The sequence below is a fragment of the Eumetopias jubatus genome, unplaced genomic scaffold (assembly GCF_037043125.1).
Source record: "Eumetopias jubatus isolate StellerSeaLion01/CBP00866 unplaced genomic scaffold, mEumJub1_p1.0 scaffold_1, whole genome shotgun sequence".
NCBI classification, from domain to species: domain Eukaryota; kingdom Metazoa; phylum Chordata; class Mammalia; order Carnivora; family Otariidae; genus Eumetopias; species Eumetopias jubatus.
Genome location: NW_028274807.1, coordinates 86,267,952 through 86,556,309, shown reverse-complemented (window position 1 = coordinate 86,556,309; position 288,358 = coordinate 86,267,952). Strand labels below are relative to the sequence as shown.

The following is a 288,358-nucleotide window of genomic DNA, read 5'->3' as shown; positions in this document are numbered from 1 at the left end:
TCTCTCCATACATGTATTAGTGCATTTTGATATAAGGGTAAATTCCCACAAATCAATATTAATCTCCTAATATATATTTATTCCTAATGCAGTAACTGGCTGGAACATTAGAAGATTATTTTTGAGTCATACAGTGATAACTTTTTGATAAGTTAATATGCAAAGGCCTAAATCCTACAGAAATGAAATCTTAACACCTAGAAACTTTTCTGGAGATGCAACTATAAGAATGAAATGTGGCCCAAGAAGCATAGAGTCCTAAGAATATGGCAGAATTTGACCCTATTTTATTCTTGCTCACCCTTTGTAGATTAAAATATTATTTTTCACTTGAAATAAACAAATACATGTATCTTTGTTATTTCTCCCCATCCCCCAAAAGATAAGAGCAAAATAAAGTTATCTTTAGTTTGCAGCTGCTACGGGAACCATCAAGAGATAGCCCTGGAAAATAATGTAGCCACACAAAAAGCTTTGAAGCCCAAAAAGATGTTCTTTCTTTGCTAGGGGTGGGGCAACAGCACTAAGTAAACAAGGACAAAGAGTAAAGCCCATGATTCCTACTGACAGTCTCTGTATCTATCCACATCACAAGATTCTTTGAAATATAAATCCCATTTTTCAGGTCACCTTGCTCACAAAGAAATCATAATTTAGCAAATACGTAGGAGTATTTACTCTGAACTAGGCAAGGTGTGTTTTAATAGCAATAAGGACATAGAGAAAGCACACACATCTGTTTGGGTAAGTCAGGGAAGGTTTCTTGAAGGAAGTAGTATTTCATTTGAGCTGCACCATCAAGTTAATGAATGTAGATGCATATTCCAAACAAAGGGGACAATACAAGCAAAGTCTTGAAGATATACAAGTACCTGGAAGACTAAAGTCATGGTTAAAAAACTTCAGTTTAGCTGGAACTTAGCAGGGATGGGTAGGAGATGGGTCTGGAAAAATATATGGGGACAGATTGTAAAAACTCATATTGGAATCTAAGGAATTTGAACTTTAACTTGAAAGCTGTGGAGAACTATCTGGAGGAGAGTAAAATGATCAAAACAGCAGGAGTTCTACTTTATTGGTTTTATAGATTTTGTTGAAGTATAACATAAATAGAATATAGAAGTAGTGTATAACTTAATGAATCTCACAAACTCAACACAGCCATGTAACACAGTATCAGTAACCACTAACCATCTACCCAAGGACCAGGTCAAGAAACATTACCAGCTCCCTAGAAGACTCCTCATGCTCCCTTCCTGTCACTGATGGCCCTCTGACCCTGCCACTAAAGGTAACCATTATCCTGACTTCCAATGCTATTGATTAGTTTTATCTGGTTTTGAACTTCATATGAATGGAACACCATGCTTTGTGTGCTTTTGTGAGTATGTGTATTCAGTTTTGTTGAGTATAGAAGTGGATTTGTTGGGTCAAAGGGTAAGCTGATGTTCAACTTTAGGGCATATGCTAAGCATTTCTGTAGGAGCAGTTCCAATCCACATCCCCACCAGCAGATTATGAAGTTCCGGTTACTCCACATCCTTGCCAACCTTAGTATTGTCTCCTTTATTTTAGCCCTTATCCAGGTATATAGTGTTTCAAGGCAGGTTTCAGAAAGTTGACAGGCCGTGCAATTCATAGCACCATTTCTGACAGCAGGGTCTGTGGGGTATTAGGAAAGTAGTATGCCCTTGGGTTATACCCTGGGCTCTCAATCCAGAGAGAAGCAGCCCCCACCCCCATCCATTTAGCACTAACCCCTCCCTGTACTTTGAAAGCAAGTCCTGCTGAGGCAGCTCTCTTCACCACCCACACAACCACAATCCCGAGCAGATCTCTGAGGCTAAGTGTCCCGCAGGGTGGGCTTCTTTGGAAGGTCTCAGAACCTGATGGGTTGGAATTGGAATTGTGAAGAAAGTTTATAAAAGAGGTCTTTCCTCACCAGGCCGTCTTACTGAACTAGAGGATGTTCCTTTCTTGATGCAAGAAAGCTCCCCCTCTTCCTCCCCGCCTTTTGTTGTTGTTGTTGTTGTTGTTGTTGTTGTTAACTTCCTCTTTCAAATCTCAGCTCAACAGTGTTTTTAACCTCCCTTATGATTACTAAGTAATTGGGATTCTGAAATCTGCACCTTAAATTCCCTAAGTGAAGCATTCCCTTTCTCAGACCTACGATTTCTCCTTAGGACTGCATTTCTTATCTCTACTAATAGTCGTTGAGACCACTGGTCATGAATTCAGAAACTTGAGGGCCTCTCTGATTTCGGCTCCTGCCCCCACCCCACCCCCACACATTCTGTCGAAGTCCTGTCACTTCCACCTCTCACACTACCCTACATTTCACTTTCCCTCTTCGGCCATTTTGGCTCAGGTCCCCCTGGAATCTTACTAGTCCCCAGCCTGGACTGCTCACGTCCAGGGTTGCCATTCTGATGTGTCCCACACTGCACTGAAAAATCAACCTTACTCAAGCATAAATATATATACATATAATAATATACGTATGGCTCTTATTTCCAAATTCTTATATTTTTAAATGTCCAAGGTGGTCCAATGTCTCCAGAATAAAACTGCAAACTTTTTAGATGGGCATTCAAAGACTTCTGAGTAAATTCCCCAACTCATCCTTCAAACATTCTTCCACTCCTCATCAGTGCTTTATAGTCTGGTCCAGTAGATCTCAAATGGTACTTTTGGGAAACCCAGTGTTGATGGGAATGCTACAGAATCCATGTCAGGGACTAATGGTAGGGAAGGAGAGGCTGAACAGGTAAGCCTCTGCCCCTAATTTTATTTATTTTATTTAAATTTATAGTAAATATTTATATGTTAAACGTATAAATTTACTATATTTTGATCTTTTATACCAAAGTTCCATAGTTTAAAAGCAGTAGTGGGTTTTAAGCCTTCTGCTCCCATTTAACTGAAAGCTTTTCTGAGCTCTGAACATTTGATCCTATGTCCCTGTCTTTTGCTACTATGGTCTCTAATGTGCTGAACTATCCCTTCATTCTTGCCACCCATTTCCACATTTTCAGATGCAGCATCTCTTTCAAAATTACTTTATCCTTTGGTGTTGGTTGTGATCTCTCCTCTTTCATTCATGATTTTATTTATGTGGATCCTTTCTCTTTTTGATAAGTCTTGTTAAGGGTTTATTGATCTTAGTAATTCTTTCAAAGAATTCCTTTCAAAGAATTCCTAGTTTTGTTGATCTGTTCTGTTGTTGTTAATTTCTAGATCATTGATTTCTGCTCTAATCTTTATTATTTCTTTTCTCCCACGGGCTTTAGGCTCTACTTGCTGTTCTTTTTCCAGCACCTTTAGGTGTAAGGTTAGGTTGTATATTTGACACTTTTCTTGCTTCTTGAGAAAGGCCTATAGTGCTATATACTGCCCTCTTAGGACTGCCTTTGCTGCATTCCAAAGGTTCTGAACTGTCATGTTTTCATTTTCATTTGTTTCCATATATTTTTCTAACTCTTCTTTAATTTCCTGGTTAACCCATTCATTCTTTTTAGTAGGATGTTCTTTAACCTCCATGTATTTGTGGTCCTTCCAAATTTTTTCTTGTGATTGAGTTCAAGTTTAAAGCATTGTGGTCTGAAAATATGCGTGGTATAATCTCAGTCTTTTTATACCAGCTGAGACCCGATTTGTGACCCAGTATGTGATCTATTCTGAAGAATGTTCCATGTGCACTTGAGAAGAATGTGTGTTCTGTTGCTTTAGGATGAAATGCTTTGAATATATCGGTTAAGTCCATCTGGCCAGTGTGTCATTCAAAGCCCTTATTTCCTTGTTGATCTTCTGCTTAGATGATCTGTCCATTGCTGTGAGAGGGGTGTTAAAGCAACAATGTAGATGGAACTAGAGTGTATTATGCTAAACAAAGTCAGTCAAAGAAAGACAAATACCATATGATTTCACTTATATGTGGAATTTAAGAAACAAAATAGATGAACATAGGGGAAGGGAAGGAAATATAAAATAAGACAAAAACAGAGAGGAAGACAAGGGAGACAAACCATAAGACTCTTAACTATAGGAAACAAACTGGGAGTTGCTGGAGAGGAGCTCATGGGGAGATGGGGTAACTGAGTGATGGACATTAAGGAGGGCACTTGACGTAATGAGTATTGAGTGTTATATGCAAATGATGAAACTAAATTCTACCTCTGAAACTAAAAAAAAAAAAAAAAAAAAAAAGACATATCCTGTCACTAATCTCGGAGCCCCTCTCTGACTCCACCCTGATGGAAAGCTCTGCACGTTGGTGGGGTCTTTTTACTAGCAGGCTTTCATTGTGTTGCACATGTGGAGCAGGGGTGGGCAGGTTGGAAAACTCTCAAAGTGACAAAAGTAAATTACATAATTAAAAAAGAAGGACTTCTTTGAGGCCCTCTGCTTCTCATTTAGCCTTCTCTCTCTCATTAGAGGGAAATGCTTATGCTTGCCAAGAGGCAAATCAAGAAACTACAGTGAGAAGACTCACTTGTGTAGCCATTTAAGAGACAGATTTCCAAGCAATCTCCTTGATTTTCATCCCTCACCCTGCTTCAGCTCCTTATACCCCCCATCACCCCTTTGGGGAAGCCCTCCCTTAAAAAGTGATTCTTGCCTCTGATACTTTCCCTGTGGGTGCTCTTAACTCTGGCTCCCTCTGCTCACTTACCCAGCAATCTTTCTCACCTACTTTTCATCTTCCAGAAATTTACCAAACCCTTCCTCTCAGTGTCTTGAACTCACATTTAACTGAATTCATATTTGTGGTGGAATAAGTTCAAAGATCTAGGCATTGTTTTGGATTAGAGAAGATATTTGAAGTCCCAATTGGCCAAAAGTTAAGGAAGTTCAACAAGATGAAAAGGATTGAGCAGGAAACTCAATTGAAGGGCTAAGAGGAAATGAGTCAAATCTAAAGTGCTGGACAAAACTAAAGACAATGCAAGGAAAAGGCCTCAAATCCAGGTGTTCTGGTGGCGAAACAGTAGCATGAAATAGGAAAGACAAAGATCTGACCTTGGTGCTAAAATAGAGGCAGCCTAGGTTCACTCTTAAGGTGTTTCTGGGGATTAGCAGTCCTTACGAACACATGCTAAAAGGAATGTCAGAGCCTTCACCTGTGGTGTGACCCCAAAGGTGGTAGCAGGAGGAAGCTCTACCATTCTCACACTACTTAAATGAAAAAAAAAAAATTTCCTATAGAGGCAGCATATGAGGTCACGACTTTACTTCACTCAGAAGGATTATGTTCAGATTTTATTGATACTCTTTATACAACCACGAAAACAGTAAGAAAGGCAAAGGTATTTTTAACATGCAGCTAAAGTTTTGTCCATACACCCAAGCCAGTATTCCACCGATAGATCAAACAAAGTCAGGGTGTGGGATGGGGAATGGTCATTTCATTCAGCAAGCAGGCACTGATCAATTTAGTGACCCATTAAGAAATAGTCAATAGTCAATTCAGTGTAAAAAAAAAAAAAAAAAGGTTGAAATTATGTACATATGTGTACATGTATGTACTCAACCAAAAATAGCAGATATCCATTAAAAAAAATGAGTCTTTGGTTATCATGGCCACCCAGAATGCACTTAGATGCTCTTGCTCTATGACTTTTTTTTCCTAAAGGTTTTATTTATTTATTTGAGGCGGGGGAGAGAGCATGAGCGGGGGGATGGGGGGGAGGCAGACTCCCCACTGAGCAGGGAGCCCAACGCGGGACTTGATCCCAGGACCCTGGGATCATAACCTGAGCCTAAGGCAGATGCTAAACCGACTGAGCCACCCAGGCGCCCCAAGCTCTATGACTTCTAATGGCCCTTGGCCTTAAAAATAATTGAGCAAAGATTTATTTCCATATTTACTTTTAGGAACAACAATGAAAACAACACAGTCTGAAAAAGATAAAGCACTCTGTATACCATGTGCTTGTCCCACTGGGGGTAGAAAGACACAGAAGCTCAGAAATGAATCATCACCTCCAGAACCAAAACGCCTGCAGCCTTTGGGTCTAACTTCATTTCTGTGGAAATGAGGCAATTCAGCCATGCACAGAAATTAAAGTGTACGGGGGGGCGGGGGGAAGTGCTAAACAAAATATGAATTGTAATGAAATCTAAAATGCCAGTGGTTCTATTATTATGTGCTTTATGTGATCATGAGGCAAAACAGCTTGGGTAATGAGAGGTCATGATGGCTAAAATCAGAGCACTAATGGCTCTAACCCACTGGTGAGAAGCAGTGATCTCAATAAAATGCAACACTAATGGAAATAGCCCCTTTGGGAAAAAGCTGACATCTGTATTATAGGAAAATGGAGAGAAATAGAGAAGCATTCTCAATCTACCTAAAAATCTATTGTTTCAACAAATGTCTTTTTAAATCAGTTGGGAAATTTCTCCAGCAAGTGCTTGCTTTTAATGCTTCTTCTACCTAGACTCCAATCTTCTAACTTTCCCTTGAGTGGGTGAATCAGCCAGCTGTTATCTGTACTGTTTTAAGGAACATTCTTGGATTTGGTGACTATGATCAACATAGCCATGATCTGAGAGGCCTGTAGCTAAGCAAAGGGCAGGGGGACTGCCGAGACAGAAAAGACGGCTCACCAAGTGGGACCAAGTATTACTTGAAGCTTAAAAATATTCAATCAGCCCCTAAGCCTCCCACCATATCCAAAACAAAGTCAGGAAAAACCCTCCCTGCTTCTATACAGCCTCTGGGGGAAGATAACCTTTCCTTCAAAACTGCCTTTAAGGGTTTGTTTGGGGGCTGGTTTTTACCTCGTTTCGATTAAAAAAAAAAAGTGATAAATCCTTATGATTTGAAAATATCATTCAAACTTACTTCACAACACTGTTTTTCCTAGAGATAAATTGGATGTGTTTTCAAATTCTCATGAGGAATGAATGATTAAGAAATGAGCTTAATGCTTGCCTCCCTTCATGATTCTAGATGACAGAATCCGAGGGGATGGAAGGATCCATTCTCCCTTTTTTTTCCTAAAGAAACTTTCTATTTTCTTTAAGATTTTTTTATTTTTAAGTAATCTCTATATCCGACTTGGGGCTCAAACTTACAACCCCAAGATCAAGAGTCACATGCTCTACTGACTAAGCCAGCCAGGCATCCTGTTTTCTTCCTAACCACACTTTCTTCTTCTCTCTTCTCTGTGCACCTATATGTGTATTTTACCATCTTTTAAATTTTCCTATTCCCCCTTTGCTTTATAATTTACCATAATATAAAATTAAAACTATGTATTTCAGCAATTTCAATATATGATGAGGTTTTATATTCAATTTGTAATCTTTCTCCTGTATGGAGAACATTAAAGTGAGAGTTACAAGGGATGATTTTCTTAAAAGTTTGGACTTTTGTAAAAGCCCTCAGTGTCCTCTGCACGACAGAGTTTCCCTTCCCTACTATCATACTGTCCTATCAACATCCCCACCATTATTCAGGACCTAGCTCAAATTACAAATCTAAAAAATATCTCTAATTCTTCAAGTCAAAATTAATCTTTTCTTCTCAAAATTTGCATAGCACTCCAGACATATTTTTTATTCCCTCTTTCATTCAATCAGTCATCTATTTGCTCACTGTCATAGACTGAATTGTGTCCCATGCCACCTCTTCAAATTCATATGTAGAGGCCTTAACTCTCAATGTGACTATATTTGGATATAGGGTCTTTAAGGAGGTAAATAAGGTCATGAAGTATAGGATTAGCTATTAGTTTGAACTAGGTAAATTTGAATGATATTTTCACATGAGAATTTCACATCAACAGAAATTTCATTTATCATTTTAATATTCAAATGGTTATTACTAAATTGGATGAAGAGGCAGAGAGAAGTAAGAGAAAGAGGAGATGAAGAGATGAAGGGATTCCTAAAGAAAAGACTAAAAAGACTCATCAAGTAATGAGTCATGAGGACAGGACCCTAATCCAATAGGACTGGTGTCCTCGTAAGAAGAGGAGACACCAGAGGTGTATGCACACGGAGAAAGGGCCATAGCAAGAGAGGGTCTATTGGCAAGCCAAGGAGAGAGGCTTCCAGAGAAACCAAACCTGCTGGCACTTTGATCTTGGACTTGTAGCCTCCATAACTATGGAGAAAATAAATTGTGTTGTCTAAGCCATCTAGTATGTGGCATCTTGGGTGTCTGGGTGGCTCAGTTGGTTAAGTGACTGCCTTCGGCTCAGGTCATGATCCTGGAGTCCCGGGATCGAGTCCCGCATCAGGGTCCCTGCTCGGCGGGGAGTCTGCTTCTCCCTCTGACCCTCTTCCCTCTTGTGCTCTCTCTCTCTCTATCTATCTCTATCTCATTCTCTCTCTCAAATAAATAAATAAAATCTTTAAAAAAAATAGTATGTGGCATCTGGTTATGGCAATTCTAGTTGACTAATAACACTCACCAAACTTGTACTGCGAGTTTACTATACTGTGGGCATCTTGATCATGGTCCCTCCATAGCACAGCCTGCTCTGCCTCCATTATACGATGCACAAGGCTTCTCTCCCCCACCCACAGGGAAGCTCTTTGTGGACAGATCCAGCTCAGAGCTGAGCACAGGCCTTTGGCAGACGAGGGTCGTACTCATCTGCTGAACAAAAATCAAACTCTGTTCAAGCTACGCCTTCACCCTGGGGAAGGGGAAGGCATTTGCAGCTTGACAGATGGCATTCCCTCTTTTCGGGACATGTTACAGCTCCTTCTCTGAGCAGTGATACTGCACCCTTTTCTCTCTCATTTTCTGCCTGCACCCTCCTGACACCTGAACTAAGCAGCTTCCCATCTCAGAGAGTAGAGTTCATGATGAGGCTTTGGGCCACGGCCACCACAACTGGATGACCCCACCGCCCAGACCAGCATCTGCCTAAGACAGGCAACCGTGTCGGATACCTACTCCTTTCCTCTCATGCACACCCTGATTTTCTTTGCATTAACAATTCATTTTGTTTTCACATTTAAAAAGAACAAATGAGATGTATAAAACTCCCCTTTCTCTCTACTCCTTTGGCTTTTTTACAGTTGACTGCAAAAGACTGCCCAGGTTCAGGAAAATTGATTTTTGCCATTTAAATAATCTCATCTTCACAAACATTTTAACACCCAAACAAAAACCATTTAAGGCACAGCAAGATAATTAATATAGAAAATAGGCTCCGCAGGGGATCTGTTTACCTGCCTGCCCACATTTTCCATTTGGAGGAAGTATCTGGTTTATAGTTTATGGAAAGGTTTACGTCACCAAACATGGCTTCTATTTTAATAGGCCTTTCCTTTCACATATTTTACAAATTGATTAACTTAACTGGCCAAATACTATTTAAAAATGCATTAGGAGATGGTTTGTATTCAACAGCTTTGTGTGGATGTTTTTGAAGCCCGTTGAGTCAGAAAGTCAATGCCATGGAGTCTACTTCTCTGCCATAGCCTCAGACACTGTACAGACTCACTGGTGGGGATGGGAACCACACTGGGAGGAGAGCTGCCAAGAGGAGGAGAGAAGTCATTATCTAAAGGCCAAATGCCACTATTAGCATTGCAAGCAAATTCAAGATGCATACAAGCATAGCACTATCCCGTCCCCTATTACTCACTTGACTTCTGTGAATTGAGAGCACGCGATGGAACTGGAGGAAGACTGATAACCCTGCCTCATGGAAACCTCCTGCCTCCCACAGTCCTGCAAACACTGCTCATTCTCAACCTCTCTCTCTCTCTCTCACTGCGAAAGCCCTTTCTCCTCCTGAGAGCCGGTTCCAATCATATCTGTCCCTAAGGTAGGATTTCTTACTCTGAAATTCACAAAGAGGCTTCTGGAAATCTGTGAACTTCCTGAACTGGAAACGTAGGTGCATGTTTCTGGAGAGAGGATGCATAGCTTTCAACAGATCTTTAAAGATGTTCATGATCCCCAAAACATCAGCAACGAGTATTATCTTTTCATCCCACTAGATGCCACTCTCCCTGGTAACTATGCTCCAGATACACTGGCTTTCTTGCTTTTCTGCAGCTGGGCAGTGCCTTCTCCACCTCAAGTCTCTGCACATATTATGTCCTCTACCTAGAGTACTTCCCACCTCCACTGCCTAATTCTCTTACTCATCCTTTGGGTGTTTGATTCAGCATCACTCTACCCACTCCTCCAGACGACTCCCCCTAATAATTTCCTTTCAAAGCACTCATCACCATTTATAATCAATATCATGCAATTATGGACTTTTATCTCACATTAGACTGTAAGCTCCATAAGGATACAAACCATGTCTGTCTTCAATGTTTTGTCAGAACCCGAAACATTGTGTACAAGTTATTATATTTGCTGTGTGGATGGAAAGTGGATGAATAATAAGTGAATTCGTGAGTATCCCAAACACTACTTTCCTTGAAGCCTCCTGCAACTAAGCTGGCTTATATAGTCCTCTTAATTTTCTGAAATTCCTAATTCTCAAGCACATACAGAGCACCACCACTCATTTGGGCACTGTTTCTTATTACCTGGCTATTTCACTTAAGTAATTCTGGTGTGCTTAACTGACCAAAGAGTGCTTTGGCACAGGGATGGCTCCCATCTCACTTGGTTCTTTCTGGAGTAATATTATAAAATAATCAGTGCCATCTAATACCCCATAGCAAATTAGCCAACTTTAGCTCAGTTTGTTCCACACTAACTTACAATAATTGATAAGGTATTAAGTATGTGGCCTGCCTCCCAGATTAACCATCAGCTCCATAAGAGCCTAGATTTTTTCCTTCTCCCCCAGAACAAATAGGGTGGTGCTGGATGCTCAGCAGATTCAGTCAGCTTTATGGCTGACCATAACATGCAGCGCAGGGTTAGGCAGCATAGCTCAGTCTCCCTTGAGGCTTGAAAAAAAAAAAAATGTGTAAATGGGAAAAATGTTAAGACTACTCTGCATTTTCTTATCTCCTTGTTTTCCGTAAGTTGTAAATTCCCCACTATAGAGGGCTAAGAACATCAAACTTACCACCCCAGGCACCCTAAGGAGGCATCCATTAGGGCTCCTGCTGTATTTTGTTGAGTCACTTTATAACACTCCATCCTGATGTCCCAGAAATATTTTCTTCTCAATTAGAAACCTGCAGTAGTAACTACAAGATTGGTCCATATCTGTTTCATTTACTTCCCAACTGCTGTTCACCTTCAGCACAAGTCCACATGCTTAATCAGGCATTAACCTGACTGATGGGTAAATTTTGGACAGGTTAGGAAGAGGAGGATCAAGATGGATGACTGTGTCTGGATGCCCAGAAGCTCAGGCAATGGGCATATTTCATTACTCAATCAACAAAGACCTGAAGGTAGCATTTGTCCTATGTCATTATTTATGATCAAGAATGCAGGAGCAAAATGCATGGAGCTTATGAACCAGAAGAGATCCTGTTTAATATCCTGGAAAGAAGCGGTATTATAGCAACTATAAAACTGGTATTGTTCTTGTGCCTTAGGATGCACCATGCTTTCATGGCAATGGTACAACTCCTTTGGGGAGGTCATGAAATTAAGCTGTGTATCTTTATACTGAGGTGAGCCACAACTATATCTAGAAGAGCAAATAGCAGCACATATCAAAAATCTCCAGGTAGAACAGCGTGTGTTGTCACAAAGCTACCCTAGTGTAAATGGCTTGTATGAGTTTGCTAGTGCTACCATAACAAAATACCACAGCCTAGGTGATAGAACAAAAGAAATGTATTTTCTCACAGGTCTGGAGAAACTATGGCTAGAAGTCCAAGACCAAGGTGTCAGCAGATTTGGTTTGGTGAGGCCTCTCTTCTAGGGCTGCAGATGGCCACCTTCTTCACATGGTCACCCCTCAGTCTGTGTGTTATCAGTGTTCTAGTCTCTTCTTGGATTAGGGCCCACCCATATGACCTCATTTTACTTTAATTACCTTTTTTAAAGGTCTCATATCCAAATAGTCACATTCTGAGGCCCTGGGGTTCCAAGCCTCAACAAATGAATTTGGGAGATACAGAGTTCAGCCCAAAACACCCTTGTTCCTGGACTAACACTATCTCCTCCTAACCAGTCTTTCCACATTCCAGTACTTTTTCCTTCTGAATCTTGCCATGTTGAAAAGATCTTCTTAAACACAGTTCTGACCCTGGGCATCCTCCAGCTTAAAAATGAATTCCCAATTGCTTGTAGATTATAGAATGAAGTCCATGTTCTAGCTGGCCACACAAAGCTCTTTCCAGTTCCAGGATTATGTGTCTCTCCCATCTCCCAATTAATTGAACCCCTCCCTCTGTATAAGTTTCTCACTTTACAGACTGTAAGCCTTTGAGCGCAAGCTTCCTTCTGTCTGGAGGCATGCCCCACCTCCACCTCCATCCCAGAGGCATCTACCTCCACCATCCCTCACCCGCCACCACCCTCCTGGGCCACTGCCATCAGTTCTTTCTAAATCAGAATCCTCTTCACTTTTAGGAGAATTCCCAAATCCTTCTTCCTCTAGTAAATATGCCCAATATCTCTAAAGAAAGCATCTCTCCTTCTTCCAAACTCCTATTCTAATCAAACTTAAGGCAACAATATCATATAGAAAGAAATATGTTCTCTTTGGAGAGAGGATCTATATGAGTTTCCTGAGGCTACCATAACAAATTACTACAAACATGATAACATAAGCAACATAAATTCATTCTGTCACAGTCCTGGAAATCAGAAGCTTAAAATCAAGGTGTTGGCAGGGCCACAATCCCTCTCGAGGCTCCAGGGTAGAATTTACTTTTTTCCTCTTTTTAACATCTGGTAGCTGTCACCATTCCTTACTTGCAGCCACATCACGCCAATCCCTGCCTCCTCTGTGCTCACACTGTCTCCTCTCCTGTCTGAGTCAAGTCCTCCTCTGCCTTTCTCACATCAAGACATGCACTGGATTGAGGGCCCACCTGAATAACCTGGGATTATTTCCTCATCTTCAGATTCTTACTTTATTTGGGAAAAGGGTTTTTGCAAATACAATTAACATCACAATCACAGGTTTGAGGAGTTAGGACACAGATATTTCTTGGGGGGGGGAGGGGCACCATTCAACTTCCTACAGAATTCTCAAGTCTGAGCTCTCTCTATATCCCCACAGCATCTTAGACAGTGGGTGTGCGACAAAACTGTGGAAGGGATGAATAACCAGAAATGTTCATTCAACCCTAACCATTCACAAACTATTCACTGAATGAACAGACTGTTAGTCTGAAATAACACAGTCAGTGGATGCTTTGGTGTTGCCAAGATAAAGCTCCTAAGCATTGCTGATGCAAAAAGGCAAAGATAACAACTGGTGGATTTCTGGTATAAACCTCTAAGCCAGATAAACTAAGAGTTGGTACTTTTCACATCCTTTTAAATTCTTTATTTAGACACTTTTTGCTTTTCAATCAAAGAGAATTTTTTGTATGTTTCCATGAAGGTTGCTCTCTCAGGTTTAGTGTTCTAAATCCTGCCGTGTCGGGGTGCTGGAGCACCTCATGGCATTATTCTAATACAAAATAAAATAAAATGGACTCCTATTAAGTTTTAATTCTATAGCTTTGTGAAAGTCTCTTGCAAAGCAACAGATCTGTATATTTCTGATAGTAAAGTGTAGATCATTAATTATTTAATGTATCACTGGGAAATGGGCAAAATGGCTAAAGGAGAGTGGGAGGAATAGTCTCCAGTTATGAAATGAGTAAGTCACAGGGATGAAAGATACAGCACAGGGAATACAGTCGGTGATATTGTAATAGCATTGTGTGGTGACAGACGGGAGCTACACTCACAGTGAGCACAGCATAATCTATAGAGATGTTCAATCACTATGTTGTTCACCTGAAATTATGTAACATTGTGTGTCAACTATACTCCAATAAAAAAATAAAATTTTAGGGGCGGCTGGGTGGCTCAGCCGGTTAAGCAACTGCCTTCAGCTTGGGTCATGGTCCCAGGGTCCTGAGATTGAGACCCACAACGGGCTCCCTGCTCGGGGGGAAGCCTGCTTCTCCCTCTCCCACTCCTCCTGCTTGTGTTCCCTCTCTCGCTGTGTCTCTGTCTGTCAAATAAATAAATAAAATCTTTAAAAAAAATAAAAATTCAAATTTAAAAATAAAAAGGTTAAAATATGGCATCATTTGGCATGAAATCATCATTTATTTTGTAGGCAGAGATTGTAAACAGCACATACTGCAGCTTAGAGTAGATTTTTTTTTTTTAAGATTTTATTTATTTATCTGACAGAGAGACAGCGAGAGAGGGAACACAAGCAGGGGCAGAGGGAAAGGGAGAAGCAGGCTTTCCGCTGAGCAGGGAACCCGATGGGCTCGATCCCAGGACCCTTGGGATCATGACCTGAGCCGAGGGCAGCCGCTTAACTGACTGAGCCACGCAGGCGCCCCTAGAGTAGATATTTTTAAAATACTTTTCTCAAATACCTACTTTTATTCTCGCATAGCTACACTTTTGCAAATAGGAAAAACCTGTTTAAAATAATACCTTAAGAGTGGTCAGCACTTTCTACTCCAAACTGTATTCCCGTGCTGCATTATCTCATTAAACCGCATAATAACTCTGAAAGGAAGGTAAAACCCACTTTATTCAAATATCTAATCACTGACAAGTTTCTTTTCAGAATGTGTTCTTGTAATGATCAATAAAATCCCTTTCACAGAGAACAAATATTCATCAGGACCAATAAAGATAAAGAGTGCTTTTTTTTTCCCTACAGAGCTTGTTAAAATCCAAGGTCTCTCCATTCCACCCCAAGATAAAAAGACATGTGACCTAGAAAAAAGCGAGGGAAAAGATCTATCTTTGAAATAATTGAATAATGACTTTTAGAGTTGGAAAGTCTTAGAAACCCTGCAGGGGTTGGACTTTGTTGAGTCTCAAAGGCCTTAAGTGGGACTTTTCCAAAGTCACAGGTTTCCTAGAAAGTCAGAACGAGGACCCCAGTCTCCTAACTTCCCAGTTCTGTGAGGACATGAGGGACACCGCCAATATGTACAGAGCAACCCAGGTGGTGGGAACTTCTAGCCGTTGTGTTTTACATGCGCTCAGGAAGAAGCAAGCCCCGGTGATGGGCTCGAGGCAGCAGTAACAACAGCCAACAAAGCCATTTATGAGTACCTCTTCTCAGCTCTGTGCTCGCTGCTGTCATATTGGTAGTTGGAGTGGCCAGGCTGGAGAATCTACACCATGGACACCAGCAAATGCTACAGATTAGGCCTTTCGAGGACACAGAGGTTTGGGGCGGGGGGGGGCGGCATGGCGGCAGGTAAGGATTGGCAGTTGTTAAACATTCACCAGTATGCCACTGGTAAAACCCTTCCCCTCCCTCCTCAGTAAGAACAATGTTCACCTTGATTTCCCAGACACACCAGAAAAGAACAGACCTAAAACATTATTTTTCATTCTTTATGACTTGAATATGAAATAAAATAACATGGTCATATGCACACCATGTGCCAGACACTATTTGACTCAGGGCCTTACCCTTCACATGCCTTACTACTCTTTAAGTCTGCATAACAGCCCGTTAAGGTAGGTATGTTTGCTATGCCATTTTACAAGTAAGGAATCTAAAGCCCAGAGTGGATATGTAATTTATCCATTTTTGCTGCCAATAAGTGGAAGAACCAGAACTGAAAACCAGATCCTGCTCCAAAGCCTCTGTTCTATCCCCAGTATCATGCCACCTCTGAACCTAGCCCTGTAATCATTAGCTCCGGAGTGTCTAGTAATACCAGATGTTGTGCTCGGCCATGCAGAAACATACATAATCATTTTGCAGAGTGTGTGTTATTCCCGTCTTGCATGGTGCTGATCCCTAAACTGATGATCAGTAAGATTAAGTGATTTACTCTCAGTCAGAAAGCTAGGAAGTGGTGGGATGGGATTCCCACCAGCTGTGCCCATCCCACACTCTTCTCTTCCCAAGCTGCCTTATGCAGCCCTGTAAATGGACAGCAACAGAATGGGATGATATTTGGTGAATGTGACTAAGATGCCAGTGTTGTCACCTCTCCCAAAATGTCACCTTGTGGTTATTGTTTTCCATGTCACAGGCCGTTTTGATGGATTTTAGATGCCTACAAGACTGAGGAAGTTAATTACACATGTAATCCAGAACTGTTGAAATAAAAGAGCTGAACAGATTGACCATTGACCATGACATTTACAACCCAAGGCTCCTAAAAACCATCACTGTCATTGATAGACCTTTATTTTCACCTGGAATTATCATAAAAGAAAACTTTCCCTCTTACGTAGAGGAAACCCTCAGCTACTAGACCAAGAATGAGAATGATTTTTAAATTCTCACGCTCCCAAATGGCTTTTGAGGTCTGAGTTGCATAACCCAATGGAGCAAATGCTTCAAACAAGAAGGGAGAAATAAACTTTTTTCTTGTTACCTGTCAACGTTTCCTACTTTACTCCAAACTTTTTGTTGTTGACAATATTTTTAAAAGTAAAATGAAAGCCCCAAACCCACACAAACCATACCAAGGAATGCCAAAAAATGTTTGTGACTGGTTTAAAAAAAATCATGATAAACCATGAAAACTGATATGACTGGCTAGAATGCAAACAAGGCCCTACCACTTTTCAAACTCAATATAAGGCATTGGGTATCCAGTGAAACTCAAATCCACCTCTCTAAACCATCTGAAGCACCTGCACAATTTGCATGCCTAGATTTAGCTCCACATGGTATCCCAGTATTGTGCTAGGTACTAGGAAACTTCCCATAGTAACTTATTATCTATCTAGGAGATAAAGCCAACATCTACAAAACCATCACAGGATAAATACACACAAGGATAATCCTGACTGTAAATGACTTGGTAGAAAATATCAGTGAGCACAGTAAGTTTGGGCTGGAGTAGAATGGAAATGTTGAAAGAAAAGAAGCAGAGATAAGAGCGGGCAAGAAAAGACCCGACTAGGTCTTTCCTGATGATTGTCCATTTTGTAAATAATGAAGAAGCTATGTCAAGTAGAAGAGAAGACAAAACCAAAATTCTTTTTTTTTTAAGATTTTATTTAATTATTTATTTGACAGAGAGAGACACAGCGAGAGAGGGAACACAAGCAGGGGGAGTGGGAGAGGGAGAAGCAGGCTTCCTGCCAAGAAGGGAGTCCGATGTGGGGCTCGATCCAAGGACCCTGGGATCATGACTTGAGCCAAAGGCAGAAGCTTAATGAGTGAGCCACTGAGGTGCCCCCAAAATCAAAATTTCTGAGATGTTTTTTTCAGTGATAAATAAGAGTAAAGAGGGAGCGTGGGGCCAACTTGTAGGTCCCAGCTGGCCACGCAGGGGAATTTGAGCTTCAAGTGGAAGGCATCTCTGACTCATCTAAGTCTTTGAGAAGGACTAACATGCTGCAAATGGTGATTTAAGAAAACTCCCCTCTGCCTCTGCCACCCCGTGTCTCCTCTTGTGGGACTCTCATTGCTCCTCTGCAGCTCTTGAGCCAATTCCAGCTGAGCCACTTTACAGGAGTTTCAGCAGACAGAGCAACTGTAACCTTGACCCAATCTTTGGAACTCAGCAAGATTTTCCTTCACATTTTCAGTACTCCGACACAGAATTTTCAAATTTTTCTCTAACCTCTTAAAGAAAAGATGTGGGTATCTGCCAAGGATTGCTGTGTTCCTATGTGGCTCTCCATCCTCGGGGCACCCCCTGGTTAGGATTCCTAAAGGCCTCATTCTGCCTTGACATCCCCCCTCTGCAGAAGTAAGATGACGTTTACCTTACAGCTCTTTTGGTGTCCAAGGCCCTGCAGGTTCATGTGCTTCCTCTTGGGTTCAGACCACCCGGATTTACCACCTCTGTAACTCCATCTACCCACTGAACCCCTGGCATTGCACTGCTGATGCCCATCATATAACTGCACTATGACTACAAATGTTGTGTCCTCTGTGTTGTCCCAACCCACTTGGCTGAATCTCAACTATTATAGATCACTTGAGCCATCAGGTCTGGAATTCTGGAGCCATCCCACCTAGAGTCAGCCATTTTGTTGTCTGGTGAGCCTGGTAAACATCTATTCATCTCTCCAGTCTCAGTTCAAAAAGCCTTCTCCCTCTCGCCCTCTCCCCCTCCCTTTCATTCATGTGCCCTCCAATGCAGACTGCTGTCCTCACTATGCCCTGTAAATATTACCACCATATCAGGAAAGGTTGGACGGCAAACATATTAAATGTCTATCTCCCCCACCAGACCGTGAGCCCTGAGAGGGCAAGGACATGGGAGTCTCCTCCCTGTGGCATCGGCACCCCACACATGTAATGCCTCAGAAGGAACAAATGAAAAGAGGCCTTCTAGGGCAGTAGGGGACCACATGTTACAAACTGCACTCTGCACTCTATCCCCTGGTGTCCAGGGGATAAGAAATGGCATGAAACAGTCTGTGCTTGCTCCTAGGTTTACATTTATCACACCGTATGGTAATTTAATTATCTATCTCCTTGTTAGAGTGTAATCTTCCTGGGGTTCAGAACCATGTCCTATTCATTTCTGTGTTCCCAGGCCCATCTCAATACTTCGCCTTGGGATGGGTCCTGAGCCATCAGTGGCTCCGTGCAGAGGGCCTGCCACTCTCCACCTCCTGCCACCATCATGCAGTTACTCCCACACACCCAGGGAGATAGAGGGAGAAGGATTGGGGGGTTGTGAGGCAGAGAGGGATACTATGGATCGACTAAAGTGTCAAGCCCCCAGAATGGAGACCTGGGCAACCCCCTGAGGCATAAACTCCAAGGATGGATGACCACTCAACTATAGTCAGCATCTGGAAACTTCGATCTGATTTTAAGAAGAAAACTGCATCTTGGAGAAGATATCTGCTAACTCCAAAACTCCAGGCTTCCACTGAGCACTGGGACAGGAGGGTGGCACAAGAGAAGAGGGCAATCTAAGACATCGTCAACAAAGAAGAATATTTGGCTCATCTCCAGACTTCAAGACATACAAAACTCTATCAGCCTAAAGAAACATTAGAAGTTTATGATGCAGAAACAAGTAGCTTGTGCGTGATGCATTCCCAACTTATGGCAAGGCAGCTATTAGAATGGAATGCTCTCCAATGGACAGCACCAGATTAGACTCAGTTGCTACCAGCTAAACACGACTTAGGAAAATTGGCAATTGCATGCAAATGGGAAGTGATTAGTATTACCTCTGCTGTTAGACTCTTCCCAATGGGAAGGTGACAGAGCAATCATTTGCAAATGACTATCAGAAAAAGCAGACATGTGTCTGGGTTGTCTTTTAAAGATGTTGCTTTGTCTCTGCATCTTTCCCTGAATAGTGTTAAATTATTTATGCACTCATTGATTCAACAACATTGATTGAGCATTTCCTTGTGCCAAGCAAAGTGCTCAGCCTTGCAATTCAAAGATAAATAAGACACTTACCCTCAAGGAGTTTGCAGACTAGTAGGGAGAAGGGTAAATAAACAATTAAAATTACAGTAATGGAGATATGCTCAGATACTAGAGAGGAAAAAGAAAAAAAAATAGGGCCAACTAAATAAGACTTCATTTTCTTTGGGAGTGGGAAATAAGGTGCCTGGCAGATTTCCTAGTGGAATCTGTTGTTATGGTGAGTCCTAAGTGTTAAGAGTCAGCCAGGCACTGGTTGGGGCACCAACACATGAAGGTGAGACAGAAGGTCATGCTGCTGCAGGAACCACAGCTCTTCGGATAGGATGGGGGAACAAAGAGGCACGGGGCATGGTGAGACAGGGATGAGCTGCCTCAATAACCCAGTTCAGAGCAGACCTTAAGAGATCCTGTTAAGATTTCTTTTTTACCTTAATGACAGAGAAAGTGCTGGATGTATTTGTTAATAACTCACTAGCAATCTAACCATCTGAGTGTAGAATTTCTATCTGGGTTATAGTCTATTTTTGTTCGTTTTTGTTGGGGAGAAGGGAAGTGGATAGATAACACTTTTAATCCCTTTAAGTATCAGTGATTCTAATCTCATAGATAGCAGAGCTGCAAGAGACCTTAAAGATTATTTAATTCAATCCCTTTATTTTACAGATGAGGAAACTGATCTTTACAAAGGTTAAATCACTTGCTCAAGGTCACATAAATAATGAGAGCAACAGAAACTTCTCTTTAATTTCAAGTCCTCTGAGTATGTGAGAGAAATTAGGAACCAGCTTGGCTCTCTCTATGTGCATCATTTCTCGGAAACCTAACCTTTCCCATTAAATCTCAATTTATGAGCTTTCACTTCTGGTGCCACCCTTCCTAACCTCTTCTCCATATTCCAGAGTTATGGACCTTTTGTTGGCCCTGAAACACATCCTTTCTTCCCCTACCCTACCCCACCTTGCTGGACCCCTTTGGCATATGAAAAGCCTAGAAATAAACCCTTGCCCATCCAGACATGGCTCAAAGCTGCAGTCTGCAAAGATGTAGGGATGTTATTGCTATGTGTGCTCCAGTCCTCAATCATCTTGCTGGGCTTTTGTTTTGTTTTGTTTTTTAATATTTAGGTAATTATCTCTGACTTACACATTCCCTGGAAATATGTGACTAACAGACCACAGAACCATCTCTAGCACCAGCCAGGGATCTTACCCTTCACCCTTCTCTTTAGCTCTCACTTCTCTCAAACTAGGAATTCAGTCTAGCAAAAATTGCCAGTATTTCTTGATCCGGATTTCTTCATTTTACAACTTTGGAGACATCTTACTATTCCTTGTAAAAGTTGGTACTATACCATGGTCATCATTAAAAGGAAGTCAAAATATTTTTTTTTTAATTTAGTAAACTGTATTTTAAGGAAGTGAGTCAGATAATGGAAAACTTTAGCCAGGCCGCCTTCCTTTGACAAATCTCCTATCAGAACCATGTTCAGTAATAGAGTCTAGCAGAAACCCTCCTGGAATGATGGGAAAGAGTCCTTGTTACCCTCAAGAAAAATCACCAGAACTTTAGTATGTGCTCACTCTTCAGACAGCAGCTATGGACTTGACCACCAAAACCTGACCACTGCCTTCTCACTATCTCAGTGAGTCAAGGCTGGAGCAGGTTTAATAGTCATCCAAGTCTATGCAGCAACTTGGGTTGCTTCTTCAAGTGTTACCTAAGACACAGTAAGTAATCAAAGATTGTAGAATAAATAAAGAGTAAAAAGGAAACTTGCCAGGCTTGAATTCTTCTGGCACAGAGGTATACTTATAAGCCTAACATTACAAATGTGTTCCTCTGAGGCTATAGTTCTTGAAAACATGACTCGAGATCAGGGTATAAAATTGTTGCCCTGAATTTCTTAGTCATATTCACATCAGATGAAAGAGTCAAAAATCTGTGATGGAAATTACATTGGTGTTGTTTTCAGGCCTATTGCCTCCAATTGCCCTACAGGAGAAAATGTTTTGCTGGAGTCCATGTGTTCATGTTCTTCACCACTGAGACTTCAATCCCTACTTTTTAGAAAATCCTTCAGAGAAAACATTTGCCAGCAATTTGGATTGGTTAATAAAATGGAGTTCTTTAGGCTTTTCCCTCAGGCACTACGCTCAAGAAACTAGGTACTGATTAGACAGTTCTTCAGAAATGTGACTCCCCAAAATTTTCAATGAAGAAGGACTTGCTTGCCTGGAAGATGTTAACCTTTTTTCCACAGATGCCTTAATTTAAGTCTCAGCCAAGATCTAGGCTTCCTACCAAGTTAGAGATACTCTCAGGTCATCATAAAATTCAAATAACTCAACTGTGAAGAGGTGTACAGAAAAATGTAAGTAATACAGGGGAGCAATGAGTACAGTTTAATACACCAGGGAGTATGGACATGTATGTATTATGGGGTGGGGTGGGGTGGGGAAAATGGTGAAGGATGAGGCAGAAAGATTAGGCTGGTGCAATCACAAAGGGCTTTGAATGCCCCATACAAAATTTGGGATTAACTACTCCTGCCTTCAAACTCTCCCTGTTCCTTAGACAATGCCATCAGAGAATCTGTAACACCTTATTACCCTCATTTGTCTTTCGCTACTAGACAGGAAGCAACAGGAAGGCCAAGCCCATGCCCAAGCTGTCTTTTGTTCTCCTGTGCTAATGAAGTGAGCAAGGTAACCATTTCACAAATACTAGCTGATAATCATTATTGTTGTCAAGACTCAAAACAATGGTTGTTTCTGAATAAAATATAGAGTTAATGAATGAAGAGTCTGGATATCTCATGTGGTGGGACAGGTTTAAGTGTTTCTCATAGCACTGTACACCAATCTGTAAAAGTAAACCAGAAAGGGAAATTTCACTGACCTCAGGATCCCTCTGTCACCATAAGTAGTTCGCTTCAGTCATGGAGGATGTACAGCAAAATTCCATACAGTCAACATCATTTGCTCATGGACTGTTACATTACAATTAGATTAAAATGGGAGTTAATGGATTTTGCTGTGCTGCTTTTACTAACTGGCTCCAGGAAGAGTACTAATGAGGCTGATTAAGTCTATGGGTCAGTATAAATGTAATCCATATAATATTTTAAATCAAATTTCACTCCATATACTGGTACAGGATTCTCTTTACCTTAGGAAATAAAAGCAGACCTTATAGAAGCTCTCCCTACAGGAAATGTTTCATTCCCAACCCAGCCAAAACAGAAACAGCCAAGTTCTATGATTCTCCCTTATTTGGGATTTTTGCTAATAACAATAATCATAACAACAATAACATAATAAAAATCACAACCACTTATGAGCATCTGTTATGTATTAGAAATTTTGCTAGGTGCTGTTCAGTAAGATTATTATTCCTGTTTTCCAGATGGGAAAGCTGAGTCTCAAAAAAGTTAAAGTATTTGTATAAGACAAGCTAGGAAACGATAGAGCCAAAAGTAAATCCCTTGATCTGTCTAGTCCCACTGCTTGAACTCTCTTCTTTATGGCACTTCCTTTTTTGCACACTTTTATGTCTTTTATAACAATGGGCTCTATTCAAGTCAACGAATGTGGCCAGTATTTATTATGGATCAAATCCCAGTGAGGATACAGGGAAGTTCACAGGCTCCTGGTAGCAAAGATTTTGGTATGACTGTGAGAAGTGAGCTTGTTTGGGGTGATATCATTATAACATTTCATGAGTCATTTGGCTAAATTAAGTTTAAAGGAGAGCTGTAGTTTGAAAGAAACAAACACATGGAAACAGAACAGGTGCTTTCTTTTGCCCTGCTTACCATTTACAAAAGATTACAATCTCATCAAAAGGAAAAATAAACAAGCCTGCCAATATGTACAAGATAAATGGCAACCTGAGAATATGTGTTTCTTGTGACCAGCTCTAATATACCTCCCCTAACAAAGAAAGAATAGGAACGGGATACAAGATTGGGGGAAAGGGGTGTGTGAGAGAAAGAATGATTATGAATGGGAGGGGGATTCTGTGTGTGTGTGTGTGTGTGTGTGTGTGTGTGTGTGTGTGTCCTCAGCATGTTTACATGGTTAATAATAAATACAAAGAGCATGTCATCTGTGAAAATCCTATCAGTGGAGGGTTTGAGGCAAGCACCAGATCTTTGTAAATTAAGAAACCCAACCACAATAAAAACTTCTTACATTTGTCCAAAACGTTGCAGTTTTTTAGTATTCCTTCTATTTTATTGCCACAAAACCATTGCTTCTTATTCATATTTAAATTGTTTATAGGGATTCCTGGGTGAGTCGGTCAGTTAAGCATCTGCCTTCAGCTCAGGTCATGATCTCTCTCTCGGGGTCCTGGCATCAAGCCCTGCCTAAGGCTCCCTGCTCAGTGGGGAGTCTGCTTCTTCCTCTCCCTCTGTGCCTCCCCACTGCTTGTGCACACTCTCTCTCTAATAACTAAAATCTTTAAAAAAATAAAAAGTAAATTGTTTCTAAGTAATTTAACCCAAAAATATAATTTTGGGAAAAAAAAAAAGCACAGAATGTAGGCTAAAGAGCTTAGAACAGAAGGTCAAGAAACTTAAATCCAAGTTGTTTTCCAGAACATTGTAGAGATGAGACCTTGGGCAGTTAGCCTAGCCCCTGAACCCATAATTTTCCTCTTTTCTAAAATAACGTTATTGGGGTACCTGGGTGGCTCAGTCGGTTGAGCATCTGTCTTTGGTTCAGATCATGATCCTGGGGTCCTGGATTGAGCCCCACGTCGGGTTCCCTGCTCAGCAGGGAGTCTGCTCCGTCTCCCTCTGCTCCTCCCCTGCTTGTGTACTCTCTCTTTCTCAAATAAAATCTTTAAAAAATAAAAAAAAAACAAAAAATAAAAAATAACAAAGTAGCGTTATTGTAAAGTGCGATAGGCTCCTGGTTGATTAAATAAATGAAAAGGTAATCCAATAAAACAAACCTATTAGACTACATTTTTCTATCATAAACTACTAAACAACATTAAGGAACTATTTTTTATTTATTGTTTAATATGGAAGATTGTAATCATGCCCATTTAGAAATATCTGTCTCTCATTCAATAAAAGGATTTAAATGATGCTATAAATCATTCATGAGGAATTCAGCTGGGTTTTCCATATCATTTGAACACTAGCCAAAATGTCAAAATGAAAATATAAAAGCATGTCTATTTTACTGGCACTTTATATTTTGGAAATTCTTCTGTCAGGGCGTCTGGGTGGCTCAATCATGAAGCGTCGGCCTTCGGCTCAGGTCATGGTCCCAGGGTCCTGGGATCAAGCCCTGCATTGGGCTCCCCGCTCCGCGGGAAGCCTGCTTCTCCTTCTCCCACTCCCCCTGCTTGTGTTCCTGCTCTCACTAACTCTCTCTGTCAAATAAATAAATAAAATCTTTTAAAAAAAAGTAATTCTTCTCTCACCCACTCCCCCCAAAAAGTGGGGTGGGCTGTAATTATTTCTAATGAGACTCTTAGGATATTTATCAAATAGTGGTCAGAATTTTGATTTAAATAAAAAACATTTTAAATTTTTATTCAATTTCTTTAAAATAATAGGAAAACTTAACTGTAGGTTAGCAACTGAGTTCCTTAGTTTTTTTAATGTCTAAATGGAATGAGCTTTCAGAGACAGTGTAGGGTGGTATTTAAGGCATATGATTCAAAGGTTATCAATAAAGTCTCAACCATCCATCTATCCTCATCCAAATTTTCTCTTCTATTCTGCTAACTTTTTATTGTCAGAAAGTCATTATTTTTCATTAAATATTATACTCCCCATAGTCTTTTGCATATGTAAAAATCTCTAGAAGCGCTTCACATGATAGCTCACTAAGGGGAGCTGGAAAGAGCCCACCAGTCCTTCCACAAGAGATGACAACCTGCATTTAATTAATCATTTGGAAATACTGCCTAGAGCCCCATATTAAAAAGGACAACAAAACCGGCCTTTGTCCTGTGGGCGCTATAGCCATGCCCGATCCACACCATCTAGCACAGATGCTGGACAAGGGCATGGCGATGCACTTGCCAAGTGCCGCTGCCCCTGTTCCAACACACTCATCTGGCAGCTGAGAACACCTTAGCTCAGACCAACAATGGTTTGCCCAATGCCACTCAACCAGTCTAGAAGTCAGACAATGGCATGAGAAGCAAAGAATATCCAGTTTCCTAGGCTGTGAGTGTGGTGTGCTTCTCCCCTTAACGTCTTCATCCACATCACAATTTGATTTCATTTTATCAGACCACTTTTTGCTGTAACCATGTGAAAGTGGGGGAGGAATGTAAAACCCCTGATGTTTCCACCAAAATGGTTTTGTCTAGGGTGGGTTGAACCAATCCATTATCACATACTTTACTTTAAAAAAGAAGACAATGAAACTCCAAAATACCACACCCTAAGACAGACATATAAAAACTACAGATTCCTACAGAACTTCATATTCTGAAGCAATGGAGCAATTTGCATAAGCAATTTAAGTAAATACAGAGAAACGTCCTTAGGGCATTTCCCAGACAACTGATCGATGTGATAAGCCAGAAAATAAGTGAGAAAGAGTGCAGACCTCTGGCTGTGTTGTATGTTGTCAAAGGTGGGACATATGGGAGGAAAGTGTTATGAGCAAAAGAAGAGGAACTCTGGTATCTGCCTTTCATAAAAATGACTTATTATTGATGTATACATGAAGGTTTCATATCTAACTTCTGTGCATGGTTAGGTATTTTAGCTGATTTTACAAGATAGACTCCTGTATCTCATTGATGGGAATCAATTTGCTGGTCCTATTTATTTAACAACAGCAATCCACTTAATCATTTACAGGCATGATACAGAGCTCTTGTAAGTGGCACACATTTATTCTGCCTAAAAAAATCACAAGTCCGCAGTTTTCAAACAGTGTTTTATTTGCCTCCCAGAACCATTCCTAAGACTTGCTACAGAGAAAAAGTGTCCCCTGGGGAGATGTTTGATTCAGATATTATATCAACCCCGAGTAGTAAGTGACACAGGAAGAGGGCCCCCTTGAATACCCTTCTAGAGGAGGTGCCCTGTGCTCGGCATGTCCAAGTCACCCCAAGGCAAGTGCCACACTTAACTACATGAAGGCAGCCTTTAAAAGAACAAACAATGGATTAACTGGAAGAAAATAAATTCTTATATGCAATGTCACATACAATCTTCTCACATTTAGGCATAAGCACAGCAAACAGCAGGAGCCCAACACAAATATTTGTTAATTTGAAATGTAAGGTGAAGAACAAATTACAAATAATATCATATTGTAGCTTGGTAAGCTTTTATAGTAAAACATGGATTTAGAGGCGCCTGGGTGGCTCAACCATTAAGCGTCTGCCTTCGGCTCAGGTCCTGATCCGAGGGCCCTGGGATGGAGCCCCACATTGGACTCCCTGCTCAGCGGGAAGCCTGTTTCTCCCTCTCCCACTCCCCCTGTTTGTGTTCCTGCTCTCGCTAACTGTCAAATAAATAAATAAAATCTTTTTAAAAAATTTTTAAAAAAACCATGGATTTGAATCCAGGTTCAGTCACTAACTAGCTGTGTGAGTATAGAGACATGGCTCAATTTCCATGAGACTATTTTTGCCTGCTACCTATCACGTGACGTAGTTGTAAGTGTAGAAATTGTGTATATGTAGTGTGTAGCTCACAGCAGGTGCTAAATGAATGACAGTATTGTCGTTATGACGCACTAGGTTGCCAGCATCTGTGTCCACTCCTAGAGGATAGGGGAGGGTCTGTATCGGCCTTGATAGGGCAGGACTCCTTTATTCTTTTCTTTTCCAGCTCTGTGCCTCCTTGAGTTGAATGGACTCTTTCTCAGCTCTGATCTGATACTGTTCGTAGTTCAGCCTTTACAATTAAGCAATGTTTGACTTCAACTGTAGAACTGCACTTCTATTTTCAAAACCTTTAACTATAGGTATCTTCTCAAACAAAATCTCAGTCATGTAAAACAGAGCAGAGTACAGCTATTCTGTGGGTATCTCCACAGCCCCAACTTGCTTCCCTCAGTATTCTCTAAAACACAAGCACAGACCCCTAGCACTATTGGAAGTATGCTGTGGTTCTCAGCCAAAATAGTAGTGACCTTCAAGTGACATTTGGAACTCTGTCTGGGCTATTATGGCTGAAAGAGTGGTGGGCAGGGACACTATTAGAAGTGGGAGGGGAACAGAGAAGACAAACATCTTACAAAGAGAGGGACACTCCCTCACCTCAGAAGACTATCACTCCCCAAATGCCACTAACGCCCCAGGGAAAAGCATAGAGCTCTATCTGTTCCTCTTTGTTCTTGCCTGAGGTAGATGAATCACTCCTGTGATGCCTTCCGCGTGATGCCCTCTCCTTAGCTCTGCTTTAGTGTGAGAACTGTTGTATATCTCATTTGCTTTAGCCTGGAACAAAAGTCTACCTCCTAGGTCAAGTACCATCTGTAAGACACTTGTAGCCTCAAAATTGTGACTGCTGTACCAGGGCTGAGCAAAAGTCTGAGGCTGAGAGAAATTAGGTCTTTCCCAAGGTGACATACATAAGACAGAGGAGCTGGATCTACTGGACTCCAAAGACCATTTTTCCACATTCCAACAAACTGCCTCTCAAGCAAGTGAGACGAATCTCCATGTCATTAACAGATACTTCCTGTGAAACACTGTGGAAAATCCAAAATAAAATGAAGGCACAGCCTGTGCTCACACGCTCACAATCTGCTTAGGGCTGTGAGACTAAGATTCTGACAGCCAGTTCTGATGTTTGGGTTTTTTTCCTTCCACCAAGCAATCCCCTGACATTAGGTGGGATGTCCTACAACTGAACTCAATTCTGACACTATCTACCAGGAGATAGCAGCAAATTCCACAGGTTAAGGGAGTCAGTCACAGGAGACTGCCCCCAACCCTGACTTCAGACACCAGTTGCAAATCCAGGTTGTCAACTATACTTCTGAATAATGGGCTATAATTTGGAGGTTCTAACTCCCTACCCCCAACTCCTTGGGTTTGATTAATTTGCTAGAGTGCCTCACAGAACTCAAAGAAACATTTACTCACTACATTGCCAGTTTATTATAAATGGATATGACTCAGGAACAGCCAGATAGAAGCGATGTTTAGGGCAAGGTATGGGGAAAGGGGACAGAGCTTCCATGTTCTCTGAGTATGCTACCCTCCCCAAATCTCTGCATGTTCACCATCTTGGAAGCTCTCCAACCCCATTCTTTGGAGTTTTTATCGAGGCTTCATTACACAGACAAAATTGATTAAATCATTGCCCACTGGGGGTGGGTGGAGGGCTGAAATTCTAAACTTCTAATCACCTGGTTGGTTCCCCTGGCAACCAGCCCCTAGGGAACCTAGAGACTTTCCAAAGTCAAAACAAAGACATCTTGATTCTTTCATCACTTGGAAACTCCAAAGATTTTAGAAGCTCTGTCTGAGAAATAGATGAAAACCAAAAATAGATATACTATATATATATAATATGTGTACACATATAGATATGTTTCTTATTACAAATCACAATTTCACAGGGACATAGACCTTAGAAGCACAAATCCTGACACAGGAAAACCACTATGTGCCTTATGAGTTTAAAGATTGTAAAGATCAGTCTGAACAGGAACCATCCAGAAAACTTCAAGAGAAAAGCCGTACTTTTTCTACTACAAAAGAAGGGTTGGATGAAAGAGCCAGTAAACTTTTTCTGTAAAGGACCAGATAGTTCAATATTTTAGGTTTTGTGGGCTACACAGTATCTGTGGCAACTACTCAGTTCTGCCAAATTGAACCATAATAATAGCCACTGACTACATGCAAGAAAAAGGGCATGGCTGTGTTCCAATAAAACTTTATTTACAGTAACAGATGGCAGGCTGGATTTGTTCTGCATGCTATACTTTGTCAATTCTTGGTTTAGACTATAGATTTAATTACAACCCTTTTAGTCTGGCTTCAAGACTTTTCCAATTGGACTGTAATCTACCTTTCTAATATCTCTGTACTTCTCAATAGGTAAAAGATATTAAGGAAGAAGTTCCGCTTGAGTTCCATGCCCTACATAGAGAAAAACCAGCTTGGCTAGAACAGAGGATTCTGTTGCAGAGTACAGAGACTGAAACATAAATTTGAGTCCAATGGCAGAGTGCCTTAAGTGTTAGATTAGGGGATTTATACCTTAACCTGGCCATGGAGAACATCCAAGGTATTTAAGCAGGAAAGAGAGATATTTTTATAAGATTAGCATTTTTTTTTTCAGATCAAGTTTTGGGTTTTTTTTTTTTTTAACCATATAGAGGTCAGTAATACTTATGTATTTGTGATAGACGTGGAGATGCACCACCCAGATACCCCTTCATAGAAGGAGTTGCTGTCCAGATGAGGAGTATAATCTACAGCCAGACTTCAGCTATCAGTTCCTTCAGAGCCTGCCTTTATTCAGAAGATGGCTTACCCAAAGAAAGCCCTTCCCAGGCAACCCATACCTGATGACTGAGAGAGGTAGGGTATAAAGTCCTCTCAGAGGGACTTGCCAATGGGCAATATTTGTTCCGAAGCTTGTTGCTGGATTGTCTCAGGCTTCGTGGGGCCTGCATGGTGGTTTCACCTCTTCCTCTGCTTCTTGCACCTTTCCCTTGGAGGTATACATTTTGTACCCTGGATGGGTTGGATTGAGTACCCTCAAAATTCATATGTTGAAGCCCTAACCCCTAGTACCTCAGAACGTGACTTTATCTGGAAATAGAATCATTGCTGATGTAACTAGATATGATGGGGTCATACTGAAGTAAGGTGGGCTTTAATCCAACATGACTGGAGGACTTATAAAAAGGAAAACTTGGACACAGAGACATGCACAAGGAGAATGGTATGTGAACCTGAAGGCAGAAATTGGGGTGATACTGTCACAGCCAGGGAATGCCAACATTGCCAGAAAACTACAAGAAGCTGGGGAGAAGCCTGGAACAGATCCTTCCCTCAGCCTCAGAAGGAACCAACCCTGCCACACCTTAATCTCAGACTCTGAGCCTCCAGAACTGTGAGACAATACATTTCTATTGTTTAAGCCACCCAGTTTGTGGTATTTTGTCATGACAGCCCTAGGAAACAGATACACATCCCAAACTCCATCTCAGCATTTACTGCCAGAGAAGCCAACTTGTGACAGTATTTTAATGCAAAAGAAACTTGACAATATTAAACAGAAATGTGGCACGCCCTGAAATAAAGAGTAAAAAACCATCTTAAAGAAGGTTTTGCATAGACTTTTACATTCATATATCAAGTACAAAAAGTTTCAAATTATTTTCATTTATATTATGGAAGGGGTGTGTGTGTGTGTGTGTGTGTGTCTGTGTGTGTGTGTGTGTGTGTGTGTCTGTGTCTGTGTCTGTGTGTCTGTGTGTGTTAAAGAAAACAAGTAAAACAAAAACAGAGGCCAGAGCAAAAGAAGCAGAGTCAAGAATTTGGGAGGATAATTAGCAGCATAATAAGAGGTATTTTCCTAAAATATCAGAAGTATGGGTTAATCAAGTAACATGAAATTGTTGATCATATTGAGTATCTATAACGTAGAGAGAATATAAATGTTCCAGGTGAGAAAATTTGTGTCGGTTTATCTTTAGATAGAAACCACTGTATTTCTTGGGTGCCTGGGTGGCTCAGTCGGTTAAGCATCTGCCTTCCATTCAGGTCATGATCCCAGAGTCCTGGAATTGAGTCCTGTATCTGGCTCCCCACTAAGTGGGGAGTCTGCTGCTGCCTCTGCCCCTCCCCTGCTTGTGCACAATTGCATGTGTGTGCGCACGCGTGCTCCCTCTCTTGCAAACTATATTCCAAATTGTTTAATATATTTAAATTACGGACTTCCTACTAAGTTTATTCTGCTAGAAGCAATAGTGAAAGATGACTTCTTTGCTCTAAAAGATACCTAGATTAAATCTATTGTAACAAACTTTTTTCCCTATAACAAGACAATGTCTAAAGGTTTTATTCATGACATGGACTTGCACTTCTATTACATGGCAGGGACAAACTTTGGTATTACCATGGCTCCAAAGGCCTGAGTTCACCCTACGGTCACTCAGATCAAGTATTAACATGGATGAAAACGAGGGTTATAGAGTGCAGCAAATTAAATAGGGCTGTCTAGATTCTATCTCAAGTCCACCTTAGATGAGCATGTGGCCTGGAGTAAGTTACTTCCTCTGCCTGACTGTCCTTTGTCTCATTTGGAAAATTGAAGCTTGAATCGGATATGCTCTAAATCTGGGTGGTTCTAAGATTCTGAAACAGTGGACAATGAGCAAAAGAAAATCTTTAAAAACACCTGTACAGGATTTAAGGTAAATGCTTATAGAACAGCAGTGTACAGCTGCAAACCGTGCCACTCTGCAGCCCATCACAAGCAGCCATGCTCTGGCTGAGGAGCGCCACCATCAGCACGTACAAAATGAGCTAGATCACTAATCTCACAACAGTCAATGCCTTCTTGACCTCCCATGATCATGTTCTCTCCTTTGAAGGGAACATAATGGAAAACACAGTCCTTTTAACAAAATATATTTGGGCTCATGTAGTATTTTTATCATAAACAAAAGGTTCTTTAGAGGACATAGCAAAAATTCTGTAAGATTTTTTTATCCTTGCTGATAAAAAGAAAGATGATAATGTGAATTATATCTCAATAAAGCTGATTAGAAAAAATAAAAGGCAATGCCTACCTAAAAAGTTCACCATGAAAAGCGGTCATGATAGGTGTGGAGAATCTGTGTTTAGGAGGTACTCAACAAATCAGCAGCTACTAACAGTCTCCTCATAATAACATATGTTGATGTGAGAATTTTGGAGTTTTCAATTCTTTTACTAGCATTTGCTTATTTAATTTTCTCAACAGAATTAATAAGTCTAGGAAACAAATAATAAAGCTAGGGAGACTTCCGAGAATATACCCACAGAGCACATAAAACCATGAAAGTATCTTCTCTTTCCCCCTCATGCCTCAGCTGATTGGGGAAATAAACGAATCTTCAGTAAACATTCCTGGCATCAGATGATATTTCCAAGCATTGTATTATTCCTCCAAATGTCTGTGTAAGTTAATTATCTCCATGAATATTGGTAATTATTTGGGAAGTGTGCTTCTGAATCTACTCGTAACATCACCAAGGACTCAATCAGGAGGGCAAGAGTCTATTTGCACTCAAAGAGGATCCGAAATAAGTTATCTGCTGTATGTGTACCCTAACATTTCACATAAAAACAGGGGGTGGTTGGTAGGGAGTGCAAGTTCATGTTAGTGAAGGATTTTGAGGCCTTTTAAAAAATCATTGAGTAGAGGTACCTGTGTGGCTAAGTCAGTTAAACATCTGCCTTTGGCTAAGGTCATGATCCCAGGGTCCTGGGATCAAGCTCCACATCAGGCTCCCTGCTCAGCCGGGAGCCTGCTTCTCCCTCTCCTCCCTGATTATGCTCTCTCTCACTATCTCTGTTGCTATCTCTCTCTCTCTTAAATAAATAAAATAAGATAATAAAATATCATTGAGTATTAGATCTGGAAGAAAATTTAGACAAACAGTAATTTAGTCAACTCCTCATTTTTATTGAAGTAACTGGGATCAGGGGGATTAAATTATTTACCCAAGGCCACAGCTTTGTAGTGGTACAACTCAGACTAAAATCTGCACGACCTACCTTCCAGAATAGCGTCCTTTTCACATACCGCCCTCTTTGGCCTAGCAAAAAAAAAAAAAGATAGGAAAAAATAATAGTACATACTTGTTCATGTTTTGGGGCCACATTAAAATCTGGATATATAATCTTATAACTATATATATTTCCTTTCATCCTCACCTTGGTGCTAAAGAAAATGAGAACAAGCCAGAAGACATAGGCATGCCCTAAAGAACCCTGCGATAGCATGTGAAGAACATGGGCTTTGGCTCCAGAAAGATAATGAGCTTCAGTGACAGTTCTGTGTAACTTTGATCTAGTTCCTCAGCCACTGTGATCCTGTGGTTCCAATGCAATGGAGAAATACCTGCCTTGAGGGTGTAACAAGGGAGCAGAGATTACACAGGTAAGGGTCCTAGCACACAGTAGGTATTCAGTAAGTGTCAGTTATTATCATCTGTGAGGCCCATTCTTGGTTCAGCCGTTTAGTACCCTGGTGCCCCCAGAAAACGATGTGGAGAGCACTGCGAGTATAAAATTAAGAAAAAGCTTGGACTCAGGTCTAACTGCCACCAGCTGCCATAGTTAAGAGACCTTGGTCTTGCTCTGGCCATGCTCTGGCCTTGGCTTCTGTCTCCACCAGGCTGTGAGCTACACTGGGGATACTTTTGTTTCCGCAGTGCCTTTCCTAGGGGCTTAAAGGAGGCTCAAATCAGTCCATGAGTGATAAAAGGAAAACACACAGCAGAGGAGTCTAGAGTAAGGGACACCTGTCTGCCCTGTCACTCCATTCTGTCCCTGCAAGACTCCTCAGGGAGGCATTCTCCTAACTACCCTGTAGATGACTGCTCTGAGAGGTCAGGAATTTTATTGTCCTCGTGTTGCTCCATTTCCAACACATGCACGTCTCACAGAATTCCACAGCCCTCATGTGCCCAATTTCACCTGAAAAAGTCACATTTTCTCAAGAAAACAAAGAAGTTCGTGTGCTTAAGCAATAAAAATACCTTACTTGTTCACTCATTTCCTCCCTGTTCCCAAAGCCCAGATTGCATGCCTTGGTATGATCTGAAAAGGCTGTGTTTAAACAGCGCCTCCCCCTGCCATCCTTCATTCAAAATACAGCACGACATTACCAGCCAAAAAGACATCTGCCATCTGGTGAAGTCCTATTTTTACTGCCAAGAAAACCAAAATATTAATTACCTTAAAATAGTAATACCTTTTTTTCCCCACTGATCCTTTCCTCTTTTGTAAATTTCTCCCAAATATTGCTGTTTGTCAGAATCTATGTCTGCAGAGTATTTGAAACTAAATGAAGGTCACCCAAACAAAAATGGCCATGGATACTCCTGCAATTTAATTGTCACCCAAGTATATAAATAAAGGCCCAAGACACATAGTTAAAGAGTCAGAAAATAAATGATAAATGCAGTGTCTAGATTTACATAGAATGGGCTTTAAAATGTCAGTGCTGCGATTACAAAGTCTGAACGAAGCTTTCAGCTGTTTTGTGCTTTTCAAGAAATTTGACAATTAACACAGTGAAAACCTTTAAGTCTTTCCTACCCTAGGAGGGGAAGTTTGTTTTTACAAATAAGGATTTGAGTTCTCTGAAACAGGACGAACCCCACCTGCTGAAAAATGGCGTCTTCAAGATTCTCCATCATCACTATTGCTAATTACCATTTATCAAAAAATCACTATGTATCTCAAATTGTACTAAGAGATTTATACGTAGTAACTTAATTTTTTTAAGATTTTTTTGTTTATTTATTTGAGAGAGAGAGAGCACAGAGGGAGAGTGAGAGAGAGAAGCAGGCTCCCCACTGAGCTGGGAGCCCGATGCTGGGCTTGATCCCAGGACCCTGAGGTCAGGACCTGAGCTGAAGGTAGAAACTTAACAGACTGAGCCACCCAGGTGCCCCGGAACTCGTTTAATTTTAATGATAACTCTACAAAGGAGATAAAGTCAATCTGATGTCATAAATGAGGAAACTGAGGCACAGAGCAGCTCATTCCCCAGTCACGAAACTAGGACATGGCAGAGTCATAATTCAGATTCAAGTGAGCCTGGTTCCCAAGCTTATGCTCTCACCCCTACCATATGCCTCACTGAGGTCTTGAGGTCTCTGACTTACAGACTATATAGCGTCTAGACTCTTAAAAATTAAGCTATCAATTAAAATATCCGTAACTCATTTGCTAATAAAAAAACTAATAAAATCACGAGGCACTGTGGAAATCATAACATTTTTAAAATACACAATTAAATCATGACATTAATAAACTTATTGAGAGTCTAAGGTTTAAAAAAATTAACAATCAGTGCTTTTTAAACTCACCGCTCAGAGGGGAGTCTTCTCTAACTGTCAGGGGCTGGAGGTTTCCTGCTGTTGACGTTTGCCAACACCCCAGTCAGCCTGCTTAGGAACATGTTGACAACACTGAAGACAGCTGCATGTACCCATGGAAAGATAAATATTAAAAACAGGCGGGAGGAAAGGAGGGAGGTTTTTTTTTTTCTTTTTAAAGACACATGCCATTAGGCAAACAAATGATGCAGGTTTTGTTGCTTTGTTTATTTCGGAACCAAAAATGCTGGTGGATGGAGGGGATCACGTCTTAGAGACCAGCATCTTTCAGAGAGGAAGAGATCATTAAAATCCTCAACAGGCATCAGATGCATCACTCGAATGACAGAAGCAGAACATTTGGAGACAATGCTATAGTAAAGATTTTTTTGTTTCCCTCTGATCAAACTTACTTGAAAAGAGAGACTTAGAGAATCAAAAAGACACATTTATGTATTACAGCTTTGAAAACTACAAGTGCTGGCTTCACATGGCTCTTAATTATTAAATGAATATGGGACAATATGAAAATTTCTTCACTCATTAAACTTTTGAATCATTTCAACAGGGGAAGCCCCTAGCAGGTTACCGAAGGTGGAAATTGTGCTCTTCACGTTGATTCTGTCTCCATAGTGGACCCTCAGGAAACAGGTCGAGGCCAAAGAATAGAAAGTGCTGGAGCTTAGCATGAAGTAATCAAGAATCTTAAAATTAAAAGGGACTTAGTCTAGCTCTTCCCCTGTAGGTGAGGAGAGGAAGGGCTCTGCATAGGTGTTACTGGCAAAGACTTCTTCCTTATAGCTCACTGGAAAGTCTAAAAATTCAGCTTCAAATATAATTCCCTATAAAACTGTAGGGTACATACCATGCAACGCACAAAGTTAGAGGTTCCTTCTTCAGGCTAAATACCGGGCTTTTTTTTTTTTTTAACCTATTAACATAGATTTTATACTAATATGTTTATCTTCATTCCTTCCTTCATTTAATCATTCAATAAATATTTATTGAGCAGGCACCACGTGCCAGGGACCCTTCTAGGTAATGAAAATACAAAGAGGAATAAGATTTTAACCGTACCTTCAAGAAGCTCACATTCTAATTCTATCCGGTGTGATTAAGGAGCCTTTAACAAAGAAATGTGCGAGACACAGCAGAGGAAGCACAGAGGATGTAACTCTCCCCAGGAAGGTCACAAAGGGCTTCACACAGCAGTGAGGCTTCAGCTGAGGCTGAAGGATGAGGAGCAGGTAGGCAGGCAGGCAAACGGGAACAGGGCTGTCCAGGAAGGGAGGGAGCTTCGACCAGACAGGCGGGGCAATGCACAGCACCCTTCTGTGTGGGCAACTTATGGAAATACTAATACAAGAGATGATAAGGGCTGAAAGTTAGAGGCCTCACAAAATTTGAAATATCCCTAAACCACTCACAAATACTCTTTTAATAAAGGGGGTTGAGATAGTTGGGGCTATAGAATTTGCCTTTCACATAACTGCTGTGTCTCATATGTAAATCATCTCTATGGCTCCCATCTGAAAGAGTAAAGCCGCCTTAACCCTCTGCAAACGTAACGAGGGTAAGGGTCTAAAATAAATATTTACAGGTGTTTCTTCAGAGACAAAATCCTGAGCCAAGTAGTCCACAGAGCTCCCCAGATGAGGCATCCAAATGTGGCCTGTCCAGTTGTCCTCGTAAGAGGAGCTGTGCCTGCGGGTTCCGCTCCACGCCACCTTCCCGCCGGGCCCTGCCGCACTCAGCTTGCTTTCTAACTGCAGCCGCATTGCTGACTCACAGGCCATCTGAGAACAACCCAGGACCTCTCACTCTCTTCCTGTGTCCTCACACGCAGCCAGGTCTTTCTGCCAGAACTCTGGGCACATTCCGGCCCTCTCCTCATCCTGCATCTACCTCTGCAACCAGGCAGACACAACTGTATCGTGTCTATTTCTGATCTCCGTTCTAAATCCCCAAGGTGACTTTGAATTCCGAACCTGCCTTTTGTGCAAGGAGTAAAACCCAGGTTATACAGTCTTGTCATCAGCATAAATAACTTAATAGTCTCATTGGAGTATTTACTCCGTCGTTGATTGAATTGTGACTTACCCTGGTCCCCGTACTTCTTCTTATGGAACATCGCTTATGACGTCCCTGGACTACCATTTATTTTCAAGAATCATTTTCAGATTGTGATTCCGTTCAGGTGTTAGAAACATATTGGGGAACTGCACCTGTTCTTAGCCATAATTCCGTAAAGGTTGATACTACATTACAAAGATCAATTTAAAAACATTACCAAGGCCAAGGGAAAGAACATCTATAGGAATTAAAACTGTCCTCTTGCCTTAAATGAGATTCGGTTTTTCAGAGCTTGATTGATCAACAGTAACCGTAATGCTAACTAGCATTTGTGCTTTAGAGTATTAGAAGGACCTTCACATAACTGAACTTTTTTTTTTAATTTTTTTATTGTCACATAACTGAACTTTAATGGTAACTCTGTGAGGGCCCATTTGATAGAGGAGAGCCCAGAAGTTGAGAGGCTTGCTGTAATTCACAAGAAAGTAAGTGGCAAAACTCAGATTTGAAGGCAGGTATTCCTAGGCTTCTATATCAGCTCTAGGGTTCTGGAAAAATGAATTTTATAACAGTTTCCTCTTAAAAAGTTAGAGTTATATAGGCCTGTAATTTCCCATTTTATCTCATTCATGTTCCCAGGCTTTTATTAATTCCCATTAATTGGGCTAATATCCCATCAAAAACAGGTGCCTAGAATAACAGATCCTGGAATATAAGTCAGCACAACTTTTCAGACAAGAAACATAAGCAGAGAATGATCTTTGAAAACAATGCTAGCCTAAGAATGTATCAAGGGATGTTCGGTAGAATGAAGTCTTATGACCAGGGTAAGTAATATTTGAATCAAGGACATCCCAAAAGGGTCAGGGAAGAAATGTGTAACATTTTTACAAATCTTTCTTTGGGTCCATCTTTACTCCATTTTTGTTTCTGCCCTTCAGTTGGCTTTCTCTGTTCTTTTCCAAAAAACTGGTCTGTATTTCTTTTTATTATGTTCTGGTTTTAGTATATTGGTTATAAAACACTAAGCAGTTGTAACTGAAAAAGACAATATGAGAACGAGATGTAAAATTTTTTTTAATTAAATTTTAAATTTAAAAAAATTGTAGGAAAGACTTGAGAAACATTTTAAGATTTTAAGTCTACATTTTGATGATTTTGAAATGAATTCATGGTTTCTCATGTTCCCCCCAAAATCGGTTATGATTTTGGGTACAGTCATATAGCAAACATAATTCAATTGCCTGCTGAAGGTCTTTTTCAAATTTAATCCTTCTGACCTTTTTTCTGAAGCTAGTTTCTGGCTGGTTCCATCGATATCAAGTGTTCCTATATGATGGCTGCTGGGTAATTTTTGCCTAACGGTTCAACCTCCACTTGTTGTCCTACTTTACTTAGCTCTACAGGGACATTAGCAAATGCCAGATGCCTCTGGATGCTGTAACCGTAGCTTCCGGACATCATGTTGCCAACTACCTTGCCATTACTATAATAGACCTTGAATCTTTTTTCAGATTAAAGAAACAAATTAGCCTCCAATACTTTGGGGTAAGTACAACTAGTTGACATAAAATTAGTTAAAGATCATAGGCAAAAAATGCCTGTCCTAGATGATGAAGAACGCAGTATAGGGTCCCAATAAAAGCCCTGCGTACCAAATTTTCCAGAAGAGAGGTGAATAATTCAGTCTCTAAGCTGCTTTTGATTACCCCAAAAAAGGAACAGCAGTAATTGCTATTTGAAGGCTTTGGGGAAATTAGTAAAGCAGGTAGTGATTGTGGTACTCCCAAATGGAAGTAGAATTTGAAGTTTTTCTAAGTCATTCTAGGCGCCGTCAGAGAGATGGTGCTTAGTCAGTAATCCATCCCTCCACAAATGGAAGGCCAGTGGGCATTCTTTGAAGCCCAGGAGAATATGCAGAAGGTGGGGAAGCTGAAGCAACTTCCTAAAAGCCACATGGGTCTCTTTGAAACCAAGTGAATTCTATGACCTCGTATCAAGAAGGGCAAGAATGTGATATTTCTTTGGAATTACTCTATGAAATTCTTATATAGAGGACCTGATTTGGTCAGATGCATTCTGCAATATATGAATGTGAGGATTCCCACTTAGTTTCAAAACTAAAGAGAGTCAGCAACCAGTTTTGCAAAAGAATGCTCCAATTATTTTCTTGCTTTTCGTTTTTTTTTTTTTTGTAACCTGCCATCTTTCCCTCTTTGAGGGATTACTAAAGCCTTGGTTAGGCGCAGAAGGCAAATCACTTTCATCATCTCTTTTGGAAGGCTGAATATAGCTTACGTGACAAATCATTTTTTTTTAATGGTATTTAAGTATAAAAAAATTAATATCATATGACCTGTAACAGTACACTGGATATATCAAAATGAGCAGAAGCGACTTCAACAGCTTTCTTCTGCATAGTGCTTCACATTTTATCAAACGCCCTCTGATTTGGTTCTCACAACACTTTCTGAGGTGGCCATGATATATTAGTACCTCCACGTGACAGATAGGAAAGCTGAATGTGCACGACTTTTCCAAGGAGCCATAGTTCAAAAATGGCAGCCATGCCAATGAAACAGATTTTCCAACTACAAATCCAGTGCTCTTACCTCTAAACTAGTCTTCTACAGAAACATTACTGAAAATTTCTTATTAGAGTATTCCCTACTGCTGTTTTCCTGCATTCTTTGAGGACTCACCAGAGTGGTACAAGGAGTCCAAATTATGGTAGCAGATCAGTCAGGCTGTATGTCTCTACTGAGCATCTGCTAATTTCTAAGAACTTGCCAGTTGTATCAATAAATGAGGTTGCACTGTTAAGTGACATATCCAACCCAATTCCACCTCTCAGTAAAAGGGATAGAAACAACTACAGTGAAGAGTGGCACATAATAAAATACAGATATGACTAGAAGAAGATATCCTAACTCATTCTGGATAGAGTCAGAGGAGACATCCCTGAGAACATGGTACTTGACATCAGCTTTGAAGGTAGAGGACTATGATGTTGATTTTCATGTGGCACATTTTACACACCCAAATAAACTGGACGACTGAGTATGAATTACATAGGTTAAAAATTGTGCAAGTTGACTGAAATTAGAAGAAAGCAATTAAACCTAACCTACTAACTGCCAAGCATATTAGCTATTCTTCATTTCCCTTGGAGAAGTAGTATCTGGAGCAGATGTTTTGAGGAATGATCAAACATCAACCATCTGATAACTAATGACCAAATAAAGGGGATGACAGAGTCATGTTTACAGGAGAACAAGAAAATCCTGCACACCTGGGCTATGCTAGCTAATGGCAGAAGCTAGAATTAAAAAAAAAAAAAAAAAAAAAACTACAAGAAGAGGCAATTCTAGCAGCTGCAGAGTCAAACTCACCAAACGAACTTCCCTGAATCCATTCAGGATTAATTTCCCCCTAGACAATCTCAAGAAATGCAGCTCAAGTACTAAGGTGTATATGCTATGAGGCAATGGTTGTCCAAATGTTCCAGGAGCCATCAGCCAAGGAAGGCTTCCCAGCAGGACACTAGAAAATTCATATGAAACACCATCTGCAAGGTAAAGACCTCTTCTGGGTCACTTAATAGAGCTTCTGGTACATTTCTTCTGCCCCTACTCCAACCCCCCACACTGTCATCATACAATGGCCAGAACAAAGGAACAAATAATCTTGCAGACACGGACACAGTTGTCAGTTCAGGAAGTGGAATGTAAGTGAAATGCATTCATAGCATCATTCAGCAACTATGCGTGCGGATCATAAACAAAAGTCATCTATCTACAAAGGCACAGGTTTTGTCGTCATCACAAGTAGGTCTCTGGGTGGGAAGTCACCCCCATCACTGTCACTAGGGAGGACAAAAGCAAAGGAAGCTAAGCAACAGAATCCACAGTATTCATGGGTTCATCTCTTCATACAGGAGTTCAGTTAACTTTTATTGCACATGTTCTGTGTGTCAGGCACAGTGCTAGACACTGGATGCACAAAGGAAAACTGGACCACATTTCTGTGTTCATGCAGCATTTCTCAAGAGCAGTATTAGAGAAATGCACGGGCCTTTATGGGAGGGTAGGAGTTAGGTCTTAAACATGAGGACTTGCTCAGGCAAAAATGAAAGAGGCATGAGTAGGCACAGAAGGCAAAAAAAGACAGCATGGCTTTACTTATTTTTTTGTTTTGTTTTGTATATTCAATCTGTCCAGTTCTTAGAGAGTACTGTCAATCACTTAATATAAGGTCCCCCTGTTAAAACATTTAAAAGTGTTCCCCTGGATTTCTATAATTTTTGTTTTATGAATTTGCTGATTTATGTTTTATACTTGATAGGAGAGTAATACAAGTTTGTGACAATTACTCCTTCAGAAACTATCATTTTATCATGATATAATGTCTTGTTTTATCCTGTATAGTGTTTTTAAGTTCAAATATATTGACTTTCATTAATATTGCCCCCCACACACACACACTTTCTTTTAGCTTGTATTTGCTTGGTATCTCTTTTTCTACCTCTTCATTTTCAACCTTTATCACTTTAATTTTATTTTCCTATATGTAGTATATACATGAGTTGAGTTTGTTTTTAACCCAATCTGATAGTTTCAGTCTTTTAAAGTTCTATTTACAAATAATAAAATAACCGTATACTTAATTCCTTTCCACGTTATCTTATTTATTTTATATTGGTGTTTTTTTTTCTTTTTCCAATTTTTACTAGTTTAATCATGCTGTCATGGATTTTTGATGATGTTAATTTGGGAGTTATACTGCACTATTCCATTCCATCAATGATTATCTTGCCTTTCCACACTCACTATTTTTAAATACTATTTTCCCAACAGAACATTCTGTTTCCACAACCGAGATGCTATGTTACTCATCAATTTGTCTCCTCACCTGTCCTCTGCAATAGGAGATTTAAAATACTTGACTCGCTTTTCCTTTCCCCAAGAAGGAGTCCTTCAGAATGCTTCTACTTATCTTCTCCCTTTCTATTCCAGGCTTTTATCAGAATTCCTTTCGGCATGACCATTCTGCTTCACGTGTCCTCACAGGGCACTTTGACAATATGTTACCAGTCAGCCTTTCCCTATCCAATTGTGTGGGTATGTTTGTGCAAGTGTGAATGTGTGCATCAGGTGTCACTATGTACCATGTCTTCTTTTTCTGCCTCCATTGATTGTTTTGTTCTTTCAATACATACTCATTAGTTAAACAAAGATCCACTGGGGTACTACTATTTTAAGACAATCATGAGAAAATACTGTAAGTCTTGCCTGCAACAGATTTCAAATCTTTCTTCTGCTCAAGGAAAACAATTTCTTGGTACTTTAAAAAAAAAAAAAATCATTGCCTCTTTTTTGGCTTTTCATCTTCTGCCCCTGTGACCCCTGTTTTTACCTCTTTGATTTTCTGGATTAAATCCCCAACTCTTATACCTGTGTTTTTTTTTTTTTCTGTGCTTTGAATGTATCTTGCACTTGATCTTTCATTATAATAGTGACCAGCCAAGCCTCTTCAATATCCAGGAAAATAGTTTAGATGGAAAATCATCTATTTAGTGTGCTCTTGCTCATGTGCCCTCTCTCTCTCCATATAAATATATTATCATTCGTCTCTTCATCATTATTCAGTTTGTTTGAAATCATCTTTTTCCCTCTAACTGCTAAATTCCCTTAGGGATTTGTTATTTTCTCTGCTGGCTGATTGGGGCTTACATATGATCCTTGGAGAAGCCAAGTAGCAGCACTCCTGGGCAGGTGGTCTCTACTCCCATAGGACTTCGGTGTAGAAGTGGGCAGAGAGAGCCTCCTTGGGCACCTGAAAGAGGCCTCCTTGCTTTCAGATACCTTTGTACTCTATCCCAGGCTCAGGGCCAGAGAAGAGTCAACCCACATGTTTTGCTTTTTCTTTCCTTGGAATATAAAAGACAAACATTCCAACAAGGACTTTCCTTAGGAATTCATAGGTCCCATGGGTCATGCCTTCCAGGACATGCAATTTTTCTTGTCCCCACCCATGACTTCCAGAAGTCAGTTTCCAGGCATTTAACCATTCCTTGGAGTTTTCTCCCCAGGACATCCAACAGAACTTAAAGCCATACCTGCACAGAACTATTAGCAGATTGGAGAAAGGAATGGAGAAGTGAGCTGTACTCAGATTACTATATAGAGTCTTAGAATCTCCTCGTCATCTATACATTTTTGTACTTGCTATTGGTTTTGCTAAAAACATTGCTAACTATTTGTTCATCATGTATTTTACCATTAAGTAATTTTCAAATCAATATCACAGAAATTAATATAACTAATAATGAAGGATCAAATAAAAATGAATAATTATTAACATCCAAGTTATCATGAAAATATAAGGAAAAGAGTAGAGTTCACCATATACAAAAACTAACTCAAAATGGATTAAAGACTTGAATGTAAGACCTGAAACCATAAAACAAATAGAAGAAAACATAGATGTAAGCTCCTTGACATTGGTCTTGGCAGTGATTTTTTTGGATTTGACACCAACAGCAAAGGCAACAAATGCAAAAATAAACAAGAGGGGCTACATTAAACTATAAAGCTTTTGCACAGGAAAGAAAGCCATCAACAAAATGAAAAGGCAACCTACTTAATGGGCGAAGATATCTACAAATTATATCTGATAAGGGGTTAATATCCAAAATATATAAAGAACTCTTACAATTCAACAACAAAAATAATCCAATTTAAAAATGGTCAGAGGGCTTGAATAGACATTTTTCCAAAAAAGAAGGATGGCCAATAGGCACGTGAAAAAATGTTCAACATCACTCATCATCAGGGAAATGCAAATCAAAATCACAATAAAATATCACCTTGTAGCTGTTAGAATAGCTATTATCAAAAAGATAAGAAATAGAAAATGGTGAATATGTGGAGAAAAGGGAACCCTTCTACACTATTACTGGGAATGTAAATTGGTGCAACCACTGTGGAGGTTCCTCAAAAGACTAAAAATAGAACCATGATACAATCCAGCAATTCCACTTCTGGGTATTTTTCAGAAAAAAAGGAAAACACTAACTCAGACGGATACATGCACGCCCACGTTCATTGTAGCAGTACTTACAATAGCCAAGATATGGAAACAACCTAAGTGTTCATCGATGGATGAACAGATGAAGAAAATGTGGTATATATAACAATGGAATACTACTCAGCCATAAAAAAAGAATGAAATTTTGCCATTTGTGACAACATGGATGAATCTTAAGGGCATTATATGCTAAGTGAATAAGTCAGACAGAGAAAAACAAATACCATATAATTTCACATATATGTGGAATCTAAAAACAAAAGTAGCCAAGCTTATAGATACAGACTGATGGTTGTTAGAGGTGAGGAGGGGTACAAAAATTGGTTAAAAGTAGAAGGGTACAGACTTCTAGTTATAAATAAGTCATGGGTGTATAATATGCACATGGCACCTACAGTTATTAATATTGCATTGCATATTTGAAAGTTGCTAAGAAAGTAGATCTTAAAAGTTGTCATCACAAGAAAAAAATTCTTTATGTATGATGACAACTAACTAGACTTACTGTGGTAATCATCTTGCAATATATACAAATATTGAATCACATTGTGCACCTGAAACTGATGTAATGTATGTCGATTACAACTTGATTTTTTTTAATTAAAAAAAAACACTAGGGTTAATCTCATTCTTTTTAAACACAAATTTTGCAGCATTAAATTTCTTATGCTACCTCTTCTTGGTTCAGATATATAAAGCCACCATATGTGGTCATGCTGGTTTTCTACTCTATGATCATGGGGTTATCATTCATTTCATAGAAATCCTAGGTTGTTATTTTTCTTTTTGTTTTTTTTCTACTTATCAGTACAATTTTCTAGTAGGTGGTTCACAAATGCCCTGATGAATGGGTAGTTTTTTTTTTTTTCTAATTTTCACAAACAGCCATCTGGCCATGTCCATAGTTAAAATTTTACCAAATTATCTTCTCTCCCATAAGCCTCATCTTCCAAAGGAAATAGAAAAGATAATGTTTTGAACTTCATGATAACGTCAAGCACTTTTGAATGGCTTGCTTGATTTTTACAATGCAATGCATGATAGTAATCTAACCAAGACTTTGTGTTTAGGTGGCAAAATTCTGGGGAGTTTTTCCTTCTAAACTTGTATGATTGGTATTTAAATTTCCCTGTGGAAGTGATGACTTCATGGAATACTTATCCAGTGCTGTCTTGCAGAAGAGAAAAGGTCATTTTCCATCTCTATAGTAATAAAACCATGTTTTAAACAAACATTTGGGTACATTCTATACTTCTGTTTTGATTGACTGCAGCTTTTTATTACACATTTACCAGACATAGTTGGGTAATGTTATCAGCCTTGTCGCTATCAAGTGCTTTCTGGTGAGCTTTAGGGATGTTGGCTCTGACAGAAGTCTCGATGATTTCAGGTTATTCTGAATTTCCTTCCTTATCTTGTATATTTTCTGACATTTCAGGCTCACTTAAAAAGAGTACTCCATTTAACTACCAGTCAGTGATCCCAGTTGAAAACATAATTTTAGAATTAGTATACTTTTAAAAGATAAATTAGGAATAGCATTAAAATCTATCCCCCCCAACCACACACACACACACACACACACACACACACACAGTCTGAGTTATTCCACTGGCAGGAATTAAAACATGAACTCCTGTGTAAATTAAGATTTGATTGAATGAAATTTTGGCAAGATGTTGATGTGATTTGTGTGGGAGCTATTTTTGCATGTGTGACATCCAAAAACTACTGAATTCTTAGAAAGGTAACAAACTCCATTTTCATATAACAAGCAACAAAGTTCTCCTCTTACTTACCAAGAAATCATACGCTCCCACCCTTCTGTATTAGCATCATCAGTTCTCACTAAGGGTATGTTCTCTGTTCATTTTGACGAATGCCTCAAGAGTTCCTTAAAGACAAAGAAAGTTCCAGATTTCCCGATTTCTATTTCATAAAAATACTGTTTGCTGACCTTATCTAAAAAATTCCAGCTTTAATGATGTTGGAAAAGCAATTCTACTTATTTATACCTGTGCTAAAACTTGACAGAACACGAAAATTCAAAACCCCTGCCTCCAAAATCTTTAAGCAAATGGATTTTCAGAAAGACACAGCAGATGTAAATTGTGTATTTGTGACCACAACAGCATCTCCTGGAAGTAGGAGTATCCCAGGCTTCAAAGGCCACCGCTGGGGAGAGATTCTGCTCTGAGCAGTAGGAACAACATGAATGTGAGCCCTAGACATGGCCGTTAGTTCTCCACTTTCCCTCTCCCCACAGTGGGAATAAAAATGGTTCCACTTCAGGAAACTGGAACAAAAATTCTCACATTAATAACCCTCTTCTTTGCCTCCTTCCTTTTCCTTCTTTTTACCTAGCTCCTGACTTCCACTTCAGTCCCACGAGAAAAATGAAAGGGAAATAAACCTCTCTATGTGGAAGAGAAGAACAAAACCCCCTCTTCCCACCCCAAGGACTGCTCTGCCATGGGGAGGGCGTGCCGCAGTGGAACCTTGAATGGTACAACCTTTTAAGACAGCAGCTATAGCAATACACACCAAGAGCCTTTGAAATGGTCAGACATTTCAGGCCAATGATACAGATGTGGCAATCTGTCCTAAATACATATAACCAGAGAACCAGAGATATAGCCTAAGATTTATGTAAAAAGACCTTCAGTAAAGCATCATGCTAAAGAAAAAATAAGTAACTTGTGTGTCCAGTAACAGGCTTTTTTTTTTTTTTTTTTTTTTAGATTCTGTTTATTTATTTGACAGAGAGAGCGCCAGAGAGCACAAGCGGGGGAAACAGTAGAGGGAGCAGGAGAAACAGGGTCCCCGCTGAGCAGGGAGCCCGAGCGTGGAGCTCGATCCCGGGACCCTGGGATCATGACCCAAGCCAAAGGCCTCAGTCTAACCAACTGAGCCACCCAGGCGTCCCAATAACAGGCTTTTTTTTTAAATAAGGGAAGATCCATATGACAAAATATTATGCATCCCTTAAAAAAGATTTGAAGATTTCAAAATAACATGGAAAATGTTATAAAGTGAAGGAGAAAATTAACATGTAAACGTACATATGCAATATAATCCTAGTTTTTTAACGATTAATAGAAATCACCTGTGGATTATAGAATCACAGAAGACTTTCGTTTATATTCTCTATATACTCCAATTTTGCAACCATGAGCATATGTCACTTTTTAAATTATCAGAACTAAACAGTGTTTTGTATTTAAGGAGAAAAGTGGGACATGCAGGGAAGTCACGATCATGTCTAACCTTGATATGACACCCTTGATAAAAGTAACTTCACAAATACATTTCAGTATACAAACGTATTTGTTGACATCCCTTTTGCTGACTCTTAGTCTAAGGAAATTATGAAATGTGGAAATATTTAGGAAAAGTTTCCTAGTCTAACATTGAGTAAACACTTAGAAATTCTCCAGCTAATAAAGGCCTGATAGATTTATCAGGATTTTGCTGTAGTTTTGTAAAGCAGGACCTTTTACAATCAGTGTTCAAGTGTTTTTGCCAAGTCTTTCTTTCCCCACCCTAAGAATCTAGCCACATAAAGTAAGTTATTAAAATAGACGAATGAATATAAACACCAACATACATGTGAATCTTTGTCCTTTGTACCTAATCTTGGAGTCTTCTGCATAAAAGGGATTTGTTTGTCTTGTTTTGTTTTTAAGACAGAGGTGTTTTAATTAACTTCCATTGAAAGCAGGAGGTATTGCATCTAATGCTATATGGTGTACCCATTACTGCAGCACCGTAAGTCATAATAATAATAATGATAATAATAATAATGGTAACTAGCGATCATCTTCTCATTGGTTACACACGGATCCACTGTGCCCTGAGGGTTACCATGCTATATAGTACCTGTTTCCAGTAAGCAGGAAAATTGGAGCGAGGCCCTGGGAAGTAGGAGAATCCAAATGAAATAAAACCCCAACAATTGTCAATGTTCTATTTTACGTTTTATTTTTAAGCTGACTTATGTCCAATACTCTGACAGGCTTCAGAAGGATGGAAATGCAGCCCCAATAAGCTGTCTGCCAAATGCAACGGCTCAGCTAAAGAATGATGGCTTCAGAAAGTTGGTTAAACTAGCTGGTACCCGTGCTTTCTCATGGGCATCCGGGCGAGGCTCAGGCATCTCTATCTGTGTTTGCTGGGAAGGGGCATGGTAGAGAGGATTTTTCTACTACTCTGAAAATTCAGATAAATTCATTGAGGTATATATTCTATAATCTTCTACCTCCTTTCCCCATTTCAACTACAAGCATACAGAATGGTCATTTACGGAAACCTACAGAAAGGACTAAGTGCTGACAGAAGGTGGGGCTAGGAGTTTCTGCAGGCCTTTCTCTAATTTTTAAGCAGACAGAAATGCAATCAAAGAATTCAGGAAGACAATCCAAATCATGGCCTTACTAGGTGGGTTTGTGCTTCCAGGCCCATAGATCAGAGTCCTGTTCTGCTGCTGCCATTAACAGGGAATCATACTCAGTATCCATTCTGTAGTCAGCAGAATTGTAAAAATTTATTGTTTATATCTTTTTAAAAGGTTTACCAACTCTACCTTAAAAACCTAAAGAGCTGCAAAACAAAAAAGTGAAAAACCCGGCAGGAATATATGCCAGATGGAAAGAAAAAAAAAAAAACAAAACATGGCAGTAAGCTCCAATTTATACTTTATAAAGGTTAAAAAGATTCTTCTAGTGCTTATATTTCTGAATATTTCAGGACAAATATTCAGAGCTAGGTGTAAACTTTCATGAAGTAAAAATTGCCCTGGATTGTGCATTAGAAGACCTACTTACAGGCTATGTGATCTTAGGGAAATCATTTGACCTCCCTCAACCTCAGTAGCTCCAGATGGAAATGGGACTATTCATATCTGCCCTGCCTCCCAGTAACTTTGTTCTGACGATCAAATATGATGTGTGTGAATATATATACATGTAAAGTTTTCAGGAATTATCATTTCCTTACTGAACTTTTTTTTAACCTCTAATCAGAAGGAAAATCTTCATGAAAAGTGAGGTAGACCAATGAACGACATTTCATTGCGTCTTGGAAATCAGACATGTGCTTTAAATGTCACATTGTCTTCAACTGTTTTCTTGTCATTATTTTCTAGGGCCAAAATTTCATGTTTATACTAGAGAGTGCCTCTTTCAAGGATCTAAACTTGGACTTCAGAGTGAGTCAGCTTCAGCATTGACAGGAATATAACAGGAAGGAAGTGGTTTCTACAGTAACTTTCCTGTTGTTCCTAGAAAAATAGTCACAACAAAGGAAAAGCAGTTACTCAGAGCATAAATTATATACTCCAAAATATAATTAGCTCTTGTATCTGGAACAGATAGCTACACTTTCTGGTTATGTATCTATCAATTTTTTTATTTTAATAGTGATGACTCATAATGAAATTATGCATTCTTCGTTCCATTCATTAAACGGTTTCACTTGCAGGCTGTGTGTGTAAACTGTAAGATCTCTGCCGATGTGATCACAACATTCTTGCACAGGCTCCGGTTCTCCACCTAATATTTGTTAATATACACAAATTCTTTCCAGAACAAGTTTTTTTTTTTTTTTTATGTGCATTCAGAGAGCAGATGCTGTTGAAAATGTTATCAAGTTACAGATTCACCCGGTACTCCGGCTGAATGTGTTTGGCAATATAGCTCTGAAATATCACTTCGGTTCCTGCCTTCTGCTGCCCCAAACTTCATTCTCCAGGGAACCATCCAAAACAGCAGTGCTAAGAAGGACTAAATTCAATCCTCAGATCAGCTGTTTCCGAAATGGTAGAACATGCTTTTCAACAAATTCAGCATAAATTTTTCTGTTGTTGAAAAAGGTGTGAGCTCCAAACACTTTATTATCTGAAACTTTTTTATAGGGGGAGAACCAAAATGCAATAGCAGTTATTGGCATGTGATCCAGAAAACAACGCAAACAGGAAATCTCTCTTCTAGGAGTCCACGGGAGAACTTCTCTTACACTCCCCCGACCACTCTCTTCCCTAGTCCCACCTCCTTCCTCCCTTCTCTTCCTGCCCTTCCTTCCTTCACTCCTCCTCTTTCCCAGTGTACCTCCTCCGCCTCCTGGCCCCTCCCTCTCCCGGCTCAGGTAGAACTAGCACTTCCTTCAGCATTTAGTTTACAAAGAGCCGCACTCCTCCCTCCTCACGTCCCTTGTCATGGTCATGGCGGTCTTACAGCAGCCATTTTAGCATCCACTTTTACACAAGACCCCAAATGGGCGCACAGAACTGGGTCGAAATCAAGCCTCCTTATTTCAAAGCCGGTATCCTTTTCTGACACCAGCCCACCTCAAGAAACTCCTTCCTTCCTCCCTCATAGATCCCCCTCCCTCTTCTTTCCCTCCCTTGAGCTTCCTTTCCTCATTCTCTGCTCTGCCCCCAGGACCCCCAACAAACCACTTTGTACCCCACCCCACTCCCCTCTGATGGGTCCTTTCAGTAATCCCCCTTCGTCTTCAGAGAGGTCATGTAATCTTTGCTCTGCCAGGGACAGAACCTCGCTAAAGCAGCACTAACCATCTCTGCCCTCAGACCAGCCCTCTCCCTCCATCCCAAGATCCAAATCTTGTCTATTTGTCTCCTGTAGGAGCAGCAGCTACTTCCTGAATTAACCATACATAGAATTGGAAGGAAATATTCAATTGGGGAGCTTTCTGGCGCTCTTTTTCCCTCTCTCCTGCCCCCCTCCTTCTCCCTCCCTCTCTCTCTCTCTCTCTCTCTCTCTCTCTCTCCCTCCCTCCCCACAAATGATACATGGTGTTGTTAATGGTGTTTAGGCTGTCATATGTTGCCATTATATACTTTCTGACATTTGAAAAAAATAATTGGGATATTCAAATTATAATACTACCCTCTCATCATTTTTTAAGAGAATATCATAAATCCTTTCCCCCTGAAATAATCCTTCTTCCATTACAAATTTTTGGATGATATGCCTGCCTATTTAAGAAGAGGATTTGCATAAAATCTTGAAAAATTGCCTCCCAACAATTTTATTTTGGAATTTTTGTGTTCTCCCTTCAGTGGTGTCAGTTACTCCAATTACAAACTGAGGCACTAAAGATGAGAATTTTGTATTCCCCGGATTCCTTACAACTGTGAAATTTTAATTACTCTGGTGAGAAATAGTTTCTTTTGCATGACCACGAGGCTGGTGGAAGGTTTTGGACCTGGAATACAAAAAAAAAAAAAAAAAATCTCTTTCCCCCCTATTTGAGGAACTGCAAACGTGAAAAATTAAAAAAAAAAAATCTCCTCTGTCCCACCAACATAATGGGAGCAGAAATAGTTATTGAAATTCAAATTACAGTATTTTGTGATTTGGGTTTTGCTTCAGAGAAACCACTACAAGGATGTTCATTCAGAATGAAACATGCTTACAGTTTGTGATACAAGGAGATTTTCCCACTAAATCACACTTTATTCCTGAGCAGAAATTGTGACCAGTCAAGAGATAACTAAAATTCACATACAATCAAGGCATATTCAAACTGACAACCAGGAGTTTAAAGGAAAAAAAAAAAAAAAGCAAGAAAACAAAGAAAAAAAAGTATCTTTCTTTTATCAGATATTCAGTTCTTACATATAATCAAATAATGGAAGCTGTGCTCCTAATAGTACTTCCAGATAACAAAACGACCACTAATTAAATAATGGTGATTTACAGTCATTCCTTCAGCCTTTTGTTTTGTAGTAGTTTTTGTGTGTTCATTAATCACTCCCTATTTTCAATGCTATAGGCCAGTCATAGTACATTTCTGTCCGCATTCCATCTGCTGCCCTTCCTCAGCCCCTCGGCTGGAGGGACCACTCAGTTTCCATAGCAACTACTACATGACTATTGCTCCTGGGATAGCAGGAGGACAGAACGAACCGCAAGAAAAAAAAGGACAAAATCTGGGTAGTTGAAGCAGAACACATTCTCTCTGTTACTGTGAACTACCAAGAACTTTTTCTGTTTCCCTGTTTGGAAAAGTCCTTAGCAACTTTTCTGAGTAGCACTTCCAGCCAGCCTCATTCTCTGACCGGTGGTAAGAAATCCTTCTTCCATCTTCCATGACCATGACTGCCCAGCATGGATCACCCCCTCCCCCTCCACCCACCCTTCGTTCTGTGCACTTTGACAGCAGTGAACACACGATTGCTTCAAACTGGAACACAAAGCACTGTAAGTTAGCCTTAAATAATGAATGTGCCCATTGATCCATTCAGCCCATTTGATACATCATTTGAGATTTTGCATCTAGGCATACCCTGCATCCTTCCTCAGTAATGAGGAGGAACATTTTCCTACGGAGACTGATTCTCTTATCTAACTCCAGAGAACACTTATTTTTTGTAACTGGGGAGAGCAGGAGTCCCTTGCTAGGAGTGAGAGAATTGTCTGGGGAACCCTAAAGTGTTTATTCCCAACTTCGCTTTCCACGTAAAAATAGCATTTGCACAAGGAATTCTTTCCCCTGTAGTTATAGAGGATCTGGATCCGATCCAGTAGGCAGGGTGGTGTCCGCCTCGGTCTCCTAAGGAAGTCTGAGCCCTCTCTCCCTTTTTAATATGAGAATTCGAAAGCAGTGGGAAGTGATGTTGGACCTATCACAGCATTGCTAACAGACAGCCTATTACAGTATTTAATAAAAACAGAAACAGCATGCCTATCATAGGCTAATAAATCCTACCTCCTGCACGCTTTAAAAACAGTATGAAGCAGCTTTCACGGAGCTTCTGATAACTAATTTCAAGCATGGCTGTCTAGCGTGCCTGTCACTCCTATTGTCCTCCCAAACTCTTTCAGACATTTTGAGCAGAGAGTATTAAAGCTATGAGTTAGCAAGGGTTGTGACATTAATGGTCCAGAAAGGCTTTAGGCACGCGAGGCAATGATGATTACCGGTGGCTCTTTGGAGGACTGCACTGGATCGCTGTCATTAAAAATTAAGCGTGGCTTTTGAGGAAGATGTGACAACTACCGGAGGTAGGATTTGCATGTAAAACAAAGGAATCTGTTGCTGTTTCGGGCTTTTGTTTGCTGTGTGCCTGTGGGTCAAGAATTGCAGCCAGGTGCGGAGTGAGAGCAGGAAGGGGAGAGAGGGGAGTAGGGGACGGATCAGCTTACAGCAAAACACAGTGAATAGTATTAGATTTTATGGCAGAAATGCCTCGAGGACAAACTGGCTCTGGGCTCGTATCCTGCTGAGTGTGCATTCCACGTTGCTTTTCCCTTGGAGTAGAATGCTTAGAGGTCACGGAAAAAACAGTTCGCTTCTTATCTGTGGTGTCAGCTGGGCTGTCGGTAGGGTTGAGGGAAGACTGTGGTAGGTGGGAGGCATAGAGGTCTAAGAAAAATCAAGAAGAGGAAGTGGTCGTTGAGACTTGAAACCTGTTAGATAAATATTTTATTCCCATGGCCAATGTGCTTTGATAACCAGCGTCTAATTTTTAAAGGGGGAAACTGAAAGATTACAACGATGTCCCCGATAGAGAACTACTTCAGATTTAATTTATTAGCAAAGAAAATTGGGTACCTTCGTCCATTTTGCATATTGAAAGGCTGATCCACACTGTTTGTGTTAACGGTTTTGCAAGAGTTTTAGATTAAAAGAAGGGGCTTTCTCTTCCTGTTCCTGCTTTTAGGCTATTGCCAGGCTGCAGATGGAAATAGTGATTCGTTAGAGGTTATGGACTTGACGTTGTACCTTTTTCTTTTCTTCTCCTTTTTTTTAACAAATACCATAAAAGCACAATTCTCCTTGATAGATGAGAGGGCAGTTGGGTTCCAAAGTCAAGCAGATCATGAGTGGGTTTGCAGAGGAACTTACACTGTTTTGTACTTTATTATGGGATTGGTATAGCTCGAACAGAAAAAGCAATGTCAGGAAATCATAGGGTGAGATTTTTAAAGCAAAAAGGCAATGGTCAGAAACTCCTGTTTCCCCAACTTGATCTATGGTGCAAGTTTCAGCATTTGTCATTGCATATGACCCTCAATGTGAAGTGGCAGAAATGTAGTGAGTGCATTTCTCGGTGCTGTTGCACTATTTCCCCCGATGGACTTCCCAAACTCCAAAATGTAAAGATGTTGCTTTCGATTTTGAAAAACCCTAGATTCTGATGCACTGATTTGATTATAATGAATAATAAAGATACAAAGAATAATGGTATATTTATAAAAGAATGTTGATATTCTTCTAAAACTTTGATATTAACGCAGTATTAACTAGGAAAAAAGTGAGAGAGAGTTATGGTATGCTCGTTTTCAGCTAATATTGGAGTTAAGGCTAAGTAGGGCTTTTTCTCTCGTCTAATGCAGTTGAGTTTGTACATTTGTGAGCGTCTGTGTATATACTGCCATTCACAAAGTTGAAATCATTGCCCTGTAGGGTATGGCATCTATGCTTAAAGTCGCATGCCTATTTTTCCTAATAGTGTGATTAATATTATTGAGCCAACCCAACTCTCTTGTCTCATTGTTTTGTGACCAAGAATACATGGCCATGAAAAAACTGTATAAAATTTCTGATGCAATTGATGACTGTGACATAGTTTTCTGCCTCTATGTGGCCAGTGGAATGTGTGACCTTGACCTTGTAAAGTCCCATCCTCTAGCCAATTGTGTTCACCAATCAAGAACCCATACATAACCAGAGAGCTTTGTGATACACAAACAGAAATACACACACACACACACACACACACACACACACACTTTACATACTGCTGTCAGAAGTTTACAACTGAATATTATTTCTATTGTTTTCATTAATTATATTTATTTGAAAGAGATTTTCACTGGCTCTCGTCTTGCCAATATCTTCTGAATCTAATCTCATCAAGCATTTATTTTAGAATCAGTCTGTGCCATAAAAGTTGTCAATAGGAAAAATCATGCTCATAACACCTTACTGATAAACTGACTTTTCACAATTTTCACAGATTTATGGAAAAATTCCTATATAAAATCTTCAAGGTATATGTATCTAGACTGGACCCACAATATGAAAAACATAGGGGAAATATGGAATTTACTTTCTTTGTAAGATGTGGGGAAAACCAAACTAAGTAATTTAGTCAAAACAACCTACTTTGTATCACAAATTAATTTCATTACCTCTTTACATTGGTAGATATCAACCAAAGCATTTACACATATTTTTCCCTTTCAGTTTGTGCTGCCATCTAGTAATGAAAAACCAACAATTCTCCAGCTATCCAGAAAACAAGTCCAGAATCCCCCCAGACATAAAAAATAAGCAAAGCTTTAGTCAGCCTTGTTTTCTCAGTCCCTACAGGTAACACAGCCAAGGTATCAGTCACCAAGACACAATTCACCAAGTCCACAATCACCCTGATTTTCTGTCTCTCTCATATACACACACACACATTCATACTCTACTTTATTGGACCAGTCATTTCTCAAGCTAACACAATCTTCTCTTTGATCAGCTTTTTCCTCTTACCAAAAGATGCTAACAAATGAATCTTCCAAAAATTGTCTTGCTATTATATCAAGTTAAAAAGACTATAATAATGTCTATACAATATAATCCTAATTTTTATACATATGTGTATATGAAAAAACTAGAAAAAAAGTATACCAAAATGTTAGAAGTTCTCTTAGTGTATATTATTGGTGCATTTTATTCTCTTTATTTACTTATAGTTACTAATTTTTTTCAAAAAGCAGGTATTGTATTAATAGTCACAAGGAGACTTATGGAGTTTTATCTCCTTTTACAACCATGTTGCCATCTTTTCCCCATTATCATACTTCATATCATCCACTTTATCTTCACCCCAAATTCTAAAGTCATTTGTTGGTCTGAGCAAGATTGAGCAGAAGTGCTAGTACCCTTATCAGAGCCCCTTTCTCCTTGGGTTTCTTGGTTGTCACATCACAAAAACTTGGCATCATCCTTTCTAGAAGACTGATGTCTCCTACTTCTTAACCCAAGTTTACCAGAAAAGGAGTGTGTGTGTGTGTGTGTGTGTGTGTGTGTGTGTGTGTGTAATTCTCCCTACTTTATAGATAGAGAATTTTTCAATCTCCTTTGCTGGCTCCTAATTGTCTTCTAAATCTTTAAATGTTGGAGTGGTCCATGGCTCAACTGTAAATCTCTTCTTTATCTACACTTACACTTCTTAAATGACTCCAACCTCATCTCAAGACCTTAGAAACTAACCATACAGAGAGAGTTCACAAATTCTAATCCCCAAACTGAATTTTTCCCCTAATCGCCAAACTTACAAATTCAACTACCTATATAACATTTCCACTTAAATGTCTTATAGGCACTTCACACAACATGTTCAAAATCGAATTTCTGAATATCCACACAAAATGTTCTCCTCTCCTATTTTCCCCTATGTATGGAAATGGAAATTCGATTCTTCCACTTGCTCAGAAGAAAATTTTTGGAATCCTCTTTGAATCTTCTCTTCCCTTCACACAGAACAGAAAATCCCATTGCTTCTACCTTCAAACTGTATCTAGAGTTTAATTATTATTCCCACTGCTACCACTATGGGCAAGTTACCACCCACCATCAGATTATAGCAATACGTTCACCATTCATTGAGCTTTTGCTTCTGTCTCCCCTGCTCCCACACACACATTCTATTCTGTATCCAACACCAGTGGCTGTTCCCGTGTTGAAGTTAAATCATAGTGTCTTCTGCTTGAAAGCCTTCAACATCTTCCCATCCGACTACAGATAAGAGCCAGATCCTCACAGTGGTCCACAGGCTATGTGTGATCAGTGTGGGGTTCTTCACTCGCCCCTTGCCTTCCATTCTCCCTCTAGCACTTTACTTCAGCCACACTGGCTTTCTGATTCTTCCTCAAGCCTGCCATGTACCCTCAAACCTCAGGGCCTATGGCCACTACCTGGAAAACTCTTCCCCTACACAGCCACATGACTCAGTCTCACTTTCTTCAGGTCTCTGCCAAATGTCCCTTTATCAGAGAAGACTTCCCTAAAAGTCTTTTAAATCATACCCTCTTGAACGCTTCCTATTCCAAGTCCCTGCTTTTTCTCCATAGCATACCAAATTATCCCCCAACTTACTATATGTTGAATTTTTATTGTCTGTGTCTCTCCTGCTAGAATGTAAACTCTATGAGAACAGCGACTTTGTTGTGTTCCCAGATCTATAGCATTGATTGTCGAATGAATAAACTGATGAATATAGGAACTGAATATTTGTCCCCGTCAAAATCTTCATAGCATTAGGCTACAAGCATAAGTTTATCAACCTGAGGGTCAAAGCCGTGTCAAAATGCCCTGTTGCTTTTTCCAAAGAGAAAGATACTGAACACCTTGAGGAAAGTCAAGGAGATTTATCAAGATGATTTTCTTTCTCCTCTCTACACACGGAGGGAAAAAAATATCACATCACTGATTCCAATCTATGTCAAAGCAAATAAAAATTCAATTTGCCTTAACTTGATCTTATCCGAAAATGACTCCTTTTTCAAAAAGACATCTTCACAGAGCTGTACAAATAACTATGGACATAAACATGTTCTATATTTTTCTCTGTTCTCTGCTAGTGATGAGAGAAAGTATGGCAAAACCAGGTTGGAAGATACAACTGGGCTCAATACCCCTTTCTGAGCATACAAGTCCCAGCACTTTATTTAGCAATAGGAATCAACATTAACTAATAATGGTACTAGTCATTTACATTCCCTTTATTGCTCTCAGAATCAGCATGGTTAGTCTCACAGTCTCTAGCATTCATAAAGTACATGTCTTCAAATAATTAAAGTATAATCAAATAATCTTATTGTCCAAAATGGGTACAAATAATAAAGTCCAATATTTCTAGAGAGGTAGTGTGATATGAAAAGGACACAGCGTCTAAGACAAGTCCAAGCTGTAGGAAGAGAGAGGCTTGATCCGACTCTCGCCTTCTCTACTTCATAGTTATGTGACTAGGAGCAATTTTTTAAAATCTTACGGAGCCTCAGTTACCTCACTGGTACCTCTTTGGATTAGAGATTAAATGTGATCACGTGAATCAGTGCCTCGTTAGAGTACTTGGCACAGAGGAGATGTTTAAAAAGTAATAGTGTCCTGGGGCGCCTGGGTGCTTCAGTTGGTTAAGCGACTGCCTTCGGCTCAGGTCATGATCCTGGAGTCCCGGGATCGAGTCCCGCATCAGGCTCCCTGCTCGGCAGGGAGTCTGCTTCTCCCTCTGACCCTCTTCCCTCTCGTGCTCTCTATCTCTCATTCTCTCTCAAATAAATAAATAAAATCTTAAAAAAAAAAGTAATAGTGTCCTCACTGTTATTGTGATTTTATCCTCACAGTATGCTCGAATAGTAGATACTATATTTTTCATTGAACAGCCAAGAAAACTGCGGTGTAAAAGTTACTCACACTGTTCAAGGTCAAAGAACTCATAAGCTATCGAAATTTAATCTCCCTTTAGCCATAGAGACTCCTCACAAATAGAATGACAGATTAACCTTCTTTAATGTATTTAGTGACTAAAGGCTGCCAGTGATTAGGGGAATTTTTTAAAGGGCAGAATCTGAAGAAAAGATTTTTCTTTCCTCTGTGAACAATGTGGGTGCTTCATGTATTCCTTCCCCGAACAAAAAGGAGATTTAAACTCCTGTGAAACAAGTTAAATGAACACTAATTTACTCATTAAGAGAACCTCAGTCTTTAGACATGCAGTGTAAGGGAATGTTGAAACCCAAGCTTCATAGCCCTGAAGACTTTGGTTTGAATCCCACTTCTGCCCATTGCCAGTTGTCAAAACCTCCCTGAGCCTCCTTTGCTTCAGCAGAAATACAGGTAGAAATAGCACATCGGTTATGGGGTTGTGAAGATTAAATGGGGTAGTCTGTGCATAGCTCTTAACACCATGCGTGGGTACAACACATAGTACCTATCTTCCCTTTATTATCTTAAATGAAACTTTTAAACATTATATATATATATATATATATAATGGCACTGAGAGATTTGGTTTCAAGTACATCCTTTAGGTCTTATTTCTTGGCATTGCATGCCGCTAAAGTCATCCCGTAGATACATTTTAAGAACCACATAAGCATTAAGGTATCACATAAAAGCTCAAGGTGTTTGAGCACCTGGCCATCACCAGAAACAGAATTTCTGGAAATGCTTCACATTTGCTCATTTCTGATTAGACCCAAAATGCAAGAAGCAATTCTGGAAAAATCAAGAAAATACAGGCTTTTCTGAGATACCAAACCCAATTTTATAGATTCATGTTAAAAGAACTTTATCTGGGACACCTGGGTGGCTCAGTTGGTTAAGTGTCTGCCTTCAGCTTGGGTCATGATCCCAGGATCCTGGGATCCAACCTGGCATCAGGCTCCTTGCTCAGCAGGGAGCCTGCTTCTCCCTCTCCCTCTACCTGCCGCTCCCCCTGTTTGTGTGCTCTCTCTCTGTCAAATAAATAAATAAAATCTTAAAGAAAGAAAGAAAGAAAGGAAGGAAGGAAGGAAGGAAGGAAGGAAGGAAGGAAGGAAGGAAGGAAGGAAGGAAAGAAGGAAGGAAGGAAGGAAAGAACGAAAAAGAACTTTATCTGAATGCCTCCCCTCAGCTTTATCAGGCTCCATTTTCAACACTCCTGTCTCCACTCCAACTCTGACTACCAGGGCTTTATTATTTCTAAACCGATCCGATTAACTCATCAAGTAATAGGACTTCAGTGAGAGACATGCATGAAATTGGCAATTAGCATCATCAGTTATTCTAGATTTAACATTACCAATTTCTTAATACAAAGGAATTCAATTTCCTTTCATTGCTTAATAAAAATTAGCACCTCCAATTAAACTATTGGAAGTCATTCTCAAATACAAATCTACTACATAAGCTAAATTTTTCTTTCATCAGTTCTGAACATCATCTGACACCAAACAACTCCAATTTCAGATTCTTGAAGGTTGGTTTGTATCACTAATGATCACATTTGTGCATTTGCATTTCCTTTAATATTGTGTCATTTCTCAAATTCACCTCTTTAAGTGCAACTGGTCCCAGTAGTACTGCGTCTCTCCAACAGCGTGGATATGCCATTGTCATAAAAATGTCACAGATTTTCAAGGTTTGATTTTTTGTTTTAAATCTTCACAGGATATTGCTCCTCTTCGCTCTAAGAACACTCTGTGCATGGTTCTGCCATGGCCCTTAGCACACTGTGCTGTGATCTTTGGTTCACTAATCTGCTCCCCTCCTCCCCAGTTAAATTTTAAGTCCCTGGAGGTTAAGGACTGGGTCATAGTCATCTCAGTATTTCCAGGGCCTGGTAGAGTTCTTAGCAAGTAGTTAATGCTCTATAAGTAATTCATGAATGAATGAATGAATGGATGGATGGATGGATGGATGGATGGATGGATGAGGTCTATACTAGATTTCTTAGTGTCCAGTTTGACCTAAGAAGGGTAAATGACCAAGGGGACAAATAAACCATGCACCTCGGAAAAGAGTGGGCATGGAACTATTTTCCAATAAGATAGCCCTGGACCTGCCCTGTGCTTACTAACTTCTCATTTACCTGTCCTCTCATCTCTTCTCTTCATATTCTCTGGCTTCTATTGGCTGTTTCCCCATCCCTCCTCTGCTCTTCTGTCTGCCCACAGCTGCTACCCTGGCTTTCTAAAGAGTATGGTGGAGCTTTGCATTTGAAGCCAACTTCAAGTCTGACAGTCTCAGACAGCAAACACCTAAACCCCCTCCCTCATCAAAGCCAGGGTGACAGATGAGCCTGGGCGAGATTTTCAGCTCAGGGGGAGGGGAAAAATAAATCAGCTGTCAAAATGTCAAGCCTGCTGACTTCCTAGGAAAGAGAGAGAAGATGCTTATACCACCAGACAGCAGGGCTTTGGTTTACATTTGCCAGCATTTGTACTAAATAGGGAAAATGTCAGATGAATCCCACGTGCAGGTTCCTTGTCACTTTGGTGTATTCCTGAGTGTGAAATTAAAACTCCAGAATATTCTGGACATGGAAGCTCATTTTCAGTTTTCAACAAACCCACTCAATGTGTAAATAAGAATAGTCAGGCAAGTAGTAAAATACGTAACTAAGTTTTAAAGTATAATTTTTAGCCCAGATAATTAGGTTGCAAACTCCTTGAGAGCAGACACCACATTTTTATAGTTCTTAGGTGAACAGAGCTGTATTAAATATATATGATTTTTTTAAAAATAACTTTTTGATTGATATACTCTCTCTTCACCCTATTCCCTGAGGTAGAGCCATAGTACAGAAATCAGGCAAATGTCTTATCATTATTTACCAGGCTGCTTGACTGGAGATGTAAGGTTCTAGAAACCACACAAATCTTAATTGCACTGAATCCCCTTTGTGCACTGTGGTGCAGACAGGGCTCTTATATAAGGAACAGGAAGGAAAAGGGGGTTTATAAGTTCTGATGTTGCCTGTTTATCCATAGAATTATATTACTCACAGACATCTCAGTCATTGGAAATAATTTATAAAACCAATCCACGTAGGCTTCTACTGAAGGAGGATTCAATTTGGAACTTTGTCAAAATAAAGCCCTTATGACACTGCATGTGCCTGGGGAATTCCATTGTACTTTGTGACATAGTTCAGGACTTTATAAATAATGAGTTTGGTTAGACTTTTTTTTTTAAATCTTTTAATTATTAAATTTTTCACTGGAAAGTTAATAAGGTCAAGTATCTGACTCCATAACTCTTATCCACAAAAGTAAACTATCTCTCAAAGTGAAACTCTTAGGAAGTTTAAAAAAAAAAAAAAGGCAAATCTAGAATCTTTGTTGCTTCTCATAGATGCAGAGGATCATTCTGGCTGTGCTGCATACAGCACTTCATGAGGTAGAGAGAGAAGCACTTGGTAAATCTTCATTTTTTAAAGATTTTATTTATTTGAGAGAAAGAGAGAGACCATGAACAGGGGGAGGAGCAGAGGGAGAGGGAGAGAGAGAATTCTCCAGTAGACTCCCTGCTGAGCAAAGAGCCCAAGGACACGGGGTTCCATCCCAGGACCTAGAGATCATGACCTGAGCCAAAGGCAGAGGTTTAACCGACTACTGACTGAGCCACCCAGACGCCCCGCACTTGGTAAATCTTGCCCATGAGATAATTCTTGAATGTCTTGAGCTTGGTTTTGTACAATCATTCAAAAATTTCTGACCATCTGAAGTATTGGTATCTCCATCAAAGTGAACTGGAATTTCCTCAGAGGGACTGTATTTTTGTAGTAAATCTGGAGCCACTGACTTCTTTGGATTTTTTTTTCTTCATTTCCTGGTATATTCCAAATGAAGAAATTAAGAGGGGTGGGGAGAAGCAACCTGACATCTGGAAGAAAATAATACCTAACTTTAGAGGCAAAACTCTAACAGGATTGATCCTGTTTCTTCCTCTCTGTGGGAATAACCAATGACTGCTTTAACCTCACTTCCTAGCAGTTTTATTTGATCCTGTGTGGTGCTTGGCAACAGTCATGTGGGGCTTCTGTGTAGACAACTCAAGGTAACTATTTGCTTTAAAAACATAAAAATAGAACAGTACAGGACTCAATTCTCTGTTGGAATGATAAAAAAAAAAGTTAAGAGAAAGTTCATATCTAAAGGAGAAGGATGGCTTAGATAATATGTTACCAAATTTGAGAAAATCTCTTTGGGTGTATAAAAGATAACAATAGCCCTGGTACAAAGAAAACTAGCCAAAGATTGTCTATTACAGGGGCACCTGGGTGGCTCAGTTGGTTAAGCATCTGCCTTCGGCTCAGGTCATGATCCTGGAGTCCCGGGATCCAGCCCCGCATCAGTCTCCCTGCTCAGCAGGAGTCGGCTTCTCCCTCTCCCTCTGCCTGCCACTCCCCCTGCTTGAGCTTACTCTCTATCAAATAAATAAATAAAATCATAAAAAAATAATGTCTATGACAACCTGCTTCTCAATCTTCTAGGCCAATTTCCCCCCTGACAAGTGGATCTAGTGTCTGTTGAAATGAAACTGTGAAAAAAATGGTATAAAAAATAGGAGATATGCTTTGATTTATACGCCTATATGAAAAGTTGCCTTGTGTGTAATTTCATATGGTGTTTAATTTGTTTACTGGAAGAAGATTCTTACCCTAGACTGATGTGCTCAGGTGTCCACATTAAAAAATCTATAATCTACTTTCCATTCTGCTGGCCTTTAACTGATCAGTCCTCATTTCATATCTGCATTCATTCAACTACCCATTCATTTATTCAATGAATATTTACTGAGTATCCACTGTGGACTAGGCGCTTTGTCAGGTATTGGAGTTACAATGTTGAGCCAGCTCACAAATGACCTCATCCCCAACCATGGAGGTTACAGTCCTGGATGAGAAAGATATTTTTCTAATAGTCCCAGGAATAAATGTAAAATTACAAATATAATAAGTGCTAAGAGATTATTTAATTAGAGACATTAGTGTAGTCAAGAATGTCCAGGAAAGGTTCTCTGAAAAAGAAAGGACTAAGATGCTAAATGAAAAAGCATGAAAGTGGGAAAAAAAGAAAAAGCAAGTGTGAAAGCAGCAGGGATTAGAGGAAAAGCTTTCTAGGCAGAGGAAAAAGCATGTGCAAGGCTAAAGCATGGCACCCTCACTTATTCAACATTTATCAAGTGTCACACCTGCGTGTGGGAAAGGGTGAGGGGTGGGAGAGGGTGGGAATTTCTTGCTCTTATGGAGCTTGCACTCTAGCGAAAGGCAATCAATTTTTTAAATTAATGAATGAGATAAAAAGGAAGCCTGTTACAGAGAATAAATGGGGACTGTGTTCTGAGGAAGGGCCAGTGTGGCTGGAGAACAGGGATTAAGCAGCATGTGGTTAAAGATGAGGCTGAAGAGGGAAATAAGTGTCTGGCTAGGTAAGCCCTTACAGATCCTGTGAAGAAGTTTGCTCCTTATGCAAAAAGCAATGGAAAGACATCCAAGGTATTAAGCAGGAGGCTGAGAAGATATTTGTGCTTTGCAAAGCTATCTCAGCCATTGATCTGCTGCAATGTGGTGATCAAAATGGAGGTGAGCAAGTGGATACAGAGAAGTCAATGGAAAGGCTATTGTAATAATCCAGATGAGGGTAGCTTAGATCAGGTAGCAGTGAAATGGCAGACAAGTGGCCAGAAGGAGCCATGTTCAAGAAGTCCTATCAGAGAGTTGGTGATGGGCTAAATCTGAGAGCACATGGGTAAAGAAGGAGATGTTGAGGACAATTTTAGATTTCTGGCTTGAGTAACTGGGTAGATGGTGAGGTTATGAACCCTGGAACATGACTAGAGCTCTCTTTGATCAAAAAACATCTTGAAATTGTAGTCTATATTTACCACCTCCACTTCCTTGCTCCCCATTCATTCTTTTTTTAAAGCACTGGTGTATGAATTCTGACCACATTGGTTTCCTGTGATTGCAGGAAAAGTCACCCAATTTGGCTTTTTCACAGCCTTCATGACCCTCAGTCATTTTATATTTTACATATGTGTGTGTGTGTATATATATACACACACACACACACACATACACAGAATGATTTTTTTTTCTTGAAATCCTCTCTTTCCTTGATTTTAATTATGTTTCATTTCCCAGGTCCCTCCTACTTTTCAGTTCTTTCCTATCTTTCCTCTTTGCTGGATCCTCTTTTTCCTTTCCTTATTTTTTGTTATACTTCTCAGTAATTGAAAATACTGTTTCAGGGAGCCTGGGTGGCTCAGTCAGTTAAGCGTCTGCCTTCAGCTAAGGTGATGATACCAGGGTCCTGGGATGGAGTCCCTCATCAGGCTCCCTGCTCAGCGTGGAGTCTGCTCCTCCCTCTCTCTGCCCCTCCCCCTGCTCATGTGCTCTCTCTCTCTCAAATAACTAAATAAAATCTTTAAAAAAAAAAAAGCATGAGACTTAAAAAAAAAGAAAAAGAAAATGCTGTCTCTACTTTCATCCCAAACCATCTCTTCAACTGTGACCTTGCTCCCCAACCCAAGTCCCACATTGCCTGCCACCTGGTAGACATTTCCCTATGGCTGCTGTCTACACTTCCAAACTTACCTGGCAGAACTGAACTCATGGTAAGACCTAATAAACCCACTCTGCCTCCGGTTTCTATTCATTGTGCTACTAAATGATGGCCCAGCTCCTAAAGCCAACTATTCTTTGAATCCTTCCCCAACTATAGACTGAGTCCTATTGAGTCTTCCTTCAAAAATCTTATGTGTTTGTATCTTTATTCCTCCCTATACGAATAAAGCCCCTCTGTTCTCACACCTTGGTTATTATGATAGTTTGCTCACCAACCTCCATGCCTTTGGTCTGATTTTTTTTTTCAAAGTGCTATCCTTAAATCTCTGGCAGAAGAATTACCTGGGGAGCTTTTAAAAAATACCAGTTCATGTGGCCTGTATTCAATCAGAATCATTTTGGGTAAGGCCTGCCACTTTAATAAACATCCTGGGTAGATCAATCATATATAAATTATCAAGAAAAAAAAACTGTTCTAATCTCTTCCCACCCTGTTTTCTCCCTCTAGCCTTTCCTAATGAGTAGCTCCAAAGCATGACCTTGATCATGGAACTATCATCACAGCTCTTCAGTGGCTCTTGCTTGGCCAAGCAAATCAAGTCTCATCCAACAGGACAGATCATTGCAGTCCTCCAAGTTGTCCAGCCTAATCTTTACCTTGCCTTTCTCACCCTGTACTACAACTGAACTGTACCACTTGCCACCCCTCAAACATACCTATCACAACATCCTCATGCCTCTGGCCCTGGCCCGATGCACTTCAAACACCCAGAAAATGCCTGCCACCCTTTCCATTTCCACCTGTCATACTCGTACCCACTCTCCAGTGTCACCTTCTAGATAGAACCTTCTCTCAACCCTTTCCATTTTCCCTCTCCCTTCCCATTCATTGTCCCCCAAGCTAGAGGGGACCTCTCCAGGATTTGAGCTCTTTTAGCAGGTTTTACATTTTGCTACTTATTACATAGTTATACACATACATCATTTTTCTTTTTTTTTTAATTCTACTTTCAAATTTCATGAAGAGACACATTTATAAAAAGATACTTTTATGGAGTAGAAAGAAAGTTGACCTGAGTTCAAAATTCATCTAGTGCATGCCCTTGGGAAAACCATTTAACTTCTCTGAGCTTCGTCTCTGTTAAGTGGGACAGTGTCACTTACATTATAGGATTTGAGTCAGTATAAGTTGAGGTATCTTCTAAAAAGCTGAACCATATGAAATTGCTTATATTCAATTATTTTCACTTCTAAAAATCGAAATTTCATTATATCTAGCAGTCCTATATTTTAGTACATTTTCCTTTAAAATACCCACACTGTGCCTTGCATCTACTTCATACATCAGCCTCTTCGCCCAATATATATGTGTATATTTATATATTAGGTATATATTATATATATTCATTATATTCATATAATTATAATCTTAGAAAAGAGATCAAGAGAACACTACACCAAGTAAGCAAAATCTTAATATACCTCCATGCTTACTCTTACCTGTTCGTTTTTCAAAGCAGGTGAACAAACAGCAATTTTAAGAATAAGCTAAAGCAAGCTCTTTTCTAATACAAAAGTTCTGTTAAATAAAGGTCAGCAGGAAATGTAACAACACTCACTGTCTCTTGTTTATGGTCCTTCTGGGCATCACACAAACTTGCTCAAATTCCTCTCCTGAGCATTACCTTACCTAGAGTTTATCTAACTCACATTATACCTCCCCTGCCTGGAATCTTTTGTCATCAATCAGAACAGCAATGAGGCTTCCAAAAGCAACTTCTAAACAAAGTATACACATCTGGGCGCTTCAACTCTGTTTCTCTACCCCTGCAATAGTATGGAGAAACCTCTTGACCAATTCACCCTAAGGGAACTCTGAGCTTGAGAAAGTCAGTGTTACGTTGTTTATATAGGAGCCAGGAAGGAATTGATGTTTTCATGTTCTTACTTAGTGTTCACTCTTCAGATTTATCAGTCCAAGGAAAGAGTCTTTGTCTAATGCTCCCTTTGTTAAAAAATAATTTGTCCCAACAAGGCATTATGCTAAAGGATGTCCTCGAAGAGATTATAGATTATATATCACATTCCAGGGGTTAGGAGTGAGACAGATGCCATAAGAAAGGTACACAGTGCTTTGGGTAATTTTCATAGAGAAAGATTACAAATCGAAGCTAAGAAAAGGATAAAGCTCCAAGAAGAAGCATCAGTATTAACAGAGTTCCAATCTACCTCTTTTTTTTTTTTTGATACTTATGTAGCAGTTCTGTAACATTAAGCAAGTTAATTAACATCTCTGTGCCTCAGTTTCCTCCTAAATAAAGTGAAGCCTTAATACCTGCCACCCAGAGGCAGGTGGCTAGTACAGTGCAGTAAGAAGTAGCCTTTCAAGAAATGTTGCCTGTTGTTATGATTAAGGTGGGAGCAGGTTATCATGTCAAATGTTACAAACAGTTCAAATAGGAAGGGCTTTATATTTGTGATTTGGATTTTACGAATTCACTGGTGAAATGAGAGCTCACGTTCCAAAACAAGGTTAAGCATCAAAATTAGGTTCAATATCATTAAAAGACCGAGCAGATGGTGAGGAAGCAGGCCATTCTTTTTTTTTTTTTAAGTTTTTATTTATTTATTTGACAGAGAGAGACACAGCAAGAGAGGGAACACAAGCAGGGGGAGTGGGAGAGGCAGAAGCAGGCTTCTCCCGCTGAGCAGGGAGCCCGATGCGGGGCTCGATCCCAGGACCCTGGGATCATGACCTGAGCCGAAGGCAGACGCTTAACGACTGAGCCACCCAGGTGCAGGAAATAATTTTTCCTCAAAAAGTTAAGCAAGAGTGAGGGCAGTTGATAAAGAGCCAGTAAGGATGCAAGAGTGGTCTAGATACCCTTTCTTTTGAGAGGAGGGTCATGAGGGCCTCGTGGTAGTTGGTGAACTTGGCGTTTTACTTCATTTTGTACGTTACACATGGAATTCACACAGAATTAATCTGAGTCCTACAACTCAGTATAGGAGGCATCACCATAAAATGGAGGTTTTTAAGACAGGAAAACTAAGCTCAAAGACACTAAAAGGCCTGTCCCAAGTCCCACAGCAAGTAATGTCAGAGCCAGACTTTCAGCCAGTTCCTCTGACTCCAGACCCCAGGCCACACTGCCTCACTTCACTATGAACACATCACCTCTACTTCTGGAGACTGTTTCACCAAGACATGGACCTTTCCAGAGAAGATTTGGCGGGCAACAACCATGGAGAAATAGCTGCTCATTTTTGATATGGTCACTGCTAACAAGACCTTTATTGAGCCCTTTGTAAGTGATAGGCACTTTACATAATAGTATCATCTGTAGCTTGTGAACCCCTAGCAAGATTAAGGCATGATGCTAGGCATTTGCTAAGCATTTTCTCATTTTCAGCTCAGAAAGACCCAAGTGCTCCTAATATTCCCATATTCTATTATACTTGAGAAAACTGAGGCTCAGAAAGAGTAATGAGTTTGCCCAAGGTAACACAACTTGTAGGTGGCAAAGCTGGGGTTCAAGCTGACACCAGGCTGACTTCCAAATTTTCAAGCACTGAATTTGACACCTGATGGCCATTTGACATACTTTCTGCTCAGGTGCCAATCTGCACGGGCCCCAGTTGCACAGGCCTGGACTGTGAGGTCCCAAGAGGGTCATGCCCAGAGCCCCAGGAAACAGAGGGAAGCACACGACTCACGGACAAAGGTCTGACCAGGACAATCTGCTTTCCTGTGGATTAACATCTATCTCTGCTCTCTCCTTACCTGCTAAGTAAACCCCTAATGCACAGTGCTGGCCCTCATTCAGATGCTGAGCAACGTTTACAGATATGATTCTAAATACTAACTGTGGAAGAATGATTTGACACTGTTACCCTTACAAGCTTCCATACTGAGAAGGAGCAAAAGGGAAGGGAGAGTTAAGCAAATGAGCACAATGTTTTGTAACAGACCTCACATATTTTCCTTAACATATCATCAAATTGTTTTTCTATTTTCCTGCAGTCTTAGCTTTTGAATAACAAAACCTAAAAAGTGATTCCATTCTTCTGCCACCAATCTCTAAGATAATTCAGGTTGACAACCCATTTCTGAAAAAATATAAATTTTGTCCCAATTCTCTTTGCATAATACTTTCCATAACCTAATATAGAGCAGTGGCATTATAAGCTTTATTTCCTTCCCACCCCATTTTCCCCAAATCAGCCTTGATTTGAGTACATGAGGATTTGGGGGGTACATGAGCTGCTTTCCTATAAAATCACCTTTCCTTAGTCTAGGTAGATTTTGGATCACAGGTCCTCCCATTTCTGTAAGTTTTTGTTGTTGCTGCTGTTGTTTTGTTGTAGTCTGTAACTGTTTTAACTCAAGCAAATATAGTAATTTTCCTGGCTTTTGCTTCCCTTAAATTGTAGATATTTAAACACTCTATTACCCTGAAATTATTATAATTTGTATTCGGAAGCAATGACTTAATAAGTTACACATTTTATGCCTCAGTAGTCTGCTAGATTTGTGAATAAATACCAGTCAATTCTGACAGCACCTTTAATGGTGTTCAGATTTCTTTCTTCTTTCCTAGGTAATGCAGTTTGATGTTATCCATGTTTCAAAGGCATAATAAGAGCTAAGGAGTTTCTTACTGGTAGTTCTTCAATAAAGATAAGCAAAACAAAACAAAACTGCCCTATGCCAAAGTGTTATCTTGGCTAGAGTTTTATCACTGTTTGTCAAAACACTTCCACTAAAATGACATTGAATTAATTCTATTTGCAAAAGCAAATCATTTTTAATAAGAATTTAAAGTGAAATTCAAACTGAATCTTCACCTAAAACTTGAACTTCTAAATTGCTGTTCATCTAAATTCAGTTAAGATTTATGACAGAGACAGAAAATATGAAGAAGAAAACAGATTTCCTTATTATCATAACCTAAGTGCCATCTGGCACCGTGCGAGGGGAAAGAAAAAAAACAAGAAATCCAGTTTGGGGCTAGTCTTGGTCTAGATGTGCTTATAGGATTTGATGAAAAAATCATGCAAGATGAACTAGATATTGGCCAGTGCAGACTTTTAGGAAGACCTGTTGAAAACAAAATAAAAAAACAGATGTATGGGCAAGCCACTCAAATGCAAGTAATGATGGGGACAGTGCCTCAGAGACAGAAAGGGACAGAGTTCTTGGCTGAGGATAGGAATGAGCATTTACTGGTAGCTTCAGAGATTCTTTTATTACCAGGCATTGTTCAAATTGGTTTACCCCAAAAGCAAAACTTGAGAGGGAGTAAGGGTAGGTGGAGAAAAGGAATAGATAATTTGAAGAAATCATTGAAAAGGAATATGCCAGAGCCAAACTATTTTATCAGAAACTACTACAATTAATAATGGCTAACACTTTCTGATTACTTATTCATGAGTCAAGCAGTATGGTCTGTCATCTCATCCTGTTGACAAACTTATGAATAGGTTTTATTATCTCTGTTTTTCAGATAAAGAAACTGCGGCACAGAGAGGTCTGGCAACTTGTCCAAAGTTACACAGTTAGTAAGTGTTACGACCTTGATTCAACCTCAGATGATCTAATCCTGATTCCAGAGTCTATACTCTTAATCACCATTACCAAGAAATTCCAAAGCAGTTTGCATTTAAAATAACAACTTTAAAAGCATTATGGTCATAGGTAAATTTGAATGAACTTATAGGATTTCAAACCTGAAATGTTTATCAGAGGCAGATCTTGAAACTACAACTGATACCAAAGCACCATACCTTTTCCTCATCTGTTGTTACAGAATAGAACTTGAAATCATACTAAGATTTGGAAAGTATATAAAAATTTATGTTTAAAGAAAAAACATTTCTTTCTTATCAGGGTCTCACAGAACCTTATTAGAAAAAACAATCCCTTCCTTTTCCTCTGATGTGGAAGTGACCCAACTGCAAATCAGTTTAATTCAGTTCTTGTGAACAATCAATTATTGGGCCCCTTTCAAGAGGAAGCACTTATGCTTTTGCTTCTCCTTAAAAATAACTCAAATTCACACTATTGCCATGAAATAAGTATAATTCACATTCAGAGTCAGTAGCCTAGGAAGATATAAAGATTAATAAAAAGACTAGAGGACATGCTCTTTTGCCCTCAAATTGTTTGCAGACTAATACAGATGACTACCTAAAAGAAAGTACTGCTGAGTTTCCAAAGGCATGTGGGGGTTGTGTGAAGGACCCAGGCCCCTGCCCTTTGCAAGTGACCTGATCATGAATAGGAGTTGTCTGGAGAGGATCTCATGAGGCTGTCAAACAAATTCTTTCTCAGGAGTCAGCTGATCAGAACATATGACCAAGTCCAAGGTTCTTGTCATTTTATTTTTTTTAAGATTTTATTTATTTATCTGAGAGAGAGAGAGAGCACACAAGCAGGGGGAGGGGAAGAGGAAGAGGGAGAGGGAGAAGCAGATTCCCTGCTAAGCAGGAAGCCTGATGCAGGGCCTGATCTCAATCTCAAGACCCTAATATCATGACCTGAGTCCAAGGCAAACACTGAACCAACTGAGCCACCCAGGTGCCCCAGTTCTTGTCATTTTAATCGGTGTTTGTTAGAGACTGTGCCTTCAGGAAGGAAAGAGATGATGTAAGTGACGGACTGACAGACCAAAGGAGCTGGCAGAGCAAAAGACTTCCTCCATGCCCACTGAAAGCCCCCCACACTGCCTGCTGCTCAGGTTCACTCTACAACTGGGAAATTACAAGAGTAATGAGAGTCAAAAGAAAGAATAAGCAGAACATCTTACTATTTTTCAGCAATAAAACAGCTCTTCACTATCCATGTAACTTTCCCTAGCCAAGTCTCTTCTTCCCTGGCCCATCATCTCACAATGTGTGAGCACAGGGTAGGACTGAATCTGAGGGACACATACAGTGTGAAGACTATGAGGTTCCATATCTGGATTTGACCCCTGTTGTTCCATGATTAGCTGTGTTACCTTGGGCAAGTCATTTCATGTTTTCAGTGTATTTCTGCATCTATAAAATGAATTGTCATAATACTGACCTTGCAGGTTCGTTGGGAGTTTGAATGAAATGACATATATAAAATATGTGTTGGTATGATGGGTGATCAATTCAAACTGGTCATGGTGATAAAAGTATCACCAATGTTCACAAAGCCTTGTGCCACCATTAAACTTTATGGTACATAGCCACTTCCATTTGTATTGTTCGTGTGTGTGTGTGTGTGTGTGTGTGTGTGTCTGTCTGGTTTACTCAGATAAATTGTAAGTCTCTAGGTTTAATATTAGTTCCATCCAAAAGGATATGGTCTCTGACATTCAGGAGTTACAATTAAGTAATGAAAACTGTATGCACAGTGAGGTATTAAAAAGCAGAATGTGCTAAATCTCATACTAGACCCACAAAGTGCTTTGGGACCACCACGAAAGGAAAGGCTAATTTTGACTGGGAATTTGGGACAGCAAATAAAAGACTGGATATTTGATCTGTAGCTTAAGACAAGGGCTTGGATAAGAATTAGAAGTGAGAAGGAGAAACAGAGGTCTTAAAAATGACAGAAGAAAGACTCAATTTGGGGATTTGTGAGATATGGGGAGTAAATAAGAGAGCGGAACATGACAGATAACCGTACTTTTTAAGCCCAGAAAACTGGGAAGACAGGGTCGGTTGAGGGATCACAGAGAAGGAATAGAATTGGTAGAAGAGGATGAGCTCAGTTTGGAACACGTTGAGTTTGAAATGGAGGAAAGACATCCAGGTAAGAATGTCTCCTTGTGAGATGTAAATTGCAGCTCAGGAGGGGCATGTGGATTTCAGAGCCATTGTCACGACTGTGATCATTTAAACTTAGGCAATCACTTTGGGGGGAAAGAACAAATCAAGAATTTACAAGTAACTAGGATAAAACTGTGAGAAGCAGCTACACTTTAGGGCCACTTTAGAGGTATAATTTTAAAGGAACCTTTGGGGACCTGGGAAAGAAACCAAGAGAATTCAGAATCACAGACACCAAGGGAAGACAGAATTTCACAGAGACAATGATGATCAGGAATGTCAGGCTCTGCAGAGAGCCTGGGGATGGTGAAGACAGAGGGACTATTTTGGCCATTGTGGTGACCTCAAAGAAAGCTATTTCAGGAATGACCCCAGAGCAGAACAAATGAGAGGGTAAAGTGGGAGGAAAAATGATACATGGAATCATAGCTTGAGGGACAAGAGAAGGTGTTTTATTAAGATAACAGAAGGCTGAGCACATTTGCAGATTGACGAAGGAGCCAGTAAAATGGATTACAGCTGAAGAATAAAGGCTAATTAATGTTTTGAGACCCTGGAGCACTGGTTATCAACCCTTTCTGAACATTAAACTCACCTAGGACCCTTATAATAATACTTATGCCTAGTTCTGATCTGCAGAGATTCTGATTAAATTGTTTTGGGGTAGGACGGGCACCTGTGTTATTTCTTAGTTCTTCCAGGTGATTCTAATATGTATCCAGATAGAAGAACCACTGACTCAGAAGAATTGGACATTAGATTAAGGCCACAATAAAGGTTGTTTTTCGATGTCAAAGGTGCTCTTCTTCCTCTAAAATGGGTTATATTTGTATTGGGGTGGAGGAGAAAGGAAAGGATGAATTAAGAATAGAAACATCTTGAAGAAAGAACTTTGAAAGAAATAATGGATGGTTTCAGTCTGATAAAGTAGAATGTGAAACACTTGGAGGAAGGGGCAGAAGTGACGTTGTCAGGAAAGAAACTTCAAATCCCAAACAACCATAGCATTCCACCAGGGATAAAAAAAGTAACTGTCCATTTACTGCCTTAGTCTATCTTTTTTGGTTGGTGATCTCCGGACACAAAAAAAGGCATTACTGTCTTTCCCATTCCTCTTAGGAAAAGGAGAAGAAAAAAGAAAATTTATAAACAGGAAAGATCTGGAAGAATAGTAAAGTTACAGAGCCTTAAGGAAGACTTGTTTAAGCAGGGGTATCAAACGGGAGAAAATCTAAGCTGTGGACTCCAATGTCTGTGAAATCACTTAGAACCCGCCCATGAAGGCATCTTGGAAATCACCTTTACCAACTCCTCCCATTTAAATGATGAGTGGACAGAGATTCAGAAAGATTCTGTGACTCAACCAGACCAAATAGCATGTTAGTACCACCAAGGGACCCTGAAACAAAGTCCTCTGTTCCCACACCAGCACCTGCTGTTCCTTTATGCACTCTGCCTCATGACCTCTATGGTTAAGGTCCTCAGTGAGAAAAATGGCTACAGCTCTTCTGTGAGGATTAATAAGAAAATCCGTAAATTGTTTTTAGTTCGTTGCAAGAGAGGGGGGAAAAATGTTCAGTTTCTTCTTTATTGCTATTATTATGTGAACCAGATTGAATTGCTGTGTCTCTTAAGAGTTTCTTACGACTAGTGTGAAGTTTCCCATTTTAACCCAGGCCAATTTTAAATTGCCAATAGAATACAGAAGTAACTGTAATAATTCAGTTGCCACACTCAGTACCTTGTTTGAAATACAACCGCAGAGGAGGAAAACTTGCAAGCCTAGAGAAGTAGCAAGAAAGAGCCTGTAAAACTGTAAAAAGACATATTCCAGGTAATTAAGAAGGAGCAGTGTGTGCTAACAAGGTCGGTGGGTCCCCTGCCCCACATGGCCTCTGTACGTGGACAGTGGCCAGAATGCTCAGGGCCTGGGGTTGTTCATCTATTAAGTGAGAAGACCGAATTCAGTCACTTCTCAAGTCCCTTCCATTTCTGACTGAATTTTCATTGTCACCATCACCCTCCACAAAAAATATTCTGAAATAGTTTAAAACAAAATACAGAGACTATCTCATGGATCACAGTTCCATGGTTTTTTTATATAACTTTTTTAAATTAATCTAATTAAATAAAGGCATGTCTCAACTTCCGGTCTCTTATGTGTAAAGTAGGAAAGCACTGGAGTGAATATGGTTCCCTCTCAGCTCTGTGCATCAGTGGCCTTTTCACTACCTTTGATCAGCTGTGCCAGGGACTAGGCTAGTTGCTATTTACCCTGCATGGCTGAATGCTCTGTTCCCACATCCCGCACAGCCAGGGAGGGCACTGACCAACGAACTTAAACATCCCGGAGCACCTTTCTCTTTTCCTCCTTTTCTTTTAACCTATCCGAGTGTGCAGTGTGCTCTTGGGTCATCTCAGGAGCCCTGTGGGCATGTTGGGAAGAACTGATGGAGCAGAGTGACTGGGTGACATGTACTGTAGGTAAGCTAGACTCTCCCAGAGAAGTGTGTTTATTCTGCATTCATCCTCCTGAGTTAGCAGAGGAATTGGTGATGGCTAGAATGCAGAAAGAAGCTACAATTAAAGAGAACAGTATTCGTTTGGATGTGTCAGAGAATGGTTAGAAGATGGAAAAGTGGAAAAGGCGATGCTTCCAGGCTTTGGAATGATCTGTAGGACCAAAAACTCTGGAGTACAGGGAGCTGATAACCGATAATTGGGAAAGGAAGCATTGCTTCCTTTCATAGGGAACTAATTTTTATTCCCTCTGTTGGATTCATGGTGTTTCTTGATTCTAGTGCATATTTTCTCATATTTTAAAAAATGGTGGGGGGTTCATTCACAGGTTGTAGTTTTCAGCTCTAATGTAATGGAATTGTAGGATTTTTCTCAGCCTTTCAAATGCTCAATTATTTTACTGCCAGAATTTTCTTCTATTTGATCAATTTTCCAAAAGAAGCTCTGTCTAGACATGCAAACTGAATGGGAGAATTGATACAAACATCTAGAGAACTCTAGAAAAAGTATCCTAATTGATTGTTTTAGGCAACAAGTCTTTGATCTTTACTAGTATTAATTATCCAAGTCTGTGTTGAGATCTCTAATTTTGCATACATACAAATGGTCTCACACAAACATATTTGACAATAGTATTACTTCACAGATTTTCTTCCTCTGCAGACTAGATCATAGTAATTTTAGTGATGAGAAAATATATACAAATTCAAACTGACAGCAATTCACGGATCCCTAATATTCCAATGTGCTCTAATATTTGTCACCAGCTTTGCAGAATTATTATTAATAGCTTGACTGCAAAGCTGTTTAAGAAACATTTCACTTCAAATTAGGCATAATCTTTTTCTTTCAGATTATACAGGTGCATTGTTAAAGACATTTTCCCTCCCCACATTTGGTTTATTTTCCCTGTAAAAAAAAGAAAGAAAGAAAAGGAGAGGGGCGCCTGGGTGGCTCAGTGGGTTGAATGCCTGACTCTTGATCTTGGCTCAGGTCATGATCTCAGGGTCATGGGATTGAGCCCCATGTCAGGCTCTGCACTCAGCACAGAGTCTGCTTGTCCCCCTCCTTCTGCTTCTCTCCCTGTTCATGCTTGTTCTCTCTCTCTCTCTCTCTAATAAATAAATAATCCTTAAATAAAGGAAAAAATATATAATGAGGACCAAAAGAACTTGGAAGGAAGGAAGCAAGATACGGCAAGTAATTAGGAAGTTCATTGGACTATCTTAGATCACCATACAGAATGTTTCAAGTCTTTCCAAAGTACTTTGTACCATTTGATTCAAATGTATTCCTCTGAGTGGCTAATTTATTAGCAACAACAGAGGGTGTTCAAGATAAGGCAGGGTGGGAACACAGGTAACTGACAACCAATCAGGAGGCCTTCGTCTGAGAACCTAAAGTGAACAGGAAATGCTGACAGTCAAAGGAAGGGGAGATGTCTATCTTGAGGACATTTCTCACAAGAACAAATAATTCAAAATTAAATTGAAGATAATGCCCCAGTGAGGTGACTGCTCTTCCCAACTTTACTCTTGGGATTCTTCCTCAAGGCTCGAGATTGCTGTTGTGGGCAAACTGGCTATGCTGACCTACAGAAATGGAACTCAATCTATCCATCAACCAGTAGTCAATCAACCAATAAAGTCTAAATATTTCAGACCCGTAGACCAAGTTTCCCTCCCAGAAATGTGTTGAGAGATTTGGTTTTTCCCCTCTAACATGCTTTGAAGAAAGTGACTTTATTGGCACAAAATAATAAAGATTTTAAACATCAGCTAACATTTTTCTTTCTTTCTTTTTTTAAATTTCCCAACTGAGGAGCCCTGGTTTTAACGGCTATCAAACTCTCTCGTAGTCTGTGGTTTACTCCCACTGGAGAACTGCAAAAACCTTTGGTTGTTTGAAAAATATTACCACCTATGGCACCTGTCGTAAAGGCCCCACAGCAATCGTCCACAATTCACCAAGGGCAGGGCTCTCCCACTTGTACCCCTCCATCTTGATTCTACCTGTTCAAGTGATGCCCTCTGTAACATTCTTGAGTAATATCTGTCAGGCATGTGCTAAGCGATTTCGGTCTTGTCTTTTAACAGAATCTTGGAAATAACCCTATGAAGTAAGTGTTATTTTTGTTCCCAGAGGAGGACACTGAGACTTAACTAAGATACCACAGCTAATACATAAAAGAACCAAGGTGCAAACCCCACGCCACCTGATCTCAAGTCCATGCCTTTACCTGATCCACCGTCCCACCTCCTTAGAGACAATAGTGTACTATTCTCCGGATGTCTCTGGATACTCAACACCCAAAACAGAACATTAGTTCTCTGAGGCTAAAAGTCATGTGATATATTGCCTCTGAACTACCACAAGTGTCAAAGATAACGCTAGGCACACAGTAGGTACTTGAAAAATACCTACTGACTTGAATTCACAAATGAAAACTCTTTGTTCTAATGCTTTATCCTCTCACTGTGCTATGAAATGGAGTATGAATCCATAAAATTTTAGTCATAAGGATAATGTTATTTGAACAGAACAAGATGGCATTATGAATAATAGATTTCAATTTATTAAGCACAGAGCTACAACCAGCTTAACAGGATAATGTAAGGATTATTATAAAATCCTAAGAGATTACTATAAGTGGCACATGATCCCCTCTACTGTCAATCAACACAAAACAATGCTGAGAAGTAGGCTTTCTTGTTTGTTTTTACGTGAAAGCAGTATGGACACCTACACAACTAGACTAGTTGGAACAGCCTGGTTCTATTATTGGTTCTGAAAGTAAATGGTTCTATGGCTCTCAGCAAAGGCTGATCCCTTCGGGTCTAAACCTCCTCAGGGTTAAAAGTAGGGGAGGATCAGATTGGATGATAGATAAGGTCTTCCGACTCTAAAATCCCATCATTCTGTAATTTTGTTACATTAGATTCCAGTGTTAGTGTAGCCGGAAATGCTCACTTTGTGATTTTTCTTTCACCTTTCGCAAGATGCTCTGTCAGGAAACCCAAAGGCACTTCATGGCAAAACTCAGTAAGGGAAGGAATACAGCAGCCTGTTAGCCACAGTTGGGATGCAACAACAATAGTGTGTGTGTAGGGGAGACGAAATTTAATGATCCGCTCCGCAGAAGACAAGGTCAAATCTAAAATAATATCACCAAGACTTACTACACTTAGGATTAGTCACTGCTACTTTATAAATTCAGAGTTTTTAGTAAGATCATATATAGGACAATTTAATCTATACAGACCTGCTGGCTTCAGAGATCTACCTTCCTGTTAGTTAGCTATGCTGTCTTAGTTAACGAATGTGACCTTTCCAGATCTGGGTTTCTCCACCTGTAGGAAGAGAGCACAGGATTGGATGTGTTGCCTAGCTCTAAAACAAGTGATCCTCTTGCGGTAGGAAAAAAATACGTTTGGTTACGGCAGTCACTTGCTGCCTTCTTTGGAAAGTAGTTCCTGATAAGCAGAGGCTCTGTTTGTTGGCTGAGAAGACAATAGTTGTGACCACCAGGGTTGGCACAACTAGCCCAGGACTAAGTTGTTCTGTGTTATTAAGGAAAGAGATCAAGAAGCCCCTGAGAGAGGACTCTGGGAAAGGACGCAGGGGGCAGTCAAGTTATGTGCTGGTGCTGAAAGAAGGCATGAGGAGATAGGAAACTCCAAGAACTGTCAGGCTATGGGAAGAGACCTAAAGGAAAATGCTGGGTTTTTTAAACTCTCTCCTTGCCTCCAGCTCTCGACTGTCAAGAAAGTGTATACTCTTCAATAATGACTTGGTGCAGGTAAATTCTTTATTCTGAAGGAAAAATGATCAAATCCAGCCTCAGAAGCTGTGTGAAGGAATGGCTGATCTATGGGTTAAAGATGCACTGCAAGGACGTATGTTGTGAGAGAGAGAACTCTGCATCTGCAATATTGATAGAAGGAAGGATCCCCTCTACTGCGCTGTGGCCAGACTGCAGCTCAGTTCAGTTCTGGATATTACATTTCATCAGGAGTCCCAAATGCAGACAGCTTGAGAGGTCAAGATGAGTGAAGCCAGGACTAAAACAAAGGTGCTAATAGAAACTTGAAGCTGGAGAATGCATATCCGGTGGAAAGGCATTCCATTTTCTCTTGCTTTTTCTGTTTTAGTTAAAAACAAAATAAATAAAAAAGACATTGTGCCAAGCAAAACACATCTGTGGCCCAGAACCAGACAGCTTGCAATCTCTGAAAGAGTCATTAACAAATCAAAGGACATTCAGAGGAGAGTGGTCAGGATATAAAATAACTCAGAATCGTGCAGTATGTGAACAACTGAGTGAACTGGAATTCTTTAATTTGAAAAAGAGTAGGCCCTGGGGAACCTGGTGATTGTCTTCAAAGTATTTGAAGGCTGTTTTACAGAGAAGGTTTTAGAAATATTTTATCTTTCCTTGAGGGTTGGAACCAGAAAAACAGTGGCAGCCAGTAAGGATTAAATAAGTTAATGTTTGTAAAGCACCCAGAACAGTGTCTGCACAGAGTAAGAAATGCAGAAGTGTCTATTAAGTTAAATAAAATGGACTTGATATTCAGAGCTGTCCAAAACTTAAATGAGCTCTGTGGTGGGTGATCGGACGGTGGGCACCTCGTGGGGATGATTGGGCGGCAGTGTTCTGACAGAAAGTCCACCGAGACTTGGAGATTACCAGTGTCCAGATCTGGACGGTTCTCTAAGGTAACTTGTAAACTTGGATTCAGTTGCATGTGCATAAAAAAAAAAAAAAAAAAAGGAAGAAGTGAAAGACACTTCTCCTCTAACCAAATGGTCATGCATCGTATCTCACTTCTCAAACAACATTCATCCCAGCTTTGAGATAAGAATCAACTGAAGTATATGGGAGGTATATACAATCCTATCAAGTAAAGGAGGGCTCAGTGGAAGTGTGGGGACTTTGGAAAGGAACTGCCAGAATGCCCCCAGAGTCCTCCAACAAAAAAGCATCAGAATTTAGGATCTGCAAATCTCTCAAACCCTCCTTTATGATTTTTTTTCAGACCAAACAGATGTGAGCACTTCCATGTTTTATCATTCAAAACAGAAATCCATGTCTCAAAAGTCCAAATCACATGGAAATAAAGAGGTATAACAAAAGACTGAGAAGACATCTGCAAAGTACTTTTAAAATACTGAAATTCTAATTACAATGGGCACCATGTGTCATAGAAGGTTAATGACCAATAATATAAAGACAACAGTGACCAGAACTAACTCTTACTAAATTAAGAAACTCAGAACTGATGTAGATATGAGTGCCAGAGGGCCGGGAACACTGTGTATAATCCAGGTGGAAAAACTGGATTCATTTAATAATTGTTTCATTATTGCTTTGTGCAACGTGAAGCAGTTGGAGAAAATAAAGATTTATTAAGTATCCACTTTTGGTCAGGCGTAGTGCTAGATGCTTTATCTGTGTTATATCTAATTCTCAGGCTAACCTTAAGAAAAAGTTAATTTAGTTCCATTTTATACAAAAGAAAATTAGAGTTCAATTTAATAAACCCATTCTACTCTTACATGCACTTTTGAGGGATTATAAATCAATAAAAACTTTCTGAAGAGTAATTCAGCAGAACCTATCAAAAATTTTAAGGAGCAAACTTACTACCTCAGCAATTCCATTTGTAGCCATTTATTCCCCAGAAAGACTTTCACAAGTGTGCAAGGATATTATGGGCAATTGTCTTCACTGTAGCATTATTAGTAATATTGACAATCTGGGGACAATCTAAAGGTTCTTCAGTAAAATAACTTAGGATATATTCTAGAACACTTTGAATGCAATAAAAAGAATGAAGTAGATGAAGTTAAACTCATTCAGAAAGATATCTCAGAAATATTTTTGAGTGTAAATATCAAGATACAAAATATATGTAGCAAAGTCAACTTTTTATTAATAAAATATACATACATCTGTACGTACATAGTGGAAGGTCTGGAATAATACATACTGAGTGATTGATAGTAGTTATATCTAGAGAATGAGAATGAGGAGCTAGGGTGGGAGGGACCACTTTCTACTTTCTGCTCTTCTGTATTATTTTAAACAAATATGTGCTGTTCCATTTTTAAGAAGATGGAAAGTCATAATGGGCCCAAAGTCACACAAGCAGCAGCTGGCAGTCAGAATTCAGCACAATTCTTCCTCCAGAACCTACTTCTAAGTTTGCAATTTGGAGTTTGCAAACTTCCTGATAGGAGTTTACTCTATCTAGGGTGCAAAACGATGCAAAGTAGAATTACCTGACAGAAAAAGTGAAAACTTTCCAGGGAAAATCGATTTGAGCATGGATGGGGGCCATGGCAGCAACTATAAAAGCACTTCCTTGCCAAAGAATACACACTTCTAAACATGGAGGTCTGTACTTGACAGTGTCGTGTCACCTCACCTGGTTTTTCTGAGAGTGCAGCTCTTTACAGCAGTTCCAACTATTCTATGAAGTTACCCCATCAGACATGGTCAGATACACCTAGCTGTCCCTGATTATACCACTTCCACAGACTCCATTCAAGGCATTTATATCTCTAAACTTAAACCTTCAGCATCTCCTCTGGCTTTTCTCAGGCAGCATCATGCTGAAAATCAGGATTCTAGTAAATCACATCCTCATAGCATAAATTCCATGGCAGGCAAAAGAATTGGATTTTAAGAAATACCACAATATTTAACAACACTGTTGATTATAAATATTAATGAGGTACAGATCCTTGAAACAATGCAACTAGGACACAGTAAAACAATGAATACAAAGACTTAAAAATATTTCTGAAGTTCCAAGGATACTGAGAGTGGACAAACAAAACAAAGTGATAATGAATAATCTCTTTAGAGTAGGATGGACTCTTATGAATGGGGAAGTATCATGAGAATAACTCTATTATAAGAATCACTCCATCATGAGAACCACTGTTAGCTACTTATATATGTAGGTTCAAATATAAACTGAAGTCACATCTGAAAGTTCAATGGTTGCAGCATTCAAGTAGGCAGTATCTAGACACATCACACAAATATACATGCATGCTTGTACACACATACATACCTACCTGGCAATTTCACCTCAGAGAAAACTCCTAGAGACTAACATACAAGTCACCTAAAAAAATGTATCCAAACCCAAATGAACAGGTCAGCCCATCTGGGTAATATATCCTGTCTCCTTCCAGAAAACTACTGTCTCTCTGTTTTCTATCTTGTTTTTTGTTGTTGTTGTTTTGTGGTTTTTTTAAGTAATCTCTACACCCAACATGGGGCTCAAACTCATGACCCTGAGATCAAGAGTCACATGCTTTACCAACTGAGCCAGTCAAGCACCCCTCTATTTTCTATTTTGAACCCAATGTCAGAGAGGAGCAGAGTATTGAATAATTACAAAAAAAAAAAAAAAAGACAAACATCAAAATCCATCCCTTGACTTACATTTAGATAAGAGTGTAAAAATCAAGAAAACTTCATATGAATGTTCCTCAGGTGGGGATATTTCAGCAAAAATCATTTTACTAGAGATCATTTACAATGCAAACTGCAAATGTTATCAAGCAGATTTGTGCTTTAAAATGTGCAGCTATATTCTACAGATTAACCACCTGATGGCTCCACATGAAAAATTACACCAAAACACACCGGTGTTAGTATAATTGAGAAGCGTTCATTTAGAGATAAACTTCCTACCTCTTGTAGCTGTAGGTACTGAGGAGGAATAACAAGTAATCACATGAATTAATAAGATGCCTTCAAACCTTTCAGCTATTTTCCAGCCAGCACATCATGACTATATCAAAAGTGTCCTTGGCATATCACCATTCTGGGCTTTCTCATCCCATCTTTACCCTTGCCAATATTTGACCGGAGGCAGAAAGTTCAATGTAAATAATCAGAGCTTCAGAGTGTGCATATATGTGAATATATATGTCTAAGTAGCTCACTTAAACAAGGTATCATTTATCCATTAGTCAATATTATCTGTTTGAAATTTACCTAAGACCTAGAAAATAAGCAGGAAAAGTCCTGAGCAACCAAAAGAAAGTCTAAAAGTAAGGATAAAGTGGACCATATATGTAATACATCTAGTGGCTTATAGAAGGTATTCAGTAAACACCACCATACTACTACCATTATCATCATTGTCTCCACATGGCTACAGAGGACCTGGGACCAGTTATCCTAAAAAATGTACTCAAATTTAACGCAGCTAAGAAGCAATCAACTGAAATGGAAGACACATTTTGCTTCTGCCAAACCTACTTAAAATAGTAAAGAGTACAGTTAGCATTCTGACAGTAAGGGAGAAAATACAGAGAAAATTATAAATGTCAGACATAAATCAATAGGAAAGAAGTGTGAGGCCATTTACACCAGGACGTATAGTTTAGAGGATCTGAGGCCAGGGAGATCATCATGTAATCTTTGCAAAGCATACACTTTATGTTCTTAATGATGACACCATGGTAAGAATAGTAGCCATGGAGTCAGATCTGAGTTCAAGTCCCAGCTCTACCTCCTTATGGTTTTGTGATCTTAGTTAAGTTAGTTAACCATTCTGATCCTCAGTTTACTCCTCTATTAAATAAGGATTGTATCTCTTCCATGATAACTCTAAATGAGATGTAAATTATAAATGGCTAACAAAGGGATCACCACATGGAATCCACTTATTAAATGGTAGCTATAAGGGCACCTGGCTGGCTCAGTCAGAAGAACATGCAACTCTTGATCTCGGGGTCAAGTGTTTGAGCCCCATGGTGGGTGTAGAGATTACTTAAATATTTTTTTAAATGGTAGCTATATTATTATTACACCTTGCTTTGAAAAAATATGAAAATATATAGTTAACTTTAAAAGATCCTTTTCAAATAGTTTAATTCTATAAATCAATTTTGTCATGCAAGGGGATAATTTTCAGTTATCTAAAAAATGAATATATGGAAAGCTTATTCCTACATGATGCTTCCATGAATATGAAAAGTTGGTTTATAATATAATATATAATCAGACACAGGTGAAGGAGAAGATATGTAACCAAAAGGCAGAAAGAAAGAACAACGTCTTTTTTTCCCTTTATCTGGGTCAAAGTAAGTTCACAAATGTCTCAGACTTAAAAGGCTGTTGAAAAATTGTTGAAACTGGACCAATCACTGCACTTCTGTAAGTGCAACTGTCCTAGCTTAGAAGTATATTTCCAGTGTTTCTTCCATGACATTTCTCTGTTTGTCCATTTAAAATCACAGAAAAAAATGTGAACTCCTCCAAATATACTCTTACAAATGCCAGTGATATCTTGAGCATCTACAATGGCAGAGGAAAGAATTCCTCTTTAAAAGAGTACAAAACTTTCTGATGACATTCATGCTATGACCTTGGACACATTCAATTGGTTTAATAGCCATAGTATTCCACAGCTCTTAAGAGGAATGGTAAAAAGAAAGGGAAAGAAGTATGGAATAACCAGTGCCTCTCTAGCACTTGAAAGACACTCAAGAAATCCCTATTGAATTAGTAAATACATCTATCCTAACTGGAATGTAAGAAATCTTTAAGATGATAGATAGATAGATAAAATTAGGACTTGGTTCAAAAGAACTGAGTCTATTATTCAGAACTCTGGATATAAATGACAAAAATACAGCTCAAACACAACCAAACAAATATAAAATGTATTGGCTCATATAAGTAAAAATGTCAGAAGTTTACTACTTTTGGCATAGCTAGATCTGCTGCTCAAAAATGTCCTCTCTTCATTTCTTGGCTTCTTGTCTTTTGGGTTGGCTGCATCTTCCAGAAATTTCTCTCCATGTGTTAAGAATAGATAGCCACAAGCAACTTCTGACTTACATAGACTTTGCCCTCAGAAAGACAGAAAGGCTCTCAAACATCCAATTACCCAGAAAGGGACTCCACACGACCCTGCTTAGGTTTGACTGGCCCTGCACAGATCACAGAATTCTGATTTGCCACCTTGGTTCATGTGACCACATCTGGAGTGGGGTGGGGATTGATAGCCTACCAGAAACATATGATGAGAGAAAGGGACAATTTCCAAAAGAAAGATGTAGGAAAGACAAAATGGTAGATGCCAGCTAGAGTTCCCTACAATAAACTACTTTAATATCCTCTGTTGGTTCCTTCCTTGAGCCTCTGTAATATTATATTCAGGGGTTTACATGCCCCAGACCTCACCAGGACTTAAACTCTCTCAGGGTAAAGGATGTGTTTTCCTCAGGATGTGGTTCATTAGACATTATGAGCACTCACTAATTTAAAGGGATAACTTACAAAAAAAATTATATTGTAAAGAATTATACAATTGTACATTTGTATACATTTAAACTGCAAATAATCAAGAATTATACAAATGTAAATATTTAGAGCCATGGACTTGTCTTTGACCTTCTCATAGAGTTAAAAACATCAGAACTTCTATCTTAAAATTCAGTGATTTTAGGAGATGATGCAGGACTGCTTCTGACAATGGCTTCTGCATCTATGCTTCCTTCAACTTGTATCTTTTTATTGCATGCCATTTTTCCTCATTCACATCATAAAGAGGCTGAAGATAAAATATGTTATACAAGTTATATTTCCAGGTAATAGTACCCATTGTAATACTGGTTCCCTGTTCCTGGCATTGAACAAGATACCTGAAATGTAGCCACATCTGTTTTCCTTTGTGTTAGTTATCACATCTAGGCTGGCTTGCATTGGCTCTTTCTCCTGTAAATGATGTTTCCCTTAATACTCAGAGTGAAGTGGTTTGTGGCCACTCAATATACTTTCAGCCCTTTACAAGTCATCACTATCTTGAAATTTCATTATCTTGAAAGTTGAGTCTCTCATCAATTTTTCTAAAATTACATATCTAAGCTTCTCTCTCAAGGTTTTCTGGTTTTCATGTATTTACAATTATGTCAGGAAGAAAAATTATAACCCTTTAAAGGAAGACCATGTTTTAATCATCATTTTTTAATAACCAAAAAAATGCTCCTAAAAGTACATTTGTATTTGGTCTGAAAAAGGAAAAAGTGAGTGGAGAAAATGTGAAAATATTTCAGTAAAGATAAGACTAGAAAGTCAAGTCTCATTAAAATGAACACTGCTGCAATAGAAGTTCACTATAATTTTCAAAATATTTCCAAGCTCTCTCTGGACAGTGACCAACAGTAATGATGTCTTTTTGCTCTTGCTAAAATGAAAGTTTCTTTTGTTAATAACTTAGAATTACAAAGGCTTTATCCCTCAATTCCTAATTGTTACTAGCTATTGTGGAGGGGGAATACTTGGCCTGAATACTTGATTCTGGAGCAAAAAGTGGAAAGAAAAGCAGAAAATACCAACTAATACAGCAAAAACCTCCTCACAAAGAAATGACCATCAAGAGAAATATAAACTGCATCAGTGTTTTTTTTTTTATAAAAAGAGAAGGAAATGGGTAATACAATCCATGGACTCTACCAAGAAGAAAAGGAGCTTTGACCAAAAATGTAAGCTATCTTGCATTACAATTTACACAAAAGTTTTACCTATATCACCTCAGAGAGTGTAACAATTCAACAAAGTTATATAGTAAATATTATATTATCACTTTGCAGATTAGGAAACTGCAATTCAGACTTGGTGTGTTTTCCCAAGAGAGAAAGCCAGCCATCTTCTCATTTAAACATTTTGTACCATTTCCATAACACCACGTCTGCCTCTGTTGCTTCAGTAAATTAGCCATATATTTTATAAATACTGAGGCCCTATATGCCCCTTGAATAAAATCTCTAATTCATTATAGTTTCATTCTTTCTACTTTTTAGTTGTCCCACATATTTATGTCTAGATTAGTTTTACTTCTCATTTTTTCTATAGCTTCTCTTTTTTAATTTAATTTTATTTCATTATGTTATGTTAGTCACCATACATCATTAGTGTTTGATGTAGTGATCCATGATTCATTGTTTTCATATAGAACAATCTAAAATGTAGATGATAACTAATAATTTATATATTGAGGATTAGATGAGATATAAATTATGGTTATGCTATTAAAGAACTCGTCTTTTCTTATGATAGGCGTTTAGTAGTATTGTATAAGAATTGAAAAAAGTATGCTATGCAGTGAAATATGTCAGCATTGCCTACAATTAGATGATATAGACCTAACACAATTTATCATCAATTTGCAGCATGGATGAGAAGTAAGTGCAGAAGGAAAAATCTGTGTAAATGTGCATGAAAGAACTCACTGAGCTTGCATTCTAATTATAATGACAGGAAGAGAAAGATCCACTTAAAACACTCAACTCAACAGTTCTCTCCATTCAAGTTCACCTAACTAGTGGGGAAAAAAATGGCCTCAAAACATAAGTTCCATTATTTCAGTTATCTTTGTAAGTTATTCTCAACCTGTACTAAATTCAGTACATTGGACAGCATCTTGGCTTAAAAAAAAAAAAAAAAAAAAATTAGCCATCCACTGACCAGGAACCTGAGCAATTTTGGTACAGTAAGTTGGAGTTTTCAGATTCTAAGATGAAGAGGAAAAAGAAAAGATTTTGTGATCCTTTCTCTGTGAACAGTTTGTGTTTTTTTTTTCACCATAGTGGGGTCTATGGATACTCATTCCAGTTCTCTCAAACAGGACAGCCAGCCAGTTCCTACAACCCTGAACAGTTAACTGACAGAGCTCAACAGTGCTCTTTCCTTGGACTCTAAGGCATGTCTATATTATCCTGCCATAGTAATTACTTTGTGGATAAAGAGAGCATAAAAAATAGCCAAGATTTTGAGTTTGCCAGAGTTGCAGATGCTTTGAAGTTCCACTGGAAGTGCTTTGAAGTTCCAATTCTAATATTGCTAATCTATCTTCCCAAACAACCTCTAATAATATGTTAAATAAATATTTAGTAATTGAATATTTGTAAGTGAGGTGAACTATGTGAATATGTGAATCTATATTTTCCTATGGATATAATTTCATAGCCTAATTAAGCCAGTTAAATGAACAAGAGAAATGATTCCACTCAAAATTCTCTTTCCTCTGTACTAAACTATTATTCCTTAAAATTTTTAATTAACAATAAACCATGTGCACTGACCCAACCACACTTCTTTAGTATATATTCCATGAGGCTAGTCCTGGAAAATGTACTGTTTGCTTGGAGAAATAATCATCGTGTAACATTCATAATGGTAAAATTTCCAATTCAGGCACCATCAGTTCATAAAAATAAATTCTTACATTTGCACTACAGAATGGAAAACAGAACAGAGAGGGGTGAGCCTGGAGACAGATAGTTTCTGGAGTGGATATGTGTAAGCATTTTGAAGAAAGTTTCTCTAATAATGACTTAGGATCTCTTGTTATTGGCATTTCTCAGGATTCCTTGTTTGGAAAATACATATAAATTAAGCACTTTTGTACTTACAACATTGTCTCAACAGATTCTCACAGTAACCTTACAAAATAGTTAAGGCACGAATTTGTTACCCCATTTTAAGAATGAGCAAATTGAAGATCTGAGAAATCAATTAACTTTTCAAAGTCATATGACTAACATGTTAGAACTGGGTCTCAAACCCAGTTCCTCTGACTCAAGCTCTATTCTACACCACTACTCCTCATGTTCCTTTGGACACGTGTATTGGAAACACCTCTTCCATGAAGGTGGATAATAATCCACTTGCCTCTCTTTTCAGTTGTGTTCATATATTCTGCAATGTATCTATATTTTCCTTTGAAGTAAAGAATAAAATAGGCAGGTAGACAGCTAGGTATAATGTGCTTTCTGGAATGGTCTTTAACTATGTGCTTAATTTTGCTTTAGCCAATAATTTCTGAACTTTAAAATTGCTATTTGTGTGAAGAATAGGAGTAGCAGTTGATAGCAAAATATTATTTCACTTCTTTCAATTGCTGCTTTCAAATGCTCTAACAATATGTATGTATCAACTTGAGAAATCATTTCACTCTCCCAACCTTACTTCCCCCAAATTATATTTCACATAGTTAAACTCCAGCATTGCTATTATATTCTTAATCTCTCCCTACTATGGCTCCCTACTACCCCCACAATAAAGGATAAATTCCTTAGGATGATGTTACAAGCCATCCATTATCTATTTTTCTTTCCTCTCCAAACCCCTTCCCCAACACTCCACTTTCTCTTTCCAGCTAAACTGAACAACTGTGCAGTTACCCAGTAGAGCCCATTTTTACATTACTGCGTCTTTGCCCATAATCTCCCTTCTTTCTGAAAGGTCCTTATGATTTTTCTATCTGAAAACTCCATTCTTTCTTCAACTTAGTTCAAGCACAGTCCATAAAACTCCTTGAGCAATCTTTCTAATCCCTTACAAAGCAGGGTTGATGATCCTCTTTTGTTGGGCATATCTCAATTGTAGTAAATTGTCAGGTTCTACCTTGGTACCCAGCACAGGATTCTGTAGTCAGTTTGTATGTCTCCTTCCATGTTTTATCTTATTGCCTCTGTTCCTAGCATGGTACCTAGCAAGATACAGCAGTTGCTCAATAAATGTGTACTGAATGATCAATGAATGTGTAAATATCCCATTTAATAGAGTAGCTAAGGAAACAGAAATTCACTGATTTTTTTTTTCAAGGGCAGAATCATCCAAACACCAAATGTTATCTTGTCTGATCTTTCCTATGTCCTATTCTAATATTCATGTAAAAGTACCAAGGATCTCAAACATATGACCTTCAGCATATAATAATATAGTTGCCTAGAACCTAATACCCAGTGAGAACAGAAAGGGAGATTTATTTATCTTATGCAAAATTCTAGTGCTATCACTACTGCCCTTGAGCAAAAATTGTAATCTTGTGCATTTCTATTGTTGGTCTTTTATTCTCCCCTCTTCAGTTCTGAATATTTAAAAACAAAATAGCAAAATGAAACAAAAGGAAATTCTAGCATTTTTGAGGCAAATGTGGATCCCATGGATAATAACCTTATTCACTTGAGACTCCATCCTCAAGATGCTACTTGCATCGTAGGAAAAGCAATCACCACATCTAAAGAACCTTGTGGAGACATACTATGAAAAGTTATAATCTTGAAGAATAAAAATCTAAACAAAGGCTTGGATTAACTAAAAGAAATAGATCTGGAACTAAGTTTACTAATTTTACAGTTGGATGCCTATTGTAAATGTTCTTTTTGATCCTTTACAAATCCATACAGCAATTATTGTGGAACATTGGCCAGAAACTGTTATGGATTCTGTGGATTATAATACAAATATAATCACAAAAATAAATATTTTTTATATTTATATACAAATATATTTGAGGAAATAAATATTTTAAATAACAACCCCAAAATGTATAATTTAAGGTCTAATTCATTAGGATAGATAAGTGCAATCAGAGTTCATGGAATCAAATTATATTTGGTCTTAAAACCAGTTCAGTATTTGAACAAAGATTTTATTTAGCAACGACATTATAGGAGGCATGATACTAAACACTGTGAGGGATGAAATAAACAGGACATAGTCTCTGCCTTCTAGATGCTCAGTATTTAATAGCAAAGGTAAGGCATTTACACAAATAAAGCCTGTGATACATGCTAAAAGAGATTAAAGTGATAACAAAGTACAGAAGAGAGAAATTTCCCACCTAGAGGAAATCAAGAACCACTTCACAGAGGTGAAGAGTTGCTGTCAGGCAAAATGGCAAAATATACATTAAAGCACTCCATATACTGTAAAATCCTGTTCCATCGTTAGATGTTTTTTCTAAGAGCAGAATGGAACATGTTGCACTCTAAATTAGACATCAAGGAGGATATTTGGATTAGGTACTTTTAGATGTAAAAACAGAGGTTTGCTAAGAGTACAGAAACCAAAGATGCACATTATACCACAGACGAGGAGATGCCAGACAGAGCAGGTCCTCGTGGAGGAAGAGCTGGAAGCTGAAGCTTATTTGGAAATCAAGGTAGCACTGAGGACCCGATCAGCAGGGCTTGTGCCTTTTCACTCCTTGTCTCCACCACTTTAACTTAGCTCTTCACGGGGATTCTCTTCCTCTTGCTACAGAAACATGTGAGCTTGCTTTCTCCCCTGCATATCTTTTCTTGCTCTGCTTTGTGAGCGTTTCTCCTTCAGATTCCATTTGTCTTTACCCACCTTGGACTCTACCTTAGGGCTGCTCTCTATATATTTATCTTTTCCAAACCAGGCCATATCAGCTAACCCTGTGCTGCTTAAGGATTGCCACCCCTCCCCCACCTTGACTCAGGTGCCAACCATTCATTGTCCAGTCGGCTTTGATTAGGGGGAAAGGACTCTGGTTCAAAGTTGATCATGTAGTTGTCTTCTTTCATTCACACCTTCATTCATTCAAGCTTCATTTTATGTACTAGATGATACAATGTAAACAAGATTTTTGTTAAAGTTTTTGTCCTCATGATGCTTTCCTTCTAGTTGGGAGTGATAATAGTATAAGTAAGAAAATAAACAAGCAAGACCAATTCAGTTGGTGAAAAATGCTGTGGAAGTATTAGGATATATAGTAAGAATGACCGGGAGTGGGGAGGGGAAGAGATGCTAACTGGCTGGGTGGTTACAGAAGGAAGGGGTGCCCTGTGAGAGGAGGAGTCGAGTCCCTAGTGTGGTCAATAGTGAGTTCTATTGTCATACCGTAAGAAAAATACATCAAGATTGCTAAGTTATTATACCAGTCCTCCTCCCAACCAAGCTCAAAATTAACTTATCAAGTTTAAATTACATATATTAGCTTTTATGAGCTGTGAAGAATCAACTTATAAGTATGTAGAAGCACAAATCCAAGATAATAAAATGACCATTCAGTGATAGATTTCTTACTAGAAATTATGATAAATCAGGTAGGATTCCTACTCCATAGGATTATTGATAGGGTAAAAGTCAATACAAAATAAATGATGTAAAGGCAATTTTAGATACAAGGGATCATGATCTTACTATTATCAAGTAGAGAGGAAGAAAGGACATTGAATCCCAAGCCAAATAGGCATCGATCAATCCCACTTTTTGGAAATTGTGAGTAATCCAAAAATGCTTACAATATGTACACATGGTGTTCAATAGAGAGAACATTCCCAAGCCTAAATTTCACTAGGAAAAACACTTTATGTGCATATATTTATGCCATCCCTGTTAGAAACATTATTTAAAATCAAACTCCTTTCACTTTACCATTTATTTAGCCTAAATGCACTATAATTTGCACGCCTATATCTCACAAAAATATAATTTTTTGTCAGAAGTTTTCCTCAGTTTAAAGGTTACATTCTCAGATCCTGCCATATTTCTACATCATCCTAAATTCATATAAGAACAGGTAAGTAGCATAACTAAAATATTTTTTTTAATTGTAGGCAGGGTCATGTAATTACCAGTCATGGCTTGTCTAATTTTATAAATACTGGTGGAAATTGTTCAATAGATCACTTTTTTTGACTGACCTTTTCCTACATCCATCACTAATTCCCCTTCACCAATTAGTTTACATTGAGCTTTCCTCTGCAGAATGCTCTTTTTTTTCTACATCCATTCTTTAGACGATCCAGAAATAGGACTTTTTATATGATTTGGTTTGTATGTACATTTATAAGAATTAAACAATAATTTCTCTTGGGAAGGAGCATGGTGCAGAAAAAAGACCTGCATTAAAGACTTTTACCATAAATAGTTGAGTGACTATAAGCAAATTATTTAACTTTTCTGAAGCTCAGCTCCTCAATGATAAAATTTATGATTAAGACAGATGATGTATGTAAAATTTGGGGCACAAATTAAGAACTTAGCGAACTTAATCCTCTTTCAGGGTGGCATAATTTTCTAAATGTCCAACTGATTATAGGAGGAAAAATAATGTACTTTGAGTTCAGTATAAGACATGGTTCAGAACTTAACATGAACAGTCTTAGAGTGCACATTATTTACTTGGTGGATAAAATGGCTACCTTGGACATATTAATACATATCAAAATGCATGTTTCAGAAATGTAGGAGTTATTATAAAAATTGCTAGAAAATACTTACAGGATACTTGGCTATTTAAATATGATCCATCAGCTATTTGCATTTCACAAAGTAACATGAGCAATTACATTTTCTTCTTTGGCTAATTTTATACTACTCATTGGCTAAACCTCATTTTCTCATCTAAACTAGAATTAAGTTATATAAAGAGGAAACTCAATAATGCTTAGTTTCAGTCTCGTTTGGGCTGAGAATTTATCAAACACATTATTTAATTCAGTGGAGACAATGTTTTGTGATCATAAATATTCAGTTCAGAAATCTGAACTATTATTTTCCAATATGACTGAGTCACAAAATGTTGAAACAATAATGATTTGCCTTTGATTGGCTCTCTCACCATGATGACCTCAAGAGGCTAGAATTTGGAAGCAGAATATAAATTCCCTTCCCAAGGTTAAAAATTTACTAACTGTGTGATCCTGGAAAGTCACCTAACTTTTCTGAGGCACGGAACTCTCATTTGTAAGACTGAGAATAATGTCTACTCCACTTCCTTCACAGCTATTTTGAGGACCAAATGAAATGCTGCGCATAAAAGCACTCAGAAAACTGAAACACTGAAACAGGTTGGAAGAAACTGGGCAGAGTAGTGGCTCCTTTCTTTTTGTTCCCATAGCTGGCTGTTCACTGCACTCCCCAGTATTATAATTATCTGTTCTCATGCCTGAAACATAATACAATAGCAGGAGGAGAGTAGAAACCTGAGGTCTGTGAAGCTCCAGACGAAACCATCTGCCGTCAGCAGCCAAGAAAACCTGGGTTCAAATCACTTATTTTACCAAAAACAATGTTATCTTTGTGATGTTTTGTGATGTCCAGCTTCTGCAAGGGGACTCACAAAGGAGATGTATGGAAGACAAAATGCAGCCAGCCAAGCGGTTGCCCTGGCTGGTGGCATTAGCATCTCCACTTCTAGAAGGTGAGGAAAGGGGTGGCTCGTGGTACTCACATCCCAACCAACAGACAAGTTTAGTGGCTCCAGAGTAGCCCACTGTCCACCATAAAAATCCCTGAGCAAGAATGAGAAATTGGTCCAAGGTTGGAATATTAGAGAATTTTTACATTTATAGGCCAAGATAAATTGGTGAGGCTTAATGGGAGACATTGCAGGGTACTTTGCCCCAGGCAGTGGTTGTTCTGATGTTACAGGAGAGAACCTGCTCAATCTCATGAACTTCTCTCTCTCCCCGACCCTCCAAGAGCCAAAGTCTGTACTTTAAAAAAAAATCCCTAATTCCTGATTTTGGACCAAACGGTCAGATTTCTACCAGATTAATATCAGGTAAACGGGACCCACTCAAATGCATTCTCTTGACAGAAAGGCGAGTTGATTATTACACCTGCTCTTTCCCACTGTCAAAAGAGTGCAATCCTCCCCTTCCCCCACCCTCCTCAAAAAACAAACAGAAACCATCTGAGACAGAGCCATTGTTTGTATATGGTACTTGTGTGCACCTATCTACAATGTTCCTACTTCTATTAAGGAATGTTTGTCTGCCGACATTTTCGTATTTAGCAGCAAGTCTCTTCTTGACAGACTCAGAAAGGGGCCCGCAGAGGAAAATTCATCATCTGATTAAGGCTTTCAGGCCAATTAAAACTCTCTAGACAGTATACACTTTCCTTCACTTAGATTTCAGTGAACAGAAAGTAGATTATCTCTTCAGGCAATTCTCAACTCTAAAAGTGCTTGTGGTTTCAAGATTTTGGCAGAACTTGTTGAAAATAGCATCATCATAATACAGTTGTACAAACGCTAATTTCAATGGCTCTTTTGTCCCACATGATGTATGATTAAATTTAGGAAGGTCTGTTTTCCCCCCTCAGAGTCATTTCTTTTTTCTTTTTCCACAGAGCCAATCTGCATCACTTAAGTTCAAACTATTATATTAGCCATCCTTTTCACTAGACTAGAGACCTTCTTTTTAATTGTCCATATCATGGCCACCATGCATCAAAGGTAGGACCATTATTTTCCATTTATTTTCTCTTCTAAAGAACCAAATTCTTGTAGGAGGAGTTTTTAGGGCTGGGAAGAGGAGAGTGTCTGAGAACGGGAGCACATTCTATCATCGGCAGTCTAATCTGGGTCTGTAAATATGCCAAGCCGGGGACACTTCATACAGTTCTGTATTCGGGTTTCAGTTGGACTTGTTTTCCTTACAGACATAGGGAAGACTCACTGGGACTTGATCCAGAGATGGGCATCCGATGGAAGCTGCCTGAATAATTTTGCATCTTGATTATTAGAGCAGTATGATGCTAGTTTTCTGGGGCACTGTAGTCTCGCTTAAAACATGTATAAACTGTTTTATTAAAGATAATAGCACTATTGGGAGAGAAAACAAAAGTGATCACTTAAATGATAATGTAAGCTGATAATTTAGGAATGATTCATTCTCATAAATGCTCCAACACTGCCATGTAAGTTTATTGTTCAGTACGTACGGTGGAACAGAAGTTCTATCCAGAAAGTAAAACCTTTTATAAAATGATCTTTAGTTGATTTTTTTTTCTCTAAATGGTAGAGTGATATATAAAACTTGGTATGATTTTAGGGTGTAAAGATTGCCACAGCTTCCCTTCCCCCAGTTTCTCTGCTCCGTCTCCTCTGCCTCTTCAGACTGGGGCAGCTTCAGGGACCAAGAGGGGATACGGGGAGGGGAACCAAGTTTGGGATGGAGGATTATGACCAGATGAATTCTAAGGTTCCCTCCAACCCTGACTTTCACCTGCCCTGAGAGATAGAAATAATTTCCAGCTGCAAACCAGTGAAGATCCCAATTAAAAAGGAATTTTGTGACATGCCAATGGACAGTGGTTGGGGGGAGGAAAGCAGGAATTGTGGTAACAGGTTAAACAGGGAGTCTGAGGAAGGACTCTATTTTAGTCAACATTTTATTTCAGCTTAAAATAAATCCTGGGTCTTAAGAAGTCAGTTTTTGAAGGCAGTCTCTTCTATTACAATCTTTCTCAGAAGATGAGAAAGGGGTAGGGGGTGGGAGTTTTTCTAGAAGATGTGGGAAAAAAAAGATGAAAAAAATAATCTCTCCTAATAAAAGAAATAGGACTGATACAATTGTGTGGTAAAATTGTGTAGTAATTAAAAACCCTATCATTTTTTCAGATAGATCAATAGCTAAATACAAATACATTCTCGCTAAACATTTTTCTTTTCAGTGTTTCTCTAGTGGCCCAAGTAATATATGACCACATGCCCTTTGCATTACTTTCACAAAAAGTAATCACTACTAACATGTTTTTTAATATTTTTTTCTACATTTACATATATTTTATGTCACAGTTTTTATTTTTTTACAGGAAATATACCTGTATATTTCTTAAAATATACTTTTCCCTTATGGTTTCTAGGTTTGATGTCAAGATTAAAATAATATTCCTTTATACTTTTTCTAGGATAATAGAGTTTTTTGTGTTTAGAATATTAATCAACCTGGAATTTGTTTTGGATAATATCAGAGGAATATTCTTTTTTATTTTTCTCCAAATTGGCCTAACAGTCTCCTCTTCCTTTCCTGATTTACAATGCCACATTTATCACATAAGCATAGTAGATGGGTTGGAGGGCATGATTTGCACCCGATTCTGCTCCGTTGGTCTATTTATCTATTCCTCTACTAATATCATATGGGTGTTAACTTCTTCAGTTTTTGTACATTTTTCTACCAGGGAAAATCTTCACTTAACCATTTGTTATAAAGATTTTATGTATTCATTTGAGAGAGAGAAAGAGAGAGCACAAGCAGGGGGAGAGGCAGAGGGAGAAAGACTCCCCACTGAGCTGGGAGCCCCACATGGGGCTCAATCCCAGGACCTGGAGATCATGACCTGAGCTGAAGGCAGAGGCTTAACCACCTGAGCCGCCCAGGCACCCCATTCATTTAACCATCTTTAATAAATAATTGCTAATAAATTTTCCAATAGAGATGGATTATCCCAGTCTGAGCTAAGGCCTGGGAAGTGCTGGGAAATCCAGGATGGAAGAAAGAAACTCTAGAATCCGAGGATCTTTCTTCCTCAACAAACAGAATTCTGTGGGTTCACTCTACTTTCCAGTGATCTTTCTGTCTGAGGGTCCAGGTGACTCTGCCACTAGGACATGGCAAGTAACAGAACACCTTAAGAAGCCAAGGAATATAATCTTCACCAAATTCAGTCCCTGCCTTTCAGTTGGTCAGAGCCTAGCAGGAAAAAAAAGGCACCCAGATAGAAGAGGGGCTCATTCTAACTTGGAGCTGAATGGGAGGTTCAAATCCCTGCCACTATCACCTGAAGGAAAAGCAGAAGTTTCCTGTGAGTGAATAATTCATTTCACTAATAGGAGAGAGAAAGGATTTTCAGGAAACTTTGAGCAGGGAGATGATAGAAGGTATAAACTGTCCCCTAGGAGTGTGTCAGCAAACCAAATGAAAGCTTCTTTGTTCACTTCTCACCACATATTCCTCTATGGAAGCAAACTGGTCTTTGTAGAAAGGAGACCTCTGTTAAAATAATGATATTTATTAAATGTTTATTATGTACCAGACACACATATGTATGCATGTATATATATAATTTTTAATATTTTAATTTATATATAATACAGTTTACATATAACTTATATTTTAATATGGGTGTGTATGTGTATCTTAATTTCTTCATGACAAACACCCTCGAAGGTAGCTATTACGATTTTCATTTCACATTTGGAGACACAGAGGCTGAGCTACCCCCCAACATCATGGCACTCCTTCTAGAACTGTAGTAGGCATTACTACACCACTCTCAGCCTCGGGCTCCTCATGCAGGAAACAAGAGGGTCCTGCAATGGACTACCGTGAGTAATTTTTGAGCTAATGGCTATAAAACAGGCAGCGCAGGGCCCGGCTCCTAGAAAGTACTCAACAGCTAATAATGAACGGGGTCACACAACTAAGTGGCCCAATAGGTCTCTGCATAAAGTGATTCCCCTCAGGCTCAAATCAAACAGTAAATACTTATTAGGTTGTTTTGTTTTCAGACCATCTTCTACAGCCTTTAAAAAAGGCCCTTTATAAAAATAAAAGCAAGTTTATCTAAAAAGAAAATGATTTAAAATACAAGCTTATTACAAATAAATGTAATAAGTTTTTACTCCAACATTCCAACCACTCACCTCTCGCTTTCCAAGCCTGCCAGTCAGGTCAACAGCAGGTTTCTAGACCCCAGTTTTTTTTTTTTTTAAAGATTTTATTTATTCATTTGAGACACAGAGATACAGAGAGAGAGCATGAGCAGGGAGAGAGGCAAAGGGAAAAGGAGAAGCAGGCTCCCCACTGAGCCAGGAGCCTGATGCGGGGCTCAATCCCAAGACCCTGGGATCATGACCTGAGCTGAAGGCAGATGCTTAACCATCTGAGCCACCCAGGTGCCCCTAGACCCCAGATTTCTGATAAAAGCACTAAAAAGCATTTGGTTTTGCCAGCACACATGGCTCTGCCTGAGCCCACATTCAAACCCTGAGGCTTGTGCTGATTCGACTGGAGCCGCTTAAGGAGCCCACAGACAATCCCCATCCATAATCCCCAGGCAGAAACAGCCCCCACATCACAGGTGGGGACTCAGACCACGGCCTTCATTCAGCGAGTCCAATCAGGGTCCACTCCCATCTGGAAAAGGACTGTGTGAGGCCCTCTGGAAAGGCAGAGACCCATTCAAATCAGTTTTATGACCCCGGCCCAGAGTAGCCATTCCATAGATACCTCCTGGTTAACTGACCGAAATGGCAGGGCAACGTGAAAACCTGGTCACTGAACTCCCTTCTGCCATTCTCTAAAGCAAGAGGCCTGAAGAAAGTCCTAACATTTTAAATTGTTCATTATGAGCTAGAAACTCTTTAAAAATCTTTTTATCTAAACTTATCAAAAGATGAGATCAAGTCAGATCTGCTTCCATATCCATACACTCAAAATGGCCCACAAGTGTGACAGAGAGGAGGGTAGGCCTGAGATTAAAATGCCATCCCCTTAGATTTAAACCTTGGGAACATTTAACCAGAAAAATTGCATGTCACCTTTCTCATTCTTCCTCTTATTCCCACTTCCTTCCCTTGTTTGGTGCTAAAAAGACAGAGACACAAACAGGCAGTTGAGAGGAAAGAAGGAAGAAGGGATATTTTCAAGAAGAGTGGGTGGGACAATTTTACCTGTCCATTCACCTTATTCCTTTTTTCTCCCCTTCATAAACACTATCACATTTAAAAATTAAACATCGCTTTGGTTGACAGTGAATTTGGGAAAGGGAGTTTTCAAATTTTTCAATTTTTCAAAAATGGGTACTTTTATGTTTATAACTTCAGTTTCTGTCATACCATAACATTTAATTGCATTAAATCATTTTCAGACAATTAAGGGAGAACATCACCCATTGTCCCACCACTCAGAACTAATAATAGCTGACCACTTAATTGAAAACTTTCTATGTAACAGACACTTCACCAAGAGCTTTGTACATTACCTTGTTTAGTCCTATAAACTATAGGATTGTAGTTTATAAAATAACAACAACACTATAAAATAAGTACTATTATTATCTTCTATCTATAGTTGAAATTAAGGCACAGAGTAGTTATTTGCCAGAGTCACACAGCTTATAATTGGTTAAAACAGTACTCAGAGTCTGATTCCAATGCTCATGCCCTCAACCATCCACCTTTCATCTAATACTTTAATCACTTTTTAAAATAAAGTTGACCTTTAAACAAACCCCCTGTCCTCATGCAGTTGAACATCCACATATAAATTTTGACTCCCCAAAAACTTAACTACTAATAGCCTACTACTGTTGATCAGAAGCCTTACCAATAACATAAGCAATTAACACATATTTTGCATGTCATATGTATCTAAACCGTATTCTTACGATAAAGCTAAAGAAAAGAAACTGTTAAGAAAATCATAAGAGAAAATGCATTTACAGTAGTGTACTGTATTTGTTGAAAAAAAAATCTATGTAGAATTGGACCCATGCCGTTCAAACCCATGTTGTTCAAAGGTCCACTGTAGAGTTAAATCATACTGCACTTATAGTTTTAGAACAGAACTAGTACACTCTTCTTCAGGGAGATTTCCTGGTCTCTATTTGAAGGGGGAAAAAAGGCAAGTCTAGTAACTTCATTTCAATGTGTTGAATGATGTGGCACAAACCACTAAAAAAACCTAAGATTAGTGACTGAAAGCAAATTGCTTCAGGATTTTGCAGAGGAAACTTGTAAAACATGGTATGTTCTAGAATGGAGAGGAGGCTGATGTCTCTCAAATTCCCTTCTGAGGGGTCTTTATTTAAAGTGATTCCCCTCTTCTCTGTCAGTCCCACACACCTGAGAACTGCCAGAGGAAAATCTCAGACTTCCCACATGCAATCAAGATGCAATGCTAAAATAATAAAAATTCGTTTGAGGTGTCAACATATATACAAGTCTGCCTAAAGGAAGGGCTGTGATGTTTCATACCCCTTGTCTTCGAATTGCAAAGATCACGGGGTTTTCACTGCTTTTCCCTTTTCCAGAGCTCATTCTTGTTGTAGAACCATAAACTCTACCAAGGGAGCTTCAAGGTATGCATAAACGAGGAGCTTGTGGCTTCTCAGCCTTAGACCTTCCTAGTGGGGAGGTAGCACTCCTGTCTTCCTTGCTGTAGACCAATTTCCCAGAAGAAGCCCAGGGAATTTAGCAGCACTTAGCCAGCCCTTCTCCTGAGTACAAAGAGACTGTCGGGATGAGTTGTTAAAATCTTGCTCCACCCCTTCCTGCTATGGGCAAATCCCTAACTTCTATGGTCAGTTACTGCTCTCAAAAAAGAAGGCATGGACTCAAACAGTACTCTTCTGTTGAAGCCCTGGGGCTCTGATGTAGGATATCCAGTCCAACAGTCAGCAGCTTGAGAAGATCAGAGCAGCCTCTCCCTGCACCCTGGCTTCATTCAGAGCATCTTTGCCTTTATCTTTTTATATTTGGGGGTTCTATATAAAACTTCATTTGAAAAAAAAAAGTCTGCAGCTACAATTTTTTTTTTGTAAAAATCCCTGGATTGGATGATTCCTAAAGTCTGCTTCAGTTCTATGCAATTTTTTTTAAAATAACTCAGTTCAAGCTTGTATATTTCATGCATATATTTCATGTGAAGCAAAAGAGTACATCCTCCTCACATCTGTAGTATACACTGTTTTCCACAAGCTTTTTTGGGGGGGGCAGGGGGGAGGGTTTATTGCTTTTACTGGCAATATTTATGGAAGGTCTGAATTATCTTAATCACATGGGTACCTGCAGATCATGTTCGAGCTACATAATGTGTGATCTTTCACTTAGTCTTCACACAGCATTTCCAAAGGCATAGTTTGACCACATTATTTTAGGCTCTGGGAAACCAAGAGTCCTAGGTGGAACACAAAGGTATTACTGATCAGCTTCTACCTCCCCCAAAGAAGGGATCATATCTAGTTTCCTAAGACACAGGTTCATTGAAGACACTGACATTATTTAATGTTTATCTCACACTCTCTTAAGGAATGACACATATGTGAAATCCATCAAGGGCTTGATACTCAAATTGCTGGAAAGGGACAGCTGGATTTGCAATTATCATGTTATGTTGGCATCAGCCACAAAGAGTGCTGTGAAGGCCTATGTGTATTTTCCGTAAACAGACGATGTTAGTAGAGAAGAATTTTTTTAGTGTGGTATCGATCAGTCTAGAATCTGGGTAATACTATAATCCTAGAAGGTCTCTGTGTTTTGGTAAACTCATTGTTTGTGCCTGCCTATTTTGTTTCATTTAAGCCACTTTCAAACCATAGTACACAGGCCATCTGCATTCGCATCATGGCAGGAAGGTATTTTTGAAAAGTGAAAATTTCTACTGAATCAGAATCTTATAAGAAGGGCCTGTATTGTTAGCATGTTTTCCAGGGCTTCTAGTGCACACCAGTTCCTTTTATTTTGTGTGTGTGATCGCTTTACCGTAATAGGGCCTCAGAAAACATCATTTGTGTGTTCCGAATCATTGGCCTCCACAGTTACGAGGTTTGGCAAGTCTCCTTGCTACTGGATTTTTTTTCTTTTTAAATGAAGTAGGGACATGGAGTCTCTGGGGTGGGGATGTTGTAGATGATCTCTAAGTTCCCTGCCAACTTGAACATGCTATTCCTGATGCTATTTGGGTTAACTTAAGCTTAAAGGCCAGAGCAGTTTATCACCTTAGGTATTCTTTAGTTAGAACTGTCTATTAAATGGCATATATTCAACCTGGAGAAACAGAAACTTTTAAAATATTTATGTACATATTTATGATGTGTGAAATGGAAAATGATACATCTGGGAACAAGTACCAGAAATTTAAAAAGTGTCTAATAAAATAAGCAAACGAGGAAGAAGTCATATATCACCTGACTCAGTTCCTCCTAGAGGGGCAATCGAATGAGCTTTGTCTTGAAATCCACAATTAAATATACTATAGAGTCTAGCCAGAGAACACAGTTTCAAAAAAACATGACTTGGTCTTTTATGAGTCTGCTTTTCTGTTGAATTAAGTTAAGGTTCCTAAACTGATTTCTAAGTAGTTTTTTGAGTCATTGATCTGATTTTTTTTTTCCCATTGAGATCTACTCTGAAAACCAGCTGATGACAAACTTTTATTCTATTGGTTTTTGGACAAGGCTTACTGTTTTTGACCTATGGTTATTTAATGTCTATAGTATGTCGTTTTACTTCCTGAAATACTGTTGATCATCTTCCAAACTTTTGGACATCACATACCATACCACTCGTTCCCTGGCTCTAAGCCCATATCTTTGTATAGACTCATCCCCCAGAGGCACTGAAATTCCAATCATGCTAAGTTCTTTGAGGACCAAGACCTTGAGGATGCTGTTCTCTTCTTCTGGGATGCTTCCTTCCTCCCTCTTTATGTACCCAATATGTGTGATGTTTGATCCATAGCAGAGAGGCCACTGAGGCAAGAGCAAAGTGATCAGGGAGAAGAATATTAGGAGATATGTGGGAGGCAGAAAATAGGGCAGATCATGTAGGACCTTATACTCGAGTTAGATGGAATATAATTGAAAGGATCATAGCAAAGGAGTGGCAGGATGTGTTTTGTACCTAACATAGAGCTCACTCTGGCTGCTATGGTGAGAATGGTCTGTGGGTGCAGGGAAGTGTGAAAAGAATAGAAGGAGAGAGATTAATTAGGAAGAAACTGTCTGAGCAAGAGATTAGTTTGGAAACAGTGGAGATGGTGGAAAGTAGCCAGAGCCTGAATATATTTTGAAACTAGAGTCCATAGGATTTGCTGATGAATTCATGTAGGGTATGACAGAAAGACGAAATCAAGGATGACCTCCAAGTAGGAGGTCAGAGCAATTGGAAAAATGGAATAGCCATTTATTGAGATATAGCAGAAGAAACACATTTACAGGGGATGGTAGCAAATTAGAAGTTCAGTCTTAGGGATGTTGAATTTGGATGGCTATTGGACACTAAAGTGGGGATGTACTGTAGGAGGCTGGATATAGGATTCTAGACTTTAAGGGAGAGATTACATCTAGAGAAATTCATTTGTAAGTTGTCCACTATAGGCATTATTTATAAGTGAATATAAATATAAAAGAGGAATGTTAACATAAAAACACTTTAAAAAGTGAGATAAATGAATAATTGAATTAATTATGCTGACTGAAATACCAATTTTGCAGAGTAAGTAAATAATACAAAAGTCTCATAACAGTATCGTTCAAAAGAAATTTCATTCCTCACTTTATTCTCTTACGGAAAACTTGGCAACTCTCATTTCCAAGAACATACAACTAATGAAGTTATTTATTAGACTATTCATTATAGATATGGTGAATACAATTATCAGCTTAAACATGGAATTACTGAGACTTCTAATTTTATACCTCAGTGGTCATATATTTGCCAAAAACACAAAAATCAGTATATCAATATGATGAAGCTATTGAGTTTTAGATGGATATCACAGACAAAAGAGGTCTTTGGGCACATTAAAAACTTCTCATATCCTCACATGATGGTTTACAGTTTACAATCTTTATCAGTTTACAGTTACAACAAATGCACATGCCACTTCTATTTGTCACCTCCCTGAGGAGCCTGAAGTCCACCCTGGCTTTAGCTGCAGAACAATAAAACTTTCACAGGATGAGAAGCATGAGTTCTTTTCCATTTCATGGAGAAGACTGAAAAAAAATAAATCGTCCTTACTGGCTACCATCCAGCAGGTCAGCTGCACTATGTATGTCTTGGATCTGGGGTAAATCTCCAGAAACATCCTCAGGTATGGAAACCTGGGCCTTCCAAAGCAGCACAATGGAAGAGAAAAATGTGCCTGAGAATGTGTCTGGACTCACCTTCCACTCAACCACCTCACCCTTTTGCCAAACCCTGCCACCTCTGTGCTTGGATTTGTACCTTCAGATGTCGAGGCATACGTTTGCTCCCCAGTCCGATTTGACATCTCTCCATCATTAGCCTCCCATCTTGGACACCTTCCCTTTATGAACTAAGTTTCTGAGTCCTACTCACAAACTCCCCTGTACCCAGATGCAGATGATCTATTTTAATAACCTCTCCTCAACAACGACAATGCAGAATAAGGACAAAGACCATTAATTTTTATATTTGCTACACACTTGGCCTTTCCCCATGTTATCTAAACTATATAATAGTTCTAACCAGAAAGACATTTTCTATTTTACAAATGAGGAAACAAACTCAGAATGACATGACCCAATTCTTACGGTCACATAGCTACTAGTAACTAGAAGAACTGAGATATGAACCCAAGTGTATATTAATCCAAAGTCCAAGCTCTTTCCTTAATTCTGCACTACCACCTCCCCTCCTCATGACCTTGTCCCACTCTCCATGGGACAACATCAACACAAGTTAAATTATGGTCTGTTTTTTCCCCCCGCTCTGGATGAGGTTAACTGCTTCTTGTTTCTCCCTTAAATGATCCTCCAGAATATTTCATGGTCTTCTCCCGTCCTCTATCCCTTTGCCCATTCCCACCCCCCACTGATGACCACCACCCTGGAGATTGTCAAAACCGTGTTATAACTACTGAACAACAGCCAGATTGAAAAGAACTTCCACGTGTCTGAAAGACAAAAGATCCAATTTTGTATCAGGCTCCAAATCTGTTTCTCAGACAGCTCCCATAAATCTGTACCAAAATCAAAGGATGCAATTTATAAGAGAACTTCTTCCAGTTAACACATCTACTCCATTGTTTGCTTCAAATCAAGGTTTCAATGTGGCTTATGGCTGGAGAGAAGAGAAGAGGGTCAGTGGGGTTTCCATCCTGAGGCTCAGGCTTCACAGGTGTGCCTGCTGTTCTTCTCTACACAGTGCCAGACATCCTGTGGACACTTAACACTCATAAAGGAACAGGGTTAGTCACACAGTCTCAAGCTACCTGCCCTAAACAGGCATCATGGGGAGGAGTTTAGGTCACAAGCTGACATTCTTACGCCTCTTGCCCCTAATGGATTTTTATCACATCATAAAGGAGGCTCCTCAGCCAGTTGGAAATCATTGCCTTGCTGAATCAATTATGACTGCAGGGCACTTTGGAATGTTATGTTGATTGTGATGTTAATAGGTACAAAGATACACAATGTGAAGCTCAATAACAATTCCATTAATGTCTAGTTTAAAGTTTGTTTCCAATATCATCATTATGACAGAGAAAATGACCCATAAGGACAGAGTACTGGAGAAAGTAAAGCTCACTTATAAGTATTCTAGCCTCTAAAAGCCACTTGCTTCTCCCCAGCTTCATTCCTCATGAAATGTGCACAACACTGAATTTGCACAGCCAGGCTCATGGAATAATCAAAGGGAAAATTTCGATTGGGATAAAATTGGCATGCAAACCATGAAAGTGGGGACAAAGTCACATGTCATTTTCATTACTAACGTAGTGATACAACAAACACAGCATTCACCATGAATTGCATTGACTCCTAAAGCAGAAATCTTGGAGGTGCTAGAGTACCACCATGTCAGTAATTTCACATTAATGTATTTGAATAATGGGCCATTCACCTTTCATTTTCCAGACTGCCATGGGTACTGTTTTACATGGTTATGGACAAGGTATTTTGGCACTCATTTTCATCTTTCCATCTCTGACCAAGCTCTACTAGTAAAAAAACGACCCCGTGTATAATCTCCTCGGCTGCAATTCTCTCTTTTGTGTTGGCCCTGCAATATTTCAAATGTTAAATTCTGGAAAGAGAAGAAATGGCATGGAAATCAAATCAGGAAGCCTTAATAAGAAATCAGATTCTTAAAATTTTGGAGGAGGTTAGTTTGATGACAAGGAATCTAGAAAAATACAGGACAACAGATGAGGTATACAGACCTTAAGTTTCTCATTAGAGTCTAACACCAGCTCAAAATCTCTACAGAGTACACAGTCATGAGCTCATATTACCTGACCTTTTAGCTATACTCTCTCCATTTGAACCCAGGGAATAGTTCGGTAGGAAAGAGCCTGGTGGGATGAGCTTGGGATTTATAGAGGACCCTGGGTTTGAGTCCAGTCAAGTGATAACTAAACAGCATCACTTTTCTGAGATGCAAATTATAGATAATAAAATTCTGTAAAGCACTACAGAATTTTAATTGGTATATAAAGGTAAAGTGATCAGACTTTTGGGGAATCTGTTAGATATTCTATTTATTCATTTGTTCATGCATTCATTCTGGTAAGGAAACTTATCCCAATGATACACATCAACAATAAGCCAGACAGTTAGTGAGGGAGAGATTAAAAGAAAAAGCTATAGTTGCAGAGCTTGTTCATTGATCAGTTGAGGGAGGGAGAGAGGGAAGGGTAATGGAAGGGAGGAACCAACATGAAATTGGTGATACTTGAACTGTTTTCAAGGTGGAATGCCAATCTGTAAGGGGATAGAATGGAAAAGGCTAGAGTCAGAGGGAGCAGCCCAAGCAGGAAGAAGGAATTAGAGTGTGCACATGCCCAGGAACCTCATGGGATCCAAGGTGTGCAGGCCCATGTTGACGTTAAGCATAACTGGGGAAAGATCAGATTATCAGGGTCTTGTGAGGCATGTTAAGGAGTATGTATACTTTCTTCTAAGTCAGTTGTTCTAAATTCTGGTTGCACATTACACTTGAGGAGCTTCTGAAATATACTCAGATCCATCCTAAGAGATTCAATTTATTTGGTTTGGGGAAGGTCCTGAAGTGGCAATTTTCAATGCTATCCAGGTACAGCTGGGACTGAGCACCACACTACAGGGATGAAGTTATGCCAAGAATGTTTAAGCAGAGAAATGTCAAGGTCACTTCGGTGTTAGAAAGATAAGTCTAGCAGATGTGTGGAGAATTGGAGAGAATGGAAACCAGGTAAAAACTAACAGTCTATTGGAGCAATAGTGTTCAAACTGTGGTTCACCAAAACTCTAGGGTTTATGGAGTTTTTGCAAAAGTTATAAAACATTTGCCTTCAATTTGTTTTTAAAAACATTTGTTTAATTACCATTAAAAGAATAATTGACAAAAATTCCAATGTGACATAAATCAAATTTTAGCACATCAACAATGGTTGAATTTATGTTTCAAATTTAATTCAATATTCTCCTGAGATCCTTAATGGGTGAATAGTCTGGAATTATAAGGCAAGTTGTTTTAAAGGGGGATAGGGAGAGTCACCAGTCCATGGGATTTTTTTTTTATTATCATACAAACAAAACGGAACATATGTTGAATATTAAGAAGGAATGGCCACCTAAGACACAAGATTTCAAATATCTGCATTTCTCAAATTCATTCTCATACATTGACTTTTTCTCGTGCATTAACTTTTAAAAATTGTGGCAAAATACACATACAATGAAAATTACCATCTTAACCATTTTTAACTGGGCAGTCCAGTAGTGTTATCTATTCTTATTGTTGTGCAACCAATCTCAGAACTTTTTCATTTTGCAACTGAAACTCTATTTCCGTTAAACAATAACTCCCCATTACCCTCTACCCCCAGCTCCTGGTAGCCACCATTCTTTGTTTCTATGAATTTGCCTTCTATAGGTACCTCATGTAGTAGTATCATATAGTATTTTTCTTCTTGTGACTAGCTTATTTCACTTAACCTAATGTCCTCAAGGTTTATCCATGTTGTAGCATGCGGCCTTTTTAAAGATGAATGATATTCCATTGTATGTACATTCCACATTTTGTTTATCTATTCGCCTATTGATGAACATTTGGGTTGCTTCCACCTCTTGGCTACCGTCAATAGTGCTACTGTCAACACGGGTGTGCAAATATCTCTTCAAGACCCTTTCAGTTCTTTGGGATACATGCTCTGAAGTAGGATTGCTGGATCATATGGTAATTCTACTTTTAATTTTTTGAGGAATACATTGACTTTTAGTAAGTAAAATCTACACACCCTTATAAAAAGTAGCTTCATCTATTTTATAAAACAGAATTCTGCTTAAGAATTTAGAAAAGTTAATCGGGGAGGAATCTGCTGCTTTGGGGGGAGTTGGTGGGCAGACCACACAGCAAAGATGGTAGGACTAGAGGAGAAGGAAGAGATAAGAGGTGAAGAAGGTGATTGTGTCAAGGTCTCTGGGTGCCCCCCTACTCTTTAATGATTGTGGCCCTGTGGGGAGTCCTGGGTTGAATGAAAATAACACAAAACTTTGGATCGCATAAACTTGGGGTCAGTGAATGTCTGTCCACAGCTGACTCAGAAGGAAAGCTGCTATAAAGATTATAGAAAAGCAAAAAACTGCATTATTTTCCTAGCCTCTTCTCAGTAGGCCCTCTATTTGGGTCACAAGGTAAAGAAAATATACATGAAGGGTCCTCATTCTATTTCGCCTGGAGGCCTGGTTTCCTCCTCTTATATTCCAAAATTGATAGCACCAATAGTAAATTCTGCACTGTGCTTTGAAAAAGCAAGTTACCTAAATTTAACACATCAGTAGGAAAGGTTCCTATCAGAAGAAGTGGAGAACTAATAGTGGTGCTCTCAATTAGTTGGGGCCAGAAAAGAACAAAGGCAACAAAAGGAAAGCCATTATGCAAATATCTGGTCAGTAATTGCCTGCCCACCTTGAGTAGCCTTGGCAAAGAATGGAGGAGAGTAGCTGAATTGAAGGGTTTCTGCCAGATTGAATTATTAGATGTCTCTATAATTAATAACAGGGTTCTGCAAAATTCTTCCTCAGCAGGCTTACTGACGGTCTTCATGTGGTTGGGGGGAGGGCTATGTAAGAAGGATAGATCCAGGATAATGCCCTGACCCCCAGCTCAGATGCCTTGACTGATATGGCAGAGGCCCGGAATACAGGGTGAAGTGCAGGTTCAGGGAGTTTGAAAACATGGCCAATCTGGAACAGCTATAGGGCAGCATGAGGCCACAGAGATACCGGGCTCAAACCAAAATCATTTGTCCAAAAATCTTTTTTGTGGGTCACCTACTATGTGCCTGGAATAATTCTGATTGCTGGGAGAGCTTCAGTGAATAGAACAAACATGGTCCAAATCCTCAGGGAGTTCCTAGAGGATGTGCCAGGCAAAAATCAACAATTACGATAAACGGGGCCATTGAAAAATAGATGTTGCCACAGAGTACTATGGGACACTTAAGGCAAGCCCCTAATGGAGCTCTGGGGGAAGCTGCATCTAAGTAGGAACACTGAGACATGAGGAGGACTCAGCCAGGTGAAAAGGAGGAGCGAGTTTCAGGCAGAGGAAGCAGCACATGTGGCAGGAGAGAGGCTGACATGGTGATGGGTAAGGAGTTCGGTAGGATGATCATGAAGTCAATCAGGCAATGAGGTTGGTAGAGTTCTCACACTTTAGTGAGCACCACAGCCACCAGGAGGGCCAATTAAAGCACAGACAGCTGGGCCCACTCACAGAGTTTCTGATGTTTTAGCTCTAGAGAATTTGAAGTTCAACTAAATCCCCAGGTGATGCTGAAGCCTCTGGTCTGGGGACCACAGTTGAGAACTAGTAATATAAAAAATATCGCAGAGTTGGCAACTGGAGGGGGCTGGAAGTAAATCTCCCTAGAAAGCGGCTGTGACCGTAAGAAATTAGTAGCAGCCTGGACCAGCAGTACGAGTGGTGATAAGCAGGTATGGAAACCGTAGAATTGACAGTTCTCAGTGACAAACTGTATATCAAGGTCAACAGGGAGTTCAGAGTATAGAGTCAGAGGATCATGTTACTCCCTGAGACAGGGGAAAAGGAAGAACTGATTTGGGGCAGAAAATGGCACTTGTGTCTTGAGAGTATTGCTTTTGAGTTACGTAAGTAGAAAGCAATAATCAAATGGATGTTGTATCAAAGCTTTGTAAAGTAGGTAGTCAAATGTACATTATTTGAGAGCTAAAAGAAATAGCAAAATAGGCTGGAGATATATGCTAAGGTCCTGGGAAGGTACAGCATAAGCACAGAGATAGAGACTGGAGCTGTAGGCATGGCCCAGAGAGAGCAGGTAGATAAAAAGAGAAGCCCTAGAACAAAATCCTGAAAAAAAGAAATAAAAATGGTGATTTCAGGAATGAGCAAGAGGAAAACCAAAAAGGAAAACCAAAATGGTCAGAGAGGCAACCAGAACTGCCCAGGAAATGTACCAAATAGAGACCATTTCCAGGAGGGAGTGATCGACAAATGCAGAGAGGGCAAACAAGAGAGTGTCACCACATCCACTGGCTTTTGAAACACCGAAGTGTGGTGACCTTGGGGAAGGCGCTTTAGTTGAATGATAAGAGAGGGAATTGGATGCAGCGCCAGCATGATGATAGCGTATTCTGTGCAGTGGAAATCCTCTTGTGGATTGGAAACTCTACTGCAGGTTCTCTTGCTTAAGCACCTTAATTCTATGTACAGAGACATTTGGAAAATGCCATGTCTGTGGCAAAACAAACTCAGAGGCTGGCAAATGAAACTGACATTGCACATATATTGGTCTGAAAGGAAGAGAGTGCCTGCAACGCAGCTCAAAGCCTGGGAACAAGAGTTCTCACACCGAGGACGCCCAGCGCCATCCTACGGTGACCATGGCAGCCTTTTTCCAGAGTAACCCAGCAGGCTAAACCAACAGCTACAGTTCTGTTCAGTTCTCTCCCTCGTGGGCATCCTGCCTCTGTTGTCTTTCTCTCGTCACATCCTCAGCACGCCCTCCTCCCTGCCACCCCTGCCCAACAGTCTCCCCCTTCTGGGGCACCCAACGGGAGTGCTGTTCCTTAAGTGTAAGCGTCATCATCACTGCTGTGTGGGGACAAGAGCGAGAATTAACCACAGGATGGACAAACAGCTAGAACGGAGTGTGAGGTAGCATGGAGACAAGACAGACAAAATCAGCTATGATCAAGAGAAATTAAGAAATGCATTCCCAAATACAAAGACTATGCCACAAACAGGTTAAATGAATAGCATCCAACACAGTAGCATGCTGAGAGGCCTTTAAGCCTGGGGAAACACCATGTAAGCCAGAACCGTGAATCTTTTATAGCGTTCGGCCAGCGCTTTGGAGTCTCGGAAATCCCCATTACCTTCTCCTCACAATCTGAGTGTAGCATATTGTTTTAGTTCAAAAACTAGAGTACGATTTTAAATGTTTTATGGATTTTTTTAATGAATGAAGTGTAAATGTAATTCACAAGTTTGGGCTGACAAGATTTGATTTTCAAACTCAGAGTAATCCAGAAAATCTCATTTTAACCAATACCAATTAGCATTCCCTTTACTAAATCATTCCTTTGATTTGTGAGTGACTAATGATATTTATTTTGAAGTTACTTGGCTTATGTGAAAAAGCCCAGACTCTACCCTGTTGTTGTCTAACTTATTGGATACAAACTAAATCTCTTCATCTACCAATTTCCTAGTAAGTAAAATTACTCAATTGGATTAGATGATTAGATGCTATCTAAGACACTGGCTTGCGTAAGAATGCTGTCAGCAGGACACGGGATACTGATGACCCTAATAGAACAGATTATGACCAGTAGAATCAAAGCTTGACAAAAGCTTAGACATTATCAACCTCAACCTACTTGTTTTACTTATCTATAAAAAGAGACCCTAAAAGATTTAATACCTTGCCTACTGTCAAGTAGCTTTCTAGGATCAGATCCAGAGTCAGATTTAAGACCAGTACTATTCCCACTGCAGTATATGCCCCTCAGTTTATGCATTAAAGAGGGTAAGGACATTAAGGATTAAACACAGAAACTCAGCGGTGAATCAGGTATAAGGAAAGGGACAGTACAATGTCAAATGGGATATATCTCATAGAATAAAGATCTTTGAGTTCTAAAGAACACAAAATGTGTCATCAGCTGAGAGGAAGTGGATAATAAATGGTGAAACCAAAAGGCAGGAAGGATTGCAGAGTGTGTATGTTGCTGCCTGCTTAAAACCAGTGTGTTTGTTTTTTAAATACCTTTATATCCCTTCAAACCTCTGGTTACACCAGCCTACTACTTATTCTTAAAGTGTCCAAACTTCGGGACTAAAATTAGAGCTGTGTGTTTGTTTCTCATTCTCAGCAATGGAGGTATTTTATTATAGTTGAGAATTTATAGATAGGATCACCGGAGTAGAGAATAAAGTAAATGTCATTACGTCAGTTCACATTGGTCCTTCAGAGTTCATGCAGAAAAGGTGTGTGTTCACATGTTTCAGCTTTGCTAATTGATCTATCAGCAAATACTGAAGACAAATCGTTCATAATTTCCGAGGTCAAACTAGTGAATACCTAACACGAGAAATTTCCTTCTGCGCTCTGGTATCTTGTTAACACATTTCTTTAAAACCAGATTTTCTTTAAAAGCTTTAATGAAAGAGCCAATTGATGTGCATGGGACGCATTTTCCTACTCAGCTTGTAGGAATGACATTTCTGTGGTAGCTCTAGGGTTCTCCTTTAAATAAAGTTGTAATATGAATATGGTGGGAGACCCAGGGAACACGGAGGGAGTAGGAGAGCTTACAGATATGGGTCCACATAATGAATCACTTGAAACAAACATGAAAATACATATTGCAGAGAAATAAAATTATAAATAGTCATGGGATATAGAGGATCAGAGAGAGGTAGGAGCAAAATAGAGATAAGAAAATGAAATTCAAACTTCTAAAGGCAAACAACAACATAAATGCTTTGGGGAAAAAACAGGACTTCCCAGAGATTTTTAACCCAAGAAGGAAAGTGAACAAGGATGTATAGGGATTTACAGTTTGACCCACAGGCTGATAAATGTCACTTGACCTGCCCGGACACTTCGTGTAAGTTGAAATGCTCAAATTGCCAGTTATTAAGTTGTTAAAACAGTGCTAAAATATATGTAGCATTGGTTTTATCACCCCCATTTCATAGATGGAAAAATCAAAGAGTACACTTTCATGATATGCCTACAGATTCATACCAAACCATTTGTGAAAATAGAAAATGGGATCTAGATATCTCATCTTCCAACCCATTCCTTCCTCCCTAGACCAGGCTAGAATGGATGACCAAAGAAATAATTCATTTTCTTCCCTAGAGAAATTTTAGTACTAGACAGACACCCATCCATCTCACTGGGGAAATAGGGCAGGGGAGGCAGACATGTTTTATTTTTTCTCTTTGCTTAGATATTGGCTCTCTTTAAGGTCATCTTTATTGTGTGTTTCTATGTTCCTTTTAGAATGTAACAATTATCCAAATTCCTATGATGCACAATTAGCTATTACTAGGATATTAAAATTTTTGCTTCCAATTGTGTTTGTTAGTTTGTTTTTAAAAAAACCATTGTGTTATTCTAAAGAAATGTTATCACCATTTTATTAAAAAGTTAAATTATTTCAAAAAATACAAGAGTGAAAATTTTAAAGTAACCTGAAAGAAAATAGGTTACTGAGAAGAAAGCATTCTTGACATTAAGAAAACATCATCCTAAGCACATTTCAATGTATACCAATAGAAAAAAATGATAGATTTTAATAAAATTACAATCATTTTATAGGTGGTATTTTTAAAAGTAAATTTAGTTTTATTTCTTATAATTAATATGTAACCAAAAATAAGAAAAAAACTTTAACCAGCGTCAAATTATGTTTCCACAAGTTCAGATTCTTACTTTCCTACATTTAAAAAGAAATCGCCCCAGCAACATGTAGGTGGTTCAGTTGGTTAAGTGTCTGACTTTTGGTTTCGGCTCAGATCATGATTTCGGGGTCGTGAGATCGAGCCCTGCACCAGTCTGCCTGCTGTGCATGGAGGCTGCTTAAGATTCTCTCTCTCCCTCTCCTTCTGCCCCTCCTACCCCACCCACCCTAAAAAAATAAAAACAATAAAGTGGCAATAAGGTAAGAGATATATAAAATAAAAAGAAATCACTCCAAACTCAAGTTGTAGATATTAAATACATACGTTTTACATGTCAAATATGCTTTAGTAAAATGGTTTAAGAAAATTAGCAAAACTAACACAATTATTTTTTACCTGTCTTTGTGGGGCTTTCCTTCCAGTCATCATCATCATCATCAATCACCATCATAAATATTGCTATTGTTTAGGGCTCATCATGTTTCTGATACTGTGCTCAAGTTTTCTTTACGTGAATTGTTATTTTATCCTCACAACCCATCTGACCATAGACATGCACTGAACCATCCACCCAAACGTTTCCCTAACCTTACCTGATTTCAAGAGAAGGACAGACCAAGTACATCACTACAAGGACAGGCCTAGGGAGCCTCATTCTTGCCTTCAGGGGACAAGCATGGAGAGTTTTGACACTTTCTGTACTCCCTTCATGCTTCCTTCTCACTTATGACTCACAGGGGAGAAATAGGAAGGTTAAGAGAAGCTAATCTTTCTGACTGACAAACAAGAACCTATTTTTATAAAATTAAAGTCACTAAAGTAAAAATTGGAAAAAGTGATTGGAAAAAATCTGTGTCCTTGCCATTTTCCAATCTTCCCACTTCTTTTTACAGCCTTTCCCTCACATTTTGCTCTCTCCTAAATTTCATCTTGGAGAGAGGAGAGGGAAAGAGAATTTAAAATTTAAATTGGAATGTCTTCTAAAGGAAAGCGAGTTCTTTGTGAGTGTACTAAGTGGTGAGCCTGCTCATACATATTATCTCCTTTAGTCATATGGCAAGACGAGAACTATTTTCCCCACCGTTTAGATGAGAAGTTGGGGCAAGGGAAGATAAATGACCTGTCCGAGAACACACAGCCAGTGATGGGTGGAGCTGTCATTAAAACCTAGCTCTGTTAGACCTTAAAGCCTATGTCCTAGAAAGGTTTCTCTACTAAGAGGAGGAAGCAGCAGTCATCATTAGTTCTCTTGGCTCAGACTCATTGCGCAGCTACCATGTATTAGATACAGTTTAGGTTCTAAGGATACAGGGAGAGCATGACATGGCCTCTGGCTTCAGAGTTTACAGTCTGGTGAAGGAAGAAGAATAAGGTTCAAGAACCTCATACACTATCCTCCATCCACTACAGGGATTACCGGTCTACATAAGACATGGAACTGCTTGTCTCTGCTAAGAATAAAAGGCAGAAATCATATGGATATTGAAATGCAGAAAACAGAAGTATCCTCAAGCAGCCTGCTCAGCTGTGGCTGAAAGAACAGAGACCTAAAGAAACACTCAAAGTACTGAATGTGTAACTTGGTAAAAGATGGCTGCCAGACAGAATTACCAAAGATTCACAGGCTCTAAACACCAGAGGGATGGGATCACTCTTGGACTTGCAATCAAGGGATAAAGTAAGACATTTTATTACAAAGATTTATTAGAGTATCAAACAACTAGGCCCAAGGGTATTTCTGCTTGTAACAATTAAGCTAGAAAAGTCTGAAGTCTAAAATCTACAATTATAGGCAGAAATAAGGGTCACAGAAAACATAAGCAAACTTAATTAATGATACCATCTTCAAACCGCATTTTTACTAAAACTTCCAACCTCCTTCCCTGACCCAACAAATTGCTAAAGATACAAACCCGTGCATTTCCTGGATAATTTTTACTGAGTCTAAAAATTATGAGGGAATTGGAAGCCTTTTGCATCTTGTGAGGGAATTGGAAGACTTTTGCGTCTCATAGGCAGAACTATGATTTCTTTCAGGGGCAGAGAGAAGCCCCCTCTATGGGAACATTCCCTCCCTCCCCAATATGTGTTATTTCCCTCAGCTGAGAGCAGATGAATCATGGGGAGATTTTCTGGAAAAATAAAAGGAACAACAATCATTTATTAAGCATCCATCAAGTCCTAGGCACTGTTGAGAGGACTTTAATATATGTCTCAGTTAATCTTTACTGCGACCCTAGGAAATAGGCCTTCTTTTTATGGATAAAGAAACTGAAGTTCCCATGAGGGAATGGTTATGTATATTATGGTATGTTCCTACACTAGAATATTATGCAGCCCTTTAAATAACATTTTGAAAGAATTTTTATGGATGTGATGTTATAATGAAAACTATAGAAGAGTTAAGTTCTCAACCTCCACATGTGCAACTAGAAAAAAAAACATGGCAAAATGCCAACAATAGTTAGACTGGGTGATAGAATTATGGATGACTGTACTTTTCTACATGTAGGTTTTTTACATTTAAAAAAGTGAATTTGTATTTCTGTGAACTTTTTAGAGGAAAAATTATAACCAGGAACTACAACCAAAAACCTATGGCATCTCAAAGACAAGGGCATAACTTCTGACTGGCATGATGTAGGATGGTTTCATGGGAAAAATAACATTTTTTGCAGACCTGAAACTTCTACAAGTCAAGACAGGAAACAAAGGGGCAAGAGAGATGCATTCTAGGCAGGGAAGAGTAGGGCAAGATTGCTAAGAGTTTGAGGCATGCAAAAGGTAGTTGTGAGAGAGAAGACCCAAAACAGATAGAATCTAGACTGGGGATGCCTCTGCACGCTTGGTGAAGGAGTCTGGAGTTGATCTGATAGGCAATGGCAAACCTTTGAAGGTTTCTTGGTAGGGCAGTACCATGGTCAAAGGAATGCTTTAGGACCTTCAGCTGCCTTGTATATGCACAATGAATGGAAGATGTGAGAGAATAGAGACAGGAAGAATCATTAGAAAGTCATGGAAATAATTTAGGCCCAAGATAATGGGGCTCACATTAGCCTGATGGCAGTGGGAATGACAAGAGAGGAACAGACAGAGAAGTCCCCCCTCCCACCTCTCTAGCCTAACTTCCCACTCTTGCTTTCTCTTGGTTCCATCTCTTTCAGCCACACTGACCTCCACTGTTTTCCTGGAAGGAACTAACAGCCTTCTTTCCCAGGGTCCTTACACAGGATGCTTGCTCCAACCTTTTCCTTCCAACACTTCTGTTCTTATTCCATCCTTTAGGTCTCAGCTTCAGTGTTTATTCCAGGAGTACTGGCCTGCCCCTCTCAGCCAGTCGAAACTAGGTCTTCCTGTTTTACTTCCTGGAGCACCCTGCACTTTTACTCCATTGTACTTACCATAATCAACAGCTAAAAACTAACATTTATTGTGCATTTGTGATGTCGGTTACTGTGTTGATTCCTTTACAAGTAATACCTTATCCTCAAAATAACCCCAGGAAGAAGGTAGTAGTATTCTCCCCCATTTTCTGACAAAGGAACTAAAGGTCACAGAAGTAGTTATCAAAGGAATTTGGAAGTGACTGTTCTCACCCACCAGTTGTTCCAGATCACTTACAGGGGATAGTTTGAAATAGTTATTAGTAGTATCAACATAGAATTTAGGGTCAGACTGAATAAGTTCTTTTCTTGTCTCTACCACTTACTATCTTCGAGACCCCTAGGAATGTTGTTTAATCTCTTGGCCTTGGTTTCCCCATCTGTAAAATGGGATGACATTATTGGCCTCTCTCATAAAGTTGTTAGGAGGATTAAGTAAGTTAAAGGCTTAGAACAAGACTGGAAATTTATCTCAAAACTATTAGTTGAGTAACAATTTGTTTAAAATATGCCTCCCCATCTATTCTGTAGGGAAGAATCTGTCCATAAGAAGTAGAGGTTGTAGGTCCTCTGGGTGGCTCAGTCAGTTAAGCATCTAACTCGATTTCAGCTCAGGTTATGATTTCAGGGTTGTGGGATCGAGCCCCGCATCCAGCTCCACGCTCAGCACAGAGTCTGCTTCTCCCCTTCCCTCTGCTCCCCGCCCTGCTGTCTCTCTCTCTCTCTCTCTCTCTCTGTTTCTCTCAAATATTTTTTTTTAAAAGCAGAGTTTGTAGTTACTACTGTATTGTCTAGTGCCTAGCATAGCACCTAGACACAATATGCATTTGGTAAATATTTGAATGAACAAATGAAAGGCTGACTTCAGAGAGCTTACTACTTAACACCACCATCCTGCCCTGAGCACTTTAAAACTTATGATGCATATTTCATTATTTTTTAATTCTAACTACAAACTCAAAGGCAGGGAAGGAACTATTATTCCCTACCTTTGGGAATGTTGTAGCTCAAAAAGTTGTTTGCTCAAGGACGTACAGCTAAGAAATGGTAAAGCCAAAAGAAGAACCTAGCCCCCTGACGGCATGAGGCCATGGAGTGTCTTAAAGACAACCCAGGTGAAAATTACCACACATGGGGTTAAGCCAATCACCATTGATGATGCTCTCCTGGGTTGCCCCAGGTCTGAGCCCCATCCATGCCATGACACCAAAAACCTCTTAACTGCTGCCTCAGCTTTGCTCTGTATCCTCTTCTGAGGCACCTGCTGGTCACTCCTTGTCCAAGCACCCTATTGACCCCACTGCTCACCTCAGTTCTGAGCATAGCATCACAGACCAAGCCTGACACTGAGTGCTTTAACTGTTTCATAACAAGGTAGGACATTTTTTTCTTTCTTGGTTGGAGAGAAGAAATAAATTAATGAATCAACTAAAGAATTAACAGGTTATAAGTCTGGTTAACTGGAAGAATGGTGGCCATGTTAACACGGAGAGCCAATGTAAGAGGAACATAAAATCAGTTCAGCATTAGACATGTCAAGTTTGGAATGCCAGTAAGGACCCTATGTGAACAATGGATAGCCAGCACTGGAAGTGAGATTAGCATTTGGGAGAGATGTCAAGACAGAACTGTAGAAATCATCTATGCCAAAGGAATGCTTGAAGCCAAAGAACCCAAATCGTTTAGTGCAGGGCTTTTAAAACCATGTCCCATGGTGTGCTGGTATTCCTTAGAGGGGCATCAGAGATCATCCTTCACCTGGGCTTGGGGCCTCAGGGCCTGCTTCAAACAGCACTTTATCTGACCACATTTATCTGACTTACATTGACTTTCAGTGTCAGTTTGGGAAGGGAGGGAGGGAGGGAGAAAATCTGTAGCTAAGAAGATGTTTGAAGCACTGGTTTAGTAGGTATTCCCTCTCCCCTTTCTACTACCAAGGCATCTCATAGCATCTAGGTCCCCACACGGATAGACACATGGTGGGGAAAAACTGTGAACTTGAATTTTAGTTCTGATAGGATAGTGAACAAGCCTTTGGCACCAGGGACTCTAACTGAATAATATTCAGTGACTCGTGTAATTTAGATAATATTTTGATGTTCTAATCTGGTTCCAGTTTAATGAATCAGTTACAGGTTCAAACCAGTCCACTGGGGTTTAATAAAAAAAAAAATGTTTTATCTCTTAGTTCAGTAGAAAATAAAAATAATAATGTTAAGATTTAAGATTCAGCAAGTGTATGTAATTTATTTCAGGTTTTCTCTCATAGTTTGCCTCTGTGCCAACTCCTGTTTTACAAAAAAAAAAAAAAAAAATGCCCTATAGATGTCTACAAATCAATAATGGTGGACTATATTCAAGACCTCCATTTAAAATGTTATGTCAGAGCCATCCATGATGTCATGGGGTTCAACCCCAGCTAGCCCTTTCCTTGAGTGCTGGGTAAGACAGAGGTCTAATCTCATAGGGACAACACCTGCCCAGAAGCTCTCCTGAGACAAAGTCTCACATCACAGGATACCCAAAGGACAATAGCACCACAGCGATGAGAAATTACATCAGACACAGCTGCCCAATTTAGACCTTCAGGTTTCATGTAGATTAGTACCTACTTGTTATTTCTGTCTGGGCCCAATTCCCAGAGCTGTTAGCTCACCCGAGGCCCCTCATCCATAGGAAACTTGAACCATGCTAGGGCAAATTTAAACTGCCACAAGCATTCAAGTAAAGGCAGATCTCAGCTTTCCTTTAATCAAAGCCTTTCCTTTAATCGAGCGTGGAGCTGGATGCGGGGCTCGATCCCACCAAATGAGGGAAAAAAAAAATACTATTTCCAGTGTACCTATTTCTTTTTGTCCTTGACTAGTTGACACCCAACCCATGAACAGCTCAGTGTTTTTAAAAATGATTATCATTATTGCCTTGGATTTTTAAAAACACATAAATTCATTTTCACAGCTGCAAAATGTCTGCGCTAAAATGTCTGACTAAAGAAAATAGCTGAATTCCACTGTGGAAAATGTGTAATGTTGCCTAGGGTCAATTTCTCCATTTTAAACATACTCATTGAGACAATAGATCATTTATTTGGTGTGATCCATTTGACCTCTATGTTAGTAACTTGCATAATACCTTGAATTTGGGGACTCTCAGAAGAATCTGAGTAGCTTTCCATCTTCTAACCTATACTAATAGTTCTATCAGGAGAAAAAGAGAACAGAGGTTCCCACAAAAGAGTTTGTGCATTAGGAGGCCTAGAGCGGTGTGCAAGAGGGGAGAGAAGTGGGGGAGCTAGAGTCAGACAGCCTTGGATTCAAATCCCAACTCTTTACCTACTTCATGGTGAACTTGGGCAAGTCACTTAGTGTTTCTGAACCAGCTTCCTCTCTGCAAAATGGACTGTCATGAGGATCAAAGGAGATACTGTGCCTACAAACCTGGCACATAGTATATGCTGAATGTACATCTGTTCACTTTTCCACCTTTCTCAGATAAATCAGGGGTCATCTGTGCATATCCCTCAAAATGTATTAACTGCCAAAGATAAAACCTTGACATGACTTAACCTACAAAGTGAGACTTGATTTTACCCTAGGATACCACTAAGGAAAGTGGGAAATAGTGGGAAATCCTTCTGTAAACTTCTATTCCTGGCAATTTTCACTCAATAAAAGATATTGGGGAAAAAAAAAAAAACAACAAAGGAAACCTGGAGTCAGAGAGACTTGAGTGTGAACACCAGTTCCACCACTGGTTAAATGTCAGAACTGAACAAGTTCTTTAACATTGCTGAGCATTTGTCTCTCATTTATAAGGTGAAAATTATAATAAAATCTCCCACAAACAGCTACAGAAAGGATTAAATAATGTGTCTGGCACATGGTAAGCATTCAACAAATGATCATTATTACTATCACTATGCTACCTTACACTGGCCAATGATAAAATCCAAGATGAGAAAAGCAATTTATAAATGCTTAGGTGTCCATTGTAAATTAAGTACTAGTAATATCATTTATCGATTGCCTCTCTGAGGTTTAGAGCTTGAGTTAGCTAGATTATTTACAAACTTTGAAATTTGTTTCATTCTCTATTAAAAGCCTAAACTTCTGAGGTGACCATCAAGAAAAGTTGAAATTCTTTATGTTCATTATCATCCTATCTTTTGGTTATCAGGCAATCTTTTTCCTTAAATGTACAACTACAAAGAAAATACTATAATCAAATTATGCTATGTCATTTCATTAAGCTTGCCTTTGAAACTAGATTGAAGTCAGACTGTGTGACTTTGAATATCTGTTTAGGGAGTTATAACAGAAAATCCTAGGAGGCTATTTTTATGTCTGGTCAGGAGCTTCATCACCTGAGTGATGCAGAAACCCAAAACCCTTAGTCCTTTATTAAGGGAACTTTCACATTCGTTCTAAGAGCATCAGAAAAATGATAGCTCATTTTGACTTATTTCACTTTCATAATAACATTCTCCAGGAAACAACTTTCCCCCCAAATGTTCAGATACCTCCTCAACTTTATCCCTGAAATCCTTTTGTTAATTTTCTTTCATCAGGGTGACCATTTGATTTACGGTCACAGGTAGAAAAGAACAGACCCACAGCTGCTGATTATGCTGCACTATCTCCACCTGTATTTCACAAGCCATTTCAACCCTGACTATGCTAACCTGATAACATTGTATTTGAATAGGTGGTTGCTTCTCAAAGACCACGGATGATATTATGGGGATAGTACCCCAGTGCAATCAAATATTCTGCTCATATTTCAGTCACTGATTTTCCAAAGAAAAGCCAGGAATATAAATTTTGACAGAGGAAGAAAAGTGAAACTTGAACATCCAGAAAGTGCTAAAGATGCCAGCTATAATTGTGTGGAAGCAGCTAGTGTGAACCTCTGGCCAATGTCCATGAGTGTAAACTAACCATTTAGCCGGTTTTAATTAAGAAGAAAGCTTAGCCCCAAATTAACTATATAAAATCTTCCTCCATATTTGTAATGTTTTCAAAATATATTCAAACTCATACTTCTAGTGTGAATGATTTTAGACCTAGACTATTATGTGTGCTGCCCCCACCCTTCCTCAAGACCCTCCCTTCTTAATTCTCCTCTCTTGGATTCTGTGCCAATGCATAATGCTGAAAGGATTGAATATGAGAAGTAAAGAGCACTTGGCTTTCCTCTGTTAATATAGACTCTATTCCCAGTTCATCTCGTAAACAAATATTTCTTGAAAAGGAAACCTGTGAACAAAAAAATGATGATTCTGGTTTCTGTTGATTAAAGTGCATTGATCATTTAACTTTCTAGAACAGAACTCAAATCATAAAGTAGATGTGGTCAAATGCTGGAGAAGGTACATTAGCCATCATTTCTAAGATTAGAGAATGAGGTTTAATGATTGTGATCTAGCAATATTCTCAGGGAATTACAATATAAAACTATAGAGAAAACGAGGAGTTTTTTAAGTGCCCAGTTCAGGGTATGATTCAAATAAATTGAAGCATCATTATTGGGAGATACAACTGCAACAGACCATATAGGAGCACATATAATAGACTCTACCAGGGGAGACTATTTTCTTACTTTTGTGTCAAGGAACACCATATGGTCTCCTGGGATCTGGAAAAAAGGAAGAATCATACTAGAGAAAGGGAGATGCTCAAATGCTTAAGGCTTTTGAAGAATTTTAGTTGGGTTTCCCTGGACAGAATACCTCTAACTATGTGTATTTTTTATATTTATATTTATATTATATTTATATTTATATCTAAGAAAATACTCCCAGTTTTGAATTGCTAATGGCCCCAAAATAATAACTACTACCACTATAAGATCTTAGTCTACTTAAATACCTTCTCTTAATCCTTATCTCAATAATACAATGTTTACTTTATTAACTGAAGTAAATTTAATTCATTGCTTTTAATGTATGTAAAGAATATTTTCACTCAGATCACTCTTTTTCTCTAATATTTTAAATGACTTCTAATTATCTACATCATAACCCTAAATTCCTTACTCCAAGCCCCAGTTAACTTTCCAAACTTCTATTCTTTGGCTCTCTTCCTGTATTTTTGGTACCAGTCATATTAAGTTACTCACTGTTCTCTAGAGATAGTTCTAAATTTTCCTACATTTGTACATCTGTTCACACCACTTTCTCCCTCTGAATTTATCATAAACAGTAGGTTCTGTGGTATAGAGCAAGCAAAGGTGAACTGAAAGCAATTCTGTAGGAAAAATTACCATGGGCAAAATGGCTCATCTCTCCTGGGAAGGAAGATGGTGACAAATACTGTATCAAAATTCTGAGAAGCTGCATCAAATTGAAGAGCAATAAAAGTGTCAGGCCTATCTTTAAGGTTTGATTTGGTTGGGTGAGAACGGGAGTTCAGGAAGCATAGGGAACATTGAAATCACACTGGGACACTCTGTCATAAATCAGAGAAGTCTAGAACCACATAAACAGGGTCCTGCTCTGAGAAATAAGGCTACCAATAATCTGAGCACACAGTCATCTTTGTACTTTTTTATATAACATTTATTGAGTAACTTCTACATGAACAGCTTTATGATAGACACTGATAGATATATAAAGATCAATAAGAAAGTCCTTGGCCTCAAAGAAATATAGGATGAACACAAATAATTCAAGAAGTTGGGCTTGTGGAAATAGCCAACATGGAATTCCAAATTGAACCTCCTCATTAAGTATGGGTCCATGTAGAGTAAGGCAAAATGCTCTACATACCTCTGTGCTCTACAAGGGCAGTTCTGCATTATAAGCCAGTTCTGAAAAATCTAGAATGAGGAGAGAACGTTTAATATACACCCAATGTTACCAGGCATTACCAACAGATTCCCATCTATAGTTAATGCCAAGTACAGTTCTGACTCTCCAATGCTAAGAAAAGATCTCACCCTATCCCAGTGTCCACTTTTTGGACATACTGTTTTTCTCCTGCTCTTATTTCCATGTGTGGATGACCACAATGTCTACTTCTCTCAAGTTGCTTTTAAGAGACTACCTGCTACCACTGAACCATTTGTGTTCATGTGAAGACCATGACAAGAAAGGTGGTGTCCCAGGATGGCTTGGGTGGGCTTCAGTTCCCCCCATCCCTGACAATTTCCAGCAAAATTCTCCTAGAATTCACTGCCAACTAAATCTACAATCGAAATTAAAATGTGTGTGTGAACATAAAACTCAATTTCCAAAGAAGTGTCCTAGCACTCCAAACAAGACTACCACCCCTAATCTACCTTGTAAAGCCACTACTAATTCCAAGACCATAGACTATTATTGAGCTATATTGATTCCAATCACAGAAAGAACAACCCTTTCCAAACTCTTTGCTACACTTTATTACCTGGACCCTAATCAAGCTTAGGTGGGGTCTAGAATATCACAAATTCTTTCTTAAAAACAGTTGTGCCCACTTTGGGGTCCTGATAACTAGACTATGAGCTCCAGATACACATTTACATGAAATCCAAGGAAGTGACAGGGTAACAGACTATGTCATTTCTTCCATTCTTCTCCTTCCCATATCTGCCTTCCCAGATACAGGACAAGAGTTGTTATATGTATCAGTAGATGCAAACTGATGTTGTAGATGGGGGCCTGAAATTCAGAATGCCAAGGAGTATGTTCCATAACATCAGTGGGCTCTGCCCCTAAGGTCAGAAATGCTAGAATAGTTTTGAGAAAAATTACCCTAAAAGCCTAACTAGCTTTACTGTTTTAAGAAACAAATTACAATTATCTGAAAAAATAAATTCTTCTTGTTTGGTAATATTTGATGTGAGGCATTATTTACAAGCAAAGAAACAAATCAAAAAAAAAAAAAAAAAAACTTGGTAAAACTACACAGCATCCCTAAGACAGAGGAATTGTTTCCACTGTCTCCTGATAGACGCTTAACTCTCAAAAGGCTTCAGATGACGGAACTTCAAGAAAGGTGGAGTCTCTCTCTACTCTTCTTATGATTCCTGGAGGTGAAAATTACTTCTCACTCACTACCCAACCCTCTTGGCCATCTTTCCACTTGAGCTTCATTCCTCTCTGGGACTGATAAACGTCTCAGTGACTTCTGAGATTTCTGGTAAAAATGTCATTCCCAGTGATGCTTCCTGTCTAGCCTAGGCCAAAAAGGGACTAATAAGTTATTAATGTTACCAATCACAACTATACTGGGAGAAAGGGCTAAGGGACCCAAGCTTCTTAGCCAAAAGAGCCTGATTGCATTTTATTCCATAACCCACAACAAGCCAACAAAATACCCAGCTTCTGCCTGTCCAGCTGGTGTTGCTTGATTCCCTTTTGCTGCCCATGTTTAGGAACAAATAACACATGGTGGATGATGGATGGATGAATGGCCCCCTCTGACTGGAGTCAGGGTATTTAAAGAATGAGAAAGGGAAACTCAAATCTCCAGTGTGTTATCTGTTGCAGTTCAAATTGAAGGGTTTGGTGAGAAAAGGTGGGACCAAAGCTATAGACTAAAATTCAACTTATGGATTTCAGCTTTTCTTGCCACTCCCTTGGTGAACTAATTTGGATTTTACTAAGGCTTTATTGTTTTAATGTAATTTTCAATCCATACAAGTATACCCAACATAATGGATCTTGATGTTAACTCTCCTATGGAGAAAAGAGCTATTCTCGCCACCGCTTCATGTCATGCGTGGTTTCCAGCTTTGCCTGGAAACGGTTTTTCTTTAAAATAAAAATATGGCCTATTTAGTTTGCATGCACTACAACAGGTTGACAGTGCAACAGGTTTGGGAGCAGTTTAATTGATATAATCATAAATTATTCTGCATCATCTGGGAGGCAAGACTCTGTTATTCTAATGCTTTTGTTTCCTTTGGAAACAAAGCAGCAGGATGCCTCGGGAAACAGAGGCTGAAAACACCTCAAAACAGAGGCTGAAAACACAGGGCCTGCTCTGACTACTTGGTGTGTCCCTTTGCCTTTATCTCCGTAATAAACAAGAACGTTGCAGCACAAAAAGAGCGTAGATTGAGGGGAAAGGCAGCACACAGAGTAGCTCTTAAACCCCTGGGCACCAACTAAGACCCATAGTTCCGTCTAATGCTGTGAAACCCAATGCTAGACTCAAGAGGCAAAATGAACAGCTGCCATCTTTCTGATCTGAGGTCCGAGGGAGAAATGTTGAGGCAGGCAGAAGGAGGGGAAAATGAAATTAAATTTATGGAGTGCCTGGGGCTCTGCAAACCTCTATTTGTCTGACCCGTGAACTGCCTTTGAGGTGGCAGATCTTGGTCTCACCAAGCCTGTGTGAAATTAGAGAGATAGAGGCAGTGGAGGATGCGGTGGCACAAGTCTGAGCCCAGTGGAGAGGAAACGCTTCCCTTCTCCTGCCCCCCATAAAACGTATTGAGGCTTTTGGACTCGAGGATCAAAGGCAATGTGTCTCTGTTTTGGTGATTGTTCAGCTTTGGGACACAGCAGGAGACAGCAGTCTATATACAGTCGTGCTCTTCTGCGGTGCAAAGCCTGGAGGAAGGCCAGCAGGGCCCAGTGGACAAAGACTTGATTGAGCAAGTGCTCACCAACCCGGGAGAGGGGCCAAAATACCTGCTTAGAGAGGGTACTTTGCCAATGTGCTTGAACTGGGGAGAGCTAAGAGCCAGCACTATTTGGATACAAAATACTGATTTGTCTTCTCCCTACCAACAGTCTGGTGAAGACTGGGGACAAACAGGTTACTAGGACAAGTCTCCAACAGACCTGGGATTCTGGTTTTCAACTGTTAAAATTTCCCTTAAAAAGGTACACACACAACAACATATACAGATGGTACCCAAATTACAATAGTTCGACTTATAATTTTTTTTTTTTACTTTACAATGGTGCAAAAGCCACATGCATTCAGTAGAAACTTTACTTTGAATTTTTATCTTCAATATGCAGTATTGAGCAATATGCAGTACGATACTCTCATAAATGCCGGGCTGTGGCAGCAGGCCACAGCAACCAGTCAGCCGGGCGATCAGGAGGATAAACAATCAGTACACTTACAATCATTCTGCACCCATACAACCATTCACTTGAACTTTCAGTACAGTATTCAATACATTACATGAGATATTTGACACTTTATTATAAAATAGGCTTTGTGGTAGAGGATCTTACCTAACTAACTGTAGGCTATTGTAAGTGTTCTGAGCATGTTTAAGGTAGGCCAGGCAAAGCTGTGATGTTAGCTAGGTTGGGTGTATGAAATGCATTGTTGACAAGATATTTTCAACTTATGATGGGTTTATCAGGATATAACGCCATCTTGAGTAGAAAGAGATTAACACACACACACACACACACACACACACACCTTCCTCATCATGAGCTCAGTTTTGATACCAGGCAGAGGGAAAGGCAAAAGACAGCTTTAGATGTAGGTGCAGTGGAATAGGTCTGAGGAGCTCCATTTCACAGATTTCTGTAAATTAATAGAGGTATCATTTGGCAACCCACCCAGTCTCCTATGTCAAACTCCTTCTTCACCCAGGCGGTGTGGTCAAGTCAGAGAGCCGGAAAAACTTGACATCCAGATATACATTCTCTATTTCACACTCCAGTCATTCACCCAGAGTCCATATGGCCACATTTAAACATCTATATTTTGGCATAAATTGTTTTTCAGCTTATAATCATCGTAAAGATCACTGCATGGTAAATAAAGTATTGTCATTATAAAAATGCAATACTTCAATTATTGCTCATGACCTAATTCATAGTCTGTAGCACCACAGAAAAATTGTTACTGCTAGAGTTTTATAATTTTGCTAACATCATTATTAATGAAGCACAAAAAGGGTATTCTACCTGCATACCTTATAGAGTATGTTCATTTTTACCAAACTAAACTAATTTTGGACTTCGGGTTTAAAATTAGATATAATTAATTCATTGTTTGAGTATTTGATGTAGTTGGAATCCATGACTCTGATATGATAATAAGTATCTTATTTCTTCCTAATTTTTCAACCCCAACCCAGGGATTTGCAGCAAATTACTTCCGACGCAAAACATCCCCTTGATTTCAATGAATTATGTTTTCCAGAAATACCATTAATAAATGCAGACAGAGGGACCCATGTCCTAAACAGTGAGATTACTGTTTGTTGGGGACTTTTAAAAATACATCATCAGAAAGAGAAAGTGCACTCCCTCAGCCTCTTGCTACCTTGAAGCTTCCAGGGTTTTATTCATCTTAATGTGGAACAAATATGCACAACTCGCCTAGTAAGTTGAGCAAGCCACCTGGGGCCTCCTTTTCAAGAACCATCTTTCTCTTTCAGTGGAATCTCTTCTGAGCATTGCTTTTTCTTTTCCTGAAGTCAGGAGTTTCTTGTGACTCAGAGGTGGGCAGAAATATCTTAGGATACAGAGCAGCTTTGGAGAGAGGTATCTCATGAAACAGCAGAACTCCACTGGCAGAGAAGTGAGCAGATCCATCATTAATACCTAATAACCTTCAGAGACTACTTAATTACATTGATCTTTTGCCTCATCATCTTTACAGTGAAATTATAGAACAAGAAAATTTCTGAAGTCTCACACCATCTGATGTTAATATTATATGGGTTGGTAAATGTAAAGGATCTAACATAAGTAAAATGAAGATCATGCAGGCAGAGACAGTTTATGGAAAAACCACTAACAAACTCCTGGAGGGAAGCTGGGGATACTAGTCAGTCACAAGGATGGTAGAAGAAACCCAAGGATCATAATGACCCCTGCATATGGTGTTTATTTTCCATTTCTGATCAACTGTTCCCCATCTCCGGTTTCCAACACCTTACTGGACGTTCCACTTGGAGGTGCGAGAGGTAAACTTCATCCTCATTACGTCCCCCAGTGTTTCTGTCAATTCCACTTCTCCTGCTATTTGTTTCTATCCAGGATTCTCAGCATTCTCTTAGCCACACAGCCTTGAAATTTATCAGATTCCTCTCAGTCCCTGGAAACTCATCCAAATATGGCTCAGTACTGCCAGGCCTACTCCCACAATTTACGGCAGATATGTCCTTTCCACCATCAGCACCTTATTTCAGACCTCCTTGCGGGTTTTTACAATACCTCATTCATCTCCTCACCTCTTCTCTCTCTCTTGCAGCCCAGCCTATAACTGGCCACCAGAGTTACTTCCCAAAAGGCAGGTCAGAGCCTATTATTCTTAAACACATTCAATTGTACCCTTTTAGCCTGTGCATAAGATTCAAATTCCCTAGAGTGCTTTTGATTCCCACAACTCGATTTCAACCAGACTTTTGTTTCCTTCTAAGCTCTTCAACATACACTTCTCACTTACTGAACTCCATCGTCCTTCCTTTATATTTTCCCTGCTTTTATTCCCCTTCACTATTATATCTTCATGTCTGAATCTACTCTTGGGTCAAGGCGCCAATCAAATGCTACCTTTTCTCTAAAGCTCTTCCACATCTTCCTGCCAGAAGCAATCTTTTCTACCTCCAGATGCCTTACAGTATTTAATCTACACTTCTCTTACTGCATTTCTCACTTTTTATGTTAAAATATTTTTTAAAAAACACTCTTGACAAGATTGTAAACTCCTTGTATAACTAATATAGTAGCTTGTATATATTATGGCTCCAATTCATATATAGATTTGAGGTATTGAATGCCTCATCAGAGGAGACAGAGATGAATAAATCACATTTCAACCACAAGTATATTGGAAAGAACATATGGATTAGCGGAGCGGTTTAGATGGGCTGTTCTGGTTTAGACTAACAAATTATGGTGAAACTCCTTCCACATAAGCCTCCTAAAATAGCATCAGTCATTTATTTATGGCCCTTCTAAGATTCAAGTTGCTGGTCAGATATTTTTTGATGTCTGTGAATCCAATAGCATCCTAAAATATAGTTTATGACAGAAGCAACATCATGTTGGAATAATTCTAGCTGACCTGTATCAATCTTTATTATGTACAATGTAATACATTAAAAAGTTGTTATTAATTATCTTGATTCTCACAGCAATCTGACAGGAGCATAGGATTTTCACTATTTTTCAGATGGGGATATTGAGGCACAGATATGTTGAATAAATTGTCCAAGATTAAATAGCTAATGGAAATCCCAGAAAATGAGCCAAAGTAACTTGACACTAAAATCTACCCACTTAACCATTACACTAACCACCCCTAAAAGAGAAGAAAGAACATTAGCCTTAGAGTTAAACAAGCATACAACTCCACATCTGCTATTGCTATTAGTTGTGTGATCTTGAAAAAAATTACTTATCCTGTCAGACTCCCTTCATTATCTATAAAATGGTTAAAATAATACCTATATGGCAGAGTTCTTAATATAAATAAGTAAAATAGGCATGCCTGGTGCCTGGTTAGGCATCTGACTCTTGATTTCTTCTCAGATCATGATTTCAGGCTGTGGAATCAAGCCCTGCACCAGGCTCTATGCTGGGCATGGAGTCTGCTTAAGATTCTCTCTCTTCCTCTCCCTCTACTCCTCCTCTCTCCTTCTCAAAAAATAAAAAAGAAAATAGAATAAAGAAAATAATATCTCTAACTTGACCCCTGGCTCCTCACCCTCAGGAGTAACTTTCCCCTTTGGGAAAAAGAGGCTCTTCTCAACCTGATCCTAAGTTGTCCATTCTCCTGCTGCAATTCCTTCCTTTATTTCCACTTTCTGTGAGTCCATTACGGCCTCCTGGAACATTAAAAAAAAAAGGACTGGGGACCCATGATACCACATTTACATCTATATCCACCACTCCATCCTATAGAACATCAGAAAGACCTTTGAAATTAAAAGTTTTCTCTATTTTTTGTCAAATTCTTGATTTGTGTGTCCCACGGAACATTCTTCCATTACTTCTGTATGGAATGAGGGCTGAAATCAGTGAGTAGCATGAGGATGTACAAACTCCACAGCTAAGAGTGGGAGAGATTTCCTCTTGCAGTTATGTATGTGTCTAGTACAGTGCCTGACACAGCATAGGTGCTCAATAAATACAAGTTGACTTCCCTTGCCCAAGAAAATAGTGCCATGTAATATTGAAATATTAAAAATAAAAAAACCTCACACTCTTATGAACTTTATATATCACCACTTATTACCATCCAATAAAATGGGCACAAGATTTAACTTCTATTGATAAGTCTCAAAATCTTGAAAAGTTTCCTTTTCTTGTTTATGCTCAAAAAGTCAGTTGGATTAAAAATTTAATATTACAACAAAAAATTGATTTCCAACTCATAGAGCCAAAGTTCTCATTTTTTAATAAAGACAAACATATTTTTTTTTCATGAATGTGCTTTGATTGTCATAGCTAAAAACTCATCACCAAACCCAAGGTCATCTAGGTTTTCTCCTAGGTTTTCTTCTAGAAGTTTTATAGTTTTGTGCATCTAGGTCTATGATCCATTTTGAGTTAATTTTTGTGAAAGATATAAAATCTGTGTCCAGCACATATAACATAATGGAAAACATTATTACTACTGGAAGTGTAAGTTAGGGGAGAAAAAGTTCTGACAATCAGATTTTTACACTTAAACTCCATCATCAATGCAATTTCATTCTCTGGGATTTCAAGTTTTAGTTGACCTTCACTGCCAGGGTAAAAATCACATGAGGTTATCAAGACATGAAAGGCTGAGTTCAAACATACCACCAATTTCAAATCTGGCAAGAGCACACCACATGCAAATATAGTTGTTTTGTCAGTTTGTCTTATTTAATCCAGTTCTTCATCAGTCAAATGAAGAGCTTGGTCATCTAGAGGGACTCATGGTGGTTAATTTGAATCAGAGGCCATAAGATTTGGCTCTTCTAAATGGTGTAGAAATAACCAACTTCAGCTTCCCCCACTCATGCAAAATATTTGACACAGTAAGTTATCTGCAGAGTCAATTATCCTTTCACATAGCTCCTGCTGAGCTACAACCACATGCCAGGTGCCATGTGGGAAATACAGAGATAAAAAATAAAGTCCCTGTGGTACATACATACCATGGAATACAACTCAGTATTAAAAAGAAAAAAAAAAACTATAAACAGCCTAGATGAACCTCAAGGAAATTCTGCTAAGTGAAAAAAGCTGATCTCCAAAGGATATCTACTACCTTATTTTATGTAACCTATGTAACCTACTTTGTTCATGAAATAAAATATTTATAGAGATGGAAAATGGACTAGTGGTTGGCAGGGGTTAGAGATAGGAATAGAATAGACAGGACTATGAAGAGGTCATGTTAGAGTCTTGTGATGGTTGATGGTACAGTTGAATGTCTTGACTGGAGGAGTGATTACACAAGGCTAAACATGTGATAAAGTTGTATAGTACTATATAAACACACACACGAGTGCATGAATCACTGATGACATCTGAATAAGTTCTAGTGATTATACCAATGTCAACATCTTGGTTTTTTTTATTTTGTACTATAGTTGTATAAAATGTTAACATTAGGAAAGAGTGGTGAGGGGTGCACAGTATTTCCCTGTACATTTCTTTGCAACTTCCTGTGACTCTATAATTATTTCAGAATGTAAAGTTCAGAAAAGATAAGGACCGCATAGAATATACAACACCAAGAGTGAACCATAATGTAAACTATGGACTTTGAGTAATTACAGTATGTTAATCTAAGTTCATCAACTGTAATAAAGGTACCACTCTGGTAGGGGACATTGATAATGGGGATAGCTGTACACGTGTGGAAATAGGAGGTGTATAAAAAATCTCTGTATCTTTCCCTCAATTTTGCGGCGCATTGAGCAAGTTCATTTTATCAAACATTCATTTACCCATCTATAAAAGGGGGATCAGAACATACCACACAGAACTCTAAGTGGAGAAATATATGGGAAAATGCCCTTCACAGATCTTCACCCCTAATAGATATGCTCTTGAGTTTTGTCATTTTCTTTTTTCTAATGGTAGTACCCCTCTCTTATTCAGGATCCAAGTGCTCTCTCACTGCCATTCATATTTGGAATTCTCCTAAGGCAAACCCTGAAACAATGATTCTAGTGCCAGTCATTTCTTTGTGAGGAGAAAGAAACACTTACAGGAAGAAGTGAATTAAGACACAGAAATTAAGACCTCCAGCCAGTGAAGGGATGACATAAACCCAGCTACTTCCTCAAGCCACTGATGGGGAATCCCAGCAGGAAAGCCCTAGAAACCAGTGTAGAAGGACATTAGAGAAAGCAGGATTTTTTATTTTTTAACCAGTCTCTAGTTAGGAGTGTTCCCTGGTGGAACACAACCTCATCTCTTAATGGAATTCCTGTCTTGCTGAGCAGACCTGAGAAAACTTGCAGCCAAGATATATAGTTACTTCTGGCAGGCATTTGAGAGTTGCTCACAGAGACGGTGAAGGAGGGAATAAGGCGAAGCACCAAGAATGAAAGGGTCTGAAACCCACGTGTGTCCACATAACCAATAAGCCTTAGTGTCTATATTTACCTTTCAACAGAAGGAAAAGTATTAGATATTAAACAACTTTAATAGAATTTCCGGCACCACTTGAGTGGGGAGACAGGTGTTTTACAGGGGTCCTCCCAGAACCACATAAGGAGAACACTTATTTATTCCAGGTAGAAGACAGGCTCTCCATTTCTGGCATCCATCTGCATGCACTCATTGAATTCAAAGTTATCATTACTTCCAAAAGAGTTTTTGATATGAACACAAGAAAATGCGGTTTGTATCACAAAAGGTGACCGTATCTAGAGAAGTTAAGTCTGAGAACATTTGTTTCCTAAAGGCATCCGTCTCCCTACCTTAGTTGATAGTCCTAGGGAGACAGTTTCAAGATCACAGGGAAATCACACAGCTGTAGGGCAGAGCCCAAGGCACATTACCACCTGTGCTGGGCTGTAGACTCTATTAAGGCTCTGGAAACAGGCAAGGATCTGGCAATGGCTCACTATCTGTGACAAAGGTTGTAATTATAATCAGGCATGTTAATTTGTTTCCTCCAAATTATACAGATTGGTTTAACTTCTGGCTTCATTTTGGCCCAGACTTAGCATAATTTAGCTATGCAGGCCAGAAAAAAGTAGGCTAAATCTCTGAGGGGCAAATGGCATCTGTTCTTCTGACTTAAAGATGGATACAAAGGTAAGAGTTGTGAGGCAGTGGATGTCGTCAATGCCGTCGCCCAGCAAAGACATGACATTCCCTGGAAAGAAGTCAGGATCTACGATTGTGAGCACTGCTGAAGCTGTCTGTTCCTTTAGGCCAGCAGATCTGAGAATTGGTCAGACAGGACTGCAGGAGAGAAGGTAGTAGAGGGCTCTCTGTAATCAATCTCCAAAACCACAATTCTAGATAGTAAGTTAATAGTGCGTCATGCTGTTAAGGAACTTGGTCTGGCCACGGTGACCAAGTTCATTATGGAGCATTTATCCTCCACTCAAGAAGGAGAAAAAGGACTTCAATTAAAACTATGCCAGCACCACAGATACGTTATCTTTGTTAAAAAGGCATTTTCAGGAGTAAAATTTATTACATAGTCACGTAATTAATCTGGATCCACCTCTTCATATATCTCATTGTTAGATAAATGCTAGTAAGCTCTGAGGAAAACAAATACGATCTTACAGTTATCCTGTAATTGAAAGTAGATATAATAAGGAACTATAACATATGTTTAGATTTTGATTCTGCTGGATTAATTCATAATCTATCCAGACCAACATTAAGGCCTGGCCCGCCTTCTGGTGAATCATTCTGGGTTGCATGTATAATGAGGCAGGTGGAAAAATAAGCCAAAGGGAGAACATTCCTCTTGGGCAGTTTAAGTTTGTTACTTGTGTGCTTTTCCCATGCTTCCCTTTTTATTCTAGAAATACACTCCAGGCAAAATTTGGAGACTAAGATGAATGAGAAAAAGAGCATAACTATTTTCTATCAGGATCTGGCCATGTCCTGTAACTAAAAGACCTCTGAAATCAAACAACCGGAGTTAAAATCCTAGTGCAGTCACTTACAAGCATAGAAAAGTTATCTAAACTCTCTGAACTGAAGTTTTGTCACCTACAAAGCCCAAGCAAGAAAGCCTACATCTGAGTGCTCTGAAGATTAAGAATATGCCCTACTTACTATCACATATTAAGTGCTCAAAAACAGATAGCCTGCACTTCATGTTGTTTTTGATAAGCAACTTGGTTTCATTGATTTATTTTAAAAATCCTTATTGAACATGTATCACGGACCAGTCATAATGTTTTAGATCCTGGGCATAGAGAATGAACAATATGGACATTATCTGACTGCCTTAAAATAGGGAAGATAATCATTAAATAAACATTGATTAACAATTCATGAAGAATAAGGTTCTCGTTTTGAGCCAAATGATAAAAGACATAGTGATTTATTATTATTTTCAAACAGGAGGATCAGTAATGCCCCAATATAAATGTAAAAATCATTCATTCCATTTATAAAATACATTTTTCCCTTCCCACCCCCCTTTTTCATTGACTTCAGGTGCACAAAATTGAATTAATCCTATTTCTCAGCTCATGACAGACTCTCATCATGAATGCATGCAAGCCTCTGGGGTTTTTTTTGCCTGTCCTCCACCAACGCTCCCATTCCCCTCCTCATCATAGGCACTGACTCTAATATTGAATAGTTGTCCATTCACCCTGCTTCCACACATCCACTTAGAGATAAAGGTATTCTGGAAATATATATAGTATTGTTGTTCATATGTAATATACATAAAAATACTAGATTAAAATAAGTTGTTTCTTTGTCCTCGTAACACTGTTCTTAAGTGAAGTAGTCCTGTTTTCATGTAAACCTAACTTATGTCCAGGTGCTGCTTAGTATTCCAGGGTATGCATAGATCACCTTTATCTGTTCTCCTAGCAATAGGCACCTAATTGCTTTACACCCTGCTGCTATAAGCAATTTGACAAATAAACATCATCGCACATGTATCCTTAGGAATCTGTTAAGCAGTTTTTTTGGTATATATACATACGGAGGCATCAAGTTTTGCATACTTAATTTCATTGACATATTTCTGTACCATTTTTCAGTTACCCAGATCTCTGCCAAGGCATGACATTATTTGATGTGCTAATATTTGTCATCTGGTTGCTATAAAGTGGTATTTCATTGTTTAAATTTGCATTTCTCTAAATAAATAGTATTGTGATATTCCTCATATCCTGATATGATTATTAGGTTAATTATATCCACATATAGGTATCTCATCTTCTAAATAATATTGTCCGTTTTTCTATCAGGTTTCCTGCCATTTCTTATTGATTTGTAATTCTTTGGTTTAGATGTTATATTCTTTGTTTTATGCTTTGCAAATAACTTTACTCAGTTTGTAATTTCTGAGAGTTTTACCTATGCTCGCCTTCATTGAATATAATCTATATTCTAATGTTATTAAATCTTTCACCTTTACTCTTTATGTTTTAAGCTATCTGGTCTTGTTCAAGAAATTCTTCCCTATCTAAAAATTACAGATATTCTCAAACATAGCTTTCTATTTTCTTTTTATTTGTACTATTCTCATTCAGAACTTATTTCGGTTACAGATATTTTACATATGATGTGAAGTAGGGATCAACTCCCCTCTCCCCGCCCTATAATGAGTAATTCTCCCAATGTCTTCTATAAAATAATCTTTTCTCCACTGGTTTGTGAAGCTCTTTATAACATACAACTGCAACCTCGTTAATATGTTTTAAATGTTTAAATTTAATGATGTTACATGTTTAATATTGGGTAAGAAAATTCCCCTTTTCTTTTTTAAAAATTAGCTTATTTCTTGACCTTTAGTTCTCCAGATACTGTTTAGAGCTAACTTGTCAAGTTTTCCGGTATTTTAATTGAATATACATCAATAGATTAGAGATTAGGCATCTTTACAACAACACCCCATCTATAAGCACAGTACTATCACTCCATTTATCCAGGTTTCTTTTATATTTTTAATAGGATTTTACACTTTATCCATAGTGGCTCTATGCATCCTTTTTTAGAGTAATTTCTACAGTGGTGATTTATGTTCATAGCCTTTGATAATACATTTTCTACACTTTTCTATTTGATTTTTGCTAATATAAAAAATACTAAGTTATCCTTATACCCAGTAAATTTGCTAAACGTTATTAGTCTTCATAGTTTATGTGTGTATTCTTTTTCATTTTTTATATAAATGATGTCATTTTCAAATAATAAGAGTTCTGTCCCTTCCTCTCCAATCCTACCTCCTCCTATAGCTTTTCTTATCTCATAGCTAAGATATCTTTGTCTGTATTGAACAGTAGTAGAGATAGTGGCCATCCTTATGTTGTGTCTTAACTGTGTCTTAAAGCACATCCATGAAGTATGATGTTTGCCATAATCTTCTGGCATATAATTTTTTTATAGAATTAAGTCTGGTTGCCTAAAAGATTTTTAGGTATCATAAATTTTGCACCATTCATTAACATATTGAATTACATTTATAAATTGTTCATGTCAAATCATCTTTATGGTTCCAGAATTAAACCATGATTATGACTTTTTAATACACAATGTTGGACTTGGCTAATATTTCATTTACAGTTTTTACATCAATAATAATCAGTGAAATTGGCCTGTAAGTTTTGTGTGCTGTACGTATCTGTCTTGGGTCTCAGTGCTATTAGCCTCATGAAATGAGCTAGACAATTTTCCCTTTTTCTGTTTTCTAAAAACTCGTAAGATAAAAACTACCTATTTCTTGTAAGTTTGGTTCTCATCTGGGAGACGGGCTGAACCTGGAGGTTTTAGGTTATAGAGCTAAACAATTCCGTTTCTTTTTAAGCCAATTTTAACATTTGATTCATTTCCAGAAATGTATCCATTTCATTTCATTCAAATTTGCTAGCATGCAATGATTTACTATATTTTTGTTTTATTGTGTCTATTTTTCTTATTTCATTCTAGACCTCAAGTATACTCATCTTTTATTTTAATTAATCTTGCCATAGGTTGTTTTTTCCTGTTTGTCACTTCAAAGAAGCAGCTTTTGGTTTTATTTATGCACACTTAAATACTTCAAGCTGAGGGACAGTAAAAGCATCTTATGTCAACATGTGAGGGACATCACTAGAATAGCAGTTATAGAAAAACATATAGTTTTGAATATATTTATCACAAAACAAGAACCACCAAAAATTTCAACTGGGCATTCAACTCAAAGGAGCAATAGAGCAAACCCTCCAAAATAAGAGGAAATAATAAAATGAATGGCAAAAAAAAATGAGATAAAGAAAAAAATAGCCAAAATTGGCAATTTTTTAAAGTGCTTTTACATACAAGACTTTATTTTTTTTAAGATTTTATTTATTTATTTGAGAGAGAGAGAGTGAGAGAGAGAGCACATGAGAGGGGGGAAGGTCAGAGGGAGAAGCAGACTCCCTGCCGAGCAGGGAGCCCGATGCGGGACTCGATCCAGGGACTCCAGGATCATGACCTGAGCCAAAGGCAGTCGCTTAACCAACTGAGCCGCCCAGGCGCCCTACGTATAGGATTTTAAACTGTAGACCAAAAACAGTTGTTTGCTTTCAGTGTTGCTTTTACAGTGTTGAGACTTTGGTGAGGAAGATCACAGAGGCCACCTGTTTCAATCCACAAAAGGTAAAGTGGAACTTCATTACTGTACTCATTGAAAGATATTGTGGCGTCCTTGTTGCAAGAATAGCTCTATATTCAATCTGATGGGTTCAGTGTTTGGCTCTGCCACTTCTTTACTACATAATCTCACTCACCTCCGTTTTCTCATTTACAATGTGGGGAGCAATAATGGTCTCTACCTCAGAGAGCAGTCAGAAGAACGAAACAGGTAAAATAAAGTCTATCATGTGCTTAACCTAATGTTCAGTAAATGTTAGCTCTTGCTGTAGGGGTCTTAGTAACCTGTACTATATTTAAATACCCCCTCCCGTGGAAGAGAAAATCTTGGATAAACTAAGAATGCATGCTTGAGTATTAATTTTAATTCTCCCATAAATGTGATAGCACCGTGTAAATAAGAAGATACCCAAACCCAGATTTAAAGTGGCATAAGGCAGCTTCAGACCACGGGTGAGAAATTCAGTGACAAAGATCTGGTGCCTAATGATCTCTGGGTTTCATCCACACAAAGTAGAAAGTGGAATGGGGAAGAATACATCACAGCCCTAGTCCAGATGGAGTGCTGAGAAATTGAAAAGGGAAAGCTTTTTAGAGTAACTGTGAAAGAACCACACGCCTAACCAGGGCAGTAAAGCCCCAACCTTGTTGATTTCCCCTGGAGCTTTTTCAGCCTCTTCTGTAGAGTATTCTCAGGAAAACACAAAACAAGACAGAGAAAATGCGGGGAGTGAGACAGCCCCACAGAAGCAGTGATGGTACTGCTGCTTACTGATCTGAGGAGCGGGGTTTCCAGAGAGGCGGGGAGGGTCCTCCAGGGGTGCCAGCTAAGAATGCCCTGCCAGGCGCTTAGTCCTGGGAGCCACATTTCCAAAGTAGCTGCCTTGGTCCTCCGAGGCTTTCCCTGGAGCCCCACACTGCAAAATTATTTTTGTAAAGCATGAGAGCTCCCCAGACTTCCTGAATTTCACAACCTGTCATCAGAATTCACTTTTTCCCCCAGGGAAAACAGGAGGTCTGTATCCCAGCAGCTGTCAGCCCCCTTTAACAGGAGATGGAATGGTAATGAAACCAAGGGGGACTGGTACATTCTCCGTAAAGGAGGTCCACAAAAGGCATGTAGTTACCTTTTTGAAAATGGCAGCAATGGTCTCATATCCAGACATGCAAACATGATAAAAGCAGGCTTACATGTAAACATGACCTAGTGTTTGCCAACTAAGACCTCAATTACGTTACATTAATATAAATTGGGAATCTGTGTTTAGTTTCTTCTGAGACATCGTCACAGTCTACCAAATGCAAATGGAGCTCTATTTCTGACAACTAAACTCCAGCAGGAATAAAAGCCAGGAGCTTCCAGAAATGATTCTCTAGGAACAGTCAAGTTCTTTTCTTTAGTACTTTCAGAAGCATTAATGCTATTGAATGCTGAATTGAACTGATATTCCTATAAAGGAATAAAATTATCACCTGAGAATTCATCTTGAATAATGGCATTATAGCATATGTCAGGAATGTGTTAATCAGTCTAATAGAAAAGGTGACAGGGTGTTCTTGCAACCATCTCAAGGAACGCTGAACTCGTCTCAGCCCATATTCTAAGTCTCATGTGTGAAGTTTAAATAGCATATATCAAAATGATTAAAACGTGCCTTCCTTGGAGTGAAGGAGACAAGCAGCAGGCTCAGCTGAAAGAAAAAAAAAAAAAGGTACTTGGTGAAACCCAAATGTAAAGTGGGCCTCTGATGTTTCGCACCTACAGTGTGCTGGCCCTCTGCCTGCTGACTGTCCTCCGTGTCTCGGTTGGCACTACAGGCCTGCAAAATGCAAAAAATAAGGCTCACAGGGTGGAAGCAATTTGTCCAAGGCCATAGAGCCAGGGTATGGCGGAGGCATTTACTGATTCCAGAGCCCATACACCCTCCCTCCTGCTAACGTTGCCCACAAAGGGGCCTACACCACAGAGGACAGGCCTCTGACTTCATTTGTGCAGGCTCATGAAGTTCACACCTAACTGCTATGCATCTTTGTAGGACGTAAGGGTTTGTCTTTAGTTGCAGGTTCTCAGTCACTCCAGCTTTGCTTCCAGTCTCTTGCTTTCAGCCTAGGGCTTAGACTTTGGAGGCAGGCTGACCTAGAAACAAATCCCACCCCTGCCGCTCCATGTGACTTTGATCAAGTTATGTCATCTCTCTAAGCCTCGGGTTTTTACCTGTGAAATGGGGGATAGTTACACCCACTTCACAGGAGTCCATTTTAAAATGAGGTGACACCTAGCAAGCTTCGCATCGATGACGGAAGCCTGCTGCCATGGCTGTGGCCTGTCATCAGCGAGACCTGTGGCTCCCTAACTAACGTTTTGCTCCACACTCTCCCAAGTTCTTGACCTTGCCCTGGCCCCATTTTATCATTACTTCTATCTTGGAACTGGCACTTTAGAACCACATCATGCATAGAAAAGAGCCCAGGAAAGAGAAATAAGGAAAGCAAGAGAGGAAGAAAAATGAGGGGATAGGAGGAGACAGCCCCCATTGCTTCCAAAACTTACAGTCTTGCCAAAGGGATGCCATTTCCGCCAGCCCATTTCTCAAACTTCCCAAGCGTACACTTTAAGAAACAGGTTTTCCTCATACTGCCAAAGGGCTGGTCCAGTAAGCTACTGGGCTGCCCATCACGGAGAAATTTAATCAAGACATCCATTCATGAGTGGCAAATAGACGTACATCATTGAATCAGGGCAAAGTTACCTCTTTTACAGCCTTCTCCCCTTTCCTCTGGCACCCAACCGGAAAAGCCAACTTACCAAATACTCCAAGAACACTCTTCTAGCCTCTGTGCTGATCCTTTTCTTCCATTTTTCTTTCTTCTGAACATCTGTGTCACATTCTCTAGCAGTAGTTTAAAAGCTGAACCTCTTCACTGACTACCTGATGTGTGGAGAGAATACATGCCAACCAATGGAAAAAAGCCCAGGGGGCCATTTCTTCTCCTTTTGTCACTTCACCCCCAGCCTCCTGTAGAGTGCCATAGAGTACACACAGTGAGTTACTCAGTAATGATGCCCAAAACGATAAAGGACCTCGCAGACAACTATACCAAAGCTTATGATACGTCCAGAACGTTATCTTCTTGAATTAGGATACCTTCCCTAGGTCTGGCTGGCATGCACAGTACTGACTGAACAGGAATCACACGCCAGGCAGACAGCTCGCACCCCATCAGACTACATGAACACCAAATCACTTCTTTAGGCAAATGCCTGAGCTTGGGCCTCAACAGAAATCCCACAGCGAAGTGAAGTGAAGGGGCACTCAAAAGACACACATTTCCTTCCAGCCCCTCCCGCTAAGGGAGCTTTGCCAAGCGATAGACTAAGGATGTTTTTAACATTTCAAATGGCAAAGTCAGTTCATGCGTGAAGCACTCACTCCGGAATTCTGTGCATGTTTCCAGAATGGAGGCCAGATCTGATGTGACAACTGCCAGGTGAAAATCACAGAAGCATAATATTATGCAATTTGATTTCAAGGCAGAATGCTCTAAATCCTCAGTTGCCAGCCAGACAAAACATCTCCGAAGAACAAACCCACATTTAGACGTGGGTCCTTCACCTTTAAATATTTAAATGAATGTTATGAACTCTGAAAGTTAAAACTCTCAGCATGTTCCTGAAAACTCTAATTCTTAAAAGTTCAAATATCTACAAATAACATTAGTCAAGTTTATTGTAAATTTCATAGAACCTTAAAATGTTAGAGCTCAGATATCCACAAAATATTATTTGGTGAAATTCCCTCTGTTTACGGTAAAGAAATTGAGACTTAGAGGGATACATGATTTGTCCAAGCTTACCCCATTAGCTAGTATCAGAACTAAATGTGGCCCCAGAGTTGGTCAATCCCTATGCTCCCTGGCTCAGTTTATCTGTCCACTCAGATTCATAATGAAAATCACACAGGCTTTGTGAACAAACTACTCAACTTCTCTTGAAATGAGTAATTCCTAATTCATAGCGAGTTATCTTAATTAAATTAGACATGTGTATGCAGCACATGGCCCATCATAGTACTTAATAAATGGAGCCGTTGCTAGGATCATTATTATCACTGTTATTATTATCCAACCTGCCCTCTAAGCTTCACACAGTTTCCCACCCGATTAGTCAGGTTGTCTGTGCTTTTAGGAGACCCCTTCTGAGCAGTGAATGAAGCCTAGAACTGATGTTCCCACAATTAACTAGAATTCCAACAGGTCTAGGGTGAGACCCTGAGCACTAATCTCTTTACCAAGCTGTGCCTTCCCCTCTGGCTTACAGTATGGAAGCTTCATGGCCAAGTAGAAAGAGCTTTGATATTGAATCAGACAGTTCTGGGTCTTAATGCAGCCCTGCCACTTACTACGTGGTTGACCTCGGATTAATTACTCAATTACTTCCGTTTTCTACTTTCTTAGGAGAATAGTGTCTACATTGCAGAGTTTGTAGAGAAGATTAAATAATGTAGTGATGTCATCAAGATGGCAAAATAGGTCATTCCTGACTTCCCTCTCCCTCACAAGAACAACTGACAACTATTCAAGAACAAGACACCTCTGAGAGAATCCTAGAACATGAGGGTGAGGATGAAGCAAGCGCCACCTCACATATCACAGAGACCAGGACAGATTGCATTAGAAGGGGTAAGAGAAGCAGCTACACGTGGACAACATGGCCCCTCCCCCAGGCCAGCACAGCACCAGGAGATGTCTCCCTTGAGCCTCCAGCTCTTCTAGTGAGAAAAAAAGAACCAGGGGAGACTAACAGTTCCCAAGCACTGGGGTCTTTTTGTGGGAACCTCTATTTTGATCTTGCACTACTGGGATTGCAGAGGAATCTGCAAGATTCAACCACTGGGAATCAGACTGTGAGGGAAGTGGGAAGGGCTTGCAACAACCAGTATAGGGATCTTAGCAGACCAAACACAAACCAACAGAGCCCAAGCAGTGATCCCAACCAGCAGCTCTGCTCATTTGAAGAGCCAAGTTGGAGAACCTATCAGGGTACAGATCTACCTAATTTGGATCCTCAAGTGGGGAGTTTTGCTGGCCCTAGACCAGGTTTGCCCATGCCCAGGCAAGGAGCAGAGTCACAGCCTCACCTGCTGTGGAGAGTATTTTCCAACCCCATCTGACAAGGAGAACTGGCAACAACTCCTGAAAGCTGTGTGGCCCAGCAATACTGGAGGCAAAAAAGTAGGTGGGCAGAGCTGATCACCCCAGAGAAAGCCAGTTACAGGTATGGAGGGTTCCAGTGTTATGCATAAGCAGAGGGATTAATTCATAGCCAAGGCTGAGGGTATATCCTGCCCCCCATCTCCCCACAACTGGAGAGCCAGTTTGGGAAACACAGTAGTCTGGAGTGTCCCCTCCCCTTCTTGCCCAGGCCTGGAGCTGAGGCCTAGCCTCACCTGCTATGGAAAGTGCCTTCTGGCCCCATCTGACCATAAGGGCTGGTGACAGCTGCAAGAAGCTTTGCAACCCAGCAATGTTCAACCTTAGAAAAGGGCAGCAGAGCCAATAGTTGGCAGAGCAAAGCCAGTGGCCCTGTTTGGCCAAGGAACTTGGGATGCAGGAACTTGAGTTAAGACAAAAAAGAGCCTTACTGACTTTAGAGCTGCTTCTCCCACCGTGCCCACGCAGAGAATCTAATTCATAGACCTGCTCATTGCTGAACACAGCCTTTAGGGAACCTAACCAGAGCACATGAGAAACCACATAGTCCATCCAATAGCTTTGCTTACAGTGGCACTTGAACAGAGAGCACAGCCCATGTTTCCCCCCATCTACAGAGCAAAACCAATTGCCTCACCTGACCAGGAAATTTCGTACACACCCTGGCCTCAGTTGGGCTTCCAAACAATAAGCTGTGCAGGTCCTGGGTCTAAGCCTGCTACCCTGCCAGGGTAGGAAGCCAATTATAGCCCCATCTACTACTAAATATAGTACCCAGTCCCAGCCATCTAGTAAGACTGACCAGCGGATCCAGGCAACTGTGGAAACTATAGCCTCACTTGGGTAGGGAACCAAGTGAGCAGTCCTATCCAACTGTTCTTCCCACTCCAACCCCCAACCCTATCCTCAGAGCTCAAACTGTTCCCTTGCCCAAATAGCACATCCACCTACCCAAAGACATTACCAGCAGACACACCCTGAATGGCATAAACCCTATTGTGGTAATTGTTTCACAATATGTGTCGATCAAACCATCATGCTGTAGGTCTTAAACTTATACAGAGATGTATGTCAATTATTTCTCAATAAAACTAGGGGTAAAAAAGAAAATAATGTGTGCAAAATACTTAGTACACCAACTGACAATGGGAAGTACTCAGTAAAATCACCATTGTTTCCTTATCCCTGTGATAAGACTTTGGTCTTGGGTTCTAAACTATTACCACCAGGACCGGAGTGCTGACATGAAACCCAGCCTAACCATCTGGGACCAAGCTCTCACCAGGACCCTTTCTCAAAGAGGACTGTGTGGAACCCAGAAACAGCTACCCACTTGACTCTGAGCGTCACAAAAGCTTTGAAGTTCTGGCAGCCAGTCTCTCACAACCAACAAGACTCTCTCTTCCTGGCCAATGCCATAGGAACAGTGTGTCTTAGTCTGTTCATGCTGCTATAACAAAACACCACAGACTGGGTAGCTTATCAACAATAGAAAGTTATTTCTTACAGTTCTGGAAACTGGAAGTCTGAGTTCAAGGTGACATAGCATGGTCAGATGAGGATACTTTTCCAAGGTTCAGGCTTCTTTTTGTGTTCTCAACATGGTAGAAGGGGCTAGGGAGCACTCTGGAGCCTCATTTATAAGGGCACTAATTCCTAATCACCTCCCAAAGGCCCCACCTTCCTAATATTATCACTTAGGGGTTAGATTTCAACATAAGAATTTAGGAGGACACATCGACCATAATACAGTTATTACCTACTCTAAAGCAGATTAAATGTTAAATATCTTTTATATATGATTACTAATTCTCTAATAGAACCCATGAATTGGTTTGATGAATCTCATTCTACAGTTGAGCAAACCAAGGCAAAGAGGTTAAAATGACTTGCTCAAGGTCACAGAGGTAGTAACTGGCAGCATCAAGACTCCAGAGCCTGTTCATTTGTCATCCAGCCCTGTTGCATCTTATACACAGTGCCTGACACTCGCAGATCAAGTCCCTCCTATTCCCAGCGTCTGAGGACCCCATGAGACCCATTATAATAACCCGATTCCTCGGACAGATCCTTCCATCTCCGTCAACAGCATTACATTGCCCCCTCAAGGTGTTATGAACTTACAGTGCTCTATATTAAGGATTGTGAGTCTTTTTCTGTAAAGTTCCAGATACTAAATATTTTAGGCTTTGTGGGCCACACAGCCTCTGTTGCAACCACCCAACTTTGCCACTGTAGTGTACAAGCAGACATAAGCAGTACATAGACAAATGAACATGGCTGTGTTCCAGTAAAACTTCATTTATAAAAACAGGCAACTGCTGGATTGGGCCTATGGGCCGTAATTTACCAACTCCTGCTTTCTATGCTTGCTACTCAAAGTAAAGTCATGGAGCATAAGCACCAGCACCATCTGGGAGCTTACTGAAAAGCAGAATTTCAGATCTCACTCCAAATCTGCTGACTCAGAATCTGATTTTTCAGATGATCTGTAGGTGATTCATGTATGCATTCAAGTATGAGAAGCTCTGCTCTATATATCTTCAACTCATTGAACACATCCTATAATCTAAGCACTATTCCAGGCACAAAGCCCATCTATAATCTTTACAACGTGGCAAGATGGCTACTATCATTCCATGTTGCAGATGAGGAAACCGAAGTTCAGATATATTAATCAAGAAGATAACAGATGGCACTAGATTTAGCCATAAGTTTAAAAAAATCTATTGTTGATAATTCATCTCAGAAATGGTATGACCAAAGCCACACAGAATATTTCAGGGGCACTAACTCTGAATTTGAATAAATATGGTTTTCATTATAAGCATAGGTTTTTATTCTAAAGGACTGAAAGTACTGCATGGTCATAGAAATAAATTTCTACTCTCCTAGATAGTCCTAAGAATAGAAAACCTTTTGCCAAACTGTTTCTTTCACCTACTGCCCTTTACTCAACTTTATCTAACATTGTAAATTCTTCAAAGGACTATATCATTACTCAGATAGTATTTTTATATTCCTTTTTAATTCCTCTCCAAAATTTTTTTAAAGATTTATTGATTTATTTTTGAGAGAGAGAGAGCGAGAGTGCGCAGGAGGGGAGGGACAGAGGCAGAGAGAAACTTAAGCAGGCTCTGCACTGAGCACGGAGACCAGGTAGGGCTCAATCCCACAATCCTGAGCAGAAACCAAGAGTTGGACATTCAACGGACTGCGTCATGCAGGTGCCCCCTCTTCAAAATTTTTAAAAAGGTTTTGAGGTAACTTAGAAACACATAAAATACAAGATAAAAAATGAAATAAACACTGAAGTAGATTATTGAGGGCTATAAAATACGCCCAAGGATGAGGACCATATACAAAATGTACATCATAAAGTCTTATACCTTTTCTGTGGCATTTTACTCAAAAAGTGAAACCAGAGATTTATCATCTGTTACATAATGAAGAGAGGCCAAACTTGGAAAACACTTGTTGTCAGGTGTGTCATTTCATTTCTATTTGTTCACATATGAAAAGTAGGTATATCTCAGAAATTGTATCAAATAAGAAATGTGAAAACATTGTATTTCACTCCAAACTTTAGTGAAATAAAATTTTAATAGTTTAATCACTATAATAGTTACTGAAATACAATATTGTCATAATAACTAATATTTATTAACCACTTATAATAAGTGATTATAAGCTAAGATCTCTGAATGGATTCTCTCATTTGATCTACACAACCCTAAATTACTAAAATTAGCCCCATTTAGGAATGACAAAATGGGTCTAAGAGAATTTAGGTAACTTGGCTTTCCAGTGTATCAGTAACTACTGCTCCGTACGCTACCCCAAAACATAAGATTTAAGAAAACAAGCATTTATTTGTTCCCAATTTTTATGGTCAGCAATTTGGGCTGTTTAGCTGGGATGGTTCATCTCTGCTCCATGTGGTGCTGATTGAGCTCACTTGCATATCTAGAGGGGTTGGGACAGCAGGAATTTTCTGTGTGGTCTCTCATCTTCAAGGAGGCTAGCCCAGATGTCTTCACTTGGTGGCAAAAGGGTTCTTAGTGAGAAGCAACAAAGGGAAAGCCCCAGTGAAGATGTACTCTTCAAGGTTGTTTGTGTCACATTGCTAATGTCCCAAACCTAGGGTGAATGTGGGAGAGAACTCCACAAGGATTTGCATATAAGAGGCAAGATTCCTTGAGAGTCATCAATGACAAGCTATCTTACCCAGCACATAAATTGAGTGTTCCATGTGTAAACTAAGACATCATGAATTCAGGTCCCATTCAGGCCTTAACGACTCCACCACACTTGCCTTCAAGGAAACTCCCCCTAATATTTTCTAGGTGGTATCAGTTTCTCTTTTAATTCTTAAACCGCCACCTCCTGATACAGTGAGGACATTGCTAATCTCATCTCCAAATGATTCCTTTTTGACTTAGAGCTACCGTGGACCTCATTAGAAGGTTAACAAAATACAAATTAAAGACAGATTATTTTTCATTTCTAAAGTCACTCATATTATAAGACTGGACTTTATTTACATACTTGCTCTCTAGGGACCTAGTTGATACCTAAAGTGTCTTCAATGCATAAAAAGATAACACTACTACCTTACTTTGTATCACACTGGACTTTCCAAAGTGGAAGAGCATTTGGGCTCCCCCATAGGCATCTGGGAATGCTAGTGACAGGGGAAGAGGGTCAACATTGGAAAGCCACTCCGGAGACAGGGTACGGAGAGCTTTACATACCATACTAAGGAGTTAGGGAACTTTAGTGAGGCTAGAGAATGGATAACATGATCCAATTGGCATTTTAGGAAGATCTCTCGGGCCACAGAGGGAAGGTGGATTAGAGGAGCAGAGACAGGTAGGGAGACCAATTGAGAGGCTTTTGCACCAGTCCGGGTGAAATGCTGTAAAAATCCAAGTCCAAGTGACAGACGGGATGGTTCTAAGTCAAACAACCTGGCGATACACTCCCATTTCCTACAGGATGTTTTTCCCTTTCATCAAGAGTGGCTGAATAATAGAATCATGGTAGTGGGGGCAGGGAGGTAAGATATAAAGATTGGTCCATTTGCTCAACTATCAGGGATCCTTTGTACCCAGAGGATTGAGAAAGGCCTTACCATACCCTGAGATTTATTTCCTCTACTGTCCCTAATATAAATCTCCCACGATTAAAAGAAAACAAAAAGAAATTGCATTGTCATGTAAACAATAGTGGCTTCCCTCTTGGAGAAAATAATGGAAGAAAATTAATGTAGCATTAGATTAAGCTCTATTAGTATAATTATACAATGGCTGTCCTAAAGAGATATGTCATGCAGACAATCTTTATTGTCACAAAGAACAGTCTATACAAAAGAACAAAGGAAATGATTTTAACAAAACATTTTGCCCTGCACAAGAAATGTGCTCATGTATCATATATGAGAAAGGATAGCTATTTGGTATAAAATGGAACTATGACCTTGCTATAACAGTGTTCATTACTTAATGCCACTGAAAGTAAATTAATGGACTCCTAAAAGGTATAAAATTCATTCTGCTTTGTGGCATTTGTTTGCTTACAGAAAAGTTTAAGAGGGATCTTCTCATGTGATTATTTAAACAAATTGCTTCAAGGAATTCTCAGCCACCTTTCAGGTTTTGCCAAAGGACATTTCTCATAAAAAGGATTCGTCTAAGAGGAAAAGCATACCTTGAAAGGAATTTATTAACAAGGGAAGTGGGGTTCATGTGTCACCCACAAATTCAGCAATTTGTGCCTTCAACTATAGCTATAGCTGTTTTATTTTGGATTTTTCTAATCAAATTTAACACTTTTTTTTTTAAGCTGAGTTGTGAGTTGGCAACCCAGCAAATGAACAGATTCCTTTAAAGGTTTGATTTGTATTTCATGAAGTCTGAACTCCTTACGTGACAGTAAAGCTCTTTATTATATAGTGTCTCCTTATCTTGTTCCTTGTCATTCAAAACCACATACCTTATAGCTGCTTATCTTTACAAGCCACTTTATAGTTTATAAATTGCCTTTACATCTCATTAAGATGTTCTCAATGATCTTGAGGTTAGGTAGAACAAATATTTTTATTAGACATAGGAGCAATTTTAGCTTCAGAGTATCTAAGTGACTTGCTTAATATCAGAAATGTATCCAATTGCTAGCAGCAGAACAGCAAACAAAACAGGCAAGGTTCTTACCCTCAGGGCGTTTGTCTCTTAGAGTGAGACTATACATCAAGGTATGAATAAATATATAATCTAATGTCAAGAGAATAATGGTGAGACTGAGACCACACAAGTCAGCTGTCTCAGATCTGAGCTTTTCTTTGCACTTTCCATCAGTACAACTACTATAGAGTGGTTGTCCTAGGACAGTATTCCCCATTAAGCCTTTCAAGTATGACTCCAGCTAATCCTAATGGCCCAATGGAGCAGCTGTGTAGATCTCTACACTTTAGCCCTACTTCCTCTATTCAAGGTAGATGTTCATGTGTCATCGGGGAGCTGCAGACTGGGGAAGTAGATGTCAGTGTTCCAGAAAGGTTACTTAAAAACGTGGTTTGTGGACACGAGAGAATGGCAATTACTAGGCACCAGAATTTCACTGCGAACAAGTCACACAGATCAGATCAACGTTACTGGCAACTGCAACAAGGTCATAAAAGGGAGAAGTGAAGATGATGCTGGAGACATACTGTGTCTACATTTTAAGAGCCAACTCGAGTCTTTTTTTATTATTATTATTTTAGGAAGCAGGTGGTGAAAACCCATCAATAAAAATTTCAAAAAGACCCTTATTGAAATAAACATGTAAACAAAATATCTTTGTGGAGAAATGTGGCCTGCATGGCAATCTAGTTAGGTGGATTTTACATTAGCTAAATAAACCGACCTAAAAATCATGATCCATTGTTCAAATCACAGGAAGGCTGCACAAGGGAAGGCCTCAATCCTTGATCATGGGTTTGTTTTTCTTTAAGATATTTATTTATTTATTTGATAGAGTGCACAAGCAGGGGGAGCAGCAGAGGGAGAGGGAGAAGCAGGCTCTCGCTGAGCAGGGAGCCCAAAGCAGAGCTCAATCCCAGGACCCTGGGATCCTGACCTGAGCCGAAGGCAGACATTTAACCAACTAAGCCACCCAGGCATCCTTTGATCATGGATCATGGTATTTTCAATAATGATTTAAATAAGAAGGTTAAAAAAAAAATGAGGTCAACAAAATGCTAATAAAATTCATACATGAAAAAGAAGTTGAGAGGAAAAGCTCACATATGTATTAGAGAGACATAATCTGAATCTTATTTCACTTCCAAGTGGAAGCTAGAACTCAGCTCCAAAACCTGTACTGAATGCCCACCATGACAATGAAGGCACTGTGAAGAAGGCCAAGGCAGGGCATCATCCCTGCTTCCAAGGGTTCCTCTGAAGAGCCACTGATGGCCCCATTACCATCCTCTCATGGGCTGAATTGTATCCCCCCAAAATTCATAGGCCCAAGTTCTAACCTCCAGTACTTCAGAATGTGATGGCATTTGGAGACAAGATAATTAATGAGGTGATTAAGTTAAAATAGGTCATTAGGGTGGGCCTTAATTCAAGTTGATGGGTGTCCTTATAATAAGAGGAAATTAACACACCTACACACGCAGAGGGAATGCCATAATGAAGACGCGGGGAGAAGACAGCCATTTACAAGCCAAGGAGAGAGGCCTCAGAAGAAACCAGCCCTGCTAGCATCTTGATTTCTGACTTCTAGCTTCAAAAACTGTGAGAAAATTTCTGTTGTTTAAGCCACTCAGTCTGTGGTACTTCGTTAGGGCAGCTCTAGCAAATTAATATAAAGCTCTATCAGAACTTCTACTATCCCAGGCCTTGGACCCCCAAAGCCCCACTCCTGAATATCAACCTTCCCACTGAAACTTCCATTCCTTTCCTGCCCCCTAGGATTGCAGCTCCCCCAGGATGATAGAGTAGGAGCCTCCAGGGCAATAATTACTGTGAAAATTATTGAGAAAGAGAGTCCTCTTTTGCCAGAGAGCTTTCAAGGAAGGAAAGGGTGTATATTTTCATATAAAGACAATATTATACATGAATCAGTCATGCTGAGTTAAACTGACTTCTAAATATCCAGAACATAACCCATTCATAAGATAGATCTTCCTTTGAATTTGCCAACTCAGTGGTCGATTCATTCACTGAGCATTTATTTACTGAGCACTTGCTCTGACCCTGCCCTCTGCTAGTCCTTTTCACATTTATCACTTCATATAAGGAAGAATAGGGGCATGTCAAGAGGAGATAGGAGTGTAGGGACAAGCAGAGCCTTCCAGGAAATGGAAAGCTGTTGTTGAGAGGGTCAAAGGCACAGAGGGTCCACAGTGTCTTCAAAGAAGACAGCAGCTTGCCTTGGCTAGAATAAATTGTGTATTGAATACAGGAGGGGGAGAGGAGGTAAAGAGATATATAGGAGTGGAGTAAAAGACCCTTTCTGCCACACTAAGGAGTTCTGGACCCCATGTACATAGTGGAGAACTGACAGATGTTTTTAAGGAAACAAGACATGTGATTATCTTTAAAATTATAACCCTGGCAGAAGCAAGGTTAGATGGGGGTAGAGAAGGAGAATTGTCAGGGGACTGAGTTCAGAAGTTCTTTAAAGACCTGAAATAACAAATCGCATTACTCATGAGATCCTGAAGTTATAAATCTGTGCAATCAATAGCATTGCTTCAGTGTGTATATCTGAATCACCATTCCTGCACACGGGTGTGTGAACACTGTGTACTTATGAGCTGACCCAAATTTAATTTGTCAGCGCTAAAAATAAAGCTACTATTAGCATGTCTTCCAGTCTTCAATAGTAAGTGATTAGAACATTAAATGGTTTATATATTACCACAATAAAAAAGAAATGCTTAAGACTTTATAAAACACCATATTTCCATTACCAAATCACAGGAGCAGAGGTTCATTTTTCCTCTAGTAATGAAGTTCTCATCTTGAGGTCCAATTCATAAAAAGACATTTCCATAGCTTAGTGGGGTTTTTCTCTCTTGCTTCTCCTTTTTTATGAGAAGAAAGAAGGAACCGGGAAGAAATCCAAATCAAATGGAAAATTAAAGCCAAGGCAAAAATAAAGTTAAAATCCTCAATGATTGGAGTAGTGAGTAGGGTAGGTGGTGTGATAGGAAAAAAAGGAAATCCCAAGAGCTTGTAGGAAACACCTCTTTCAAACATAAATGAAGATGGATAGACACGTGACCCACAGGGGACTACAGACCACTTCCTACTTTATAAATAGCAGCTGCCGCTTTGTGCTGCATTCTTAAAATAGCTTGCACATCGCTGAGGAAAGGAGGGAAGGAGGGGTAAGCGTGGAGGGTGTGAAAGTACTAACTAGGAACATTAAAAGAGGAATCCTGTGCAGGCTGAGGGACGTCATGGGCACCTGCAGTAACCAGTGGGAGTGGAGCTTAGTCATGGGGATGATACTATAATTCAACAACCTTTGGTTGAGCCCTACTGTGTACAACATAGTGTGCTAAATTCTACATGATTCAGAGAAGAACTAGAAGCAATTCCTGCCTTTGAGGGACTTAACATTTAAGAGACATGACTAGCAGGAACAGCAACACTTGTAATACCGGGCAGGATAGGAGATGGGTCATGAGAAGTAAATCACTGGGCTCTGGGAGTCAGAGGGACAAAGGAAAACACTTGGAGGATTTAGAAAACCATCATGGAAAAAAATCACGTTTGAGTCCTTTCCTCCTTAAAGGATGAGTAGGATTTTAATAGGTGTGGAAGATGAGGGGATGTGCAGTAGAGGGGCCATGTCCCAAGTGAAGGGTAAAGAGGCAACAAACCATAGAGATAAGGGCAAGAGAGTACAAGTGGATACAGCTGAGAGTCTTATTTGAGGGTGGCCAGAGTAGGTTTTTGCTATTCTTCTAGACTTTCTGAGCTTTCTCCCTGGAAAGTTAAGGACATAAAATAAGTATTACTCCTTCTCCACTCACAAAGAGCCAGAAGCATCACCACGGCCAATATATACACGTATTTGGCAAAGAAAAAGAAAATGCATCTCCAAGAGATTCTCACAGCAGCCTTTAAACTCCTTCCTGCTCCAGCAACTCTCAAGGGCAGGGTAATTCTTTGTTGGTGGGGAAAAGATATGTCCTGTGCATTATAGGAAGTCTAGCAACATCTCTGGGCTCTACTCATTAGATAAAGGAAATGGGGACTAAAGAAGCAAGGGATGTTAAATAGAAGATAATTTTAAGGTGGAAGACACCTTAGAGGTATAACAACAACTAACAACTTAATGCTACATGTCAGTGTCTAAGGGCTTTATAATACTGATGTTGGGTAGGTTTAAAATTAGCTGAATAAACCTACCTAAAGATCACGGCCCATTGATTGACTCATGGGAGGGCTGCAACACAGAAGACCTCAGTCCTTATAAACTAGGTACAACTATTATCCCCGTTTTACAGGTGATAAAATTAAGGACCAAAGTCACATAGTTCTTACGTTTTGAATACAAGCTTTGAACCAGGTTATCTGACTCCTAGCCAGAAAGTATAACCACTCTGCTGTATTGCTTCTACTGTAAGGCAGCTAATTTGCTAATTCTGCTAAGAAGGAAGTGAGGCTTGAGGAGGTGATGTAATTTTCCCAAAGTCACCCACTCATTGGGTAACTACTCTGTGGCTAAAATCTAGGTCTTCTGACTCACCCTTAGGAGGTTTTCTGCCTAGGGATGTGCGCAAAGGAATAGCTTCCTCCTCTGAGGAGAACTGTATGTAGAAGCAAGTAACAGGTGACAATGGAATCACCTCTGGAATAGAAATCTGTTTAAGATTCAATCTGATGCCTCATTAAAAGAATGGACTCCTGAAAGTCACCTCCCTGCCACATCCCACGCTCTCTCACATACCATAAATGCATAGGCTACAAAAAAAAAAAAAAAAGGAACACTTGGTGGGTGTTGGCTTGAACCTGTAGAAATCTAAAGAGATTTAGAGAGTATGTAAAAACATCCATATTGTTTCCCCAACACTTCTAGGTCCACTGAATGAAAACTTCCTTAGAATTCAAGTTTCCAATTCAGGGTAATTCTACTAAAACTCTAACCTCAAAGACAAGAAGAGACACTTTTCAGTTGCTCTGAGGATTGACATAAGATGTTTGGACTCTCCCTTAATTGTGCATCCTTGTGGCATTTAGAAAGAGAGAGGGTCCAAATACACCACCACTGCCCAACCTCTAGAGGGGCAGTCTGCGCACACATGGCAGGTGCTCCATCTGCTAGACAGAGAAAATGAGCAGTCTAGACTCATTATCTCAGCCCCCAGTGTCTCAGAGCAGCAAGATCTGAGCTTAGGGAGTAAGAACAGAATACAGACAGAAGGTGAAATTGATGATCCACAGCACAGTTTTCTGGTCAATCAAAAGGATGGGGGCTTAATGAGGAGCAGAAAAAAGGCTAGCCTGGCATGAGAAAACATGCATTTTTAGCCCATTCACCTTGCTCTGCAGGGTCTGTCCTTGTTTCCCAGAAAACAAAGAGTACAAGAACATTTCTTTGAGTGTGCCTTTGTGAAATAGTAGTTCCTATGCTTAAATATGAGCACTTATCATATGTGTGTGCTCTATTTTAGTCAACATGTGATAAAATAATGTAACCACTGACAACAAAGAAGCAGGACCCACACCACCACTCAGTTCATTGAGTAGCTATGGAAACAGAGCCACTGTATTTCTTGGGCTGTATGTATGGAGAGGTGCACACCTTTGCCAAGAGATCAAGAAGTCTGCTCTACTAATAATAATAAAAAATTATTCTTTCATCATTTCTCAGTAGGCATGTTATCGGATCACTGGACACCAATCAGCCAGCTTGCTCCCAATACCCTTTTTCTCTGAAGGACTGTAGGTCAGGCTGGCTGATGGGAAAGTGTGCCATTCTGCAAATAACCCAGTCAAACATAGTTTTATTGCCTTCATGCATCAGTAGAGAAATTTCACGAAGCGTATTCTATGCACCAGGACTAGACTGAGCACTTTACACGTAAAGCTTCATCTGATCGACTCTTTACCACATTCCCTATAAGAGGTTGTTACTGTTGCCCCCATCTTACAGATGAGGAAATGGGCTTAAGTGTCTCTTCCAGGGGTATGTGCTAGTAAGAGGCAACTGGGATTAGAACCCAGTCATGTCAGACTTCAGAATTCTTGTTCTTAACCACCTTATGCTACATAGAATAAATACCTATTGTACACCCCTTGAGCCACTATGCCAGCCTGAGTCTACTATGAGAACTAATATCATCCTTGTCCTTAAACATAGTTTAACAAACAAGTTAAACAAACCCCTTATGTTTGGGCTAGGAAAACCGATATGTAAAAGAATGAATGCAACGTAACTGCTAGCCTAGAGCAACATAAAGATTGCTTAGGGAAATGCAGAGGAGAGCCACCTAACATTCACAAGGGTCTGTGCTAATGTTAGTTTCATTATTTCATATCCCCATAGTGAAATGCCATAGTGAGCTACATAAGATTTGTGCATGCTAAGGAAGAGAATAGTGTGGCTTAAATGAATGTTTTCAGTATCTTTAACCTAGATTTGGGGAATTCTTTAAATTCTTAGCCACTTTAATATTCACCTTGATGAGGCTTCCCTTTCAGTTTCTGAAACTCTTTCCCTCCCACAATATGATCCACCTTCCTATCTCAGTCACTGATTCCGAGGGTCACACCTACAGACTTGTCCTTCCCCAAACCTGCAACATGCCTATCATCTAAATTTGAAGCATCCAACTCTCTGACCACCACCTCCTGTCTCCCCAACTCATTTCCTCTTGTACATTGCCAAAAACCACTGATGACCCCGAGATCAACAAGGCACTTATCATACTACCCTTTTGTTGTCTCTTGCCTCCTTCATGTCCTTATTTCACCTTCTCTCTTAACCCAGCTTCAAGTCCATAACCAATTATGTTTTTTTTTTAATCATTCCTTCACATGCTTCCTCAATTCCATTGCCCATCTTCATCACACTTGACAAAACCTCAACCCCGGTTTAACCTTGGTTAAATTTAGCTTTCCACTTACTCTGCACTTCTACCCACACAGTTGGAAATAGCTGAATACAAACATACAACAACAGAAGACAGTCTCACTTATTCATGACCATAAACCTCAAGTGGGTGTTACGGCAAACATATTATGTCACCCTAGTCAATAGTCAAGTGTGATCTTCTATTCCATCTTATTTCTCAAATCTCCAGCCCCTATGGCTGCATCTTCACTCTCCACTGATGATCTTAATTCCTACTCACTAAAAAAACAGAAGCAACCATAAGAGAACTTCTTCAAGCTCCCACCACCGTACTTCCCCAACTCCAGCATCTGTGTTCCTAAGTCCTGCCTTCCCTCCTCTTGCTACAGATGAGCTGTTTAGGCTTCTATGAGAGGCCAACCCCCACCCTTGGGCACTAGATTCCATGCCCACCCAGGACAGTGCTCCACCACTGTACCATTAAGTTTTCTTCTCCATGAATCTTTACCATCAGCCTAAAAGCAGGCTACTCTTCTCCAATCCTTCAAGAACCTTTCTTCAATTCCACTTCTCTGTAGGAATTGCCTCATTTTTCTACCTTCCTTTACTGTAAAATTCCTTTAAAAGTCTGTATTCCCTCTCCAACTCTTTCCTTTCCTTTCTTAAATTGATTTTATTTAGACTTTGCCCACATAACTCCACCAATTGACCCTTGATCTATTTGTTTGATCAAAATATCAGTTCTCAGGCCTCACTTTACCTACATGTCAGAAGTATTTGACTGTTGATTTCATCTCTCCCTCCACCTTTCTTTGCTTACTGAAGAATACCATTCTCTCCTTTTTGCCTCTTTTGCCCCACTGGCCACTCTTTCCCCATCTCTTTGGTTTACTCCTCATCTCTCCTGTCACGCTTTCTCCATCCACTCCCTGGATGACTTAACCTAATGTTGTGGCTTTACACATCTTTCATAAACTCACAGCTCCTTATATTTCTACCCTGGACTCCAGACTACTAGATCATACTGCTGACTCAGCATCTCCACTTGGTATCTAATATGCATCTTAAACTTAACATTTTAAGGTGAATGCCTGATCTTCTCCAAACCTATTTCACCCACACTCATTTCTTCTCAATAACTTCTCAGTTGCTCAAGCCAAAATCTAGGAGACATTCTTGACTCTTTTCTCAGTCCCCACATCAAATCCATCAGCAAGTCTGGTTGATCTTACCTAAAAGAAGAGACAGAATTTGACACCACCATTTCTACCACGCTAACCCAAACTGCCTGTATCTCTCACCTCTGTTATCGCAGGGCTCCCAGCTTCTGCCCCACTACAGTCTATTCCCAACAAGATAGTCAGAGTGACCCAGTTAAAAGGCAAGTCAGCTCATGACACTCTTCTCAAAACCCACCTCTCCCAGAGTAGAAGCTCAAGTCCCTACATGGCCTCCCAAGCCCTTCACAGTCTGTCTGCCACAGCCTAACCTCATCTACTGCTCTCTCCTTATTTGGTCCAGTATAGCCACCATGGCTTCCTTGCTATTCCTGGAATAAAGTGGGCATGCTCTGGCCTCAGGACCTTTCTCACCTTCTGCTCTCCTTGTCAAGAGTGCTCTTCTCCCAGAATTCCACGTGGCTCACCTGTTCTTGGGGAGACCACCACAACCATGACTGCAGGTCCTGCACTTTCTATCCCCCTTTCCTACCTAATGTGTGCCTTGAACAATTATCTTCCAATAATACACATTTCTAATTGTACTAATTATTACAGAAGAGAATCTCCACAAGGGCAGAGATTTTCTTTGTTTTGAATCCCCAGCACCATGAGTCTGGCATGTGGTAGGTATTCAGCAAATATTTATTAAATGTTGAATGAAGGATAATATCGTTTTAAAATGTGATTTTGATAGATTTTTAATTCATTCATCATGTCCAATTATAAAAGCTATTATTATTTAAAAGCCTAATGAGCCTTTTTAATAAGCACTGGTGAAAAGCCTGGTGTATTTAATTTAAATTACTGAGTAGTAAACACCAACAACCATGTTTCTAAGGGCACTCCAAAGAGATCAAGGTGAAGTTAAGTTTAGAAGGATGAACTGCCAGTTTCCCACAGGGATTGATTTCTGTAGATGTCAGAACTTCTACCACACCTGCTCAGGGTAGACTCAGGACAAAACCTGAGTAAGGGCAAGCGTGGGTAAGTATAGACTGCAAGTTAGCATCTAAGCATTTTTTCCTTAGGTTTTTCTTTTTTAAAGTGTTTGCTTTGATAAATATAAGTAATCTTAGATTAGTGCTCACACATTTTCTCAGAAAAGTATATCTAAAAGTGGAACTGTCTGCTCTAGACCACTTCTGGGGACAAGAGAATGGACTCAGTTTTAGGTATACCATGAATAATAGAGGCCAGAGTATAAATTAGAGTCCACAGCACTATTACAAAATGAAGACTGATATTGAAAATTTCAGATCCGGTGGTTGGAGAGTCTCTGGCCTCCAGTCAGGCAGGTAGGAGCATGCTGGCTCTCAGAGGCTTCTCTATGTGGAATAACTATAATATTGACCATTTACTGAACACATATTTTGTGTCAAGTCTATTAGGTTCTTTACATGAATTAGCTCACAAATGTTCAAAACACATATATTATCCCCATTCTAAAGATAAGAATACTGAGGCTCAGAAAGAATATTCAGCTGCCTAAACTCACCCAGCTAGTATGTGATAAGATCAGTATTCAAACTCAAATCTTTTAGGGGTGCCTGGGTGGCTCAGTCGGTTAGGCGGCTGCCTTTGGCTCAGGCCATGATTCCAGGGTCCTGGGATCAAGCCCTGCATCAGGCTCCCCACTCAGCAGAGAGCCTGCTTCTCCCTCTCCCTCTACTGCCCCCATGCTTGTGCTCTCTCTCTCTCTGTCAAATAAATAAATAAAATATTTTTTAAAAAAACCTCAAATCTTTTGACCCCAGACTCATGTTAATGCTCCTTTACTAGGCTGAAGCAGAGGTTTAGGGAAAGTACTTAGGCTTAGAAAGGGAGCAGTGTAGGGTAAGCAGGCTGGCATCATGGCAGCACTCGGGCCCCAATAAAGAACTGGAAGCCACTCAGGGCATAAGGCTAGCCCAAGAGCCCGGACATACTCAGTGACATGAGCGACCAGACTAGCCCAGTGGGCACACAGGGCAAGGACTTCACACCAGGCTTAGGGCTGCAGGCCAATTTGGGGCAGACAGAGGGGTGGACAGACCATGAAGACAGACACAAACAGAGAGGGGTAAAGTTAGGGCTGAGACTGATAGCAGGACTACTTCATTGCTCTCCTTTCTCCTGAACATCCAAATTCTGCCTTCACATCCTCCTCACTCTCCCATTTTTCTCCTCTAACCCCCATCATTCTCTCCAAGCTCAGGTCCTGGCCTATTGTTCTTGATTGCACCACCTCCCTCCTCCTGAGACCTCTTCCCCTGATCCCATCTTATGTCTTTACCCTACGCCCCAAGTTTTCCCTTGGCGCCCAGGTAACAACAACCTACAAAAAGACAGAACATAACCCACTTGAGAGTAAAGTAACCTCTCTCGGCAAATGCCCTTAAGGCAGTCTGTGAGGCCTGACACAGATCCTAGGTAGCAGAGTCAATATGCTTACACTCTGGTCAATATTCTCATGGTTTGCCTGACACTCTTATTCCTGACCTTCCCACGCCGGGGAAAAATAATGCCTCCCATTTGTTTGGCATGTTACAAAACGTTCCAGCTGCATTACCTCACGGAATTCTCCCAAGAGTCATGGAGGCATTTCCTCCCACATCAGATGAAGAAATGTAGGTTCAGAGAAGGTAAGTGGCCTGCCCTGGGCCACAGAGCTGGTCAGCATCAGGCAATGGTCAGAGTCAACTGCCTCCTTCACTACAGCCAAAAGAGAGAAGGACTCAGCCTGTCAGAGAAGAGTAGGCTTCTTTGGCCTAATTTTCATTTCCTCATGATAGAACCTTTGCTCCCATTAATATAAGTAAAACCAAATTAAACAAAAACCATTTATTTCCCACTCCCCGAGTTCTGGCAAACTCTCCATGCTGACATCAATTCACAGAGGGCCTCTTGGCTCAGAGATTTCTTTCCATCCTCCATATATTTGTAGTTCTATAAATGATAGCATTTTTCCTATGAAAAACACTGGAAGACATTAAGAAGAACATTTACATAAAGGACAACTTTAGACTTTGAACAATGAAGGAAATCGGAAGAATGTGGATAATAGGATGGACAAGGGACAAGGAATGGGAAGGGGCTCCCACACAGAAACCCTGGCCCTGCAGGGAAGCTGGGCCATGACTTGGCCTGCTCTTTGTAGGCAGCCTCTTTGTTGGCCCAGATGAAGCACCACAGCCCCCAGTCTTCCCAGCCCATGGCCCCATGTGTTTGGTCTTCCCACCAGCATCTCTGTGCTTCACTTCCCAGCCTCTTCCTGACAATCCTAGCCTATAATCTGTACACCACGTAGAGAGAACGAAAGTTTGTAAGAAATAAGCCAAAAAGGCGAAAGAAAGAGGAAGAAGGTAGGAGAGAGGAAAACCTGGCAATACTACTTAAGAAAACAAATAGACTTTGTTTTGTTTATCTTCATAGAATGTAGCAGCCTGATGGGAATGGCTGAGCAAAATAAGGTTGGCTTGGGAAACAGTTTATGCAGGCTGATCAATTCATTTCTGACATATACACAAACATGCAGAGTCACCAGTACTTGACGACTCAGAAGACTGCCCCACCGAAGATTCTTCTGACTGCCTGCATCAGAAGGAGAAAAGGAATATATGCAAATGCTTTTTGTATTCTACGTGTCAGGCACTCGAGTGATTGAGGAAAAGGAAATGGACATGTCTTGGAAATAACGTGGGGACATGCAATGACCTATTGCCACAGGATTCCCTCAGTCACTGGCATGATTGTGACTTTCTCATCACCTTACAGGACTCAATTTAAATGGGACCTAGAGAACTTTCCTGACACCCTTCCATTTCTCTACCATTCTCTACCAATCACAGCACTGTTTATGCCCATCTTAACTCTTAATAAGCTGTAACTGTTTTGTTCATTCCTCAATTTGTTTGTCTGATGGCTGCCTCCCCCAAAAGATACAAGATACATTAGCATGTCTACTTTCATTACTACTATGAGATATTATTGAGTAAGGGCTCAATTTTTACCAGTGGAATGAATGAACAAGTATTAAAATCTCCAGCATAGCACCTGATTTTCAGTAGATATTCCATAAACCCAACTTCTGTTCTCAGAGCCTACAGTCTATCTGGGTATAAGGACACATGAAAATATAGCTTTATGCAAGGAAGGCTGAGCAGCATGCTGATTTAGATACACCCCCCCCCCAAAAAAAAAGAGAAAGAAAAAGAGCTGGTGGTGAAGACTATGTTCAAGGAGATCTCAGGGATTGTGAGGAGAGACCACAGCACATTTCAGGATCTCTGGAAATAAGGGAGTTATACCCAAGTTCATGCCCACCTAATCTGTCCCCTTGGATCTCTGGGGTTGACAGTTAAAGATGACCAGTTTCTTTCCAACAAGGAACTGAGGCAAGCCTGCTTAAAATGTCCCCATTCACAAGATGATCTGTCCTTAGAAATGTCATGTAAAGACATTTAGAGGGAGCTGGAGATGGAAGAAGAGTTGTGCCTTTTCTTTTAATCTGACTCTGCCAATGCCTGCCTAGTGAGGCCCCAGAGGTCTCTTTAAGGCCTGTCTGGCTAGAAGCACACTTATTCCAGGACTGCCCATGTCCTCCAGCTGTGTTGACAGCTTCTACACCTCCTAGCTGGGCTGTCTGGAGCCTAGCTGTACTCACTTTGGCTGTTCTTTACCCAAACCTTTTTTTTTTCCCTTTCTTTATTTTTGAGGAGTTTTTGTTTTATCACTTGGGAAATCTAAAAGGCAGGAAAACAGAAATATAGCTAAAATACTTAATATTAAATTTAACTGAAAAAATATTCGAATCCAATTCAAAAATACCAGGAATTTCTAATTTCTCCTTTTGGCTCTTGAAACTACTGTGGTTATGTCTCTGACATCTACCCCTAGGGCTCTCTACTGGCATTTATACGTACCCAGTCTAGGCATCCAGAAAAGACCCACACTCTCCTCATCTAACTACCTTGCCTTTAATTCTCATCCCTATTCTCTCAGCAAAAAGTGCCCCAGTAAAGAAAAAATACCAGACTTGGAGTCTGAAAACTTTGTTAATCTATTAGGTCCCAGATACCTTCAAAATATCACCCCAAAGAACACCTGAAGTGTCTAAAGGGCTTTCATTGAAAGATTTTTCAGACTACCTGTGTGTTCCTGCCAGATAGGATTAGGACAATCAGTAGAAGCTCCAGGAATCAGGGATTCTTTTTTTTTTTTTTTCTTTAAGATTTATTTATTTATTTATTTGAGAGAGAGAATGAGAGAGAGAGAGCACGAGAGGGAAGAGGGTCAGAGGGAGAAGCAGACTCCCCGCTGAGCAGGGAGCCGGATGTGGGACTCGATCCGGGGACTCCAGGATCATGACCTGAGCCGAAGGCAGTCGCTTAACGAACTGAGCCACCCAGGCGCCCAGGAATCGGGGATTGAAACTGTTCTAACAGTCCAAGCTCCCAGCTGCCTCACAATACACTTGTCCCAAAGAGCTTGCCAGAGCAGTGGTTCCTGAGCCTCAGTACCTATTGCAATCTCTAGAAGTTTTTCAAAATATGCATACATGGGTCCTACTCCAAATAAAAAAAGGATCCGACTCTGGGAATTGGAGGCTAGGGCACAAAAACTTGTGTGAGAGAACCTAGATTTAAGGCCATCATGTCACACATACTAATAGAGTTGCTAAAACTCAGAGCTTTGGTTTTCCCATTAGTAAAATGAGGCCAACAATACCAACTTTACAGAGTTGCTGTAGGAAGTAAAAATTAGTTATATTTCCTTAATAAATGTTACTTCTTAAAATAGATGACAGGGCCCATGGAATTCACTACTACCAGGTGCTACTAGGAATGAGTCAGGTGCTACTAGGAATGAGTCAGAAGCCTGACAACATCTGTAGATTTAACAAAGATCCCAAAAAAACAGTGGTCCTATATCTGTCTAACCCATTACTAGCTAATGAATGGATTTTCAAGTCAGTTATAGTACTTTACAATTCATAAGGTGTATGCATATGGATATTGGTTCTCACTCATTTGGATTTTGGTCCTCTTAACAGCCATGAAAAGATAATGTCATGCCAACTTTACAGATAAGAAAGCTGACCATTAGAAGGGTTAAGTAATTTACACAAGGCCACGCTACTAGTTATCCAAAAATCTAGGATGAGAACCAAGTTATACCTTCTACCTCCTAGACAGGTACCATTATTTGCACTACCTTGAGATTTGTTACCAGTTTCAGAGGCTTATTTCTTGCCTTCCCAAGTAGACAAGACTAGAAACTCTATTTTGTGGTTCCTTTTGCTCTCATCCAGCTAGACAGTGTCTTACTACAGTAAGAGCCCAATTCATGTATGTTACTGCAATTAATTTATGTAATGGATTTTGCAGAGATCAGCACTTTTTCCATCATCAGAACCCCCAAGCTGGGACTTGGATCTTTATTTTACTTCACTCTACATCTCCAGGGCTCTTGATCCTAAGGTTTGTTTATATCTCCTTTTTCCTAACCATTTACACTGGTCTCTTCTCAAGGCCTGCTAAGTTTTCTGTTGCTCTGTTTTCTTCATGTTCCCCATCTCCATAGTCATGACCCAGCAGCTCCAGCCATTCTTCTCCAACTGCCTGGTCAAGTGGAAGGACATGGAATGAGTCTAAGTTTGGATCCTCAGTCTTCTCTCATTAAGTTAGATAATTTGGGGCAAATTGCTTAGCAGTTCTACCCTTCAATTCTCTCATCTTGAAACAGAAATAATTACATACCAAGGTTGTTGTGAGGAATCAGAAAGATAATGGACCAGTGTGCCTGGCACATAGTGCTTGCACAATGATGGTATCGGCCATCTCTTCCTCTAAGACCTCCTCTAAGGTCTTCTCCCTGCAAATTTTTCTATTCTGCAACAACTATAAGAATACAACCTTCAAGTATAATTTTCATTTTATCACTTACCTACTCAGATCTTCCCTTCAACATCTCCTAAGCAATATTGCCCTCAATTTCAAACTCGAAATCAACACTGTCCAGTAGAAATATAGTGCAGTCCCCAGAAGCGAGCCATATATATAATTTTAAGTTTTCTAATGGCCGCATTAAAGCAAAGTAAAAAGAATAGCTAAAATCAATTTTGATGATTTTAATATATCTAAAATATCATTTTAACATGTTACCATGTAAACATTATTAATGTAATATATTACAATCTGTTCTATGCTAAGAATTAAAATTCAGGTGTGTATTTTACACTTACAGGGCATCTTAATTTGGACAAGCCATAATTTCAAGTACTTAACAGTCATATGTGACTAGTGACTATCATATGGAACAGCACAGCCTCGATCTCAGTTTAACCTTTACCCATCAACTACTTCTCTTTGCTAATGACCCCAATTTTATAGGCTTATCAAACACTGGTCAAAAATACTCATCTGCCATATTCTCCCTTTCTTACCTAAACAAATATCTAAGTCCTTCATCCATCTGGAAGGCTTGCTCCTTCCTCTTATACTTTTTCAGAACTTTGAATGCTGGACAGCTTCTCCAAGGACACTGCCTCTGCCTAATTCCACCTGAATAGAGGTTACAGACTATTGAAGAGAGGTCTATGGAGTAAAAGGTAGAGTAATCTTGGTGAAGAGCAAAGATTGTGACGTGAGGCAGGCCTGGGTTTATATTCATGCCTAGGCTCTGCCACTAACCACCCTTGACAGATGGGAGTGTGGATGGGCCTAAGACCAGTAGCTGTCAGTATTTTAAAAGCTCATTAAACAGGCCACAATTAGCAATAATGATATTCTAGCCCAAGAAATCCACATTTGAGAATGCTTGTTTTAGTGGCTCTTTCAGATACCCCATGGAGTGACTATTGTCTTATGACATTGAGACATAGAGTTAGCACCACAATATTAGCCTGTCAGTATTAGTACCATCTAAAGGCAGTCAGAGATCAAGGCAGCTATTGCTCATCCTTGCCAAATCAGCTAGCCATATCAACATTGACTCTACTTTTAAATTAAGAAATTAATATTTAATACTTTAGTAACCTCATTTTTGCATAACATCATCACGCTGCCTTGCAGAGCTATTGGCATGCAGGTGAGAAGATTTTTGTCATTGTTATCAACTCCAAAGTAGGCAATTTTTATCTCCTTACTATGAAGTTCATCAATAATGTTCCCATAGTCTGCCAAGTGCTGCCTCTTTTAAACAGTATCAGTCTGAAGGAACAAGCAATGATAGGTAGAAACTGAAAGAAGAAAACTTAATTAAGCATTTAATAGTCCAGTCAATATTTTCTGAGTAAATTATCCTTTACCCTTTTAAATTAGAGATAAGTGCCACTCAAGTTACAAATTCTGGGTAAAGTGAAAACTTCCCCCAAGCTTCATGAAAAAACACTGACTACCAGAACCACAGGTTCTTGTGAATTTATGATAAATGGTTTAAAACACCATTTTTAAAATCTATAACCCTAATTAGTGTTCTATAACCCATTCCCATGTCATTATGTTAGAGAAAGAGAGAGACCTTGCTACTCCCACACTTTCACAAATAGGAAACTATCACTTCTTAGTAATACCTTTTTATATATGTCCCTAGGTTCATATTTGTATATGCTATACAATTTTTAATTTGTTCATTTTTAATTGAAAGAACTTTCCCAAAACACAAAGTGAAAAAGCTAGCTACCAAGGAGATTCCCTGATGAATCAGAGTGATAGCAAGACATAATCTATCTGCTTAGTTCAGAAAACCTTTTATTTAAAAGAGGAGCAAATCACATCCCAAGCTATTCTGGATCATGAATATCTACTGGCAAGAAGTACAGACTGCTTTTATTACTTTTTTTAAACTCGGAAGCAAATTAGCAAGTGCCTCTTATAGGAAATCTAAACAGATTTAGATAGACGGGGAATATCTCTTGAGCATGCTTGATTTAGGAAAACAAATACCATCCAAGGACAAAATGGCCCAGTGGAGGAGACTAACAATAACACACAGAGCTCTGCATTTCCATCCAGGAATCTGCACGAAGATGCTCTTGGAAATAGGAACTAAGGAAACCTTTACATCTTTGCAGCAGTGACATTTTCCAAAATAATTGCAGTGCCACTAAAAAAGGGTTGATTCCTGATTTACCTCTCATGAAGAGAGTGAACTACATGGATAATTTGGAAAGTCAGATCAGATTTTTTGGTCCATGGCTTGATAAAAGGAAGATTAATGTTCACATCCAAAAGTTTCTTCATTGATTTTCTTCATATTTTTGTAATAAGCCTCTGTTTGTGAGTCTGGAGTTTCTACGTGGCTGCGCAATGGGAATCTAGTAGCTATTGCTAAAGGAACACTTCTACAAAGAGAACATGAAAGACGAGACACGTATCCAGTGGAATGCTCAATGCTGCCTGTGGAAATTAGAATAATGCCCAGGAATCATGTGAGTAAAACAATTACAGGAAATACAAATAGCACTGCAAGTCAGGGAGGAAGTTTCAAAAACTGTGAAAGTCACCACGGGTTTGTAACATAAAGTTTGATGCAGAACCACAATTTTTATTATTCAATTTATTTGTTATTTTTTATTTTTATGACTGCTATCTCTGTTCCTGCGCAACCAACAGAATTTTGGGACAATGCTACAATTTTGAAAATTTCAGTATTTACATTGTCTTCTCTGAAAATCTAAATGAAGATAAAGGGGAAAATCCAAAAAATCCTTGGAAACGGAAGATTTCCAATAAACTACCTATTTTTAAATAGGCTTTCTTCCTAAAGGTGAAACTACAAATGAATGTAATTGGAAGGAAAAATAAATTTGCCTGAAGCAGTTGAAATCTTACTGAAAACTTCGGGTCTACTATTGCTAAGGTAACTATCAATTAAAGTCTGGGTAATATTCCTGAGCTTATTAATGAAATAGGAGGGGAGAAAAGAGATTAGGTTTAAGGTGAGCACAATTAGGAACCAAGAATGAGGTAGGCTATAACAACTCTCTCCTTTGTTTTGACATTTCAGATAAGAATTCTCAAAGTTTAGCAGTTTCGAAATAAAAGAGACTAATGAGATTTTGAGTGCTCAGGTGAAAGATATTTTATGGGACGATTGTTTGAGGTTTAGTCTTATGACATAAATTTTGCTACTTCACCTCCAGAATAAAGCTAGTGGCTAGCCGCTAGAGCATGAATTTTTAAAATTCAAGCATATGATATTTTTTCTGACAACTTTCTAAGATTTGTCATCAAATCTTATTGATATGTCACCTCAGGTTTCAAGTAAAAACACACTAATTATTTTAACAACACAAAAGATGATGAATTTATAATGAGTACTCACAGAAATAGAACTCATGCAGCGCAAAAACAACTCTGAGGCTGAAAACTCCCTAAGAATGCTTTTTCATTCATAATTTGCTACATTATATGTGGAAATAACCGTCTCAGAGGTAATGCATTTATCCTATCTGCCATTCCAGGGACAATAAAAGCAGAAGACGGAAAAAAAAATTACCTAAATGTGAAATTTGGAATGTTAATTTTTTTAACTACCGAACTTCCAGCTCAAATTTCATGTCTTTGTAGATTTTTTTTGTTTATACTTGTATATTCTTTCATTCTTGTGAAAGGAAAAAAAAAGGAAGTTGGTGAATATGAAAAAAAAAGAAAAACAGAGTAAGACTTCAATAAATATGGTGAACTCCCTTCATATTCCCATCAAAAAATGTGAATAGCAAGGTCTATCAGCTTTGCTATCAGTGCATATTCCTATTTGAACAAATGTTTACGATGTCTTTCATGTGTTAAAAAAAACTACTCTAAGTATTAAAAATACAAGAAACAGAGAAATGAACTTTGAACTTAGTTTGGGCTTAAACCAAACAAAAATCTTCAGAGCATTAGCATGTATCACAAAATTTTAAATGAAGTAACATTCAGAAAATCCTAATATAAAGAAAATACTAAGTGCTACATGTTATAGTGTAAATTTGTTGTTAACAGTGAATCTGTGACATTCTCTCCTCTGAAAGGGTAGTGAAAAATATAGATTGACTTGGTAATGCAAGCTTCTTGGTAATCAGATTTTTTAAGATTATTTTTCTCCCATTTATTGTGCTTTGAGTAGTTTTCAAAGATGAGATGTTTTACCAGGAATAACATACTGCATTTATATAACACTTTAGAAGTTCTAGAACACAGTCATCTAAATGATCTCAATGGACACCCAAATACTCTGAGAAATACTTTCTTTCCCCCTTCCTTTTTCTAAAGAAAGAAATACAGACTGAATGGTTAGTTGTCTATCCAAGGTCCTAAAGTTAGTTGAGTCGTGGGACCAGGACTTGAAGTTGAGTCTTCTCCAGTCATACACTGACCATCACTTCACAATATGTCCATTGAAAAGATGAAATATTACTAAGTATTACTAGGGAAACCTCACCAAAGGGAAAGGGGATATATCAGGGACTCCAGCAGTGGTTAGGTGTAGCTGGACTTCATAAAGAAAACTCACATGTTGAAACAGGTTGGAAACATTCAAGGGTTTTCATTCTTTGTTGCTTTCTTATAGGCTGTTGCACTTGCCGTCTTTGAAGTATTAAACTTAGCTAAACTGAGTTTCCATGAATGGAAATGGAAATCTGTAGCACTCACTGTTATGATTATATACTCCTTTTTAAATGCTGTAACAGTGGTGCCTGGGTGGCTCAGTTGTTAAGCATCTGCCTTCGGCTCAGGTCATGATCCCAGGGTCCTGGGATCGAGCCCTGCATGGGGCTCCCTGCTCTGCGGGAAGCCTGCTTCTCCCTCTCCCACTCCCCCTGCTTGTGTTCCCTCTCTCGCTGTGTCTCTCTCTGTCAAATAAATAAATAAAATCTTTAAAAATAAATAAATAAATACTGTAACAAAGTTTCTAATCATTAATCAAATCATGTTGCCAGTGCAAAAAACAAACTCCCAAAATAAATAACTTTGGAAGAAAGATTAGATATGCTAAAATACTTTAAAGAAGGCCAAACAAGTACCAAGGAACAATGAGCTGCTGATTTTGGAGATAAATCTCTATAAATAGTAGGTAATTCTATATCTAGATCTATAAAGCCTCTCTGGAGGACAGAGAGAAGAGAAAAAGGAGGAAAAGAGAAGAAAAAGAAGAAGAGGAAAAGGAAAATGGGGAGAACAAGAGAATAAGAGAGGAGGAGAAAGAAAGAAGAAAGGAGGGAGGAATTGCCATAATGGCTGTAGATTGCTGTGTTCCAGAAATGCAATCTCTTTTACATTTACTGATTTGCGAAAATTAGCTTTCAGTTATTCAAATTATATACTATGCAAAGTTTTAAGAACATATCATTGACATAAAATAGGTTTCCCATTAGAAAAAAAATGTGGTCATATTCAATACTGGGGATAGTTTGCCCACAGGAAGATCTTCATGTGGTAGACAAAGGGTTGGAATGAAGCTTAAAGGTCACTGCTTCAACCAACTTAAGGGCAGCATATGGAATTTCTGCAACATATGCCAAAAGCTAACAAGTGATCCAGAGATATAAACATCTATTAAAGCCTTTGAGTTTGAGAAGTACTTTCACGTGCATAATCACATTCAATCTTCATAATAATTCTGTGCAGATGCAATTACATTAATTTTACAGTGGGAAAACTAAAGCCCAAAGAATTCATATTGATCGCTTATGGATGCCAAACTAGGTAGAAAAATCACTAGGTCTTCTGGTACACAATTCAGTACTTCTCTCCTATCAACTAAGGAATCCCGCTTCAGGGACACCTGGGTGGTTCCAGTAGGTTAAGCAGCTGCCTTCGGCTCAGGTCATGATCCCAGGAACCTGGGATCCAGCCCCGCATCGGGCACCCTGCCCAGCGGGGAGCCTGCTTCTCCCTTTCCCGCTTCCACTGCTTGTGCTCTCTCTCTCTTTCTCTCTCTCTCTCTCCCTGTCAAATAAATAAAATCTTTAAAAAAAAAAAAAGGAATCCCACTCACAGTCTAAAACATTTAGCAAATTTCTTTAAAATTTTATTTTGTGCCTAACCCCTTAAGAAGTAGACAAATATTTTGGAAAGTGTATGGCAAGCTCTCTTCCAGCTTACCATCCCTTAACCAGGATGGTTCCTTAAATCACCTGAGCCTGGGAACTCCAATTCCTTAAAAGGAATTTTCAAACCATACAGTGCCAGCCCAATGCCCTTCTTTCTCGAAAGAGGAAACACGAATCAAAAGACATGAAGAAGTTTTCTGTGTCATTACATGGCTATTTCCTTCCAGAACATAAGAATTCTCAATATTCTTCCAATTCTAAAGTAGCAGATTTAAAAAGACACGGAGGAAATACTTCAGCCAACAGCACTAAATAAGAGAAATAAGAGCTCATCTTTTTCCAACTCATTTCTTTCCTCAGCCACAAGACCCTCTTGAAGAGTAATTTTTAAAAAGGAACAAGAAATTGTTCCTTTTTTAAAATACTCTTAAAATAGAGTCCTAAAACTTAGAGTCTGCCTGGGGAATGTGAAACTGAGCCCCACTGATGTAAAAGAGCCAAAGGTCCTCCCCTTCTAAGATTTTACTATAACAGCCAATCTAAACTCAATTAAACCTGCTTACATGCTAGGGGATTTTTTTTTTCAAAGCAAAAATAAATCAAGTCTGGTGATTTTCTTTAAAATTCTAATAGCATCCACTTCTATGTAACTACCAGGGCTGAAAACTGTTAATGAAGGGATAGGAACCAAGTCTGAGTCCATCACTGTCAAATCTCTGCTCACAGAAGCAAATGGAGTTAGGGTACACAGACCACACATTCCTTCCTTACTGCAGGTGTCTATTCCCGGTGTCTGTTATAAAGTGGATACTTAATATACTTTTTCCTTTACTCTTAAGTATCTTCATCCTACAGTGTCCTCAACTTTACCATCTTTTTAAAATATATAATATAAAAATATAGAGATGGGCTAGTTAGCAGGGAGCAGACTAAAGAAGGAAATTTAAACAAAGAAAGGGATGAAGATTACTTAATTATTCATATAGCCTTATTCTTTTAAAATTTTAAGATAACTGAGAGGAATATGAAAAGGATGATTAACATTAACAGAAAAGAAATAAGGGGGAGGGGCGCCCAGGTGGCTCAGTCATTAAGCATCTGCCTTCGGCTCAGGTCATGATCCCAGGGTCCTGAGATTGAGCCTACGTTGGGCTCCCTGCTCAGCGGGAAGCCTGCTTCTCCCTCTCCCACTCCCCCCTGCTTGTGTTTCCTCTCTCGCTGGTCTCTGTCAAATAAATAGATAAAATCTTTAAAAAAAAAAAAAGAAAGAAAGAAGAGGGAAACAAGGAGGAAAGCAAAAATGAACAGAGGATCAGACAATAAAGAGAATGACCATGAAGTCTTACCAATAATATTGATAACCATTTATTAAGGGGCTCCCATTTGCTAGGTACTGAATCCTTGACATTTTCGTCTCTAACAGAAACTCATATTCTTGTTTTGTAGGAGAGGAAGCTGGAATTGAGCACAGGGCCGCAGAGCTAGAATGTCTTTGACACTGGGATTTGCCTACATGCTTTCCACCATTCCACTATTCCTAAAGCTTTCAGGAAAACAAAGAGGATGTGGCTGGGGAGGAAGAAAAACAAAAAAACCAAAAACAAAAAAAGAGAGAGAAAGAACAGGGAGATATTTTAGTTCTCCATTTGTGCCCCTTTGGCTTCCAGCTGGTCATTTCAGTCAGATAGTCATGTAGAGACCCCAGTAAGTCCCTTTCAGATGCCCAGAAACAAAACAAAACAAAACAAAACAGTAGCCATTCAAGTCCATTATTCAGGTTGAAAATTATGAAGACTACAAGTGTTTTAATCACGGGGGGGGGGTGTGGCGGGAAGGGGACGCTTATTCTTTAATTAATGGTACTCAGTTAACTTTGGGCCAAAAGTCATGGGAAAATATATACATAGCCTAAATTGAGTCATGAAAGCTTTGAGTCACGCGAATGGTATAACTGCTCTCCATAGACCTTGTCCCTGTGAACATGTATCTGCTTACAGGAATGTGTAGATCTTGGTTCCTCCATGTGGACCACTACTGGCCATAGACCCAGGCTCTTTCTAAATACTGAATAATTCAAAAGGAATTAATCTGAGCAATTTCAAGCATTTATTATAAGATGTTAAAGTGAGAAATAGTGTGGTTTGAAGGATGGCATAAATCAACACAATTCCCAGAGTTTTAAAAGCTCAAGGAATATTCAGGAGGAAAGTCTAAGGTATATTTCTTAAGCAATAAAAGAAATGCTTTTCTTTATAGACCATGAATGTCATGCCCTGGAGAAGAGGATCCTCTCAATTTATAATGCTGGAATTTGAGAAATACAGCTTTAGTAGTTGATGAAGTGCTTTTATGTTTAGGTAATTTTATTTAAAATCTCCATCCTCCATGGAAAACAAGTTTCAAGTTCCATGGTAAAAAATGGCATGCCCTTTGTTTAATTTTCTGTATAAATTACACTCAAACAATTATCTCCGGTGGTTCCAAACTCGTGGCAGTCCCCAGGGAGAAAGATCACATAATAAGAGATCATCTCTTCCCTGTTTTCTGTCATTTGCAAAATGTTTTGGGCATCACCCAAAGGTGAAGCTAAATGAATTTAATTACATTTAAAATTCTGTAGCCTAGACTCACTAGCCGTATCTCAGGTGCTCAATTTGAGCCTTTTGTGGCTAGTGGCTACACATCACTCAGTGCAGGGTTATAGAACATCTCCATCATTTAAAAAAAAAAAAAATTCTCCTGGACAGAGCTGCTCTAAACAAATATTTTCCTCTCACAAAGGTGAAAACTTTTATTTAAAAAATACCTTGTCAGATGGGAGAACAAGAGAGCAATCACTTTTCCTCTCCTGCAGTTTAAGAACATGAGATGCAAAAGTGTAACTGGCTTTTGGAGTCGTAATAACAGTTAGTGGGAGAATCAGGACTCAGTTCTGCCTCCTTTGCATGTGCTCAGTACCAGCCCACTCCCAGGGGCTTTTCAGTTAAGGCTAGGAATAAAGGGGACATTTGAGTGGTCGCAGTATTTTCCAACCATAATCAGTTCCTGACTTCTAGAAAATGCAACTTCCGCAAGTCTCCAGCCTCTTCCACTTCTGTTCTCCCCTCTGGGGACCGACCACCACCACCCTTTCCCTTTCTTCAAATTCAAATCCAAGTTAGCACAAACTCTCCTTTGGCCACCTCTCCAAAGTCCTCTAAACCAAAACCCAGGTCCTTTCCCATAAACCCATGGTCCCAGGTCTCAGAGAACACCATGTTCCCAATCTCAACCCTCAAGCTGAGATCCCAATCCAACCATTTCAGGGGAAATGGTCCACTGACTATATCCCTATGCCAGCCCCCTAGCAACTTGATCTGACTGGAGCAGAGACCTACCCTGAGTCCCTGGCCCTATCTCCCCAGTGGTGTCCATGTAGGGATATTTCCTTGGCCACAGTCCCAGAGGGTTACTTCTGAGTCACAGGCCTCTGACAGCCATGCTGGCACTGTGCATCAGCAGGTGGGGTGGGAGAGATTATTTAGGCGTTGCAGAGACCTCTCAATAATCAGGCCTGACTTGCCCCACAAGCCATCCCGTAGGTGGGACTAGCCTAGAGGAGAACCCATATGAGATACTATGAATTGTGGATTCATATTTCATTGGCTACTTTCAAGTAATAGAAAGGAGGTTTTATTTCCATAAAATTTATGATCACCGGAATGTTCAAATTAGAGTTTAATTACACAGAAAACGTCTGAAAATGAGTTCTGGATACACATACCCACATAACATACGTACACACCCCAGAAGGGTTGATGTTTGTATTTGGGGAAAGACCCAAAAAAAAAAAAAAAAAGAATGCGTTTTACAGTTGTAATATTTTTTTCCAACTTTTTAAAGTTATTCATTCCTAGGCCTTTTGAACTGTTATTTAGATATAGCATATCTGAAATAATTATTGTTAAAAAGAAACACCAAACTTAGAGTCAAAACCATCTCCTCCAGGAAATAGAATGCCAAATATCCTAGAATCAATGTTAAGAGGAATAAAACCCCATCCCCTTCTTCCAAAAAGGGTTTGCATGGAAAAATAAACCCAGGAGCAGAAGGAGAAAAGTACCAACATGGAACACACATTTTGGCCTTAGTCCTAGCAGGTCTCCACTTCTACCACCCCCGTGTCAGGCCACAGGAGACAACTTTAAGCATTTAGGGAGGTAGGGGAAAACCGTGGCCCGTCAGATTTCATGACCATTTGTTGAAAGTTCAATGTTCACATCCACTCTAAGACACACACTGGGTAACTCCATATTTCACGGCCCCCCCACCTCCCTGCCTTTGGTGTCAGTAGCCACAGACAGGAGGCATTTGCCTAGCTCTCAAATCACCAGCTGTTTGATCTTCGGCAAAAAACTTACAGTATTAGAGATTCGATATTATTATCTGATATATATATATATTCGATATGTATTATCTGATAATTCTAAGTTCATAGGATTTTTTAGTAATTAAATGAGATAATGTATGCAAAGTGTCCAGCACAGAGTAGACCTTCCCCAAACAACAGTTAGTGTTCTTTTTGTGATTATACACTGCCCTTTGTATGTGTAGGGCCACGTTAGTCACCCTCACTGACCTGTCCTCTTCGGTGTGTAGAAGCAACCACATTTAGGTCTACACTATTTCCAAGTGGGTGAAGATGAAATTTGACTAGACACAGGTCTGGTCTTGTCTCTTCTGCCTTGCTAGCCTTCCACTCCCAATCCAGGCCAGTGCTACTGTAATCTCAGGAACTTCAAGAAAAGAGAAAGTTGTGTGTCCCATCCCCCACCCCCACCCCTGGCTTCTGGTCTCTGTGCCAGGCCCAGACGTCTTCCATGATAAACAAGAACAGAGCTTTCTGTGGCCGCACCCCCACCCAGCTCTAATGCCTAACTTACTCTCCCTACCTCCCCAAAGCCCTGTCCTCTACAGGTCCACGCTGCAGTCCAAACCAAAGCCCTGTGCCCCCCCCAGCCCCGGACAACCCCAGGCTCCTCCCCACCGGACGCCTCACAGCTAGCTTATTTAACATTTCAACACAAAACACAGCCAATGGAATATCACAGAGCAAGCATACTTCAATTTTCTCTTATTATTTGCAAGCGGAAATTCAAGGAGAAAGGCCCAGGAGAGCATACGAGTGGACAGTGGTATTGATTTCCTGGGTCTAGTTTCTCTGGTACGGAGACCTCAGCCTGTGGCTGAATTGCGGGGGGCGGGGCGGGGTGGGGGGCAGAGACATCTGCCACTTACTAATCTTGAGACTCTGGGTAAACGAGTTAAATTTTTGATCATTGGTTTTCTCATCTGTGCAAAGGAGATAAAAGTCCCCTAAGTTTTAGGGTTGTTGGGATGATTAAATGAGATACATGAGAAGCCCCTGGCACAGTGCCTGGCCCATAGGAAGTTCCAAATAAATGATAGCATTTACTGTCAGTATTAGTTTTACTGCTAATACTACCACCTGGAAGATCAAAGAGATTGCTATTTGCCATTATTCCACTTGCTCCTCCAAAATGCTTGAAGCAGAGCAGACATAACAAGGGTAAGAACCTCAGGGCACCTCACAGATACTTGTGCCAATTTTGCAGTAAATATGATTGGTATCAACACTAGGCTGTACGTTAAAATCATCCCAGAGTTTCAAAAACTCCTGAGGCCCAGGTTCTGTGGCCCATACCAATTGCCAGAATCTCTGGCAGGGGAATGCAGACATCAGTCATTTTTAAAGGTGATTCTAATGTGTAGCCAAGTGTGAGAACCAGTTCCAATAGCTGCCTTAGGAGCGTAACACCCTTACTGGGGCTTCCATAGCTTTCTGTTTATACCTTTATTATCAATGTCCCCTTTTAGGTAATTACTTTTAAGTGTGCTCCAGCAAATGCCTGGACCCCCAGGAGACTACTCAACACCAAGGACCATGATTTATTCATCTTTGTAACTCCACTGCCAAGGATATAGAAGGATGAAGATGGTAGCCAACTTTCGTGGAGTGCTAACCCTATGTGCCTGGCATTGGGCTACACTCTTTACGTGTAGTCTCGCATTCCATTCTCACAACATGTGAAGTAAAATGCTATTGTTAGCCTCCTTTTATACCTGGGAAAATCAAGACATTGAGAGGTTAAGAAACTTGCTTGATGAGGTAGTCTGACTCCAGAGCCTATACTCACTTCCACTAAGTTACAGACACCTCTGTTTCACAGCGTAGACTTAGAGAACTTACCAACAAAAATAAAGTAGCAATAGTATCACCCATAATTTATTGAGCACTCCCACTCTACCATGACCTATGTTGATCCCTCTACCTACTTTATTTCACTATATTTTCAAAAAAAAAAAAAAACCTATAAGGTAGGTCCTATTATTCCCTTTTATGAAGAGGAAATTGAAATTTGGTAAGAGGTTAAATAATTTCAAATGAGGTAATTCAGAGTGAGGTAGGAATTTGAACTCACATGTGTCTGATTTCTCGCTATTTACTAAACAATACTGCATTTATTTGTTAATTCACCATAGGATGAATGAAAGAATAAATGAATCAGTGAATGGTCTTTTCCTATTCTTGTCTTCTTTATCAATATTCTGGGTAAGCATCCCCAGTTTATAAGCAGCTTAACTCTCCTTACAAGTTAAAAGGGGGGAAAAAAGGCAGTGTACTAGTTCTGTTTGGAGGAGGAGGCAGGGGAAATCAACATGAAGGAAATGAGTCTCTACAAATTCCCCAAGATTTGGAGTTGAAGCCAATGTGTTAGTTTGCAAATGAAAGCGCGGTCCCTGCTTTTCACTATGGTGTTTCATGCCTTTAAAATTTAAACAGGAGACTTGACATCTGCTTCATGAATTGGAAAAACAGGAAGGCTGAGAACACTGAACAGGAGATGTACTGGATATTGTCAAATGTTTTTGGTTGCTAGGCAACATACTTCCTGCTTTCCAGGCACCTTAGCTAAGTCACCTGTGCTTCAGCTCTGAGGATGTCTTGAATTTAACTTCCAGCCATAGGCTGTGACACACAAAGTATTGAAACGGAACCACAGAAGAGGATGTTTGATTTTATACAGGTTTTCTGAGACTGTCACTAGCAGCTGTCACAGTGCTAGATCAATAGCAAAAGACAAGGTAACACAATGTGGGACTTTTTTTTTTTAGAAACTCATTTTTTTATACGACTCTATGTCAGTTAAACATCAGAAAGGGCACTTCTGTAGGAAAAAATATAAATTATAGGTTATTTCTAAATAATAGAATTCTGTTCATTCAGTTAAGTTTAGTAATTTCAAATGAACTAACAGAATTGTCAAGTAGAAATTCTGTTTTAGGAGAAGTTGAGAATTTTTTTTAAAGATTTTATTTATTTATTCAAGAGAGAGCAAGAAAGAGCGAGAAAGAGCAAGCGAGCATGGGCAGGGGGGAGAGGGAGAGTAGCCTCCCCACTGAGCAGGGAGCCTGATGTGGGCTGAATCCCATGACCCTGGGATCATGACCTGAGCCAAAGGCAGACGCTTAACCGACTGAGCCACCCAGGTGCCCCGAGAATTTTTTAATACATCAGTTGAATGAAGTTCTGCTACTTGTTTACCAGTCTTCCCAGGATTTTGTTTGCACTGTTCATCTAAGCAATTCCATATAGTATTTCATCTCACTACAATTCTGGGAGAAAAATATTTCCACCATTTTTATAGATAATGTAACAGATTATATGGATAAGATGCTTGCTTGGAATTCATAGTTGGATTTTAAAGACTTTCAGAGGACCCAGGGGAAAAAAAAATTTCTGCCAGCCGATGCCCCTAGAAATGCATCCTCACCCTTTCTGATCCCTGAAGCCTACCTACACCAGGCTGCCCAAACCAGCCACTGGGGCCCCGGTCTGTGCCTTGCACTCAGATCCCCTGTCCTGACAGGTGCCTCCAGGGACCTGAAGTAATACAGTTAAAAATGCCACTGAATGTCATGGAGCCCTCAGGCCATAGGAATCAAGCAGGGCCCCAACTCCAGCTCCTTCACAGAGCAAGGGGTTCCCAGAGCCCTAGATTTCAAATTACAATTATTTCCAAACTTCTCATGTCTTCCTGTCACAGTCTCTTAACTAAGCACATCCATTGGAGGAGGAGATGCACCACAGTCAGGGACTCTGGAGAGAACCTTCTCAGGACACAGTTCTTAGGTGCCTCATTCCAAACCTTAATAATCCTAGATTCCAGATTTGTGTGCCAGCTAGAAGAAAGCAGATTTGTGTTTCCCCCTTGCTTGTAGAGGTTTATAACTGGACCTACGGCCTACAGACAAGGTTGTTTTCAGAGGGTTCCTAATTAGGAGAGAGGGAGGGAGGGAGGGAGGGAGGGAAGAAGGGAGAAAGACCAAAGAAAAACCATTTTGCATACAAAAAGTATTCAAAACACTCAAATTCTTCTTGGTATTAAATGGGTAGGGAGCAAAGCTTGGAAAGATTTCAGTCTTCCCTGAGGATCTTGTTAATTTTATTTCAATATTAAACCATTTTACAAAAATAGAGCTACCCTATGACCCAGCAATTGCACTACTGGGTATTTACCCCAAAGACAGAGATGTAGTGAAAAGAAGGGTCATACGCACCCCAATGTTCATAGCAGCAATGTCCGCAACGGCCAAACTGTGGAAAGAGCCAAGATGCCCTTCAACAGATGAATGGTTAAAGAAGATGTGGTCCATATATACAATGGAATATTACTCAGCCATCAGAAAGGATGAATACCCAACTTTTACATCAACATGAATGGGACTGGAGGAGATCATGCTAAGTGAAATAAGTCAAGCAGAGAAAGTCAATTATCATATGGTTTCACTTCTTTGTGGAACATAAGGAATAGTATGGAGGACATTAGGAGAAGGAAGGGAAAAGTGAAGGGGGGAAATCAGAGGGGGAGACGAACCATGAGAGACTATGGACTCTGAGAAACAAACTGAGGGTTTTAGAGGGGTAGAGAGTAGAGAGATGGGTTAGCCCGGTGATGGGTATTAAGGAAGGCACACACATATTGCATGGAGTACTGGGTGTTATACGCAAACAGTGAATCATGGAACACTACATCAAAAATTAATGATGTACTATATGGTGACTAACAAAAAATAATAATAATAATAATAATATCCCAAAATGTTTCGCCTTAAGCTTATTTAAAGCTCTTTACTTGATGACAAAAAGTAAAAAATAAAACAAACTCCTACTTAAAAAATAAATAAATAAACCATTTTATAGTATCAATATTATAATTCCCTAGGTTTCTGATGAGGCCCTGGCCTTCAAATGCCTGTTACTTCCATTATGCACTCATTTATTCAACCCATATTTAATGTTTGTTGAATGCCTAGTATGCACAAAGAACTGGGGACACAGTGATGAACTGAGTGGGCTTCAGCCCTGCCCTTACAGAAACTGCTGTCAAGGGGGTATTGAGAACCTACTATATCCTGTGAACTATGCTAATCCCTTTACATCATTAGCTTACTTTCATTGCATTTCATCCTCACAACCACTGCATAAAGTAGGTATTATCATTAATTTCTTTTCACACAAGGGAAAAGGGAGTCTCTGAGGGGTAAGGATATGGCACTTGCCAATATGGAGTCAAAATTAAACCCGGTCTTCCAGGACACACACACTTCACCACCATGTCATAATGCCTCTACTTTAATCGTGCACATTTGCATAGATTTTCACTGTGAAGGTTAAAAACCACAATATAAACAAAGCCCTTGACATCATCAGCCCTTAACCTAGCATCCAGCCTGCAACAGCTATTTTATTTTCATTTTGCACAGACAGAACCTACCTAATCCTAAATTCCCAAAACTTCTTTCATAGCCGGGTCCCCCCAGTAAGTGCCAGACAGTCTTCTTCTTGGCCTGGCCCTACCGCTTCCCTGAAAATGGATTCCCCACTATCTACTCAGAACCAAGAGGTCATTCCTCCTAGGAGCAGGAAGCCTGGTGCCTAGACGCCGGAAGACATTGTCCTCATCCTTAGAAGCCCAGAGGCTGTCCCCCACTCCCCAGCCTCTCTAGATTCAGTGTGTAAGGCCAGTCCCTGGGGCCCACCAGGTACAGTGTCCTCCAAAGTCCTAGAATTGGTTCATAAAACTTTAATATGCACCAGAATCACCTAGAGGTTTTTTAAATGCAGACCTCCAGACCTAACCCGTTAAGATTCCATTTTGGTAAACTGGCGGTAGGGGCAGGACAGGTTACTAGTTTTCCATCAGGCATCCCATGGGCGTCTTGTGCAAGTTGTGGAAGACCACAGAATACAGCCCAGCTGCACCGCTGGCTTCACTTGGTGCTTGCGAGAAATCTCTCGGCCAAGAAAGCCCCTTCTTCCAAGGAACCCAGTTTCACCCCCCAAAAGCCAGAGAAGACTGAATCCTCAAAAAAGTTTCAAAATTCCACTTAAAATTAAGAATAGGATCAGCCTCACATCCAATATCATCTCTGGCCAGGCAGAAGAAATAAAGTTACTTTTTTTTTTTTAATATTTGCCATTTACTGAAAATTTTCCATGTGCCAGGCTTCATTTAACAGAGAAAGCACTGGTTTTGGGATAAGAGGTCCTCCTTTCAAATCATGTTATGTTTCCTTAGGCAAATTATATAACTTCCCTGAACCTCTAATTCCACATCTGGAAAGTGGGAAATGTAAAATGCAGCGTAGTTACGAGGATTGACAAAGATGCATTTCCTGGTCTAGGGCGACCGACAACAAGTGTTGGCTCCTCACTTCCACCCTCTCCATCAGACAGAAGAACACTTGCTGAGGTCACTGTGACCAGGAAGTATTCAAAGAGTCTGTGTTTCCCACCTTGATGTGGCAAGTGTAATTCTTCTATTGTGCCCCTAAGTTTGAAAGTGCTCCTACCTTAGCATCCGTATTCAAACCAGGAGATTAATAGTAGACCCTAGCTCCAGGCCACTCTTCCCCAGTAGGAAATAATAAGATTAGCATATTTATGAGGGGGCCCAACCACCCTGGTGCTGTAATCTGTAGAGCTTGTGTATAATGGATGGAACTTGGGACTGATGAAAAATTCACCTGTTATTTTGGAAACCTAGCCCAAGAGACTGTCTGAGTATTCATTAATAACGTGTACAGTCTTGGAGGAGGAGGCTGCAGTAATGTGAATGTCTGTAGGTGTTACATTGACTCAACAAATATTTATTAACAGTTTCTCAGGTGCCGCTCACTGGTCTCGGTGCGGAAGACGCTATGTGGAAAAGGCAGAGACTTTGTTCTCGTGGCCCTTTGACCTACAGAGAAAATCCTCTGATAGCAGACCTTGATACCATGCATGCCATAGGGGAGGCGCTGCAAGGTTAAAGGACAAATTAAATTGTCCTTTTCTTACGAATCCATAAGCATGAGCTGCTCTTCTCTCCATTTTACAGAAGGGGGATCTCAAGCACAGAGAGGTTAAGTAACTTACTCAAGGTCACACGCATGATAAAGATCCGAGCCGGGATTCAGATTCGCACGTGGTAACTACCAGAGGCAGAGGTTGCTGCCTTAACCACTGCACAGACTGCCTCCTTAACCTGGAGTTTTAAATGGTATTTTATATTATTCAAGGAAATTTTATGTTTTATTCTGTGAGCCTCAACACATCTAGGAATTAGGAATAGCAAGTGGTAAAAAAAAAAAAAAAACCCACCATGTTTGAAATTAAAACCAAACAGAGGGAAAAACAGCTATAGACTAGGAGGGGGTAGACACAAGAATTCATATTTTTATATTTTTTGTCTTTAATATTCCTTTCACTATATATACATACATTCCATTGGAAAAAGGGGGAAGAGGTTATTCAAATATGAATTGAGCCCATTGGTCTTAGACAATGCTTAGTCTCCTCACTATAAAATCAGGGTAAAATTGGAGGCTTGGGATGATCATTGTAAGGACAGATTTACATAAAGCAGATAGAGTGATCAGCATGTAATGATTACTCTGCAAATGTTAGAGCCTCTTCATCTTGCGGTCATAAGCTTTTATTATTATTCTTTCTTGTTGGATATAGGCAAATACTCAAGAGAAACTGCATCTCATTCCTGGGAAGTTTCTGAAGTCAAGTCACTGTTAATTATAAAATTACAATACAAAATCAGCTCTTATGATAAAGCGGGTCCACGTGAATGTTTAAAGAGCATCCAAAATAAGAAAAATAACATCATAGCTAAAAATGAAGAAGAGGACTTCCCTGCTCCTGAAGTCACCTTCTCTTGGAGCAAAAATGGTCCTTAGAGATCACTTTAGAGATCTGGTCCAACAAATCTAGAAACCAAACCGCAGACAGGAATTGCCTTGTACAAAGTTCCACATCCTGTTGGGGGCAAACTACTTGGGATCAGACTCCTGCTGTGCCCCCCTCCCACCCCCTCCCACCCCCCACCCTACCCCCAACTCTCCACCCCACCCTCAGGCACATGATCTCTGCCACATGGAATGACTTCCCTAAGGCTCTCAGCAGTGCCCTATAATGCCACCTGCGGAGCCATGCTGAGAGCACCCTCCTACAAACCTGTCTTTAGGTGGGCTCCCCGGGTACAACTTTTCAGTGTGTGTTGGTTTGCAAACTGGCCCATGTATACAGAGGGCAAGAAGAGACAAAAAAAGCGGAAAGCCACTCCAGATTGCTGGTGACAGATTTCACAAGCAAGGGAACTTATAAGACTCATCCTGAGCGGCCACAAGACAAATAGCCCTCTACACCCACCCACAGCCCTCTTAAAGCTTATATGGAGGCCTTAACTGAGTGCAGTCACGAATACCATCCAGTTGGTCTCAATAACACATCAGTATCTCAGAGCAGCGTCCTTAAAATGGCTCCAGCTGTATTAGTGGTGGGCAAGAACAGAGGCAGGTGAGGAGCTTCCAACTGCCGAGGTGGGCTTGTGGGTCAACCGGAGGTCATGTCCTCTCTGTGACCTCCTCCAACAATGTGGTCTGAGATTGACCACCCGTTAGAAAAATTTCAGCCCCATAGGCCAAACCTATATAGAAGTTCCCAAGTAATAGAACCTCCCCCAATGCACAAACCTCTGTCGCTAACCTTGTAGAAGTATTTGTCTGTATTCTTAGTCTGCTTTTTTAAAGGAATGTAGAAATTCCCTTTACATGTGAAAATCTTAAAATTATTTTAACTCTCAAGGTCTCCACACATTTTTCTATTATCCATGAGGAAATGGAACCCTTCAGAAGAGCTACTAGCCAGAAAAACTTGGTATTAATTTTCCAAGGAAGGGATTCCTGATTATGATTAAATTGCACAGTCCCTTCCTTCAGTGACACACACACATGAAAATATCAGACATGACCTTTCTTCTTCGTTTTTCTAGACTTACCCCAAAACATTTCATTTCAATATTTATTCAACAAATATTCCTTCAGACTTGCTAGTATTTGGTCCTATGCTGGACCTAAGTTACAGTCCTTGCCTGGAAGGGTTCACTGAGAGAAAGACCCTCAAACAGGTATATTACAAGTGTTCCCCTAGATTCTAGAGGATAGACGCAATGTACTGAGATCAGGGAAAGGTGCAGCTTTCTCTTCCAGAGACAACTGGGGAAGGCATCACGGAGGAAGTAACTTTGAACTAGGTCTTGGGGGACTACTGGGAATTTGCCAAGTGGAGTCAGAGAGGGCACCTGGGACAGAGGGAAGAGCGTGCGTAAGCATGAACACTCTGGTGAAAGCATGAGGTGTTTATGAATGACGAAAAGGAACGATGAGCAGGAGTGAGTGAGCCATGTTTGCAGTGATATCGAGAAGGCTCTTTTGGGTCAGGTGAAAGAGTTTGTGCCTGTTAATCTGCGGGTGGACAGTTTTGCTCCAGTGGAGGCTTTGAAGCAGCAGTGACCAGATAAGGTCCACTTGAGTCACACCTAATGTTTGTCAGCCTGAGATAAAGCTTTTGCACTTGAGGCTGGGCCCCTCTCTCTTTGGAAGACTGAGGAGAGATTGACCATGGAAAGCACAGCTGAACCAGAGTCTTTTACCTAGAAATAACACAACTGCTGCTTTCTGAAGCTCTTCTTCCCTGATCCTGAAATTCTGTATGTCTGCCCTGGCATTTCTATAAACTGAAGAGAAAAAAAAAAAAATGTGACCGCTTTGTTTATTTTGGAGATAATTACAGAGAGATTTTAAAGGTTCCAGCCTACTTTTTCAGTTGGAGGATTTTAAAAAGAGAGTTTGGGGCTGATTTGAATAATGGCTTGTGTTCCCAAGAGCTTTGTGCTTTGGTAAGCAATGTTGGCTGATTATTGCCTCATGCTTTTCTGAAACTGCTGCCTATCTCCTTTTAGAGCTCTATTCTAGGGGGATTGCAAGAACCATAGAGAGAATTTAACTCCTGAATATTCAGTTCACTTGGGGAGAAGAGAGATGGAGAGCAATGGTGCAGTTTTGTGTGCTTGTTTGTTTCAGAAAGTTGGTGGTTATTTGAGGCAAATAGTGAAAGATTCTTTCTATGGACTCAAATGGAAGTTTTGTGTGAGCCGTTCCTCTGAAGTCTACTTTCCCAATATTTGATGTAGGGTCTGCCTGTGTCTTTGAGCTAATGTGGTTTTCAGCAAGGATGCAGTATTTATTTCAAGAAGGGACAAGTTAGGACCTGCATCACTGGACTGTCTTTCTGTTTTTGAAGGCCTACTATAAATCTAGTTTATTGGGAAACCATACCATGCTACTGTGGTTGGATTTATTGCCATACCCAATAAGGAATTGCCTTTGATTAGCTTAGAGATTATGAAACACTCTCTGCACTTGGCATTTTTTAGATACTTTGTATTTAATCAGTGGAGTTTGGTTTCCTACCCACCTCGAGTTTTAATCACATGATTTAACAAAGGGTCCTTGGCTTAGTGAACTTCCCTTTCGTAGTAGGATGACAACTAAACAGAACTGACCAGGATCCTGGGTGAACAGGGCTTGAATTTTCAGGAAGCAAGTCAGAGGTCTGCAGTGGTCCCTCAGCCCTTCTTGAGGTTTGGGTAGAGATGCTGAAATTACCCGAGATTTTTCCCATGCTGTCTGACCATTCCCTGTCAGTGCCCTCTTCCTGTGAGGGGTGTCTGCCCTACTATCATTTGTTCCCAACTGAATGCACACATCCCTCTTACCAAAGTCTACAATTCCTCCAACTCCCAATGGTTCTTTCAAATTAACCATGGACTGCTCACTCCCAAGGGACAGAGCAGAGTTCTATAGTTTGATCTCCTATACTCCAGCTGTGGTCTAGGCTTCTCTTCTACATGTGATATTTCTGACATTTCTGAATGCCTAGATAATGTACATAAAAACAATAATATCAAATATTTATTGAGCACTTACGTCCGAGACATGCTAACCATTCATAGGCTATCTCATTTATCTTCCTCATGATAATCTTATGAGCTAAATACTAGTAGTCCCCCATTTTGTCAGAGAGAAAATTTACCCTTAGAAAGGTAATTCAGTAGAGGTCACAGAGCAGGTAAGACCTAGAACCAGAGTAGAACTTACATTGCTTAATACCACAGCCCTTAGGAACAACCCAGGGGCAGAGGTTTTCCAACACTGGCTCGTTGGTTACTACAGGGGGCCCAGTACTCTGTGGACCAGGTCATATTTGACCCCCAGCCAGAGACCGAAGAGCTCCTAGGCACATTCCCTGTCCCTTCAGGATTTGGCTCACTTAAAAAGAGGAGCTCGGGGGTGCCTGGGTGGCTCTGTCATTAAGCGTCTGCCTTCGGCTCAGGTCATGATCCCAGGGTTCTGGGATCGAACCCTGCATCGGGCTCCCCGCTCCACAGGAAGCCTGCTTCTCCCTCTCCCACTCCCCCTGCTTCTGTTCCTGCTCTATCTCTCTCTCTCTGCCAAATAAATAAATAAAATCTTTAAAAGAAAAAAGAGGGGCTCATACTCACAGTAATAGTAGCGTCAGTCTTTCTCTTTAGGCATTGCTTTTAAAAACATAAAACACTACTTTTTAGAGTAAGTTATATGATCAGCTTGTCAGGCTCATGTTGGGGTTTTACATTTGGGCAAATTTCAGCAATTTAAGAAAGAAAAAAGATGAGCTATTCAAGTCCCAACATGTCTAACCTAAAATATATCTGTGTCAACATCAAGATGTATCCGGATATAAATAGAAACCTGAAGGGAAGAAAACTAGTGTTTCTATTATGTTTTTTATTCTTGTATCTAATATGACTTGGGTTTTTAGACTAGGCACCTGCTCCTAAAGCATGGCCTCCAGTACCACTGTGTTCAGGAACCATCCACCTGCATGCTGCCTTGCACAGCATGTTTGCACCTTTTTCTAAGCTCCTCAGAACCAGCCTGGGCCTTCTTACTCATACCTTGCATCCTTTGCCTGATCATGTCTCTCACAAGCTGTCATTGGTTTTTTCCCTTGGCCATGCCTGCAGGAAGTTTACTCCCAGGCCCTCCAAATATCGACAGAGACTAGTACAACCTTGATGTAGGAAACTTGCCCCAATTCCAGACTACAGGGTCCACACTCCTCATGTGTTTGCTTCAACTAACTCCTCCAGAGAGAATTGGACAGTTGAAGTTAAAAACCCCCCTCTGCTCACATCAAACATGATAACCAACTTCTATACTTGGGAGATAATGTAGCTTCAGGGAGGCATCTCCTCAACAAATACAGTAATCTCTTATACTTATGTGGCTCTTTGAGGTGTACGAAGTTATCATTATCACCTTCTTCAGCAAGCTTTTATTGAGTACCTGCTGTATGTCAGGCACCTTCCTAGACTATTCACGCAAAGATGAAAAAGACAGCCTCAGAAGACTGTGGAGAGTATGAGATCTGTCCCTTCTGGAGATAGCCAGGTGGTGGGGAGATGGGGTTCAACTCAGGCTATGGACCCCCAAAGGCAGGATGGGTCCCTGAACTATTAGCTCTCACAGCCTCCAGCCAAGCCTTGTGAATCTTCCCTGAGCATCCTATACCAGGCAGGGCCTAATCAGTTCTGTTTACATTAGGGTTGCTTACGGAGCACAGTGTGTGACATTTTAGCCCAGTTTCTTGCATTTTCAGCACTTGGTTTATTCTTTCCCTTATAATTATGGAGTAGTCAACACTCTCCTTTCAAAGCAGACTGAATCCTGCATGGGGAGGCTGACATTGCTCCAAGCCGGCCAGAGTCCTGGGCTTTCCTCTTACTAGTGTCTTTTCACCACAAGGGAGTGGTAGGATCTTTGAACATTCCAGCTCTTTGAGCTCTCTTTCAAGATCCTTCTCCTCAGGCTATGGTAACGCCTCATTGACCTTCGTCCCCCATGAACAGGTAGGGAGGGCCTTGCTTTCTGACTCCTAGGTGACAGCCGGTGTGGGTGTGACTCTGCTCTGGGCCTCTGAGCCACTGCAGAAGCGATTAACCCTGCTCTCAGAGGGCAGCTCACAGCATTTGGCTTCATTGTATTCCTTCTCAAAGTTTGATTTATTTTTCTTTTTTATTTTTTTAGCTTCCCAAGCTTGTTTTCTTCCAGTGGCTTGGGAATGTGTATGATTTTCAAGCGGAACAAGTTCACAGTTTTTGTGTTTTCTCCTGTTCAACAACAAAAAAACGATCATAAACTGGGACATGCAGCAGACTTGTCGGCTTCTATCATCTTATGTCCAAATATTTCTTTTTTTCTCATGTTTTAAAATTATCATACAGTGAATATGACTGTTTGGTGTTTGGTTCTATGAAGTTTAACAAATGTATAGATTCATGTAACCACCCACCACAATAAATACAGAGTTCCCTCAACCTACTGTACCTTTGTACTCAAATCCTTGCCCCACTTCTGGCCCCTGGCAACCACTGTTTTATAGCTTTGTCGTTTCCAGAATGACATATAAATGGAATCATGCAGTTTGTCGTCTTTTGAGTCTATTAGTACAATGCATTTGAGATTCATTCATGTTGTGATATGCATAGTCTGTTCCTTTTTATTGTTGAATAGTATTCCATCGTCTGGATGTATAATAGTTGTTTATCCATTCAGCACTTGAAGGATATTTGGGTAATTTCCAATTTATGGGGATTATACCCAATCTGCTATACACACTTGTATATAGATTTTTATGTGAACATAAGTTTTCATTTTTCTGAGATAAATGACCTAGAACATAATTACTAGGTCATATACTTAGTGCATATTTAACTTTATAAGGAACTGTCATGCTGTGGAAGAGTACTTGTACCATTTTTCATTCCCACCAACAATGTATGAAAATTCCAGTTTTTCCACACACTATCAAGCACTGAGTATGAATTGTCAGTATGTTTCAATTTTAACCATTTTATAGATGTGTGATGCTCTCTTATCTTACTTTTAACTCAAATTTCACAAATGGCTAATGATGTTGAATATCTTTTCAACATATGTTAATTTTCCATCTTTAGATCTACCTTGGTTGTATACCAAGACTTTTGTTCATTTTAAAAATTAAGTTCTTGATTTTCTTACTGTTGAATTTTGAAAGTTATTTTATATATTCTGGATACAAGTCCTTTGTCAGATATATAATTTGCAAATATTTTTTCCTAGTCTATAGCTTGTATTTTCATTCTCGTAACAGTCTTTTGCAAAGCAAAAATAATGAATTTTGATGAATTTTGGTGTCATGTCCAAGATCCCTTTGCTTAATTCTATGTAACAAAGATTTATTCCTGTGTTTTCCTAAAATTTTATTAGTTTAATGCTGAAAGTTCAGGCTTATCATTCATTTTATGTTAATTTTTGTATAAGGTAGTATGAGGTTCAAGTGAGGTTCTTTTTTTTTTTCATATATATGTCTAAATGTTTCAACACCTTGGTTGAAAAGACTGTCCTTTCTCCATTGAATTGTCTGTACTTTTGTAAAAAAAAAAAAAATACGTTGACTGTATTTGTGTGGATCAATTTCTGAACTCTATTTAGTTCCATTTATCTATGTGTCTATGCTTTCACTAATACCACAGTGGATTGACTACTATAGTTTTATAGTAAGTCTTAAAATCAGTACTATAACTGACTTTGTTTTTCATTTTCATAAATTTTCTGGCTATTCTAATTCCTTTGCCTTTCCATATAACACTTAGAAGCAGATTGCCTGTATCTTTAAGATACTCTGCCAAGATTTTAACTGGAATTGCATTAAATCTCTGGATAAATCTGGGGATAATTGATATCTTTACTATATTGATTCTTCTAATTCATAAGCTCAGTATGTCTCTCCATTTATATCTTCTTTGATTTCTTTCATCAGTATTTTTGTTACTTTTAACATACAGAATAGGTATGTGTTATTTAGAAGAGAAAATTTAGAGAATTTAAAAATTTAGAAATTAAAATTTCCAAGTATTTGGAGATTTTCCTGGTATTTTTCTGATATTAGTTTCTAGTTTAATTTTATTATGGTCAGATAACATACTTTGTATTATTTCAATTTCTTCCAGTTTGTTAAGGTTTGTTTTGGCCCAGAATATGATCTGACTGGGTGAATTTCCCCTGTGCACTTTTTTAAGTGTGCTTAAAAAAAAAAAGAACATTTTGTGTGCTGCTGTTAGATGGAATGTTCTATAAACACCAATTGGCTTGAGCTGGTTGATAATATTGTTTAGATCTTTTATGTCCTTATTGATTTCAGGTCTACTCTTTCTGCAGATCACTGAGAGAGAAATTTTGAAATTTCTAACTATAATTGTGACTTTATCCATTTCTTCTTTTGGTTATGCAAGTTATTGCCCCATGTATTTTGAACTTTGTAGTTAAGTATGTAACTTTTAGAACTGTTATTTCTTCTTACTGAATTGACTCTTTTATTATGATGTAATATGCTACTTTTTATGCCTGGTAATTTATTTTGCTCAAAGATCTACATTTTCAGATATTAATATAGCCACCCCAGTTTTCTTTTGATTAATAATTGCATAGTATATCATTTCCTACTCTTTTACTTTTAACCTACCTATATCATTTGTCTACTATATCTACCATTTCTGTTGCTCTTTCCTCATTCCTGATGTCCCAAGTTTCCTTCTGGTATTTCTCTTTTCTCTGAATAATTTCCTTTTCTGATTCTTTTAGAACAGGCCATTCTTTTGGTTTTTCTTTGCCTGAAATTTTTTTTTTCACCTTATTTCCTGAAGGATATTTTCACTGGCTGTAGAATTCTGGGCTCACAGGTTTTTTTTTTTTTCTTCAAATATTTCTTTTAGATGTTTTCTAACATACACTGAATCTGAAGAACATTGAAATTATTTTAATGTTTGAGAGTCTGTTCATTTTGTCTTCTTATGAAATAGACTTTCAAATATATTATTGGTTTGCACTTCTATAGTCCTCAAGTAGAAAAGCTGTTATAGCAAATATAAAATGTACACTTACAATAATATGAGATATTGAGCCAACATAGCACAAGATTATAGCCTGTCACTATTTTTAATAATTGGTCTTTCTCCCACAATTAACTGAAAAACATATTGTCTCTCATATTACAGTTCTCGTTCTCCTTTCATTTGATTTTCTCATCCTGTCGTGATTATCCCTTCATCATTGCCCTGACTAGGCACCACTGGTTTGCAAGTTAAAACAAATCTTCATTAATAATATCTAGCATCTGCCTCCCTCATTGGGCTGCTAATTAAATAAGAATTAGTAAGCTAATAATAGCAAAATCTTTGAATTTTTAGGTATTTATTGAAGTAATAGGAAATAGTCATACACCTTTTTGAAAGACCAAGGAAATATCAATTCTAGCTTTCATTATACCTTGAATCCATGTACTAGTGAGGACATATTTCCCCCACCTAAGCTGAGGTTCCCATCCAGCCTAGAATCCTTTCTTCATGTCTCCCTCCTTTTCCTCCTGTCTCCTCTCCTTTCCCTCCCTCTCCTTGCCACCCTCCTCTCCCTCATGTTCACCTTGAGAATTTCAGTTTGACCTTTAGAACCCAAATCAAATGTCACCTCTTTTAGGAGGCTTTCCTTCACTTTCTCCTTTTTCACTGGGATAGCTCCCCAAAGATGTCTATGTTCTAATCCCTGGCACCTGAACATATGTTACCCTATATAAGGTAAAAACAACTTTGCAGATGTGATTAAGTTAATTGAGATGGGGGAGATTATCCTGAATTATTCAGGTTGACCCAATGTAATCACATGAGTTTTTTTAAAAGTAGAGAACCTTTACTGGCTATGGTCAGAGGGAAATGTGACTACGGAAGGAGGGTAAGAGAAATGCACCATTGCTGGCTTTGAAGATGGAGGAAGGGAGCCATGAGCCAAGAAATATGGACAACCTCATAGAAGCTGGAAAAGACAAATAAATGTTTCTCCCCCTAGAGCCTCTAGAAAGCCCTACTGACACACCTTAAACCTGGCTCAATGACACCTGTGTCAGACTTTCAACCTACCTATAAGATAATACATTTGTATTGTTTTAAGCCACTAAGTTAGTGGTAATATGTTATAGCAGCAATGGGAACTAATACAACCCCCTCCAGTTTGTGTTAAATGTCCCTTCTATAAGCTTTTGTTACATTCCACACATAGTGCTAACAATATGTACGTCACACTTCTCAAAAGCAGTGATACCATCTGCTTACTTGTCTGTTTCTTGCAATAGACTGTGAGTGCCTTGAAAGGTATGATTCTTTTGTGAGAATGTGGTTATTGGTGAATTCACTCATTCATCACACAGAACAGTTATTGAGCCATCACTTCACACTTGGCTCTGGAACAGGCTTTGATAATGACAATGCATATTAATATTGCTCTTTCATTCCAATTGGTCTCCTGCCTGTGATTTTTCATTAAAGAAATGGGACAAGAATCAGGCATTATAAAGACGGGTGACTTCGCACGTCCTGTAACGGCATTCATATCTTTAGATCCGGCAGTCAAAGGACATTAAAGACATATTTGTATCCACAAAATCTTTCCAGTGAATCAGTGAGGTTATTTTGGGAAATATGATAGGCCAAGGAGAAGGGGAGAAACTGCAGAAAGGAAATGTAATTGCTTATTTTTCACACAAAGAGTGTCGAGAAGAAGGCATCAACCAATGTTACCCACGACACCATCAGATGAATGACTATTTCTAAGCCAAGTTATGAATCATGTTAGCACTGTCTGTTTAAGAAGCAAAAGAGATGAGATTGACTTGGGGATGAATTTGTGTGTTTGTCAGCTCTTTACAAGAGGCACCTACCAATAGCCTCTGTCAGCATCAGGTCTGGGAAGGTTCGGCTTTCTCTCATCAGCGTTCTCCCTCTGTATCTACTATACTTTTATAGCAGAAGGATGCCTGCCTCCATCCCCAGTTGTAATTATGCTCCTTGAAATGACATTTTCTATAGGGACACACTCTACCTTAAAAAAAAAAAAAAAAAACAGTAAATGTACTTCAGACTTGGTATCTCACCTTCTATTAAACTGAGAACTTCTCCACCTCTGGAAAGTTACTCAGGCATGCAATTCCTATCTCATTTGCACCTATCTCAATCTCTTGCAAGCTTACCCAACCTCCTATCCTCAGGGCTGAGAATCAAGGGACCAAGAGTTGGTATGTAAATGCATATTTAGGCCTGGTTAACTCTTTAGAAGAGAGGCTTGTGTGTTTCTCTAGCCTATCACATTATTTCCCAGAAATGAAACGTAGGAAAAACAAACAGGCAAAGAAGTTATTTATTTGGTGCTAGATTAGCAAATCTTGAACAAACACTGCAAACAAAACAAAACAAACAAACAACAAAAAAAAACAACAACAACCCACATTCTAGTCAGCTTTGTCAACCAAGGGGACATTAGGACATGAAGAAAAGAAAAACGAAAATTCCTTAGTACTGTATTTTTATCAGAGCTGACCAAACTGCAGCATGGAGTAAGTGAGTAAGTCAGGCCCAATATAGCACGGTGTCTAGGTCTCATCAGCTTCTCCTAGACTGTGTTTCATGTACCATACAATCGATTTGGCCCCAGCTCATAGTACTGATTAGGAAGATGGCTGAAATGATTGTATCTTCCAGAGTCACGTTCGGCAGTTGCAAGCAGACCAAAATCCAGACAGGTATTTCATTAATTCTCCACCTCTTCTTCTACTGTATTTGTTTGTTTAATCTCCAGTACCACCCATGATCTTAAAATCCCTTATCTCTTTAAGTTATTTGCTTTTGGATTCCTGCTATCCTGACTTTTATATTTCATGTGGTAAGATTTTCAATCAGCCCAGTGCTGGGCTGAACTCAGCCAGGTCAAAGGTTCTTTCAGAAAGTACTTTTCCTATTAAATAGACTGATAAAATGGCCACTCAGCAGAATATTACATTTTTTAGATCCCATTTCCAGGCATATTTTATGCTTTTCTTCATCCCAGCTTATAATATATATTTCAACAGGCTGTAGAGATTGTCTTTAAATAGTGGTCCTTCCCAGACACTTCCTGGAAGATGCTTTGGTTTTTCTGTCTTTAAGACTTTTGCCTTTTGTGCCATGTATTAGCCACAGGAGGCTAAATTATGCTGTAATTAAAACAAAAACAAAATAAAATCTCAGTGGCTTAAAACAACAGAGGTTTATTCTTCACTCATGCTACCTATCATTTGCCTGTTGGGGTCTCATTATAGTCACTGGGAGGGGTCACCCAGGCTGACAAAGTAGCCATGATCTTGCCATTCCAGTGGAAAAGAGTTCTCTAGACAGTCTTACACTGACACATAATGTAAATGCTCTAGCCCAGTGTGATACACATCACTTCTCTTCACTACTTATTGGCCCAACCAACCACAAGGAAATGAGGAAGTACAATCCAACCATTTTTAGTAAGTTAGAGATTGAAAATATTTGAAAACACTAATGACAATCATGTGCTGCTATAAAAATGTGTGTTTTGATGTGTCATTTGATCCACAAATTATCAAGTTGCATACCTTGCCCATGGTGCAGTTGCTTATTATTATAACAGCCTGCTAGACATTTTAGGTAATTGCATTTATTAAGTCAGAATCCATCTATATGTTTCAGTTTTTTTATATTTGAACTGCTTCTCTCTCTTTCCATTGTCACTACCACCACCCCCCGCCCCCCAGCACATACACATACACCTTCCCCCCTCCCTGGCTCCTCTAGTTCTCAAGGACTCCGACAGCTTCCTAACTGGTCTCCTTGTTTCCACTTCCCCCCCCAAAGGCCATTTCTTCACATAGCACCCAGACTGTTACTTTTCAAATCAAGGCTTCTCCTACATAAGACCTTCCAATTTCTTCTCATCAAACAACAAAATCCAAACTCTTCACCATGGCCTATAAAAATCTTCACCCTGCCTACTTCTTCAACTTTGGCTGGCACCATTTCTCCTTATCCACTCTGTTCTAGCCATAATGGTATTTTTTTCGAACCTCAGATAAGTCAAGATAATGCATGCATCAGAACCTTTGTGTTAAGCCTTGCCTCTGCCTGGAACACTCTTCCCAATTCTTCATATGGCTGGCATCTCTTGTCATTCAGCTCTTATATTAATGCACCCTCTAGAGAGACTAACCCTGATCACACAATCTAAAATAGTACCCCCTCCTATCATTCAATGTTCTTTATTCATTTAACACATATTTAAGTGTCAACTATGTACCAGAGACTATTTTAAATATACTCACAAGCAGAAGAAATAAATATGCCTGCTCCAATCGGGGGGATATATAATATACAATAAATATATTAAATAAGTAAGTTATATATTTTATTAAAAGGAGGGAGGGAAAGAAAACAGAAGGCAAGAAGGAAGGAAGAGAAAGAAAACAGAGCAAAACAGGTACTTATTTGAGTAAGCTCCTAATGGCCAAAAATGGGACAATATTGAGCACCACTGTGTTTAAATCCTACCACTTCTATCTGATTTGTATCTCAGCATAAATGAAGTTCACGATTAAACCTTGAGGGCAAGTTTCTCTCCATAAAAGTATTTCAGCTAATCAAAAAAGCAGAAATGATAGAATTAGAGTATCACCATTTTCTAAAGTTTTGGTCTGGATAATTCTTTGTTGTGGGGAACTGTCCTGTGCATTATGCAATATTTAGCAGCATCCCCAGCTCTACCCACCAGATGCTGGTAATTGTCTCTAGACATTGCCAAATGTCCCCTGGGAGGAAAAATCACTTAAGAACCACTGCTTAAGCTGTGAATTGTGTAAGACTGATGAATCACAGACCTGTACCCCTGAAACAAATAATATATTATATGTTAATAAAAAAAATAAAGAACCACTGCTTAAGAACTACTGATCTAAGAAATGAGCACCAACGGCTATTTTCATGACAAAATGAGAGAGAGACATTATGTGCTCTCTGATGGAAGTACAAAACTACAATGTATAAAATAACCTCTCCAAAAAAGAAAAACGAACAAAACCTGAAACTGATTAAGCCTATACATCTAACTACCAATATGTGGGAAGTACAGGGGACAAAGTACCATATTAAACAACACTAGAAGGACAGTCAGCAAAATCCAGACCATGGGAAACAATCTGTTCTTCAACAAAGGATAGCAAGATAAAAAAAGAAAGAAAGGAAAAGGGAGAGAAGTAGAGAAGGAATCTATAGATTAAAAGAGACAGCAAAAATTGGGGAAGTGCAACAAGGACTAGATATTTGGTGATAATTAAGCAATTGTTAAAATTTTGGTGAAATAATAATACTATGATATGTGTTTTAAAAGAAGTTCTTTCTGCTGGTAAATATTAAAACATAATCTTCATTATTTGCAAATTCCATATTTGCAATTTCTCCTACTTGCTACAATTTATTTGGAACCCCAAAATCAATACTCATAATGTTTTTGCAATCACTCATGGACATGCACAAGCTTTTAACTGAAGTCAAACAAGGCAATGGTCTGCTTTCTTATTTCAGCTTTCATACCTACAAACAAGTGTCCTTTTCATAATCTATTTAGTGCTACATTTTTCACATTTTTGTACCTTTTGTGAGTGATTTTACAGTTTAAAATGGCCCCCAAGCATAATGCTGAAGTCCTGTGTAGTGTTCCTAAACACAAGAAGGCTCTGATGTACCATATGAAGAAAATACGTGTATCAGATAAGTTTCATTCAGGCACGAGTTATAGTGCTATGGGCCATGAGTTCAATGTTAATGAACCAATAACATATATTAAATAAGGTGTCTTTAAATAGAAACACAGATAAACAAATTTATGCATTGATTCCTTGACAAAAATGTGACCAAGTGCTCATAGAACCCTAACCCTGTATTTCCCTTAGAAGCAATGGTTCAGTATATGCTACTTCAGTGTTTGTAGCAACTTTGTAGAACATAACTACCACAACTAATGAGAATTGACTGTATAACAAATGTAATTATATGATTTTTGGATTTCTATACTTCAGTAATTTTCTAGTAGACATTTTATGTTGTCCTTAAACACCCACCTAATCCATGTACATAAAATATGTCATATGTACACTTATAAATGTATATATAGTGCTTAAAAATAAAATTCTGAGTAATAAAAAATGACAATGGACTACATAACAAAGGATATTATATATAACAAATGTATACCAAATTAATAACAAATGAAATTATAGGATTTTAGATTTGCTTCAAAATAATCTAGGGTACAAAGTAATGGGTGAGGGTAGATGAAACAAGATTGGTCATAGTTACTCATTATTGAAATTGGGTGATAATATCTGGGGCTTCGTTGTACTCTATTCTTATATATGTTTGAAATTTTCTATAACAAAAAGTTATAAAAATAGAGCAAGAGTAAAACAGGGATTTGAGGAGACATGCATCAGAAGTTTATAATTTCAATTAAGACGGTCAGGGTAGGTCTTGCTGAGAAGGCGACATTTTAGAAACAGATAACAAAGTTGGCCATATAAAGAGCTGGAACAAAAGCCATCTAGGCAGAAGGAACAGTCAGTGCAAAGGCCCTGAGACAAGGCATATCTTATATATTCAAGGCACTTGGATGGAAACCAACGTGGCTAGAGTACAGTAAACAAGAGGAGATGATGTCAGAGACGTAATGAGAAGCCAAATCACATTGGACCTTATCAGTCCTTATAAGTGCTTTGACCTCTATTCTGGATTATATAGGTGGTCAGTGGAGGGTTTTGAGAAGAGGGATGATCTGATCCAACGTCAATTTTTAAGTGATCACCTAGCTTCTGTTGAGTATAGACTTTAGTGTAAGGAATCTAGAATGAAAGTAGAGAGACCCAGAACACTGTGGTAATCCAAGTAAGAAATGATGGTAGTTGGGGTCAGAGTGGTAGCAGTAGAGACAATAATAAGTGATTGATTCTAGATGTATTTTGAAAATAGAGCTAGTAGGATGTCCTGAGCAATTGAGTGTGGGATATGAGAGAAGGGAAGGATCAAGATTTTGGACCTCAGCAACTACAAGGAAGGAGTTTTTAATAACTCATATGGGGAAGAAAATATTTGCAAAATACTGGTGTATCCACCATTAAAGATGATCCAATTATGACCAATAAAATGTTTATATAAGTACAAATAAAGTCTGCTACACATTTCACAAACCCCTTTTAATAGTCACAGTGTACCTGACTGAGGACGCAAGACTAGTGAATAACAGAGCTTGGCTGCAAACCCAGTATCTCTCTGGACACCACACAAATGCCTTTTCCAGAAGAGCACACTAACTTGAACATCAGTATTTTAAGTATGGCAAAGAAGATAACTTTCAATTAATCAAGACGCTCAATTAAATAGAAATATCCATTTCATGCCACATAAGAAAACTCAATGTTACTTAAAAGATAACCTATCTAAAAGGACCCACCATTTAAAATGCCACAGGGCCACAGGGAATGTTTATAGCTTTAAAGGGGCTGCTTCTAAATTCTGCACTTGTTTTGCTAGGTGGAGACTCCCTTGTTCAGGCCCACTTGGGCTTACTTGTCTTTCTTGTCAAAGAACAGCCTGTACTCCCCTTTCTGGACCTTGCTGTTCTGCAGCTAAAGACGAACGTCTAAGACCAAGCCCCGTGAGTGGTAGAAGCACCTGACCCAACCCCAGAGGCTCATTCACCTCTGCCCATGTGGTAACGAGTTTGATAAATGGCTCTGGATGACATTCATAATGTTCACTGGCTTCTTGGATATACAGACTCTGCAAGTTCCAAGTCCTCTCCAAGTTGATTTACATCAAGAATATTGTCAAGAATAAGTTGGAAAGTCAGGGAGAGGAATAATACTAACAAAGTATTTTTTAAAAAACAAACTGATCAAGAATGTTTAATCTTTTAAATTAATTGAGGTGCTGGTGCATGAATGACCCTACCTAGGTAATTTACAAGAAGTCCGTAGAATAATCACAGAAAGGCTGTCTACCAGCTTCACTAAAGAACAGTAGAAGCTGAGGTAAGACCAGATCCCAGTTTATTCCCCTCCCAAACTCTGTAACCAAACTTTGTTACAGTGGCATTATGGTAAACTTTACCTTCATCTCTTCCCCCAAATCAGGCAGCTAAAGGTTCTGAGTATACATTTCATAATGCAAGGGACTAAAACAGCTTTTCTTTGCACCTTAATCAACTACAGCTTGAAAGATTTCGGTCTAGGTCTCAAAATTCCTCCTCACTACTTCCTAAAAAGCTCTCCTACCGTCCTTGCAGTACATTGTCAGTGGGGACAAAAATGAGACAAATGAATGACAAATTTAAAACTTGTCTATATGGGACACCTGGGTGGCTCAGTCGTTAAGCGTCTGCCTTCGGCTCAGGTCATGATCCCAGGGTCCCGCGTCAGGCTCCCTGCTCCATGGGAAGTCTGCTTCTCCCTCTCCCACTCCCCCTGCTGTGTTCCCTCTCTCACTGTGTCTCTCTCTGTCAAATAAATAAATAAATAAATAAATAAATAAATAAATAAATAAATAAAATCTTTAAAAAAATAAAAAATAAAACTTCTCTATGATATAAAATATTCACTCAACAATCATTTGCTGCATAAATCCCACCCACCAGGCATACTCTGGACACCTAGAAAACAAATGTGAATATGGCATGGTCCCTGCCTTCAAGAAGCCTTCAAAGTAGTGATGGGGGAAAAAAAACAAAAAACAATTACAGTTTAATATGAAAAAAAAACTAGATTTCTGCATAATGGTTTAAGGGAGCTGCACATAAAATGTGAGTTGAGGGTAATATCAGGAAAGACAGCTCTGACATGACAAAATTACTCAGATTAAAATTCTTTTAAGTGGATCCTCAATGCCATGACTTTTGTCAGTGAAACCCAAGATACTCACTTTGAAGAGAGCTGTGTAATATGAAATAACCACATTTGCTGACATACTGATACTTAGTAAAAACTCAAGTAGGTGCCAGTACATGTTTATCTATTAAATGGACACAAATTGGCAATAATACATTCCCACCAAGAGATCAGAAGACATTAGTGTCTTTTGGTGAGGAAAAGTTGGCACATTTGCCCATTGACAAACCATTGGTAGCAACTCTTTAATGTTACTCTCGCCTTCACCACAACTGCTCCCCTCTACACCCCTTATCTCAATGAATGACACCACCACCACTCAAGACAGAAACATAGGAGTAATCCTGACACTCTTGTCTCTAATACCACACTAAGTCTGCTCTCCATCTTCACTCCCCCTTTAATCCCCGCCACCAGCCCCTCCAGCATTATAACATGTGTACATCACCATTGGCCCTGCTCCATCAATCTATTCTACTTTAAAACATCAGCAACACTGATGTTTTTAAAATTCAAATCTGATCCTGCTACTCCCTTGCTTAACTATTACCAATTCTCCATTGCCTTCAGAGTACTGTCCAGGATCCTCAGCATGGTCCCAAGGTCCCATGTGATCTGGCAGCTTCAGGTTGTAACACCCTCCCCTTCGCTGTTTGAGCTCTAACCCACTAGTGTTTTCCAACTTCTCCCAGTAAGACAAACTTCCTCCTGTCTCAGGGCTTTTTCACATCCTCTTTCCTTTGCTTAGCACTCTCCTACCCAACCCCCAGAACCACTTTAGACCTCAAGTCAAATTTCACTTGCTAAGAGAAGCTTCCTCTCGCTCTCCATAGTGGATCTACCCTACTACCCCCTCATCCTCCCCCCTCCACTGTGCCCTCTTACCGCTCCCAGTCCTTTTCCTTCACTGGAATGCAAAATCCTCTAAGGGCAGAGACTGTCCACATTTCCACCAGTTAACAACTTCTAATTACATATTTTGTGATTATTTGACTAATGTCTTTCCCCTTCTCACCAGACTGTGTCATGAATCAGGGACCATATCTAGCCCATGGTATGCCTACAATAAATATTTACTTGAATCACTCTAGCTCTCAATAAGCAGAGGATAATGAAAGTCCATGGCAAGGTCATATATTTTTATAAAGGTATACAATTTCCAGTGATCAATTGATATGTAATCAGGAAAAAGTTATAAGATAAATGATGTGTGTATGAGGGGCCTCTAGATTAATGTCCTTAGATAACAGAAAAAGAATGTGTACATGCATGCATGTTGTGGCAGGGGGGATGCAGAAGTACAGGATTTGTTAGAACTAAAGACCAGACCCACTTCTATAACCTATGGACTATGTGACTTTAGGCTATGTTGCTTAAACTCTTAGTCAGCTTCTTTATCTATAAACTAGAAATAAAAATTTTCCAGTGAATTACCAAGGCTGGTGGAAGCTCTCCATAGGGCAGGTGCCACTTCACAGGACATTACCTTTTCCTTGCATTCAAGAGTGATTGGTGAATATAGTTTCTAAAGGTAGAGAAGCTAAATCTTCCTGACCTCCAAACGGATGCATCCTTTGGAAAGCAGTGTGCTATTGAAACAAAGTCAAGAGGGATAAGATGCCCTTAAAAAAGGTCACAAATTCAAATGCTTACAGGGGCAGGCAGATAACAAAGGTGATAATAGGCAGTCGAGGTGAGTGGTCAATATTGCACACCAGAGATGAGGGGAACACCTAAAATATTGTCCAAACCAAAAAGAAAAAGCATGTTACCATTAATTATCCTAAGGAAACACGCACAAACTAGGCTATCCCAGGCAAACCAGGACATGTGGTCACTGCTTGGTTTCAGTTAACGTGGGAACACCAACCTACTCTTGACAGGTCTTCCCACTTTTCAAGAGAATCAAAAAATTATGATTTTTATACAAAGTTGTCTCCTTTTAAATATTGGCAACTACTTTTTTTTAACATTGAGTGTACCACACAAAACACCTATTTAGGCAGGTAGCCTGTGACCTCTGTCTTTAAGGATTTTCTTCATCATTATTCATCATCATTACCACCAGCAGGACTATTGTTCTCCAGAAATGTGTCTGTATCACCTTCTGCTACACAGAAAGAATCTTTTGTGAACACATTAATGAGCATGCATATGCTAAGCACCTACCATCTGCCCAACAGATGTTCTCAGATGTATTACCTCATTTAAACTACCCACCATCATGAGGTAGGGATTCTTACTATTCTCCACTTTATAGGAGAAAAATCAGAGGCTCAATGCAACAAAATGATTTAACTTCCCAAGCAGTAGACCGGGGATGCAAAATCATCAATCCTTCACAAGTAACAAGTTTAGAGGACCTTAAAAGGGTATGAAGCAAAAGGCAAGGAAAGAGAGTAGCATGAAAGCAAAAAAGAAAATGAGAGAGAAATAATCTTGACTGTCTGACACATCTTAGGGTCTCAATATTTGCTGAAAGAATGAATGAACATGATTGTGAATTTGCAATCAAGGCATTGAGATCTGTTGCATGGAAGAGAATGTATTTGGAGTTAGACACACCTGTATTTGAACATCATCTTCACTGTATACTAGAATGTGAATTTTGGTAGTTATTTAACCTTTCTAGCCTCAAGCCCTTCCCTAAACAAATGGACATAACATCTACTTAGAGGGCTGTGTTAAGAAATCATTGGAACAGCATATATGCAACAACTAGCACAGTGTATGGCACCTAGTAAAAAACTCAACGGATGCTTCCTTCCTTTCCCAGCCCTCTTGGGAGGAAGAGGAGACAATTCTTATTTTTCTTTTCCCATTGATTTTATTAGTTTTCTCTAAAGACCTCTTACCCCTCATCAATCCATTCTTCCTGCTTTCCTTTCCCTCCTTAACTGACTCCAGTTTGCCCCTAAAAACGGGGCTTTCTTTCCTATTTCTCCCATGAAGGTTCTTCTCACTACAGTGCTTTGCTTCTGGGCTGGGGTTGAAAAGGGAAGGTGTTTATATTCTCTGGGCTTGCTCTTTCTGATTTCAGAGAATGCAAGACCTTCAAGAGCCAACCTGTATGCTCCTCTTGTTGGCAAGACCTCCAGTCTAGCTTGGGGTTGGGCTGACAGCAGACCATCAGTACATGCCTGCTGAATGAATGAACTTGCCTTACAAATGATTTAAATCTCTCTCTTGTAAATCCCAACTCCACATCTAACCAAGACTCATAGGCTGGATTTAGAGTTGTCCAGTGACTGTAGAGAATTCAACATTACTGGGTAATTAATAAGCACTAAAGATTATTACGTGAAAGAATAAACCTAAGTTTTAACAAATTCATCTTTCTTAAATATTGCAGATGCACTGATTTATGGATATAATGGGCTGGTAAGGAGAGTCTAACCAACTGTTAATATCCATCACAAAAATACATTTCACTAAGGAATCATAGCATTGAAAGTCATAGAATACCTTATAATGGCAATTTCACTGCCAGTATATATTTCATGGAGTTCAACCATTAAAATTACTCTGCAGTAAATGATTAGGAAAATTAGGTACATTCATTTAGGAAGATTCAAATGCTACTCACATTCATAAAACCTCCAATGGAACAGCACACTCTTCCAACAAGGCAGGGGCCTTTGTCGGATGGGTTCTGCACCTGCACTCCCAGGTCTCAGCTATAGTAAAATCTCTCTGATCTGATGCTCATTCTATGCTTGTGGAATCACGACCGTGGCAAAGCAAATAACTCTAATGACATTGGATGCTCCTCAAAATTTACTCCCGTCTGGCCCCAATGCATCATTACTCAACTCATAGGAATGATGATCTTTCTTTGGTCAAGGTGAAAACAAAAGCAAAATTGTAAATGTCTGCTTTGTTTAAATTTTCTGAGATTGGGGCAAAGATGCCAATAAAGCCCCATTAAGGCAAGTCTGTCACCAACATAATTAACATCTTCTTGGTTGAAACCTGAGGCTCTTCTCTCTGCCTCCCTGAACAGCAACAAGGCATTCATGGAAAGCCCTTGTGGAGGGAGCAAATCAGGGTATAATGGAGGAAATGTCAAAAAATGCCCTAAGTGATACAGGAAGACAAACATACCTGTAGTACCAAGCATATGGCTGGGGATGGGGGAATCCCTGAAAGGGTTTTGAGCTGATGGCCTCATATGCTTTGCAATATTGTTTCAATATGGCTGTGAGGCACCACCATCTCCCATCACTGCGCTCTGGGATATGTTGGCCAAAAAGTAGTCCGCCCCCTGCCCTGCCAGATGGGGACCGGGTGATTGAGGCAAAGGTAACTAGCCTTGTCCAGGCACCTCTCCCGGGCCTGTGTGGGGTTCAGGGCAGAGGAAACCACGTGATTTTTGGAGTGGGATATTGAGGAAATATTAGGACAAAGCCTAGTCTGTAAGTGAGATTGCTCAGGAAAAAAGTAAAGAGAAGAAAAGCCTGAAGATAGGACCACTGTGTGCTCCATAGCAGTACAGCAAGAGTGTGCAGAAAGGGGCCCAGGGTGGCTGTGGCCATAACTGGACACAATGTTCTCCATTCTCAGCATGCGCCCTCTCCCCAAAGTTTCAGCCCCTACTAAGTTATACTATAAGTGTCTAAATATGTTAGAATTGGGGCACCAGGGTGGCTCAGTCAGTTAAGCATCTGCCTTCAGCTCAGGTCATGATCCCAGAGTCCCTGGATCAAGCCCCGCATCTGGCTCCCTGCTCAGCCAGAAGTCTGCTTCTCCCTCTACCCCTTACCCCGCTCATGTGCTCTCTCTCTCTCTCTTTCTCTCTCCCTCAAATAAATAAATAAAATCTAAAAAAAACACATTGATAAAAATGTTAGAATAATAAATCAACTCTAGACATGAAAAACATATATTTAATTTCTAAGTTTTTATCAAGACAAAAACAAAAAAATAAATTATGGTGGTAACCTGTCTCAGTCATATCGGATAGTAGATTATATTCACCCCCCACCTCCACCCCAATACCCCCCTCCCCATCTCCTCTTTATAGCTCCGTCCTCCAAGGCTACAGAGGCTCAGAAATTCTCAGAACAGCTGAGCTTTCTTAACTTCTGAATTTTCCCCAAGAAAAACAAACATAGACTCTCAAGTGCTACTACAAATGACATGAACCCCCAGCCCCTGCTGTGTTGACAAAATTCTGCAGGCACAAATGGACTTGGTCGGAAAGAGCCCTGCGTACTGTAATTCTTTAATAGTGACATTTTCCAATCTCTGCATTGTGTCAGCCACAAAGTTCTGATGGGAGAGTGTTCTGACAGCAAACTCTTTCAGCAGCCGTGGGAGGAAGGGGGAACACAAACACAAAAGCTTGCACAGGGATACAGCCCAAAAGGTTGGCTTTTCATTTACTTCTCTCTGGAGCTCATGGTGCTATAAGCTCCAGCATTAAATTTTAAGCATTTAATGCAAGGGGATCAAGGGGAAGCTGGAGAAGTGTTCAGATTCATCGACCACTGGTCTTGCTATGAATTTTTGGCCAGATAAAGAAGGGCATTGCTTGAAGAGAATGCAACATTAGTCAGAATGTAAAACATCTATTTCTGGGGATTGGTGACATGATATCATTAACAGATTCTAATTTAGAGTGTACAGACATGTGACCCTCAAGAAGGTCAATATTCACTAGCATATGATGTGCTGTGGTGATAGAAGTTAAATCTTATTTTAACTACTACCAGAGATGGAAAGAGACTGTGATCTCTGAAATTACTATGGTTAGGATGAAATACACTTAATATTGCAAGTTAATAACACAGTATTTCACATTAAATGAAGCTATAATGGGCCTTTTATAGTTAGGCATGCCTGATAAATTGTTGACATAATAAATATGGAATAATTTGAAATGCCTTTTTGCTCTCTTAGTCCTTCAAGTAAAAGAAATCTGAACCACTTAGTTTTATGACTATAATACAAATTCTCAGTTTTCTAACAGAAGGTCCTTTTCTGTAACTATATAGCCTGGTACATGAGGAATTAGTCTTTGAAAGAAAGAGAATAGTGACATCAATCATCAGAAGGAAGTAATGATACTCTACATTTGTTTAAGGCATCACAGGTTTTTACTCTTTCATTCAGTGAGTACTTCAGGAACCCCTACTATGTGCTACGCTAAATGTCAAGTAGATGGTGAAGACCAAAACAAAGCAACCCCTGTTTCATTAGAACAAAAAACCTTTCATCCATCCTGGAGAACAAGGCAGAGCAAGGGTTAGTACCCACTGGCTCAGCTCATCAATTCCTCTTTATTGCTGCTGTGATGCTCAGAGCAGAGGCTCATGGGAGCCCTTTTATGAAAAGGGATAACTTCTGGAAGAATATACAAGGATCTTGTGAGACTCCAAGACCAGGAACAAGCATGATCAGGCTTCCTTGGATTTGTAATTGAACCCAGGGCAGCCATAAATCTCCTTGGGCTTATTTTGCTCTTCTTAAAACCAGTTGTCAGCCATTCTAGGATTTGGCCACTTTCTGCTCTGCTCTGCTCTGCTCTCCTCTTACTGGAACACATCAATTACAGAGAGGCAGCAGAAAGTAATGGTCAACAAGCAGGTTCTGGAGCCAAAGAACCCATGTTTAAATGACAGCTCTGCTACTTAGTAGTTGTGTGACCATGAAGATGTTAATTAATCTCTCTGTGCCTTATTTCCCACATCTTTAACATGGAGATATTAATAGAACCTACTTCACAAAGTTGTTGAAGGATTCACTGACATAAATCTATACATAGCACATGGCATGATGCTTCTCAGGCAATAACAGTTATCACAACACTGACAAAGGATTTATTGAAGTGCCAAGTAGTGTTCTAATGGTTTTCTGTGTATTAATTCATGCAATCCTCACAACAATCCTATGATGAAAGTATTATTATTTTCTTCATTTCACTGAAAGGAAACCAGAGTCTTAGAGAAGTTAAATAAATTGCTGATAATTATACAGCTGTTAAGAGTCCACAAACTCCAAAACCTATGGTCTTAATGACTGTGCTACCATAATAACTGACTTAGTCTTGTCCTTTAATCTGTAAATCTTTTCTCGATCTCAATGTTGCTTGATTGAAGTACTCCTAACTTCTACTCACCGTGATCTCTCTTGGACCCACTTCTATTTCAAATCGCAGCTCACCTTTTCATGACAAATCCCCTCAAAGTTTGCTGGCCCGCCTTCTGTCAGCATCCACCCAGGGTCAGTTTGCTGGGGCTATAGGCAGTGAGTTCACTTGTTTCAAGTAGGGCCAGATAAAAGGGGCTGTAGTCATGGCAGGAAATATGATTGACATTTCTAATGTACTCGTTCTACATGTACAATGATTGAGGTTTTAAAATGTCTGGTGACTAACCAAAGCTCATTCTGGATTTTTGACTTGGAGATCAATGAACCTTTCTTATTTCCTCTGGGATATTTCTCTGTATATGGAGGCCAAAGTCTGCCCAGCTTAGGGCCATCACTCTACTCAAAAGTAACTACGGCCAAAACTATATTCAACAATAACAAGTAAAAAGTAAAGAATGAAAAACATTTCAGCTATGTCCATACCATGGAGCTTAGTCTACTGTCAAAGTACTTTGCTCACCTGATACAATAAATCCTCTCTAGTAAACATTTGTTTTTTTTCCCTTTTGATTTCTATATCAAGATTTCCTGCTTATGTACTAAGGAGTGACAAACCTTTCACAGTTCTGTCAACACACAGTTCTTACCAGTTCAAATGTTGCCAGATGCCATTTTGGGGAGGGAAGGGGAGCTCGAGGGAAACTAAGACTCCCAGAATAATCTGCAAAAATTCAATGTTTAGGGAAAAAATGATGATGTATGAGTGGGGGTAGAAAATTAGGCAGCATACGATAAAATCCTTTTTTCTAGTGCTCAGTAGAAAGTTTATTTATTCTAATTGGTTCTCCATTAAGAGTTTGGGCTTTTGTCTATAGCCTTTCTCCCAGGCCCACAGGAAATACTGTGAGCTTTATGCTTTTAACAGTTTTGGATTAATGTCTATAAATGGAAACTGGCTATTGAAAATTGAGATTGAAGCATTACATTTGAAGTTACCTTGGAACACAAAACTATTCCTTAGCTATTGTGTCTTGGTGACACCATGTCCATTATGTTGAAATATTCACAGAGACTTGTCCTCTACTAGGAGAGGCAAGACAAGTACTTATATTTAAGAAACTGAAGAAACCTATCTCTTACTGACAAGTGGTAATGATTGCAACAAACCAGGATTTCAATTTAACAAACAAATGGTTCCTAGTGATCTCAAGGTGAGCAAGAAAAACCTTTGTAATGACTTTCCTACTGGTTGAATGGTGTTTATCAAATTACCCACAGAAAGAGTGTGGTCTAATGGAGAAATTATGGCCCGAAGAGTCTGACAAACCTGAGTTCAAATCCTTCAACTATCTTTAATTGTTTATTTTTCTGAGCTTTAGTTTCTTTATCTATAACAATGGGGATATTAATACCTATCACACAGTTATCATGAGGAATGCATATGATGTATTAGAATGCCTACAGAGAAGAAGAAAATAAAGATTATTTCTTTCCTTCCTTCTCTCCTGAGAAACTCCTTATAAAACAAATTTCCACCAAAACAGGACACTTTGGCATCCATGATCATTACCTGACCTCAAATTTTAACACCTAGCACCAAGCAATAAGCAATTTATCCTAAGAAAATGTATACAGTAACAATTCTAATCCATTTTACTCAAAAGCAGATTACAACTTTCCTTTGAAACTTCCCACTTTTTCAATAAAGTGAGGGTGTTTCTAAAAACAACTATCGGCTAGCTGATAGTGAAAATTTTATCTAGATACTGTTCTGTGCCATCTGGTCATTTTGAACCCAGCACACCTACCTCTCGCTCCTCAGAACAGTACTGTGGAGGAAGAAGGTTGAAGTCTTTGAAGATTGGGTGCTGGCACTCACTAAGAATTTTCATCATTTGCATCTAGGAAATGCTTAAAGCCATAAACTTGGGTAATTAACTCACTTGGCATTGCTCAAAGTTCTGAGTGCAGAGAATTAATTAAAGGCAGCATTTCGAGGATTTGCAATGGGTAAATTGGGGTGAAATTGTGACAGCCGAATTGAACAGATTGGAATATAGATGTGTCAGGGCATAGGTGTCTGAGAAATGTTTCTAACCTCTGGGAGAGCTGATTAAATTTATCATCTCAGCATTTTGTTCTGCCTTTAATCTGGTGATGGCATTCAGAGTAACTATGTAAGACTGTAGACATGGGCTTTATCCCAAGGGCATGGATGTGAAAATCACAGTAGAACTATATCAGAGATTCCTCTGAATATGACATGTGTCTTGAGGGTCAATGGATCTTGGATAGTCCCAGGACATGTGTTTTAAGAAGTGTCCAAATAAATATTAGGTGTTAAACTCTCAAATGTTAGTCAGTCAACAAATGTTGATGCAGGGACACAAAGAACAGATTAGAAATTTTCTTATGAAAAAATAAGTAGGAAGACACAATCTGCCCTAAACTGGTAGTGAGAGATACAGCCATTAACCACTTTTAGAGTGCAGATATGGGAACACACTCATTGCTGAGGAAATCACCTAGAAAAGAGGTCAAATGAAAATTAAAATAATCTGTTCTGCCATTAAGATTTCATGGTCTTATTAGTCAATGCCTTTGACCAAAAAAGTGGTTTGGAAAAATAGGACATGGAGACTTAGGGATATTGAGAAGGAGGGGGAAAGGAGATAAAGTTTTGGTGCTGTTTTTTCTAAAAAAAAAGAATAGAAGGTAGCTAATGTTATAATCTGATGGTATTATTCATTATTCCAATCTGTGGCAGCCATCTACAAAAGACCCACTTCTCAGTCAATACAGCTTCTAAACATTCTCCACTGATGAGGACAATAGAATGGCTAGTCAGCCATTCCAATCTGAAGGGAAAACCGAACAGCACCTTATCCCAGGGTCTGATAGATGGAGTGTCCTCATAAACTTTGTCCCCCACTCCACCCTCATCTAATCCCATTTGGGTTTTAGGAATCACTGTGGAGCTTTGCCTTGTCACTCAGCACACACTGCCCAGAAGGACTCAGACAGATTTCCACACCCACAGACCTTAGAGTGATGTTTTCCTGTAAGAACCCTGATTCCACACTATTCTTCAGACTGCGGAGAGTTTATGGGTTTCCTGCTTGACAGAGCCTCATTAGATAATGAGAGAGGGAGAGATCCTACAAAGATTAATAGTCATTGATTTCCCACTGTAACTTCCTCATCAACTCCAGCAGACAAATTAATTTTCTGCCTCACGTAATGTTCATGTTCTTTTCAATTCTGCCTGCAACCACCATGGCACTGTTCTTTCAATGGATCTACTCGTTATTTGAGGGAGGAGTAGATCCATCTGCCCCAAGGTAGAAAACTATTCCCAGCTGCCTAAAAGCCCGAGTGAGTTTTGCATGACTGATTTAGACAACTCATGTAAGTAAATAGTTTGTCCCTTTTGCCTAAGGAGCATGGAGGTCATTCACTTATTCTCCATTCACTGAGTCAACAAATATTTGTTGCCTACTATGCTTCAGGCATGGTAATCTGCAAAAGTGAGGCTTTCTTCCATATTGCACAAAGACCAAAGCAAGGAGATATAAAGAACTAGTTTAGAAACAAACAAAATAAAAATAATAACAATAATGATAATAAAACTCTTCAAAATTAAAAGGATTTACGAGATAGTATTAAACAGATTATTTGTTCTAGAGCAACTGGCTTCGTGGTAAAAGTGCCTAAAGTTACAATGGGGAAGAAGGGAAGAGAAATGTTCTTTTGGAGAGTATTCTAGAATTAAACTGCACATGTGTTTTATTATGGGAGACTATCAGTCCTAAGATTGGATGGCTCACATCAGTCACATAAAATGACATGCCAAGGAGTTCAACCATAAAGCTAACCAATCATTACCTCTACTGAGCTTCTATTATGCATCCAATGCTTTGCAGGTGTTACTTCTCTTAGCCCTCTCACAGCAATCACTGGAAGTAGGAACAGAATTAATAGCTTCCTTTTGATCCCTTACACATGCATGTTAACTGGTAAAAGCTAATGTAAAGTCAACAAAAGCCCCAAATACAGAAGCCATCTCATAATGTTAATGGTCACTGCCTGCCAAAAGCCTACATTCTATATGGGGAGTAGAACTCTACACATTCAGAAAGCTAAAATTACAGGACTAGGTGTACAGGCCTAGCTAAAATTACATGCTAGGTAGTATGTAACTACAAAGATGACTTAATTTTTTTCTAAATTCAAGGATCTTCCAATCTATTATGGAAAAGGCATATTAACCACCCTGTAACAAAAAGAATGTCTGAAGATAACTATAAACACAGAGTTGTTAGAAATAACAATGAATTCTATCTTGAGGTAATCAGGGAGTGACACTTGAGCTTGCCTTGAAGAAGATCAAATATTTTAACAGGTGGAGAAGGAAAGGAATTTTTTAAGAAGGTAGAGTATATGTCCTGGAGACATGGGAGCATATGATCCATTTCAAGAACAGTAAATAGTCCAGTGTAGCTACAGTGTATTGGATTAATAAGGAAGTATGATGGGAGGTGCCTAGCTGGCTCAGTTGGAGGGGCAGGCAACTCTTGATCTCAGGGTCGTGAGTTCAAGCCCCATGTTGGGTGTAAAGATTACTTAAATAAATAAAAACTTTAAAAACCTTAGGAAGTACAATGGGAGATGATATCCAAAAAGCGGGTTGGGACCCAATTGAGGAATGCCTTGACCACAATGCTAAGAAGCTCATGGTCTATCTTAGAGGCAATTAGGTGTCATTAATGACTTTTAACAGAGACGGATATTATCAGATGTGACTTTGATCAACATAAATTAAAGAATGTTAAGCCAGAGTAAATACTGGAGAAAATACAGACCAGAGCCTGGGATGCTACTTGGGAACATTTTACAGTGGTATAATTTGAGATACTGAAATTAACGGCAGTCAGAGTAGAAGGGAGAGGGAGATCTTTGAGAAAGACTTAATGGGCAAGATATAACCACAAAGTAAAAGAGAGGACAAACTGAGGATGAGGCTACATTATCTAGCTTAGGTACTAAAGAGGGTATACTGGGGGTAAAAATAATGTCAGCAAAGAATCAGTTTGGGGTACAAAAGACAAACTCATGCAGAGTCTTTTGGGGAAGAGATCATTGTGGGCTAAGCCTATAATCAGAAGTCACCCAGAACAGCCTAAATGTCATGACCCCAAGGTAAGGATAAGAAATTAGGGACATTTTTTTTCTAGTTCTCCTACAGCTGAATTTATCTTTTATACTAAGTTTGCTCCACTGTGGTCAAGTGCTCCCTATCTGTACTTGAGCTCCAACATCAAAAGTAGAATGCTGAGATTTCTTTCCCCCAAAATGCTATACATTATCAAGTATAATCCTATAGTAATAGTTACATTTAGAGCAAAAGCAGCAGTAATGACTTAAACTTAACAAGTGCTTTACACTCTTTAAAACAGTCTTACATTCCTCACTCATTCACATACTACCATGAGAAGTAACCATGGTAATTAAGAGTGTGTACTAGAGAGTCGGGCTGCCTGTGTCAGGCTCTGCCACATACCCGCTATGCAACCTTAGACCAGTTACTTAACTTCTCTATGCCATTTTCTGATCTCATCTGTAAAATGTGTATGATAATAGTTTTGTGGTGATGACTGAATGAGTTAATTCATGTAAAGCATTTGGGAAAACATTTGGCATTAGTAAGTGTCCAATATGTGGTCATTACTTTCCACAGGGTATGTTGATGGATACTTTGAGGTAGTCAAGGTTTTTTTATAGGCAAGAGGCTCCATCATCAAAGTTTAGAAGTTGTTGGGAAAGAACCATACGGAATATAGTTAATTTGCATCATTTTTAAAGTAAATCCTCAAGAACTCAGTTACTTATCTTTGTACCTGATTCCACTACAACCCCTTCTACCCCATCACCCATAACCACTGAATTATTTAGAATAGCACTTGGAATAAAGTGGGCACATCTAATAAATGTTTGCTAATATATTTATTATGTGTCCAAAGAGAGACACTAATAAAATGTCCATAGAAATCAAAAAGAATGATTATCCTTTTATGAGTACAAAGGCGGCAGCATTTGTGCTGTGCTCAGATGAATAAATGAGATTTGATGTTATGTCCTCACAACAGTCAGGGAACATAGGTAGAGTACATTCTATAATCTGCAGTTTACAGATGATGCATTTTTATGACAAAGCATGAAGGTGAAGGGACTTGCCCAAGGTCATATCACTACATAGCAACATCACTGGGTTAGAAACAATGCATGCTCAGCTTCCCAACCAGTTCAATCTATTTGAGACTGCACAGACCTCCAAGCTTCAGAGACAGCCTGTTTAGCATGTTTGGCCCTCTTTCTGAGTTATGGGCTATAAACAGCCTAACTAAAGTTCCCCTACCATGGCCTCTGAATAAATGGCCACTGCGTACCCCATATTCAGGCATCTGCTTTGCAGCCATCACTGGTGATGAAATTAAAGCCCAGCACAGAGCAGATGGACGATTTCCCCATTCTGGCTGGTACACATTAGGCTCCCCCTGCATCCCAGAGATGCTAATGCCAGCAGGAGAGGAAGGAAAGGATGACCAACAGCTCAGAGAGCACCATTGCTGTGGCAGGCAATGTCAGCAACTCTTCCATCTGGGGTGGCAATGACAGAAGACATGCCTAGGCACCTGCAAAGCAGGGGTGCCCAATAAATGCTCCATAAAGAACCTGATATTTAAAAAATAAAAATCCTTTATAACAGTCATTATGACAAATGTCATTTTGTGAACTTTCTCATACTTATTTTGCAGTTTAGCATTATTTGTCTTCTCCATTACATATTAGGGGTGGGAAGTACCATTATCTCTTCAGGTTTGGAAACTCTAAAAGTTTTAATGTTTGAATTTTTGTTTAAAGCTTAATGTGGAATGGAAAAATGCATATTAGTATCTTAGAAATATTCTATCTTTTGGTTGAGGTCATTTTAATAACAAAAAAAAAAATCAAAAATCTTAACCCCAGTTGGATTACCACCACCTTTTTGTATCAAGCAAGTAAAGCAAAATGTCAATGTTATTGCCGTGCTATTTTTGGATTTGCCCAAACTGTTTCAAAAATTAATTTACATCTACAACACAACCTTCTTCCAACTTTTCACCCAACACTGTTGTCAAAGCTAGAAGGACTCCTCAAAATTAGCTTCATGCCTACAGTATCATATTTCAAAATTTAACTACAGTTGATTCTGGCTGGTAATTTTCCCTTCTTCCTTTGCTTTTCTTTGTACCTATCAGCATTGTCTTCTATAAGAATGAAATAAACTTAAGGGAAAAAGAGAAACAAAGACACTGGCAGAAAAGTGTAGAGGAGCTAAGCAAGGGTGGCTATAGGGAAGCAAGGCTTTGAAATGGGCTATTGTGCTATGCTGATTTAAATAACAAATATGATCTCTAAATAAAAATGTTTATAAACCAAACAATTCCTCAGAGATAGTATCAAGTGGAAAAAGATGCAAATATGGGCCATGAAAGGGTGTTTATAAAAAAGGTATTTAGGGTTTACTTTTTTACTTACATATACCATTTTTAGATCAACATATCTAATAATTTGACTTACTAATAAGGATGTGTACAGGTTGAAATTCTGATCTTTAGAGCCTTGACATCAAAATATTGGATGATTTCTTTGATCCCTTGAATTCAATGAAAATGGAAAGGTATGAGACCTTCAAAGTAGAACACCTGTAATTACGAAGATACTTAACTTGAGATATGGGCAGTTTCTCCGGGTCTGCATTAACTCTCAGTCTGAATAAGCTTTGACTTACTTTTAAAAAACCTTCAAGCTTGAACAAAGAAGCTAGGAATGAATCATGGTGAGGATACTCTTGGACTCCCATCTCTTACCTCTATAATATCAGTGTTTTAAGAATATTTCTGTGGTGTCTGAGTACTACTGTGTATTCTTCTCAGACCTTCATATAGAATAAGCAATAGAAGCTCAATGTTGTTTTTTCAAAACATAGAAGAAATAAAATTATATTCATCCTATGTAATCCCATTTCCCATAAACTTTTCTTAATAGATATTATTTACCTGAGTCAACATTTCCTTACAGTCTATCCATAGACTGTCTATTCATTAGTCTAGTTTTGATTCTACAAAACAAAAGATAGCTTTTTCATACTGGAAAGAGAGCTGTTGTGTGGCAAATATAGCAATATGGCCTATGATTTTTACCTTTTAGTGCCCCAATACAGACTACTTGTGTTACTGATCTGCTAAAGCAATCCAGCTCATCTGTGAAAAATAGAATGTGTCACACAGTATAGCACAATGAACAAGCAGTTTCACATCCCTTATGCATATGCATTCATTCAATAAATACTCTTGGTGAGAGCCTACTGGTGATAGGAAACATACCAAGCACTAGAGAAAATTTGAAAAACTATAAACAAGGTTCCTAAGTCATGCATTCACCTCTGTTGGAGAGAGACACATAGCAAACAAATAAACAAATACACAAACTAATTTCAGTTGTGAGAATGGTTATAAAGAAAAACTTTGAATGGTAGAAAGTGATTCGGGGGGAAGAAAAGAAAGTGGTACTCTTAGAAAGGAATGGTGATTCAAAGCCTCCCTGGACACATGATCTTGAGCTGAACACAAAAAGATCAGAAGGACCTAGCCAAGCAAGAGCTGGGAGCAAAGCATTCTAGGAAGAGAGAACATTATGTGCAAAGGCCCTGAGGAGAATTATCATGTCCAGTGTGGATGGATGGAGAAGAATAGGACATAATAATGTCAGTGAGAGCACACAAGGCCCACCAAGAGTTCAAATATGAAGCAATGGAATCCTTCCGATCCTCCCGCTCTTTGGGAGCCTGCCTCTCCTGTTTTCTCTCTCTCTCTCTGTCTCTCATAATAAATAAATAAAATCTTTAAAATAAAATAAAATACCTCTCTAATTGCTGTAAGTATCGACAATAAGGGGGAAATCAAGGAAGCAGAGAGAATAGAAATGAGGCTATTACGGCGTGCAGATAGAGAAAGGTTGAGCTTAAACCAGGTTGTATAGTAGTAGTAGCAAAGAAAGAAAACTGGTTTGAGAGTATATTGGAGATATAAACAACAAAGTATGGATATTATCTGGATGTGGGAAAGCATGGTGAAGTAGAGAAAGCAATCAAAAAGTTATTCTTAATTTATGACTTGAGAAACTGGAGTCTGGAGTGTAAGAGCTAAGTCTGGAGATACAAATTTTTTGAGAGGTATATTGGAGATATAAACAACAAAGTATGGAGATTATCTGGATGTGGGAAAGCATGGTGAAGTAGAGAAAGCAATCAAAAGTTATTCTTAAGTTTATGACTTGAGAAACTGGAGTCTGGAGTGTAAGAGCTAAGTCTGGAGATACAAATTTGGGAGATACTTAGCCATAGATGGTATTTAAAGTGATGGAACTGGATGAGGGCATTTAGGAAGCATAGACAAAGAAGTCACTTCAACATTTGGAGAACAGGTAGAAACTGAGAAAACACTCAAGGGGACCAAGAAGAAACAATTAGAGAGATGGAAGGAAAAACCAAGACAGTGTAGTTTATGGAATCCAAAAGAGGAGGGTTGCTCGGGAAATAATTAGTCGACTACATTGAATGCGATAAGAGTTCAGGTAAATTTAAAATAAAAATCTGTCCATTGGTTCTGGCACCTTAGAAATCATTATTGACCTTGAAAAGAGGTTCTAGTGAGAGATGGGGATTAACATCCTATTGGAATGTATGAAGATTGAATGGAGAATGAGGAAGAGAAGACAGTAGGTATACCCAACTCATTCGAAAAGTTTTGCTGTAAAGATGAGCAGAAAGACAAGGAGGTAATGAATGGGAAATGTAAGATCACTGAAAATTTTTTGTTTTTTTTTAATATGGAATATTCTAGAATCCTGCTAATTGGATGATCATAATCACTAAATCAAAAAAGAGGAAGAGAGGTGGCGAACTGAAGGAGAGAAAACCTTGCAGAAATAAAGGAGAGAACAGGATCCTAAATTGAGAATAAAGGGAAAGATCTTGGATGGGTGCAAGGGGAGGGCATTCCATGAGGAAAAACAGGAAAGGTAAAAACAGATACTAGTAGATGTGCAGTAGTACTCCCATCCACAGTTTTCTTTCTGCAGTTTCAGTTACCCATGGTCCACCACAGTCCAAAGGCAGATGATCCTCCTCCTGACATTGTCAGGAAGTCAATAGTAGCTTAAACTTATGTCCATTGGGCCTATGTCATTCTCCTCACTTCATCTAATCATAGGCATTTTATCATCTCACATCATCACAAGAAGAGTGAGTGTAGTATAAGAAGATATTTTGAGGGGCACCTGGGTAGCTCAGATGGCTAAGCGTCTGCCTTCAGCTCAGGTCATGATCCCAGGATCCTAGGATGGAGCCGCACATCGGGCTCCCTGCTCAGTGGGGAGCCTGCTTCTCCCTCTCTTCTTGCTCCCCCTGCTTGTGTTCTCTCACTCTCTCTGTCGAATAAATAAATAAAATCTTTAAAAAAAAAGAAGATATTTTGAGAGAGCAGAGTCACATAACTTTTATTACAGTATTTTGTTATAATTATTATAATTGTTCTATTTTATTAGTTTTTGTTGTTAATCTCTTACTGTGACTAATTTATAAGTTAAACTTTACATAGGCATGTATGTACAGGTATACCTCATTTTACTGGACTTCACAATACTGCTTTATTTTACAAATGGAAGGTTCATGGCAACCCTGCATTGAGCAAGTCTGTTGGCACCATTTTTCCAACACCATTTGCTCACTTTGTGTCTCTGAATCACATTTTGGTAATTCTCACAATATTTCAACTGTTTTCATTATTATTATATTTCTTATGGTGTTCTGTGATCCGGGATTATGACTCAATGAAAGCTCAGATGATAGTTAAGCATTTTTCAGCAATAAAGTATTTTTAAATTAAGGTATTTACTTTTTTAACATAATGCTACATACTTAATAGACTATAGTATAGTGTAAACACACTTTTACGTGCACTGGGAAATCAGAAAATTCATTTGACTCGCTGTCTCATGATATTCATTTTATGGTGGTGGTCTAGAAGCAGACCCGCAATATCTCTGAAGTATGCCTATAGAGGAAAAAACCTAGTATATATGGTGTTCAGTACTACCCATGGTTTCAGGCATCCACTGGGGGTCCTGTGACGTATCCCCCACAGAATAAGGGGGACTATCATATAGATCTGTGGTGGTAACGGCAAGGTCATCAGTTAGGGAATTGGAAACTGTGGGATGTTTGACAGGAAAGGTGAAGAGATGAATTAATCGTTTCAAAGAGAGAAAGATAGAACTCACTAGAGAACTGTAGGCAATGGCTGAATGCCATGTGAAATTTACAGCCATTATTTAATGTAAAATCAGTAAGTCAGGCTTTGTGATTTTCGTCAGTAAAGTTTGGCTGCCACTGTATAGGAACAGTGAAGATGGATAGTTGTTTCTTCAAGGTTGGGGTTGTCCAACAAAACAATGACAGAAAAGTGAGGCAAAGGAGTTAAGGGTGTCTGCAAGGGAGGGATAAAGTGAAAGACCATGAAATCAATTTAGGTAAAGACAGAAGTAAAAAGAGGAGGTGAAAAGTTGATGGATAATGAGAAGAAGCAGTGACATTGGGTTGGGGGACTCAGTAAGATCAAAAAATTGGAGCAGAGAGAATCTTGGAATAAACAAACTTTGAAACAGTGCTTGTTGATCAAGGAATAGGATCCTGAGAAGATAGTTACTGATGATGATAAAAATTCAGGGTGAGACAATGGGAGTCAATGACTGAAGTGGAGAGGAAGATTAGATGGTATATTTTGATCCTCAGCAATTTCTTGTAAAGGAATCAAGCCAAAAACACCACCGTGGAGTGGTGGGACAAATCTTCAATTTAGAAGTAGAAAACAGTGGGTCATGTCCTACTTCCACCATTTTCTAGCGGCATGACTTCGAAAATACCGTAGTGCCTCAGTTTCATCATCTGAAGAATGGGACTGCTAATAACTAAGTCAACACTTACAAAGTTATTGTCACGTTTAAATAGAGTGACATTTTGAACTAGGAAACCACTTTAGAATGCAAGTCACGATTTGGGTTATTTTATAGGAAAGGAAACCAAGGCTCAGGGTAATTAAATGATCAAGGTTAGACAGTAAATGAAAGAACCAGAATTAAATTCCCATGATTTAATTCATAGTCCAGTGTTCTTTCTGTCACCTATTTGCCATTTTGCCAATCGAACACAAAATCTAACTCCCATTTGTTAAAAACAAATGCTGTTGCATATTTTGATCTTTGTGAGAATAAACTCATTATAACAAGAAACATGGTAGTATACTGAATTATAAACTGATTTTTCATAAATTGTCACCCAAAAAACAGACATCCTTAGTACCCTACCATTACAACATATTACCTCCTGGGGTCAAGGAGTAAGAATCAGAACAACTAATTATTTTGAGCATTGATGCCCTATGCAGACTATCATAAAACTGATGTGAATGCAGAGAGTTTGTCTGGGTTTGTATTACCCAAAATGATATGCAATAACTGAACCAGTATAAGTAAAATGTAATACTTTGTGTGACCCTATGAAAACCAATCATTGAGAACAATGAAGTAAATTTAGAATAGCAAGAAAAAGAAATAGTATATTGTTCTTCTTTCATGTCTGAAATGAATACTGTAGTACAGCAATCCTGACACTGTGAGCACGTCCAACTAAAATTGTACCCTCTGCTCACAGATATGGTGGTTGTGCCCTCTGGTAAAGTAGGCACCAAAGAAATAATCATCCCAGAGTGTGAGACTAGACATGGACTCCTAGAGTCCATTCTTTCTTTCCTAAAGGGCACTGTTGTGGCTTCGACACCCCACACATGCTAGAGAAAGAAGCTTGCCACCTGCCAACTATTCTAGCCCTCTCCTTAAGAGAGGAGAGAGGAGACTTGTCACAGCCTTGCTCATTTTCTGTTTTATAAAATAAAACCACCTCCCATTTCTTGTTTCATTCTACCTTTCTTTTATTTTTCTAAAGGGCGCATGAGAGGAGATAAGAAAAGGACATTTTCTTTAGTAAACATGCTTTAGTTTGCCTCCTGCACAACCTGTCACCAATTCTTTTCCTACAACGCCCACCTACTTCCTCTTCAGCACATGCCAGTCAGACTTCTAGATCAGCTCTGCTAGAATCTGTTTGGCTGTGTGTTTATATGTGTGTATATATGTGAGTATGTGTGTGTATTTGGGGCGTGGGGGCTCTATCCTCTCTGGTTTTGTACAAGGCAATGCTTTTATTAGCCATTTGTCTGTTCCCCAGTCCCCAGAACTCCTCAAAAATTGATATTCTAGACCTTCTCCCTATTTATCATACCCTCAAGCTTATTTATCTCTGCTCCCCTCACATTTAATTAAATGCCCTTTCTCCTACTTCTACTAAGAAGATGGCAATTGTAAGACACAAATTATCCTATCTTTCCTACTCCATATATTCTGTTCTACACTCAACCTTCCTCTGTCCCCTTCTCCCTCCTTTATTCTTGATCTAAGACTTTCTTTTTTCTCCAACACACCATCCCTGCAATACACCTAATGCTTTTCTGCCTCTCCACGTCTACTTCTGTACATTTCCATTCCTCTCTGCCTCTCCAAATTTCACTGAAATTTAAAAATTCGTCTCCAATCCCACCTTATATGTAAAATCTTCCCTCACCTCCCCAGGAAGATATCTCCTTCTTCCAGACTCCTATGAAAAATATCATTTATGTAAGTGATTTGGTAATTAATTTCACCACCTTGTGACAACTACACTATTATTTTGAATTGCTTTGTTTTCATATTTTCTTATTTTTTGTTATTTTATTTTCATATTTTGTTATTTTATTTCTGCCAGGTCTCTTCATGTGTTGCAAACAGAAACACAAACCAAATCCTTAAAAAGTAATTATTTGTGTAATATTCTTGAATAAATGGCAAAGGTAGAAACTTAGTATTGTACAAGGAGCCAGTACTTCAAAACATCCTCTTCACCAATCTACAACCCCTGTGAGTAGAACTAGGGATTAGCTTTTATTTTCAGATTTAGGATGAGGTGCCACGGTTATGACCACTGTTTCCCTATTCACCCTCTCTCTCTCCTCACCCACAAAATCTCACCTAACGTCTACAGCCCAGTGTCTGAAGTTGTGTGTAGGTTTGTGCCTCGTTAGACCTGAGATGGAGTGCTCCTTATCCACACACACACACTCTACATTGGGCCAATCCATTGGACAAGACTTTTGTCCAGACACTTTCTCCTTTGATCTAATCATTTGCATTACCAGGGGCTGTGGGGTCCATGTTCAATTTGACTGGCTCTTGACAAGTCTCCTCCCATAGATGATCTTCCACCATTATCTACTCCATGCAGATAGGAATTTAAGTATAGATTCCCTCAGAACAATTTATTCAAAGATTCTTTCAGCAACACTTTATTAAGCACCTGCTCTCCCCTGGACCTCAAACCTTGATGCCTGGACCATCTGCCTCCCCAGTAGTACAACAGTCTCTCTCCTAAAGCCAGTTTCCCCAAATCATTGTGCTGCCTTGGTTGAGATTTTCTGCCTAACCCTATTTCCTGGACCCTATTTCCGTGTGTGAGTGTGCGTGTGTGAGTGAGTGTGTGTGTGTGTGTGTGTGTGTGTGTTGGGGAGGGTATGGAATGACTCCCACACTCCCACACAATATCATTCATTTCTCAGACACCAGCAGGATATCCTACAACTCAACTCAATTCTGACACTATCTACCTGGAGACAGCATCAGATTCCAGAGGTTAAGGGTTCAGTCCTACAAGATTGCCCTCTGCCTCCACTATGTCGATCACAAGCTCCAGGCTGTTACTTGTGCTTTTTACCTACTGGCTATAAATCAGAGGTTCCTGAAACCCACCCCCCTTGGATGCAATTAATTTGCTAGAGTAGCTAGAACACAGAACTCAGGGAAACATTTTACTTACCAGATCACCCATTTCTTGTAAAAAGATGTAACTCAGGAACAGCCAGATGGAAGCGATGCATAGGCAAGGTGTGGGGAAAGGGCTCAGAGCTTCCATGTGCTCCCCAGTCACACCACCCTCCCCAAATCTCTGTGTGTTCACCAATCCAAAAGCTCTCCTAACCCTGTCCTTGTGGGGTTTTGGGGAGGCTGCATTACATAGGCAGGCTTGATTAAATCATTGGCCATTGGTGATTGATGGAAGCTGCAGCCCCTTTCTCCTCCCCAGAGGATGGGGTGCAAAAGTTCCAACCCTCTAACCCACAAGGTCTGTTCTCCTGGCAACCAGCCCCCAACCAAAGGTGCTTTACCAAAGTCACCTCATTAACATAACAAAAGACACCTTTACTGCTTTCCTTAGGAAATTCCAAGGGTTTTAGGAGATCTGTGCCAGAAACAGGAAGAAGACCAAATATGTATTTCATATTATAAATCACAATATCACAGAAGACTAGTAAGAAAACAGAATGAAAATCACTGTGGGAGGCATGAATTTTAAAAGGTCAAGAAACATTGCTCTCAGGATCCCTGCTTTGCCATTTCACTTCTCTGGAGGAGCCCTCCGTTTACTGGAAACAGTCAATGAGCATTTACTTTTCAGGCTGCAGATCTGCATTTTCTCCTCATTTATCCCACTGACCTGTGTCGTAATTCCCTTCACATAAACAAAGAGAATAATAAAAGAGCCCCATCTCTAGCTTACAGAGCAAATAAAAAACTAAGCCAGACTCATCAGTTCAGTGTTTCTAATTTTCACACATTTATTTTTGCACAAGTGAAGCCTGAAAGAGAAGGACGCCCAAGTGATGTACTAACATTGAACAGCAACGTGACAGCAATTGCCAACTTACCCAGAGGGGACTGTCTAATGTTCAAAGTAAAACAAACCCTAAAACACCATCCGCTCCCTCCCCCAAGGAAGAAACCATTATATTTACAGATCTGGGAACATTAAACAGCCCAGCAGGATGATGTTGAAAGGTAGCCTGCCACTTGCAATGCAAAGACTCCTTCAGTTTTCAGAATGTGCCTTCCTTAATTGACCTCATCGATTTAGCTTTTCACCCCTGATATGTAGAGTCTCTAATTTACCTTGAATTCCCTGGAACCATTTAATTTTTTTAACCATGATATTCCCATTACAGTATGCACCATGTAAAGGCATTTTCAAGTTCTCTAATAAGAGTACCGAATGCTTGTACTGCTTAATGAAAGTGCATTTTATCATGTCTTACGGTTTGCCCTTGCATGACCAGTTCTCACACCAGTCGGGATGAAATGAGAAACAGTGTCTTCCGGCTGGGGTGGGATAGACATAATGTCTGACCCAGTAGAAGATCCTGAAAAATGGTACTGTCTGTGTAAGTCATTAGAACCACTGTGTAGCATAAAAAATAACTGTGGAGACAGGCAACAAATCCAACCAGTGGGCTATCCCAAAAGGTGAATAGAGCATAAGAATTGCAAATCCACAGTCAGCAATGATATTCAGAAGTCCAAGCATGAAGGCAGGAAATACAGAAACACTTGATTTGGTGAAAAATGTAGATTCTCTCCAAATTCACCCAAAAATTCAGAGTAATTCCAATCCAAATCCTAGATTTTAAAACAAAATTTGACAGACTACATCTAAAATTCATCTGAAAGAATAAATGCTAAAGAATAGCCAAGAAATTTTTGGCAGAAAAAAAAATGATGGACTAGTTCTCTTTTATATTAAAATGTACCATGAAGCTATAGTATTCAAAATTTCATTGATGCCAGAATAAGAAAATTATACAAATGAACCAGAGTACAATTTAGAAACAGATCCATGTATTACATAAGAATTCAGTCTCTGATAAAGTTACCATTTAACAGAAAAAGATCTGCTCCCAGTAGGTTTCTATAACTCAGTTGGTGGGTTATACAATTTATTGTCCAAATCAAGACAATTCAAGAGTAAAAAAATACCAATGGGATGCTGAAACAACAGGCAAAAACTGGACTGTCCTATGCAAATCCAGACCTATGTTTATATAGTTATAAATAGGGTTGTCCTTGCATAATTGTTAATAGCTCTATGTTTCGCTCTCCAAAGTGTTCCAGTTTTGGCATTAAATTCTGTGGTTACCCTGATAATAGGGTCGTGGTCACCAGGCAGGTATTTAAGAACCAAGCTCCAGGCTCTGAGAGAGGCTGCAGCAAGAAGGCAGTTCCCCCACTCTCAGACAGGATCAGAGGATAATATTTAGGTTACATCTATAGGAATTTAGGGATAGCAATCAAGGCAGAAATCTAGTTTTAATGACTTAGAAACGCAAGAGACAGGAGCATCAGGGTTACCTTGACACTGAGTGTCCAAGTCTGATCAAGAGGGGCTGCCTCAAGTCAGTATGGCCAGAAGGTGGAGACCAAGTGTGACATCGGGCAGGGGCCAGGCAGGGCCTAACACAGTTTTCACTTAATTACTTTTATTAATTTACAAAATTTCAGAGAAGTTTTTGAGATAGAATGACCATTATTTTTACCAACATAAAAACAAAACAAACCATCATTAAAAAAAATGATTCTCAGTATAGAAGCTCCAGAGGTTAAAATAAGATAAAATATGCAAAAGTGTTGCAGAGGGCTGCCAAGCACTCCAATAGTGTCTATACACATTTTATTATCACCGACCTTATATAAAATAGCCTTGCTATTTTTTAGAGCCATGCATTATCTTTTACACGTATTACATGCATTATCTCATTTCACCACAACCACCACTCCCAAGTAGGTTTTACTCACCTCATATAACAGAGGTGTCCGAGACTTCCAGGAAAGATACCTCATACCTTTGCTAAGTGGCAGAGTCAGAACCCAGTTCTGTGTGGCTCTTAGCCTTTATGTCTTGTTGGTACCAGGATTACTCCTCCAGTGAATGAATAGGAATGAATGAATGAATAGGAATGCCTATAAACACAGGGTAAATCCAACAGACACTTACTCTTGGGAAAAACAATTGCACAAAATCTAGTTAGAGATTTTAAGTGCATACGTGCTCATTAAATTTTAATTATCTATTTGTGTGATAATTTATCTGTGTATACCTGACAACAGCAAAATCGCATATTAAACTCAGAATCATCCTCACCTCCTCTTTTTCTCACACATCCTACCAACAACTCTCAGCAAATCCGGTCAGGCTCTACCTTCACAATATATTCAGGACCCCCATTGCTACCACAGCACTCCACAACCCATCCTCTTGTGCCTTGACTAGTTCTACAACCTCAAAAAATTATTCCTTCCATGCTTCAACCCTCGCCCTCAACGAACCAGAGACAGTGATTACAGGGAAATCTACATTAATCATGCCCTTCCAATGCTCAAAGTCCTACAGTGACTGCCCATGTCACCCTGGGCAAAAGACAGTCCTGATCTAGCCTCCAGCCCCTTGGAGACTTGGCTGCCTGCCTCCTAAGTCTCTAACTCACCTCCAGCCATCGCCACCCAACAGCTTGGCTACAGCCACACTGGCCTCCTTGCTGTTCCTCAGAAACAAGAGGCACATGGCCGTCTCAACATCTTTACACTTGCTATTCTCCTGCCTCGCATGAGAAATCTCTTACCTCCATACGACTGGCTCAATCCTTTACTTCTTTACCAAAATGTGAGTTTATCAGTGAGGCTTCCCTGAGTGCTGTATATAAATGATCAGCCCCTCCTGCAGCATCACTCTCCTTACCCTGGGTAACATTCCCCAAAGCATCTGTCACCAACTGACATGATGAATGTACAGTCTCACTTATTTTTCGTCTCTTTATCCCCACTTGAATGTGTTAGGTGAAACCATATAGAATTGCCATTTGCATGGGTCAAAAATGGCCAAATATCCACATTTTATATGGTTTAATTTAGTAGCTTTATGAGGATCGGTTTTATCCTCTGTTAACTTTTCCTATGCAGGTAACAAAGCCTTGCGTGTAACAGTGCTCAATAAATACATATTGAAAAAGTGACTTGTTTGAGGCAAGTTTTAAAGAACCAGAGCCTGTCAAGTGTCTTATGTAACTGGTAGCAAGCACTCTCTGACTTAGCTCAGCTTGGTCATCCGTTACCATCTCCTGAACACTTTCAGATATTTAGCCTGACCCGAACGCCCCTGGTGGTTTCTTTGGATCTCAAAGCCAGTGGCACCATAGCACTTGCCTCCATCACTTCAAAGACTTCAAAGCTCTGGGCTCTGTTGACAGTTTCAGAAGAAGAAGGTATCCATTACTTTTTGCTGCTGATATCCCTTACAACTTCCATACTTGCAAAGGGAAACCTGGCATACTCCAGGGCATCTTATGGCCCCAGGCAGGCTTCCAGATCATCCAGTCATGACTGCTCTTTTGATTTGGGAATAGGAAAAGGAGAAAAGGCCAAAGGGCCCCCCTTTCTGTTCCCTTTGCTCAAGGCTGAGAGAGATTCCTGATATCCAGTCTTATTTCCTATTCATTATTCTCTGGCAAGTTACTCCTCTTTTACTGCTTTCTTACTAATCAATATGACCTTTATATATTTGCATAGTGATTACTTCTCTATAGCAGTAAATGCTTAATAATCTCAGGACAGCTTGTTCCCTTTCTTGAATCTGAGTCCAGAATAATCAAATAGGCTTTACCCTTTTGTTCAGACAAATGTATTTTTAACACAACAGGACACTCTTATACTCAGAACATTATCTTTACTGGAATGTAGTGAGGAGAATGCACACATCTTAGAAATGACCACATACGCATGTTCATCACCCCCTCCCCCTCACCCTCCTCACTAACCCACACTCCAGATCAATGTCCCTTTTTGGGACTCTAGAAATTTACCAGGCACATTCCTCTGAAAGTTTATGACACCTCCTCTTCTCTACCAAAACGATTGCCAAACTGCATGAGGTAAGGAGTTCTCCATTTGCCAGTTCTCATTTATAAACAAAAAGCCATTATATTTTCATTTTGGTCACAGAGCTGAAAATATTCAGTGTACCCCTATTCAAACATATTAACTCGGGGTTTTATAGGACAAGGTTTTCTGTTTCAGTTACAATCCTAGCCTTCAGTGCTACCCCTTTCTTCAGACTGGAACTTGGAAAGATAGAGGGTAAAAGAAATAAGGATGAGCCAGATAAGAAAGAGATCTACAGAGCATTTACTACATCTGTCTTCGTCCATGCAGTCCACTAGTTATAACAGAATACCACAGATTGGGTGGCTTATAAACAACAGAAATGTATTTCTCACAGTTCTGGAGCCTGAAAAGACCAAGATCAAGGCGCCAGCAGGTTCCATGTCTGATGAAGATTCACTTCCTTACTCATAGATGGGCCATCTTATCGCTGCGTCCTCACATGGCAGAGGGTCGAGGGCGCTCCCTGGGGTCCCTTTTATATGGGCAGTAATCCCATTCACGAGGGCTCCACCTTATGAACTAATCTGCTCCTGAAGACCCCACCTTCTAATATCATCACCTTGGGGATTAGGAATTACAAGCATTCAGTCCATTTACAGTGTCCTAGAGCCCTCTGTTCCATAGACCCCCTTGCTTGCATCTCAGTCTTGAGGAAGTGGTTAGATCTCAAGGGGTTGAGCAAGAAAACACTTGGAGTTCAGTGAGTCTTCTGCTCTCATTCCTATACCAGGACAGGTGCGGGCACATGGGGCCAGACCTGTGTCACAGACACTGGGGAAAACACACACTGAGAGGACCCAGCTCTGGACTGGAAAGGACACACATGTAATAGGCTTCCCAAGAACTACTGCTAGAAGTACAGGAACTTCCTTTTCTCCACTCAAACTGAGAACAATTTTACCATCTTTCTCCTCCCTATTCTCAGAGCAGATGGTAGGGACAACCGCTTAAAACTATACCAACATTTTAGATGTCATTTGAAAACCTAGGGCAGTTTTAAAGGTCAAGTGTGTGTTCCCTCTATCTAGCACCTCAGTATTTTCCTTGTCTCTTTGACCTTAATTTTGACTAGAAGCTCTTCTGTAAGGTAGCAAAAGATTTCAACTTCCAGAGGCTAATAGTCCTCCCAGAACCATCCTCATACAAATGCAGGTTACAGAACTGCTTTCTGAACCAGGATCACTTTTCTCTATTTCATGTAATATTTGCAGCCTGATTCCAGAAAATGCATCAAAGTTCAGAGACATACTGTTTCATCTTTGATACTCTGGAGCAGGAATTAATATCTGATTCAAACAAGAATAAACAGGCTATTAAAAATGGTCAGCAGTTCACAAACTAGTATTTGTTGCCAATTCACCAGGTTCACTGTTGTGTTTAAACATTTGATTTCTTTTAAGAATTCCCATATTTCTGATAATGGCCGAAAACAGGGAATTGATCCTTCACGCCCTGTATGGTATCTGACCTAGTACATTTCTAAAAAATACTGCATAAATGAATGCATCAGTAAATGAGACGCTCACAAAAACTGCTTAAAAGATTTAAAATTTAAAAAGGAGAACACTATTTTTAGAGAGGAAATTGAAGAAGAATGACTTAACATTTGTATTCTAGACAAAGTAGACTCTTAATTCTTATTTTCTTGGGACCTAAATTTCCTGTATTTTTACACTAAAAATATGAGATTCTTACAATAGGAATTCATTTTCTTGAGAGAGAGCCACTTACAGTCATCAGACATGCCATTCATACCAAATGGTCACCCTGCTAGAGTATTCGGGGAACATTGTGAAGTGATGAATATGGCTCTTGTCAAACATCATTCTTTATGTAAAAGTAAATTCATTTACAACTGACAAGGCAATAAAGAAGGGCTTTTGCTCGAGTTTTGACACAGGAAGACATCCAGGGCAGCTCAGAGACTTCATCCTCTGGGGCTCCCAAGAACAAAAGCCAAACTGTAGCACACTGATTACAGCTGGGCCTCCCGTCTGGTTTCTTGCACACGTCCACTGCCCGCAGCCCTCTCTCCTGGATGTTTTGCCAGGCATTTTCTTTATCCTACCTGATCACCCCCTGCCCCCCCCAAACTCCATCCACCCTGCCCCAAAGCACCGCTCCTTCTACTACATTGCCTGATGTGATAAATGATGCCACCATCTACACAGTCCTCAAGGGAAACCTGAAAATCCTTTTTAAATCTTCTTCCCATCACCTTGTCTCCCTTTGATCTGCTCAGTCACCGAGTTCTGACCTCAAAACCTTCTAAACACTGCCTAGATCTCTTCATCCTTTACCATCTCCACTTCCTCTGGATCTTGCCTGGATTATTGCCCTCATCATCATCTAATTCCCTGCTTATCATTTCATCCTGCTCTAATTGATCCTTGATACTAGCTTCAGAGTAATGTTTCAAATATGTAGATATGATCGTGTGGTTTGCCCTTTGTTCAAAACTATGTGACAGATATCAAAATAAAAAATGCAAAATGGGACGCCATCATCTTAAATGCAAAGTAGGACTCCATCATCTTCAAGATAAGGACCTCTGCATGGCCTTTGAAAGGCAGGTGTGGAATTTCAGGATCTGACTCTTGACTTAATCCCCTGTATGTATCATGGTCAATCATACCAGCCAAAAGTATGAATGTGGTCTCTCAGGACACATACATAGAAGGAGGTGATAGTTTTGTCATTCTCAACACTAACCAGATGACACTAGAAGTACTATATTCAGAAAAATACAATTGTGCCATGTTTAAGAGTATAGATTTTTAATGTAGGCAGCTAGAGTTCATTTTTTAGCTCTCTACTTATCAGCTCCGTGACTTGGGCAGGTTATTTAAAGTCTCTATGCTCCTGTTTTGTAGAGGTTCTGTGGCAACTAAATTAATTTAAAAATATATAGCACTGTTAAATAATAAATTTTAGTATTGTTCTGCTCATGATACTTGGGAAAGACATTAACCAATGGAGTATGGCCTGAGGAGGGGACTAAAATAAGAAAAAAAACTGAGATCATGTTATCTGAAAAACAGTTGGATAACATTCAGTTTATAGTTAAGAAGTATTGGCAGGATATTACAGCTGAATGAAACATCTGGAAAGCAATCCAGACTGTGAAACCAGGAGCAATAGTGGAACTCTAGGAAGGCAGAGTCCAGCTCAAATTATAGAAACACTTTCCAACAAATATAAACGTCCAACAATGGGTTGGGAAGGAGGGGGGACGTTGTCCCCAGAGAAAGCAGATTCCTCTCCACTGGAGTCTTTTAATCAATAGCCAGATAACTCCTCATTTAGAACATTCCAAAGGGTTAAAGCATCAGATACAAAGGGAAGAATGACCTCTAAGGATCTTATGAGTCTCAGATGACAAAAGGCTTACCATGTCAGTTAGCAGTGAATAGGTGTTTATAGTAATTGATTCTTTTTGGTAAATTCCATAAAACATAAATATTTATGTCGCTAACACTAGTTTAGGTTGGTTTGTCATTTAGTTTCCCTCAATAACCCTGTTTATCCAGTGCTGTGTAAACTCTAGATCTATGTATGCCACAGCAACTGAAACAATCTCCCTGGCCCAACAATTCATGATGGAATATTCTAGCCAAATGTACTCAAGTGGCAGCTATCCTTGGCTACTGCAGCTGCATTTCTTTCTGTTTCTTACAGAATTCTATTCCTTGAAAGAAACAATGACCATTTTTTTCCTCTACAATTTGTTTGAAGTGTTTTGAAAGCAATGTGGAAAACATGAGTTTGAGAAGAGCTTTATTTTGATTTTATGTATCAGTTTATATAAGGTGAGAATGTTCCAGAAAAAGAAATGGGTCTTTTGACCTTGACATAATTGAAGCTTTGAGATAAATCCATTAAAAAGAACTACCTGATTGATTTCCTTCCATTTGCCAATAATAATTCCATTTTAAAAATAAGGAAACAAGCTAAGGTATGCTTAATTGTCAACTCCAAGCCACATAGTCAATAAGGGGGAAAGCAGAGAGTCACACACCAATAAAGATGGAAAGCCTCCAAGTCTGCCTCACTTGTGCCAGGATCCTTTCCCCCACTTGTTCCAGGCTGATTCCCTGCATCCTGGAACCAAGCTTGTCTCAAATCTTGAGAGGACAGGAAGCCAGTATGTCATTCCCCATGATCCTGAACCACCTTTCTCTCTTGGGAACACACTATGGCCAGTCTTTAAATCTGAATATAATCCTTGGTGTTTGTATTTGCACTTCATTCTTTGACCTGGATTTGTCTGCTGGCTCTATTAGCCAGTTAGAACATTCCTCCCTGTAGCTCCAGCACTCTTGACCCCAACTCCTGCTACCAGCTGTTGGACTCTACCTTACCACCACCACAACCACAAGAGGGGTTTTCAGCTGGGGTAACAAGACACACCACACTGTGACTGGTTATGAAGGCCACCACATTAAAGCTGGTGCATAACTGGGGACCTATGCTGCAGCCTGACCTTCAGAACTTGGTAATGCTCATTGAGTAAAGTGACGTAAATGTGTGTCACGAAGGGGAAAAGATTAAGAATCATTGCTTTCAAGAAGAGCTTCATCTTATATTGTTACTTAGGGAGCAAAAAGAAAGTACAATGATGAATCCCAAAGCAACAAGTATCAACTCCTCCCAGACTTGGTTTTCATAGCTCTTCACTCTCCAGCTACACAACATCGACCCTACACTTCAGGAAGTTCCAACCTCCCACCCAATCTCCACCCATACTATGCTCACATCAATGAGTTATTCGATTGTCCTTCCCAGAAACTCTGCCTAATATTCTTCCCCTTCTTATCCTATCAATTCCCCTTCTTCTAGGACACCTTCCCTAAAGTTCACACATAACATCTTCCTTAAAGTAGAGCACATAGAGCCTGTGAAATCTTCCTTGGGTTTACCTACAGATAATAGAGAGCCATTGATGGATGTTAAGCAAGGAAGTGACCTGACTAAAAGTATGCTTAGAAAAAATACTTCAAGAGGAACTGGACTGCAATAAAGATTAAAAACAGAAGAGAAAATGACTTTTTTTTCACAGTCTGTAAATCAGAATCCAAATAAAATTCTCACACTACAACTGGTAAATAATGTTTTTTAAGTCTCATTTAATCTACAGTTTCCTTCTCTATCTTATCTTAGAAATTATTTATTAAAGACTCCAGGTTGTCTGTCCTCAAGGTCTCAATTTCACTGATTGCATCCCCACTATATTTTATAACATTTCTTCTGTTCTCTTTGTTTTCCATAAATTGTTCATTGGCTCCAGAGGATTGATCAGATTCAAGTTTGGGGGTTTCTTGACAAGACTAATTCATAATTGATATTGTGAGTGGCTTTCTTTTTTAATGATAACAGTCACTGATGATCAAAGTCTAGGAACTTTGGCTTCTTAAGAGTTGAAAAATGATAGTTTAATTCTAATATCCTATCCTCTTTAATTAGGTGAAAGACTTCTATAAAGAGAAACTTTACTTCACTAACTATTTGGCTTCCCAATGCTTTGGTTAATATTGAAAACATAGGATAAAGGATTATTTCCCTATACTGAACAATTTTCAAAGTAATAAGTTTGTTTCCTAGCATCTTCTAATGGTAACCAGTTAGTTTTTTAAAATAATACTGTGAAATCACAAATGAAACATATGTGCTATATTTCCATCCATTTTATTATTATTCTGATTGATAGATTGTTCTTTCTTTGCAACTTTAGGTCAATTTCTAAATCTTTTTGAAATGATCCTGATAGTCTTTGATAGATTCCTTGTTACTTGGTATGATTCTTCTTGCATAGCACCTGCTCTAGATCTAGAATCAGCTAAGGCAACTTCAACCCTTTTTAGGGACAATGCTGGCATTTTCACCAGCAATCTTGGTCCACTCTGAACACTGATTACATCCCTGCCCTCACCCCAGCCCTACACCTGTAAGTGACTTGGGAATGAAATGAGGGTCTGGCTAGTCCTCATGAATGTGAGGACAGATAGGTTTAGGCTCAAAGATGGCTGAAGGTCAGGAATGTCTATGACAAAAATTACTTGGTAATAATAATAAAATAATGGTATTACAATCTGAAGTGCCTATTTTGACATGCTATATGAAAATGTCCTGCTCCAAGGCAACTAACCAGTTAGGAAGCTATTCGAGGAATCCAGACAGATAGCATGATAGACACTAGAATCAAACTGACATGGATGTGAATACCAGATCTGCCATTTAAAAAGTTGTATGACCTTCAGATTATTTACTCTCTCTAAGCCTCATTTTCCTCTTCCATAAAATAGGGTAGTCGTCAATGTGATGTACATAAAACACAGGACTCATCACATGACAAGTACTCAATAAATGAAAATAATTATTGTTCTTGGTGATGTATTATTGTTGCAAAAATTGATGTAGCAACAGAAGGTAGATTTGGAAATAATTCAAAACACTAGCCACTAGACACATGTGCCTATTGAGCATTTCAAATGTGGTTAGTCCACATTGCCATGTGTTACAAGTATAAAATATGCACTGAATCTTAAAGCCTTAGTTTTTGTAAAAAGTGTAAATTATTCCATTAATAATTTTTATTTTATTACATGTCAATAATATTTGGGGTATATTAGGTTAAATAACATTTATTATTATAATTAATCTCTTGTTTCTTTTTATTCTTTTCGTTGTGACTTTTAGAAAACTTAAAATCACATATGTGGTTGATATTATACATTTATTGGACAGTGGTTCTCTAGAGACAGTAAGAAATTATATACAAGAATTTGGAGACTGAGTGATGAGGTATGAGGGACAGGAAAATCACTTCTTTCATTCATCCCTATATATTTAACATCTTCTAATATGAAGCAACTTTTAATCAATGCTTCTTAATGGATTGGTGTCTATATTTTCAAGAAACCAACCATATGCATTGGCTGCTTTTCCCTACTTGAAAAGAGACTGTTTGTCTGGGTCTTGATAACAGATGTTGGACAAGGTAAACAAATCAGTTCCTTTCAGGGAGAGATTTACATTGATTAGTACCCATGATGTCCCAGACTTGACATGTCTTTTCACTTAATACTGAAAATACTGAAACAATTTTTGGAGGCATTACAAACTTCATTTTTACAGATAAGGAAATTGAGATTTAGAGAGGTTAATTAACTCATCCCATGTCAGAGAGCAAGGAAGAAATGAAAGTAAGAGGTAAAAGTGATTCCCATCTGCCTCCTTGATCTATGCTGCCTCTTTTCAATTTGCATAGTCATTTAGAGGTAAATGTGTGGGTTGAAGAATAACTAGGATTCTAATTTCTGACCCTCACTCATCTTCTTAGGTGGTTTCTCTTAGTCTCCTAGGTTCTTAGTCCCAAATATGGAACCCAAAATCATATAGGCAACAAACAGAAGATTCAAGCTCTTTAAGCAAACTATCCCAAGGTATTTATATTATTTATATTGTAATTATCCTCAGCAACTGAATTATCATATCAGGTATTTTCCAGACAATAGTAAAATCATAGATTTAAAAAAGGACTATCTATCTAATTTCATATTTATTCACCATAAAGTCTAAATAGTTTGAATGGGTATTTCTTCAACTTGTAGCCATCAAAAAGGAATCACTATTTCTGCTGCTGATTTTTTTTCCCTTGTATCTATAAGTACAGTTCTTTCCACTGGATCAAAGTATGATTTAGAATTTTAAAAATATTTTCCTTCACCAGCTTAGTGCCTTTGCATTGTAAAAACCTACTTTTGTAATTAGACACATTTGCCTTTTACCTACAGTCTTAAAAAAGTTTAACTATCCAAGAAAACCCAAAACCACCAAGCCTCAATATTGGCATATGCCCTAGAATATTTCTGATATCTCTTCCAGCTAGTATTCAATGATTTTTTGGAACTCTATTTAAAATCCCTTCATTAGGATAATGGTCTTAATTTGGCATATTAAGTATATTATAATATATAAATAAACATTTATTTATATACACATAAATAAATAGCTACATATAAATAAATAGCTGCCAATAATGTCAGGTTCATTATTTTAATTAATCCTCACAACAAATATTGAGGGGTACATCATATTTCCATTTCATAGGTAAGGAAATTGAGACTCAGAGAAGTTAATTAGCTTGTATCCAATGTAATATTGATAGCAAAAGGGCAGAAATGGAACTTCAACTCAAGTTTTCTCTGCTTTCAGAGGTCATGGTTTCTATTCCATTTAGCAATTAAAGACAAGGATAAATCAAAGGAATGGTCCTGTTGGCAAAAAGAAAGAGCTGGAATACTCAATTTGGGGCTGAGAACAGCGAGTTCAGCAAGTAGAATTTTACGTGTATTATCGGTAGTCAGTTCAGAGAGCCTACTGGGAGAGGCCATGGACAAATAGAGTTCATTCAGTGACCACCACAGCTGGACCTATGAACCGTATGTTTTTGCCCCCAAAATATCTCTCTCACCAGTCTGCTAGAGCATCTAAAATTTCAACTATCATAGCTCCCCCTTGGGATAGAGTGATGGTTTAACAATTGGGTTAGAGATGGGCTGTATGGAGAGGCAGCCTAGGGAGTAGGAGAAATTAGTAGAAGAGTCTGTTGGAATCCTAACATCAAAACAACGTTTGTACCCAAGATGTCCAACTCTACAGCAATGCCTGGGTCTACAGAAAAACTTTTCAAGGATCACTGGGGGGCTTTCATTTTGCCTTCCTACTTGGCGCTTAATCTCTCCTCTGTCTACTTTACTAGTTTTCCCCATGAGTATTACTGAAGACTTCATTTAAGAAATTAACAGAATGTGAAATAGAAAGAAATTATATCTCACCAAAGACAAATTAGAAGTCAAGTCGTAGGAACAGACCTTGGCTGCAATTCTCCAAAGCGGAACGAAATAAAATTTTTCAGATGAAAGGAAACTTAGACTCATCTCTTTCAATTCCCTCATGTTATATATGAGGAATTAGAGCCCAGGAGGCAAAAGGGCTCTCAAAACCTCAAAAGAGGTTGAGAGAGCGTGGGTTTTGGGGTTAGACAGGTTCAGATTGAAAATCGGACATCATCACTTAATAACTCTGTAACTTAAGCCTAATTACTTGCTTTTCTGAATATTGCTTTCCTTTTTTGGTAAATATTGAGAGCTCTCCTACGGGTTACAGAATGAAATGAAACAATGCATATAAATGCATTATTTATATAGGTCTGGAGAAGAACCTCATACCTTTATGTTTATTATTGGCATTTCTAGTTCTTCTCTGTAAAAAAGCTATTATAGTTTGGCATCTTTGATTTTCAACAGAAGTAGAAGAATTAAACCACATTCACTGAGAAGAGATGGATGGTCTCAGCATAAATCTGTCATTTGTACCAATCTGAGGCACACGTGAGTTATGAGCAGGTTTTCTTACACCAGCTGTGTATGTGTGATGCCCAACAGAGTGAATGTTTAACAATTAAACCAGTTTTAAATATGTAGCATAGAAGGAATCAAACTGAACATCAGTTGTGATTATCCGCTTGAAAAGCTCATTAAGAAATGAATTATGGAATAGTGGACTAATTAAGCCCATGTAGAAATGTGTATTCCATTTCTGCATAAGACTTTTTTTTTTTAAATGACTCAAGCAGAAGGGCTTGATGTATTGGTATGGCAATTTGGGAAAAAAATTTCTACTATTTCCTCCAAATGAAAAACACTAACATTTACCAAGTGCCTACTCAATGCCATACATTATTTCAAATTATCTGCATGGTGAATCTTTATGATATCTGTTATTACTCTGATTTTCTTGATGAGGAAAATGACGTTCAGGGAAGTCTAACAATGTATTTAGGTTACATAATTACTGCGTTGTAGAGCTGGAATTTCAACCTGAAACTAATTTCAAAGCTTTTTCAACTAAGCCCTGAGATAGCCATTTTTGATGTAGATATAATGCAAAACTTACTTCATTACACACATGCATAATGATCTTATATTAAAGGCCCCCAAGCACACCCATCTGACCAGTCCATCCCCTCCTCTAGACCATAAGGTCCACAAAAAAAGGGTCATACGTGCTGTGTTCACCAACATATCCCTAACACCCAGCTTGGTGCCTGCCGTATGTTACATCTTCAATAATAAGTTTTTGTTAATGAAGAAATGAATACTGAATTAACTAAAAGAATAGAGTTCAGTTCCACAGTCAACTTTTCACGGGTGGCAACACTGAGGAGAAAAGGAGTGTTTTGCCTTTGTTCATACAATTACTCAGCTACAGAGTGAAGATCAGAAGCCCAGAGCCTCTGAAGTGCTAAGCTCAATGAGCCAAGTCAGCAGCAGGCTAAAGGACAGGTCCATTATTTAACTGGGGCTATGTCCTCCTGAAGCAGAAGTCAAACACATCCTGATTACATGAACAACAGTTGCCCCACATATGTGACAGAGGTCGCAAATAACTCCCACACCCACCTCTAGCCAGAGGAGTCTGTACATTGTCAACCCAGCCGTTGAAAAGTAGTCTGAAATAATAATTCATAGAACCCATTTTCTCTTATTTGATTCTTCTCAAAAAGGCCATTAGTGTTCAGCAATACACTTCTTTACCTCTACCACTGAGCCGCAAACAGAGCCATTCACTCAGGCTTTCAGGCATCAAACTGGGAAAGAAAGGTCTTTCACATTCCTGTTAGAAGGCATTGTCCAGAGACTTTTCTTTTTTTTTTTAATTTTATTTTATTATGTTATGTTAGTCACCATACAATACATGAGGAAACGATCCACAATTCATGGTTTTCGTATAACACCCAGTGCTCCACGCAGAATGTGCCCTCCTTAATACCCATCACCAGGCTAACCCATCCCCCCACCCCCCTCCCCTCTAAAACCCTCAGTTTGTTTCTTGGAGTCCATAGTCTCTCATGGTTCATCTCCCCCTCTGATTTCCCCCCTTCATTTTTCCCTTCCTTCTCCTAATGTCCTCCGTGCTATTCCTTATGTTCCACAAATAAGTGAAACCATAGGATAATTGACTTTCTCTGCTTGACTTATTTCACTTAGCCTAATCGCCTCCAGTCCCATCCATGTTGATGTAAAAGTTGGGTATTCATCCTTTCTGATGGCTGAGTAATATTCCATTGTATATATGGACCACGTCTTCTTTATCCATTCATCTGTTGAAGGGCATCTCGGCTCTTTCCACAGTTTGGCTACTGTGGACATTGCTGCTCTGAACATTGGGGTGCATATGGCCCTTCTTTTCACTACATCTGTGTCTTTGGGGTAAATACCCAGTAGTGCAATTGCTGGGTCATAGGGTAGCTCTATTTTTAATTTTTTTGAGGAACCTCCACACTGTTTTCCAAAGTGGCTGTACCAACTTGCATTCCCATCAACAGTGTAAGAGGGTTCCCCTTTCTCCACAACCTCTCCAACATTTGTTGTTTCTTGCCTTGTCAATCTTTGCCATTCTAACTGGTGTAAGGTGGTATCTCAATGTGGTTTTGATTTGAATTTCCCTGATGGCTGATGATGATGAACATTTTTTCATGTGTCTGTAGCCATTTGTATATCTTCTTTTGAGAAGTGTCTGTTCATGTCTTCTGCCCATTTTTTGACTTATTTGTTTTTTGGGTGTTGAGTTTGAGAAACAGTCAACAAAACAAAGAGGCAACCCACAGAATGGGAGAAGATATTTGCAAATGACACTACAGATAAATGGCTGGTATCCAAGATCTATAAAGAACTTCTCAAAGTCAAGAGACTTTTCAAGAGTAGTCCCCCAAATGATACTAACATTTAGGGGGCAGATAGAGAAACAGGAACCCAACAAAGAAATGGAAGGAGCAGCTAGAGAGTGAGAAAGAGAAACAAGAGAGCATTGTCCTATGCATCAAGTTTGTAAAGCATTTTTAGAAGTAAGAAATGACCAACAATATTAGGATCAAATTCAGTAAGCTGAGCAAGTTAAGTAAGATGTGAAGAGACAAGTAACTATTAGATATGCCCACTGGGAAGTCACAGCACCCTTTAGAAAGAGCAGTTGTGGTAGAGTGAATGTTGATTTATTATCCTGACTCCTCCATAGATGGTGCACTCCTTGGAAGCAGATAAACGGTGGCTTGGTGCCCCCATCACCCAGTACAGTGCCTGGCACCTACAAGACACTTAAGAAATGCCATCAAATGGACACCCAAATGAATTAAAACAAGACATACTAGTTTATTTTGAGAATAAAACATCCTTAAGACATTTAAAACTACTCTTAAGATGGACCAGTGTTTTCTAAATTCAATCACTAGGTCTAAAGTTATCACCATACATTTGGCTTCTCCCTCCAAAGGCCCTGAAGACAAAACAACTCAGTTCCTATGGAGAACATATAATTTGCCATCTGCAAAGATAAAGTGTCACAGATTAGAAGCATTCCTAAATTTCTGTGCTCAGAGTGACCTTTTAAGTTGCTGCTGTGATGTCATTAGTGTTACAATTTTACGCAAGATTAGACATGTAATTATGTGTTAAATAGTTCTGCTGGCTCCTGCTTGCTGTTTAATAAAGCAGAGTGCATTAAGAGCATCCCATATGCATAGCTCAAGGCCACTGATGCCAGAAAACTGCAACCGCATGCTCTTTCCCTGCCTCATATGCCACTTGTCCTTGTGGCTGTCACCTCAAGGCCTCGACATGGATACCAGTGGAGAAGCCACTGCACAGAGTAGGACTCAGAACTGTTACTCCCCCGCTGAAGCTTCTAGAGACAGGAGGAGTCTCCATAAAGGATTCAAATGAAATGAAATCAGAACCTGAGCGTTTGTAACAATTGTTTCTCACCCTGGCTGCAACCACGATGCAGAATGCCCGAACAGCTTTTTTCAAAATTCCAATGCCAGGGCCCCACCCCAAAGGTTCTACTGGTCTGGCTAGAGACCCAGTATTTTTTAGACATTTCCCCAGATGATTGTAATGTATGGCCAGGGTTCAGGGACGCTCTCTTTCTGCTCTTCTTGCTCAGGATAGGTATCAGAACTTAATGTGAATGAGGAAGTACTTCAGATTTTATTATCTTAGTATCTGAGAAAACTGTTTTTCCTCTATTGAGAGCCACTGACCCATAGGAAAAAAAAAATCAATAATCTCGATGTACAAGTACAAAACAAGTTAATTGGATTTTTTTTAAAAAAAGATTAAAAAATCCAGTCCATTTGCCATCAAAACTAATAACAGAGGAAAAAAGAAAGAAACTGATGTTTAGTATGTTCCTACTATGTGCCTTGATCCTACTTTAGGTATTTTGCATCTGTTATTTCATCAATCCTCGAAGCAACCCCGAAAAACAAATGTCACCATTCCCATTTTTACAGCTGAGGAAACAAGGACGTAGTGGTGTTCAACTGACTTGTCTGAAGTCACATAGTTGGGAGGTGGTGATGCCAGGAGGCAAACAAACGCATAGGCCCCATCTGGCTCTCCTGGGACCATGCTGCCTTTCTAAAGAAAATCTTACTGGATGATAATTCAGCGAGCAATAGAACTTTCTGCCCAAGTCACTGAAAAAAGACAGAGGGAGCAGGAGAGTCAGGAGAAGGAGCAAGAGGAAGTGGGAATAGGAAGGGGGAAGGACATCTGGAGCTCAGGGAAGGGTCAGGAAGGAGCCACAGCTGCACCCAGGAGCAGTGATCCCAACGCAGGAGGGCAAAGTCATGTCGACAATCATGTTTTCAAATGGATAGTGAGATGGTCGGGCAGCAAACATAACCAGGGTGGCGTTGTGTGAACTGCATCGTGCCATAAAGGTGCGTAAGGAGCAGCCCTGCCCTGCATTACCCACAGACTAGCAGGGGAGGCAGATTTGTGTACAAGCAGGGTACAGCATGCTTTGCTCTAACAGAGGTTGAATACCAAGAATTAAGAGCAGAGTGGAGGAAGCTGCTAACCTGGGTCAAAGAAAGGCTTCACAGAAGAGGTGACATCTGAGCCAGCCCCGGAAACAAAGGCTTTCATTCACCAGATGGGGAAGAGAGGCAGAGAGAAGGTGCAAACTGAGTCGAGGAAGTAGAAATCCACGAGGGGTGTGCTTGAGCAATGGAAAGAGGCCCTTTATAGTTTCCTGACCCAAAGAAATTGTTACAGTCTCGCGGATAAACTGCTGTCATCCAAGGCTGAGATAGCATCTTTTAGGGTTGCTGGTTTTCGGACTTCATTCGTCTGCAGTCATATGGTCCTGGCTTTGCCAGGTTCACTGCAAGTCCTAGGTCACTTCATGATGGAATTGGATCCAGGCTGCCTCGCGCTGCCCACAGCCCGTGTCTCCGCTAACGCAGAACTCTGCTGATGCTAGGATTCCAAATTACAAAGTTGTAGAAAGTGTCTTTTTGTCTCTTTATCACTTTCCTTATCACAACTCAAATGAGATGTTCCTTGTCTTAGAAAGTGAGCGGAGTTGAGGTAATTAACAGTTCAGGAGGACTGCCTTTGAGCTGAGAAAACCTCCAAACCAGCTTCCATTAACATATCCTGGGTGTTTTTTTGAAGCCTGGAAATTTTTTCAACTTCCACAGAACCTTTATACTGTTGTCCTTAAAGCAGCTACTCCCTTTAATTTTAATTAACAACAAACCTAGCAGGGTTTAAATAATAGTTTGTCTTTATGAAAGAAAACTGGGCTGGAGAAACTCCAAATCCACTTATTGGACTAACCCGAGGAGTCATTAACTCCTTTCCAACAAGCTTTAGACAGTTAATTAGAATGAATACATCTTTCATCTTCCCCTTTCCATATCGTCTTAAAACAACAGAGCAAGGGTGCCACACTAGAATAATGACACATAGTCTGAAAGTATCCTAAGTATATTAAAATCATTGCAGCGCCTTTCCCTTGGAATGATTTCAAAGCATTTATAATATGTATGGTGTGTCTATGAAATGCTGGTTAATAACGAGTAACAAGGCAGGACCTCAGTAATCTATTGCTTTACTTTAACTCAAGATTGTGTCACTTTTCCGTCTACTCCACATCCTTAGTCCTTTAGGAGTGACTAAGGTGAGCAGAAGATTCCGCCAGAGTCAGTGTTGAAATAACTTCCTGGAAGTTTAAGTCAATCCTCATTCTTATGGAGTAGGTCATTCAACGTAGATTCAAATCATTCTAATTTCCTGAAGGCTAACTGGCTTTAATAATGGATTTAATCTCTTATCTTATTTTATATGTTTTAAGGATCTTCAAAAAGGAACATAACTAACTAAATATCTCAGATCCAAGTCATTTAAAGAGCTAGCAGGTTCTACTTCTAAGCCCTTCTAAAACTGGTGAGGGCATCTGTTAGGTGTATCCTGTAATTCCCACCATTTATCCTAGGAGACCAGGGATGGGAGGATGACTTCTTGCATCTATATGGGTTACCAAGCCCCTGCTACCCCCTTGGCCTCTGTTCCGTCTATCTCCGATGCTGACCGCAGGGTTGCAGAAGGAGATCTATTCCTAGACCTAGTCCCAGAAAGGCAGTACACAATGCCTTGAATATGCCTAGATTCATTCTACCATTTACTGAATCACAAAATGTTGGAGCTGAGAGCAATCGTAAAGGTTCTCTGTTTCACACTTTCTATGTTACAGATTAAAAACAGCCAAGCCCTAGTAAAGTTAAGTGACTTTCTTAAGGCCACACAGCTAGGTAGTGACAAAATTGGGCCTCTAGCCAACTACTCACTCTAAGACCATTGCTCTGGCCCTTGCTGCTCAGTGTTTTCTGCAGACCTTCAACATCAGCATCACCTGAGAGCTGTTAGAAATGCAGAAACTCAGGCCCCACCCCAGACCCCACTGAATCAGAATCCCCATTGCTATAAGATCCCCCAGGTAATTCATATGCATGTTACAGTTTGAGAATCACTGGGCTAAGACCATAATATATCTTTCTACAGAGAGCATGAAAATTGGAAGCAGGCAGACATTGGTTTTGGAGCATGGCTTCACTTTTTCTAAATCTGAGCAAATATCTCAATCTCCTGGAATCATCATTCATAATCTGGAAATAATAGCACCATCCACCTTGCAGTTTTCATAATATCAGCACAACATAAATGTATGCATATACATCTCATGATATATGCATAAATAATATATGCAAAGTGCCTGACATGTAGTAGCTAATATATCATATAATAGCTAATATTTCCAGTCTCATGCCTCCCGTTAATATAGTGTTCAACCAGAAGGAAAGCCACAAGTGATTGTGAATCATGAAGAAATCACTTTCCTTCCTTCCTTTGTTCTATTAGCTCAATATTATTTTAACTTTCAGATGTGATTACAATTTCTATGATATTTCATGTTTCTAAATCCCTAGAAAATGGTTATTATGTAGAAAATAAATTATAATAGCTAACTACTTTCAGTGCTATGCTTGGAGATGAAAAAATTAAACCCATAAGCCAAATCCTAACCAAGAGAACACAACATTCCTCCAAGAGCTTGACTCTGGATCCTATAAACTTAGCCTCCGGGAGCCAGAGAGTATCTGCTTCATCTTCTGCTTCTGTGACTTCCTCAGACACTCGGCCACCATGGAACAAACCCACAGCTTTGGCAACAGCAGAGCATATTTAAAAGATGATGTTTTGTCACCAATATGTCACACCCGTCAGCATCAAGGAAAACAGTTTGAATAGGAAAGGAGAAATAGAATTTTAGTATCTAAATCTGAACCAAAATTTTGGAAAAATACAGTGTACTACAGGGTGTGAAACCATACTAAAATTAGATTTGTGGGGAAGGAATATGATGCTAACATCAATTAGAAAGCCATGTTTCCCTATGGCGGTGGCTCTCAACCCTAGCAGTGCGTTAGAAACAATGAGGAACCTTTCGAAAAACTTGATTTTAATGTGCAGCCAGGGTTGAGAAGCACTGCTCTGTAGCAACAGAAACCTGGCCTTATTTAAGACAGTCAGTCCACTAAAGCTATTGGTTGCTGTTGATACAGAGTTCCCAAACTTAAGGTAATGGATTTAACTTCAGTGTGTTCCCATCTAGGTCTTTCCGCCATTCCTCCAGGACTTCCACCATAAGGAAAGGAGCCCCTGGACCAACATCCTCTAAGATGTTTATATGGACCAGTGGCCGGACCTCTTCATCTTACAGACATGATGAGAAAAGGTAAATCACGGGGATTCGGGGGCTTTTCAGAATCATTTAACCTACTACCCAGACAGCATGCCAGTAGGAAAGCATGAGGCAACTGAGCTTTGTGTTTCACAAGTGTTAACGTGAGGTGGGCTCTACACTGAGGGAGTAGGCTTTCTGAAACTTTGGCCTTTCCCCTTGCACTCTCTGTGCAGTTTTGCAAGGGCTGTTCCTTGTCAGAAATGCCCTTCACCCATGCACATCCACACCCACTCATCACTTGGCTAGCTCCAGTCCTGCTTTCAGATATCCATTCACTCACAGCCTCCCACCGTCCTCTTGACCAGCACAGACTTTGTGGTTTACTCGCCTTTGAATTTCCAGCCCCCACCACTGCACCCGGCACACAGTAAATGCTCAGTAAATACTGAACCAAAATGATGAAAGTTGCATTTCAAGGACATACGGCAGGGAAGGAAAGCAGAAGCTATGTGAGGATGAAAAGAGGATGGACAAGTCCATGGAGCCCTCAAAGTCCTTAGAAGAATAGTCTGGGGTAAGGGAGGAATGCAGGACTGAGAAGAAAGATTGAAAGGCAAAGGAATGTTCATAAAAGACAAAATGACAATTACACAGCTCAGTCCAGCTCCCCGCCCCCACCTGGGTTTAGGGAATAAATCTATTCATAAAATTCTCTGGCCATTTTTAAATATTCGTTTTTTTCTCCATTTGTTTTCTTCTCCTTCTCTCTTTTCTCATTGACCTTACACTATTTCTTGGGTTTGGTGAAGTTTAAAACACCACTATCTATACCAGCATATTGCAACTTTGCAGAATCCAATAGAAACCAGGCTTGATAAATGGTGCTGGACACAAGAAGGGACCTGAGGGAGGTTTACGTGAATGCAGTTTTGAGAAGAGGTACTTTTATTTTTCCTTTTAAAGTATTACCCTACAGAGAAAATCCTTTGAAAAATTCTGAAACCAAAATTGTTCTTTGCAGTAACTATATATCACAGCAAAAAAAACTTGGAAGCAACTTTAGTATTTATAATAGAAAATCTGTTAAATAAATCATGGAATGTAATATATCACTTAGCACTTAAAAATGCTTTGACATAATAGTAACTGAAAGATCAAGTTGAAAAATTACATACAAACTATGATTGCAGCAACAAAAATATATATACATAGGAAAAAGCTGGGAAGGAAAAACGTTTTTCAGTTCTCCATTTTCCAAGTCTTTTGTAATGTGTTATACTATCTTAATTATGGGAAAAAGAATGATATGATGTTTAAGTAAAATTACAGCCCAGAAGGCAACTAGCATTTGAACAAAGTCCTAGTGCTCATCACAACACAAGATCAACTGAAAATTCCCTATCTTTGTTCATCTCAAGGTTTCCACATGCTTTTTCTCAATGCTTAATCAAGTTATTTTTCATTTGCTTTCAAGCCGAGTAAGTGAATCCTCTTTCAGCAAGATCTTTACTGTAAGACTAAAACTTGGTGTGTCATTTGAAAATTCCATATTTTGCATGTCATCTCATTTCCTAAATAAAAGAAAAAAGCCCACCGACGTGTGATGGTGAAAAATGGCAGAGGTTTTGTTTCCCTACAGCAATATTGTGACTTTCAGTGGCTAGCCTGTCTGAGGTTTTGAAGACTTCATCAGAGCAGGTGAAGTGTGATTTATTTCACCCTCTATTTATTCTCATTGAATAATTTAATTAAGTATATTTTGATATATATATATAACTTTTTTACAAAAAGATTAACACCTAAGAAGCAATTACTGTATATTACATGTTTTACATAAACTGCTCTCTTCATTTATAAGATAGAGATTATTGTGTCCACTTTACAGATGGGGAAGCTGAGGAGCAGAGATTTTAAATAACTTCCCAGGGTCTGACAACTAGCCAGTGATGGAATCAGAATTTGAACTCAAGGTCATATTCTCTCTCCCCTGCATCCAACCCATAGCTTACATAGGCTCTTTCAGACATGAGACACTTGGAGCAGCAGTCAAGGTCCAAGCCTGCAGGGGAGAGACTGTGTTAAATTACAGCTGAAAATTGCATATCAGAGGAGAGATAGTAAACATGTGGATATGATATATGGGCAATGTTTGTGGAGTTAAAGGTAGCCAATAATTAGCTTCATATTCTACACCATTAAAATTATATGAAACTCTTAAATTACTTACTTTCATTTTTTATTTTCAAATTATGATTCCAGTAACTATGAGATTTAAAATGATTACAATACTGACTATAAGAAATAATTTTCAGCAAGCTTTATTTATGGGGTAGAAATGCCAAGGCCCGTGAAATCAATCCGCCTGGTTTTAGCCTTGAAAGTCAAAGACAAATGGAAAAACAGCCAATGGATACAGCAACAGAATCTGCTACTAAGCCAGTATCCTTAGTTTGACGTTGGTTCATTCGTCTGTACCTCTCCCTTGACCAACACCTTCACCTTCACTGCCTAAGTCAAGACTCTTGTAGGATAGGAATGAGATTCTAAAAGCGATTTGGAACAGCATCTATTGCTCCCTTAAGATGCTCTTAGTGGCAGTGATCATGGTGATAATGAAGGTGATGATGGCTGATAATGAGTCTAGATAATTAAGGTCCTCAAGTTAATTACTTGGAAATAAATTACCTACATTGTCTGGCAGCACTGCCCAGAACTGCTGGTAATTGCTCCACCTTCACTTTCTTGTTCTGCAAACCTGGCCTCTGTGGGTCTGTCTGGCTTTTGCAGCTGGGTTCCTACAGCAATCCCAGAGGCCAGGCAGCCAGAAGTCCTCAGCTCCACTCCACACCACCTCTTTGCCAGACCACAGCCAAGCTTGTCAAGATACGGGCTTCCCTAGGATTCCTCAAAAGCTGGAACATCAGGAAATAGCCTACAGACAGGCAGAGCAACCAAGTGGAAGGAAAAGTCCACTGGAAATTCTGAAACCAAATGTCTTATGGCTCAAGGGAAGTTGAAGGCAATTCCGCATTTTTTTCATTCGTTGAATTCAGAGGCGGTCCTTGTTCTGATCGTCTGTATATGCAAAACCCTGATTTCTATCCTTACCCTGCATTCCACACACGAGCAATATGAGGGAATACTTTTTCATCTCTGAGCAAATTTCTTTGTTAGGTGAGCTTAGTTTAATCCCTAAATTGCAGGCGGCAAAATAAAACAGCAGCAACAGTAACTCATTCAGAATTTAAAGAAGGGAGAGTTTATCGGCTAAGGACATTACAGCTGAGTTTTTATCAAATATTCTTCGGATTGTTTTTATTGAATAGTGAGCTGATATAAAGGAATTTTTATCATGTTAACACACAAAGGATGATGAAATAATAAGCATCTGAGTACCCTTCATTAAGGTTAAAAAAATAAAACAATCAGAATTTTTTAAGCCCTTGAGGATACTTCCCTAATAGCACCCTTCTCCCTTTCCCAGCCCCTATCCAGAGATAACCAACTTCCTGAATTTTCTGTTTATCATTCCCTTGCTTTTTCTTCTTGAGTTTATCACATTTGAATCTTTAAACAATATATTGTTTACTTCTGAACGTTTGGAGAATTTATGTAAATGGAATCATGGCTTATGAATTACTCTGCAACTGACTTTTTCCATCAAACATTATGTTTCTATGATCTATCAGTGCTGGTGTGAGTAGCTATAACTCCTTTTCTCTGCTGTGTAGTACGCTATTATATGAATATACCACCATTTAATCATCCAGTCTATCGTTAATTGACATTTGCATTATTTCTAGTTCTTTTTGTACCAACAATGCTGCTAGAATCCCTCTTGTCCATATCTCCTTGTATACTTTGTACCAGTAATTCTTAGGATATGTACCTAATTTAGGAATATTTGGTTCAAAAGTATGCACAGCTTCCACTCTACCAGGTAATGCCATTGCTTTCCAAAGTAGCCATTAATGTGATTTCATCGCTCTACAACCTTGCCTAGGGTTTTCAGATTTTTAATTTTCATTAACCAAGAGGGCACTGTGCTTTCAATTTCCATTTCTCAGATTACTAATAAGACTTAGCCTATTTCCCTTGTTTCCCTTCTCTTTTCTGTGGAGTACCTATTCAAATATATAGTCATATTTTTTTGTCTTTTTCTTATTGATTTGTAGAAATTCTTTGTAAAAATTTATATTAACCCTTTGTCTGTTTATTGTGCACAAATAGCTTCTCCCAGTTTGATACTTGCTTTCACTTTCTTTATGGTGACTTTTCATAAACATGTGTTCTTATTTTAATGTGTTCTAAGTTAGCAATTTTTTTGAACATTTTGAAATCCCTTCCTACTCCAAGTTCACAGTCTCTTTAACATTTTGTAGGTTTGCCTTTCACAAGTAGATCTTTAATCATCTGAAGTTGACTTTTGAGTTTTGTGAAGTAGGCATCCAATTTTTTTTTTTCTCTATGGGTAACCAGTTGGCCCAGCACCTTTTATTAGATAGGATATCCTTTCCCCAGTGATCTAAAAGCACACAGGCATCATATATTAGGTATGTGTATGTGGAAACCTAATATATATTAGGTTTCCACATACACATGGATGTTTCTGGATCTCCATTTTGTTTCACTGGTCAGCTTTGTCTGCCTCAGACAGATACCACCCTTGAGCTTACAAATTTTATCTTTGTAATAATCTTGACACCTTACAGAACAAATCACCTACCTGTTCTTTTGTACTCAGGAGTATATTTGCTATCCTTAGATGTTTGTACTTCCGTATAAATCTTAGAACCAGCTCGTCAAGTCATACCTACCCTGCTTGAAATTTTTATTGAATTTCCTGAAATTTTACTGGAATTTTATGAAATCTATTAATCAACTTATGGAAAATTTGCATCCTTATGTATCAAGTCTTTCTCTGAATATAATTAATCTCTACATTGATTTGTCTTCCCTAATGTCTCCCAATAAAGTTTTATAATTTCTCTAAAGAGAACTTGCACATAGATCATTAGATTTATTCCTAAGTACTCCTAAGTACTGATTTTTTAATGTTTAAATTGTATTTTCTACTTTTACAGGCACATGGGAAGGGAAATGATATATCAACTTTTATTTCAACTATGCTAATTTTCTAATTAATTATAACAATTTATCTATAGATTCTTTCGTATTTTCTTCATAGTCATATCATTAGTGAATAATACATTTTTGCTTCTTTTTATCAGTAAATAAACCATTTATTTATTTTCTTTCCATATTATGCTATGCCATATATTAAATAAAACAGACAATAGTGTAACATCTTTGCTTTGTTCCTGCTCATAAAGAGGATCCTTTAAACATTCCACCATTAAGTATCAGGTTTACTATAGGTATTTCCTCTATACTCTTCACCATATTAAGAATGTTCCTATCTATTTCTAATTCAGTAAGAGTTTTCATCATGAATGGATGTTAAGTATTATCAAATATGTTTCTCTTCATATAATGGTAACCCTTTAATATGTTTATATAATATGTAACACTAGTAGATACTCAAATGATGACCAACATTATATTCCTGGGATAGCCCCAAGTTGATCACGATGTGTTTTAACTTTTATGTATTGCTAGATTTAGTAAGCCAACTTGTTTTTTAAATTTTTGCATTTATGTTTATGAATGAAATTGGTCCATAATTCTCCTTTTTGTGTTGTCTGATTTGCTTTTGGCATCAAAATTTGCTAACCTCATAAATAGGTTGTATAACATTCCATCTTCTTCTATACTCCAGAATGATTTGTATGATATAGGTAGAACTCACCTATAAAACATCAGAGCCTGGTATTTCCATTATGAGGATATTTTAAATTTATGGTTCTATTTTTTAATAATTTAGAACTGTTTAGATTTTCTACTTATTTCTGAATCAATTTCAATAAGCTATATATTTGTAAGAATTTGCTGTATATTTCAATAAATTATGTATTTCAGAGTTTTCAATGTCTTGCTATAAAGTTGCTTTAAATATCCTCTATTATCTTTCTAATCCATGCTGTATGTATCTATGGTTTTTTAATTCTTAATATTTTTTTGGCCCTTCTCTATTTTATTCTTGATCAGTCTTGTCAGAGATTTGTCTATATCATTAGTCTTTTCAAAAAATTAATTTTGAATTCATTGATCCTTTAATATAACATCTTCTATTACTTATTATTTCCCTCTTATATTTTCTTTTAATATATTCTCTTAATCTTTTTATAACTCCCTAAGTTAGATGCCTAGCGTATTAATTTTCAGGTCCCTTTATTATCTAATTCAGGCATTTAATATTATACATTTCTAACTATGTATTGGTTTAGTCACATCCCATTGGTCACTCTACAGTGTTTTTATTAAGTCCTGAATAGATCCTAAATTATCACATTTTATTCTATGACCCATGAGTTCTTTGGAACTTGATTTTTATTTCCATATATAGAGCCATTCTAGTTATTTTGTTGTTGTTGTTACTTATTCTTATAACATTATTGCAATAGAGCCAGATCATGTGGTCAACATAAAGGTAATACTTCTCAAAGGTGCTTTAGGTTATAAGGATACCTTAACTTATCTAAATGATTCACATAATTTTCTCTTTCCTTCTATATTTTTCACTAAGGACTCTTTATCAATTCCAATGTGCTAGTAGATCAGGTAAAAAATAAATAAGAATTGAAAATTAAGATATCACTGGGAAATTGTGTGATCTGGTAAGTTAAAGGCAGGACTAAAAAGAAATAACTCCTACTTTTGTTTCTATAATTTTGCTCTCATCTTGTGTCTATTATTCATAAAATAATCTTACAAGACTTCCTGGGAAGTCCTGTGGATTAATAAGTTCACAATAACATTAGGTTCATGGACAAAACCTTTCGAATTAATGACTATATTAAATCTGACTGTCATTTGTTCCCAAATTCAAAGCACATTTCACCCAATGGAATGTATACTTTAAAAGATTGGAAACAGAATAATAATTCAATTAATCAAACTGGACTGCATAAAAATGCACCTCCTAGCTCAAGGGGAAAAAAACGTGAAATCTGGAACTAATAGAAGAGGACATACATATGAAGAAGCACATCTCAAAAAGTCTTTGGAAGTCTTTCATGGACAAAAGGCAGAACAATGGCTGTTTTAATCGATGCCACTCCCAGTCTGCCACGTGAGATAGCGGGTTTAGAGTTCCTGGAACAGAAATATATAGCAACTCTGCTCATTTCAGCTCAGGTGGCACTCAGCAATCCACTGCCCCACAGAATCACCCCCATAGGATCTAACAGAAGACACCTTCCCTTGAAATCTAGAAATGAGAGCTAGTAGTGCCCGGAAAGCTTGAAGTTTTTCTAGAAAGAATATTAAATTTGTTGGTGGTAGAATCCAATGGGCACTGATAGGAGAAAAAAAAAAAAAAAGCCAGGAGCCTGTTCTAGCCATGGTTCTCTGGTTCATTCAGTTTCAATTGACCATTTAGCCTCCTTATGCTGGCTACCTCACAACCTAAACATATTGTAGTCATTTCTAGCCCACATAAAAGGAACATATGTTGTAACCGTAATAAATGCAAGAGACTGAGCCTGCAAAGATGAATGTGGTCTGGCTCTAATTCTTAAGCAGCTCAGTATTCATTAGGCCAAAATGATGTAAATATAAATATTCAGTATGTTAATTATTATGTATGGGAGTTTCTGAAGCATCTCCCCCAAGTAACTTCAGATATACAGAATTCTTTACTTTTATTCATATCCTCTCTATTTCTCTTTTCCACACCCTCCCCAGGTCCTCTCATAGCTCTGGACCTATCTTCCTGCCCTCTGTGTTCTAGCACTCTTGGTATCTTTTGTTTCTCTGAGGAGAGTCTCATTAAAACCCACAGTGTTACTTATTCTGGACACAAGTGATGCTTGGATCTAAATTTTCATCTCCTCTGCCACTCCTTTGTTTCCATTCCTTTTTATCGAACACCTGAAACATGGGGAGAGTTTCAGAATCAGCCTCTCCCTACCTCCAGACATAAACTTTTTTAAACAACCAGCCACACTAACATGAGGGATCTTTCTAAAATACAAATGTAATTATACCATTTCATTCCTTAAATTCTTTTAATGGTTCTTCTAACTTCAGAAGACACACAAGATTCCTTACCTCTGGCCCCTGCGTATGTAACCATCTTGCTGCCTGCCTCCCCCGCCCACCAGATCCTAGAATCCAACCACACTCAACTATTAATCTCACACATTCTGCCTGGATACCCTTCTCTTTCTCAATTGTTTGCTCATCAAAAACTCACTTCAGTCTGTTATAGGAGACTTAATCATTGCTGCTGAAATCAAGTTATGGCCTTCATTGGCACACTTCTACACCACCTTCCTGATTATAAAGCATAGCCCTGGGACAGTTTACTACCACCAATCTGTTGAATGCCCAGTTCACGGAATACCCAACACAGTGATAGTCAATTTGCCTGAAGCCACTATACAAAAAAAAAAAAAAAGCCAATTATTTCAATGAATTTCTCAAATTTAGCTATGTGCCAGAAACTCAATATGATAATTGTAACCCTACATAGTTCTATGGGTTAGCACATTGCCAAACTGCACATTATGCACAGTTCAACTTCTTCAACTTTCCCACAGCAGAGGTTCCCACCATTCTTACCCAGACCCCTCCTGTTGTAATAGCAGGACCAGAGCAGAGACAAATTGAACATTTTTTAAGATGATGTTATAAGGACCAAAAAAAAAACAAAAAAGACTTTTCAAATGAAACTTCACAGAATCTTCAAAAAGCTGTTAAAATTCCTGTCCAAAATTAATTACCATAACCTTATGAATAGTTAAAAGAAACAAATTTTGGTTAATTGATAAAATTGACAAATCTATCAAATTAGTCAGTATGAAATTTGCCATAAGAATCTCAAGGATGCTAAAATGTTAGGAAAACAGCAAATGATTCTAAAAAAGTTTTGAAAAAAATTGGTATAAACTGAGATTCTCCCAAATGAAACACTAAATTTTTGTTATAACTATTGGAAGAATATATTTGCACACATAGTCAAGAAAGATATATCTATGAATGTATTCATAAGAATATATTTAAAAAGTGACTCAGTCTCCCTAGGAAGCTTAGCTTTGAAAAAAAGTCAAATCTTACAATGCTGCTAAAAAGAATGTATTCATAAGAAAAATTTACTTTTTGATTGAATGTGTTCTTACAATATCCATAACAAAAAGGTATGCATATTCATTTACTATACTTAAGACAATACTCCTTCAAATAAGTCTGTGTTAAGTGTGTAAATGTAATAAAGTAGGCAAACTATTCATTTAGGAAAGTGATCCTTCAGCAAATTGGCTCTTGGTGAATGAGCTATTCAGTAACTGATCCTTTGGCAAATGGCCCCAGAACATTGACTTGCTTCCTTTTTCTTCTCTCAAATCAATTTCATTGGTCTCTCACCCAGCTCCCTTAGGACATGTCTTACTCATTTTGTATCCCCAGAACTCAGCATGATGTGTTTCATCTTATGAGGATTTTAAAATATTGACAAATAAACAAATGAATTAATAAATACCTTTTACCCTGCCTTAACCTTGAATATTTTTTTTTCCCAGCAGGCTAACTACCAGGGGAATCTTGAATTAATAAATAACCCTTACCCTGCCTTAATCTGAATATTTTTTTCCCAGCAGGCTAATTACCAGGGGAATCCGAATTTAAATAGGGAAGACTAAGGAGAAAAATCTTACACACTTTACTCTATCTAGCCATGTTTGTTATCACATAATCTCATAAATAATTGGTTTATGAACTATAAACTGAGTCCTAATATCAAACTTTAAGAAGCTATCCAGATATGGAGTTTGAAATGAAATTGTATTGTGCCAAATTTGCTTGGGAAAAAAAGCTTTATTGGACAATTGAAAATCCGTTTCCATGCAAGATATTTTGTTATACTTGGATTTGCCTTGTAGATTTATTATCAGACTTTTGTTGGATTTGGCTTGTACATTTATTAATAACTCCCATTCACCAAAAAGATTTGGACAGAATGCTTCCTGTACATGTAGTAAAGACTGTACATATCTACTATTTGTTGCTGTCACCATCTATAAATGTTGACTTATATCCACCATATTGATTCATAGTTCACCATGAAGCCAGGACTGCCTCAACAGAGCTCAAACATACTGCTTTTCTGGAACATACCAAGGCTAGATCTGCATCAAACTTACAAATCCAAATTCATGCTCTTTACTTATTGTTGGACATCTCCCATATTCAAAACCAAATTTATAACCATGCCTCAAACTTTTCCTCCTGAGACCTCTACTTCATTGAACCATACTGGCCTTCATTCCCTTATGTCTTTCCCTGCCCCCTTTCAGGTAGATTCATAGAGAATAAATGCAAAGAACCAAAGAGAGATAAAATACCAGCTGTGTTAGTAGTGGCACAGTAACTCCCAAAGTACAAGCTTTCCTAGTATAAAGCCTGAAATATAGCACTGAAGACAGCTTGGCATGAAAGGGCCCACCTAACTAACCATTAGCCTCAGGCTGTGAATACTGCCTTCCCCAACTGGGGCTTACTACCTGGAGAAAGGAGGGCCAAGGCATACCAGGCCTGAACAAAGCCAAGTCCAAAAGGATTTTTTAAAAATTGTGCCATACATGAATGATGATATTCAAACTCACCCAAAAGATAGACCTGGCCCCTTGACTGTCAGGCTCTGGCCCATCTCACCAATCAAATTATTCACTCCTCCACCTGAGCTTAGGACACTATGCTTGTGAGGGAAAGGACGTACAAAGGCACCATCAGCCTCTCCCTTCTTAGCCAGAGCAGCAAAAGTCCTTTCTTGGAAACCCTGTAGAGTAAGGACATAAGAATCCCGGTTTTAACACTTTCTACCATTTCCCCAGTGATCCAAGGCAAGTACTTGGGCATAAATTTAAACTACATCCTTCTGACTTCCTCATCATCCTCTACATTCTATCAATCACCAAACCCTAAACTTTTATCTCCACATATTTCTCCATATATCCCTTTCTCTCCATCTATCCTACCTCAATCCTATATCCAGGTCTCATCATCCTCTGCCAACACTACAGTAAAAATTTCCTAATTCTTTCTGATTTGTCTTGCTCCATTTCTAATCTAATCTCCACACTGCAGCCAGAGTGATCATTCTGAAACTCAGTTCTGATTATGTCACTCTGACAGCTTTCTGTTAACTACAGGATAAAAGCCAGCTCTTTAGAATGACTTCCAAAATCCTTCATGACCTACCACTTTTCCAAACTCATCTGTCCCATTTCCCTGGCCCCACACTCATCCCAGTAATATGAAAATGTCTGTAGTTTCTGACGGTCACCAAACAGTTGCAAATCTTCATCCCTTTGTTCACGTGATTCCTTCTGTCTGAAATCCCCTTGAGTCCCTGACTCATTTGGTTAACTTTGATTCAATCTTGAAGATTCTCCTTAAGGCATTACCTCCAGGAAGCCTTCCCTAACCTTAATGCCTCATTGCTTCCTGTCCTGCTCTCTCAGGCTAGAGGAAAATTACTCCTCTTTTGTACTCACTCTGTGAATTGCTCCATCATTGAATTCACTACCCTATGTGGATATTTATTTTCATGTCTGTCTTGGGCAGGGGCCATATCCCCAGGAACTAGAGGCTATCAGAAAACAAGATAAGTGTGTGGACTTAAACTGAGCTCTTTGTTCTCCCAAATCATTCATTCCTTAATTTATCCATAAATTCAAAAATAATTTATTGATGAATTTCATGGGTATGGCCCACCCTACTCATCCACTTTATTTTTTCTGAGTAATATTCTGATTTCCTTGATAACCTTTTGGCCTGTGTGGAAACCAATCATTTTCCTTCTTCTCTACCATTTCAGAGCATACGAAGAACATTTGTTAACCATTTCCAAACTGTGATTTGTTTTTAAATTGTGATGTGGAGTGACAGCCTAATCCTCTGGAACTGTGAGACTGCTGCTTTCCTTTGCTGGCTTCCATCTGCGGGAAAGGCAAATCTCAGAGGCAGCCATCAGAATTAAATACATTTTGATAAATAATAACCTAGTACCATCACATTACAACAGCTCTTTGAAGTCACTCAGAGACTGAGCCCGTCTCTTCCTGCCTACTACTGGCTTTGGCAGCTAATGGGCACAGATTTTTTTTTTTAATTCAAGTTAATAAGGAGTCAAGTTTAAAGAGCTTTGATATAAATCTTAGATTTTCCAAAGGAAATCTCAGGAAACAAATGGAAAAACTAGCGGGTGGGTGGTGGCCAGTCTATGGAAGTCAAAAACAGAGCAGAGCAGCTAGTTTGGAGGAACTGGGCTTGGGAGCTGGAGAATAGTGGAAGATACAGACTCTCAGGACTTCCGGCATTGAAGATAATGAGCAGAGAGAGTGAGAAGAGGGGGGAGGTAGGAAGAACATGACCACAGAAAGATGGCTTCTATTTAGCTATGATTCTCCTACTACAATGGGCCCACCCTTCAAGGAAACAGTAGATTTGTATAAACTACCTCATGAAGAGAACTTTAAATAACAATAAGCTAATTGGTTAATTTTACACTCTAATAATTAGATTAATAAATACCCTAAAACCTTTTGGAAATAAATATTAAGTCCATACACGTTCTCACACTTCTACAGGGAATCAAAATATCTAACAACCAGCCCAGAATGAACTAGCCAACCAGAATGACATGCAAACCATAAATATCAGTAAGGCCATCCTGGAGCACAAAGCAAAATAGAAGCCCTACATATACACACAATTGTACAAATAGCAGGCATCTCTTCTCTCCCCTGCCAAGTTCCTTTCTGGATTTTACTCTGGTTTCTTTTCCAAGCAACAAGAATGACTAGTGATAAAAATTTTAAAGGAAAATCTGGTTATTCTTGTGTATATTGGCTTCTTGCCTAAAGCTAAAAAAAAAAAAGGCATAAGAGTTTCTTCCTCCATTTTCAGCTTTATTTGTCTTTCTCTCTGTTCCCAGGCCCTAAATAAGGCCAGCAACTCCCCTACTCCTGAACCCCTGTACTCCAAAGCTCCCTTCTCAAAATAGAAACTAAAGGAGCCTGAGCTGCTCCTTCCCTGGTCATCTGTTTTACCAAATCCCACACTTCTCACTTATCTCTCCAAGCATCCAGCACCCCAGCAACTTCTTCTTTTCTGTCTTCTCCAGATCTTGTTTCAGATCCAGTCTTCCACTCAAAAGCTTTCTACAGTATTCATTTCCCTGCCATTCTGTCGTTTAGAAATTCTTTGGAAGATTGTAGCAATTTTAGGATATTTTGATGCTCCTGTCATGGAGCTATAGCCCCCCACCCCATTTTCCGAATGGGAGCACTTGTTAAATGCTTCATGTCAGTCATTCTCCTGGATAATTTACTTAGGTCATCTCATTTAACCATTACTATGCAATTAAACATTATTCCCGGGTGCCTGGGTGGCTCAGTCGGTTGGGCGGCTGCCTTCAGCTCAGGTCATGATCCTGGAGTCCCAGGATCGAGTCCCACATCGGGCTTCCTGCTCAGCAGGGAGTCTGCTTCTCCCTCTGACCCTCTTCCCTCTCGTGCTTTCTATCTCTCATTCTCTCTCTCTCTGAAATAAATAAATAAAATCTTTAAAAAAAAAAAAAACATTATTCCCACTTTGCAGGAAACTGGGAATCAGAAAGACTGAGGAGCTTGCATTGATCACACAGGTAGTAAGTGGGGAAATCGGGTTTTGAACTCAGGAGCCAGTTTGGTCCAATCTCATGTTCTTTCTTACCCTGAGTTTCTGCTCTAAAATCAAAAAACAAAAGTACTAATAAAACTATCCAAAGTTATGGAGTCTGGCCCTGACTGGCATTTTTCAAAACTCAATCAAGTGTTTAAACCTATAAAAAAAAAAAAAGACTGGGTCACCAGTCCACATTTTCACATTGCTTATAAATCTCAAGTCAACAGAGCCCTAAGCAACCTTAAGCTTGAGAAAAATATTAACCAAAATAACTTCTGTCTATTACTACTGAAGGGAAATAAGGTATTAAGTTGATAGATTTCTGATGTCTACTGCCATTTATTTGAATTAATGCTCCATTAGGTATTCAGAGAGCATAAAAAGATCAATGATGACCAGCTGGAGGTTAAATGGCAAATCCAAAGCAGTATTTTAAGAGTTGAAGGGAGTGCTTTCTTTCTTTAGATTTAAGAGAAGGAAAAAGTATTTCCAATTAGACATGGGCCCCAAGTAAAGAAGGGTGACTTTTTCTGCTCAAGGTTGGTGCATACACGTGTGTGTTGGGAGGCAACTGTCAGTCACATGCTGGGATCTGATTGCATTCAGGTAGGTTTGGAGGGCTCCTCTAGGCCTCTCTACCCTTGGAAGGCATGGGCAGAGACTTACCCACTCTTTAGGGGTGTGCTCATTAACTGTGAACTTCATGTAAGACTGTATTATTTTCAACCTCAGAAATATTTACCAAAAAATCAGGGACCATGACCTCCTGGACAAAAGGAAAACTGTCACAGCACTGAAGGCAGGAGAGGACCGGGCCATTCTCCTGGGACTGGCCATGATGGTCTGCTCCATCATGATGTACTTTCTGCTGGGAATCACACTCCTGCGCTCATACATGCAGAGGTAATGCCATTGGGTTGTTGGGACACGGTCATTGGTCTTCCCCTTCTCCTTCCTCTCCCATAGCTTATCTGCCCCAAGGTCCTCTTCCTCACCTTCTTTCCCAATAAGTACTTTGAACAGTTCCTGGCATGTAATATTTTTAATAATGTTATCCAATAATAACGATAAGAATAGTTCTGTGTATAGGCTGCCTACTATGTGCAGGGACTTTCCAGACATGACTTGCTTAATGCTCATGAATACTTTATAAGGGAAGTTCAGTACGAATACACTCATTGCAAAAATGGCCAAACTGAGGCTCAAGATAGTTATAATTTGCCTGATATCACACGACGATAGCATATGGCAGAGATAAGAGTCAAACCCACATCCCACTCATTCCAGAGTCCCTCTTCTTGCCTCTTCCCACCTTTGTTCCCCACCATTGTTCCTTTTCTAGCCCACGCCCCTCTTCATCACCCCACGCCTCGGTGGTTCTCAACTGCACATTTATATTTTCTGAGAAACTTTAAAAAACACTGATGCCCAGCACCCCCACCATCGCCCCCAGAAGGTCAGATTTAATGGTCTGTAGTGGGACCCAGTTACCAGTATCTTTCAAAGTTCCCCCCAGTGATCCTAATGTGCTGTCAAGGCTGAGAAACACTGCTATGCATCAACTTTTAACAATAACAGAGTCTGAACCCTTTTCATTTTAATATTTGCCCCAGGTTTACTGAATAGATAGGGAGGCCATTAAATACTGAAACAGCAAGTGTGCTTCCCCCTGAGCAAACCGCATGATAAATCCCCACAGCCTCTCTAGCTAACTGTTGTCCATAAATTGGACACTTTGAGCACAGGGCAGCCTGGCATTGCTGTAACTAATGGGGAAAGTCTCACAGTGGCTCAGCTTAAAGAAACGAGGCCCTTTCCAATGAAAAATTGAGATTTCGCTCTGAAAGAGAATCAAGCGATTTTGTGGCATTCATTTCTCCGCCTAAATTAATACTTTCGTTTTAGAAGCAAAATGTAGCAGAAATACAGTAATTTGCTAAAATTAAGTCATCATCTTCCCCGTTTGTGGCTGCTCCGCGCTGTGTCTCTGATGTCTTCAGCTGTGCTTCTTCTCAGGGAAAGCGCTGACGCCTCAGGCCTGAGTGTTCACTCATCCCCAAACCGCCTTCAGATCTTCACACCTGCTTAGAACCATCTGAGACTTTTTTCCCCTTTGTATAAGCAAAATCTGACCATCCATGCCCTAGGAAAATACAACTTGCCACACCGGAGGGGGCAAGGGCTAATATCCTGGCCTGGCATGAAGTCGGACATGAAAAGGGAAGTCAACACATGTCCAGCCAACGGAGGGGGTATTAATCTGCAAAGAAAATGTGCTGTTTTCTGATCATTCTGGTAATCAGCTTATACCCAGAAGTAAAACTTTGATTGCCAGTGTGTCACTTCTTAATCACAAATATTATCCTTGATCATAAAATTATAAGTATTTTGGAGTGAAAACTAACCAATGGGCAGCTGGAGGGTTTTTTTTTCCTTTTTTTGATCTTTCTAATAGAGGTTCCTAGGGCACTGACATGAACCCATTATCTCCATAGAAGGGTCTCTTTGCCACTGTTTTCAAAGGGAGGCAACACAAAGCCATGGAATGAGCCTGGGTCTTCGAGAAATACAGGAGTGGGTAGAATGACTGTTTCCATCACTTACTAGCTGTGTGCCCTTACCTGTTTCCTGATTTCTCTGACCTTCACCTTTTAAAAAAGTTAATACCACCTTACAGAGTTTTGGCAATGTATATAAAGCACCAAGTAGGGTGAAGACAGATGCCACAAGTGATTGCTTTTGGTACAATAAAAGGGTGGAGTTATCTTTTCTCCCTTATTAGAAAGACTGTAAAGAAATAGATTACAGTCCTCCTGTCTGTCAAGTTATATGTCAAGTGCCCCCAGCCCTTTGCCATCTTCCCTTCCCTTTCTCCCTTACACCTTCACTGCCTACAAACTGGGCAGACATAACAAGTGAGGCCTGGTGTGTGGCAGGAAGCTGCTTACAAGGTAGAACTCAGGGTGAATACAGGTTGTGATATAAAAGATGCCTTATGCTTACCAGCAAATGTGAGAAGGAAGTCAAAACCTAACTTAAACCAAGCACTGGATATTATAGTATGTCTGACAGAAGTCCCTGGAAACGTTTTCAAGTGCCAGGCAAAGTTTATTCATGTTTATATTGCAGTTAGCCTAAAGCTACTCTATTCAAAGGCATAAACTTTAACAAACAGATTGTATGATAGATCTGGAAAAGATTCTTCAGGTTTAAGGAGTCAACAGATGATCCCCTCTGATGACACCTTCCTCGTTCTTAGTATCCAGGCCTGTGTTTGTTCCCTCTCCCCTTTCTCTGTAGCGTGTGGACCAAGGAGTCTCAATGCACCTTGGTGAATGCGTCCATCACAGAAACATTTAATTGCTCCTTCAGCTGTGGTCCGGACTGCTGGAAGCTCTCTCAGTACCCCTGCCTCCAGGTGTACGTTAACCTGACTTCTTCCGGTGAAAAGCTCCTTCTCTACCACACCGAAGAGACCATGAAAATCAATCAGAAGGTAAGAGCGTGGCGCACACACACCGCATTTCGGTCACCACCCACAGAGTTCTCACGCGAAGCCTATCTCCCTCTGAAGTTCCCCTGTGCCAGCATTTCAAAGGAAAATGGGGAGCAGGCCCTGCCTCATCCCTTCACAGAACTATTTGACTCTTGCCTGGGAGACATTTATTTTCTGTGCATGTTGCAGACAAATCATTCCCCCATTTTGTGGTAGTGCAGATTTACTCTTTACTTTCATCTAGAAGAGTAAACATCCTATCATTTATACACAAATAGACTGAGTCTTTCAAAGCAAATGTGCAGCTTAGTCTAAGTCATACAAGCCAGAAAAAAAAAAAAAAAAAAAAAAACAGGTATTCGTCATATACCTGGGAGCACCGGAGTAAAACGGTATTTTCCTTTCCCACAGTCATTGTCACTTTGTGCTGTGGCCATGGGGATGTAACTTAATCTCTCTGAGCTTCAACTTCCTTTTCTCTAACATCTTTGCAAGGCCGTTTTGAGGATCAGGGCTGTGTACGTAAAGTACGGAGCAGACCACAGTGCCTGCACAGGGGAGCCCTTCAATCCATAGTCAGAGTGTGTGTGTCTGTGTTTCTTTCTTTTTATATATTGTGTTCATAGAGGTTGAATTTTCCAGCACTGATATATTCAAATGTGTGGGGTAGATGCTCAACAAATGTGTATTGTATGAAAGCTCTACATAACACTTGCATCTATAAGGTCTGAGATCACCAGTAAAGTGTCAACAGAACCCACCTGCCATTATCAATTTTAAGTTAAATATATTGAGCTTTGGATTTATGGTAGCAATTTAGATATGCCAAGAGAAGCTGATGCTACTCTCCAGTAGGACAGTTGGCCCTCCTTTCTAGGATACAACCTCATGAACCCCACTCTTTCTTGTAAAATCTTATTTTCATCACAATTATCAGCACCTAAATGATACATATTATATGTATTGGGAAAAAATGCAGTGGTTTGTAAATTAGATGCTAGAACATAGGATTTGCTTTGTGATATATTGGCACAAAGTAAGAAAATCCACCTTGCCTTTTGGTCACAGTAACTTTAAAAAAATCCTTGCAGGTATCTCTCAGGACTGAACATAATGAATATTTCAGAGACCATCTTTTGAAAATGTCTGCTCTGATTTCCTTTGGTTTGTGGCAGCCACAAATAATACCAAACCTAACCCTGTTCTGCAAATATATAAAGCTTAGCTCTCCCACAAGTGTTTGTTTTTCAAGATCTTCCCGCAAGTCAGATCTTTAAATCAAAGCTGACCTGTAATGGTGAATGCCTATAAAACTCTCAGATCTCTGTGGAACTGGAAATTGGCCAAAGGTGAAGAGGCATCCAAAAGTAGGACAAATTTCCATTTCCTCATTTTGACATTTTATCACTACAGCCCTGTGAATGCATTATTTAGGCTATAAACAGGGAGTGAACCAACCATAGGAAGGCTCAGTTAAAAATTTAGGACCTGTATCTGTCTGCTTGTCAGCATGATACTAGTTCATCATTTGGTTTATTTGCCCCATTACCTTGCTTTTATCCATGAAGTATAACACACATAGTGAAACACGCAAGAAATGAAAGAGTGTGCAGCTCAAGCAGTTATTATAGAGACCACCACGAGGGTAAAGAAGTAAAACATTTCCTGTACCACAAAAATATCCCTCATGCCCCCTTCCAATAACTATAGGCTCTGTCCCATGCCAGAGATAACTATCCTGACAATACAGCAATTACTTTTTTTTGTATTTTTCTTTGTAGTGTCATCACCTAAGCATATATCCTTAAACATTATCTTTTAGTTTTGTCTGGTTTTTAAATATTATATAAATGGAATTACACAGAATATTTCCCTTTGTGTCTGGCTTCTTTCACGTAACATTTACGTTTGCTAGAGCCCTTCCACTTGGTATTAGCACATTCATTTTCATTACTGTATCATGTCCCATTGTATGAATGTGCCAATTCATTTATTCATTTTACTGTTGATGGACATTTTGAGTCATGTACATTTTGGGGCTACTGCAAATAACTGTGCCATGAATATTCTTGTATATGTCTCTTGGTGCACAAGCATTTCTGTTGGGTATAAACCTGGGAATGAAATATCTAGATCACAGGGTACACCTATCTGAGAAAGTTTAGTAGATAATACCAAATGGTTTTCCAAATTCCCACCAACCCTGAAGATAAGAGAGTTTTTATTGTTTCAAATCCTTACCAACACTTGGTATCACCTATAATTTTAATTTTAGCTAATGTAGTGATATCTCCTTGGGATTCTGATGACTAATGTTGCCAACTGCCTTTTCATTTATTTATTGGCCATTTGGATATCTCTTTTGTACAATCTCTGTTCCAGTCCCTTGTCCATTTTTCTATCAGATTGTTTCTTCTTCATATTCATTGTAGGAATTTTTATATCTAGATATGAGCCTCTGTTGGTTATATGTGTTGCAAATATCTTCTCTCATTCTGTGGCCTTTTCACTCCCTTAATGATGTCTTTGAATGAAAGAACTTTCTAATTTTAATATAGTCAAATTTTGTCAATCTGTTTTTGCTGTTGTGGAGGTGGAGGTGGTGGTGGTTGTTTTAATGTTTGGGTTTAGGAGAGGGGGATTTTTTTGTTGTTGATTTTTTGGGGGTTTTTTGTTTGGTTGGTTGGTTTTTGGGTTTTGGGTTTTTTGTTCGGTTGGTTGGTTGGTTTTTCTGGCATTTTGTTGTCCTGTTTAAAAAGTCTTTACCTGTCCTGAGTTCACAAAGTTGCTCTCCTAAATTATCTTCTAGAAACATTATTATTCCTCCTTCCATGTTTAGAGTACGATCTCCTTTCACATTTAGAGTACATTTAGAGTACATTTACAGTGGAACTGATTTTTATGCAGGAGTCTAGTTTCTGGGTTTCTTTTTTCTCATGTGGACAGCCATTTGCCCAAGTCCGCTTATGAAAAGACCACCCTTTCCTCACTAGATTATTTTTATAATCCCATCCCCCCCCCTTTTTTTCTTGGAAGTTATCTGTTGTATTACCATTCCTTTAGGGTTTAGCCGAGAGATCACAACTTGCAATCTTGACTATTTAAGGACATTAAAACATCTTCACTCCTACTTATTATCTTCCCAACTTACATATTATTGCCATTTTATCCAATAGATACTCTAAATTCATGTAGACATTATTACTTGAAGGATACATCTACTGAACATAAAATTCTAACTTGGCTTGTACTTTGTTTCTGCACCTCAGATACATTCCATTATCTTCTGGCGAGCTTTATTACTATTTAGAAATCGGCTCTCAGTCTACTTTCTGCGTCTTGGAAGGTAATCTTGGTTTATTTTAAAGATCATTTGATTTTGTTTTCCACGGTTTAACTGTTATGTGGCAGAGTATACATTTATTTTTATTTGCCTACTTAGCGTTCCCAGGGCTTCCTTCGCTGTTCCTTGATGTTCTTCATCAATTTTGGAAAGTTCTCAGTCAGTATTTGGACAAATATGATCTCTGCTCCGATTCACTTCTGTTTCTCCTTTTTGCACTCCAATTGGCCATATGCCAAGCTTTCTCTTTGGATCTCCTGTGTACTTATTCTCCCTCTTTTTAATTTCTCTGTGCTTCATTCTGCATTCTAACCTATCTTCTAATTTGTAATTCATTCCTCAGCTCTGACAAATCTACTGTTAAACCCCCCCCCATTGCACTCTTAACTTCTCGTACTGTATTTTTCATTTTGAGAATATCCACTGGAGTCTGTTTTGCCATTTCTGGTTTTCTGAAATAGCCTCATTTTTGTCTCTTAAGTCCTTCAACATAAAAAGTAAAATTATAGTTATTTTAAAGTTTATCTTGAGGACTTCAATATCCAAGGCTGCTATATACCTATGCTATTTGATTTTCTTCTTCTGTTCATTTTCATGTTTGTCTTGTAATGTCTGGTTATTTTTTATTAGGTATTGTATTTGCAAAATCATTTATAAAAATAATTTTAAGCCTAGGCTGAGGTCATCATGTCATCTTTTCCAAAAAGTATTTCCATTTGCTTCTGCCAGGTTCCTGAATGTATGAGCCATATGTGATCACTTCATTCTGACTTCATAAACTTGAGATATACAAGTCTGAACTTAAGTCCCTTTGAGGATCTGTCTACTTCAGGTTGCCATTATTACTAGGATGCAGTCCTTAGGGTCCCAACACAAAGTGAATGGGGGGGTCATAAGGCTCCCTATCTGATAGGCCCTCAATCATGGTTCCTGCCCCCAGCTCTGCAAGGTTGTCCAAAATGCCATTCAGTTTTCTAGACTCTTAGCCCCCTTCTAGAATCAGCATATACTCCCAAGGAAAAGGTGGCACCAAAGGTGGCTCACCTTCCTGGCCCCACAGTTCTTCATACCTGGATAGCTGTCCTCTGTCTTTAATCAGAAATATATGTAGTAAATCAATCAGAGAAAGATAGTTATCATGTGGTTTCACTCATATGTGGAATATAAGAAACAGGCAGAGGACCGCAGGGAAAAGGAGGGAAAACTGAATGGGAAGTCATCAGAGAGGCAGACGAACCATGAGAGACTCTTAACTATAGGAAACAAACTGAGGGTTGTTGGAGGGGAGGTAGGTGGGGGGATGGTGTAACTGGGTGATGGGCATTAAGGAGAGCACATGATGCAATGAGTACAGGGTGTTATATACAACTGACAGACTGTTGAATGCTACATCTAAAACAAGGAATGTACTACAGCTTGGCTAATTGAATTTAAATTTTAAAAAATAAAAAATAAAAGAAAGAAATATATATATTAAAAATACAATTACTTTTACATCTGAAGGTCATTAAAGCACAGTCTTCATGCAACATGAGGAATATTCAGGATATTCCTGAGGAAAACATAAAAATAATCTCTATGTGGATCCCTCCTTCCTGTTACCCTCCTCCCAGCTCACTAAAAATAAACAGTCTTCCCCAGAGTTATCAGGAAATGGGCAGAGTTTTACTGAGATACATAAGGCATTACTGACCAAGTCTGATCTGAGAAAACAGGAGGCAAAAGAAACAGTCAAGCTGTCTGTATCTTTGTAGAAAATATCCAAAAGAACTTTACTTTTAATTTTTCACACTCTCTCATATACTCTTTCTTTTTTAACCTTTAAACCCAGTGCCCAGCCTCTTGTCAACATTACAACTGGAGCTGCTTAAGCTGATAAGGGGGCATGCTCTTGTAGAGCAATCGGCTGAGTGTTGCAGGGAGCTGCAAGTGGGCTCAAGGGCCCCTGCCTCTCAGGGCCGCAAGGATTATGATTCCTCCATCAGAGGAATCATAAACAGTGGCTGAGTATTAATTCACTATGGTTGTTAAATTCTTCAATGCTGATCTCCCTTGGTAGTTTAAAACCTATTCTGCCTACCAGGGATTCTCAAAACATGACTATCTGGTCTGAGAGTGTATTTAAAATGAAGTTTGGTATAAGACAAGAAAATATATCCATTAAAGGGGTTCTGAACACAATTCCAATGTGTGTGGGGCAGGAAGAGGGGGTGTTTCTCACACCATCAAGCTGGGTGTCCTACAATTCAACTCAAATCTGATACTATCTACCCAGAGATAGCATTAGACTGTATATGTTAAGAGGTCTGTCCCACAAGACTACCCCCACCTGGAGTTGAGATACCAGTCTTATCAGAGCTTATCAGAGTTTCCAGCAGCCCCCTCCTTAAGTTCTATTAATTTGCTAGAGTCGCTCACAGACTCAGAGACACATTTTGCTTATTAGAGTCCCAGCTTATTTTAAAATGGTACAACTCAGGAACAGCCAGATGGAAGAGCCATATAGGGCTAAATACAGGGAGGAGCACAGAGCCCCCTCCAAGCACGCCACTCTCTCCAGGTCTCCCTGCACTCTCCAGCCTGGAAGCTCTCCTAACCCTGTCCTATCAGTCTTTATGGAAGCTACATTATATAGGCATGAGTGATTAAACCATTAGTCATTGCAAGTGATTCCATCTCCATCCCTTCCCCCAGGAGGTCAGGGGATTAAGACTGAGAGTTCTAACCCTCTAATCACCTGGGGGGGGGGGCGGCGGGTTTCCAGGCAGCCAGCCCCATCCTTAAGTGTGGTCCCAAAGTAACCTTAACCTAACAAAAGACACCTTTATAGCTCTTATCACTTAGGAAATTTCAAGGGTTTTAGGACCTCTGTTCCAGAAACAGGGACAAAGGACAAATATCACATCAATTCTTCGGTATGTGGGATAGTACTATATTCTATTTTATTCTATTCTATTTTATAGATAATTGTCATGGGGAAGATAGCTATTTTTGGTGGAGAATAAATTCTATAAATTAGCCAAGTATTTGCAACTCCAGACTCACCACCGACCCTCTCTTCATCACCCATTCTGAATCCTTCTGGGTTTCCTAAATGCAGAGACTATGCATATCTAGACCAGGGTTTCTCGACCTTGGCACTACCAGTATCTTGGGTGGGATAATTCTTTGTTGTTCTATGAGGGTGGGTTCTGTCCTATACAATGTAGGATATCTAACAGCATCCCTGGCCTCTACCCACTAGATGTCTAGCATCATCCTCCCTCCAACAGTGACAACTAAAAATGTCTCCAGACAGTGGCAGAACCACTGCTCTAGATTTCATTTAGCTTTGAGTTTGGATGTTGTGAGATCCCCAAATCCTAAGCAAAGCTTGGAAGCACTTAATTCCTCTGCATTGCATTGATAGGGTAAGGGTTAAAGGAAAGAAATGGAAGGAAGTTGAAAATCTAGATAAGAAATAAAAGGATCAAACATTTATCAAGTGTCTTCTATATACTGTGACCCCAGCACTCGGGTAAAAACTTTATAAAAATCATCTCATTTACTCCTGACTAAAACCACACTCCTAAAATAATAGTCAAATTTTATCAAGAGTTTACAACATGCCAGTCACTGTATCATATTAAATATTTTACATGAACTCACTTATTTAATTACAGTAGCAACCCCACATATTAGGTACCACTTTTTGCAATAATGTAGCTAAGCTCAGAAAATGAAATAATTTTCCCAAAGTCACACATTCACTAACTAATTAGGTCTGAATAAAAATCTAAGTCTCTTCATCTCATCCTGCTGTCTCTTAAAGAGAAAAACATTAGAGCATCCTCTTAAGAGGATGAAAAATCTAATTCTATGAAATATTTATCCTCGGATGGCATATTTTAGTGAACAGGTGAGAATCCATGCCATTCCATCATATCCCAAGAGCTGCTTAGGATCAAAAGGCCATTGCACACGAACTAGAATTATCTGTGATCCATAGGGAAGGCACGGCATGTGTATTCAGCACGGGTTTACACAGAATAGATATTAAACAGATAGAAGTGCACCCTTAAAGGGGAGGGGGGGTGGGGGTAAACATGCCCGGAAATGTGATATATGAAATCCCCATAATTAGCATTTTAAATTGAAGGATATCTATTAGACATTTGCTGAAACTACCTATGGGCCAGAGATTTGGAAATACTTTTATGATTGACAAAGTTTAGTCATTGCTCCCAAAACTAAATTCTGGGACAGCCCAGGGCACCTTTGTGTGGAAATGAAAGGAAGAGTGTGCCCCAAAGAAGCCTGCACTAAGCATCAGGAAGAAAAGCATGGAGAAGGAATCTGCTCCTTTCCAATTGCTGAGAAAAAGGACGATGGCAAAGGGCAAGGTCAGACGAGGTATGTGACTTACTCTAGGCCTAACTGGATACATCATGAACCGGGAGGGGTGGGCCTCCATGGTTTAGCCATCTGGGTATTAAGTAATCTCAAGGCTTCAGATGGCTTTTATTCAGTTAGTAGATTTCCTAGGTCATTTTAACTTCTTCTCTACTCTAAATCAAGCAGAAATGTCATAACAAAGGTGAAAGCTCTGGGAAACACAGAAAAGGAACACGTTTCTTGGGAGGGATCTGTGTCTCAATACTGAAAGAAATGTTAGTGCATAGCAGAGTGTGAATTCTGTTTTCCTCTCCCAAACATTTCAGAGTCCCACTTGCCAAAGTCAAACAGACACTAGAAGTGCAAACTAAACAAATCTAAACCAAATTTTGTGGGATTCACTGTTTTAGAAAGGATGATAAGGAACAAGAAGTCTCAAAAGGGAAAGAAAGGAACATCTGAATTTACTCTCTCACCTCTTCTGCCCATTACTGATACCAAAAAAAAAAAAAACTTGAAAGTTCAAAATATACATGGGGACCAGAGTAACCCAACGCTTCCAGCTGCTGATCTCTACACCAGAACGAGGTCCATCTGACTTTAGAACCAAGAATATGTCTGTTTCACATGAGCAATCTTTTTGTTTTTACCCCATGGTCATGGTGGTCGTAGGATGCCCAGGCTACTAACAAGTTCTGAGCCCACCTCTGCGAAGGGTATATCTTCACTCAAAACCTTTTTAACTTCACTCCTGGTTCCATTGTGTCACCCTATCCTTGTTTTGTAATACCTTCCTGTTTCTTTCTAATGACCTGTCTTGTATTGTTTCTGTTTTTGACGGCTCTCTCTAGTATGCTACCTGGCACATTAGAGACACTGAAAATTGATTAGATTTCATTAAATTTCTATCCCCTCTCTGAAAATAAACCCCTTCTCTTTTTATAAAAGAACAAGTGAAAAACAAACCCTTCCCTTGAGATGATGCTGAGAATTGATAGTTCCTTTTCTACCATCATAAAAAAAAAAAAAAGAGGCTGACCCATGAGGTTATTCAGCCAAACCATCCCCATTCCCCTGCCCCCACTTCTCCACACATCTTTTATTTTTAGGGTGAAAGCCTGTCACTATTTGCTTCACATGCCCAGCAAAGCATATCTAAGCGAAGCCCAACAGGTAGTTTCTCAAAACTTCTCTCCATCATCAGAATAAAAATAACTCTATTCACGTGTAAGATTCTGGAAGTTAGACTAAGAAAAGAAAAGTTTCAGTCAATTTTTCAAAGAATTGTAGAAAAGATGCAATTGCTGGACCTTCATTGCCCTGGAGGGGAACAAAAGAAGTTGCCATGAGCCGGGTTTCTTCAGCTGGGAGAGGAAAGGTCACACCTGTGGGCCAGCTCTATGGTTTTTAATACTAAGGAGAATGTAAGGGATCTGGGAAAGTAATAAGGTTTATTAACAAAACTCTGGATTAAGAAGAGAGATGTGAAACTAAATCTTCCACTGAATGGCTGCCTCAGAGGTTTGCAAGGTTTCTATTTCCATATGTTAAAGCACAAAAGAAAGAATAACCCAAGGCCATGGAAAAAAATATGTATATATTAACATACTTTGATTAGTACTTAAGTGTCTTGTGTATATAAAATGATTACTCATATGTTCCTTTATGTTACATATCACACAGAATCTAAAAGTTAAATCTTTCCTATCCCACACCTCCCACTAAAAAAAAGTATGATCTAAAATGCTGGGATTTTTATCTTTCAGTCTACATTACATTTTCCAAGTAAGCATGGATAGTAAAGTTTCCATTTGTTGAAATGCATTCTGTGTATTCTAAACCAATCACATAAAATTATCTGCCAAGCATGTGATAAAATCATGAGATCATTAAATCTTCACCCCAAATTCATACCAGCCTCAAGAACATACACATGGCTATAGTTTGAGCCATAGAAAAAGAAACCTAGAATCCTAGTATAGGATTCAGCAAAATGTCAAATCTCCCGGGACACAAAAGCTAGGAACATAAGATAAGAGCCATTGAACAGGACTGTCCCTGTGAACACCACATAACTAATAATTTTGCCCTCCTTAGAGGTTTCAGAGTTTCATATGTGACACTTGGTCAAAGGCTTTAGAAGATCATATGGACAATGTGATACTCCAATAAGGAAATATGCAAGTGAAAATTTATTGAGGCTTCATGCATAGTCATCATTTAATCTTCACACAAACCCTGCCTGGAAGGCTCTGTTAACCCCTTTATGTAGATAAAGAAGTTGATTCTGAGGAGCAAAGTAAATTGCCTACAGAAACGTAGTAACCAGATCTACATAACACAACTTGGGCTTATTCTACTATCTCATGCATTCGTAATGACAAGAGAAGGACCCATCAATAATAAAAGTAAATGAATGATTGACATATGGTAGAGTCAGTCTGATCATGTACAGAACAGGCTTTATCTGGCCATTCCAAATATACACATTTGAGACCCTGAAGCCTGAAACTTTTAATAAGCAGTATTAAATCTGTACGGCAACCTTGCTAGACGGTCTCAAAAGTACTTTATATCTCATTGTACTTGGAAGAATCTTACCTAGTGACAGCATTATTGTCATTTGACTGACAAACATTTCTTCAAAAAAGAAAAAATTTTAAAAGCCAGACCAATTCACAAGAGCATAAGGAAAGAAAAAACTCCATTTTTAATGGAATGCCATTTTTATTGAGATCATTTCAATAACTTAGTACTGTTAGCCATGGGAACTACTACTATAAACTATCTTGGCACAAAAATATGCAGAAGCCTGAGCATTTGTAATCTAAATTGGTTCTGTTCAAATTCAACCACAAATGGCTTGTCTGTGATTTTTTTTTAATGCTTTGCTTCAGAAAACATTTTTAAAAACTGTAAAGACATGAGGCAGCTTTGAAGAAGGAAAAAAATAATCAAGGTAGAGATCTCCATCCTGTCTTAAACGCTTTTAATCCAAAGACAACCAACTGGTAGAAAATTTGTTTCATGGAGTCATAGGCTAATTTTATACTAGGTTGTAACTCACTGAGAAATTCTGCTTTTTTGGAAATAATTTCAGACCCTTAATATTGTGCTAGCACCAGCTCTCTGCTGTACTCATATTTATGAGTGTACTCACATTTATTCTTAGCTGATTAAATTTGAAGGTGTCAACCAGCCCTGCTATGAGAACATTACTTTAAGCCTGGTTTACCATAAATGCCAGCATGCTCAACCTCCATTCTTAACTAAGGAAGAATCTTCCTGCTGTTTAAAGTCAAAGAATCCAATGATTACAGCACTATAAACAAAGCTTGGTGCCTGTGTGCCCACTAATAAAGTCAGAGAAAAGAGTAATCCAAACATACTCCATTAGCAAAACTCATTCCATTTCTTTTATATTTTCTACCTGTGAAATCTACAGATCTTCCAGGATCCTACCCCCAAAGCTTCCATCAATGTACCTCAAAGTTCAACATTAGCCCACCTCATTTGTGTCTCCACATACAGTGTGGGAGTTGTGCACTGCACAACCTTTGGGGTACCAGTCACATGGTAAAAGTCATAGATGTGAATATTTGTAAGCAGGACTTATAAATTGGTAAAGCAGTAAAAATATGTGGGTTTTTTTCATAAAATCAGTGTATTACAACAATTTTCAACAGAAAATAATAGTGTTCTAAAGAGGGCACATAGTTTTCTAATTTATACCAAAACATTAGATTAGCTGTGATTTTGTCACAAACCAATTCAGATAAATCAGTTACATTAACCATTTGATAATGTGTATAATAATGGGCAGGGATTTTTTTTTTTTCCTGTTGGGAGGCAATTATAAAGAGAGGTAAGAGTTAGCTTAGGACTCACACATCTCCCTGAAAAGTGACTTAAATCACTTTCTTCCTAACTTTTTTAAAAAATCAGTTTTATCACTGCCCATTTACAGACCAAGGAAAAAGGGTCATAGAGATTTCATCTACTTAAAGACTGCTTTTTAAATTAGGAAAAAAATGTGTTCAAAAGTATATGCATTTTTCCCTCCCTTCCCCTACAAAACCAGAGAGGGAGACAAACCATAAGAGACTCTTAATCTCAGGAAACAAACTGAGGGTTGCTGGAGTGGTGGGGGTGGGAGGGATGGGGTGCCTGGGTGATGGACACTGGGGAGGGTATGTGCTATGGTGAGCACTGTGAATTGTGTAAGACTGATGAGTCACAGACCTGTACCCCTGAAACAAATATGTAAATAAATAAATAAAAATTTTTAAAAGTATATGCAATAAATAATAAAAATTCAAAGTTCTTTAATTCCATCTGTATCTAGAAAAGAGAGGGCAGGGGAAGGAGGAAGGATAGGAAGAGGGAACAGAGGGGAAAATATAAAGTGAGGTGAGGAGTCAGGGCAGGGCAAGGAAGGAAATGAGATACAAAGAAAGAAATCCAAGGACATAAGTATGTAGGAAGAAAGGAGAGACATGTAGAAGACCTATAACAAGAAAGATAAGAGAGGGAAAAGATCAAAGAAAAGATAGTGTAAATTTTCAGATGAGTGATGGTTGAAAAGTAAACTCATTTGGTTCTGTTTTATTTTTCCATGATTTATGGAAAAAGTTACCTTGCCACGGAACTGGGCACCAACAATTCATCACAGCTCTTTAACTATTCAATATTTCTATACTTTCCAGGATTCTTTTTCAGCAACTCACCAGAGGTATAGCTGTTTCCTTCACTACAGTAGCAAGGTGACCAAGCTGACTTGGCTGAATAAATTAAGCCAAGCCAAAAAGAGAAGAATAAACTACTTTCCCTGAGAGACCTGGTAGCTTCTGATATTACATGGACTGCTGTGGATAGACAGAAGACAGAAAGATTGACACTCTGATTCCATGTTAAAGTAGGTTCAATAGGGAATAATTAAAACTCACCATGCTCAGCTACGGTAAAAAGAATCCACTGGAGTCATCCAATTCTAATCAACAATTAAACTATACATGAGTGAACTATTTAGGTACATCTGGGTCAGACAGCTACAGGCATTGTTTTTATTACTATGTGAGGTCTTGGGGTTTCTGGAGACACTGGTTTGAATATGAAAAGAATAACCATCATGGTTATTTCACAGATCATTAAGTTGACCTCAATATCCCATCTCCTCCTAGTATCAGATATGCACAAAGAAAGTATCTTCTGGTGACAGTTTATCTCATTTTCCACAGTGCTCCTATATACCTAAGTGTGGAAAAAATTTTGAAGAATCCATGTCCCTGGTGAATGTCGTCATGGAAAACTTCAGGAAGTATCAACACTTCTCCTGCTATTCTGACCCAGAAGGAAACCAGAAGAGTGTCATCCTAACCAAACTCTACAGTTCCAACGTGCTGTTCCATTCACTGTTCTGGCCAACGTGTATGATGGCTGGGGGTGTGGTGATCGTTGCCATGGTGAAACTCACACAGTACCTCTCCCTGCTCTGTGAGAGGATCCAACGGATCAATAGATAAAAGCAAAACGGATGAGATCATTTTCTTTAAAGCTCAAATACTGTTTTCTTTCATTCTTCACCAAAGAACCTTAAGTTTGTAATGTGCAGTCTGTTATGAGTTCCTCAATATATTCTTATACATAGAGCAATAATGCAAAAGCTGTTCTATATGCAAACATGATGTCTTTATTATTCAGGAGAAGAAATAACTGTTTTGTGTTGGTTGTTTTCATAATCTTGTTTTGATGCTGGAACTAGTACTTCCTTGTCTCGTTCCGCCAAAATAGGGCTCAGTTATTTATTTGCCAAGCTTTGTGGAGGAATGTAGACAATATCAAAGTGATAAAGTCTGTGTTCTCAATTGTCCAATCTCTTGAAGACATTTCTGCAATATTTTTCATCATTCATTGTTTACTAAAGCTGCAGCCAAAAATATTCTTTCTTTTCTTACTCAAAACTGAGCCCTGTAAGCAAGTAAAGGGACCAGATTTCCTAACTAAAGGATGTTAAGCATTTTCCTTATATTTCTACCATATCACTGTAAAGAAGGGGGGAAATCCAGACAGTTATTTCTCTTTTATTATTTTCTATTCATAACTTCAGATTTTTTAACTGATTTCCAAAAAATAAGCTGTTTTCATTATCCAATTCTATAATCTCTTCCTGTGATTTAAATAGAAAATGAACAGAACCCTTTTCCGTTAAAGACCCTGCTACTGTGTGAGGAGATAACACTTAACAAAGAGTTTCATTACCTGTAAATTGACTGAACGTTGAGTAAATGTACCATTGCCAACCAGGAAAGTCTATGTCACTAAGATATTGATGTGAAAATCTTTATTCTATTTCAATTGAACTGTTAGATGGTAAAATTAAGATCCTACTTGCTGGTCAAGACTGGTGGACTGATTTCAGTGGATAAATCTATTGTGGCAAATTAACATATTGGAATGTTACTCTTTGGGAACTTATTTTTAAATGAGTGTGTAGTCTCTCTTTCTGACAAGTGTTCCCCATTGGGATTTTAATTCTGTGTGCAGAGAATATTTGTCTCCTCTACATGTTTCATTTTTCTATTTACAATTCTCTTTTTTGTTGCTAGATTTTATACTCAGAGTAGACCTTTTTCCTAACACACACTTAAAATGAATAACAGATCTAAAGGAAGACTTTGTTCACATTGCCCTTTACTTATTGTGTTGCGGGGTGGGGGGGGAGGTGGGTGCAGAATGAGGGATTGGTTTTAAACAAAAACATTCCATCTTTTATTTAACATCACTATCAAAAGGAGAAGACAAACATTTATCTTTCTCATCTATATTTAAGTACCCTTTTATAACATAGTATCAAAGTTTTCTAGATATTGGGAAATTTTACAAAACATATTTGTGGAATGCATGGTGAAACTAATCTGATGAAGTGGAAAGTTTCCTGCAATACTGTAATTCATAGTTTGAGTTTCCATAAGCACTTAAATCCTTACAGTGCAATTGGGGCTTCAAATGTGTAATTAAAATTTTAAAACACAAAATCCATTACAGCAGCAAGATTTGAATACCTCTTGCATTCTAAGCTGACAAGCCCATGGTCGTCCAAAAATGTAGAATTCACTATCATTAAAGGTATTTAAAGAGATTATAAAGAAAGTTCCTTTAACACCCAAACACACACAACTTTCAAACAATATTAGGAATATTGCTTGAAAATATGATGGAAAACTCGATTCCTACCCTAACTGAAAAACATAATTCCGAAGATGATAGGAACATCTTTGTGACTATGGAGCTGAAAATTTATAATCTTTAATGTTCCTTGAGCTTCCCTTCAAGTAATCCAAAGATGAATTATTTTTTTTCAGACTTGTAATTAAAAATTCCCAATTGGATGTTTCAGATAAGATTTAAGGAATCTTAAAATAATTACACCAAAAAAAAATTAACATTAATTCAGTGTCTTTCTGAATTCCCATAAAAAACAGCCCTTTAAATAATTTAAATGTATACACAATTAAATGCTCATTATTAAAGACAAATAAACTGGGATTAATAATAATGTTTTAAATACACTGCATATGTTAAATAACTTAATCTTTATTATAACCCTATTGGAGGAAGCACTATTATTTTCCCATTCTATAGAGGAGAATGTTGAAGCCTAGAGATGTTAAGTAACCTCACCAAGGTTACACAGAAACTAAGATAGCAGAGAGCTGAGAAAATACCCAATTTGTAGCTGCTCCATTATAGTAACCATTTCCATGGCTTTGGGGTATTTTAGATAAGACCAAGGAAGGCTAAGGTTTAGAAAGAATTATAGGAGTGACAGGTAAAGAAGAAAGACCACTGAACTAGAAGTCAAAGATGTCATTCAAGACATGGTGACAGATGACTTCTGCTTCTTGATTAGTCTCTTGACTTCTTTGACTGTAGGATTAGAATGTGAGGCCAGTTGACCACTGAGTTCCCTTTTAACACTAGCATTTCATCCTAGGTGTGTGGAAGGAAGAATGAATACCATTCCCCAACCTGCATGAGCACAGATCTGATCCTCAAATAGAATCTACTAGTATTAATCCATGGATTAAAAAGCAGCCTCCCTGCTAATATTCCCCATAAGCCACAGGCCCCTTCTTTAGGGCCCAAACTTGATTTACACCTGCCAGAAGCAGAACTCTGAGCCTTCACATTGCTCAACAAAGATGATATCCCCCACAGAGTATCTGTGCTTCCAAATCACTTTCATTATCCAATTGGCATATCCCATCTAAAACTTTATTGATTTCAAATTCCCTGAGTTACAATTATATTAAAATCTGGAAAATGGTAAATATACCAATGATTGCTTGCAAATAGCCATAATAAAAAATATGATTCTATAGAAAGCTGACTGATCGTAATGATGGTATAGGCAACCATAAAATACCTCTTATGTAGGCCATGTGACATATAGGGTTCCAGCATGTTACTCTTTTTTCATTGCTGTTAATGACCAAAAGAGTGATCAAGCCTGGCATTTATATAACAAATATTATTTTCAATATGTCAAACCATAAACATCTTATCACATTTCAGTGGGCGAAACATCTCGACACTGTAATCATTCCATCGACATTAACAGTGAGATCTGTAGGACAGCAAAATAATATGAGCAATTGATTCCAGTGAGTTAAAACAATAATTTTAATGCAGTGATTTGTCATTCACAGGCATAATTAAATTTCCTCCCCTGCCCGGCCAAAATACTGAAATGAACACTGTTCAAGCAAGTAAGGGAATTTTTGTCCTGGTGGAGAAGAAGAGGTGATTACAGGTTGGATATTGTTCCTTCTCTTCCCAACTTCTACTTCTTTCCCTTTCCCTTTGTAAAACATTCAGTAAGAATGATCTCAGGGTTCTGCAGGAACCATTCCAATGTATGTACGTACCACTTGGGAAGTTTGACTCAAGGAAAAAAGCTTCAGGACTCTTCTGAAAAACCTGTCAGTGTATCGCTTCTCGGCCTCTTGGCTAAGATCAAGTGAAAACCTGTCAGGGTGACGTGCACAACAGAACTGAGCACACAACTTTTAAGCTGCATCTGTTCCACCCTTCCCTATTTGCAGCAACTGTAAGGAATAATACAAAGTATATGACACTACCTTCTCTCCTAAGAATGAGTTTGTAATCCACTAGACGGGTCAAGACAACACACATGAAGAAAAAAATAGAGAACAATTAGGTCTTTAATCCACACCAGTGAGCATAATATCTACAGAGGGTCGACACAAGGTTTACCTGGGATGTATATGTAAAATGTCTAGCACTGTATATAGCGGATAATACACACTTACACCTGGTAATTATTACTATTAATAGCAAAATGTAGAAGTAGTATTAATAGTATTAGTATAACTACTAGTAGTATTTAGTCTATTAGAGCTAGAATAGAATAGCTCTAAAATGTCGTTTTTGCCCAGAATCTACACCAATGCATAAATCCTTTCTACAACATCCTTAGCGGGGATCATCTAGTGATAGGGACAGTTATTACTTGAATCCAGTTAATAAGACAATGCCAGAAAGTTTTCCTGATATCAGGCTGAAATCTGCCTCCCTATAATATCTACCCACTAAATTCACACAAAATCAGATCAGTACTCCTGTGTCACTAACTTATTCTATTAGTGCTATTTTATTTAAAAATGGAGGAGGGAATGGGGAAAGAGCAACTTCATTTTTTAGAATATAAAATCATGGAAAATCACACATTCAGCCAGGGTTATGACATAAATGAAAATTTGTAAATGACAACAACTTTAAAAGGTTAATAATAACCTATTAGAACCTAAACATTCATGAATGAATTAAACTGATGAACTAGCTTAACCCTCTGATGCCCATGTGAATTTTAATCCTGTACCACCTCTCAAGTATAAATGGTAACACTGTCTGAAGTTCTACATTATGTTCTTATTCAACTCTGTGACACCAGACTAACTTGTCTAAGTAACCAGATTACTTAGGAGCATAGATATGTTCCTAACAGAAAGTTGCAACAATTATGCCACAAGTTTGTCTTGGCTTAAGGTACCATTCTCCAGTGCAAGGCCAAGGAACTGGAAGGAAATGTCAATCTGTGAACTCCAGTAGTGACTCTTTGAATTAAGCGCTTCATTTAGGTAGGAAGAGAAGTTGTTTTCTCAATATAATCCCTTAACTAGAGCTTCCAGAACTGTTCTTTAGTCTGGTTCTTCCAAAACAAATATAATTCCCAAGCCTTTGCAAGCTATAATATGACTTGTTACCAACATAGTGTAAGATCAGGACATGGAGAAGGCTCAAGATCCTCTACACAGTCTTACCCCCTATTAGCACTATTAGCAGTACCAGAAATTGCTTTGGGTAGAAATCACAACCTCTCTTCATAAAAATCTCCTCTCTCTCTGTGTCTCTCTCTAGGTTTCTGTCTCTGTGTGTGTGTGTCTCTCAATCTGTCACACTCTCTCTCTGTGTGTCTCTGTCTCTGTCACTCTCTCTCAGCTGTTTTTTCTGTTGGTTGTATTCTTAATCTTCATACACCAGCAAAGATGGCCCCATGTTCACAAAAGTCCCTCGTGTCTATAATTACAGAAGGAGAATAACCCAGCATTTCTCTCAGTCCTCAAAAATGCCAACTCTCTCTGTATCACCTGTCATGACAGAGGCAGGGCATGTAATTTGCCGCCCCACTGAGTGGGAGCCAAGTAATTCTCCAAAGGAAAATGGGCATGCGTTAAAGAAGAGAAGAAGGGGTGCTGGGCAAGCAAAAACAACAGATGTCCACTACCTACAACTTGGATAGACTCTTACCAAGTGCTTCTACCAACAGAGATTTTGGCTGAAGGAGAAAAAGTACTGCAGATAAAAGAAGAAAAACTCATGGGACTAAGAGGGAAAAGGAGAGAAAGAACTAGTGCTCAGAATTTACTTTGCAATTTTTCTATTAGTTATTAATAAAGTTTAAAAGAAAAAAATTTCTGATTTTCATTCAATGAGAGACGTGGGGATATTTTGGTTTCAGCAAAGGACAAGAGGCTCCCTTAGAAACAACTAATATTGCAAGAAGAGGAAAGAGTTGATGGGGAATAAACTAATTTAAAAAAAGGGAGAGGATCATAAACCACAGGAAAAGGAGAGTGGGAATTAGAAAATCTAATTAAAGAAACTATTGCTACTCCCTCAGATATTAGAACTTCCCCATGCTTTTCTTAAGGGCCTTGTTCTTTGGGCTGACAAATACCTATCTGGATTAGCACAGAGCCAGTTGCCCCGTTTTCTTCTGATTTGGGAGCAAATTCATTTAAGGAGCACATGAAGAGACAAAGGCCTGGATTCTTTCTACCCACTAACATTTTCACACATCATAACATTTAAGAAAATGATTCCTAACCAAAAAAAAAAAAAAAAAAGGAGGAGGAGGAGGAAGAGAAAATTATTCCTTCTTGGACCATGCAATGAGAGATCTTGTCACAGACACCTCAACAGGAAGCATTACTCACCACCTGCAACCTGACCTAGCATCTACAAAGCCATGGTGTCTTCAACATCTAGACATCCATATAATACCCTCAACTTAGGTCTGTCCAAATTCATTAGCCTCCTCCAGCTGGACAGTCACCAAAGCTCAGCCCTTTTATTTGCTGCATTAAAAATCCAGCAGTTTGTGAGGCAGCTGCAAACCCCGACACTTAGCTCCTTCCGGTGGCACGCAAACACAACAGCCATCCCTGCATCATCCTTGACAGGACCGCAGTATCATTCTGGAACAATTAACAGTGTTTGTATCTAACCAGAAGTATTCAGCTGCTATAGCCAACATCTAGCAATACTGGGAAGAAAGTACAGGGTTCAGACGAGGGGACTCATACTGCATATAAAATATATCCCTTCCTTTCAACGGTTGTGGCAAATACAGAATTCGGTGCCAGTGCTACACTTAGGTCCATTTGTGGAAAGTCAGAATCAGCTGAGAAGTTTCAGTTTTCCTAGAAAAAAAGGAGTGCTTTCAATGCAGCTCAGGCATCTGTCAACAGAAATCTCAGGAGCCAGGTCAAGCCCAGGCAGTTGAGTTCACTTGCCACAAACTGGTTTTGAGCTAACACCATCAAAGAGGCTTTTCCAATTCTGTTTCTTTAAAAATGCCACGCTGTCTGGCTGAATAAACAATTCTTTAAATGCTAACCACCTTCAGGTTAGCCTGGCAAACATCCAAGACTGTTTAGGAGATTCTACTTGGTATGTTTGAAAAGCCACATGCCCAAATTATCCAATAGTGGAACTGTCTCTGCTTTAAAGAACGAGGCATTTTAATAGTTGAGTAGCCTCAGAAACTGTGAGGATTTACTGTCAAAAAAAAAAAAAAAAGTGCAGAACTGGAACAAAGGGGCCCTTCAGGAGACCAGTTAAAGCCAGCAGTTTACTTTACTGCGGGTATCAGTGTGGCCTGTGATCCCCAAAGAGCACCCATTGGGAAAACTACACACCACCTTCCTGTGGTCATTCCCCCCCATTTCCACTCTTATTCAGCTCTGTGTACGTAAAGCAGTAAGTTGAGCCCAGCGCAATGCGGGCACCAGCAGGCACCTCAGGCCTGCTAGAAGGGGGAAGTTTTCATTCAACTGACTATAGGCCAGCCTGCTGTTCAGCCTTTTACTTAGAAAGATGTATATCCCAAGAACAGCTGCTGTCCATGACTTGGATCATGGAGTGAACTGGCCCTTCTAGGCTCCCTCCCATTTTCACCCCCACACCCCCTACACTTCAGCCATCTAATCAGTGGCCATCCCCAGTCTTCCAAATTCGTTCTCACCTCTGGGCCTTGGTGATTACCGTTTCCTCTGCCTGAGACTCCCTTCACTAATCTCCCTTCTATCCACCTGGCTAACCTATGCTCATCCTCTAAGATTTAGCTCAAACTTCATCCATACCAGCTGGCTGTTCCTGAGCTCCCCAGGCCCAGGCCAGGTGCCTGCCTTCTCTGCTTCTGCTTCCGTAACACCCCACTGCATCCCTCTATAAAGACACTTATTACTCACATTTTTGTCTGGTGCTACCGTAAGATTCCAGAGGCATGGATTTATTTTATTAATCTCTGTTTTATTTTGTTATATTCTTATCATCTGGTCCAATACAATTCCTGGCCCAGAGAAGGGGCTCAATAAATGTTACTTATATCAATAAATGAATAATAGAATTATTAATAAAAAGTAGGCAAATTAAGTTGATTTCTCTGTATAGGAAGATCTTCCCAAATGACAAAATACCTGAAAAGCAACCATTAGAGATCTGTTCCTTTTACTGTAGATTCCACTGGCCTAGCAGGAAAATTGCAGATGACCCCAGGCAATGCTGTCTTTCTCTGCCAATAAGTCCTCAGCACCCTCAGAACCATCCATGACACCAGAAGCCTAAGAGTAGGCCTACAGGGAAAGATAGAAGGTAAATTCTGATGGGAGACAGCTAGAGTCTTAAACTTGTAGGCCAAAATAATGCCCAAGAAGGGGAAGGTAGTGTAAACAAGTGATTAGCACACAGGAGTTGGCATCATTCAGACCTGACTTTGAATCTTGGTTCTGCCACTCACCAGCTGTGAGACTTGGGGAAATATACTTAACTCACTCATGCATCAGTTTCTTCATCTGGAAAATGGGAATAATAATATCCAAATCATAAGATTAAATGAGATATGAGATATATGAGATTACATATTAAAATGCTGAGCAAAATGTCTAGCCCATAATAAATGTAAAATTGAAGAGGAAAATTACCCAGAGCAGGCCCGAGCCAGCAGGCCCCAGAAGATGGAAAGTTACTAGCTCAGTCAGTAGGAAGCGATAACCTGAAGCCCCGCTGGGAACAAGAGCCCTTTCTGCTTCTGTAAACAGGCTTCCCGCCCCACAAGCTTTGGAACCACAGATGTTCCCGCCTAAAGCAGTCGCCGCCCCCACTCCCCCAGTTTAAACCCACCTACCAGCAGTGAGCATAGCCCTTGGAACCGGACTGCCCACACTCCCCTATAAAAGCCCTATAACGCCGCTTCCCCGGGAGCCCGGAATTTCCAGCACGAGCTCATCTGGGTCCGCCGGCGTAAAAAGAAACCGAGTTCTCCTACTTCTCCGAGTGTCACTTGTTCTCTCGCCGGCCTGATTTTTATTTTTCCGCAACAAAATGATAACAATCACTTTATGGCAATTAATAATAAAAGACAAAGACTATTATTATTTTTAGTACTAAGCACTAAGCGTTTGGAGGCAAAGGTACAAAGACGGATGTAGCACCCGCAATAAAAGGTGAGTAAGCTGAGCTTCACTCGTTCTACAGTTGTTTCTAGGACTGGCCCCAGCCTTCACACTGCCAAACAAAATCTCCTAACTATCGTCAGATCTGGGGAGATTTGAAATCATCCCTATCAACAGAGGAAGGTGGATAGGGAGTCAAGAGACTGATTTGAGATATTCTATCACAGGCTCCCCAATTTCTTTGGAGGAGAAACCTCTGAAGGCAATTTCTACCTCCTGCCCCCAGCCAAGTGGTAAGAAAATGGACTCAGTCCCTATATCAAACCTCATCTAGCCAGTGCATGAAACCCCAGAAATCTCTTTAAAAATAGAAGCACAAGAGGCCAAGAAAAGAAGCAACTGAATTTAGGGCCTCCAGAGAACCACCAGTAAAAGAAACAAGGGTGCAGGGAGAGACACAGCAGAGGAGTAGAAAGTGAATGTATACACTTGAACCAGAGTCCTTAACACCAGGGCTCCATTCAAGAGAGCCAGACACTGGATCCAAGTTCTTGTTTCCTCTGAGAAAAGTCAAGAAACTGGCTGTGATTAACCACACACCTTATCCAAGTACATTGACATTTTTATGCACAGGATTACAGGGCACTTACTTTCACTTGAAAGGAAGAACATAAACATAAGCTATCAACTCAGAAATGGAAATGCTGTTTATCCCCTGCTTTCTGTCTCCAATTTCCAGCAAACTGGAAAGAGTAAGAAGAAAATGACCCAATATATGGCTAAATATCCTCACACTGGAAACAGTTTTATTCTCCCAAAAAGGAAAGGACAGCTAGAGGTGGAATATTTTCTGCCCTCACAAAAATACGTTGGATAATCCGGAGGTCTGACACTGGGAAAAGGGCCACAGTGCTTAAGAAATCTACACACACTCACACACAGGCACACATACACAGACACACGCGTTTCTGGGGAAAGAAGCTCATTCAAGTTTTTTTTATCAGTCAGGGCTTCTGACATCTGCTTCCTGAGTGAGTCATTAGCATACAGTAGATCTGTTCTGGTCATTTGAAAGGGGGATGGAGAGGAGAAGGTAAGGGACAGAAGTTCTAGAAACTGTCCCTTATACGTTATAAATAAGTTATAACTTGATTTCTATCACAATTAAAACAAAAGCAAATTCTGGTGATCACAGAAAAAGATCAGGATGGTGATGTTTTTCTGCCAAAGACAAAATCAATAAAATTGGAAATTAGTTAAAACAGCAGAAAACTGAAAAAACACAACAGAGGGTGTCCTGCCATAATCCGGGATCATTTTTTCTCACCGTCACCATATGCTCAAAGAGGTGGCAAAGCAAATTGGCAACCACAGCAAGAACATGACAAGTCCCCTTCTGCTTTCTGCATCCATGAACGACTCCTTCAGTCCGTTCAACCAAGTTCGTACTGTGGCTGCCCCAGGAATGTTGCAAGGGCTTGATTCACTTATATGTACGTGACATTGTCAGGGCTTTTTTCCCAAATAGATAAAATATGACACAAATACTGCAATAAAATATGTCACAATGTGTTGCATATAAAACCTCTCCTGCAATGTTTTCCAAAGCTCAGTATCATCTCCCTGGCAAATAAGAAAAGGAAATACATTTTTTAAAATCTTGGCAAAAAATGGCTGGTTGTGTTCTATGTATTCAGAGGTGGTTCTATGTCAGGGTCTTTTTCTGACATGACTTATGGTACTGTTTGGAGAGTGCTTTCCCCAGAGCATAAAAGGAGGAAGAGAAAAAAACCTCCAGAAGATTTGCTGTAGGCATTTAGGATGTCCACTGAATAAACGTGAGTTATTACAGCCTAAAACTCAATTCTATAGAGTTGGTTGGATGTTTAGCACATGGCCAAAAATAATGAAAAGGGAAGATAACCACGGTGACAGGTAATGCAGGAATGGATGGACCGAGAAAAACGACCAAGCGTAAGCTGAGCCTCCAAGAATGCACCTGCAAAGCTAGCACTGCCTTGAAAAATGGGATTTGGGGTCATGTATGCGTGTATCCAACCATTATGTTAAGTGTCTGTCCAATTATCAGCAAACAAGTAAAAATGCAGAAAAGAACATTATACACCATGCTTAGACATATGCTAGAGTTCTACAATACAATAGAGACATGTATAACATGAGGAAAGATATGATACTTTCTTTTTTAAAAAGCTTTTCTGGAGAGAGCCTGTATCACTCAATATAGGCATGCAGACATATTTTGGGAGGGACAGTGCAGTATGAGAGAGGAGCGCTGGACATGGAGCCAGTGAATCTATTCCTGGCGTCAGCTCTTCCCCTTTCCAGCTAAGGGAAAAGCCATCTAACCTCTTTCTATCCTGATTTTCTCCTTTAAAAGATGATGGTGAAAATTATCTTTCCTCCCCATCTCAGATGGTTATTGTGGAAAGCAAACAAGATCATGTGCACAGCCTTTTTTTTTTTTCCCTTTTTCCAAGGAACTCCATCCATGCCTAGGGCTTTAAGATCTTCAAACATCAACTGATATTCCAAAATTTGTATATCTAATTGTGGGCTTTTTCTGAAATCTCAGTGTTCTATCTTTATCTGCTTCTGGATATCTCTACCTGGGAAGCCTCCAGCCACCTACAACTCAATATGTCTGGTTGAAATGGTACCCTTTCTAAACCCACATAAACACATGCACTCACACATGCCCCAGTTCTTCCTGCCTCCCACCCAATACCTCTCGATCTCGGCACGTGCCCACAACCAC

At 39.3% G+C, this 288,358-nt stretch overlaps 1 protein-coding gene and 1 long non-coding RNA gene across 2 annotated transcripts; one reads left to right on the top strand and one right to left on the bottom strand.

Moving 5' to 3' along the window:
• Positions 1-24,105: 24,105 nt before the first annotated feature.
• Positions 24,106-35,518, bottom strand: LOC148165031 (uncharacterized). The gene is made up of 3 exons (XR_015766852.1): positions 35,456-35,518; positions 33,132-33,172; positions 24,106-24,257 (listed from the first exon to the last, which is right to left on the bottom strand). It is a non-coding gene; the product is annotated as an uncharacterized LOC148165031 (long non-coding RNA).
• A 17,897-nt stretch (positions 35,519-53,415) lies between these two features.
• Positions 53,416-277,824, top strand: KCNMB2 (potassium calcium-activated channel subfamily M regulatory beta subunit 2). The gene is made up of 5 exons (XM_028101080.2): positions 53,416-53,652; positions 246,252-246,374; positions 260,844-261,014; positions 263,412-263,607; positions 276,562-277,824. The coding sequence occupies exons 2-5, from the start codon at positions 246,319-246,321 to the stop codon at positions 276,844-276,846; spliced, it is 708 nt and encodes a 235-aa protein (XP_027956881.1). The 5' UTR covers positions 53,416-53,652; positions 246,252-246,318; the 3' UTR covers positions 276,847-277,824.
• The last annotated feature ends 10,534 nt before the right edge of the window (positions 277,825-288,358 follow it).

What these genes read in the sequence shown, in the direction of transcription:
- KCNMB2 (XM_028101080.2), top strand. Translation starts at nt 246,319, where the DNA reads ATGTTTATATGGACCAGTGGCCGGACCTCTTCATCTTACAGACATGAT. An exon ending in TACAGACATGATGAGAAAAG is followed by an intron (nt 246,375 to 260,843) that starts GTAAATCACGGG and finishes TTTCAACCTCAG; the next exon opens with AAATATTTACCAAAAAATCA. An exon ending in CTGCGCTCATACATGCAGAG is followed by an intron (nt 261,015 to 263,411) that starts GTAATGCCATTG and finishes CTTTCTCTGTAG; the next exon opens with CGTGTGGACCAAGGAGTCTC.